The sequence below is a fragment of the Chrysemys picta genome, chromosome 4 (genome assembly GCF_011386835.1).
Source record: "Chrysemys picta bellii isolate R12L10 chromosome 4, ASM1138683v2, whole genome shotgun sequence".
NCBI classification, from domain to species: domain Eukaryota; kingdom Metazoa; phylum Chordata; order Testudines; family Emydidae; genus Chrysemys; species Chrysemys picta.
The window spans coordinates 97,088,750-97,377,107 of record NC_088794.1 but is presented as its reverse complement, the minus strand read 5'-3'; the positions used below and the strand labels follow the sequence as shown (position 1 = coordinate 97,377,107).

Here is a 288,358-nt window from a genome sequence, read left to right as displayed (position 1 = left end):
GGACTTCATTAGGAAGCTTTGAAGCATTAAATGGGACCAAAGGCAGGAATTTTTGCCTCCAGGGTTACAATGCAGTTAAGACTTGGAAACAATTCAGAGAATTCCAACTGTTCCTTGCAAACTGCAAGGGATGGTTTGTGCCCAGTAACTCCGTGTGAAGTGTCTAAACCAAGGACCACTTTGGGTGGTCTTTTCTCTAATAACTGCTCTTAGGTAGCAGTTCAGTGCATTCCTTTAAAGAGATGGGGGGAGGGGCTTTGCTTATATTCCTGGCCAGTGGAGTAGTTTAGACAGTGAAGGAATTCCATGTGGCTGAAGCCAGGGCGAGCAGGAGGAGGGTGGAAATATTTTATGCTCTTGTCAGTAAAGTGGATTCCTTTACTGACATTTTTTGAACTCTTGCCACTCATGAACAGTGAGTTTCATTGCAGAGCTGGTGTTACTTATCTCTGAGAGTTTCCATAAAGGCCTAACTCATGAGTGGCCCTCCACTTTTCATTGCTCAGATGTAGACAATAGATTTCCATTCCACACAGGCATGAATGCAGGTATGTGTGCATGCCCATGTCCCCCCCACCACCACCCTCACCCCCACACACACAAGTTTTAGGATGCCAGCTTTTCATTAAGAAGTCTTTATCAGATTCACTTTTATGTTGCCAAGTGGCTTCAAAGGCAACTGCACACACCTAAGGGCAGAATTTGACCCTTAACTGAAACTTTATTTGACCTAACAGCTGTCAATCAACCAAGACCCAAATGCAGCAAAAAGTTCCAATGTGTTGTCCCTCCAAAAATAATAAATAGTATTAATGTCAAAAAGACCAACATTCTGCGGGATTTATTTATTTAGGGTAAATAATGTATCCTAGTTTCACTATTCAGGATATCTGATAGCAAGAATTTATAGTATCAAAAGGGAGATTATATAGACTTTCCATGATATTGGTGCTTATTTGAGGCTCAAATGAGGGAGGCCTCTTGCAATAAGGCAGTTAAAACATGTTTTACCTGCTCCCCCTCCCCCCCCCCATTAAAAAAATCCTCATGGCTGTGAAGTAATCATTAGGTTAGGGCTAGAAAAAAAACACAATTAAACTTGGAACTTGTTGCCTATGGTTGAATAGTAATAAAAGCCCCAGATGCAAACAATGCAAGAGTAGACTCTTTATTAGTTTATAAACAATAGTCAGCAGTATAATGAAAGTGTTTTTCCAAAACTACAATAAAAATCAGTCTACTTTATTTCCTTTAGCTTTCAGTAGTAGAAGATAATTCAGTTGATAGTTTACTGACACTCATGGCTATCCACACCATGCCACAGAAGACGAAGACTATTAATGCAATTTCTGCTACTGTACCATACTGCACAACCAATATACTCTGATATTACCAGAATAGGCTTCCAGGGATGGGAGGTTCAAATTTCTATATAACAAACTCAGTGGAAGGTTTCTCCTGACGAATAGCAAATTTCTACGGGTATTGTGCCATGAAGGGCTTCTGAGAACTATGCATTGATCTTGGACAATGCAAAACATCCTTTACATCATCTTTAGTTTGCATTTGGGGCACAAGATTCAGCAGTCTGATGGAAATTTAAAGAAAAACCATTATAGGCCTTGGTTTTCATTCTGTTACACCCATTTATGCTAATATGGGGCTCCTAGTGTAATAGTGTGGAGAATCGTTCCCTTTTTACTTAAAAAGTAAACTCCTTAGTTATACTCATGCCAAATGAGATTGTGTGGATGAAATGAGTGCTAAATCTTGCCTACCATCTTTATAAGTGAGAAAAAGTTAAGATGAACTGAAGCCAGCCATCAGCTTCTAGATAATATACTAAATACAACAGAAAATGGAGAACAATACAATGGCATCTTGTTTGAATTTCTGAAACCATTCTCTACTCTGACTGCATTACTCCAGTTTTGTGTCACTGAAACACACCACCGCTGTCATTAAATCAATGGAGTTACACTGATGTACAAATAGAGTAAGGCAGCACTGAGTCAGGAAAAGTCTCCAAGTCATCTATTTCACAAGGTAATTGTTTTAAGGCACAGTGGTGTATGTGAAGCAATTGGAACCATCATTAGTATTTCTAAAAGATCTTTAAAACGTGACATATTCTGGGTTTGGTTATCTCTGATTTTGCTCGGTCATTTGTTTCTAAGCTTTCTTAGCACACTTGTAGACTCTGTCTGATAGACATGATACTAACTGCAGTGTCTGTCACATGCTTAATGTGTCTAAATCAGCTTGGAACAGCTTATGGAGACGGATTAAGTGTTCATCAGGGAGTGTGACGAGCCACCATTACTTTACAAACCTCCTTTCACAAAGCACTTCTTGGAATATTGAAAAAAATCAAGCAGTGGAGTTGTAAGACTGTGCACAAAGCTGTGAAAAAATATTGTTGACTTTCGGGAAATGCCTAAGCAAAGAGTAAAACAGTTGTCACGTAAAAGGGATGGGTTGAATGTTGGAAAGAATGTCTTCCATTAATCACAGTCTCAGGTTACTACAGGTCATGGAAGATTCAGTGCATGTGTTAGCCTTGTATTTAGAAAAGTGTGATTTTCTATGTAGGAAAAATAATGCTCCACATATTAAAATTTCCTCCTGTTAAAACTTATGTGTCTGTATCTAACTATATCTTTGGGATTTTTTGAAACAAATCTCATTGATTGAAACTTAATCAAGTGACCAAAACTAAGCACTTGCTTGTTATTATGGGTGGGGGGTAATTGCCACCTTTCAATCAGGATATATGTAAAGAAGCTTAAACAATAGCAGTAGTACCCAAAGCAGGCACGTGGAAAGTTTGAGTAAAAGCTGAAACATGGGGCCCAAGGGGTAATCCCATGGCACTGATAGCAAATGCAGGGCTAGGTGATTTTTTGGTGGAATCGATTTTCTCTATGTGAGAGAAAAGGAGCCAGGGGAGACAGAAGCAGCCAGAAAGCCAAGTAGACAGTAACAAAAGTGCTGGTAACATGGACCTGAGAAAAAGCATTTTGGGCACAGAGTGCTGGCTAGAAAGGCAGGTTTGGAACAACAGGCAAAGGAACAATCTCCTGAGGTTTGATTCCTACTGTGTTCAGGACAACAGGACTTCATACATAATCTTAGTAAGTTACTTGGCTCCATCATCAATTTCTTCTCCTAGCGGAAACAACCTGCAGGGCCCCAAACTTTGGTTAGCCACTAGGCTCAAAAGGAGCAACATGCTATTGCATTCAAGTGCAATGGTCAAAATGGAATTCTATCACTGACATCTGAAGTGGCAGCATGGGCAATGGAATCAGGTTGGCACAGGTAGCTGGAAAAACCAGGCACCAGGAAATAAAATGAGGGTGCTCCAACCATGAGGCTCTATTTAAAGGCTAGTCCCTACATCTCCCACAGGGAAAATGAGCCAGCACCAAGGCCCCTCTTTTGGAAAGAGAATTAGCCTTGAAGCCCTGGCCCTTTTTTTCCAAAAGACAATTACTGGTCTAGGGAGAGGGAATATAAAATGATGGGGAAAGAAAAGTCAGTCCAGTAACCTGTCCATTTCCTCTAAGATGACTTCTGGTAATTAGGGAGGATCCATAGATAGTTTCTCTTTCCTAAAGAATGTGCCTTCACCTTACCACAAAGGCTTTTCTTGCCTGGGGAGAAGAAAGTCCTGGAATCTAGCCAATGGCCCTTGAGGGCCTTGAAAATTCTTGTATACAAATGAATACACACCACTATCCTAGGAATAGTTATGTTACATATGCCCAGATCATCCTGACAGCAAGGTCATTGAAATCCAAGTCCTTGCTACAAATCGTGGAAAATTATCTTTCAGGTGTCATACTCTTCACTTAGGAGTTCACCTATTACTGTTCATGCATAAGGAATCCCCAACATCTCTCTCTAACTTACTTTTATAAGTTTTGGCATGGCACATTCAACACAGATGAATCATTACAGTTTCAGTTAAATCCAGGCATTGGGGATTTTCTTGTTGACAAAAAGGCTAAAATGAGTCAGTCTTAATACGCAGTACATGAAAAAAAAAGTGATAGTTCATTATTTTTTATGCTAAGGTTTCTTGAGTTCATGCTGTCTCCCCAGCAGTATTTTAGCCACCTCAGGTAGAGAGGGTGTTTTTAATTGCAACTGTATTAGATACACACATGCAAGAATTCAAACATTCAGTAAAGAAAAAAATATCCTATTAAACAAGATTGGAAACAAAGCATTATACCAGTTTTACACTGGAATAACTTCAGATTTATGCTAGTGTAATGTCACTGAAATCTGGAGTAACAGTGGTGAAACAGGTCACACATCAGTGAAATTGCACACTGCTACTGTAAATACACAGGGGAAAAGAAATGGACTCTATTCATGTGGCTATTTACTTGGAAGAATGTACTTGTAACTACTTGATGTCCAAGAACAGAGTGACATCCACTTAAGCTTTTACATCTTCTTAGTCATAAAGTAGCTGATCACATTTAGCCAATCTACATCCACCAGACCGGTGGACTAATCTGCTTGTAATTCTTAAAAGTTTCATATGTATTTTTAAGCACAGCTTCTAATGATAAATGACAGTTTTATTTCCTAACATTGGGTCAGCTTCTCAGCTGGTGTGACTCACCATAGTGCCACTGACTTCAATGGAGCTATGCTGTTTTACACCAACTGAAGATCTAGTCCAAAATGTTTGATTTCATTTGAATTGCAAGGGGACAAAATCCCCTCCGTTGCACTAGTGTAATGCCATGGAACCCAACAGGGGGTGGGTACCTGCATAAAACAGAAGAGAATTTGAACCCTTCTATTCAGCGACATTACAATAACTGTGTTAGGCCCTGATTCAGGAATGCACTGAAGCACATGCATTACTCTAAACATATGCTGAAGACCCATTGACTTCAATGGGACTTAAGCATCTGCTTAAGTACTTTCCCGAATGGGTGTACTTTCCTGAATCAAGGCCTGAGTGCAGAAGGACAAAGAACACAGTAGAAGCACTAGAGGTTTCTTGGCCCTGGTCTACACTACAAACTTAGGTTAGGTATAACTACGTTGCTCAGGGGTGTGGAAAATCCTCACCCAAATGACACAATTATACCAACCTGACTCCCAGTGTAGACAGCGCTGTGTCAGTGGGAGACCTTCTCCTGTCAACATAGCTGCCACCTCTCAGGAAGGTAGAGTACGCACGCCAATGGGAGAAACTCTCCCGTCAACATAGGTAGCATCTTCACTAAGTGCTCCCGCAGCCGCTGCAGCGCGTCTGTCCACTTGGCTTCATTTCCACCAAGACCAATCATGAATCTCTGACTGTGTGTTTTCTCTTTTCCCTTCTGAAGTACTATTGCTTAGGAATTATGATAGACATGCCACTGTAAACATGTGCAGTGCATTTTACCCTTGAAGAGCCAGCACCCTCTAGTGATAGAGGGAAAGCTCCTCCAAGCACTTCTCCTAGTCTGTGAAGGGTTTTCAATTGCTATTATCTGAATTTTTATGCTTGTAATTTTTTATTAATGTCATATTCGTGTAAGGTTCTGGATTCCCAACACTGGAGTCTGAAGGCCTCTACAGGGACAGTGTGGGCAGCAGCAGTGCAGATTTCCCCTACAATCTCTCAGCATGACCCTCGCCCCAGAGCAGAGACTTGCATCTAGGGGTGAGAGCATAGGTCAGCATCTATTTCCTCATCAGCCTCTCTCCTGAGACTGACAACGAGAATGGCAATTAGTTCCAGCTGAGATTGTGGACTTAGAACAAGAATGAGTCCATCTGTTTATTAGATTTCTTTTTGTAAGAGCCTCTAAAATGATGTGACTTCAACAAGATGAAGTTTAACTAATTCATTTAGAAAACAAAAAACAAAAAAACACTGCAGACACTAGCTACAAATGACAGGGCTGCCATCAGACCATTATTATTCTCTCATTGTACTTGCCATCTCTTCATTCATTGGTCATTCCCAATCCAGCACAACAGCTGTAATATCAGATATAGATGCATGAATTCACTCTAGAGATGTACATTTAGGGTTAGGCCGGGGGTTCTCAAACTGGAGGTCAGGACCCCTCAGGGGGTCGCAAGGTTATTATATGGGGGGTCGTGAGCTGTCAGCCTCCACCTTAAACTTTCCTTTGCCCCCACCATTCATAATGGTGTTCAATATATAAAAAACTGTGTTTAATTTATAAGGGGGGTCACACTCAGAGGCTTGCTACATGAAAGGGATCACCAGTAAAAAAGTTTGAGAACCACTGGGATAGGCTATAAATAAGCAGCTCTATTGGGGACATATTTCTAAATGTTTTTAATTTAAATAATGCTGCTAAGCTCTTTTGTTATCTCAGTACTGATGATTTACAGATTTCACAGGAAGCCTACTATCAGCCAAGGCATGATTGCACAACCAAAGCATCTCCATATTTCAGGCCAATTGTTTGCAGGCCAAACTACAGATGTCATCTGGGAATGCTCAGAAAGTTGCTTTTTTTTTTCCTCTTTTTTTTTTCTTTTTCTTTTTCTTTTTTTTTTAAATATAAAGGCAGGCATTCTGCTTCCAGCGGAACCATGTCCTTATATGTAGCAGCATGGGCGGTGACTTCCTATGACATGCAGCAGAGTTACACAAATGGTTTTCCTTTAACTTACCAAATTGTACAGGCTACTGCCTGTTCTTTGATGGAAGGAATGTCATTGCGCACGTTCTGTGCTGTTCCCAATGTTGACCCTGATCAAAATTTCCACCTGAAAGAGAATAAAATGTAGAACATGCTGTAGTAAAACAACCAGGGGGCAGAGGGAGGGGGAAATTGAGTAAGAGCTAATAGTTATCAGCTCTCTTGGAGACAATTCCTAATCCTTGTGCCTTGTTCTGCATTACAGCCACTTACTTTGTAGCTGTAAGAGCTTGAAAACTTTGTGTGTGTTCTTAAATTCACATTCAGGTCTCTCCTCTGATCTTTTGCTCTTTGGTATGCACTTACACAATTGATATATGCAGCTCTGCCCATATATTCTGTCTCTTGAGTAAGCCATATGGAGAATACAGGAGAGTTAAAGTTCAGGAGGAATTTTAAAAACTACTTATTGTATTGATTTCATTTTTTTGCAAGGGAGGGAGAGTGGAATAGAAATAGAAAGCCATAGAAAAATGCAATCTATATAGCCCATGTAACAAATAAATAAAAAAATCTTCAAAATGTCTTAAGTTTTATGCTGTGCTCATCATCATGGTAGCCAAGAATCTTCATAGTATCTCAGAACCTTCTAATGTTATAAGTATTGGGAATAATTTGGATAATAAGTTCCAATGAATTACAGTTCTAGGAAAGAAAGTGATTTCAAAACAATCTGCATATGCTGAATAGCAATCTATAGTGTCTATTGAATAGTGACAACTGCTTTCTATTCTTACACAGAAAAATAGATATCCCTACAGCTATTATATTTTAATAAGAAAGTACTGATTCTAAATCATTTACCATACTACAGATGGATGGGCTTGACAAGTAATTATTGACCTGTGCAGCTTTTCTGGAATTATTTGTTTTATTAATTAAATCATCAATGCAGTTGCGCTGAACCTGTGAGAGACAGTCTGGTATTAGCCTTACATATGAGAAATAAAATGTTAAATTCCATTAATGGAAATCCGTCAAAACTAGGGTCAGGTGTCACAAAGGAATGCATCACCAGGGAAATCTTCACTAGGAAGGTTACCACATCATAAACATCTCAAACCTGTGACTATTTACCTGGTAGTTCCCCCTCCTCCTTCTTCCAGTTTGTTTTTCCTCCTACTAGCTTTCTTTCCAAGCCCCCTTCTCTTTCCAATCTTCTATTCTGCCTCTTTAGGATCTCCCCCACCCTTCTCTCTTTTCCAAATATCATGCCTAATGATTGGATAAGGTACATTTACATCCCCCCGAAAAGGGCATGTGCAGCCCTTGAAATAGCATGCCAATCCTCAGCTGGTGGAAATTTAGCTACTCTGATTTCCACCAGCAAACAATTTGGCCCATTGACTAATCCTCTTGGTTAAACTGCTGCTTTGTATTATTTTTGTTGCCCTGATACTCTTCTCCTGCAAAACGGGAAGCATAAAACAAAATTAATGCCCATAGTACTGTAATTATGTTTAATTTGAGCTTTTCCATTCGAAGTAGAGGGAACACTAAAACCATGAGGGGAGGTAGAGGGGAATCAGATCTGCAGTATATATGAATTTCTGAATGAATGTTGTCTTGTGTGGGCACAGTTCAATAAATTGCTTCTGCAAGTCTGCTGAAGCTTAATAGAAACTTTAAAAAATTAGACAAGAAACAGCTTTCTGATGATAAATTTCCAAAGGAAGGAAGGGGAGGAAATGGTCAATGACACGTATTTTGAATCAAAGCTGGTGATTCAACAAATACACATGCCAAACTTATGTCCTTATATTGATCAGATGCAAAGAAAATAATCGCAACACTCAATGTATCAAAAAGTTAGATACTATTGCTACAATTCTGATTTCTACTCTTGATGCATCTGCTGCTGGTTCAGTTTCGTAAGTGAAAGAATTTCAAGGGTGAAGGGCAAATTCAACTGTCCCTATAACTCTAGGTAAAAACAGAACAGCTGTTGCAAACTAATAATATTACAACTAACGTTACTTCATGGGGCTCAGGTACTGAGAAAGGATACCACAAAACCAGCATATTTTTCTTAGTTTGTTTGTTTTTAAAACTTTGCAAAGATAATGTATGAATGGAAAACAATAGCTGCAATATATTTGGGTGTTACTGAAGCATCTACAACTATGTCACTTAAAAGTTTACTCTCAAAATCTATTTGTACCATCTTGGCTATTAATACTGTAATGTAGGCTGAAAACTGGCTACAGGGCTAACCTAAACAAATGGGTCATGGATATTCCATGGGTAGAACATGAGGTAAATTGCAAAATAAACTATTCATGGTAAAATTATTTGCCCATCTCTAATTCCAATCTATAAAGCCTTATGGTTCAAGATTTGCCTCTTGTTGCATATTTGAGACAATTGGCCAGATTCTCACCTATCTATCAGTGAATCATTTCAACAGTAGAAGCCATTTAGACATTTCTACTAATAGCCATTGGATTTGAATTCTAGAGGACTGGGAGCAGGACTTACTCTATGGATGGTCCCTCAAATCTGGAATTTGCTTCTCTTTTTGATTTGGCAAGCTAGGTTAGTTGACCTTCAAGAACAGGACAAGTCAATCTAGTCAAAAAAATGCCAACTATTTTTCCTTGGGGAATTTTTGAACATTTTCATTAAAAAAATTCCTGTGAAACTTTTTGTTATGAAAAATCTAATAAAAAACCAAAACAATCTGAAAACCAAAAAACAAGTTTTTTTTTTTAAATCAGAAGCAAAACCGAAAGATTATAAAAATACCAAAAATATTTACGGAAAAGTTTTTGGTTTCTGTTTTTTTGACAAAGATGGAAAACTTTGACCAAAATGAACATTTTCAGTTTAGTCAACAAATCATTTTTCCATCTAAAAATATTTTTAATAAATTACTATGAAACTAACTTTGAGACTTAGGTATTTAATCAGATTTTTGCCTGAAGGTGGGTGATAGATAAGGGTGATGTGTCTATGTTTGAGAAAAGTTTATTTTTGATACTTTTATGGTTGTGTTTTAAATGTACATATGCTCAGAGGCTTCTGGTGATCCCATTTCGTGTTAGGCTACCCAGAGAACCCATCGTATTCTACCAGGTTACAGTCCAAAGGAGGCCATTGACTCCGAGAAGGACCCCACGGATAAACACAATTACTACTTGCAGCCAGATATGTTACAGCTTGTTTTTGGAAAAGGACAGATCCTCCTACAATGAATGTCATGGAGAAATAAAGTAGGAGAAATCCTTTCAATGGAAAAATGAGATAGCTTTACATTAGGATCAAGTTCATTTCATAATCTATGGTTACCAATTTTGGAATTTGCACAAAATAAATACAAAGCTAATGATAAGAGGTTGAACAAATACAAGTATGTCTTTTAAAGATAACAAATACAGGTTATGAATAAGATTTGTTAATGCTTGTATAGAAAGTTCATGTGTGTCAATAATGCTTTTTTTAAAAGTCACTGTAGGCATTCAATTCCACACCTTTCACTTAATCCCATATCTTGACTTTGTCTACATTTGTTAAGTCAGTTTTCACTAGAAAGATTTCAGGATTCCAGCTCCCTGCTAGTGTGACTATTGGATTGTAGGAGGTCTCTTCAGCAAAATTGGGGTTTATAGGAGAGTTAAGTCACATTTATTCTTGTAACCAAGAACATTTGTGTTTTGTCCTTACCGAGTTCTCATCGCTTCCCCCTGACCCTTTCCCTGTAGCAAGGTACATTAATACAAGTCTAGCAGGATAAAACTATCATTAAAATGAGGTGTCATGGGGGCTTGCTATTTTGCTTTTTAAAAAAACAAAAAGGACTACATAGGAAAAAGGAAGGTCACACACAACACAGGAAAGAGTGAGACATGGAAAATCCCAGCACTTCCCAGAAAGGATGAGAAAGTAGTGCTATAAGGCAGGAATTTTTCTGAAAGCAATCCTGTCCTGTTTATGATGTCTGTCCATCCTATGGGTAGCTGAAGTCTGTATCCGGGAGGAAGTGTGTGAGATGGAAAATTGAAGCTGAAGAACTTGAATAAAAGTTGCCATAGCCTTTGGGAAAACATGTAAATATTGTCAGCCTGAGGTCACTAGGAAGATGATAGAAGGCCTGGTAGTTACAAGTTGAGAAGTCAAAGGTGAAGACCAAAAACCTTTTATGGAGTATATAATACTGGTGGTGTGGAGGGGGAGAAATAACCATAGAACTGATCCAAAAACTCATTAAAGCCAATGGGAGACTTTCCATGAAATTTAATACATTTTAGACAAGGCCCCATGCCATATATCATCTCACAAACTTAATTAGATTGTATTTTTTGTCCCTAGAGCACCCTTCCTCTTCTGCCTTATTATTTAACTTTCATAGCTGCATGATCTATTAGTGGTTAATTGCATTAATTCTTGTTTGTCCACATTTTTGTAAGACGATGATTAACGTGCTTGTATGCCCCTCAGACTGCAGCATTCCGTGGTACATTCACTCCTTTTTTTGTTTTGTTTTGTTTTTTTAAAAACACATTCTCTGTTTCAGCAGAGATAAATTATAAATTTTGTTATAATCATCCAACTTAATCTCCTGAGTTCATTGTCTGGGCTTGAGGGTAAAGGAAAGTAGGAATTTCCAAAATAGATAAATATGAAGTACTCATAGACTCAGACTGTAATGCCAGAGGGGACCATCATGATCATCAAGCTGACCTCCTACTCATTGTGGGCCACAGAACCTTGCGCACCCACTGTAATAGACCCCTAACCTCTGGCTGAGTTACTGAAATCTTCAAATCATGATTTAAAGACTTCAAGTTACAGAGTATCCACCATTTACACTAGTTTCAACCTGCAAGTGACCCGTAACCCATGCTGCAAAGGAAGGCAAAAAGCCTCCAGGGTCTCTACTAATCTGACCCAGGGGAAAATTCCTTCCTGACCCCAAATGTGGCGATCAATTAGACCCTGAGCATGTGGGCAAGACCCAACAGCCACACACCTGGGAAAGAATTCTCTATAGTAACTCAGAGCCCTCCTCATCTAGTGTCCCATCACCAGCCATTGGAGATATTTGCTGCTAGCAATCACAGATCAGCTACATGCCATTGTAGGTAGTCTCATCATATCACCCCCTCCATAAATGTACCAAGCTCAGTCTTGAAGCCAGTTAGGTTTTTTGCCCCCACTGCTCCCCTTGGAAGGCTGCTCCAGAACTTTACTCCTGTGATGGTTAGAAACCTTCACCTAATTACAAGCCTAAACTTATTGATGGCCAGTTTATATCCATTTGTTCTTGTTTCCACATTGCTTAACTTATAACACCTTTCCCTCCCTGGTATTTATCCCTCTGATGCATTTATACAGAGCAATCATATCTCCCCTCAGCCTTCTTTTGGTTAGGCTAAACAAGCCAAACTCTTTGAGCCTCCTCTGATAAGGTAGGTTTTCCATTCCCCTGATCATCCTAGTAGCACTTCTCTGCACCTGTTCCAGTTTGAATTTATCTTTCTTAAACATAGGGGACCAGAATTTAAAGAATTGCACACAGTATTCCAGATGAGGTCCCACCAGTGCCTTGTATAATGATACTAATGCTTCCCGATCTCTACTGGAAATACCTCACCTGATGCATCCTAGGATTCCATTAGCCTTTTTCACAGTCACATCACGTTGCCGGCTCATAGTCTTATAGACTTTAAGGTCAGAAGGGATCATCATTATCATCTGGTCTGATCTCCTGCACATTGCAGGCCACAGAACCTCACCCACTCCTGAAATAGACCCCTAACCTCTGGCAGAGTTACTGAAATCCTCAAATCAAGTCATCCTGTGATCATCGAATCCACTAGGTCTTTCTCCTCATCTGTTGCTTCCAACCGATAAGGCCTCAGCTTATAGCAAAAATTCTTGCTGTTAGTCCCTATATGCGTGACCTTGTACTTTGCACTATTAAATTTCATGCCATTTTTATTTCTCCAGTTTTCAAGGTCATCCAGATCTTCTTGTATGATATTCCGGTCCTCCTCCATAGTGGCTATACCTCCCAAATTTCTGTCATCTGCAAATTTTATTAACAAACTCCAACTTTTTGTGCCAAGGTCAATAATAAAAATGTTAAAATTGAATAGGTCCCAAGACCAATCCTGAGGAATTCCACTAGTAACCTACCTCCAGCCTGTCAGTTCACCTTTTGGTATAACCCATTGTCTCTCTCCTTTAACAAGTTCCTTATCCACCTTTCAATTCTCATATTAATCCTCATCTTCTCCAATTTTAACTAATAATTTCTCATGTGCAACTGTATCAAATGCAGTAGATACAATCTACCTGGATCTCTAAAAAAATCAATTATCTTCTCAAAGGAGATTAGTTTGGTCTGGCATCATGTTGTATTTTATCCCAATTACCATTTACTTCTATGTCCTCAACAATTTTCTCTTTTAAATTTCATTCCACCTTACAGGATCATGTAGCCCAGGCTCCAGCCCGAGTCTGGAAGTCGATACAACAATGAACCAGCCCCACAGTCCTAACTGGCTGGCACGGGCCAGCCACAGGTGTGTAGTTGCTGTGTGCGTGAACATACCCTGTGTGACTTAAAAGCTTGTCTCTCACACCAATAGCAGTTGGCCCAAGAAAAGATATTACCTCACCCACCTTCTCTCTTCCTCATCAGACTGGCATCTATCTTGTGGATCTGAACACCCACAGTTAAATATCCTGCTAAGTGGTTATTCAGGCTGATGCACTGTAATACAGGAAGCCATATCAATGCTTCAGTCTGTCTAATCACCTGCAAATATTGCATCTTTCTCTTTAAACAGGAGCAGTTTGCAGTCATCTATACAAAGTGACTGATGCAAAACAAGGATTAAACTGGAAGGAGGATGTGATGGTGTGGCATACTGGCACCTCCCTCCAGTATGTCTGATCATAATTGGAGTATCTACACCATCCACTGGGAATGGCATCTTACTTTGACCACTCAAGTGAGGAAAAGTACTTGTAGGTGAAACAAAAAAAGAATACCACTACCTTTCCTCCCCCTCCCCCCCCCATTTGATTCCTGTCCAAAACAATACAATTTTGATAATATGGGGGGGAAAAGAAACCCAAAATCCACTGACACTTATTTCTTTTCTAAATCTAGGGGGGGGGGTGTTTGTTTTAGCCAACTTTATTTACAGATAATGTGAACACCAAAGGAATTAGCTCAATGTGTACTAAAAATATAGTGCAGTGATTAATGTTCAGAGGGTGTTGTGTCACATCCTACCCCGCTCTGCCTGTTCTGTTACAGTATTTCCTTCTTTCTTGACACTAAAAGGTGTAAGTTAAAGAATAGGTGTAAACAGAAGGGAGATCAGAATCAAGTTCACTGTCCAGAGATGCTAGCCAGGTGGAATAGCCCTGCTTGTCTATCACATCAGACACTGTCCAAACCCCTAAGACTCCACAAGGTACAAGAAAGTTTCCGAATTTGGTTGAACCTGTTTATGTTGTGTGCACTCATATCACGCCTGCATCTAAGAAAATTCAATGTTGTTAAGTGCTGCATGCAAAGAGCTGCATATAAAAATCTATTTTGCAGTTCACAACAAGAAGTTTTATTGGTCCTATAAAACCCAGGAACTAGGCTACATATTCTTGAGTGCCACCTGCTGACACTTTATCTATCTGACTATTCACACACACCCCACACCTCTCTTTTACAGAGCACTCATATAAAGGATGTCCCCTAACTATGTCCATAGAACCCATTTAATGGTGAATTTGCAATGCCTTTAAACCTATCTGTGTCTTATTTGGGGTAGTATAGAAGAAGCTCACCCATTGGTCAGAAGCTATGGGACAAGAGTACCTTATACACCTATCCCAGGTTTCCTGTGGTCATGTCATCCCACTCTGTAGGTGACATCTGAGTGCAACAGGGAGTTAATACTACAGTGGAGCATCCCTTGTGTAACCCAACTTTTTATGCCAGAGAGCTCCTGGTAGTAAGGGGAGGGGCCACCTCCCTGGTGTCCATCTTGCGAGAAGCCCAGAGGTGGCAAAAGCTTGCTTTGGGGAGGAAACATAGATCAGCCCCTACAATATTTCCATTCCGGGGGCACTAGCCCCCAGTTCCACCTCCCCTGGAGAAGCCTCTAACAGGCTTATGGAGAGGCTTTTGTGCCCAGAGATCCCTGGTTCCGTTCTCAAAAGTGACTCAGGTAAAGGCATTGTTACATACATATCACTCACATCACTGAAGCACAAATGTAAATGCCCTCTCCCACTTAAAGCTTAAACCTGGTAGCTACCATCACCGCAAGGAGGACACTAACAGCAAAAAAGCAGCAGAGTCTAGGTCATTTTAAATACTCTACTTTTACACCTCATCCCTATAATGTGGCCCTGTGTTGCAGGTTTTCACCCAACTAGAGGGAGCTCTGCCTTGTTACTCACAGACCCTAGGAAAAGCTCACGTACATGTTAGGCAAGTATCATTTAAAATTGGGAGGTTGCCTTAAAGAGAGAAAGGACAAAAGGCTGAGGTCAATTGGATGAGGAGCTGTAGATCCTAGAGTAAAATGGAAGGCCCTTTCACAACCAAGCTTCCTTCCCATCTTAGACTCAGTTTGGCTTCCTATGTCTGCCTAGTCTTGAGTGGGGGAGTTTTTTTAGCTTGCTCTTTTTACTGGTGTAGTAATTACCTGCAGATGAGCCTAGCCACATTTCCCACAGGGCTCAGCTCCCTGGCAATCCCTGCAATAAGGGCAGACAGCTGTGGTAGCTTCTCTACTCTGCTTGTTAACTGTCTCCTTGCCACCAAGTGCATGCCATCTATAGGCCCTGTCACACTCAATACGTAACAACAGTGTTCTAGAGGCTGTAGCTCATAAGCAATCCTCAATATTTATGAAATGCTGCTATTTCAAATGCATTTGACACAGAGAAGTCTCCTTAAATTGGCCTGGTTTCGCTGTTCTGTCTTGCCGGGCTCGGGGTATTTAAGATAAAATAAATATGGGCAAAACAAATGAAAGCCACTAATGAATGCAAAATGGACCGGAGGATAAAAAGGAGCAAGGACTTTGAAAACCAAGGCCCATGTGTGCCATCTGTTCTGAATTCATTGTGTTATTAAAGCCATGGGAAAATGCCATTCTCCCCAGTCAGGAGGATTAAAGGGGCGCTGGGGTAGAATAAGGGGATGATTCAAAGGGTTTCTTCTTCTAAGAGGGATTTCTAAATGTATTTGCATCCATACCTTTGGGACAGTCTCTTGTTTGTTTTCCCTAAAGGATTTAATGCATTATGGATATTGACATATGGCACAGTAATCCCACTTTTTAGGCACTGCATATTTTTAACATTCAACAGGATAGAGGTTTACCTCCTGGATTGCTTATGTTTAGCTTCAGTCTCTTGCTTTACTACTATATAGTACAATGGAGATGTGTTTATTTGCCCATTGGGTGACATGCGATTTTGCTACAGCCCATAAGTTTAAGCTATACTAAACAATGGAACGAAAAGTGAACCCATCATGCAAACAACCATGATCTGGTTGTATTTTGTGATGTCTGGCAAGATAATATGTGCTATTTTGGCAATGCCTCTGAAAATGCTCTGTTAAAGATCTTATTTTGTTACTATACATTTGCAAAGCACACTTTCCCTTTGCAATAATCTCTCCTGATTAAACCTAAATAAATTGATATTTTGGAATTCTTGGGCCAACTCGTCAGTCAACTCTTATCAATTGGCATAGCTCCATTGACTTCAGTGCCAAGTACCTAGTGCAAATTGCTGGGTATCATTAACTCAGGTCAAAGACCGGTCAGCCAGCACCATCCATAATGACAAGACACCAGTTCAGTGTACAGGTGAAAAGAGGTAGCTTTGGGAAACATAGGCACCTTGAAAGACCTATATTTTTCACATGCCTTTCCTACCTGTTCTCTTTCAATCCATTTTCTCATCTCTCCCATTCTTTTGCTCTCCCTCTCCTCTTTTTAATCTCTGCATTCTCTGCTTGTTCCTTTTTCACATCCTTCTCTTTCCCAATAGCCACTCAGCAATCAAAATTAATATAGGCTCAGAAGCTTGAATGACAGGGATATCTCATCAAGTAGAGAAAATCCCCATTCTTTATTCTCCCCATAACCTTGCCTACCTTTGCTTTGAACATATGTTATACCTTAACTATCTCAGCAGACAAGTCCTTTTACAGTGTAATTTTTGTTGCTAATAGTAAGGATTTCATCTTAGGCTATTCAGATGAAGAACCAAATCCTGTTACAATTGAATGGGAAAGTCCTCAAACACTCTGCCAGTATCATTTTTATAAATGAGAGAACATAAGAACGGCCATACCAGGTCAGACCAAAGGTCCATCTAGCCCAGTATCTTGTCTACCAACAGTGGCCAATGCCAGGTGCCCTAGAGGGAGTGGACCTAACAGGCAATGATCAAGTGATCTCTCTCCTGCCATCCATCTCCATCCTCTGACAAACAGAGGCTAGGGACACCATTCCTTACCCATCCTGGCTAATAGCCATTAATGGATTTAACCACCATGAATTTATCCAGTTCTCTTTTAAACGCTGTGATAGTCCTAGCTTTCACAACCTCCTCAGGTAAGGAGTTCTACAAGTTGACTGTGCGCTGCGTGAAGAAGAACTTCCTTGTATTTGTTTTAAACCTGCTGCCTATTAATTTCATTTGGTGACCCCTAGTTCTTGTATTATGGGAATAAGTAAATAACTTTTCCTTATCCACTTTCTCCACATCACTCATGATTTTATATACCTCTATCATATCCCCCCTTAGTCTCCTCTTTTCCAAGCTGAAGAGTCCTAGCCTCTTTAATCTCTCCTCATATGGGACCCGTTCCAAACCCCTAATCATTTTAGTTGCCCTTTTCTGAACCTTTTCTAGTGCCAGTATATCTTTTTTGAGATGAGGAGACCACATCTGTACGCAGTATTCGAGATGTGGGCGTACCATTGATTTATATAAGGGCAATAATATATTCTCAGTCTTATTCTCTATCCCCTTTTTAATGATCCCCAGCATCCTGTTTGCTTTTTGACCACCTCTGCACACTGCGCGGACATCTTCAGAGAACTATCCACGATGACTCCAAGATCTTTTTCCTGACTTGCTGTAGCTAAATTAGCCCCCATCATATTGTATGTATAGTTGGGGTTATTTTTTCCAATGTGCATTACTTTACATTTATCCACATTAAATTTCATTTGCCATTTTGTTGCCCAATCACTCAGTTTTGTGAGATCTTTTTGAAGTTCGTCACAGTCTGCTTTGGTCTTAACTATCTTGAGCAGTTTAGTATCGTCTGCAAACTTTGCCACCTCACTGTTTACCCCTTTCTCCAGATCATTTAGAAATAAGTTGAATAGGATTGGTCCGAGGACTGACCCTTGTGGAACACTACTAGTTACCCCTCTCCATTCTGAGAATTTACCATTAATTCCTACCCTTTGTTCCCGGTCTTTTAACAAGTTCTCAGTCCATGAAAGGACCTTCCCTTTTATCCCATGACAGCTTAATTTACATAAGAGCCTTTGGTGAGGGACTTTGTCAAAGGCTTTCTGGAAATCTAAGTACACTATGTCCACTGGATCCCCCTTGTCCACATGTTTGTTGACCCCTTCAAAGAACTCTAATAGATTAGTAAGACACGATTTCCCTTTACAGAAACCATGTTGACTATTGCTCAACAGTTTATGTTTTTCTATGTGTCTGACAATTTTATTCTTAACTATTGTTTCGACTAATTTGCCCGGTACCGACGTTAGACTTACTGGTCTGTAATTGCCGGGATCACCTCTAGAGCCCTTTTTAAATATTGGCGTTACATTAGCTAACTTCCAGTCATTGGGTACAGACGCCGATTTAAGGGACAGGTTACAAACTTTAGTTAATAGTTCACATTTGAGTTCTTTCAGAACTCTTGGGTGAATGCCATCTGATCCCGGTGACTTGTTAATATTAAGTTTATCAATTAATTCCAAAACCTCCTCTAGTGACACTTCAATCTGTGACAGTTCCTCAGATCTGTCACCTACAAAAGCCGGCTCAGGTTTGGGAATTTCCCTAACATCCTCAGCCGTGAAGACTGAAGCAAAGAATCCATTTCGTTTCTCCGCAATGACTTTATCGTCTTTAAGTGCTCCTTTTGTATCTCGATCATCAAGGGGCCCCACTGGTTGTTTAGCAGGCTAAATCTAAGAATAAATCTTTGTTCAGAGCACAGGTGCTATCTTCCCAATGCAACATAATATTGTTTCCTTATCCAGCAAGTTCCCTCCCCCAATCTGTCTGATGCAGTATCACAGATAATTCACTGTCCATCTGCTGCCGACCTCTTTATCTATTTACACTAGTGCTTACAGAATCTTGAAGCAAAGTTGTGTGCCCTATTTGAAGGAGCAGATCTAATGTCACTCCTTCCATCTACCAGGCACAAGGGATATGCCCAGGGCATCCCTAGTGGCTGGTGGCAGCCAGTGCAGGTTAGAGCTGCCCTGAGGCTATACGACAATATCATGTGTTTTTGGTGACCAATCACACAGCTTGCATGATGAATGGCAAATGAATACTTGCGATAAGCCTCGCACTAGCAATCCATAGTTCATTTGTTCACATAAAGAGCCAGATCCTCAGCTGATCAGTGGTGAAACTCCACTGACATCTCCATTTGGAATTGAACAAATACAAATTAATTAATTCAGAAAAAAAGCTAATTAATTCAGAAAAACACATCGTTTGTTTAGACAGTTAGTAAACAGGAAAAAGGGGCTAGATCTGTGGAATAAATAGTTCAGTTTGGACACTTCAACCAGCTGTTTTCATGATGAAATAGTGAGCAGAAGAGCAAAATCCTTAGTAGTGCTGTCTATAGTCACGGTTGTCAGTTACTATAACATATCAATCTAAGCACATGTGACTTGGTAAGATGTTATGTTCTCCACCCTCTCCAGTCCCAAGTTTTATTTATATTCCATATCAGGCTAGACCATCAGATCAAGGTTTAGAACTGTTTATATAACTCAGGTGAATGAACTGAGAGATAATATTATGGTAATGAAAATGAATCAAGTATCTCTAGAAAGTGGATTTGTCTCTTGAGACAGTCTTTTCTACTGATGCAGGTGTCTAAAGGAAGGGGAAGGGAAAGATGTCAACTTTTGTTGCAAAAAACCCCAACCCAATCTTTTTAATAGGCCTTGCACCAAAACTGAATGCCATTCTCATTAGAATAATAGCTCACATTTAAGCTCTTTGGGGTAGGAACTGTCTTTTTGTTCTGTGTTTGTACAGTACACAGCTCAATGGGGTTCTGATCATGACTGAGACTCCTAGGAACTATCGCAATACATATAACAAATCTCCCAAATAAATTACCCTCGATGTGGCCAACTTTTACAATTTTTCACAAGTCTCATGATATTAGGTGTTATTCTTAAAGCCTCAACTCCAGGAGTCATGTGTTTTCCTGAGAATCTCGGCTTTCATTTTCAAAAAGTAAGTTTCAGTCTTTCAAGCTTTTCTCCACAACCATGAAATGTGACTTGAGTGCACCCTCAAAGCAAATAAAAAGAACCCAGTGTGTATTTTTTAAAAAAAAAAACTCATTATTTTAACCCAATCTCGTGATTATTGAGCATTTTGGGTACATCTATACAGCCCACAGCCCAGGTCAAGATACTCGGTTTTGCAGGACTCACATTAGTGCTCTAAAAAATGCTGTGTAGACTGTGCTTTGAAGCAGCAGCCCGGACTCTGACATCCCACCCCCACCCTCAATCCTCAGAGCCTGAGCCACAACTTCAAAGTGCTGGCTACACAGCTATTTTTAGAGTGCTAGTGTGGGCCCACAAACCTGAGTCTGTTTACCCAGGCTGTATAGATAGGCCCTTCGTGTTGGCAGTATTGTACCCTACTCTTCAAATACTACATTCCAGCTGAAAATAGTCATTTAATGCTGGGTATTGGACTAAATGAGATGAGAAATGCATATTGAATGCCTATTTGATTCCTCCCTCTCCCTCCCCACTGACTTCTCGGTATTTTTTTTCCAGGGTTGTTTCAAGAGCATGAACTCTTTGGGTCAGGGATCAATTTTTATTATACGTGTATCACAGTTTGTGGGAGAGAAGAGCCCTCCAAATTTGTAGGTGCAGATTTGCAGGTGGGTAATTCTGGCCCAAATTCAGTTCTCAGTTAGGTGGGTATGAAGTTAATAGTGTTTATTTTCACAAATGACTGCAAAATTTGATCTTTAATCTGACTAGCTTTATTAGTGATAAAATATACTGATATACTGTGTACGTCATATACATTAGACCAGTAATTATTCCAATCTTCTGCTAACCCATCATAAAATAAGTACATCATCACAATAAAAGTATCCCAACTAAGCTTTGTAAACTGGGGTAAAGGTTGCTCTCATCTGCTCTTAGGAAATACAGACAACAGAAAATCATTAACCAGCAGGCAACTGAAAAACATTAACCAATATGAGGCTAAAAATATTAACAAAGTCCTGGTAGATTTTGGAGGGAATGTTTAAAGCCTGCAGTGAAAGTTTGACAAAGATTAATTAAGCTCCTGGGTTGTATAACAAATGAAGGGCAGATACTCAGCACAGTATTCAATGACTTACTGTGCTGGTCTTCTTAACATGAAGGGAAAGTATCATTTTGTGTAGTAGCAACTGTAATAGAACCGGTCTTGTATTTCTTGCAGTACCATGATCTATGTTCCGCAACCCTATCACACTTGAGGGAATACAATTGTCAGAGCATGGCACCAAAATATTCAGTGTTAAAAGTTTGCTCCTAAAAACATATCAGAAATGTATAAATACATTTTTAATATATTGGAGAAACATTTGATCATGTCAGTAAAATCTCAGCTGTGATTATTGCAGATTGGTATATTAATTTAAGGTGCTATTTCCCCAGCTCCTCTCTTTTAGCTAGTATGTCACCTTTTTTTGTCTGACTTTATATCTTTGCAAAATTTTGGGATTGTTTTCAGACAGGATTATGGGCTGAAAAAGCAATGTTATATTTTTGTAAATCCTCAATGAAATGGAAAATTATCCAGCAGTTTGGGTTCTCGATACTCAATATCATCCTGTAAAATGGTAATTTCCTGTGTAAAAAATAAACTGTTTGTACTTCTTTGCATCCCTAAAGATTCAAAACAGATTTCCTCCTGAGGTGATTGTTTAAACTGCAGCTATCACCAGTCAGAACAAAAACATACAGGATTTCAGGAATCCTGTTCTCCTTTGTACCTGATCTGTGTTAAAAAAAATAAACAGATAGTAAATTGAAATATAGCAGTTTTTATTATTTCCCGATTGTATCATCATATATGTCCCTACGAGAAGAGTCTTGTTATTTTTAATGTTGCAAAGTTTTTCCACACTTACAAAAACAGCTGTATGGAACCATTAGAATTCAATTTAAATGGGCAAAAGTTTGACAATTCTCAGTTAAGGTTGTTTATATTCTCTCTTATAAATATATTTGAAAGCTAACACTTAAAAACTGAACCCTAACTTGGTCCACATTTTCAGAAATCGATACTGATTTAATTATCCCGCTTTTGAGACAATTTGCGCCTGATTTTCAGAAGTGCTAATCTCCCACAATTTCCATTAAAATGAGTTGGACTTGCAGTGGTCAGCATCTTTGAGAAAAAGGCCCAACATATCAAAAACATAGGCACTCAAAATCCATGGCTACTTTTGACATGTAATTGCACATTCAGAATATTATCCACCAAAAGATCTCACCTGGGTGTCTGTCCAAAAACAACAAGGAGTCTGGTGGCACCTTAAAGACTAACAGATTTATTTGGGCATAAGCTTTCGTGGGTAAAAACCTCACTTCTTCAGATGCATAGAGTGAAAGGTACAGATGCAGGCATTATATACTGACACATGGAGAGCAGGGAGTTACTTCGCAAGTGGAGAACCAGTGTTGACAGGGCCAATTCAATCAGGGTGGATGTAGTCCACTCCCAATAATAGATGAGGAGGTGTCAATTCCAGGAGAGGAAAAGCTGTTTCTGTAATGAGCCAGCCACTCCCAGTCCTTATTCAAGCCCAGATTAATGGTGTTAAATTTGCAAATGAATTTTAGTTCTACTGTTTCTCTTTGAAGTCTGTTTCTGAAGTTTTTTTGTTCAATGATAGTGACTTTTAAATCTGTAATAGAATGACCAGGAAGATTGAAGTGTTCACTTACTGGCTTTTGTATGTTACCATTCCTGATGTCCGATTTGTGCCCAGCGCAGCAGGGGAGGGCGGCGAGCCCCAGCCGGGGCTCTGCTCTCCCCGGTGGCCAGGGGGAGGGCGCCGGAGGGGGAGGGCGGCCGGAGCCCTGGGAGGAGGGCGGAGTGCCCGGCCAGGGCTCCGCTCTCCCCGGCGGCCGGAGCCAGAGCACCACACCGCGCCGCCCCCCTCCAGGTGCCGCCCCAAGCACAAGCTTGGTGGGCTGGTGCCTGGAGCCGGCCCTGTTGTGGGAGCATATCCCTTGGGTCTTAGTGCTGCACTAATGAGAGCTTCTCTTTGAGATCTTTCAAGGAGCCTTAGGGAAGAGTAATCTGTCCTTTCTGGGCACATGGGCAGAAGTTGTGTTAGCTGGACAACTCATTGTTGTACTCCACCTCTGGTGGTGCGTTTGTAGCTTGCTTTCCAGCATGAATCCCATTGAGAACAATTACCCATATACCAAATGCTGGCATTAATAGAACTCTCATTTTGGGAACAGGAGGCAGATACAGGGCACAAGGCATGATGGAGGGTCTTTTGGCAACAGCCTGTCACCCTCAGAAGGTGGCAACAAGCTTTGCTAAGGAGATCACACAGGCTGCATGAAGACAAGGAGCAGTATGGATAGTCGATGCAGGTTTTAATGGTTGTTGAATCCGTATATGCTGACTGGTGGTTCTGAAGCAGGACCACAAGAACAGAGTCGCTGGACTGCATTGTCATGCAGATCTGGGATGACCAGCATCAGACCCAGAACTTCCTCATGGGAAAGGCCACATTCCTGGAGCTGTGCGAGAACCTTGTCATGGCCCTTTAATGCCAGGATACAAAGATGAGACTATTATCATCTGAAAACTGGTCACACCATACTTCTATAGGTCAGTAGCTAGCTGGTGTTGAAAGGCAACTCTAATTTCTGTGGTGGTGGAGATTTGCAATGCAATTATAGCTTTGGTTCACCCACAGGTAGTTAAGGTTAGAAATGTCCCTGTAATAATAGCAGGCTTTGAGTGAATGGGCTTCCTGAACTGTGTCAGGGCCATTGATGACAAACATGTGCCATAGTCTGCCCCCACTCCCAAGATGCACGTGGTTATATAAACCAGAAAGAATACTAACCTAATGTTCTGAAGGTCTTGGTCATCCACAGAGGATGATTAATGGCCAGCTCCCCATCCATTCCACCCGGATCAATATTTTGAGAGACTTTTCAGTGCTCTGAATTTAATTCCACCGCAGACCATGCAGCGGACTTATTTCCTAGGCCAAAGTTTTAGTTGTCTCTGAAAATGCTGTAATGCACATGCTGTGTGCATGGATTCTGGATTTCCTAGGCCAGTTTGAGAAAAAGCATACTGCTGTGTATGTACTCCACAACTATGCTTGTCCCATCCTCCTTTCCCTGTGTTTGTGGTCATTGCAGGACCTGTATTAATAATACCTGCTTTACACACTTATACCAATGTGTGCCACAATAATTCTCCCTCCCTCCTTCCTCCCCCCCCCCCCCCCCCACTGCAGTCCATCTTACTGAGTGGAGACACTGCCGATTCCACTTTTGTGTCCTCCCCAGTCTATTCTTCTGTCTCTTCCCCAACAGCTACTGACAGTCTTGGGCAAGGTCCAAGAAGTGCCCAGAAGTGGTGAGCATTTGCTCCATCTCAGCTGAGATTGCTCCTTCTCCAAGTCCACGCACATTGGCTGTGGCCATACACATTGCCTGACGTATCAAAGGTGTACATGGGCTCCATGCTTTGGGCACTGTTATGCATCCAGCTTCTCAGAACAAGGATGTTCTAGGGCAGTCATCAGGCTGGGAGTTGTGGTTCTTTGAGGAGCACCACAAAATTGTTACAGGTACAGAAAGCCGCATGCAAGACATGGTCCAAAATTCAAAGTAGGCTATTTATACTGGCTGGAGGTAGTTTCCGGTCTGGAAGCAGGGAGTAGCTAAGCAGACACAACAAAGGAGGAATTTTGAGAAGGTGCTGGGGGACTATCAGCACTTGAGTGGACTCTAGCTGTGCCCCCACAGCACATAGTAGCTTGAGTTGCAGCAGCACTCGAACTTTAGCTTATACCCCATGATGTAGAATTATGTACAAAAAAAACTGCATTCAAAAATAAAACAATGTAAAACTTTATAGAGCCTACAAATCCACTCAGTCCTACTTCTTGGTCAGCCAATCACTTAGACAAACAAGGTTGATTACAATTTGCAAGAGATAATGCTGCCTGCTTCTTGTTTACAATGTCACCTGAAAGTGAGAACAGGCATTCACGTGGCACTGTTGTAGCTGGCGTTGCGAGATATTTACCTGCCAGTTGCGCTAAAGATTCATATGTCCCTTCATGCTTCAACCACCACTCCAGAGGACATGCTTCCATGCTGATGATGGGTTCTGCTTGATAATGATCCAAAGCAGTGCGGACTGACGCATGTTCATTTTCATCATCATAGTCAGATGCCACCAGCAGAAGGTTGATTTTCTTTTTTGGTGGTTCGGGTTCTGTAGTTTCTGCATCAGTGTTGCTCTTTTAAGACTTCTGAAAGCATGCTCCACACCTCGTCCCTCTCAGATTTTGGATGGCACTTCAGATTCTTAACCCTTGGGTTGAATGATGTAGCTATTTTTAGAAGTCTCACATTGGTACCTTCTTTGTGTTTTGTTATAGCTGCTGTGAAAGTGTTCGTAAAATGAACCTGTGCTGGGTCATCATCTGAGACTGCCATAACATGAAATATATGGCAGAATGTGGGTAAAACAGAGCAGGAGACATACAATTCTTCCCTCAAGGAGTACAGTCAAAATTTAATTAATGCATTATTTTTTTAATGAGCATCATCAGCATGGAAGCGTGTCCTCTGGAATGGTGGCCGAAGCATGAAGGGGCATATGAATGTTTAGCATATCTGGCATGTAAATACCTTGCAACGCCAGCTACAAAAGTGCCATGCAAACGACTGTTCTCACTTTCAGGTGACATTGTAAATAAGAAGCAGGCAGCAGTATCTCCCATCAATGTAAACAAACTTGTTTGTCTTAGCGATTGGCAGAATAAGAAGTAGGACTGAGGGCGTGGTTACACTTGCAGATGTAGAGCACCATGAGTTAAACCAGCCCTCGGAGAGCGCAGTAGGGAAAGCACTGCAGTGTGTTCACACTGTCAGATTCAAGCGCACTGGCGTGGCCACATTAGCAGCTCTTGCAATGCCACAGAGAGCAGAGCATTGTGGTAGCTATCCCAGTGTTCAAGTGGTTGCAACGTACTTTTCAAATGGAGGGGGTGTGTGACAGGGAGTGTGTTGTGTGTATGTGGGGAGAGAAAGAGTGGGTTTTGGGGGGGCTGAGAGCATGTCAGCATGCTGTCTTGTAAGTTCAGACAGCAGCAGACCCCCTCTCCCCCCCCCCCCGCCTCTCTCTCACACACTCACAGCAAGCAGCAATCCACAGTAATGGTTGCTTTGTCTCAGAGCAGATAAGCATGCCGGCTGTCAGAAACGGAGCTTTGAAGGGTCATAGCCGCATTCCTACAGCCAAGTTCAAAACAATGACAAGAGTGGCCACTTGATTTAAGGGGATTATTGGATGTTTCCGGAGGCCGATCACAGTGCAGTAATGCAACACCTCGTTCACACTGGCACCAGGGCATTTCAGCCGAGGTGCAGCAAGTGTTATGCTTCTCATGGAGGTGGATTACCAGGAGCACTCCAGCTGCAGAGTCCGGGTGCTCTAAGTACCTTGCCAGTGTGGACGGGTTGGGAGTTAGAGCTTCTGGAGCTGCTTTAATGAGCTCTAACTTGCAAGTGTAGCCAAGCCCTGAGTGGACTTATAGGCTCTAAAGTTTTATACTGTTTCGTTTTTGAGTGCAGTTATGTAACCCAAAAAAAAAAAATCTGAGTTTGTAAGTTACACTTTCAAATTAAAGAGATTGCACTTCAGTACTTGTATGAGGTTAATTGAAAAATACTATTGCTTTTGTTTATCATTTTTACAGTGCATATATTTGTAATAAAAATAATAATATAAAGTGAGCACTGTGCACTTTGTGTTCTGTGTTGTAATTGAAATAATATTGAAAATGTAGAAAAAAACAACAATATTTAATAAATTTCAATCGGTGTTCTATTGTTATAAGTGCGATTATTTTAGTTTTAGTTGTGATTAATTGACAGCCCTAATATGTGTGTGTGTGTGTGTGTAACATGTATTTATATATACACCCACACACCATACCATTTAAAATGAGTTGTGCACTGCTGGTAAAGAGTCTCCGTTGTGTATGCAGATACCACCACACATGTTTTGGGACAATTTAAATTTTTTTTTCCAAAACTAGAGAAATAATTGAAAGAAAGCAAATAATTGGTTGATAACATTCTGCAGTGAAACAATAACCATTTTCATTGTCAGGAATCCCCTTTCATGAAGGAGACAAGGGATCTCAGTTTTCCATTAATAAAATAGCATTTTTCACAACCAATACTATACTATATTGCTAAGCCTCTGCCTGATCCAGGTTTTGAGGAAGATTTGATCTGCATTTTTGAGAGACTTAAATATTTCTGAATTGTTATTTCCAAAATAGTCATTTCTCAAACCAACCACCACAATCTCAAAGCATATGCCGTGTGTATTCCCTCAAAATATTCAGGGCTAATCAAGGTTCCAGGCACTGGTGTTTGGATCAAGAATGAAAAGCTCTTATTAAATTTTCCAATTCTTATATTTTGTCTGATTGAACAAGTTAGATGCCATCATGTTGGCAGGGCCTGACAAAATATAATCTAGAATACTTAAGGAACTAGCTGTAGAGATCTGAGCCATTAGCTATTATCTTTGAGAACTTGTACAGAATGGGAATGATCCCAGAGGACTGGAAAAGAGCAAATATAGTACCCATCTATAAAAAGGGGAATGAGGACAATCTAGGGAATTATAGACCAGTTATCTTAACATCCGCACTCAAAGATAATGGAACAAGTAATCAAAAACAAACAAGCAATTTGTGAGCACCTAGAAGATAAGGTGATAAGTAACAGTCAACATGGATTTCTCAAGAACAAATATCAAACCAACCTAATATCTTCCTTTGAGAGGGTAACAAGCTTTGTGGATCGGGCGGAGGGAAGTGGTAAATGTGATTTATCTCAACTTTAGTAAGGCTTTTGATATTGTCGCTGTTGATACTGTTGATATTCTCATAAACAAACCAAATATTGCCTAGATAAACCTACTATAAGATGGGTGCACAACTATTTGGAAAACTATACTCAGAGTAGTTATAAAGGGTTAGCAGTCAAGCTGGAAGGGTATACTGAATGGGGTCCCTCAGGGATCTGTCCTGGGTCCAATTCTATTCAATATCTTCATAAATGATTTGGATAATGGCATACAGGGTACCGGAGTGGCTCTATGTTTTTTGCCGCCCCAAGCACGGCAGGCAGGTGGCTTTCCACGGCATGCTTGCGGGCGGTCCGCTGGTCATGCGGATTCGGCGGCATGCCTGCGGGAGGTCCGCCGGTGCCGCGCTATCGGTGTCCTTGCCACCGAATTGCCGCCGAAGCCACGGGACCAGCAGACCTCCCGCACACATGCCATGGAAAGCCACCCACCTGCCGCCCTCACGGTGACTGGCAGGCCGCCCCCCGCGGCTTGCCACCCCAGGCACGCGCTTGCTGCATTGGTGCCTGGAGCCGCCCCTGTAAGGTACATTTATAAAGTTTGATACCAAGCTGGGAGGGTTTGCAAGCACTTTAGAGGACAGGATTAGAATTCAAAACAATCTTGACAAACCAGAGAAATGGTCTGAAATAAATAGGATAATATTCAATAAGGACAAAATGCAAAGTACTCTATTTAGGAAGGTATAATCAATTGCACAGATAGGAAATGACTGACTAGGAAGGAGTACTTCAGAAAAGGATCTAGGGGTTATAGTGTATGGGTAAACAATGTGATACTGTTGCAAAAAAAATTAAAAAAATAAAAAATAAAACAAAACAAAAAACAACCCACCCACCAGCAAGCAAGATTCTGGGATGTATTAGCAGGAGTGTTGTAGGCAAGACACAAGAAGTAATTCTTCTGCTTCACTCTGTGCTGATAAGGCCTCAACTGGAGTATTGTGTCCAGTTCTGGGCATCAAACTTCAGGAAAGGTGTGGACAAATTGAAGAGTCCAGAGGAGAGCAACAAAGAAGATTAAAGGTCTAGAAAATGACCTTCAAGGAAAGATTTAAAAAAATGAGGTTTGTTTAGTCTGGAGAAGAGAAGACTGAGGGGGACATAACAGTCTTCAAGTACGTAAAAAAGATGGATATAAAAAAGGAGGGTGATAAATTGTTCTCCTTATCCACTGAGGACAGGGCAAGAAGTTATGGGCTTAAATTGCAGCAAGGAAGATTTAGACTAGACATTAGGAAAAACTTCCTAACTCTATGTAAGGGTAGTTAAACAAAGGAACAAATTAGCTAGGGAGGTTGTGGAATCTCTGTCATTGTCTAACCTGTTCTTAAAAACCTCCAGACACCTGTCAAGGATGGTCTAGAAGAGGATACTTAATCCTGCTTCAGTGCAGGGGACTGGACGAGATGACCTATCAAGGTCCCTTCCAGTTCTACATTTCTGTGATTCAGCTAACTAACCACATTTGTGCAGTCATTTGTTTTGCCCTTAGGCATCATAATCTTTCACAAGATCAGATTCCAAGCTACAGCATATAAGCATCCGGGGAATGACCACCATCACCTATATGCTTGCTTTTTTCATATAAAGTAGTAAAGAAATTATTGAAATCCCCTTTCTTAGGATTCGTTGATAAAATCCCATCCAACTTTCATCTTGTCAAACTCCTGAAAAAGTGAATGGACTTCTGCATTTGGAATCTGAACAAAAAAAAGTTTTCACTGAACATAGTCTGTAGGTGCCATCACCCCAAGTCTGGAAAGCAACCCTGTTCAGGACAGCACTTAAGCGTATGCTTAAGTCCCAGTATAGGGGACCAAGCACAGACCAGGATCTGGCCCACTGTGTGATTTAAAATAATTACAGCATATATTGGTCTCTACAGCTAAAAAAAGAGCTAAGAGGAGGGCTGCAGAAATGCAGAAGTTATTTATAATACACTTCTGTAGATAAGAAAAAGAAATGAGTCAGTGTGATACAACAGGATGGAATTTAGTCCAGCTGTGCGTGTCTCTTCTGGCAATCCCAGATAAGCAATATTGGGAAAGTACGTTAGGAAAAACAGACAACAATAAATTGCACTATCGTCAATAAAAACCAAACCCTGGCAGTCCTTGGAGTATTTTGTCTGCTACCATAGATCTAACACATGGCCATTATTTCACAATGTTCTTAAGCATTCAAATGCAGAAGTGAAAAGTTGGATTACGAACACTTGGTTTCATTGTTCAGTTACCCAACATACTATTGTCATGTTTTCCTGTATTCGTTTTTCCCCCACATGCATTAAGTAACAACTTACGTTTGCAGTTTACCTTAAACTAAACCCCAAAAATCTCTTGGGATTGAAAGGCCAGGAGAGGGCAGTTCCAACATATTTCCCCCCAGAATAGCCCCAGCATCAGAATTCCATAATTGTGTACGCACAGACTGGGCATGCCAGCTTTGCAGCACCATCTCGGAATGCAAACATTTTCACAAACTTTCCAACTCTGCTTGACTGCTGTCCGAACATCTGTCTGAAGAAGATAATTCACATCGAGATTATGGGAGAAACGAAGGAAAATATTTTTTGTTGTGGAGCTAAAGAAAGCACAACATATTTGGGAAAAGAATGTCACTCATTTAGTTAAATCAGTATTCAACTCTTTTAAAAAATACTATTTATTGAACATTTAAAAAAAGGAAAAAACAAAGCTTCCCCTAAATTCAGCACTGAAAATGACATACATGCTCATGTGGAAAGAAAGGGATTTTATCCCTTTATCAGATATTGGGCATTTCTTCCTTTATCTGAAATTTACCCTGTCATCACATTAGGTGCAGACCCTAAAAGTTCAGCACATTTTTCTCTACATTTTCTTATTAAGCTTCCACTTCAGGAATATCTATATGTGTTTATCACTTTAGGAAGCTTGGAGGGATGGTCACCACAATACAGGAGCTTTTAAAAATGATCTGCATTGGGAAATTTCAAAATTCCCAGCCACTCTAACCATATATGTTGATTGTCCCCAGTTGTCAGCCTAAGAGGGGGATTCAGCACATTAGCTTAAAACTGACATTTCCCTATCCTTTTCCTTTAGATCCATCCTGGGTTCTGTGCAAAAAAGAAAAAGAAAAAAAACAAATCATGATTGGAGACAGTATCCTAATGCATGTGCACACGGGGGCAGTTGCACAGGCAACCTTAATCCTGACCAGGGCCAGCTCCAGGCACCAGCTGAGCAAGCAGGTGCTTGGGGCGGCCAAGAGGAAGGGGCGGCATGTCGGGCTCTTCGGCGGCAATTCGACGGAGGGTCCCTCGGTCCCTCTCGGAGGGAAGGACCTGCCGCTGAATTGCTGCCGAAGAAGAAAGCGACGCGGTGGAGCTGCCGCGGATCGCAGCTTTTTTTGTTTTGGTTTTTTTCTCTCGCCGCTTGGGGCGGCAAAAACCCTGGAGCCGGCCCTGATCCTGACAATTCCTAACTTTTAAGTGTTTTATTTTGTAACCGTAACATGATCACATACAAAAAACCTGTTTAAAACAGCACATAGATTGTATGGGTATGCCTGTATGTAGGACTATGCCTACACTGCAGCTGGGAGCAGGTCTCCCAGCCCAGGCAGATAGACATTACCTCTGCTTGAGCTAGCATGCTAAAAATAACAGTGTGGACACTGTGACAGAGGTTGCAGCATACCTAGCCACCCAAGTATGGCCCCAAGTGGGCAGGCAGACTTGTGCTTGGGCAAGTAGCCAGTGCTGCAGCGTCCACGCTGCTCGAGCTAGCGTGTCTGTCTACCCAGGCTGAGAGTCCTGCTCCCAGCTTCAGGGTGAATATAACCTGTATCATGATCTGCCATGCTTGCAATCCAGTCTGTCTTGAGACTAAATTGCTGAAGAAGAGGACCATACCATATCAATTCAGAGAGGGACAGAATCCTGTTGCAATAATGGCATGCTTCTGTCAGGAAAAAAAATATAGAGAGAGAGAGCTATCCCTAATGTCCTGTTGCTGCAGGAGACAGAGAGCATTTAGTGAGATATCATAAATAATTGCTCTAAGAAGAGCTAACAAAATCTTTCAATAGCTAACATTTCTACAATGAAACTAGAGAGCTCTCAACTCCGAAGAGCAAAGTGTTCACATTTTCATTTCAAGAAACTACATCTGTATCCAGAACACTTGAATAAAATACACCTCTACCCCAATATAACGCGACCCGATATAACACGAATTCGGATATAACGCGGTAAATCAGTGCTCCGGGGGGGCAGGGCTGCGCACTCCGGTGGATCAAAGCAAGTTCAATAGAACGCGGTTTCACCTATAATGTGGTAAGTTTTTTGGCTCCCGAGGACAGCATTATATCGCGGTAGAGGTGTACATAAATAATTGTAGGCTTAGTAGATGAGCAAGAGCTAGACATTCCCTCACAGTAACCATTTGTCCCTGAAACACACAACCTAGACGAGAACCCTGACAAAGGGCAGTAAGGACCACCAAATTAACTGCCACCGAGTCAATGGATTTCTGCTTTTTTTCCCCCCTGTATGTCGGTAGATAACTCTCCCTGCCCCTCCTCCTTCTCTTAAATTTCTGCCTACTTTCTATGTAGCTACACAAATAAAAATAGAAGCATCTGTGCACTGGATATGCACAGCTGTATTGTATGTGTGGCAGTGCTGGTCCAGATGCAGAACATACCACATGCTAGTTACTTAGGTTGGGTATAAAGGGGCGGATTAAGAAGGGGAAAGGGAAGAGTCCACAAAACGCTAAGAAGCTTTTTGGTTTTTTTTCACTGTTCTATTTTTATGGTAATAGAGTTAAACAATGCTCAGACCAGTCTTCCTGATACCTGAAGCAGTGATATAGCAAGTTCTTGAGATAATAGCCTCAGATACTGGACACCAAGCAAGTGATCAGGTTTTTGGATGCTAAGTAAGTTAAACGGATGTATTATCCCAGTGATGTGCCAGATCCTTTGCCAGTGTAAATCAGTGTTGCTTCACTGAAGTCAATGGAGGCATGCCACTGTACATCAGATGGGACTGTCAGTGAGCAGGCAAATTGGATATTTTCCCCAGAGAGTCACAAATGTTTTCCAAAAGCAACCCTTTCATGATGAAGGCTCCGCTGTATAATGCACTTTAGAAGATCCTTGTCAGCCTTGTGGAAAACTTAAGGTGAAATTGTCATAAGGTGGCCTCTCCTTGGATGCCTTTCAACTTCAGGTCGCAGCACAACAGGTATGCCTGCCTCAGTTTCCCCTTAAGTGCTTCCCTTAAATAGTCCAGAGAGTCTTTCCAAATATAATAGCCCTTGCAGGATTCATGTATTTCAAAAGAAAGCTCTGTGCATGTAAAGCAGAATAAAAGTCCCACAACTATCATTCAGACTTCCCCTTGATACTCTAAATGGTACATTAATTTAATCTTCAAGTCCCAGCAGTCAGTCAACAAACCAAGTATGGCCCAGCATCTCAGCCCACACAGGCTCTCTGGTACAACTTCAGCATCTCACACTACACTTCACCCTCTGCCTTCAGCCCTCCAGCGCAAAGAGCCAATGGGCATCTCCATCTGGTGCTTTCAGAATTCAGCCCTCTCTGGTCACAGCCCTCTGGCTCCGGAAGATCAGCCAGCTGGTCTCTCCACTGGCTTCCTGACAATTCCTCCCTCTTTCCAGGGAGGGCCGGTAGAGAGCTTCCCACTTTCCTCAGCTTTCCCCAGAGACCTCCTCCAGGTTCCTAATCTCTGGCAGCTGTCACCCACCGATCTCCTGACTAACACTCTGTTGTCAGGCTCTCTCAGGCAGCTCGCACCTTCCCCTTTCCTTAGTCCTCCAGGCTCTGCTGTGAGACAGCTCTCACCTGCCTTCTAAGGAGGCAGCTGACAAGTCACAGGAGTTTTGTACCCTGCTTCCTCTTGAAGGGGCCACCCACACTGTGACAGAAATGTTACATGTTTCCTATGGCAAAAGTTTCTCCTCTGCCCTAAGATAGTTGTGTATTACTCTGACAGCCTACATCCTTGTAGTTCAGTAGCTTGTGAGTGTCAGTCACACACTGGCAGACTCTCCAGGCACCAGTGAGGTACCTGATGAATTCAAGAGTACCTACTTCTCAGTACATGAGGTATATATGCCTGTAAGATGTCTGCTAGGGATACCCTAACCATTTGTATCTAAGTTTGGTTTGGCATCTGTGCAGTGGACTAATGATGAGAGGCACCTAAAAACCTTTGTGGATAAGTCCCAGTTTTAGGCTTTAGTGTGATCCATAAGACTCCCACCAAACCCTGTACCCAGTTTTCAGGGTAAAAGCTCCCTCAAACACCTCTATTTCTGTCTCTGGGCTTGTGCACTGCTGCCTCACTAAGGCATCTGGATGTCTATCTCCCATCTAAGCCCCAGATTCACGAGCCAGGGGAAGACAGGGGCTCCTTTGCCTATGTCACATATGGGACCCAATCTGGTAGGTGTCCTCAGAGGACACCTAGCAGATCAGGTCCCATTCAAATTCTGGCAGTGATGCCTAGCCCAGTGGTTAGATCACTCACCTGGGAGACTCTGGTTCAATTCCCTGCCAGAGTGGGGGAAGGGATTTAAACAGGGGCCACCCACTTCTCAGGAGAGCATTCTAGCCACTGAGCTATGGGGATGTTAAAGGTGTTCCACTGTAGATAAATTCTGAAAGAGTCATTGGACCGGAGAGGGAGAATGACTCTGTAGTCTAGTCATGTTAGACCCACAGTCTGGTACCCCTGTTCCAGTCACTCGTTCATTATTTATCCACAGTGGAACACCTTCAAAAGGAAAGATGGAGGGAACCCCACATTGGAATATTGCCTTGCTCTGTGATTAAAGCACTCGCCTGCAAGGATTTGAACAGGGTCTCCCACAGAGAGAGGAGGGAATTGAACCTGGGTTTCCCATATTCCAGGTGAGTGCTCTAACTATTGGGCTAAAATGTATAAAGGTAGGTGCCATGGGCACCACCACCACCTCTTTCTCTGGCCATTTTGTGTGGCGCAAGGCAGGTGCCTAATTCATTCCCACAAGAAGCAGCTTAGGCACCTAAACCACCTGACTCCTGGAGGCAGATTCCCATTCGGCAAACAGCTCAGTCATGGGTGCCTATTGCCAAGAAATGGGTGGGGCTTAGAACATACCCTTTCATCAGCATTTCCTATTGGCTAATTTAGGCAGCTCCCTAACTATCATGTTGACTTTTGTGGCTCATACTTGAAGGTGCTTGTCTATCCCAGTTCATTTTATAGGGAATGGAGGTGCCTAATTCAGGCTTTGTGAATTGAGGTGTGGGCCTATGATTTTTAGTCACCTGAAATTTAGGTGCCTCAACGCTAAGCATTACAATGCCTATGTCCCTTTGTGGATCCAGGCCTATACTTTTACTAGATTTCAACCTGGTCACTAAATTGCACCTATGATTTTGCAGGTTACATTTTTTTGCAGTCACAAATTCAATTTTTATATATACAAATAATATGTGCTCATGCATATAGGTTAATTCCAACTACCTGAGTTTTATGTACTGATAGTATTTGTACATCCAAATGTATGGTTCTGTGCACAGAGATATAGCTATAAATGAAAAATTGTGAGTGCCAATTTATTGACCACTTTTCAAAAGAACAAAAATGTTTCCAATACCTAAACCGGGGATTCTCAAACTGGGGGTCGTGAGATCATTACATGGAGGGGTTGTGAGCTGTCAGCCTCCACCCCAGATGCCGCTTTGCCTCCAGCATTTATAATGGGGTTGAATATATATTAAAAAGTGTTTTTAATTTATAAGGTCACACTCAGAGGCTTGCTATGTGAAAGGGGTCACCAATACAAAAGTTTGAGAACCACTGACCTAAACAGAATTTAAAAGAATGGAACATATTAAACTTTATCCTCCAGCCCCATCCCATTCTCAGTCTGTGCATGGGGATCTCAGTCAATGAGACACAGACAGGAAAGAACAGATTTACAAAAAGAGATACATTTTGTAAAAATAGGTAAAAACACAGCATTGTAAAAACACAGCATTGTTTATTTACAATTTGTTTTGAGTCTTACCAAGATATGCTCCACTTGACTAGCCTTTCTGAGGCAGCTACAGAGGTTTTGGTGGTAATCAGTTTTTCAAAGGGAGTACCGACACTGAAACCGTATCAGATACCTACATCCTAGATATCTAGTTGGCAGCCGGTATCAAGCGGAGTGGCCCAAGGGTCGGCCCTGGGGTCGGTTTTGTTCTTTATTAATGATCTAGATGATGGGATGAATTGCACCCTCAGCAAGTTTGCAGATGACACTAAGCAGGGGGGAGAGGTAGATAGGCTGGAGGGTAGGGATAGGGTCCAGAGTGACCTAGAAAAAAAGGAGGATTGGGTCAAAAGAAATCCCATGAGGTTCAATAATGACGAGTGCAGAGTCCTGAATTTAGGAAGGAAGAATCCCATGCACCGTTACAGGCTGGGGACTGACTGACTAAGCAGCAGTTCTGCAGAAGAGGACCTGGGGATTACAGTGGATGAGAAGCTGGATATGAGTCACTAGTGTGCCCTGGTTGCCAAGAAGGTGAATGGCATGTTGAGCTGTATTAGTAGGAGCATTGCCAGCAGATCGAGGGAAGTGATTATTCCCCTCTATTCGGCACTGGTAAGGCCACATCTGGAGTACTGTGTCCAATTTTGGGCCCCACACTACAGAAGGGATGTGGACAAACTGGAGAGAGTCCAGCAGAGGGCAATGAAAATGATTAGGGGGCTGAGACACATGACTTATGAGGAGAGGCTGAGGGAACTGAGATTATTTAGTCTGCAGAAGAGAAGAACGAGGGGGCATTTGATAGCAGCCTTCAACTACCTGAAGGGGGGTTCCAAAGAAGATGGAGCTAGGCTGTTCTCAGTGGTGGCAGATGACAGAACAAGAAGTAATGGTCTCAAGTTGCAGTGGGGGAGGTCTAGGTTGGATATTAGGAAACAGTATTTCACTAGGAGGGTGGTGAAGCACTGGAATGGGTCACCTAGGGAGGTGGTGGAATCTCCGTCCTTAGAGGTTTTCAAGGCGCAGCTTGACAAAGCCCTGGCTGGGATAATTTAGCTGGTGTTGGTCCTGCTTTGAGCAGGGGATTGGACTAGATGACCTCCTGAGGTCTCTTCCAACCCTAATATTCTATGATCCACACTGCCCTATTTCTTTGCTGAAGTTAGATTGCTGCCAAACATGCCCTATAGCAAACAAAATGATCAATTAGAGCCAGGCCACTGCAGAACAAGTGAAGTTAGCTATAGCCAAAAAGAAACTGTTCCAATTTCTCTGAAATTTTAAATGCATGTGATATCGCATGAAGGAAATAAAACAACTATGAAAAACATTCTATAAATAATAAATTCTGCTTATACTTCAAAAATTCTCTCGGGGAGTTTTTCCACTCATCACTTATTACTGATATATTGTCATGAAAAACAGGATCTTTGTTATTAGACGCTCATCTGTTCTTGCTTCTTATTCCCCACACGTGAAATCCACCCTGGGCAGAGATCCAGTGCAAGACCTAGCCACTGCATAAGTCCGTTAAAATAGTGTGTAAGTGGATAGTTCTTGTGCTGGTCCTAAATGTCTACCTTCCAATAAGAGCATGCACTACTTATCTACAGCTGAAGGGGGTAATCCATGCCAGTATATAAGCAGAATACACTGGGTCAAATCCACATTTGGTGTAAATCAGTTTTGTTCTATTGAAGTCAATGGAGCTTTGCAGATTTATATTACAAACACAAAAACAAACTCAGTAGAAGGCAATATAGAATCTTTATAATGCAAGAGGACTACAGTGTAAATGCAATATTTCCTGTGCAGTAACATTAGCAAATTTTAAGTGAAATAAGACCATTTTTAGCTATTGTACTTAGAATTCTGCATCTGAGTGTAATTACAAATGAACATATAACGTTCTTGTAAATCTCACAGGATCTGTATTTGCTTATTTATGCATTCTTACCTTTTTAAGAAAGAGTTTGAGTGACGCAGAATCTGTGTCACTAAAACATTTGGGCCAGACCCTTAGCTAGTGTAATTCATCATGGTGCCAGTACAGCACATAACAGAGACCCTCTGGTTTCAAAATTTGCCGGGGGGGGCATGTTTTTTAGGCTATTTTTCTGCTTTTCCTCTCTGCTTTCTTCTTGATCAGGCAACACCATTGACTTCAATTTACATCAGTGGAGGCTCCTGCTTTCTTGTGTAGGCTACTGCAAATTAACCTCACAATAAGGAAAAGATGTATGTAGCAATGGGTGCAACAGCTGACAGCCCGCTGAATTACCATCAAAGGCAAACTACCCAACATGCCTTTCACTTGCAGCATTGTAGCAGAACTTTGATGGATTACCCATTGCTGTTGCTAGGTGACAAATGCATTCCTTAGCACATGCATTCTTCACAGACTATTGTCTCAGAAGGGGCTGTGACATCACCTATCTTTATGAGGTGCTCCAGTGTACTCACTGTAGCATATACAGCTCTTCATTTGATTGAAAAACCAAATAAATAGTCTGGCCAAAAGCGGTCCTTTAAACTTTGTTTGCTGAACTGACATACAAATTTGGAAACAAAAAAAAACCTAAAAAGAATTTGTTTCTATTTCCCCAGTCAGACTTTTAGTGTTAGCATATTGGGATTCTTAAACCAGACTGTCTTTTTTTGCTTTGGAACACTGTCCCTTTTGAAGGAAACAAGTCAGGGATTTAGAAGAGGCAGTTTAGCGTGGTAAAATTCACTGAGGAAGTGGTGTTTGTCTCTGCACTTCCCCAAGGATTTCTTATGATTGTGTCATGAATAACCACAAGTGCTTTGCCTTAACATCCATGACATCCTTACTCTTTAGGAGACTCCAAATAATTGGTATACTCCCAGTCTTTGAGGTTTCCATACAGAATGACCATTCTTCTTCTCTTAATATAATGGAGAGAACAACATAATATTTCCAAGCTACAGTAAGAACTCTCAAATCTCTAAAAACCCTAAAAGAACTAAAAACAAATGCTGCATATTTGCTGCATCATCTCTTAAAATCATAACATATGAGAGATGGGCCTCAGCCAAAAAGGCCCAGCTCTGAGCTTTCCCAAACAATGAGCAGATTCAGTTCTCAGCTCAGTTCTCATTGTTCTCAGCTCAGTTCTGCTGAGAAGAGGAGAATCATTTAATAGAGGAAAAGTTGATGCAATTGAGTCTAATTGCATCATCACCTGGAAGTTATTTCGAAACCCAAAACAAATTTTAAGACACGCAAAGGCCATTGTATTGTTGCATGCGAATCTCTGGAATAAGAAACGAGTACTGTTTGATCTCCAGCTACTATTCCCCTATTATACGCTCTCTCTCTCTTTCTCACACACACACACCCCTACTGACCTATCCGATCCTCCCCAGTCCACTGTTTTTCCTCTCTAAGCTTTGCATTCTTGATCCTGTGCCATGGCTTTCCCGATTCAGCTCTGGCTGCTGATGGTGGAACAATCCCATCTTGTGATCATTGGACTTTCTCCTCCTCCAACTTTTCAGCTGTTAGGTAAAGCTATTGCATTTTGCCTCTTTGAGCATTTGAAAATCTGGAAGAGAAAGAGAATGCGTACTGGCTTACTCAACCCGTTATTCTCAGAGGTTCTTGTAGAGGGGACTAAGACATTTGCAATAACCCTGTACAGTACAAAATTACATCTCCTCCCAATAGGCCAAGAGTCCACTTCAAATTAGGGACTGAGCAGCCATCTTTAAAATGGAGCCATGACTACAGTCTTATTTCTGCCATTTGATGAAGTCAGGTGTACCTCTCAGAGGAAAGTGTCATTCATAATTAAAGGACTATCAAATGTCTTTTTATTAAACACTGCCTGTGCTTATTAAGAGGTTCCATATGTGAGATCCACAAAGCCCTTGTTGGATAGAAGTTGCTATTGTGGAAGACAGAGAGCTGGTTTTATAGTTTTCACGATTAACAACCATATCCTGTGTCACAGAAAATTGCTAGCATTGATTACTTTGTTGTGGTAGAAAGAAAGGGGCTGGGTCAGGATGGCTCAGGGAGCTGATGATGAAATCTAGAAACTTTCACATCAGCAGGTGAAATTCCACCCATTCTGAAAGCAATTTCTGGCCCCAGAGATTAATTCCATTGAATAATACTGAGCTCCTGTAACAAAGACTCTCCTTTCCTCCAGGATTTGAAAGCTGAAGGACTGTAGTTCACTGAGTCCAAACCACCTAGGGCAAGTGCTCACTAGAGTTAAAAAAATAGTGGGGAAATTTTTCACCAAACATTCAAATTTTAAAAAACAAAATGTTGTTTCTACCATTTTCTTGACCTTGGTGTGTCCTGAGCAGTCAAGCTTTACTAGCAGGAATAATCACCAAAAATGAAGATAAAGCTCTGATGGTTCAACTGTTTGCTGAATGCGTATTTTGACCTGTACATCTAATTTCCAAGCTGGAAAATCACAGTGGGTTGGTTAGTTACAAGCCATTCAGTCAGGGAACATAAATGGTTCCAGATGATTGGAAAAAGGCTAATGTAGTGCCCATCTTTAAAAAAAGGGAAGGAGGGGGCTCTGGGAAACTACAGGCTAGTCAGCCTCACCTCAGTCCCTGGAAAAATCATGGAGCAGGTCCTCAAGGAATCAATTTTGAAGCACTTAGAGGAGAAGAAAATGATCAGGAACAGTCAGCATGGATTCACCAAGGGCAAGTCATGCCTGACTAACCTAATTGCCTTCTATGATGAGATAACTGGCTCTGTGGATGAGGGGATGTGTTATTTCTTGACTTTAGCAAAGCTTTTGATACGGTCTCCCACAGTATTCTTGCCAGCAAGTTAAGTATGGGCTGGATGAATGGACTATAAGGTGGATAGAAAGCTGGATAGATCATCAGGCTCAATGGGTAGTGATCAATGGCTCCATGTCTAGTTGGCAGCCAGTATCAAGCGGACTGCCCCAAGGGTCGGTCCTGGGGCCAGTTTTGTTCAATATCTTCATTAATGACCTGGAGGATGGTGTGGATTGCACCCTCAGCAAGTTTGCAGATGACACTAAACTGGGAGAAGTAGTAGATATCCTGGAGGGTAGGGATAGGATACAGATGGACCTAGACAAATTAGAGGATTGGGCCAAAAGAAGTCTGATGAGATTCAACAAAGACAAGTGCAGAGTCCTGCACTTAGGACGGAAGAATCCCATGCACTGCTACAGACTAGGGACCGAGTGGCTAGGCAGCAGTTCTGCAGAAAAGGACCTAGGGGCTATAGTGGACAAGAAGCTAGATATGAGTCAGCAGTGTGCCCTTGTTGCCAAGAAGGCTAACGGCATTTTGGGCTGTATAAGTAGGAGCACTGCCAGCAGATGGAGGGATGTGATCATTCCCCTCTATTTGGCATTGGTGAGGCCTCATCTGAAGTACTGTGTCCAGTTTTGGGCCCCACACTACAAGAAGGATGTGGAAAAGTTGGAAAGAGTCCAGCGGAGGGCAACGAAAATTATTAGGGGTCTGGAACACATGACTTATGAGGAGAGGCTGAGGGAACTGGGATTATTTAGTATGCAGAAGAGAAGAGTGAGGGGGGATTTGATAGCTGCTTTCAACTACCTGAAGGGGGGTTCCAAAGAGGATGGAGCTAGACTGTTCTCAGTGGTAGCAGATGACAGAACAAGGAGTAATGGTCTCAAGTTGCAGTGGGGGAGGTTTCGGTTGGATATTAGGAAAAACTTTTTCACTAGGAGGGTGGTGAAGCACTGGAATGGGTTACCTAGGGAGGTGGTGGAATGTCCTTCCTTAGAGGTTTTTAAGGTTGGGCTTGACAAAGCCCTGGCTGGAATGACTTAGTTGGGAATTGGTCCTGCTTTGAGCAGGGGGTTGGACTAGAGGCCTCCTGAGGCCCCTTACATGGGTAACCAGCACAGTGCAAATTGTGAATATTCACTATGGATAGAATTCACTCCACCCACAGTAAGTGCTAAATCAGGCCCTATAGGCTAATCTGTTGAGAGAAGTTACTCTTTGTAACATTGATACTGTAGGCTTTGCCCTTGGTGGGCAGGTCTATGAATAAGGATAAAGATATCCTTATCATTGAAGGTGCAGGAACCCAGAAACACACACAGAGGGAAAAGGATGTCAGCAAAACTGCATCAATACATCTTCTCTTCAGAGTGGGGCTTACTGAAAACTGAAGGGTCCCCTTTGGATCCTAGAGGCTGACTTAATGCATCTCAAAGATTACTTGTATATTATAAAAAGAAGAACAGGAGGACTTGTGGCACCTTAGAGACTAACAAATTTATTAGAGCATAAGCTTTCGTGGACTACAGCCCACTTCTTCGGATGCTGTAGTCCACGAAAGCTTATGCTCTAATAAATTTGTTAGTCTCTAAGGTGCCACAAGTCCTCCTGTTCTTCTTTTTGCGGATACAGACTAACACGGCTGCTACTCTGAAACCTTTCATTATGCAAGGCTTTGTATATTATATTAGCTATTAATTCATTTAAATAGTTTTTAAATGCCTGAGACAAATTCTGCCCTCTGATGTGTGGCTACACCTGCCACGTAAGTTAGTAGAAATTCCCTAAACCTATCCTGTAGTTTCCTATGTTGAAATGCAGTATCTTCCTTAGTATTAAAATACTGTCTGACAAACCCTGGGATTTCTCTAGTCGTCTTTCAGTTGAAGACATGGTTATGGCTGGCACAAGTGCGTCCCCAGCAAATAGGAGTTCTTGAAAACTCATGCAATTTATAAGCAGCAGTCACTGTTAATCAGTAGACCTTTTGGCATTGTAATGACTTGAATATACAGGAATGTATTGAGATGGGAAAAGGTCTGGCATTTATCAGTTTTTTAAAATTACTTTAGGAACTTTTCATAAGCTTCTACGTCCCAGTTGTCCTTAAAGAACTCTTAATGCTAGTGCTACTATCCCTTTCTTGGCAACTTAACTTGACACAGGGGTTGGGATTGAAGTTACAAATGCCAGAGATGATCATGGGAAATATTTACATGCCACATTAATAATTTTTTTTTTAAATAGCTAACAAGCCAGACCTTGCAACAGGAAAAACAAACAGTTACTATGGTAATTGGAACCATCTTAAATGTGGAATTAGGTTGTTTTTACCCTCTGCCCCACTGAACTAACAGTGCTATGATCTACCAGGATTGGAAATCAAACCCAGGCTTCCCACATGGTAGGACAGGCCAGTAATGAACAGGCTATGAGACTAGCATCTGCTACACAAACATCCCAGTGACCTACAATATAAGGAATGGGATTCAAACCCAAGTTTCCCACACAGAACACTAATGACCAGCCTGTTACATTTGAGCCTCTCACTCAGAGCTCTGAGGATTCTGAACCATTAGATTCTTTAGTTCTCTCCTCTCACACACAAAGTCTCATGTCAAGAGGCCCATCTTTCTAGCAGAAGAGGGCTGGACATAGCTTTCCCCCTGAGCCCATATAGCATTGCTGCTGAATTGGCCGGAGGGTTTGCTGCAGACTGACAAGAAGCTGAGTGCACCGCCAGCTTGGGAGCAAAAAGCAGCATGTTGAATATCAATTCCCCCAACCCCCGTATGGTAGCATAGGGCTAGGTCAGCTGCTAAAATTAGTTTTCCACTGGATAGCAGATTGCTGTAGCTCTTTATAGATGAAGGAATGTTAAGAAGGTAAACAAACTAATAGCATTCCTTTATTATGCTGTTCTGTCCTTCAGGAGAAACCAAAACAAAATAGCCTTGTTTAGTTCAAAAACATCTGACTTTTCAAATAGCATTTATCTTGCCAATTTCAGCAACTGTGCGCTAGTTCAAAACAACTTCAGTTCAAATTCTGGAGACCATTGTTGGCTGAGCAGCAGCCTGTAAAATTTGCTGTCAGTCTTTCATTTTTCTAAAAGAAGTGGTGTCAAACTAACCATATATCTGTACCATTAACGGACATTTATCTAGGTCCTTTCTTAAGTGATCACAAAGCATTTTACAAACAAACAGATATATCAACCATGCAGGGATCACTCCATTAGTCTGTGAAATGCAGACGCTGCGCTGAAACCTCACACTGTTTAACTGTGCATAGCAACAGTATTTACTAAAGTTTAGGGTACAAAGTGAAGAATAATGTATCCAACTGACGTTCAGATTTTTTGGTAGGCAGTGTATATACACCTCTACCCCGATATAATGCTGTCCTCGGGAGCCAAAAAAATCTTACCGCGTTATAGGTGAAACTGCGTTATATCGAACTTGCTTTGATCCAACGGAGTGCGCAGCCCCGCCCCCCCCGGAGTGCTGCTTTACCGCATTATATCCGAATTCGTGTTATATCAGGTCGCATTATATCGGGGTAAAAGTGTAATTAGCCATGATGAGCTTTGGACAGGACATCAGGGTTAACAACCCTCTTCTTATGAACTGTAGCACAATGTATTTAATGACCACAAAGGATCAGGTCTATGACTGAATTTCAAATTCAAACAATGGCCTTTCCTGCAGAAGCATGCCTCTTAGCACTATTCTGTCACATGGCTTTAACACAGCCTCTTTACTGAACCACTACTATATTTTCCTGATGTACCTATAGCTCCAAAGGTAACTATGGTAACTCCTCATCCGGTGCGCAAAGTGGTTTGACAATTAGTGTAGGTAGGATAAAACTATGTTCAGCAATTTGCAGACAGTGCCCATGACTGAGACCATATGCCATTATTTTCTAGGTGTAGATGGTGCCTGTGTGCTGTTCTCTCCAAGTAGACAGTATGTGTGGACTTCAGTTGACATAATAAGCCAGTCATTCTGTAAAGTTTTACTCTATGTTACAAAAGTGACTATAAAGTGACTATGACACTTTGCTGGTTTTCCAACCAGTGCATTACTGTCTGGGAACAGTTTTCCAATCAGTTGTTATCAGTGGTTCACAATCAAGTGGGGTCCTGCAGGGATCAGTTCTGGATCCGGTTCTATTCAATATCTTCATCAATTATATAGATAATGACAGAGAGAGTACACTTATATAGTTTGCAGACAATACCAAGCTAGGAGAGGTTGCAAGTGCTTTGGAGGATAGGATTAAAATTATCTGGAAAAAAGTGGAGAAATGGCCTGAAGTAAATACGATGAAATTCAATAAAGGATAAATGCAAAGTACTTTGCATTTAGCAAGAACTTAGCACTTAGCAAGAAACAATTAATCAATCAGTTGCACACATACAAAATGGGAAATAACTGCCTAGGAAGGAGTACTGCAGAAAGGGACTTGGGGGTCATAGCGGATCAAAAGGCTAAATATGAGTCAACACTGGTCGGGGGGGGGGGAAGCAAACATAATTCTGGGGCAGGAGTGTTGTAAGAATTATGAGAAGTAATTATTCCGCTCTACTCTGTGCTGATTAGGCCTCAACTGGAATATTGTGTCTAGTTCTGGATGCCACATTTCAGGAAAGATGTGAACAAATTGGAGAAAAAGTCCAGAGAAGAGCAACAAAAGTGATTAAAGGTCTAGAAAACATGACCCATCAGGGAAGATTGAAAAAACTGGGTTTGTTTAGTCTGGAGAAGAGAAGACTGAGGGGGGACATAACAGTTTTCAAGTACATAAAAGGTTTGTAACAAGGAGGAGGGAGGTAAATTGTTCTCATTAACCTCTGAGGATAGGACAAGAAGCAATGGGCTTAAATTGCAACAATAGTTGTTTAGGTGGACATTAGAAAAACTTCCGAACTGTCAGGATAGTCAAGTACTGGAATAGATTGCCTAAGAAGGTTGTGGAATCTCTGCCATTGGAGATTTTTAAGAGCAGGTTAGACAAACATATCAGGGATGGTCTAGATAATACTTAGTCCTGGAAAGAGTGCAGGGGACTTGACTAGATGATCTCTTGAGGTCCCTTCAGTCCTACCAATCTATGATTATAAGACTGATTTTGATACTCCCCAACAAAATTCCACAATACAGGTCTTTTACGCCTGAAATTTTGCTTGTTTCCGCTGTATCTTGGCTTATTTATTTGTTTTGCAGCATTTGAGGTGGATCCAAACGAGCCACATGAGGTAGCCATTATGTTAAAAAGTTGTTTATTTCACTTTCTGAAGTCTTCTAACTTGGTCTAGGAATGTTATTTGTTGTATACACTAAACATTCCAGAAAACTAATCCCTCTTTGAGGAAGTTGTAAACTCCAGACTGAGACACCTGTGTAGTTTAGCTTATTAAAATAAAAAATTAATGATTTCAACTCTGGGAAAGAGCAGCATGTGTGTGTAATAATATCTGCCCTGTACCTTGTTGGGAGGGAGGGGGAAATTATCTTCTGCCCTTTGGGGGATGAACTCAATGATCTAAGGGTAGGTCTACACTTACCTCTGGGTCCAGCGGTAAGCAATCGATCTTCTGGGATCGATCCCGGAAGTGCTCGCCGTTGACGCCAGTACTCCAGCTCGGCGAGAGGAGTACACGGCATCGACGGGGGAGCCTGCCTGATGCGTCTGGACCCGCAGTAAGTTTGAACTAAGGTACTTCGAATTCAGCTACGTTATTAACGTAGCTGAATTTGCGTACCTTAGTTCGAAGTGGGGGGTTAGTATGGACCAGGCCTATGTCTTTACCATCTGTAACTACTATGACTCTTTTGTGCTGAGAGATTCAAGTGTGCTATTTTGTTGTCATACGTAGAAAAATTAAACAAATATGTTTAACAATTCTGGGGCCAAGGGCTTGTGAACGCTTGCTGAAGCCTTTCGGGACCCCATTCTCCTTGGAAGGTCTCTTCCATGACATAATGAGAAAAACTTTCCTCTCTGGTGCATAAATCAGTGCTAATTAAATTATCCAGTTATCTACATAGTAGAGCATTACTTATACACAAGAGTTTGCACAGATTTCTTGTACCACTAAAAGCAGTAAGTTTTTCCATTTGGCAATGGAAAATATTCACTCATGTGAAGTATAAATTCAACTTTTGAACACAGAGATACAAGTGAAATACATGTTTAGCTCAATCCTGCTTGAAATGGCAAGGCATTTCAAAATGTTGCATGCCATGCATAGAGAAACCAGAGAACTTCCCTGAGTCTATTCTGATGAACAGCACCCAGGCCTGATCCATGCTATGTTAAAATAGCTCTCCTGTTGGCTGGTGCCTTGGGTGTACTGCTTAAACATGGTATTCAAGCTTGCAAAATGAAAGTTATGAATTTCTGGAGCTCTGTTCAAATGAGAGCAATTCTTCTCAGTGATGAGATGTAGGTTTGACAGAGGGGTGGGAAGGAAAACAATCAAGATGGGACAATGATATGTACAGTTTTCCTTCAAAGCCTATTTTATAACAAACAGATTCATGATTTGTGATTCATGAGAGGTCATAACTATGGTATAGAAGTATTCATGATGTGACATCTGTGATGCTGTAGGATTGAAATATGACCATTTACATCGATATTGCCATAGTTATACAATTACATGACACACTTTGTACAAGATTTGTTGCAAGGTGTCAATGGAAAAGTTATGATTTGCTAAATAAGATTATCCTATTTAAATCCATTTATCAACATCGTATCTGAAGTTATGAATATTAGCTATATATCTATATCTCAAATGTGTTTGTTACTAGAGCAACACCCACAAGGTAGCTTACATCCAGTCTTGCCAGCCCATTGTGAATGGACTATTCAAGCTTGATGGCCCATTAAGGCCACTTCGCTCTAACAATGGGCCATAGAAGAAACGCATCCCACCCAGTAAGCCTTCCTGTGGATGCCTCAGCACAGATATGGGCAATGGCTGCCTCTGTGAGTCATCAAAGCATATAAGGACATGTGATATGCTCGTGTGACCCTGGACTCCATCTTAGGCCTGTAATTTTCCACAAACAGAGGCTGTGAGCGGTGTTTGAGTCAGTAAATTTCCAGGCATGTGGCAAAGGGTATAAAAGACCCCTGAAATACCTCCATTTTTCCTCTTTCCTGACTGATTCTCTGGACTGTGGATTTACAACTAAAAGGAGCATTCTGAACCATGGACTGAGGACCTTCCAATCTTTGGAAGTTACCAGAGAGACTTTACAACCAGCAATCTATACCATCACTGCTACAAAACTGATATAAGGCCTTTGCAATTATTAGTATGTACATGATCTATTAACCATTATTAACTCTCTTTTTCCCTTCTTAATAAACCTTCATTTTTAGTCACTAAAGGATTGGCATTAGTATGCTTATTAGGTAAGATCTGAGTTATATATTGACTGGGCTATGTGGCTGATCTCAGGGGATTAGAAGAACCCTATATTTGATTAAACTGGTTTTCAGTAATCACCCATCATAGAGTCCAGTGTCTGGGTGGTGAGACAAGGTCTGGAATGCCTAAGGAGATTGCAACTTTGACTTCTTGTTAATTAATGTGGCGAGACAGAAGTTCACTTTTGTTACTGGCTTGGTATAATCTAATGATAGAATAACCTCCAGTCTGGGGTGAGTCTGTCCTATTTCTCAGCAGTTTGTCCTGATTCTGGCATCCTCAGCTGTTACCCACTGAGGCACGGTGACAATAACATATGCTATGGGGAGTGGCAACTTATGCCTCTGCTGGAGCATTAGTCAGGTCAAAAATATTTCACAAGAAGCAGAGCATGTGGAAATCCCAGTCCCAGTCTCACCTACTAGTTATTACTGCGAAATAGAGTGAGGGAGCTAGACAAGATGGTGATGAAACAAAAGAGAATAGAAGCATAACAGTTGGAGAGATAGAATGGGTCAAACAGCCCTTGCTTCATACTGTCAGTTTGGGACCAATTTGCCCTCCCCTTCACCCTGGCAGCTCTGTGAATGTTACTGGAAGCTAGGATTGTAGTAGTTTCCCAGAGGGAGAGAGAGGGCAGGAGATTTAGAGGTGCTGGGGGTGAGAATTCATTTAAATAAGCCACAGCCATCAGAAACTCCATAAGTCCCAACCCTATAGCAGGTGAAGAGCACGTCTGCAGCATTAACCCGAAGGTCAGTTCAGTGCAGAGCCAGAGTGTGTGGAAGTAGAGAGCTGCAAACCTCCTCCCCCATATTAAAAGAAATTTAATTTAAGACTATCTAAAGTATTCTCAGTGTGACATTGAAGTTCCTGAATGAAATTCAGGTTTGAAGAATTAATTCATTCATGAGATTGTGCTGTCTAGATCTTACTGAGAAGTGATAATGGCTTCGTACACACTTCTCTAGTCCGCTTAAAATTACAGCAGACAGGGTTATTGGACATGGATTTTCGCACTGAGGATCGGATGTATCGCACTGATGGCTGATACACCATTTAAGAGTAACAGATGCATTCTATAGGTTGAAGGACAAGATCAAAAAAATTGATGAGTGTAACCCAAAGTGAAGGAAACCATGAAGGAGGACTGTCCTCCTACAAACCAGAAGGTTTAAGCGTAATGCAATGGTGTGTACACAGCATAGCCAATCTTTTGTGGGGAGAAGGTTATTTAATGATTTGTTATGCTCCCGTCATAGTAGCCTGTAAGCACCACATAGGTTAAAGGAAAATGAGCTAATAAATCAAGCCATTTGCAACTGATAATATAACCAGCTCACATGCTCAGTAAATATTCTACTACTCAAGCACAAGCTTCATGCTACAACTCTCTTCCTAAACAGGAAATGAGGGCAAATGCCTCTTGCTATCACGGATTGCAAGGAACCCAGCATTTGAGGAATGGGGCTGAGCACAGTTGATGATTGAGAAGAGGAAAGCTGTGTGTAACAAGGAAGATGATGTGGAAGTAGAAAAGAAGTAAGAGGGAATAGATTCTCCCTGAGATATTGGGTACACTAGCTGTAAGAAGCACTCTGATTTATCCATTAAAAGGTCTATAGGCCACATTCGGCTCTCAGTTGCATGGGTGTAAATCCAGAGTTGGCATCACTGAAGTCACGCTGGATTTATACTGGTGTAAAGGTAAAATTTGGCCCTCTGGATGTAGTATATTGGTTTTTGTTTACAAGAGCCTGGCTGCAAAAACTCTGATTTGTCTTCATTTGGAAGTCTAGTTTTCCCATTTGACTTTGGCCACTACATCTGAGGTTTGTTTATAAGAGGTGGTTGGTGAGTGCAGGCCAGCTCACTAAGGTAGCTCAATGGGATAAGGTGTCCTAATTCCTTCCTGGATATACTTAATCTTTATCTGAAGCACCCAGCATTTTACACCAATTGTTCCGTTATCTGTTGCCTTGACAGGAAGAAAAAGATTAGCAGGTTTTATTTTTTATTGAAATAAAACACATCAGCTAGTTGCTGGGGATAAAAATACTAATCCTGTGGAGGGAAATATCAGATGAGCAAGACATGAATCAAGCCAATTATATACAAGGTTATAAAAGTGCAGGAGGAGACAGAACTCTGGTATTCTGTATAGTAGTCAAGCCTTTTCTGAGTGTTTAATACCAAAACAAACAAACAAACAAACAAAACCCCACCAACCTTTTGCTTTCTGATTCCATATGCTGTAATAGTGACTCAGAAAACATGGAGTGTAATCCTATATTCCTTGCAACTCTTTTTGCCTCAATTTTGCGTAAAGACATTGGCTGAGACCCATTATTTTGCAATTGCCAGATGCATGAAAGCTCCCAGCATGGAAGCTCATGCTCCCAGCTTCAGTTTGTTTAGCTTTTCTCAATTGCTCAAAAACAAGACAGCGTTGGTAAACAACCACACGGCAAATGGAACATGTTCACAAGTTCTTGCTGTTAAGTCCTTGCACTTACTCAACAATGAAAGGAACTGTGAGTATCCGACTCATTTATGGAAAGTGTGATTTTATTTAAAGAAAAGACCTGCATACTCAATGCTTTTTAGTTTTCCCAAAGAGTTAGACAATGGATGAGATAGTTAACAGCATCTTTACTCCACATATATTGGACAAACCACACTAACGGATATTGTTTGGGACAATGGTCTTGGCCCAAAGCCCAGTTAAGACTATTCCTGAACTTTGGGAAACTGCAGATCAGAACTTCATTGTTTACCCCCATTTCCCAAACAAATGGTTCCGTTAAGCATGTGTACACTCCAGAAAATGGATGACTGATTCACAGCTACATAGCTATATTGTACCAGCTGAAACAAACACACAGTGGTTTTTTTCTTCCATCAGATGTGGAAGTGGGGAATCACTTAGGAAACTCTAATAGAATACGAGCGTGATTAAAAGCACATTGAAGTCAATGGGAGTTTTTCTGTTGTAATCAGTGAGCCTTGAATCAGGACATAGATGAATAAATCCCCATTCCTAAGCAAGGCCTGCAGCAAACATTATTCAGGCTGACATCCCATTACCGAGATTCTTTGGAGAAGCCCAATGCATCCTGTACTGCTAGTACTCTGACAAAAGTTCCAAGAATGCCCAGTGCAGTTACTACTCTTAGTGATAGTCTTCTGCTTCTCAGTATTGTTTCTTTTACAGTTTTCAGGTCTCTTTAATCATGTCATTTGGGTTTAAAAGGTTCTAAAATTGCAAGTCATTTCACAATTTTGTCTTGAAGATTATCCAACACACAAAATAAATGCTCAAATGGGTTACATGAGGAACCAGGAGAAAAACTATGACAAAGAAACAAAACTCACCATGCAGTGATCGCCAGAGTACAATCACTGTCAACATATTCTAACAACAACTTGGAGAGTGTTCTTTAAGACGATCCTTTTAGCCAATGCCCACTCACAACTGGAGAGTTTAGAGGCCTGTTACAAACTAGCCAAGGATTCTGTGGTCACTAGGGTGACCAGATTTCCTGATTTTATAGGGACAGTCCTAATTTTGGGGTCTTTTTCTTAGATAGTCTCCTATTACCACCCACCCCCTGTCTTGATTTTTCACACTTGCTCTGGTCACCCTAGTGGTCATGGTCACACCTAAATAACTACCCAGAAAAAATTTTACACTGGGATGAGATATGGCATATGGAATAGGTTTGGTTTTAGTAAAATGTAGAGGTAGGAATGAAAATCGAATGCATAATTGGAAAATGTTTCAGCCTTATTACGGAGGGACTAGTACCACTCCACAGTCTGACAATGATCTGCAGAAGTGAAGCGTGGGGTTCTTACCTATGATTACCAGTTCAATGCTTTAGAAGTGGGCCCTAGTTGTGAATTCAAATGAATCAGGAAATCCGCTTACTGATTAGAACTCCCTGGGAAGCAATTTACGATCAGGGACACAGAGGAGCAACGGAAAAGATCTTGGCCCTTACCTCCATTCCTTTGGCATGGCTTAGTCCCCAGGAGAATCCCCAGTGATTTAAATCACGAGTGATGCCCCTAAAATATAAGGATAGAGAGCAGAGGAAAAGGGAGTGGACTGCTGTCACCAGCATAATTTAGAGTGGCACTAGGCTGCTCTAAATTATGCCAGGGTCTGTTTCATCCCTTAACTAGCTTCAGGATTGGGAGAGATGGCTTAAAGCCTCATTTTCCCCTGCTCTCCAGGCTTTCACCAAGCACCACATGGACAGACGCAGAGATTAGGCCCAATGTCTTCACTTAATGGGGATGATAGTTATATCAAGTGGGATATGTGATGGTGACTAAAGGGTGCGTATCTCACTCTAGGGAGATTCTGTCCATTTGTTCCTCTAGCAACAGCCCTCAGTCGCTCGCCAGCTAATATATCTGCAGAAAGTGTTTCACCACTGCCTGTCCCTGGCTGATCATTTGATCTTTCATGCCAGTTACAGCATTTGGGCCATCATGACTTGTGACATGCATGTGCCTCTGCTGTTTGCACTGAGCAGACAGCAGGATCAATTTCTCCTACTGTGCCTCCTTGATACCCGCAGTCCATGCCCAGTAACATGAAAGTGTCATCACTATTAGTATTGTTTCTCTTAAATGGGAATGCCAGTTAATAGGGACAAATGGGCATAAACCAGAGTGACTGCTGACTGGGATAATCCGGCTGTATTGATATAACACCTTGCATTGGCTTTCTAGAGAAACATAGAGCCTGATTTTTTAATCTGGTTGAGCTGCATTCAACACAGACTCCGATAGGAATGGGTTGTTTAGGTCACCTTTGTGTATTCCAGTCCCAGGGCCAGCTGGAGGATAGTTTGCCCTCCTGGCACAAGCTGCAGCCACCTCAGGAGAGCTCTAGCTTGCACCAGCTAGTAACGACTCCTGAAGAGCCACTCTGCCGCAACACCCAGTCCATACCTCCCGCACTGGAGGAATCTCAGCTTTCTACCACCCAAAAATTCATTCATGCCAGGGGAAATCCTCAGCTGCCTAGTTCATGCAGCTTTGTGGCCTCTTTGTACCACTGGAACAGTGCAAAGGGGATGGCACTAGGGCCAATGATCTGGCCCACAGAATTGGGTCTCTCCTTCCAGCTCTGTCTTTAGCTATAACGTCCTCCCAGGAAGACCCAGACATTCAAAGTTTTATTTTAATTGGTGGAGGCTTTTGCCAAAACCCTTTAACATGAAAATTGTGTGTCATATGCCAACGAGAAGAAGAAAAACTGAGCCCAGAAATCTCAGAACGGGGGCAGAATGAGTGACTAATCAGACAGTCATATTCATTATTAGAAACGGATAAATGCCGACATTAATGAACTTTAACTTTCTCTAAAAAATGCTGACCACAAAAACTCTGGCATCAGAACTAGCAAACCGCCCATCAATGCATGACATTTTGTGCACTTAATTCTTTAACTGGATTTGAGCTAATGAAGGGGTCTTACATCATTGTCATTTTTCTGCCTGAGTGGCAAACGCAGAGCAGATGGCACAATTCCTTTTCTGTCCAAGTACAGTTACCTTTAGTAGAAATATTAAAACAGCAAAGTTTATTTGTCAGCCAATGACAAAGTCTGAGTCTAATTTTCAGCTACGCAAAGCCTAAATGTCCGAAGGGTTCAACGGTCAGGTAGCATCACACAGCCACCTTGTCTAAATTCCACAGTAGCCAAGAAATTAAAACATTCCTCTCATTTTGCTATGGAAGATGCTTACAGAAGCACTGCTAGGCACAAAGAAGTTTCTATGTGTACAGTTTTATGAATAGGCTTTTGCTGCAGCCTATTGTTTCCATCGGCAGTTACAATGTTTCAATCAGAGGAAGAAATGGTTCATTATGTGTCTAGGTTATCAAAATGTAAGCGACTTAAGAGGAAAAAGTAATGAGGTTCCCAGTTCTTTGTCAGGTAAGAAGAATCATTCAGATTATTTTATTAAACAGTTTGTTTTATAAATGATTTTAAATTGTTTAAACCCTGGAACTTTAATTTTTCTTGAGATTTGATTTCAGGTTTATATTTGATGGTACTGAAATCTAATGAAGGGGAACTTTGATTTGAGGCTACTTTCTGCCATCCTTACTCACATTGTGAAGTGCCTTCTTCCATGAGTACTCCCACTGAATTCAATGTGACAGCTCATTCATCATAAATTGACAGACTCCGGACCTCGGGGTAAAGTTTTCAAAAGTGTCTGAGGGTTTGTCTACATTTGAAATGTTGTTTCAGTGTAGACACTACATATGCTGACAGGAGGGGTTCTCCTGTCAGCACAGGTAACCCATTTCCACAACAGGTGGTAGCTAGGTCAACTGAAGAATTCTTCTGTCAACCTAGGGCTGTATACATCAGGGATTAGGTCGACTTGACTACGTCATTCAAGGGTGTGGATTTTTCACACCTTTAAGCAACATAGCTGGGTTGAGCTAACTTTTTAGTGTAGATAGCAAAGATAACAGTTTTCTGCTGGAACAAACAGCAGGATGATGGGAATATTGATAATTTAATAGCATACTTTTGTTTGGCTTTGCTGGGGAGGGCACAGATGGGGTAGTGGGAGAAGGTAAGCTTTGGGAGTCTTTTTCATTTCCTCTCCCCTTTTACTTTCCAGTGTAGATAGCAAAGATAACGGTTTTCTGCTGGAACAAACAGCAAGATGATGGGAATATTGATAATTTAATAGCATACTTTTGTTTGGCTTTGCTGGGGAGGGCACAGATGGGGTAGTGGGAGAAGGCAAGCTTTGGGAGTCTATTTCCTCTCCCCTTTTACTTTCCAGTCACTAACTTCAAAAGCCTAGCACCACTTTGGCAAGAAAGATGGGCGAGAAGTGCTCAGCCTTGCTCCTTCCAAACCCATCAACATTATTCTGTGCATCTCCAGACAGAAGGTGGGGGCAGAAATCTCCCCCCTCCAATGAAGCCAAGCATGGGCTTGATCCAAAGCCTATTCAAGGCAACGGACAGACTCCCATTGGTATCAGTAGACATAATTAGGCCCCAGGTCTGCACTCCCAACCCGAGACAGCAACGGAGGAGGGCAGGGCCTAAGTTTGGATCCTCCTAAAGCACATGCTACCTGGCTTGAATTCCTTTTGTCACATATGCTGTTATGTTCTTCACATCCTATCTATGCTCCATTTCACACTAAAGTCTTTTTGAAAACTAATGCTCACTCTCATTTTGCATTTCTGGAGTGTAGACTCTCAGCTCATTTGTTAGGAAAGCATGTAACTGTTCCAGTGGATGTACTTTGGTATGAATTATTATACTGTTAATCTACTTTTCTTCCCTCACATGACAGGATTAAGATTTTATGGGGCCCTGTGTAAAAAAACCCCAAACAAACAATGTCATTGTTGTCACCCAATTACACCGAGGTTTGAGTCTCATCTTTTCTCCTTCCTTCAGGCAGTTAATAGTTCCACAAGCTGTCTCTCAGTCCCCACTCTTACACTCCACTCACATGCAAGAGTGTAGGTTACTGGCTGTTCAACGACCTCCCCTGTACTGCAGGCAGATCATGAAAGGTACAAGGGGAAAAGCAACATTCTTAGGTCAGTTTCTTTAGATTGCACTCATGAACTGGCTGACAGCATCTTTTAAATTAATATCTGGGCCAGTGACGTTTTAAAGAGCATTTGCAGCTTCTCTGTACTAGGACCCTGTGCAAGTGCTACATTGGCAACAGCACTCCCAAATGACTCATGGCCAGACATTTGTTTTTAAACACACACGAGGAAGGGCCAGGGGTCTTCAAAATAGTTATTCTTCCCCAAAGGAATTTGAAAACAAATACATCTATAGGGATTTTCTTTCCACTACAGATCTGAGTCAATCTTTGACATGATATACAGAGAGAGCCAGAGACTTGGTCATTCTAAATCATTTATACTGCATATATTATTTTGCTTTACTGAAACCACTTTCTGTGCAAAACTATCCTCGTCATGAGAGATCCCCAAGATATTTATTTTGGTTTTCCTCTGTAAAAAGACTTTCATAATATTTTTGATAGTGATCAATTGCCACCCAAAAGCATCCTTTTTAAATACATTTATCTCAACCTCTTAGGTCCCCAAATCCCTTGGGAATTCTGGTTTTAACAGCTGGGTTAGAAATACCAGGAGAATGAATGCTCTTGTGCTTTCTTTTTTTGGCTACAATCAGGAGGGGAGACCATGTCTATAGGAGTTCCCATGCCAGAAAAGATCAACAATTTAGTTAGCTCAGCATCCTGTCTCTAACCGTGCCCCAAAGCTGGATGATTCAGAGCAAACCACAAAATCCTCACATTACATTTACTTGTGCAATGTGATACGATGGGGTGAAGTACAATAGGGCAGTTGCCACACACACACACACTCTTCCTCCCTCAAGGCCTGGGGTGACACTGCAGCACCCAGTTTCTCCTGCTCAGGGCCCCTTAACAACTCCATGCAGTCTGAAAGGTATGAGACAGAAGTTCCCTGCTGGAGTTCTATTTTATGAGAGTCCAAATAAAAAAAATAATAAAGTCTCTTCTACCCAGACTCCAGGCAGACCCAGCCCCTTCTCCCTGAGGGGCTGTCTCTTTCTGCTATTGAAGCAGGTAGAGGGGAAGATACAAAATCTGGCTTGCCTTTCTTTGCCTTCTCCAAGCTCCAGCCTCTGGTTGTCATTCAAGCTCCTCATTCTCCTTCTGAGTTAGGACCCCCTAGCCCTCCTTCCCAGAACTGGGTTTGAACCAAACAATCCTTTTTACTCCCCGCTGGAGCCAGCCTTGATCCCTGCAGCACTCACCTGTAGCTACTTTCTCAGACCAACTGCAGCTTTCCAGGCTTCTCTCCTGCCTGGCGCTCCCAACCCTGACAAGCTGGAGTGTTAGGCTCCCACTCAAGCTCCATTCCCCAGAGATGACCACCGGCATCACTCCTTTCCTCCCTTAGCTCCCCAGACTTGGCCTGAGTTAATCATATGCTCCAAATCATTTTCCCACCTGGGGAGGTGAGGTGATCTTGTCCCAGGTGGGGGTGAGGCCCCATTTCCCCATGAATGGGTCAGCCACCATATGACATGAAGGCAGGATTTTTTTTTCTGATGGTTACCATAGTTTAATGATCAATATATTTCAGCACTTTGTCAGGTTAGATCTCAACAATATCACCATACGGACACCTTAACTTTAAATTGGCATGCTCATTTCTCATGTTAATTTAATGTGCTGTGTCATTCACTCTTACACTGCTGGGTTTTTCAGATATATTTCATATCACCAACCATGCAAAATCACAGAATTGTTGATAATCTGAGATACAGTCAGACTTTGCACGGATGTCTCTCAAGTGCATTCTGAATGCTGCACCCACTTTACAGCAGGAATAAAATATACAAGCTAGGTGAAAAAAGTGGCGTGTCACCTTATTATTTGCCAGGCCAACCTATTACATGAAGTTCAGGCATGTTGGCTCTGTGGGGTCCAATAGAACATTGCCAGTCTTGTTAACTACAGTTCCCTCAGCATCCTATCTTACCAATATGAATGGCCACACGAGACAAAGGACTAACAAGCAGTCATTGAAGCACCAATTGGTACAAAACAACAGTGGCTAGGTTTCTAAATACTGCTAAGATGCAGTGCTGTATGTGTCAGCCTGCTATCACTGTCCCCCCACAGTGTACATCCATCAGTAACACAAGGTGCATCCACAGCAAAGGGATAATAATCATTAATATGGCAAGAGCAGTTAGACTTAGGTATCTAGACTTAGGTAACACTGTCTGATGGTGGGCAAAATCAGCCAGTACATCATGGGGAGCTTCTCTGCACAAGGAGTTAATGATACGCCTACTTAAGCCCAGAATGTGTGAGAGGTTAGACTATATGATCCCACTCCTGGCCCATTTACAGTAGTTACCAGCTAATTTTTTTTTAGAGATATATGGTATGTACCAGCAGACTGGGTCACCTGAGACAGCAACATTATGGTTTCTTTCACCAACAGCATCTCTCTCCCCATGGCTTTTCATGCTCAAGTGCTAACATGCTGTAAGGTATGAAAACATTTATACATAAGCAGAAAGAGCCTAACCCTCTAAGAAAACCCTGTGTAAAGCCAAAAGCTCTAAGTAGCAGGAGGAAGGCTGCTTTTATATAGCATTCCCTGCCTCTCCTCTGAGAGCCTGATTTGGGCCTTCAGTCCCTAGCCTGCTTCCCTACCCTACCCCGAGCACCTGTGGGAGATCTGAGGAGGAAGTTAACTCCCTGCTTCTGCTGCTCAGCTGGGGCCTCTATGCCCTATCATAGGGTCTATATAGATTTTTAAAACTCTGCAGCAATAGGTTAGTTTTGCATGGGAGTAAACTCTTTATTCCATTGGTTGCTGATTGAAGTATATTAGCAGAAGCTTTCTAGCACATTCAGTTGCTAGACCACAGCTGTGTACTACCTAATGATGGTATTATTATTATTTTAAATACTTAACATTCATATAGTGTCTTCTATTTGAAGTTCTCCATGCACTTTGCAAACATTCAGTCATTTTCACAGCAAAATTCTCTGAGGTGAGTATTATTATCCCTATTGTATAGATGGGTAAACTGAGGCATGGATCGGTGGCATATCTTGGATCACAGAGTAAGTCAGTAGCAGCACTGGGAATTGAACCTAGAAGCCCAGACTCCCCATTTTCTGTTCTGATCACAGGATAATCCCTTCCCAGAATAGCCTTATTCTCTTCCTTGTTCCTATTAAAGTTCAAATACTTATTTTCACTTCCTACTTGATTAATAACATTGCAGTTATTCACTTTTATGCATCAACCTTTGTATTTTTGTCTCTGTACAAGTTTTCACTTTAATAACTGCCTGCACAGCATTTCATACGCTGGGAAGGGGAAGAATTAATTACAGTAGCACCCCAACACAATGCTGTAAACTCTGTAGTGGAAATGGCAATTCATGCAGAATGGGATTTTTCTAGTTTAAAAAATATGGCTAAATTGTGAAAACCTAGATGCAGGTATTTTCTGTGTCACTGAATCCCTTGCATTATGAAACTACTGCAAGCTGATGTTTTCAAAGCATCATTTACAGACAGAAAGTACTAAAACACCATGAAAAAGCAGATCAGCTACCATGAATGAGTCAGGATTTCATCTGAAAATGTATCAGTGAGTACATCATAAATACTGTCAAGATTTCCCTTTTGTGGCTACCTGTGGCATGCAAATTTAAAATCTCGTTACCTTTATACAAATACATTCTGCATTCTAGTTGTCTGGATTTAGATACATAGAACTCTTTAGCCTATTAATATTCTTAAGATCTTGTTTATATTTAAACATATTCAGGACACATATATATGAAAAGAACTTCAAATGCTGGCCTTCCATCTAAATAACATCAATCTGTTCCCTATCTAATAAGGATGTTTATTAAAAAAGGAAAAGGCTGATTTAGTTGACAAAGTACTGGACATAAACTATGTCCAAATCATATAATTCAATATTGGCTAGCTTATTCAGGGTCAGAGCCTAGAGACTCGTACTATAACCAAGCCATGGTCATAATCGATACTACAATACCTGATTAATATTAGAATCCCTTTTATAAAAAGAAAAAATCCTGTTTTACAGCCTCATGGGCCGTGTGTGTGTGCAGCTAGATGTGGAATTCCCTCTCTTTAGTTCAGCTCATGACAAGTTTGTAGCTACAACTCCATCCATTTAGTAATTTGCTTCCAAAATCTAGAGACAATAACTGCTCAGAGCAACAGAGAGTCCTGTGGCACCTTTAAGACTAACAGATGTATTGGCGCATAACCTTTCGTGGGTGAATACCCACTTCGTCAGACGTGGGTATTCACCCACGAAAGCTTATGCGCCAATACATCTGTTAGTCTTAAAAGTGCCACAGGACTCTCTGTTGCTTTTTACAGATCCAGACTAACATGGCTACTCCTCTGACACTTAACTGCTCAGAGAACTTCTCTACAAACATGCCTTTCCTTAAATATACATGACAATATATAATGTCAATATAAATGACAGTGTCTTTTGGATTAGTGGTCCTTTTCCCTTTGGCTTGCATGAGTTACCTGACTTCAAATTACATTTTCCAATAGAGAAAACGGGGGAAGCAGGGAAAGGAAAATAACTTCATTTTCTATGCAGATCACACATTCCACTGCCCTTTTAGTTTGTCTTCTGAAAGCTCAGATTAAACACGATTTCATACTTGTTCTTGGACTGGTTATTTTGTATAGAACATTGCCTGCTTAGGAATAAACATCTTGTCAGATACAAAGCAACACAGACTGATTTATTCAGCAGTATAAGAACTGTTTCTAGCATATGATGAGCTGAAAAACTACACATTGATTTGTTAACTCGAGGGATTAAAAGTATGCTTGAAGTAAAATGCTTTTTATCTGTTTTTTATTAAAACCAGAAGATATTCTGTTTACCTGTAGCAGTACATATATTCATTAAATGCAAATGTATATATACATGCTTAAGTGTGCATGAGTGAGCTGGAGGATGTATGTGTTACGTCTGCAAAGTTGCATCACCTTCGGTTCTGTTTTATGAATTTTTTAGGGCTCTGGAATAAGTTTTAGTAGCTCGGTTTTGTTTAAACTTTTAAAATATTAAGTAATATTTTCTCCCCTGCATGATGAAAGGTTATCCAGTGACCACAAAGGAGAGATTTTTCCCTATCCTGGCAGAAACTGCTCTCTACAAAGGGTAGTTATGGAATACTGACATGTAGAATAAGTTATTAGGAAAGGTCATAAGCATAAAGAGTATATATTTGACTTCAAAGAACACCTAGTTTTTTTTCCTGAAAAGGACATTCAGTGGTATGGTGAAAAAAAGCAGGAAGGCAGGATTAAGAATAGCCAAAAAAGGGCAGATACTTTGGGTGAGCAGGTAGGTTTTTAAAAAATATGTTTTACACACAACAAATTCTACATCTTGGCAGGGAGTTAGACAAGACGAATCTTGTGGTCCCTTCTGACCCTATGGTTCTGTGATTCTATGTGTGCTTGAGCATCTGAGCAGGGATCTAGATGTGCACACAGGGTATATAGTGGAGCTAGAGGAGTTCCTTTGTGTTGCTGAATAGCTGACCAGTTCCTTTAACAACTCCCTACATCATTGGGCTGTCATTTAGGTGAAAGTTGCTGAGAGGAAACTGCATACTCCAGTTTCCTGCATACTGACTCTTTTCTTAAGTGCTCACGAAAGATGCCAGAGTGTCAGGATTGCAGGTTATAATTCTCCATTTAACCACAGAGTAGGTTTAGGACTGAACAGAAAGATGGCAGTGTAGTTCTGGGGCCAGACTGGAAATGCCAGGAGATTTGGGTTTTATTCTTGACTCTGCTGTGTTCTTCTTCTGTGAATGTGAACAGGTTACTTTGACCTAAACTTTCAAAGCAGCCTTAAAAATTGAGACACCCAAAAGCAGCCAACTTTATTACTTACCTGTAGGCCCTGATTTTCAAAGGCCCTGAGCACCTGCGACTCCTACTAGAGTTCAATGGATTTGTGAATACTCAGAACTTCAGGAAATCAGGCTTCTTATTAGGTGAACATGGATTTAGGAGCCTAATTTATACATCCAGATTTGAAGATTTTGGCCTTTGTGTCTAAGTTTGGAAGCACAAAATTTGCAGCCTCCAAATTAGAGGCCACTTTTCCAAATGTAGTCCTCAGTATCTCTGCACTTCAAATTCCCCATCCAAAATTTGGACAATAAAGCTTCCCTATCTGAGTTCATTAGTGCCTGAAATGTTCACCGATACTTCAGTGATGAGCGCCCTAACAATAACTATTAATTAATAACAACATAAAAAATAAATGTAAGCTTCCCCACTTTACTTCGCCAGCATGTGTCTGCCTTGACTCCGGCCCCTTTCCATGCCACTTACTGGTTAGTGGCATAGTTACTAAAAACAGTGTTTACATTCACATATCACATGCTTCATAACTGGTTAATAACCAGTGAACCTTAATGGCATGCTGCTCTGCGGGAGATCTAATCTTCCACATGGTTCGGTTTCTGTAGCTGATTGAGTGATATTTGCCATGTTTCCAGGACCTCTAACTGTGTCACTGGAACTGATAAATCCAGTCCTTCCTCTTCCCATAACACTTTGCAGTTAGACCTCCCACAAAGCTCTTTACCATATATTGTGGGTGCCATTCTATAGCCTTGTGTACAGTAGGGAATTTTCACAAAAAATTCCAACTCTAATACCACTTCACCTGCACCTGAGTCAAAAACATTGGGAGCACTAATGTAAATAGCTATCCAGCCCTGGCAGCCACTTTCAATGGGGTGTTGAGTAGACTTTGGCAAAACTCTCATTGAGGTCAATGGGAGTTTTGCCTCACGAAAGACTGAGTAAAGTTGAAGGATTTGGTCTCTAGAATCTTATTGGGAGTCCCCAGATGGCACTAATACAGTTGTTCTAACAAGCTCTGCTTGACTGAATGCACAGGCAGTTAGACCTCAGAAGAAATGTTGTGTTAGTTGCAATGCAGGGTTCTTTTAGAATCTGTGTGTGTCACCAGCAAATCCCTGAATGCCTCTTTCACTGGAATAATTTCATAGATGCACGGCCACCACCTACTATGAAATCAAACAAGAGTATTATATGGTGTCAGAAACATTGCAACCCTCATGACTATATAACAATTCTAATGAATATCAGTTTTATAAACCAATCACATGACTTGAATTGACAGTCAGCCATTGCCATTTTTCCATATAAATTATGCTGTATGTGGTTTGTATTTAGGAGACACAAGTCATAGTAGGATACAGTTCTAAATGGTATTGTATAAGGACCTGATCCTGCACGCACTTATTCATACCAGTGGTCAAGGCAACAGGACTACAGACATGAGTAAGGAGCATGGCAATGAGTAAAGACCTGCAGGATTTGACACTGACTTTGAGATATAGACAAGACTAACACAATTTGAAGATGGAAAGGATCCTCACGTGTTTCATATACACTGTGCATCTAGTATGTGTACAGTATCCAGCGAGTTTACAACAGCAGCAGGCTTGTGAAGTTTCAAGTGCGTAAACTAATTTTTCAGTTGTCTGAAGGACTCAAAGACTTTATGGATCATTTCATGTTCAAAGTAATTTGGCAACATTTCTTTCTTGCTTGACTCCAAGGAATTGTTTGCAACAAAATCATGAAAATAACTATATGAGGCAATGTTTAGTCTCCTCCCTCAAAATGAAACAGAATCTTTTCATTTCTGTGTTCTTCAGAAAGTTGTCCGCGTCACTATCTATGTGCGTGTTGTGTAACAGCTGCAGCATTGACCCAATGCCGATACCCTGCAGAATTGGTAAAAACAACACGCAGGCAATTACTTTTTGTTTTACAGCCCTACATTATGCCTGATGTAGCCTGCTGATCTAAAACAAATTCACAACACAGTTGTGACAGAGGCTGCTCCATCAGCTCCTCAGTAAGAAGAATTTAACAAATACGTTGTAATTTTCAAGCTCTCCTCCACATTAAAATATAATCACAATGTCCGCTATTAATTTCTATGTTCTAATACTTTTTAAAACACCAGTAACTGAAAATGCAGTGCCTGAAAGCCACAGACTCAACAATTCCTAGCATGCAGTTATTCTTTCTTCTCTGGAGTACATACAGTTTATTCATAGGTTATGTTAGTTATCTTAGATACATATTTTTAAGATGTGTAATGACAGCACAGAAATTTCATATATATATGAGCGTATATATAATGTTCAACTTCTGAATATATCAGCACCAACCTAGTTCTATTCATTTCACACTATTATGTCTGGCATAGATCTGCCTTCCAATGCTCTTTTCACTGACAGTTAAAATAAAAAATCATGTAATCATACAGGATTTGTAATTTTTTTTATTTAAAACCCTATATTTTGATCCTATTAATTGACCTTTTCCTTCTAATTAAAAAAAAGATGGAAAGAATAGAAGGAGGGTGGGTCCATATTTGACTATAGTATTTCACCATAATGGTCACATGTTGTGGTAAATACATCTCTGTCCCTTCTCATTATAACTTAATCCTGCCTCAACTGTCTAATATAAAAGTAATTCAGAGATTCATTCAGAGTATGACGGTGCAGTTACCCCTCTCCTCCCATTTTGTAAGTGAGAATGAATTCAACAAATCTCTTTCCTATTGTGTATGTGTATGTGATTGTCATGAAAGGAACATAAGATCCTCACCTGCTTGTTGAAAGTACAAGAGAACACACTTGGTCACATTCTGCTCCAGGATGCTGATACCGTCTCTTATTAACTTCAGTGGGACCAAGGGTCCCCAGTGCAGCAAAACTCTTAAGTGCATGCTTTAGGCCATCCCTAGTCAGCAAAGCATTTAAGCACATGCTTAACTTTGGCACATGCTTGAAGTCCAATTAAAATCAAGGGAACTTCAGTATGTGTTTAAAGTTAAATGTGCTCAAATGCTTTGCTGAATAGGGATGGTTTGCCAAATCAAGGGTTAGGTACTTGCATCAGAGGTTGAATGTGATCCATTGTTAACAAAGTAAGTTAACCAAGAAGTTACTATTATAAAGTTTTGACTGAATACAACAGTATGCAAACATAGTTCCTATATTAAAGTTAGCAACAAAAGTCAAACTGATATTTGCTTTCTTTCAGTGCAGACCACCTTTTCCTTTATTAATTGTTTTAAACAGGAGGAAAAGCAACATTTTCTATGACTTCGTAGTTTTGTTTTTTGATAGTAACAAGAAATGTAACTTTGAAGGAAGAGGATCGTTGCACTAGCAGGTTCTTTTGATGTCCAACCACAAGGCAAGCCACCCCAGAACTCTGAAGTCCAGTAGTAATATTTTGGGTTGTTTGTGTTTGTTTGTGAAAAACAGCAAACTGGGGGAAAACAGTCTTAAACAGTTGATCTTGTCATTCTTGTTGTGTGTCTGCCACCACTAGTACAGTAGCACGTGCAGTTGACTGCAAGCGAGTCATCTCACCACAATATTACTCCTTTAAAGCACATTCCTCTTATGAAACTGAGCTGTCCTTTGCCAATACCAAAAACTGACTAACAGTAAACAAATGCATCTGGGCTTATATTGTAATTTAGCAGAAACTCAGACAGCTGCAAAGATCTCCTCTTAGTAAGTGGTTGGGACCCAGTTCAATAACATATCAGTTAAGCGATCATTTGCAATTTCCCACAACATTTCTGACATAGGTGTAGGGCCACATTTGATGCAAGAAATTGAAAGACAAAAATATCTAAAGTCTGAGTTTTGGATGCAGCCAGCATGCAGCTTGGGTTTGGATGAGAACATACATACAAACAAAAAATACTGATGTGCAGACCACCCCCGACACACAGGCATACTCTGAAAGAAGAAATTAAGTTTTTAACTGGAATTTGCCTGGGTGGCCTCTTTCACTGAGATGCAATTGAGCCACCGGCCAGTGACCACAAGATCAACTCTCATACAGCAGGAGTTCTGCCTGCACACAAATCCTCACTCCCAACATTATTTCTCCATTTCCTTTCTAGAGCTAAACATCAATTTCCTCAAAAAAATATTACAAATAAATAGTGTTGCTCAGCCCGTGTGCTGGGTTGCAGGGCTAATGCACCGGGAGACACCAGGATGACAACGAAAATGAGGAGGAAGAAGATAATGGCTGACACACCAAGGAGATGTGAGTGATGCCAGTCAGAGGGCTAAATGCTTTGCACTGTCTTTCAGACTGCTATTGTATTTCACTGTTTGTGGGATTGTTTATTTATAGTTCACCAAAGAAAGTCAGTACATGAAGCAAAAAGAGAATTGTGGCTTATATATAATAGCGTGAGGGATGGCTCAGTGGTTTGAGTATTGGCCTGCTAAACCCAGGGCTGTGAGTTCAATCCTTGAGGGGACCATTTAGGGATTTGGGGCAAAAATCTGTCTGGGGATTGGTGCTGCTTTGAGCAGGGGGATGGACTAGGTGACCTCCTAAGGTCCCTGCTATTCTATGTACATCATAAGTATTTTTAAAAGCATTGCTAAATTGTCAAACAAAACAAAACAATCCCCATAGCTTCATCACTGCTTACTGCAATTCAGAAGTTTGTGGTACAGTGAACAACACAGATACATTATACAGCTTCTTTTGGGACTTTCCATTTATGGGAATAAGATACATAGGGTCAGATCCACAGATAGTGTAAATTGGCATAGTTCCATGTACTTCAATGGTGCTATCACTTTACAATAGCTGAAGATCTAGCCCACAGTCACTATACCCACAATACTTTGGTGTACATCATTACAAGTCCACTCAGTCCAACTTCTTGTTCAGCCAATCCCTAAGATAAACAAGTTTGTTTACATTTACGGGACATAATGCTGCCCGCTTCTTATTTACAATGTCACCTGAAAGTGAGAACAGGTATTCTCATGGCATTTTTGTAGCCAGCATTGCAAGGTATTTATGTGCCAGATATGCTTAACATTTGTATGCCCCTTCATATTTTGGCCTCCATTCCAGAGGTCATGCTTCCATGCTGACGATGCTCATTAAAAATATAATGTGTTAATTAAATTTGTGATTGAACTCTTTCAGGGAGAATTGTAAGTCCCCTGCTCTGTTTTACCCACATTCTGCCATATATTTCATGTTATAGCAGTCTGGGATGATGACCCAGCACATGGTTTTCATTTTAGAACACTTTCACTGCAGATTTGACAAAACGCAAAGAAGGTACCAATGTGAGATTTCTAAAGATAGCTACAGCACTTGACCCAAGGTTAAAGAATCTGAAGTGCCTTCCAAAATCTGAGAGGGATGAGGTGTGGAGCATGTTTTCAGAAGTCTTAAAAGAGCAAAACTCTAATGCAGAAACTACAGAACCCGAACCACCAAAAAAGAAAATCAACCTTCTGCTGGTGGCATCTGACTCAGATTATGAAAATGAACATGCATCAGTCCACACTGCTTTAGATCATTATCAAGCAGAACCCGTCATCAGCATGGACACATGTCCTCTAGAATGGTGGTTGAAGCATGAAGGGACATATGAATCTTTAGTGCATCTGGCACATAAATATCTTATGACACTGGCTACAACAGTGCCGTGCGAAAGCCTGTTCTCACTTTCAGGTGACATTGTAAACAAGAAGCAGGCAGCATTATCTCTTGCATACTTATTTGTCTTAGCGATTGGCTGAACAAGAAGTAGGACTGAGTGGACTTGTAGGCTCTAAAGTTTTATATTGTTTTGTTTTTGAATGCAGTTATCTTTTGTACATAATTCTACATTTTTAAGTTCAACTTTCATGATAAAGAGATTGCAAGGCAGTACTTGTATTAGGTGAATTTAAAAATACTACTTCTTTTATTTTTTATAGTGCAAATATTTGTAATCAAAAATAAATATAAAGTGAGCACTGTACACTTTGTATTCTGTGCTGTAATTGAAATCAATATATTTTAAAATGTAGAAAACATTCACAAATATTTAAATAAATGGTATTCTATTATTGTTTAACAGCACAATTAATCGCATGATTAATAGTTATTAATTTTTAATTGCACTATTAATAGCGATTAATTTTTTTAATTGCTTGACAGCCCTAAATAAAACATTAATATACTATCTTATACATTACTTATTGCTTTTCTCTTACAAGGACAGTCCATATTTTACTATACCCCACCATGGGAGGAGACATCACTTTTTTCCAATCTATCTTTTTAAACCATCAACCTTCCCCCAGCCCTTAAATCTGGGTAATGGGGCAGATCCTCATCTGATATAATTTGTCATAGGTGTATTGAATTCACTGGAGCTATAACAATTACACCAATTGATGCTCTTTACATTTCCATGTCTGTCTCCCCACACAACCTCCACAGAGGATCAAAGCTCTCTTAAAATACATGCAAGGGGCTTGTTTCTCAACAGTAGTACACACACCAAGAGTGGGGAGAACCTCTTTCTCAGTTCTTGCTCCTTCATCTTGCAGAGATAGTCTGGTTAAAGATGATCACTCTTATGTTAGAGCAAAAGAAGTACATGTTCACTACAGGATTTGTAATGTTTCTTTTTTGGGCCAAAGTAACCTGTGCTGTATATCAGTACATATGGCAGGGGAGGAGGCAGAAGAGGGTCCTATTGTGTTTTTATGCTTGAATCACGCAAAACAGCTGAATTGGGTTCCAACTTAAAAAAAAAAAACTATAAATGCCAGGCTGAGACCAAGCATAGGAAATTTCATTCCAAAACAAATTAGAGGAAGTTCTGAGCAATCAAAAAGGGGAAAGGGTGCTCTTTCCCAACAGATATTTGAGTTTCCAAATGAGAGTGCATTTCTGCCGCTGAACACATGTAATGTATGGTCTGCAATTGCAGTTAACATTTAAAAGCAACCATGTGTAGTTGCCATCTCGTTTTGAGTTTGATTTGAGATTAATGTAACTGAATTATATTCCCTTCTTTACATGTACATAATATGCACTGCATACTAAATTTACACACTACATACTACAATTATTCACTATCCACTTATGCATAGGCACACTACCAACATCGGGCTCACATTCTGCATAAACAGAACTTACACTATGCTCAGACATTACGTATATCGACTACATCGTTGGCGATCCCTCGAGGTCGAGGATGATCTCTTTCACAGGTGTTTATTTTTTATGGGTCTTTTGGTGACTGAGGAGTCTGATCTTTGAGCCACAGGCTCATTGGCAGATGTTGCAGGTGGCGTTGGAAGTCAGGGTTGGGCAGCGTTTGCTGCGTGACAGTTGTCTGTCTTTTCCTTTCTGGTGTTTTTCTGTGACCAGGGCAAGGGGTTTTTCCTCAAAAATGGATGTTCCCTCTCTGACAAGTCTTTGCCATTTCTCCCTGTCCTGGACTGCTGTCCCAGTGTGTGGTGTCAATGCCACATCTCTTGATGTTTATCTTGAGGGTGTCTTTAAACTGTTTCTTTTGACCTCCCCGTTTCCTTTCTCCTTTGGTGAATTGGGCGTACAGCAGTTGTTTTGGTAAGCATACATCAGGCATGCACACACAGTGCCCGCTCCACCTCAGCTGGTGCTGGATAATCAGGGCCTCAACACTGAAGATGTTGGCCTCTGTGAGGGCACTGGCATTAGTGCGGCAATCCTCCCACTTTATCTTGAGGATCTTCCGAAGAAAGTGCTGGTGCTGACGTTCCAGGGTTTTCAGGTGTTTTCTATAGGTCACCCAAGTCTCACAGCCATGTCCTTTACACACTACATATACACTCATACACTACTCGCACACACACTGCATACTTATATATACACGCATTACACACACATTGCATACTATATATGCATATACACAACTTACACTACTATTCATATGCACTACCCACTACATACACTAAACTCATATACTCCAAACATACCATACACTACATGTACTATACTACACTCAAACTCAGCATTATTACTGGCACACACTACACATCGAGCATATGTACATATGCACTGAAGTCACACATATCCTGCCACCTAGCCAACCCACTCCCCCACACTACACTATAGCACACTCACTCCGAATTTAAACTGCATGGTTAACCTGGAGACACGTGTGTTACTGATCTGACTTGCTATCAAGCTTGGGGTTGGGGGGATGTGTGGGCACTTGTCTGGAGAAGATTGATAACCTGGGTCTCCTGGTAACAACAACAAAGCTGTACAGATAGATCTGATTAGCTCATACGTCTCATCCCACCCACTCCATTGCGTGGAAGGGCTGCTGCTGCTCTCACGTCAGTGCCAGAGGACATGAATGGGATTCCAGACAGCTGGAGTAATGCTGGCAAGGGACAGGTTCTGTCAGTGTGCCCTGCACCGAGATCCCCTATACACTAGGAGAGTACTGAAAAATCAACCACCGCCACCCAGGAGAATTGCACAGATTCCCAGCCATTAACGTACATCTCCTCAGAAGCGCCCGGGGAATAGAGAAGACCGGAACGAGAGATTTTTAGGCAGCAGAGAAAAGAAAGAACTGGCAGCAGTTTCTTTCCCTGTGAACGAATAGCGATTGATGAGGAATTTGGTGACATCATAATTCTCTCCAACACTCAAGCAAGAATCGCACAAAAAGTACAACTGGGGAGAGCTGGTTTGCAGGGGTGGGGGTGAGTTTCAAGATGCAACTTCATTATTTCCTATAAAAGGAAAAATGCACTTTCCCCTTAGGAATGATTAACTTGAAAACCATTTCCTCTCCGGCCATGGCGATAAGAATTCGCAGAGCGCCGCCAAGTGGACAGCTTGGATTGGGACGCGAAGGCTTTTTGAAAGTGTGCCCATGATCAGAGAAATGAGTCGAGTTAGAGCCCTAACCCGCGCCTCATTGAAGGTCCGTGTATATTTCACACCTCCGAGCCCCGCTGTGCAAACAGCCTGGCCGAGGCATCCCAGGGTTTCAGGCAGTGTACATGAGCACGAAAGTATAGCCCCAGCCCAGCAGTGACCAGCAATGAATTAACTACTGGGGTAGGACTGGGGAAATCATCTCTTTCACTGCCGGGTTGTCACCCTCTCTCTCTCAGATAGACCCTAGTGCTGAACTACTCCAGCGATCCTCTCAGGAATTCCCAGCACGCCGACTTGGGGTAGAGCAAATCCCTTGACAGGTCTATAACAGTGGATGGCAGAGCCTCCACCATGTGCTGCTGTGCGTAGAGAACTGAAAGGCTGGAGTGTGATCATCGCCCCCCCCTTTTTTTTTTTTTTTTTTTTTTTTTTTTTTTTTGAAAGGTTTGTTTCTCTCTTGTTGTGAGGTAACTGGATAAACACCAGCCCGCTTCCTGCCCGGCTGCTGCTGATTGGCCCGCGGGACTTTCAGGAATGCGAGCGACCCCTTAAAGGCGAGAGCAGCTCCTCCAGCCACTCCACTGCACCGGCCAGGGGCTGCAAGCCAAGGGAAACCTCCGGGGGCTGCAAGCAGCTACCGATCCGATCCACCAAGCAGGACTCACTGCTACCCTCGGACTGCTCCAAGAACACGAGAGACCCCGCTGCAAAGAGACACTGGCACTACTGGCTATGAGCTTTGCTGAGCGCGTGTAGAGCGCTAGAGACAATAACTCACCTAAGAGTCACCAGGAGAATCCAAGGGCTTCAGAAGGATATTGATCGCTCTTTATTCAGTGACTGCAGAAGATATTTCCTCCCCTGCGTTATCTCTAGGGTCTCATCATCTTTTTCTGTAAAGGTAAGTGCTGAAGCAGCACTTTTCTTCCCCACTGCGACGTAATGTAATTTCTAAGAGACAAAATCCAATCAAGCAGGGGAAAAAACCCAACTGAAATGCGTGAGGGTTTGTGTGTATCTAGCTACATATGCACTCTTCGGTAATCTCTCCCCCACGTAGCCCTTTGCAGTGTTTTCCATCTTCAGGGCACCTGACAAACCTATTGATTGCCAGTGTCCCCAAACGTTACTTTTCTGAATGTAATGGCTATGAGATGTCCTTTTATTGTTGTTCAAAGGTTTGTCTGGGAGACCGATCTTTGCCATGGAGCTATCAGGCGGACTTTTTCTCCTCCTAATGCTTGGTGTCTGCGGAACAAACCAGATCCCAGGTAAGAACAGTGGCTTCATTCTGTATCTGGTGATTATGAAGAGATTTATCGGGTCAATATTAATGGTCAGGATTTTTTTTTTAAGGCTTCTGGTATCTTTGGTGTTGACTTTGAAGGAATGAAACCTTAAACTGTGATGAAGAGCTGCTTTGATATTTCTAGCCCACAAAAATGCATTAGCCTGAGGAATATTCAGATTAGTGGTTATGAACAGCAAATTATTTCCTCCTGTGGAGAATTTATGTAACCTTCAAACAAGGAAGGATTGAGCACTCAAGGACTTTAAAGTAGAGCATGGCTTGCTCACCTTTCCACACTGTGCTGGAAAAGATGTAGCTGAGGAGCTAAAAGAAGCAATCTGGCATTCTCCCTTATCTTGCCTGTACTGTGCATTATTTAGCAACATAGACCACATAGAGAAAGTACTTATGTACTAGTTGAGATCTCTGTAGGTGATCAGAGAACTCTCACCTTAGATTTTAAAATGGGATCTGACAGATGTGGGCACTCTGCTCTCCTCCCCTTGTGTCTCCTGGTGTGCTATTCCTCCTCTACTGGCGCTCAAAACGCCACTCGCTGTCTAGCTACCTTTGTGCATAAGTCAGGATGTAAGTGACACTTGCCTACCGGCATCCCAACTGGAATGCGCCATGCCCTTCTGCATAACAGCCCCCCTACGGAACTGAACTAGCTTCACAGCTGCCCCTGCCTGCACTGTCTCTCCACCAGCTCCCCATCCCATTGGACTGATCTTCAACTCCCTTTTAAAGCCCCCACTCAGCCTCAGTGAACACCAGCCCCCAATGGGGCTGAGCTACTTTCATAGCCCCCAGCACCAGTGTGTGCTCCCCCACCCCAGGGGTTGCACAGCCCCTTACTGTCCTTATTCATAGCGCTTGCTCTGGTCTCTCCACAGAGTCTGGGGGAGATGATAACAGTGTGTTTGACATCTTTGAACTCATCGGCTTCACTCGCAAGGGGGCCGGACGTCGGGCAACTGGGGTGCACTTGGTGAAGGGACCTGAGCCCTCCAGCCCTGCTTACCGCATTGAGGATGCCAGCCGTATCCCAGCCGTGCCTGATGACAAGTTCCAAGATTTGCTGGATGCCATCTATGCTGAGAAGGGCTTCATCTTGCTGGCTACCCTCCGTCAGGCCAAGAAGAGTCGGGGCACCCTGCTGGCCGTGGAGCGCAAGGACAGCTCTGGCCATATCTTCAACCTGGTGTCTAATGGCAAGGCAGGCACCCTAGACCTGAGCCTGTCTGGTGATGGCAAGCAGCAGGTGGTGTCAGTGGAAGATGCCCTGCTGGCCACTGGGCACTGGAAGAATATCACCCTGTTCGTGCAGGAGGACCGGGCCCAGCTTTACGTAGGGTGTGAGAAAATGGAGAATGCTGAACTGGACATCCCCATCCAAAACATCTTCACCAGGGACCTGGCCAGCAGTGCCAAGCTCCGCATCGCCAAGGGTGGCGTCAATGACAATTTCCAGGTTAGGCACCTTCTCTCAATCAGCAGCTTCATGGGGCTCCTGCAATGAGAGAAATGCTTAAAGGCACAGTGGCCACACCTAGACACCCTAGAGACACAGAATAGTAATGAAAATAGGAGGGGTGCAGCCGCTGATCAGCTTGTGCAGGAAAACTGTCCACATCCAAAATAAATAGTCTCCACAATCTACTTGGATGCTTGCATGTTAATGGTGGGTTGTAGAAAATCCTCTTCAAATCCCAAGCTCAGTTAAGCTTTAGACTCATTGGGTGAGAGATGGTGAATTTCCTAAGGCTACAAGAAGAACTCGAAGTTTCTGATCAGATAAATAGTTGTGTAGCAAATTTTGCTAAACAAAAATAAAGCCCAGAATATAGAGAGGAGAAGCAAGGACATTGTACGTCTGTGGATTTATTAGACACTTGGAGCTGGGGAAAAGAGTGTTCAGACATAGGACTTGCTATCACTGAGTAAACAGGGGTAGTGAAGCATTCTGGACACATGCCTCACCCTATTGCCTTTGACTTTTATGTTTAAATTGAAACTGGATTTTCTGTGCAAAATTACACTTCTTTCCCCTGTAATTGTTACAAAAAGTTGTCATTTTTCCTCTGTCCACAGGGAGTGCTGCAGAATGTGCGGTTTGTCTTTGGAACAACCCTGGAAGCCATCCTAAGGAACAAAGGTTGCTCCAGCTGTAAGTCTGCAACTTTTTCTGAATCCACTGACCTATTAAAGTAGGAGTTCTCAGCATGCTAGGAAGACAAGTTGAGACAGAATTCAGAAGTATGCTGAAATGCAAATCATTATTGTATAAGAAATTACATGACTTTTTCAGGCTTATAGGTAAATAAATGGACCTGGTGACAGCTATGTTAGCAGGTGTTATGCACACTTCAAACGATGAATTTTTCACTTGTAATCTTGAGAGATCAAGTGCGTGTATCTATATTAACATGCATATACTGTTTTGTTTTTAGCCACTAGTGCGATCATTACATTGGACAATCCCATCAATGGCTCCAGTCCAGCTATCCGTACTAATTACATTGGCCATAAAACAAAGGATATCCAGGCAGTCTGTGGCTTCTCCTGTGATGAACTTACAAATATGTTTGTGGAAATGCAAGGATTGCGGTCCATGGTTACAACACTTCAAGACAGAGTGCGCAAAGTGGTAAGTGCCGAGTAAACCCAAAGTAATTTTCATTAGCTAGTATTTGAGAGTGAAATACAACTTGCCTCTAAGACTTGTAGACCAAACTACAAGTGTTGAGACAAAGGAGAGCTTTGTACAGAAGATACCTGTAATGCTTTTTCTTTTCTGTTTCATTAAGACTGAAGAAAATGAATTGATTGCCAAAGTAGTGCAGATCACGCCTGGTGTGTGCATTCATAATGGAATTCTGCACAAAAATAAAGAAGAGTGGACTATTGATAGCTGCACTGAATGTACTTGCCAGGTAAAGACTTCTTACAGTTCACAACATGCCAACATCTGTATATAAACAACTGCTACCTAAATGATATTCGTTATGTAAAAGAATGAATCCTAGACAAAACTAGGCACACTTAAACTGCATATTGTATCATCCTCTGAAAGACCCATCTAGCAGCCAGTGATGTAGTAGGCTGTACTGTAAATGCAGCTTTCATTTAATGTTACTGAAGACGCATTTTAGAAGGGCGTAGGCTAAAAACATCCAACTGATATAGTAGTCTGTTAACCAATCTATTTCAGTGATTTGGGGAATGCCTCTGTTTAGTTTACACAAACCAAAAAGTAAACTAAGTTAAATACTTGGGTTCCAAATTAGGCACTCAACTGCACCTTTTACTGACTTAAATGAATAGGAATGAATCCTTGCAGTTCACTAGTAAATGTAACCAGTTAAAAGAAAATCCTGATTCTATAATGAAACTGTTAATGCCACAGAATTTGCAGACATTTTGCAGCCTTAAAGGAAGGACTATTTCATAAAGTTGGTAACTGCTAGCCAAAACTACCACAGAACTATACAAGGAATTCATTCTTCAAATATGTTCTGTTCCTGTAGAATGCTATAAAATATCCTAAAATGCTGAATAATGCCATAAATATAATTCCACAGACTTCTTTTTTAAAAATTCCTTTTATGTATTCTTCAAATCTTAATTATACCTTCTTAAAAACACTTTGAAGTACAAATCCATCAAAGCCTGCTTCAATTTGGAAACCAAAGGCTAAGTATTGGATATAAATGGAATACTTGTAGGCCTTCATATTCTTTTTAACTTGTATTCAGCTAATGACATTTTGATTCTCATTATTGAATCCTGGTAGCTGTCCCAACCATTTGCCAGACTATTTTCTAAAACTATATCAATAAGAAGGCCTGTTGTCCTGAAAGGAACGGAACTGGCAAAAGTATACACTGTATTTATACACTCATTCAGTCTTCTGGTGGAGTTTTTTGTTCTGCCTTCAAAGATCAAAGCCACATCTAACTATAAGTTATGGATTGCTGGTTTTTGAGCCAAGTCCACTCAACTCACTTTATATAATCAATTTCAATTCAGATTAACACATGAGAAAGCTGGTTTCAAATTCTTCGTTAGTTCCTTCAAAGTTTGAAATATTTAGTATATTAGGTAGCAGAGTTCAACTCAGACATTTGGCAGTTTCTTTTGCTTAATTTCTACAAATTCTAAAACATTTCCACCCTTGGTTGGAAAGTAACTAAAGAATAACTTGGGAAAACTGGTCTACGAATTACTGGAACAACTATCACTATTGTGTCAGCTCTAAATACAACAAGGAGTCATGCAGTAGACTTACTACTGAAACTTTTCCAAGAAGTTCAGTAGAAAATAGTCTTTAGTATTTGACCTTTTTCAGCTAAAATTTCAGCTTAAACTTATTTGTACTTGCTTAGTTATGATTCTTCTTCTTTGTAGAATTCTGCCACTATATGCAGGAAAGTGTCTTGCCCTCTCATGCCTTGTTCTAATGCCACCGTTCCTGATGGGGAGTGCTGCCCACGATGCTGGCGTAAGTAGTTAAATTTGCTTGGAATTTTAGCTGTAATCTGCTCTGCTCTCTCACTTAGCTAGATATACTGTACTAAAATGTACTCTAAATAACACAATTGGGTATAGGATTACACCACTGGAGAACCATTAGCCTTAGTTTGCATTAACTGAATTTCGAGACCCTTAAATGATCATGCAGTCCTGTTCTAAATAGACTATAGTTGATAAATTAGCTATATTAAATTCTAATTACCACTTCTCAAAGTTATGACCACTGTGATACTAGAAACATGAAGATACTTCAGGCAGTCCAGGCATGGATCCCATTGCATGTTTGCAATGAAAGGAGGGTGGGGTGGACATTTCAGATGTGGTTACTTGCTTTTGAATTTGGTCTTTATGGCTCTGATCCAAAGAAACATGCCACATAAAGAAAGTTTAACTGTCCCTCAAAAGCCCATATTACAAAGTACTGTAGACAAATCTAGTCTGATGTAATCAATATTGAAACTGGAATGCTCTAATACCAATCAAACATAAGTCCTTCTTTTAAACCATCTGAATTTGGAACTGCTGTATTTGGATAGCTTCATATCAACTTTCTCCAGCAAAATATTTGACTTTTCAATATAAAATTTGCAGAAATACTCTCTTAAAATATCAGAAGTAAAGCTGTTACCATCAGGTTCTCTGATAACAACTTTTCTGATTAGATTTCTATCTTCCTCCACAATAAATATAACTATACTGTAAACTATTTACAAAAATATTTTGTCTTGATTCTGCTTTTAAAAAAGTGAATCTTCACAGAGTTTTTAGCAACTGAACTATGACCACGACATAACACGAATAATGAATTTATGAATAACAATAGAAGCAAAAATAGCATAGAACTCAAGTCATAATGACACATTTGCTTTTGACATATCACAGCTATTGCTGTATTAGATCTGAGTGAACAAAGGGTGATTGTATAGTAAATAAGTGGCCTCATACCTTCAGGGTTTATGGTGAAAAATAAAAATGCAGGTGCTAAAGTTACAACATATGTACCTAATAACTAGAGCTGTGCAGAGAATGGACAATCTGTTTCATGAAAAATTTTGAAATTTGGCTTCATTTTGAATCTGAACAAAACTTAAAAATTTCAAAATTCCCCAAATCAAAGTTTTGAAAACTTTGTTTTGGACTGATCAAAACACTTCATTTTGATTTCAACTCTTTAAATCATATAATATAAAATAAATTTTCCCAACAAAAAATGAAACATTTCATTCTGAAAATGTCAAAATCGGATATTGGGACATTGTTGGAACTTTTTTTGAGGTTTTTCTCCAAAATGAAATTTTGGCAGAAGCAACATGATTTTGCAAAGCATTTAGATTTTGACCAAACGCATTTTCTGATTAAAAAATCGTTCTGTTGAAGTTCTGCCAAGCAGCTCAACTTATGGCCTAATGGGTTCAAGATAAGCAGCAATAGAACATACATGCAGCCCTTGCCTAACTGTAAGCTGGTCCTCCAAACAGTGAACTGAGAAACTCTTATGAAAGTAAAGTACAGCACTAAACTAGTTGTGTTGCCCTTGCCTTCCTCTGTGCTTGCCACTGAGACCACAACCTTCAAAGTTCATGCTGAAATGTTTTGTAAAAGGAAGGCAAATGACAAATGTAGCCTTTTATTTTTTTTATATTTTTTTGTCAGGAAAAGAGTTTAAACACAGTCTATAAAATAGAAGTTTTTTATTCACATTTTAAGCAGAAATGTACTTCTCTTACAGCCAGTGACTATGCAGAGGATGGCTGGTCCCCTTGGTCTGAGTGGACTTCATGCTCTGTGACCTGTGGGAATGGGGTTCAGCAGAGAGGCCGTTCTTGTGATAGTCTCAATAATCGCTGTGAAGGTTCCTCTGTGCAGACTCGTACCTGCCACATTCAGGAGTGCGATAAGAGGTGTAAGTATTTCATCTGCTTGCACAGTTCATAAAAATTACCTGAGCCCACCCTGGGCTTCCACAATTGTAATTTAATTATTAAATTAACACAAGTCATAGTAATGATTTAAACCACAATAAGCTGCTTACAGATGGTATAAAACATTGGTTTCTAGCTCTAGCAGTTCCTGAGATTTTTGCCTACTAAACTCATGTCAAAATTGAAATGTATGCAATGGAAGCAAGCATGAATGTTTGTTTTGGCACTGGGCCTGAACTAAACATAGCAAAATCTCAGGGCAGCATGCACTTAATTTTTTTTGAATCTGTAGCCATGATGGTGGTGTAGTAAAACTCTGTTTTTTATTTAATATTGGCATTCACACACTGCCAAAAGTCTTCTAGGAACTATGCAGACATGCCTCAAAGAACTCACAGATATCTCAGATTAGATAGTAATAGGTGTTTGTCTCTTCTAAAGTCAAACAGGATGGTGGTTGGAGCCATTGGTCGCCATGGTCATCATGTTCTGTTACCTGTGGCACTGGCATGATCACTAGAATCCGTCTTTGCAACTCTCCAGTCCCACAGATGAATGGCAAACCGTGTGAGGGTGAGGCAAGAGAAACCAAATCATGCCAGAAAGACCCTTGCCCAAGTAAGTATACTGATCAAATAGAGACTATTACATTATTTAGCTTAAACAACAAACCTCTTGAGCTGGAAGTTGCTATATAATCTATTCCTGGCAACTGTCTCTTGTTAAATCAACTGCTGGGTAAAATCTCATATTTTTTTAAAAAGCTACTACAGATAAAATAAGTAAATTAAAAAATTAGTTTGAATAACACTCAGGCTCTAATTTTAGCAGACTTAGAAATGAAAAATGTAGGTGCTGCCATTCTGTTCTTTATTCTTTCATGATGTCTAAGTGCAGCAGTGGTCTTGACACATACATCAATATCTAGGTTAGATGCAGCTAGTAGTATCTTGCTGAATTTACAATCAGTTCTGTGAATGTTTACATTTTGCATGGATTTGCTTTGTAGTAAATGGAAACTGGGGACCCTGGTCTCCATGGGATGTATGTACAGTCACATGTGGAGGAGGCATTCAAAAACGTGGACGTCTTTGCAATGATCCTGAGCCTCAGTATGGTGGGAAGGACTGCGTAGGTCATGCCACAGGGACCCAGGTCTGCAATAAGCAAGACTGTCCAATTGGTGAGTAACTCTAGTTTTAAAAAAATGGTATTTTTGTAGCCCTTAGATACATTTACATCTTCAAATATTTGTGCAAAAATTACACCTCATCTGAAGTCTGTATTATCTACATTTTAGTGATGGGGAAAACTGAGTCAAATTCTGCTTTCCATTACATTGCTACAAATCTAGAGTAACAACTGATTTCAGTGCCATTACTGTGTAACTGAGGGTAGAATATGACAATAGCTGGATGACTTTGTCAAGACAGCACAAGTCAGTGGCAAAGCTGAGATTAGATCTGAAGGAGTTTTTGACTCCTAGACCCATGATCAATCCATTAGACAACACTTCTTTCTGTAGCTAAGAATGCAACTGAAACCAATGACTTCTTATTTTCATTTGGCATTCTAATGTCATTGCCACGTAGAAATTTACTATTAGTATTTTCCATTGGTTAGTGAAGCTGTTTTCAAGTCTAAAATGCTGCCATACTCCTTTAAAACAGACCCAAAAGTTTGTTTTAAATTCACATATTGTTAAGGTGCTGGATATGGCCAGACTACTAAAATGATTGACATTTACCATGATTTAATCTTGTGTCTCAGATGGATGCCTGTCTAATCCCTGCTTTGCGGGAACGACATGTACCAGCTCCCCTGATGGTTCCTGGAAGTGTGGTGCCTGCCCTACTGGTTACCATGGCAATGGTGTTCAATGCAAAGATATTGATGAGGTGAGAAGTTTGAGTTCTTGTTTTTAGCCTTTTTTTAATAAAAAAGTACAAAACACTAAACTACAAGTTAAAAATCCAAATGTCCTAAGAAATCCTCTGTCTAATTATCCCTTTTACCCCAATCTTTCCCACTTCAGTGTCAAGAGGTTCCTGATACCTGCTTTATCCTCAATGGCGTGCACAGGTGTGAGAACACTGAACCTGGATACAACTGCTTGCCTTGCCCACCACGTTTCACTGGAACACAGCCTTTTGGTCGCAGTATTGAGGATGCCACAGCTAACAAGCAGGTACTGCCAAGCTGAGAATTTTCCTGGTTTATAAAATCTCCCAGCTGCCTTCTGTGTTCTGCCTTCTGTATCCTGAAAAGGTTTGAAGTTTTCAGAAAAGGGAAAAAGCAAGTTCTTTACCAGCCTTCATGATCTGGGAAATTAAAGGTTATCTGAAAAGAGACAGCATAGTGCAAGCGTATAATCTGCTTCAGTAAAATGAGTTTTAGAAGCTGTTGCTTTCTTAGCCTTTTAAAGGTGGGAAGGAGTTTGGGGGAATGAACATTTGTTGAAATGTTGCCAATTCAGAAATGAAGTAAATTAACATGTGACTATTTAGACCTGTACGTGCCTGATCCCTTTGAAGATGAAAGGTTTGAATAAGGAAAAATAGTAATTAATGCTAAGATGGCAACTCTGCATCAAGATTTTGTTTCTGAAGGATCTGGGATCAAAACAGCCATAAATTCCTCTTGCCTTAGTGGTATATCCAGGAAGAATGGGGATAGAGACTTTTGCAGTGGTTTTACTGTCTTTGTGTGTGTGGTCTTTTAGGTCTGCAAACCACGTAATCCATGCACAGATGGAACTCATGATTGCAACAAGAATGCCAAGTGCAATTACCTTGGCCACTTCAGTGACCCCATGTACCGCTGTGAGTGTAAACCAGGCTATGCTGGCAATGGCATAATCTGTGGTGAAGATACTGATTTAGATGGATGGCCAAATGAGGACCTTGTCTGTGTTACCAATGCTACTTATCACTGCAAAAAAGTAAGAAAATTCCCCTGTTCTCCCACTTACGGTTTTAAGAAATTGCCTTAGTATATATCTGAGGAGTGTGCTAAATGCTCAATATTTTAAAGGCTTATGAGACAGTCAGGTCTTTGAGTAATTACAGATATTAAACTACCTATAGTGCAAGATAGGAATATATTCCTTCAGGGATATCATGGCATTGTATTGTCAGAAAAAGTCCCAGATTGTCGGAGAACCTGTTATTACAGCAGTTGAATCATGCCTGTAACGTTCAGGAATTCTGAACATTCCGGTAATTACAAAAATACCACATGTATGTTCCTATGAAGAACCTATTTTTGGCCACTCATAAACATTCTCAAATGTCAGAGAAAAGCTTTAGGCAAAAAAGATACAGGGGAAGATTATCAAAAGTGCTTAAGTACCATCTTCAAAAATAACATACACTTAGGCTTTTGACTTTTGAAAACTTTATCTGCAGTCCTTGATGATGATGATGACTGGTTGAAATCAATGGAATTACACTGAGGTAACACCAGTGTAAAGGAGATCTGAATTATGCTGTATAACTCTAGCTGTTCACGCTCTTAAAAAAATAAAGAAAACATGGCATGTATGCCTGGGATAAAAATATTGTGCACTTTCTCCTTTCTAGGATAACTGTCCCAATCTTCCCAACTCTGGGCAGGAAGACTATGATAAGGATGGAATTGGTGATGCCTGTGATAACGATGATGATAATGATAACATTCCAGATGACAGGGTAAGGCAATATGAAAGATTCATGCCTTTTCTAGTGTAGCTTTTCCTTTCTCCACTCCCAGTGGTCAAGTCCTGGCCTCTGACCTTAATCTTAACAGAAGATGGTAGGAAATTGATGGGTTTGAAGGGAAAGTTGGCTATCTGAAAAGAGATGCCTAACTCTGATTGATTGCATCTTCAGTAGTTCCAGGAACTAGCTGCAGCTGCCTGAGCTTTGAAAATTAGATTGACTGACTCTTGACTTCATTACAATAGCAGCCTAACCAAGCTTTTCAGAATGTCATTGTAATTCACCACTGCTGCAAGTGAGAGCAACTTTAGCACTTCTGCTATTTACACCAGTGGTAAATTTGGCTGAGATGCAAAGGGCTTGAAATATTAGCCAATGTTGTTAAGTAGGGTGCATGTTTTTTTGCAAATTCTAAATGTGTTTTATTCCACTTCTTCTCCCAGACATCATTTGGATCCATTACAATCTGAGTTTATTTTTTTAAAAGAAACTGTAGTTCTGATCTGTCCACTGAAGAGGGCTTAACTAGTTTGAATTTTCAAGCATTTTCTTAACTTGCATTAAATCTCTTCCTAAAACAAAAGCCATACATTTGAATTGTGTTGATAAAGCACCAAAGTAGTTTTCTCTTTATTAATAGTGGTTTGGGGCCTCTCCTCCCTCTTGCAGGACAACTGTGCATTCATTTACAACCCACAGCAGTATGACTATGATAGGGATGATGTTGGTGACCGCTGTGACAACTGTCCCTACAATCACAACCCTGATCAAACTGACACTGATAACAATGGAGAAGGAGATGCATGTGCTGTGGATATTGATGGAGATGGTAAGGTGTTCTGTTGCCATTTCCACCCTCCTACACATACGCAGATAGTTCAGTACTGTATAGATGTCAGTTATATGTTGCCTCTGTTGGTACCCCTGTCTTATACTAGATAGAAAGTCAGGTGTGTGATCAAGTCACCTCCTAGTGACTGAGGCTATAAGCACTAATCCTAATCCCATAGAAATTCTCCTTTTAGTTTAGGAGCCTGTATTTTTTGAAGCAGGAGGTCCTGATTTATAGCCCTGTTCACACTGGCAATGGGTGTCAGATATAACTAATGAAGTCCTGTGCTATCCCATGGTTATAACAGGGGTCTCAATCAGTTGTTAAATAAATTACTGTAAATTATGCTGTACAAGTGTGGGTATTTTAGCAACATATAAACTGTTGGCTTAATTGTCAGCCTTATTTACTTTTTGCAGTTCCATTGCCAGTATACAGTATTCAGATTGTGGAGTTTATGATCTATGTAAGCCACTTGAATTCATCAACTCTGCTCTGCTCCTTTAGGCATTCTTAATGAAAGGGATAACTGCCAATACGTCTACAACGTAGACCAGAGGGATACAGATTTGGATGGTGTTGGAGATCAGTGTGACAACTGCCCTATGGAACACAATCCAGACCAGGTAGGTTTTTGTATTCTGACCTCTCTCTGGACCTGCTATTCAAATCTTATTTACCATTTAATTTTTACCCTTTGTTATACACACTGTGCTGACATGACAAATGATGCCTTTATCAGGTGATAACCTATCTCACAGGAGTTCACACAGTTGCTAGCTATTGACTGAAAAATTGAGTAATGGAGGTTTGTGGGACTCTTGTTTGAAGTCATATGTGTCCTGAGCATTTTTAATGGGAGACACTCATGTCTGTAAACTTGTCTATGGATCTTGTCAGTTGCAGTAACTCTGGGAATACAGCATGAAATTCACATGGATAACAACTAATTTTAAACAGCCTATGAGAATTTCTTCTCAGTGATTCTATTGTACAGTCTGGAGTGTAGTCAAATGAACATGCTGTACAAGAAAAACTAAGACTATGTAAATTACAAATAGAGACACACGCATTACTAGGGGTGGGGTTTTAAAAAAAAACCACTGGATCCAAATTAGCTAAAATAAAGGAGTAATGTGACTCAAAAAGCAACCGTTGATTTTTTTTTTTTTTCTGAAAAAAACAACCCCCAAACATTTGCCAGGTGCTTGACATTAATGCAGGGCGTATGCTGAACATCACAGAGTGTACTAGGAACAGAGGTGGATCTTAGGCATGACAGGGCCAGAGGCTTAACTAGTGCAGTGCCTTGCATTTCATTTTATATAGACACATGTCTTTTTTCAGACACAGGTTAAAGCAGTACAAAACAACCACATTTCAAAAGATTGCCTTTGCCAATACAATAAGGGTAATGCTGCCTGCTTTTCCCTCTTTATGGCAAAGGCTCAAAGGCATATTCCAACATTCATAAATAATATGAAGAACTAATCTTTACAAGATTAAGTGGAGGTGAGGGAGTTTCCAGCCCCTCCCACTGAATTTGCTGGTTCTAAGACACTCAACGGCAGCCGTGGGTAAAGCCTGTACAGTCCTGTCAAGTAGAAGGCAGTAAGATAATAGCTTCAGGGGCATAACTGGAATGCTTGTATGGTTCCAGAAAAGTTGTTGCAAATCAGTGGAATCCAGTGTGATACTGTAGTTGCCTGGGCAGTGTTACATGCAAGGATTCAATGATGCTTAGAAAGTTAGGTGGCTTTACATTTGCCCCATTTACTTGACTTCTTTCTAATAGGTGGAGGTGAAGTGGGGGGGAGCATGGTCCATTCTATTGTTTTTGTTAGGTTTTTCCCTGGCTTTTCATGGAGTGGTTTCTTGAATAGTTGTTTTAAATTAATCCACAAAACTCTCACCTGTAAGTATTTCTGTAGGGTAGAGTATTAAGGACAAAATAATTTAAACTCTAGCACTTGTAGCAATTCAGAATGTGTAAGTTAAAATGGCCTCTGACACTTCAATAATTCCTGGGGTCTGAGGAGTGTCTGCAAGAATATAGGACAGGCTAACTTTTGATAGCTCTAACAAATATAAAGCTAGATGCCATGCGATCATATTATAGAAACTGACTTTTGTATATACTTTAGCAAAAACAAGATGCTAAAGTATATATAAAATGCAAGCAGAAGAGGGTTTTCCAAACATAGTTACTTCCTTTAGTAATGGGCTATCTCCTTACAATACCACTTAGTCTGTATGTTTATAGAGGGCTTTGGAGGCTGTTTCTGTAATTAAGAAAATTATGACATGGAGCGGAAGCCATACAACAGTCTGTCAAAACATTCTTATAATGTAAGAGTGATCTAATGGCTAGGTACATACCAAAGTCAGTTTCATATGGTGCTTGGAACAGAAAGATACTAGGTGCAAGATGGAGAGTAAATTGACACTAGATCTCTGCAAATCTCATGGAGTAAATAGAGACTAGCCTGCAGTGGCAGAAACATTATATGCATAATTGTACATATCCTGGGAAAAAGCTGAAAACCACACTACTCTCTGAGCCCCAGATATTCAGATAAATAAGCCTAAAGCAATTGGTTAGTGAAATGTTAATAATAAAGTAGTTCAAAAGAAATTAGCACAGCTAGTCTTGTCTGAATCACAAAATGAGCGTAAGAATTTAATACTGGTCCTTTTTCTTTAAGTGAATAGCAATCCTAAATTCTAGCCTTCAAAATTTGTATTTCTGTGTCTTTCTTGTCAGCATCCGCAAGTGCTGCAGTAAGTGTTGTGCATTTTAAAGCTTGTTCTTCAAGCTTTTCCTCTTCTCCTTCTCCAACAGGAGGATTCTGACTCTGACCGCATAGGTGATAAATGTGACAACAATCAGGACATAGATGAAGATGGCCATCAAAATAACCTAGATAACTGCCCCTATGTGCCCAATGCCAATCAAGCTGACCATGACAAGGATGGCAAAGGTGATGCCTGTGACCATGATGATGACAATGATGGTATCCCCGATGACAAAGATAACTGCAGACTGGTTGCCAACCCAGACCAGACTGACTCTGATGGTACGTAAGATGAACATTATAATATCAAAACCAGTCATTTTCCATAAAGGCTTGTCTAGCATTACATACAGATGTGTAAAGAATTCTGTTATTCATAACTTGTTCTCTTTTTAAAAAGGATTAAAAAAAACCAAGTGTATACAGTTTGTATTGGTATTATGTCATTCCTTTTTACTGCAGATCTTATGCTGATTCCCAGTATCTTAATGAAGTTTGGGAATATGCCAAAATGGAAGAAATATTGGGATAGGGAGAAGGGATATGAACATATTAATCGATCATGGCTACTGTAATTAATGTAAACCTAAGGCATATCTTTAAAAAAACTTCTTGACACTAAGATACCAGGGTGAATATGTAAATAAATCTAGGCCTCTTACAAGAATTTGCCTTGTAGTAGTGGCACAGCCAAAACATTGCAATAGATTTCAGTCTCAAGTGTCATGTATGACTTTGAGGCAACTGTAGTGATGCATCATTCTCAAATTATGCCAATGAGTTTTCAGAGTTGTCACTGTGAACCTATACTTTTATAGGTGATGGACGTGGAGATGCTTGCAAAGATGACTTTGACCAAGACAATGTGCCAGACATTGATGACATCTGCCCTGAGAATGTTGACATCAGTGAGACAGACTTCCGTCGATTTCAGATGGTTCCCCTGGATCCCAAGGGAACATCGCAAAATGATCCTAATTGGGTGGTTCGTCACCAGGGTAAAGAGCTGGTTCAGACTGTCAATTGTGATCCTGGACTTGCAGTGGGTGAGTAGAACATTTTGGATCCTCTCTCCTCATAGTGTCTTATAAAAGTCTAGAAACTTAGCTTTAGGTCCAGCATAAGGCTAATAAAAGCAGAGGCTTCAAACTTGGTTTCCTTATTCTTCACCCAGGATTTGATGAATTCAATGCTGTGGACTTCAGTGGCACATTCTTCATTAATACAGAAAGGGATGATGACTATGCTGGCTTTGTATTTGGTTATCAGTCTAGCAGCCGTTTCTATGTAGTCATGTGGAAACAGATCACCCAGTCCTATTGGGACTCAACACCAACCAAAGCTCAAGGATACTCAGGGCTTTCTATCAAAGTCGTGAACTCTACCACAGGTCCTGGAGAGCACCTTCGAAATGCTCTGTGGCACACAGGAAACACCGCTGGGCAGGTAAGAACTGCATTTGTGGTTAATTATTTTCTTGCACGGAGGCCAGGCTTTATTCTAACAATAAGCATAGTAATTCTGGGGAGTCTATGCATCCTGTTAGTGTAGAAAGGGGCTCTTAGAAGAAATAATTATTTGTAATTTGTAGTTGTAGGATTTTGTGTATAAACTTGATTATGAAGCATAAGCTCTACATAGATTCCCTTTGGAGCTAAGGGACTCTACTAAGTTTAAAACAAGTAGGGAGTCCATTATTTCTGATGACCCTCTGAAACGTTCAACATCCAGCACTAGGCAGATTGAACAATTAAATAGGAACCTCTGTAGGAGTAGAGTTAAATCAGATGGGTTTCAAAAGACTCTATTCAGAGCCTGTCTTTTGGATACACTGTCCAGCTGTAGGCCCTTATTTTGAAAATAAAAGCTTCTCGAGATGTTGACATGGTGTCAAAATATTGCCTAAATAATTGGATTCCTCCGTTGGTTATTTATAATCGTATCCTTCTTTTTTAGGTGCGGACCTTGTGGCATGACCCTCGTCACATAGGCTGGAAAGATTTTACTGCCTACAGATGGCGTCTTAGCCACAGACCAAAGACTGGCTACATTAGGTAACTATTGTTGTGATATATCCGAAGGGACTTGAGGGCAAGTGTCATTTTGGTAATGGTTAGCTTTATATTAAAGATAAAAACTTACCACAGCTGACAAGGATGATTTATTACTGCTCTTCTTGCAGAGTTGTAATGTATGAAGGGAAGAAAATCATGGCTGATTCAGGACCAATCTATGATAAAACCTATGCTGGTGGTCGGTTAGGATTATTTGTCTTCTCTCAAGAAATGGTGTTCTTCTCAGATCTTAAATATGAATGCAGAGGTAAGGATGGCATCTTGTTGGTATGACATTTTACTGAAGTACATTGAAATAACAATTGTTTTCTTCTGAGGCAACTTTCTTTAAAACAAATTTAAGGATGAAATTTATCAATTTAAATTCTGTGTGATTATACAACATTTTGATAATCTTATACTACTCTTGAGACACATGCAGGATTTCTTTTGAGATCTGTGTGTGTTGTGCTGGGATGGATAGAGGACATCCTGTTAATGAATTTTGCATAGTTAAGTTACCATCCACTAAAAGTGAAATGTTGAAGAGACTTAATTGCAGGACATAATGTTTTAAGAGGCATATAAAATATATTTACTTCATGCTTTGAACTACAGCTAGTGATTTTTTTTTTTTTAACACCTGGCCAGATTTTTCAAATGCATGTGCATAAACTGCAGTGTGAAAGGACAAAATCCTTACTTTCATATTAATGTATACATATGCACATGCAAACAAATCCCAACTGGCTTGGACCCATGCAAAATGTATGCACAGCTCATGGTTTATGTGCCCATAAAAGTCAGGGTTTGTGTTCTGCTGAGTTGGAGTGCATACACACTTGAAAACCTAGTCCATCATATAACTCAAATCTTTCTTACATTCTTGGCCATTTCATACAAAAGTCTGGCTCAAGAAATTGCTACCAAACGGGTAAAGAACTGCTTTTCAGCTTAGTCCCTAACTATAATGATTAATAATACAGAAATATTTTAATTCATTCTGTAACAAGTTTTCTGTCTCCTCCCGCCCTTCCTCCACAGATCCATAATCACGAGGTTATTGATCCAGAGACTATTTAAAAATGCTGGTATTGCACCTTCTGAAATGTTTAATATTTTACAAACCCTGGGACCATTGTATTCCTTCCTTCTTTTCTTCTGCCTGCACAAATGTGGACTCAAAACACATGACCTGCCTCAAGAATGCTTTTGAAAGAATGAAACTGAAAGTACACTCAACATATGACCTCGGCTAAAATGGAAGGAAACAAATGTATTTTTCATGAATGAGAATTTGTCGTCATCTAAAAAGCACACATTTGCTTCAGTAAGACATTTGCTTTGCTGTTTATCACAGTGTAATGTCACTGCCTCTCTTTTACTGGTGGTCCCACCAAGTAGCATTTTTGTAATAAGAACATCTTTGGATGTGCTTTGGACTACTTAAAAATGAAAGACATTTCAGTATGTGAGGAAAGGGGATTTGGGATGGGAGGGTGGACTTTTAAAGGTTAAACAGAAAATTGCCATGTTTGTCTAAAAGGTGTCTATGCTCTCTGGGGTTTATATACAGGTAACTTGGAGAAACTGTTACATTTTGGACTAAATATCTTTCAGGTGACTAAAATATATTCCTTGATTTCATGATGTAGACTAGCTGTATTAGCGAGTTAATCCATACAGTATAAAATAGAAACTGTAAAATGGATCCCCAGTGGGGGAAGAGGGCATAAAGATTTACACACAGGATTGCACCAGCTTGGTGAGAACTGGGATTCACAATTGGAATCTAGTGCCATTGCCTGATTAAATAGAGATTTATTTTATTCCACATGTAGCAAGTGCAGATGTAGCAAGAACTTTTAAAAAGGTGCTGGAAAGCACACCATCTCCATTAGCACCTGTGCTAGCCTTCAAGGAACAAACATCTGTGCTTTGTATTTTATGGTTAAAAAGGCACAACAAATGACAATAGTAACATTCCTTTTTCTACAAATTTCATGGACTTTTTTTTTTTTTTAACTCCTCACTTTTTGGGAGGAGGAAGAAGGCTGTAGATAAAACCTTAAAAAATGTACAATATTTATTTTTTACCTATCCTGGATGTCATAATGACTGAAGGACTATTGATAAAACAAAACACAATAAATGCGTCAAGACTATCCATATAATCATTGTTACAAGTCTTCAAGACTGTACAATTGTAAATACAGATTATTTATTAATTCTGTTCTATACTGAACCTAGATTTTAGTTTAGAAAGCTTTTTTGTTTGGATCAGATTGCTGAGATGTATTAATTACAAAAAGCAACTTTCCCATAAGGAATGTGGAGCACAGGGAACAGCAGCAGGGAGGGAATGGAATGAATGTTTGTTGGCTTTTTCTCAGTCAGCGTTCCATGTGTTGTTTTTTTACTACTTTGTGCAAGGCAATTGGTGATGGCCTGGTAGGTTACCTTTCTGCTTCTTTAAGAAACCACAAGTCCTATTTAGATACTGTCAGTTCCTATCTCTTGAGCCTGTTACTGGAGAGACTGGACAGCATTTGTTACTAATCATTTACTTAGTGCCATTAGATGTACATGGTGTTTGACCATTGGTCAACAATATGCCAGACAAAGAACATAATCCCTGCCCCAACAAGTTTTCATACTAGAGGCACAAATGGCACTTGTCTGTATAGCATTGGATTGTAGCCATTTATGAAGTTGCAGGTCGCACATTGGAATGATCCATGTGCAGTGGCAAAAATAGGAGGCTTCACAGAAAAGGTGGGATTTTAGGAGCTCCTGGAAGGGGCGGGGGGGGGGGGGCAAGACATACATTAATTGAAGCTGTTCCAGGTGTAAAGGGCAGCATGATTATACCTATAATCCTTTGTCTTTCCAAAAAAAAAAAAAAAAAAGGAAAAAAATAACAAGGTGAAACTTTTACGTACAAATATTACCTCATTGTGTGACTGAGAAAAAAAATCTTCAGATCAAGCAGAATTTAAATGTCTAACAAACTTTAAAGCTACTGTAGAACTTTTTAAAAAATTAAATGCTGTACATAGTCAAATTCTCTTTGCGGAAAAGTATATTCCCAGTAAGAAAATGGCATTGAAACAATGTTAAATACTATTTCTAATGTTGTGTTATATTTTTGTCATCTTGTATACCATTGCTTGTATTTTTATAAATTATTTTTCTCATTGCCATCGTAATAGTTAATCTCATAATTGTGTAGATACGCTATTTAAATAATTTATCAGGAAGTGCTACCTGTAGAGTTAGTATTTCTATTTTTATAAAATGTTTGCACACTGAATTGAAGAGTTTTGCTCCGCCGCCCATGTTTTTGCTATTAGCATAATTTTCTAAGAACATGCTTTTTTGTACACATTTTTAACCATTTTACATTTTAAAGCTGTGTAAGTTGTACAATAAAATTTCTTACATACAAAGAACAATAAACCAATATGGAAATTTATATTTACATCTTTTTTTATCTATTTTCATTTCTTCTCACTATGATTCTATGGGCTACTTGAATTAATGGGTCAGTTTACATTAACTCAGTTGTTAAGGCTCAACTCAATAAGGATAGCAAACTAATATAGTAATGATAGGGATGATATGAAAATGAAGCTTTTCCTAGAAATATAGAACAGGGCCAGGATTGAAGTCAATGGCAAGCCAGGATTATATCCCATATGTTAAGCACCAGATGAAAGTATGATGTAGATATGAATGTGTTCCATACTGTGGGCATGCGCCATGACGGCATGGCTGGTCAGTATGCATTAGAATATGTCAATGGTATCCACTGACCTGCTGTTGGAACCTGGAAGTAGAATGTCAAGTTACTGGGGCTTCACTCTGGGGAGTCTTCCCCAGACAGCCATAGCTAGTAACTTAAAGCTACCACTCATTGTCAGAGAGAGAAGGAGGGTGAGGTAATATTTTTATTGGACCAACTTCTAGCCAACAGCTTGCCTCTCTAATATGCTGGGACCAACATGGTTACACCACCACTGCAAACATCCATTGTCAGGGCTTTTAAGGAGGGCAGTGGTAGAAAAACTTTGTGACCTTACAAAAGAAGGTGTGAGGGGGGGGAAAAAGGAGAATCATTCTGTAGGGTGCAGCTGTCTCAACAGAGTGCAGTTTTCAGTCCCTCTGCACCAGCAGGGGGTTATCAAGCCCTTTTCATTAATGACACAACATGGCAGCCACTCCAAATAAATTTAGTGTATGGCATATGTTATGGATTTACAGTGTCTGTGCTATGCCCCAGCTTTTGAACAGTCCTCTGGGGCTACCCCTTTAGTGTGTCAGACCCCCGCAGGCTCACCCTGTTCCACAAGGGTAGGCCATGCAGCCTCAATGACTCTGGAAGTGAACCACTGGGCTCCAGAACTCCTGTTTCACACCATTAGCTCTGCCCAGGGGGTCTGAATGAGCTAGACAGATGTTCAGAGATACTTACCCCCTTCAGAGATCAATGCATGTCAGTCAGTATGTGCAGCAACACGAGGCCTTCTCAAAACCAGGTTGGTTTTAGTAGTCAACTGTGATACAGGGTTGGGAAGTCCTCAGGTTAGTATAAAGGTTAAGACAGAATTCATGCTGGCCAAAGCTGGGCTCCACCAAGCCACGCTGCTGTAGAATCCATCTGGCCTCTCTCCCTCTGTGACCCTTTGCCTCTCAGTCCCAAATGAGCTGCTGTATGTCTGTGTGAGCCCAGTTCTTAACACAGCTCCTGACACCCATCTTCTTTGTTCTCTCAACATCGCCATGCTATGTTTGCATGTTCAGTTACTTTTGCAACTAGGTGTTGAGCTTTGGGGTTTCCATTATCCCCGTGGGGTCCTTCCATTCAAACATATGGATTGCAGCCCTTGATATCTCATTCACCCCCACCCCAGACCACTATGTGACATACCTCATGCCTTCTCTCTGTTCCAGGAGAAATATTTGAATCCTACTGGGTAGCAATACCAAGCCAAATGGGTCAACTAAGATGCCTATCATTCATAAAAATACTACAAAAAATTCACACTTCCAGTACAGCACATACTTAAGACAAATTGTCAATGGCATATATATATGGAACTCACTGCTGAAAAGTAATGAGGCTGAAGTCAGTTTGCTCAGGAATTTCTCAGTTGTTGCAATAGCAAATCCTGGAAAATAGGCAAAAATCTCATGATGGTACCCATGACCCTCTGCTACTTTTCAGGGTGTCAACTGGTGTTGTTCTAACTTCAGTGGAGCTACACCAATTTACCATTAGTTGAAGTTCTGTCCTAATATTCCTTTTTCCACAGCTAAAAGATTGTTCAAGACACCAGAAGCATACAGACACCAGTGCTAGCATCTGCTGCCTGCTCTTGTTGTCTTCAACTGGATATTTTTAAACAATTTCTTCTCTGGAAAAATAGCAAAGGGTCATGGGTAGTTTTTGGTGCTCAAGTGTTCATTTTTTTCTTAATGGCACTACTTATAGATGCCAAGAATTCTGAAGGAACTCAACTGTGAAATTGCAGAACTATTAACTGTAGTCTCTAACCTATCATTTAAATCAGCTTCTGTACCAAATTACTGGAGGATAGCTAATGTGACACCAATTTTTAAAAAGGGCACCCGAGGTGATCCTGGCAATTACAGGCCAGTAAGCCTGACTTCAGTACTGGGCAAACTGGTTGAAACTATAGTAAAGAACAAAATTGTCAGACACATGGATGAACATAATTTGTTGGGGAAGAGTCAACATGGTTTTTGTAAAGGGAAAACATGCCTCACCAATCTACTAGAATTCTTTGAGGGAGTCAACAAGCATGTGGACAAGAGGGATCTAGTGGATACAGGTCTGTCGTATCTTACACGCATTTAACATGCGCGATTTCAGCTTTACGCGGTTGGCAAAAACAAAAAACAAAAACAAAAAGAAAAAAATAACAATTTTAATATTGTACCTGTAGTGAGGACGATTCCGTCCGCCATTGAACTCAATGTAATTTTGACTATATGCGGTGCACTAACCGCGGAACGGAAGCCCCGCGTAAGATGAGACAGACCTGTACAGTGTACTTAGATTTTCAGAAAGCCTTTGACAAGGTCCCTCACCAAAGGGATAGGAACTAGATACATTCATGAAGGATAGGGCCATCAATGGCTATTAGCCAGGATGGACAGGGATGGTGTCCCTAGCCTCTGTTTGCCAGAAGCTCAGAATGAGTGACAGGGAATGGATTACTTGATGATTAAATGTTCTGTTCATTCTGTGACATTGCACTCCATATGTTTTATGGAAATATGCTTACAAGTGTAAATATGATGTAACTGGAATATGCTTTGTGCAAAAGGTTTCTTGTAAGGCATTATTACAAAGCATATGATCTACTGAGTGTGTTCATCCTATTTGTTTGCAGGTATTATTTCTCTGTCTGGAGTCAGGAGAATATGTTATAAACTTGTATTACTGATGTAAACATGTTAAGTGGAAGCCATTAAGGGTGCTTCAGACTCAATGAACTGTGAATGGGTTTGTTTACCTGCAAGCCTTCCTGTGTACTTGTCCTCCAGCTTCTAAGTAATGAAGGAGGTCTTACAGTGACATGTGATCATGTCACCTGAACTGGAATCCATCTTAAACCTGGTGCTTTTCCATTTAGAAGGAGGGGTGGGGATCCAGAGAGACAAAAGATTCCCGCCTGGTGCCAAAGCTATAAAAGGGGGTGGAACAGAACAAAGGGGGCTTCCAGTCATGAGAAAACCCCTAGTTACCACCTGAGCTGAAACTAACAAGGACTGTACCAGGGGAAAGGATTAGGCCCAGACTAGGAAGGAGTCTAATCTGTGAAAGAAGCATATTGGAACATCTCTGAGGGTGAGACTTACCTGTATACAGTTTCTTAATGTATTAGGCTTAGACTTGCGTATTTTGTTTTATTTTGCTTGGTACCACTTAAATCCTACTTTTTATACTTAATGAACTCACTTTTGTTTATTAATGAACCCAGAGTAAGTGATTAATACCTGGGGGAGCAAACAGCTGTGCATATCTCTCTCTCAGTCTTATAGAGGGTGGACAATTTATGAGTTTACCCTGTATACGCTTTATACAGACTAAAATAGATTTTTTTGGGGTTTGGATCCCTTTGGGGTCTGGATGCTGGAGACAGGAGTACTTGCTGAACTGTTTTCAGTTAAGTCTGTAGCTTTGGGGGTGTGGTTCAGACCCTGGGTCTGTGTTGCAGCAGGCTAGCGTGTCTGGCTCAACAAGATAGGGTTCTGGAGTCCCAAGCCATCAGAGAAAACGGGCTCAGAGGTAGTTTCAGCACATCAGGTGACAGTCCCAAGGGGGTCACACATTCCCTCGGGTACCTGAAATTAGCCACCGTCAGAAGACAGAGTACTGGGCTAGATGGACCTTTGTTCTCACCCAGTATGGCCATTCTTATGTTCTTCTGCCAAGGTTGGTACCAGCACACAATGGCTAGCAATTTGTTTGTAAATGACAGAAAGGAAATATCTGCTGTGCTAAGTAAGCATCACTTGCAAAGAATTTTTAAAGGGAAACATCATACTTCCCCCCCCTCCTTCACCTGTGGGGAACCAGCAGAATATTTCTCTTCTAGAATCTCTTCCTCTATAGTCTGGATCTCTGATGTATTCAGGGTGTGGTATTAGATTGTTATCAAACTGTTGCTGCAACACTGATAATTTAAAAGGAGAGGGAACAAAAGCATGCAAAGAACATGGGCTCTTGTTTTGTAATAAATGGGAAAGTACAATTTTGTACCTCATGCCCTGCTCTTTGCAATAGTCTGAACTACACTCTATCCACCACAAACCTTTTAGCACATCTAGATTCTCAGTGACATACAAGGAATGATAGGTACAGCTGAGTGAGGGTAGATGCAAAATTGCTCTTTGCATTTGATTTAGGGGCAAGTTCTACATTGGTCCACACCCCAGTATAGCTTAGAGCAGCCTCACAACTTTGTGTTTTTCCCACTCAACTGGCAGCTTAGGCATTGGGGTGTGATGGATGGGAATAAGAGGTAAAATTTACTCTACCTACGTGTAATTTTTCTTTCCCTGAAGTGGACATCTTGTTCTCCATGTTCCATTACAACTGGATTATTCTTCCTCATCCGCCAAGCACATCTTAAATTATAAATAAATTAATGGAGATATCCTATCTCCTAGAACTGGAAGGGACCTTGAAAGGTCATTGAGTCCAGCCCACTGCCTTCACTAGCAGGACCAAGTACCAATTTTGCCCCAGATCCCTAGGTGGCCCCTCAAGGATTGAACTCACAACCCTGGGTTTAGCAGGCCAATGCTCAAACCACTGAGCTATCCCTTCCCCTTTGTTTGCTTTCCCCTTTCTTCCTTCACCCACTAGATGAAGGATTTTCTGAAGGAAAACCAAGAGAGAGACAACAGAACCATTTGTCCAAAAGCTGTATCAGGCAAAGACAACACAACTATTTTAAAATGATAAAGGAATGCACTGAAGATCAGGAATTACTTGAACAAAGTTTCTTCACAGGAAATGGTCAGGTACCTGATTGAATAGCCTTCACAAAAGGAGGAAGATCTTTTACAACAATTTGTAGGCCTGATCATTTCCTGAATTTATCCATCTGAAACAGTGGTTATGCTTTGCACTCCTTCTTAAATTATCCATCTAATCCTAAAACTGGATGTGATTTTTTTTCTAGGATTGATTCTGCATAAATAGAATTTGATGTTCCATCCATACCTAAAGTGTTCAGAGGATTCTCCTAGCTTGTGGCTTAAAACACACAGAACACAAATCAATAGACTGGTTTAAATGAAAATCATAATTTTGGGGGTAGAAAATTCTAGTGCTGGCTGAGAATCACCTCATCTGGACAAAACACATAAGGAATCCAGAGTGATACGTCCCTCAACTTACTAACTCTCCTGGCCAACGTAATTAATAAAAGTAAAAGGAAGATTACTCTAGATATTAAACAAAGACAGTTCAGAATTACTAGTCTATTAGTCGGCATCTCTGCAGAGACACGGCTTTAAGAAATAGGGTAAAGTGAAAGGCTAGAAGTGAAATAAATATGCTATAAGACTCATAACTCTGAGACTTGTGCCTTCAAGAAGTTAGGATTTGGACCCAATCAATAGCCCACGTAGAAGAAACTCCAGTATATCCCTGATTTTGAGAAAAAATAGGATTCTTGCACCATAAGGATCAAGTTCTCAGAATCCCCTAAAATCCCAGATTTGTGGATAGTTTCTACATTTGTTTTATAGAAGCAGGGGGTGGTGATGAAAGGGACAGTACCGAACATAAGCACTCACATTTGAGGTCCCTTGCTTCAATGATGCACTCTCAATCCCTTGATACTGACATTTTAGAGCAGGATCACAGCCTTTCAGATTGTTCATTAGAGCTAGCAAGCCACTGGTGTGAGTAACTGAACATGCTCACCAATATCAATTGGATGAAAGCTGCCATCAAGGTCAATAAAATAGCAGGCTAAGATGATCTGGCACATATGAAGGGAAATTGGAAGGAGAACAGCTTAATCACACCTCTACCTGAAGATTCCAGCTATTTTGGTGGTCTGTTGGTACATTTAAGCTAGAAGTATGGGCGACTCGAGGATGCACTGCTGCATTGCTAAGAGAAGCAACCAGCAGATGCAGTAAAAAGACAGGCTAAGTTAGACCACACTGACCTAAAGGAGGCCAAACGGAAAACCAAAGGTCTACTGCCACTGATAGGCTAATCGTATAGACTAGCCTGCTCTGCTGCATCCTGTGAAAAGAAAAAAACAGAGAAAGCAGTGGTAAATGGAGGACTGGACTAGGCCATACTCGAGGGAGCCAAGGGAAGAGAGGGTTAACTGGCACCAGCAGGCTGGCAGTATAGTCTAGACTGCTCTGCTGACTTACTGAGGAATAGCCAGTAGAAGGAGTTAGAAAACTGTGGGGAAATGGCTGTCTAGGCAATGCTGGGCAAACCCACATCTGAGGGGAGAACAGAATCAGTGCACAGAACTCTCAGGCTGCCCTAACATAATGGTAACCAGCGCCAAATATGGAGAATCCAAGTCATATGAGTGCTTTGGGAGGCATTGGGGTTTGTTTGTTTTTTAAACTGAAGTTTCTATTTCAGAGCCTGTGAAAGTCATAGACGATCCCAGAGATAAAGGAGCTGACAGTGTGTGGGGAGTGGGGGGTTTACAGGATACCAACTACAACAAGGACAGACATGTTCTCCTTGAACAATCAACGAAAAATTCATTGTTAGTGTGGTGATCTGAAAGGGGGTGCAGGGTTCTGTGCCATGGGTTCTTCCTGCTCCTCTGACTTTCCAGTGTCTCTTGGAGACACTCTTGGACCCCCTATTTTACCCCAGGAAGAACAGAAAAACCAGTCACAGACTTCTGACTTGTTACTTCCAAAATGCCAGTTTCTGCTGCTGAATTTCTGCCCCAAACAGCTTAAGGCTGCCTGCCACACTGCTGTAGAGTGGGAGAGGCAGTGCACTATTGTACTGGGTTATGAGCTTTTGATCTTAGCCGGGTCTGCTACTCAGCAGCATTTTCACCTCAAATACCAGTTTCCTGCAGTCTCCTGTTCTCAAAAATCCTTTGACTACCATGGAGGGCCCCAAGAAGAGGGAGAAAAATGAAGAAAAAAAAACAATGAAAAAAGCTACTGGCTGAAGATAGAGAGCCCCAGAGGAACTCCTTGTCCTTGGAGCAGAGGGAGACATTGGGGAATTAGAAAGGCAATCAGCTGCCTGAACAGCTCTTTGTGCCAGTGCTACATTGTGAAGCTTGACACAAGGATTTAAAAAAACAAAATAAAGAGGAGCCTCCATGGTTGGAGAATAAAGAGGAATAGTCCATGATAACTGTAGGTTACAGCTTTAAGTGGTCTTCACGAGTTACCAGCCTATTTCCTAAGGGTACTCTTTTTCCAATATATAAATCAGTCTCAAACAGTAGAGATTTTTTTAAATAAAGTACTCTGTTCAAATAAAAAGCAGATTTCAAGATTATTTTATAACGTTCCATGCCTTTTTTTCTAGGCCTTAAAAATTTTTCTAACTTAACACCCTCCTGTGAATCTGCCAATGTATCTTGTCTTAAATATGTCTGTCTTTCAAAGTGTAATAAGATCCACAGAACAGGGACTGTCTTTATATTTGTGTCCTGGGAAGCTACAAGCACATTTTTGGAATTTAAATAATAAAATTAATTATATACATAAAAACTTAAAATAAACGATATGATTTAAAATTGCTTTTAGAAACTAATACGTAGGGCAGGAAAAAGGGACTTTAACGCTATAGTGTATTACTTTTTTATTTTGTTTGGGGAAGAGGAGGAGCTTTTCAGATAAAATTCATATCTGAAAATTCAGACAGAGCGTTAATGAGTTTACCAAAATCCACCTGAATGAATGGAAATAATAATCTCTCTGCTGTCCATCCCTGATTATAATGTGAATTTATCCTTCTTAGCATACGTTCTCTGCTGCTCTTTTCTACTTCCAATTTTTTCCATACAGTTCTGAATTCCTAACAAACATGATGTAGTAATACCTACTTTTATCATAAAGCAAACTTCCCCTCTTTAATCTGTGTGGTAGATCACTGTAGGCTGTTCTTGGCCTGTGCTCAGAGTTTCCACTGACACCATGGATATCACAGGAGTTCTGCATGGGAAATTAGAGCAAAATATGCACCAGAGAGCCACAGAGTGGATATGATAACAGCCATAGTCCATCTCACAAAAGATCATTTTCATCATGTTTTTTTCTTCTTTTTATGACACATTGGGGGTGTTTATTCTCCCCTTGCGATATGTATATAGTTTTTTATAGCCCTAATGGGAGTATTTATGCCCACCAAGAGAATAAAAGATTCTATTATCCACAATTTCACTCTTTTGCTCCTAATTATCTGTAGACCCCATATGATTTTATCAGGAAATCCAGACATAGGCAGATACCTCCAGTACACTTCATCTAATGGGCCAGATCCACATCAAGTGTAAACTGTCATAGCTCTATTGACTTCAATGGAGCTATGACAATTTACACCAGCTGAAGATATGGTCCAATAATTTTATATCACTGACCTACACCAAAACCAACACTTAAGAGTTCCTTGAATCACCATAGCTAAATAGGTATTGCATAGCTTTTCCACAAATCATGTAAGTATGAGAGATGATTTCTATTTTAAACATGTTAGTAGCAGGCTATGAAAGAGGTCTCAAATATAAATGCTCCTATTATTTATCTATCTGAGCACAAAGCACTGTGGAGTTTATCATTAAAAGGAAGCCAGCCATGGAAAATTGACACACATAATCACTGAATAATGACAGGTTTCAGAGTAGCAGCCGTGTTAGTCTGTATCCGCAAAAAGAACAGGAGTACTTGTGGCACCTTAGAGACTAACACATTTATTTGAGCATAAGCTTTCATGGGCTAAAACCCACTTCATCGGATGCATGCACTGAAGTTATTCATTATCAACACTTGAGCATTTCCCAATACAGGACAATAGTGCTACATACAATATACATTACTCAGAGTTTCACTGACAATGGTACAATGGATTGCTCATTTTCTGCTCAGAAAACAGATGGGTCTTGCGCAAAAATCTTCTGTTATCAGATGATGAAGTGTTGACATAAAATACTTTTTGTGAACAATCAGGTTACTTGGTAAATTGGGTACTTTTCTTTTAATAAAAACGTTACATTTTTGGAACAGAATTATTTGCAACCTGCTGAAAGACTCATACTGGGAAATATGATAAGAAACATAAAGCAGTACAAAGTTGAACATAGTCAAACTTTTTCTTTGCACAGCAAAAATCAACAGTCTCAAAACAGAAAAGGTCTGGTAAAGCTTCTGGGATAACTTTAAGTGTAAATATCCTTTGCTTGGCTGTGTGAGAGTACACCTGTCCTTGGTAGCCAAAAAATCTTACCGCGTTATAGGTGAAACCGCATTATATCGAACTTGCTTTGATCTGCCGGAGTGCACAGCCCTGCCCCCCCCTCCCCAGAGTGCTGCTTTACCACGTTATATCCAAATTCGTGTTATATCGGGTCGCGTTATATCAGGGTAGAGGTGTATAAGCAAAGAGCTGAGAAAGCCTAAAAAAAACTTGTTAAATCCTATTTTGTTGCAAATAGTTCTATGAGTTGAAATGGTGCCTTTTAGTTTGACAGACCTGTTACCAAATCCTGATTCAGGTCACAAATGTAAACATATTTAAAGGTCTTAACCTCCAGTGTTGCATCACCACACAGACTAACAATCTCTTATATTTCAGCCTAGCTGGCAGACTGCACAAGAATGGTCCAAAAGCAGGGGTTATTGCAGGTCACGACTGAGAGGCACTGGAAAAACTAGGGAAAAAACACTATTCTTTTGCACCCAACCTGTCTTTTTGCATTTCATCCATGGTGCTTCAGCGAATGATATTTTGTGGTTACCAAATTTTGTCTCTGTTATTATGAGTGTCATTTTGAAACCAAAAGTTAACATATTTTCCAAATGTTTTCATTTCCTGTGGTTTTACCTAAAATAAAAGAATTTAAAGGAGGCCTCGATTTTATGTTTCAATTACCAAGCCACACACATAATGAAAGGCAAGAAACGTGGTCATGCTGAAGAAAACTAGCTGTGATTTAGAGTGTGTGATACCAAAGTCATACAAACATTTGGGTTAGTATTTTCCAAAGTGGCCTCTGAGTTTGGGTGTCCATCTTGAGATACTTTGGGCTAGATTTTTACAGGTGTTGAGAACTCACATCTTCCAGTGACAACAGCTGGAGTTTTGATTGCCTAGCACCTCACAAGATTAGGCCTAAAATGTCTGAAGGTCAGCATCCAAAAATGGCGGCTCACAAAAATCAAAGACAACTTTTTACAGTTCCTTTTGTTCACCATGGTCACTACCACTGAGCCCAGTGCAGGGTGTGAATAAAATTGCTCAAACCTCTGGGATGCCACCTGGTATTTGTGCTCCATGCACTTAGCCATTGGTGGAACAGATGTGGGGGGTTGCCACAGTGACCTGATGGGTTGCATTATCTCATTTATAAGAAGGGTTACCTTCCCTGCAATAGCCAAGTGCAAAATGTCTATATGTTTGTAAGAAATCTCCTCCAAAACCTCCATCTGAATACCAGGAGATACAGCTATCTTTTTCAGGAGCTCTTTGTAGATTTTGTAGTCATCCAGTACCAGAGAGGAAGCTTCCAGTACAAGAGCTTCATCAAGTGATGAGGATTATGTATTCAGTGGAGGTTGATCTTGCACTGCTGAGGTAGATTATTAGTCCAAGGCAAATTGGGGAAGCTCCAGCAAATCTGTCTCTGGAGTCAGTTTAGTAACAACCATTTGTGTTTTTTTCAGAATCTTTAAAAAAATCACTTTAAAAAGTTCTTTTATTCTCACATAATAGTGCACAAGATGAAAAGAATATTGCCTCTTTAAGAAAGCAAAAATTCAAGGGACAGAGTAGCGAGGGAGGGAGTGTGGACAAAGTAAATTTTTAATACTGTTATCTCAAACATAAAACAGCTGCTGTTTTCCACCCTACTGCTAGGCATTACCAGAAGGTTTCAGATTCCGATATTATCATTCCAGGTCCTGCATACCTTCTGTTATGTCCAACTTCTAAATTCCGTCTTCAGTTCTTGTTCAGACAAAACTCCCATTAAGGACTGTGGATCTGACTTTCAGTTACACTATTAGGCTTCTCTATACTGTTAAATGGGTGTAAAGGAGCTTTAGTGCAACTGAGAAGCAGATCCTAAGAAAGGACTACAGAGACTGACTCTCTGTGCAAATTAGTTATGTACCTCAACAGTGATTTCTCTACACCCCCCCTGAATTTCCCCAACACCCTCCCCCCCACACCCCCAGTTTTGTGAACTAGTTACATGCCAATTTAGTGACTGTTTGGAAATTTGAATTGAAATCGAAACATTAATACACACTTTAAAAGCATATATAGTGTATGATAAAATATGTGTAGATTTGAAAAGTATGAACATAGACTAGCTTCCTTATACAGCTGTTGTTTTTTATGACAATGTCAGTGCATTCAATTCGGTGATGTTGGCCAACCTAATAATTTCAAATGATGATTTGTAAGCAAAGTCTAAATGAGCTCTCCCTGACAGCTAGTGATGAGCTGGGGCTGGGGAGAAAGGCTTCAGGACCAGATGGTATTTACATTCACACCTAATCTACCTAGGTATCCAGCAAACAGAGCTGTGTTGCCCAAGTGATAGATTTTGGCTGGGGTTGGGTTACAAATCACTTGAATGCGGGGGGAGGGGGGCAAATGAAATGTTGTTGTTCTTATTGTATGAGTAAAGGGCAGTGGAACCGTACTTAGCCTGTGCTGATTGAGGGCATCAAGAGAGAGGGTGGGGGACCTCTCCTCTCCACTGTTTAAAGACAGAGCTGATTAGGCTCCATAGATCGTCTTTTGTTTTGTTAAGTGACCACTGCAGCTGAAATCACTGATAATCAGGTCTAAGTGCTTAGTCCTCCTGTGGGGACAGTGTTTCTGTGGAAGAGACGGCCCAGACTGCACTAGCAGCGAGGTTCCCCCACTGAGAGCTCAGCTGAAATCACTGAGAGCTGGGTGGAACCTCAAAAGACCAACTTGCAGAGGTCACAATGGCAGGTGACAGCAGAAGGTGACTGCGCAGGGCCATTGGCAACTGAGGCCTTGGCTACACTTGCGAATTACAGCGCTGTAAAGCCGCCCCCAGCGCTGTAACTCACTCCCCGTCCACACTGGCAAGGCATTTGCAGCACTGTATCTCCGTGGTTGCAGCGCTGCATGTACTCCACCTCCCCGAGAGGAATAGCGAGTATTGCGCTGCTGCTGCAGCGCTGCAGCGCCAGTGTGGCCGCCCAATGCGCTGTGAATGTAGGGTGACCAGATGTCCGGGTTTTATAGGGACAATCCCGATATTTGGGGCTTTTTCTTATATAGGCTCCTATTATCCCCCACCCCTGTCCTGATTTTTCAGACTTGCTGTCTGGTCACCCTATGTGAATGGCCTCCAGAATTATTCGGCAGTATCCCACAATGCCTGTTCTAGCCACTCTGGTCATCAGATCAAACTCTACTGCCCTGGCCTCAGGTAACCAACCATGTGACCGACCCTTTACATTCCCCGGGAATTTTAAAAATCCCCTTCCTGTTTGCTCAGCCCAGCGTGGCGTGGAGTGCTATCAAAGAATCTTTCCAGGTGACCATGCCTCCACGCGCCAACCGAGCCCCAGCATGGAGCAATGGTGAATTACTGGACCTCATCAGTGTTTGGGGGGAGGAAGCTGTCCAGTCCCCTGTGCTCCAGCCGTAGGAATTACGATACCTTCGGGAAGGTATTAAAGGACATGATGGAAAGGGGCCATGACCAGGACGCCCTGCAGTGCAGGATTAAAGTGAAGGAGCTGCGGAGTGCCTACCACAAAGCCTGCGACGCAAACGGCCGCTCGGGTGCTCCCCCCGCGACCTGCCGATTCTACAAAGAGCTGGATGCGATACTTGGGGTTAACCCCACCTCCACTCCGAGCACCACCATGGATACTTCAGAGCCGGTGTGGGGGGGGAAGGAGGAAGAGGAGGAGGAGGAAAACGGGAGTGATGATGGTGGACCGGATGGAGACACCCCGGAATCCCTGGAGCCATGCAGCCAGGAGCTCTTCTCGAGCCAGGAGGAAGGTAGCCAGTCGCAGCGGCCAGTACTTGGTGGAGGACAAACAGAAGAGCAGGTTCCTGGTAAGCGTTTTTTTTTTTCGGGATGGAATTTTTTCGGTGCGGGCTCTTTGGGAGAGGAGGGTTAGGCATGCATGCCTAGATGCGGAATAGTGCATTGATGTGGTTTATCACATTGCGGTAATCGGCCTCGGTAATCTCCTCGAATGTCTCATCCAGAATGTGTGCAATGCGCTTGCGCAGGTTTATCGGGAGAGCCACCGTGGTCCTTGTCCCAGCCAGGCTAATGTGTCCGCGCCACTGTGCCGCGAGGGCAGGGGGACCATTGCTGCACACAGGCAAGCTGCATATGGCCCAGGGCGGAAGCCGCATTGCAGTAGAAGACCCTCCCTTGCTTCCCAGGTCACCCTCAGCAGCGAGATATCGTCCAGGACGAACTCCTGTGGAAAATGTTGGGACAGTGTTCAGTGTAGGTGTCCCCTGAAGCTGTTGGCTCTCCCCAAGGCACAGAAACCCAGAGGACAGTGCAGCCCTGAAACAATCAGTCCCCCTTACTCACCATTTTGAGGCTTCCGTGGGATATGTGTGCTCTGTTTCGGACGGGAAAATTATGCTATTGTGTAGACCCTGTGTGTTTTCTACTCCTTAAGTGCAGGGGGAATCATTACTCTGTCTGGTATAAACAATGCTGCCTCTGTTAAATGTTGCATTTTGCCTATACAGCAGCATCAACCTTGAGACCTCATCCATCCCTCTTATCGCCTGCTCAGAGACTCAGGAAGAGACCGCGAAAAAGCAAAGAAGACATGCTGCAAGAAGTGATGCGGCAATCTATTAAAGAGAATGAGAAAGCACAGAACTGGAGGGAGAGAGAAAGCAGGATCCGCCAGGAAAACGCAGCGCACCGGCGGCAAAGCACCGCGCACCGGCAGCAAAGCACTGATAGGCTCATAAGCATCCTGGAGCGCCAAGCAGATGCTATCCAGGAGCTCGTAGCCATGCAGAAAGAGGAGCAGTACCGCAAACGCAAACGCCACCCCCCCACACACAGCCCTTGTCCCCAAACTCTTTCCGTTGTGCCCCACTGTCACCTCCAACCCACTTTCCCCAACTTCCGTGTTCTTCACGCCACCCGCTGCCTCCAACACCAGTATCTTCACCACCCAGCCCTGAAAACCACGACCCTTACCCTCTGTACTCAACCCCCATCACCATGCAGTATAGCTATCCTGAAGTGCAGCACTCACTGCACAGCATACCAAACAGGACATACGCGAATCTGTGATTGTACTGTTCCCCACTCCACCCCTTGTTTCTTTTCAATAAATAATTTTTTTTTCTTTTCAATTAATGGATTTTTTGGCTTTGAAAACATTCTTTATTATTGCATAAAGTAAAAGACTCCTTAGCCCAGGAAATAAACAGGCACTGCAAGTCTGCTTGTCTGCTTAGCAAAAACTTCCTAAAGATTGGAACTACTGCACTTCACTCCCGTGCAGGGCATCAGATATCACTGCTGGTTTTCAGCCTCAAATTGCTCCCTCAAGGCATCTCTAATCCTTGCAGCCCTGCGCTGGGCCCCTGTAATAGCCCTGCTCTCTGGCTGTGCAAATTCAGCCTCCAGGTGTTGAACCTCAGCGGTCCATGCCTGAGTGAAGCTTTCACCCTTCCCTTCAAATATTATGGAGGGCACAGCACGCGGATATAACCGCGGGGATGCTGTTTTCGGCACAGTCCAGCTTCCCATACAGAGATCGCCAGCGGGCCTTTAAACGGCCAAAGGCACACTCCACAGTCATTCGGCACCAGCTCAGCCTGTAGTTGAACCGTTCCTTGCTGCTGTCAAGGCTCCCTGTGTAGGGTTTCATGAGCCACGGCATTAACGGGTAAGCGGGATCTCCAAGGATCACAATGGGCATTTCAACTTCCCTTACCGTGATCTTCCACTCTGGGAAAAAAGTCCCGGCCTGCATCTTCCTGAACAGCCAAGTATTCCGAAAGATGCATGTGTCATGCACCCTTCCGGGCCAGCCTGTGTTAATGTCAATGAAACGCCCACAATGATCCACAAGCACCTGGAGAACCATAGAGAAATACCCCTTCCAATTAACGTACTCGGATCCTAGGTGGGGTGGTGCCAGAATAGGAATGTGCGTCCCATCTATTGCCCCTCCACAGTTAGGGAACTCCATTTGTGCAAAGGCATCCACTATTTCCTGCACGTTACCCAGAGTCACAGTTCTTCTGAATAGGATGAGATTAATGGCCTTGCAAACTTGCATCAACATGAGTCCAACGGTCGATTTTCCCACTCCAAACAGGTTTGCGACCGACCGGTAGCTGTCTGGAGTTGCCAGCTTCCAGATTGCAATAACCATCTGCTTCTCCACTGGCAGGGCAGCTCTCAATCTCGTGTCCTTGCACCGCAGGGTGGGGGCGAGTTCCTCACACAGTCCCATGAAAGTGGCTTTTCTCATCTGAAAGTTCTGCAGCCACTGCTCGTCATCCCAGACTTCCATGACGATGTGATCCCACCACTCGGTGCTTGTTTCCCGAGCCCTAAAGCGGCGTTCCACGGTGCTGAGCATGTTTATGAATGCCACAAGCAATTTCATCTCGTACACATTGAGCAGCTCGATAGCATCGTCAGACTCCTCACTCTCACTATCACTTTGGATCTTAAGGAATAGTTCGACAACCAAACGTGATGTGCTGGCGAGATAAGTCAGCATACGCCTCAGCAGTTCGGGCTCCATTTCCCGCAGACAGATCGCGCTGCACAGAAACCGTTGAAAGATGGCGCCAAAGGTGAACGGAAACAAAGGGATTTCTGGGATGCGAAGCGATGCATCATGGGGCATTGGGACAGGACCCAGAATGCCCCGCACCCACGCTCCCTTCCCACAACCCACGGCACCAGAATGGGAAAAGGTGCTCTGTGGGATAGCTGCCCATAATGCACCGCTCCCAATAGCGCTGCAATTGCCGCAAATGTGGCCACAACAGTGCGCTGGGCAGCTGTCAGTTTGGACAGACTGCAGTGCTTTCCCTACTCAGCTGCACGAAGTCAGGTTTAACTCACAGCGCTGTACATCTGCAAGTGTATCCAAGGCCTGAGTGGTGGAGTGAATGGAGGCAAAACAAACAGCAGTGGCCAGAGCGAACAGTGAGCAGCTGGAGGAACGAGCAAGGTGCCTTCTTGCCCCCCACCTGGGAGGTGTACTCACGTGAAAGCACCTCTGAACTCTGACCAAGGACAACACCTGTGAGTGGGGTGCGGTGGAGGGAAAAGTGAGGGGCACGTTAAATAAACATTTGTTTGTTGGGCTATATTTTAGTGACTTTGCTCCAGAATGCTAGATTTGTGACTGGGAATGGAAACTTATATAAATATGTTTCCTAGTAGGCCAAAATTTTTAAAATGCATTATTTGCCAAGGTTGTTATCTCACATCGTTGCTATCTTGAGAGGTCATTATGTTGGGGGGTTTTTGTACTAAACATTTTTATTATTATAATTAATTTTTACATAAGAATGGTCATACTGGGTCAGACCAATGGTCCATATAGCCCAGTATCTTGTCTTCCGATAGTGGTCAAGGCCAGCTGCTTCAGATGGAATGAACAGAACAGGTAATCATCAAGTGATCCATCCCCTGTTGCCCATTCCCAGCTTCTGGCAAACAGGCTAGGGACACTCAGAGCATGGTATTGCATCCCTCCCCATCCTGGCTAATAGCCACTAATGGACCTATTCTCCAGGAATTTATCTAGTTCTTTTTTTAATCCTGTTATAGTTTTGGTCTTCACAGCATCCCCTGGCAAAGAGTTTCATGGGTTGACTTTATGTTGTGTGAAGAAGTACTTCCTTTTGTTTTTTTAAAAACCTGCTGCCTATTAATTTCATTGGGTGACTGCTAGTTCTTGTGTTATGTGAAGGATTAAATAACATTTCCTTATTCACTTTCTTCACACCAGTCAAGATTTTATAGACCTCTATCACATCCCCCCTTAGTCGTCTCTTTTCTAAACTGAAAATTCCCAGTCATTTTAATCTCTCCTCCTGCTTCATACCCCTAATCATTTTAGTTTCCCATCTCTGTACCTTTTCCAATTCCAATATAACTTTTTGGGGATGGGGTGATCAGATCTGCACACAGTATTCAAGGTGTGCACATATCATGGATTTATATAGAGGCAATATGATATTTTCTGTCTTATTATCTATCCCTTTCTTAATGATTCCCAACATTCTGTTTGCTTTTTTGACTGCCGCTGCACATTGAGTGGATGTTTTCAGAGAACTATCCACAATGACTCCAAGATCTCTTTCTTGAGTGTTAACAGCTAATTCAGACTCCATCATTTTGTATGTATAGTTGAGATTGTTTTCCAATGTGCATTACTTTGCATTTATCAACATTGAATTTCATCTGCCATTTGGTTGCCCAGTCACCCAGTTTTGTGAGATCCCTTTGTAACTCTTTGCAGTCTGCCTGGGACTTAACTATCTTGAATAGTTTTGTATCACCTGGAAATTTTGCCGCCTCACTGTTTACCCATTTTTCCAGCTCATTTATGAATATGTTGAACAGTACTGGTCCCAATACCGACCCCTCAGGGATACCACTATTTATCTCTCTCCATTCTGAAAACTGATAATTTATTCCTACCCTTTGTTTCCCATCTTTTAACCAGTTACTGATCCATGAGAGGACTTCCCTCTTATCCCATGATGGCTTACTTTTCAAAAGTCAATTTAAATTAAATACATTTTTTTTAATTTATATTTTTTTAGAAATCTAGACCTGTTATGTGTTTTGGTGTAACGTGCATTATCCTTATGTTAAATTTACATTATCCTAACAAAACATTTACTTTATTCATATCTCTTTTATATGCTGCAGGTCAAAGTGAAAATGAAAAGACAAAAAACAATACAACAATTTTTGCACTCAGAGGCCTCAAAAACTAACCAAGGTGAAGAACACATCAAGAACCAAGAATATATCAACATGTTATCTGAAGGTTTAAGTAGTATATCTACATCTGACCAGCCCGAAGCACAAATACAGCTACCTACTGAAGAAATAGTGTCTCCAAAACCTAAAGGCAGTTTCCGATGTTTGTCGGTCAAAGTGTTCCCATTTACTGAAGTTACAAAAGATGGCTACTGGTGCACCTCTTGCAAAAAAGTTTACGAAGAAGGAAAGCTTCCCAATGCGATAATTGGTAAAAGTGGAGGAGCTTGGTTTGTCAAACTGATCAGCAAAGCCAATGCTGACAAACTACGTGAAAAGGCTCCAGACTTGATTCTTAAAAATCTACAACAGTGACTTCTAGATTCTACTTAACCTCTACGTAGCGTTTACAGATGCCTGTCCTATAAAACACCAACCGTTGAGTGGAGTGAGGCACTACCAGCAATGGGGCTGCCATGTGATCAAGACAGAATAGAGAATTTGAACACAGAGTGGAATATCATACGACGAATGAATGATTTGACTTCAACTTCTTTTTTATCATCACTAGTGGCTCGACCCAATCTTTGTGATCTGTTTCCTGGGATGAAAGAAGTAGGAATTCATCTCTTGCTACTCGCAGTCACAACAGCTACAGTTGAGCGTTCTTTTTCATCATTGAATAGAATTTTGTGTTCTGAAAGAAGTTGCCTTCTGCCTGATCATGTGAATGAACTAATGAGCATATCAATTGAAGGAATGGAAGTACCGGACACAAGAGAAGCCACCAAAGATGAACGCATTGCATTCAAGAAGTTCATTAACAGAGTTGTGCAAAATTATAACAAGAAACCAAGAAGGATGTAGACATAGTGCTTCATAGAAGGCTTGAGTAGCTAACTTTAATTTGTGTGATGATTTAAAAACATGAGTTAAATCTAATAAAATGGTCATGAAACATTTTTCAGTTTTTACTATGATGCCATACAGTCCACCTTCAACCTCACAGTCTCACCCCTCATCAGCCCTGACATCGACCCCCCGTAAATTCAAACACCCCCCCTAATTTCAATTCTTGGGGAAACCACTGTACTTCAGCTAGAACCTAAGGCTACTTGCCACATGATTAAATTCTTATCTTTACCTATTGCTTAATCCTGCAAAGTGATGAGCACTCTAGCAAAGTACTTATTCACATACTTAACTATATGCATAGGAGTAGTCCTGTTGATGTCAATTATTGTTCGTTTAAAAATAAGCAAAAGATTATGCACTTTGTTGACTCAGGGACAGAGTGCTCACCACTTTACAGAATCCAGTCTGTACCACAAACAACTCCACTGCAGACAGGAACAGATGCAGTCAGATTTTAGCCATTTTTCTTCAAAACAGTAAAGTGTATGCAAAAAAAGAAAAAAATAGATTATTAGAATTGACATGTCATATTTTTACAAAGTTCATACTCAATTTTACTGAATTCAATACAACTTTGTGATTATATCTACTACTGTATGTTGAAAAAATGTACAATGCTGGTAAAACACTGAACAATATGTAAAATATGTAATTATGTAAAATATTCACCAGAAACTCAAGTGGAATATTTTTCCTTTAGAACTCAAACTGCAATGCATGACAATAATAACTTTCTCTGTAAGAAGAAACTATTTCACAGTAATAATTATGGTATGCAGTGTATATATGCATGACGATTTCACTGTATTCAGAGTCTGAAATGATCATGTACTAATGAAAAACACTGAAGTGTAGTTTACCAATGTTTTATAAAAATGACAGTAAGTTGGAGTATGTATATCACTCTGCTGCCACATCTTCAATCTTCAAATCATCTGCACAAAAGAAGAAATCATACATGAATTGCTTGAAGGCCAATAATATTCACAAGTATAAATGAAAAAAGTAGTAACTGATTGTGATACACAATCTTCCTGAACACTAATAAGGCCAAAGAAAGCTGGGAATAAGAGCAGTCACTCATGCACATCTACTGATTGGACTCTCAAAATTGAGAAATATCAACTTTTGATGTACATGCCTGCATCTGTGGATAAGTTCGGCTTCTGTTTATCCCAATAGGCATCACATGTGCATCCAAGGGTATTTGACCATCCGCCTTTACCAGTTCTCGAGGGGAAGTAGCAACTTTACTCACCTTTCAATGATAACTGTAATCACTGTTCTCTTAATGTAAGCGCTTTTTTAGCTCTGAAAGTAATTTTGCATCATAGATCTCCATGTTATGATGTACTTGAAATTAAAACTCATACTGTTTTGGAAATAAACAACTAGCTTTATATTTCTGAATTATTTGAAAGTGTAACATTATCCACTACTTAACTTAAACCACCACAGAAGATGTCCAAGCTCATGAGCTAGATAGAGGTCTGAAATGTCAAAGAAGAAAATGGAAGGTTAGGCTGTAGAGCTCCAGTGAAAGCTCTTTCCGGGTGAAAAGCTATCTCAAGAAATAGGCATCCAGGAGATAATCAGTATAAAGAGTTTGAGCAAGATAGCTAGTCACAGATGTATTTTAATAATTATTAGAAGATTTATGGTACAAAAAACTTACATTATTTAATGATGCACACTCTCTCTGCAAAAGATTAATAATATAAAGAGAAATAAGTCTGGTATTATGTGACTGTAATCAATGTTAGGTGTTTTCTTTTTAATGCAGTTGTGAAGGTACCTGTGTATTTATTTAGAAAGTCAGTGTTTTTGATCACATGGTCCTAGCAAACACTCCGCCTCCCAGACACCACCATTTCCCTGAAACCATTGACTTTAATGGAGTTACTGTCAGCTGACCGGGATGAGGGCAGTCTAGCCTAGTGGTGGGAGCAGGCATCAGGAATCAAGGACCAAGATCAGAGCCGGAGTCAGTAGTCAGAAACCAGAGCCAGAGGTCAAACTCAGGAACTGGAGCAAGAAGGGTAGCAAGCAAGAAGGGATTCAAGGCAGGGACAGGACAGAGGAAAGGCTGAGTGCAAGGTAGAGGCAGCAGGAACAAAGTAACACAGACACAGACACAGTTGTGGGCATAAGCACTGAGCAGCCAATAAGCTGCTGCTGGTTTAAGAGCCAGCCTACTGCCCCCTGCAGGTGGCGTGACCAATCAGGCAGCCTGCTACAGGCCGGATGTCTGGATGAGGCTGCCTGGAGACTAGCTCTGCTGCAGGCCCTGATTCCTCACAGTTACTCAGAATTTACACAGTTATATGAGAAAGCAGAATTTGGCCCATTTAGTTAATCTTCAACTTTCCTACAGACTTGAAGACAACATTCTTCTTTTCATCAATTCTAGCAGCAGGGGCCCTATGCATAAAGAAGTCAAATCCAGCCAGTTCTGGTTAGTTGCCTGTTTTCTTGCTTTACCTAACACTCTATGCACTCACTGAAAAAGTGCAATAACAAATTCTCGATTTTGTGCCATAAATGGCAATGGATGCTTGAGTATTAAGATCTGATAATTACCTGCAAGTCTGTTAACTGGACTCTTTTTAATAGTACTAAATGTGTAAATCTTGCTGGGATTCTTCACTCTTCTTACAATGTGTTTTTTAGGGAACTAAGTGATGTGGGAAGTTATGGTATCTCTTGAAGTTAAACATCTTCATTTACTTTTTTGATCATGAGAGACAGTGAGGTGAAACAAGGTTCAACATTTCCATCTGAAAGCTAAATAAATGGATGACACCTCAAATTCCCGCAGGGAGTTTAAGCTACCAAATTTTAATAAAATTTCTCTGTGTGTCTATATTGCCTTCTAAATTGAAAGGGATTAATAAACCAGCCTTATAACAAAAGGCCAAATTCTTGGTCGATCAACTGTAACTCCAAGCTTCGTGCCTGCATCTCGGGGGGGCAGAATTTATCAGACACATTTCTCTATGAGATGACATTCTGTTTTACTGTTTTCTTCAGATATTGAAGGATCTCAAGTATTTATGATATAGTTTAAGATTTTCTCTGCATTCTACAGATCAAAACATGCTCCATGTCTTAACTCTTGGGGGATATAAATTGACATTGATGTAACTGATTATTCCTCAGCACAGAGTACTTCTAAAATATCACAGTAAGCACTAAAATACCACAGTAAGATATTGTAAAAGTCCTGGATCGCTGCAGTCTGTATTTCTGCCTGCTTCAAGGGAGCTGATACTGTAAGATACTAGCATGTAAGATTCACTTGCCTGACAAAACAAGAAGGTCCACTGCAAATATTAAGGAACAGGTCAAAAGCAGACAAGAACCCCTAAATATTTAAATAGAGATGAAGAAATATGAACTTCTGAGTTTTTCATTCTGTTTGCGGGATACTGTACAATATCTACTTCAGAAAGTGAATCTACAGGAATATATGTCAATGCTCTAGAGTACATCCATTCTCCAAAGGACTGTATTTTCTTAAATAATTTAAAGAAAAAAGATGTGATGCAAAAGCTCAAAAAGACAATTTTTAAGAACTTGGATAAGCTTTTCCCTTCCCAAATAAGCTAAGATAAAATAGACTTTCTTGCCTCCTGAGCTCTGAAAGTCTCAGTGAACATCCCAAAGTAGATCTTATAAGAGAAATCTTATCTCTGACAAAACAATACAGCCTTCAATAGAAACGCTTGAGAGGTACAAATGTAAATACCGAAGGCCAATGCACATACCTTCTTCCAGAAGGTCTACAGGCCAATGCCCATGGTCTCCTGGCCTTGTAGGAAAGAGTAGAAACACTGCTAACTTTCTAAATTGTCTAAGTCCAAAACATTATCAAGGATTTTTAAATAAGTATCTTCCACAAAAACCCTATCTTTTAGAAAAGCATAATTACCACATACTAAACTTCCACAATACTAGGAATTATAATCATACTACATTTAGCAGTATAGTACATTGCTAACTATATTAGGATTTTTTCATTGAAATTTATATATGCGTGTGCAAAAATATTAATGAGTCATGATAAATCTATTTTTTCTATCTTAGAGGGCAATGGATAACTCATGCATAATGGACCAAATCTTGGACTTAAATAGCTTTGTTAGATGGAGTTCAATCCAGCTGCAAGGCCCAGCTTGAATTGTGTCACCTACTCAGATTCTCAGAAGTCAAATGTCCCAAAGAATAGTCCATGATTCTAAACCCCAGGCCTGAGTATTCACTCTATTACACCAGCTTTACACTGGCATAACACCATTCACTTAAACAGTTACACTGAAGTAAAGCCAGAGTAATAGAGTGAAGCATCAAGCTCCCACATCCAAACTGCCACATATGATGTTCCAGAGGTGTTTTGAGATGATATCAGAGAAGAGAATGCTAGCATTGAGAGAGAGGCTGGCTTCCTCCTCAGCTGAGCAAGAACTGGGGAAACTGCATGATGGCCAGCAGAGGCTCTGAAATAAAGCTATCAGCCATTCCTATAGTAGTTCGGGGCATGTAAACATGCCTGACCTGTCTACAACCATGGCCATTAAGGTCTTACCCCTTGGATTTGTGGCTATGTGGCTAACCAGTGAAGTGGTCTGGTAGAATTTTTCACTATGTTTCCTATTTCCAAAAAAGTAAAACATACAATTATCCTTAGTGTGGTTCTTATATTAGGCGCAGTTTAAATATGTATACATAACATGATGCCACTATGGGGATGGCTCTTTTAAAAATAATTTAAAAAAACAACCCTGGAGCTTGGAATAAAGGATTAAGAAATCTGTTTAAATAAATATGGGTTGAAACTTTGAAAAGAAATGTATTAGCCAGAGATTGGAATCCACTGGAGTCTCCAAGGGTTTAATTCCTACATTAGTCAACATAATTTATCACATCTAGCTACTGGAGTAATACTGGGCTCATCAATATAATATTGAATAATTTCACAATCCTCAAAGGTTATGAACTTCCAGTCATGGCCATGTACAAATGTTATAGCTACACATGATTTGTCTTTGCAGGAATCACTTTAGTCCTTTGGATAAATAATGGGATCTTCTCTTTAATGTTATATATATAATCAATAATAAACTGACAAAAATAATTAAAATACCTCACATTTATTTCTGAATTTTAAGTTCTACATGTATTTTAATGTCAGAATGGCACATCTGAAATACCCTCTATTGGCCTCAATTTATGGGGAACTGGAAAATGGATGAAAACTGATATTATAAATGTCTGAATTCTTTTTTTATACTTCCTTTCATTCTGCCCTACAGATCATCAGCTTTTCATGAGCCATATCCACTTGTTCCAATTACCTGACCAGAACCAATCTGAGGAGTCTAAGGCCTGGTCTACACTGGGGGAGGCAGGGGGGTGGTGGTGAGCTAAGTTGATCTAAGTTACGCAACTTCAGCTACGAAAATAGCGTAGCTGAAGTCGATGTACTTAGAGCAACTTACAGCAGTGTCTTCACTGCGGTAGGTCAACTGCTGACGCTCCCCCATTGACTCCGCCTACACTTCTTGTTCCGGTGGAGTACTGGAGTTGACAGGAGAGCGCTCGGCGGTCGACTTACTGCGTCTTCACTAGACGCAATAAATCAACCCCTGCTGGATAGATCACTCCGGAGGTAAGTGTACACATGCCCAAAGACTCATGTGACAGTAGGTAAATGTGAAGTGGCTTTTCATTATGAAAAACTGAACCACAAAAGTTTGGGCAGAAAAATCTCTGCTACTTACCTACTTTCTTTCAAAGTATTTGATAAACAAAACAGGTTGGTAAATAACTATGTGCATTTAAACTTTACATATTTTAAAGTGTATATAGCTGAATATTATTCAACAATTAAAAAAACAAAGAATAAATATATCAGACAATGTTGTGCTGACATAGTGAACTATCATGACACAAAGACCCTTATATTATTATTAAGGCTACGTTTTAATCATGGGTAATTTTAGTAAAAGTCATGGACAGGTCACGAGCAGTAAACAAAAATTCATGGCCCGTGACTTGTCCATGACTCTTACTATATACCCCTGACTAAAACTTGGTGGGGGGCGTGCCTTGGGAGGGTGGCCCTGGGGGTGCCGCGAGTGCTGGGGGGACGGCCCGGGGGGCACTGTGGGTACTGGGGAGGGGGATGCGGCTCGCAGCCACCACAGGTGTTGGGGGAGTCGTGGCCCCGGGGACACCTCAGGTGCTGGGGCGGGGGGTGCGGTTGGTGGGGCTGGAGCAGGCTCCCTACCCGGTTCCTGGGAAGCGGTGGCCCCAGCTCCTAGTTCCACGTGCTGCCTCCACTCCGCCCCAAGCCCCAGTTCTACAGCTCCCATTGGCTGGGAACTGCAGCAAATGAGAGCTGCAGGGGTGGTGCCTGCAGGCGGAGTCAGCACATGAAGCTAGGAGCTGAGGGAGGAGAGTTGCTGTCACCCTTCCAGGGAACTCCCCCACCTTGGGTAAGCAACACCCTGCACCCCAATCCCCAGTCCTGAGCCCTGCCCACACTCAAACTCCTACTGCTGGGGGGTCGGGCCGAGACTGCCCCAGCAGCGGCCAATGCACCTGACCCAGGGGCTGCTCAAGCTGCTCAGACAGTCCCCGGGCCAGACGTACTAGCCACTGCAGAAGTCACGGAGGTGACAGAAAGTCACAGAATCCGTGACTTGGTGACCTCCATGACAAACATGGAGCCTTAATTATTATGTAATAAATCTAACAAAGTAATTCTATAGACTTCAACGCTTTAGCATGTGATGTTCTACATGGGAAAATTACTTACCAGGTGTTTGTTTTGTTATGTTCTCCTCTTTTCCCTACTCTGCAAGAAAGATACCTCAAATTATGCTAGTATGGCTCCAATGTCCTATCAGGAAGCAGAAACTAAGTGAAATTGCTAGTCTCACAACCCTATATAAGATAACGGTTCATCTGCAAATTTTGTCACCTCAGTGTTTACCCCTTTTTCCAGATCATTTGTGACTATCTTGAACAGCACTGGTCCGAGTACAAATCTCTGGGGGAAACCACTATTTACTCCTTTCATTCTGAAAACTGACCATTTAATCCTACCCTTTCTTTCCTATCTTTTAACCAGTTACCAATCCAGGAGAGGACCTACTCTCTGAAAATCCAAGTTCACTCTATCCACTGGATCACCCTTGTCCACATGTTTGTTGACCCTCTCTCCCCCCCCCAAAGAATTCTAATAGATTCGTGTGAAACAATGTCTCTTTACAAAAGCTGTGTTGACTCTTATCCAACAAATCGCGTTCATCTATGTGATCATTCTGTTCTTAAAACTTTGTAAAGAAGGCTATTTGCTTCCTGGCTTGTCATCTCTGTTTTGTCCTTCTCTGATCTCTTCTCTCTGTCATCTTTACACCTGTCATTATCATATTTCGTTTGAGAAGGAAAGGGGAGAAAGATCTTGCAGAGTTGTCTCTCCATGCTTCCAGGATGAAGTGGTAAGATAAGACTGGGGTATGGTAAGCAGGGTCTTCTATCTGCAGGCTCAGTTTTTGACAGTCTTTCTTACCTCCTCATTCCTGATATGTGGAGTGATAACAGTATAAAGTGAGGCATCATTTTTACAGAATGGGGGAAGCAGAATAATGTGCAATCAAAGCAACCATTATAATCAGAGCTCAAAAATGCTACTGCAATAAGGAGGTGCAACGGTGCTCTGCTAAGTTATACCTGAATCCAAATTTGGAAGTGATTAGATATATAATGACAATAATTAGTAAACGATGAAGTCTAATTTAGTAAATTAAAGAGGATTTTGTTAAATTACAATATAACCAAACTATCTCGATTTATCACAGACTCTGTAACATTAACAATGTTTTACCAATCTGATGCAATTTTAAGCTAGCAATGATGTATAGATATGTGCCTAGCTGATTTATTAAAACACAATTCTTTTTTGAAAAAAAGAGGGGTGACTCACACAGCTATTAGGCTAAAAATCTGAATTTGGATTTTTATTAAAATATCATAATACAAACATTTTGCATCAGTAAAAGAAATTAGAAATGTGGACACACCTAAAATGTTATAGTAATATATAGTCTCTATTTAATTCTGCACTGGGTGATATGTACAAGTCTGTCTTTACTGAATGTAAACAACAAAAACCAATATATAGAATACCAATATGTATATTTAGTATACTTTTAGACCATGTGCATGCTGTCAGCATACAGGGTTGAAGTGCTGTAAGCAATTCGGATTAATTTTTCTTATATTTAGAACATGATATCATTTTATTTTATTTTTTAAGTATGGAGCTTGTCATATCAGAGAAACAACTCAATAGATATATGTTGAGACTCGTGTGAATTAGCCTGGAAACTAGTATGAGAATATATGTTCTCCAGAAACACACAGGAAGTCAAGACAAAGAAAAGAAACTACAGGTTTTACTATTATAAAAAATATTCCATGTGTATCTAGCATTATTTTCCCGTTGACAGTATTAATCACAATCAATACTATCAAGTATCAGGGTGAAGCCATGTTAGTCTGTATCCACAAAAAACAACAAGGAGTCCGGTGGCACCTTAAAGACTAACAGATTTATTTGGGCATACGCTTTCATGGGTAAAAAACCTCACTTCTTCAGCTGCATGGAGTGAAAGTTACAGATGCAGGCATTATACACATGAAGAGAAGGGAGTACTCTTTGATACTATTGATAGTATAATCAATATAATAAGATTCCAGGATTGTCACTCTGAAGCGATAGAAACAGCTACAAGCATGATTGAGGGCTCTTTTTGTTCAGAATACCACCAGGTTGAATCCTCACTGGGTTTTGCAATCTGTTACCATCAATTTTTAAGTTCTCAGCCATTTTGACTTTATGAATGATACCCATGTGACAGCATGGGCTTTCAGCTACTAGTATTTCATAAAACTATTAATTGGGGGGGGGAAATTACATCAGAGCAAGAATTTTGAAAAACAGTTTGCGCGTGTTATTTTTGGCATGGTTTTATGCTTTATAAAAGTACTTTGTTGCCCCACCACTATAATTGTACTGCATTAGTGAATACCTTTGGTGAGAACCTGCTTCTTTTGTTCATCTTAATCAAAAACCTATTCTAAATGGTTGTTAAGAGCCTCACCTCCTCTGGTCTGCAATGGTATGCTGGGAATGTCAGCTTCTGTGGATAGCTCATTGTTCATGCTGATGCAATAAAATAGTTCATCCAAGAAAGAGGGTTTTTTCAATCTTTTTGCGCTGAGTGCTCTTGACATAAAGTAACCTTCAGTATTATTCTTATTCTCCATCTCCTGTGAACTTTCTAGGTCATCAGGTTCTTCTATTTGGGCCACAGAATCATGATTTGATGAATGACTAATGGCCAAAGCTTTACTGAGATAGTAGCCACAGGTTTCACTCTCTGCACTTTCACATATACTTTTATCTTCGATACCAGCCCTCTCCTGAGCTGTTAACATCCCCACACTACGGGCTTCATCTAACAGTTTGGATAGAGTAGACGTGGAGAGCAGGGTGGAGTCCTGAGTTGCGTAACAAGAGGGACTTATTCCATCAGAAAGAGATTCCTGTAATTCTGGCACGGTAACATTGCTTATTGTTCTTGGGAACTGCATACATTCTTCCAGAAGAGTCACCAGCTGCCCTTCAGAGAGACAAGGTAGTTCTTCAGGCTGGAAAAAACGAGCAAAAATTTCTTCCTGTCAAAATATAACAATTAATAAAACCATCACAAAAGAGTTTGGCAGACACAAAAGAATGAATAGGACTCTTGAAAATTTATGATATTATTTTGGGGGTTTCCTGAGTTTAAATATGCTTATATGTAATTACACTACTTATTAAACCGTTCCAAAAGGTGTGAGATAGATTAGACACTGAAACTTGTTAAGGAGGCTTGCTGTACACCAGGCACTTAATAGAGAGGCCTTTCATTTCACCTACACTCTCACACAAGACTTCATATTATTAAAGATGAAAGCACAGTTGTTTACTTACTAAGTTAAACAGTTTAGTGACTTTTTAAAAATATAATATTTCCTTGTTGATTTCAGGGCTCTAGTCTCTTTCAATTATCAAGAGAAACAGAATACATAGCTGAAAGATCCATAGTAATTTGGATGATATATTTGGAGCTCTTACACCCAGGTATCCCTTTTTCAGTCAATTTCTTATACTAACAATGAGGGGGCAGTTACGTTAGACAGGGCTTATGATGCACAAGTTCAGTCATCACAACCTTTAATGCTCCTGTGTAACAGAGCAGAGCAACACCACACAATGGTGTAAGGCAGGTACTGAAGAAGACTATCTTTTCCAGCTGAAACTACAGGGGGTTTATTAGGTAGCCAAAGTGTAGATACTCAAAGAGCAATTTGGCCAGAGTATCAGGGGTAACAAAATATTACTTTTACAAAAAGTATAAGTTTTTTTTTTTAAAGATCACAATTGATCAGGGCCTCAGTTTTACCTGACATCCAAACATGATGGGCCAGATGATCAACTGATGATTTCAATACAGCTAAACCAATGTATACTACCTGGAGATCTGGCCCACTACAAAACCTCCAACACCACAAACCATGCTGGAGCATTGATCCAGCACTGAGTCAGAGAACAGTGCCACCTACCAGCATCAGCACCATTTCCTGCAGTACCTGGCTTTTTTCTACAGGACTCTTATCCAAGTATTGACCTAGCATGACACTGCTTACTTTATGTGATGTGATGAGATCACAGCCCAAAGGGGCATAGTTGCATGGATTACATGTTAAAACTGCTCATTCATGTTTATGAATTGGAATAGCCTTCAGTCAAGAAGAAATGAATACTTCTTTGTTAAATATGTTTAAGGTATTAAAAGTTTCAAGTTGACTCTACAAATCAACAAGTTAGAGATCAGGGGTCGCTTCCAGTCATCACTCTACAGTGGGTGAGTTTTCAAATCTTGGTGTCCTTTAAAATATCAAATAGATAAAAAGGAAGTGAAAAAGCCTGCATTACCAAGCCACCACCAGTTACTGAATGATAGGCAGCATGAACTGAGTTCCTTTGCGGTGGTGCACAGAATCAACAGCAATGATGATGGCTGGGAAAATGCTTTTAAAAGAACAAAAGCCCATCTAAGATCCCACATCAGTAGCAGTTATAGGTAAAAAAATCTTTCTAGCTAACCTAAAAGGTAAAAATCAGACATGAAAAAGAATCAGGAAGCTCAACATGTAAAGCTGTGTGGCAATCTAATGATGTCAGAAAAAAATATTGTTCAAAGCAACAATCACTTGACTTGAGTTACAATTTATACATATGGATTTCCAATATATTAACACACTAATGAAAACAAAGATTACATAACGCTTTAGTACTAAGCAAGAGTATTAATACTTGCAAAGTCTTGTTTACAAATCTGCTGGGTGTTAACTATTAATAAGTCCAGTAATTATTAATAAGTCCAGTCCAGAGGATGATAAATATTAAGTACAATTATAATACCATTATATAATTCAACAATATGCCCTCACCTAGAATATTATATTCAGTTCGTCTCATTTCTGAAAGGAGTTAACAGAATTAGAAGGGGCTCAGAGATACTCCTCCATGACCACATGACTGTCTCCATCTTGTGCAGGGGCTCTACCTCTGAGGCCTTTGTCATCCAAACTGGCGTAAAACAAGGCTATGTACTGACACCCACCCTTTTCTCCATTTTCTTAGCAGCTATGAAAACATTAACCCAAGACTGTCTACCACAGGGCATTGGCATCCAATATCGGATTGACGGCAACCTCTTCAACCTTTCTCATCTCCGTGCCAGAACTAAAGTAATATCGGCAACAATAACCAAACTCCAGTACGCAGATGATTGTGCTGGAGTTGCACACTCAAAGGACGATCTTCAAACAGCCCTTAATTGCTTCTCTGAAGCTTACAAAAGCCTACGGATAACGCTGAACATCAGCAAAAAAAAAGTCCTCCACCATCCAATCCCTGGTCAATCATCAGACCCAGACAGGAAGATCTATATGGACAAAGAAGAACTGGAAAATGTAGAATACTTTGCCTATCTTGGCAGCCATCTCTCATGGAGGGCAGACATAGACGTTGAGATTCAGCAAAGAATTCCCTGTGCCAGCCTTGCCTTTGGCAGACTGTCTCGCCAGGTGTTCAACAATCACAACATCAGAACACATACTCGACTTTAAGTTTATAAAGCGGTGGTAATCCCAATTTTCCTCTATGGCTGTGAGACTTGCGTGACCTATAAAAAACATCTGAAAAACCTGGAACTCCAGCACCAGCACTTTCTTTGAAAGATCCTCAACATAAAGTGGGAGGATTATCGCACTAATGTCAGTGCACAGAGGCCAACATCTTCTGTGTTAAGGCCCTGATTATCCAGCACCAGCTGAGATGGAGCAGGCACTGTGTGTGCATGCCTGATGTACACTTCCCAAAATAACCGCTGTACGCTCAATTCACCAAAGGAGAAAGGAAACGGGAAGGCCAAAAGAAACGCTTTAAAGACGCCCTCAAAATAAACATAAAGAGATGTGGCATCGACAGCACACGCTGGGAGACAGCAGCCCAGGATAGGGATAACTGGTGAAGACTTGTCAGAGAGGGAACGCCCACTAGAGGAAAATCCCCTTCCCTGGTCGCAGAAAAATGCCAGAAAAGAAAGGAAAGACAACTGTCACGCAGCAATCATGGCCCAACCCTGTCTTCCAACACCACCTGCAATGTCTGCCAATGAGCCTGTGGCTCAAAAATCAGACTCCTCAGTCACAAAAGGACCCATGAAAAATAAAACCTGTGAAAGAGCTCATCCTCGACCTCGAGGGATCGCCAACAAACGACAGTTGAGTTAGTATCAGTAATTAAAAGGTAAAAAAAATTACAAGGATGTTGTAATTATCCCCAAAACAAACATTAGAAACTCAGAAAATGTTGAGTTAAGGTTAGTCCTAAAAGAAATCCAAAAATGTTAAGGTATAGAAATGCACAGTGAAGGCATGCAAATAACCTTAATTCTGGCCTTCAGTGATGTCATATTGTAATTTTATAGTTATGATAGTGACATAATAGAGTTTGCAAACACAGATTAAATTAAACGGATTTTTAAAGACATTTGATGTTTAATCGTTTTCCCATCATGGTTTCACTGTATGGACTCACATCTTCCCTGAGGGCAACTTGGTTTTACTCCAGTTGAGAACAATGGGAGATGGCAGCCATTTAACTAAAAGGCTGTTTACTGTTGTTGTTGTTGTTTTTTAAAGAACAGCGCTAATTGTCTGTATTATAGGTAGAATTTTATTTTCGTGAACATAAAGTATGGTAATTACATGAAGAGTCAATCTAAAGAATAATGAGAGAATTTAGTTTTCATTAGCTAACTAGATCCTGGACCAAGTTATGTCATTTTCTCATACTTTTAGGTTTTCATAACAGTGAAGAAAATCTTAATTAGCAGGGAATGGAGCCAGAGACTCCTGTAACTAACCCAAAATTACAGGAGAAATCAATTTGAACTCAGGACTTTAACTCCCACCTCTAAGCACAATCTACTAGCCCATGCTGTCTCTCTAAGCTTCTTGTAGTAGTGCTTTAACTTGCAGGGCAAATTTTTTTGCAAGTACTTTTTATTTAAAAGGTAACTCTTGAGCATTTAAAGATATAGTGATATCATATCATGTGACAATTAACACACCACAACTAAGAAATATGTATTATTTCTGTCTTTTTAATCCACAGTGCCACTTATATGGGAATTACTTTTAGTGATTACATGACAATCTGCAGAAGTATGTAAATACTAACATAAGGAATTACACTGTGTTTACAAGGAACAGCATACTCTAGTTACCATGTAACTAAAGAGGTGTTATTAGTTAAAAATAAACACTTTAATGAACAGGGTTCTACAGCAAATATTTTTTAAAATGTGCACCTATGTTTTGTATACAAAGCTGGTAATTGCACATGTAAATGAGAAACTACAGTCCAGATCCTCAAAGGTATTTAGGCAACTAACTCCAATTAGGTTTCAGAGGGGTTGCCGTGTTAGTCTGTATCAGCAAAAACAATGAGGTGTCCTTGTGGCACCTTAAAGACTAACACATTTATTTGGGCATAAGCTTTTGTGGGCTATAACCCACTTCATCAGATGCAAGGAGTGTCATGTGCTGTATATTTATACCTGCTTACTGTATTTTTCACTCAATACATCTGATGAAATGGGTTATAGCCCACGAAAGCTTATGCCCAAATAAATGTGTTAGTCTCTAAGGTGCCACAAGGACTCCTCGTTGTTTTAATTCCAATTAAAATCAATGGCAATTAGGTGCCTAAATATCTTTGAAGATCTGCGTCTAAAAGCACATTTTCCAGTTTGTCATTGTGTACTTTTCCATTGTATATGTAACTGTCCTTCCTACATGTGAAACAGCATTTGTAGGATGGGTGCCTATAGTTATGGTTGTGTGCCATTATCTGTTGTGTGCATACACCAATGTGTTCCAACGTGAGTTAAATTGTGAATGCATATTTCCCTTTGTACATGTTGGCCTCTAGATTTTGAAGATTTGACTCTAAAGTGCTACCCTCACTTAATCTGCTATTATTTATATATTTCCATTCAGAGTAAAATATTTTTGTTGAAAGGCTGACAAATTCAGTTAAACAGCTGCCTTTGGACATAGTTTGTCTGTATTTCTATCTTTTCATGGGGTCTGATTTCACATTATTGCTTGTTCCCATGCCATAGAAAATATCTCTGAGAGTTCTCGAGCTACAGTAAGATTTTTAGTAAATGGAGAACAGATACTGAATAATCTACTGCAAAATTAATAGATTGTTCAGTAATGTGGGGAAGGCATAGAAGTGCAGTGAATGTTTAGAAAAAACTACATAAATTATTTTTTTTAAGATTTTGGTTTCCCGCCTAACAAAAGTGGAGCTGAGTTACCCTGTGCCATTTCATTTATTCAGGTGTGAGGGTTTCTGGTTTTTGAGTATCTTGAAGTCTGATCTTGAGTTATAAAAATATTAATCTACGAATGAATGCTTATAATTGTGAAGGTTTGCTTTTCTAGCTGGTTTCAAAAAGCATAGAGAAATGGGAATATTTTCTATCAAAAAATATTCAAAAACTAAAAGCAAAGACTCGCATGAGTAATGCAATCCTCTAATTATTTACCCAAAATCAAGTTGCGTGTTCATTAACGAAACTGATTTACTTCCTGACAAGGAGTATTTGTGTAGGGTTGCCAACAAGAAAATAGGACAAGAGAGGAGAAACCCCAGGAAAGGTTTAAGACAGTTCTTGATGTGTTAAATCTTCTATGCAAGAAACTGTTCCTGGCCAAAGAAAAAAAGCAAGCAATTTAGAGAAAAGAACAGGGTTATGTCTGTAGAGTTTCGGACAGTCAGGTAGTTATGGAACAAACTTTCATATCAGTGAAGAAAATGTTTCACCCAAACATAACAATAACAGAAATATTTTCATTTTTTTTTACAAAATGTAAAAATATAATTTTTTGTTTGGATTTAAACATTGTCCTACTGCATTTGCAACCAGTCTGTGGTGTATGTAGTAGTACGTGACAACCAGAATGTGAAACTGGTCATACAAAAATGTGGAACTCAGTCTAATTTTAATTATCCATTTGAATTAACTGCAAATAAAAAACCACCAGCATCTATGATAAGAAGTAAATTAGTTTTGACATTTTAGACCAAATTTAGACCAGCTCCCAGTTAAACAGGTGCAAGTCTAGTGAAGACTTTACAGAGAAAATGAAGACAAGTGGATTGTATTCATTAAATTTTGGACCTTAATGGTGAGTCGCTAGAATATAAAAGTCAAATTTAGCAAATGCTGGTAATATCAGCACTTTTAACTGAAATGTCCTGGAATTACAAATTGATTTTGTATGTGGCAGCCCATTTCTGCTGGTAGCATGCCAAAATAACAACTGAACATGAACACTCAAAGGCCGGGCTCAAGGTGGACAACATGTGCTGGGAATGTCTAGGAACTTCTCCAACAGCTATAGAAGGTGAGCAGAAGGCGAAGAGAGCCAGGATGGGCTCCTGCCAATCACACTACAGATCTAGTATGTAGCCCCAGCAGAGCATCTAACACTCCAGGGGCACCACACGGAGCAGGAGCTGGAGGACTGAGGAGAGGGAACAAATACTGTATGAATTATCTATGTTGACATAAACAAGAACAATTATGCGTTGCCAGTTATTCTTGTGGTGAATGGTTTCATCCAGGTTAATGAATTTTTAGATAAGTTAGATGTAGACAAGTCAGCAAGGCTGATAAAATTCATCCTTTGGTATTTAAGGAACTAGCTGAAGCAATCTCGGAACTGTTCACAATTATCTTTGAGAACCCATGGAGGACGGGGGAAGTGCCAGAAAACCGGAGAAGGGCAAACATAGTACCTATCTTTAAAAAGGTGAACGAAGTGGACCCGGGACATTATAGATCAGTCAGCCTAACTTTGATATCTAAAAAGATACTGAAACAAATGATTAATCAATCAATCTGTAAGCATCTAGAGGATAATAGGGTGATAGTGAATAGCCAGCATGGATTTATCAAGAACAAATCATGCCAAACCAACCTAATTCCCTTCTCTGACAAGGTTACTGGCTTACTGGAATGGGGAAAGCAGCAGACATGGTGCATCTTGATTTTAGTAAGGTTCTTTACACAGTCCCACATGGCATTCTCGTGAGCAAACTAGGGAAAGATCTCAATAAAATTACTGTAAGGTACTGTGACAGGGTCAGGCCAGATGGCTACAGAGGGTGATCGAAGGTAGATACATTAGCCCCAGATTAAACAGGTCCCCTTTCCCCTGAATAAAATAATGGGCTTTTCCAGAACAATCAGGAAGTTGCTGGAACCAATTATGGCAGGCAGGCTAATTAGGACACTGGAGCCAGTTAAGCTGCTAGGATCAATTAGGACAGGCAGGCTAATCAGAGCACCTGGTTTAAAAAGGACCTGACTCCAGTTATTGAGTGTGCGTGTGAGGAGCTGGGAGCAAGAGGCGCATTGAGAGTGAGAAGGCGTACTGCTGGACGACTGAGGAGTACAAGCATCAACAGACATCAGGAGGAAGGTCCTGCAGTGAGCACAAAGAAGGTGTTGGGAGGAGGCCATGGGGAAGTAGCCCAGGAAGTTGTAGCTGTCACACAGCTGTTACAGGAAACCCTGTAGACAGCTGCGATCCACAGGGCCCTGGGCTGGAACCTGGAGTAGAGAGCAGGCCCGGGTTCCCCCCATCCTCCCAACTCCCTATTTGATACAAGAGGAGTTGACCTGGACTGTGGGTCCCACCAGAGGGGAAGGTCCCTGGCCTGTCCCCCGACCCACTAGGTGGGTCCGCAGAGACTATGGGAATTGTTCTCCAACCTTTCTCCATGCTGGCCAGCGATGAGGTTAGCTGAGTGAACGGCAAGTTTGAGCCACTAGCAAAAGTGGCCAAACTGAGGGCTGCAGTGAATCTGAGGTGAGCAAATCCGCCAATAAGCGCAGGACCCACCAAGGCAGAGGAGGACCTTTGTCACAGTATGTACAAAACTGGTTGAAAGATACTAAAAGAGTAGTTATCAATGGTCACTGTCAAACTGTGAGAATGGATCTAGTGGGGTCCTGAACCCCAGCAAGTCTAACAGCAGCCCTGACATTCTCTACAAATTAGAGAACTGGTCTGAACTCAACAAGGTAAAATTCAATAAAGACAAGTTCAAAGTACTTCACTTAGGAAGAAAAAAATAATTGACAATCTGCAGCAAGGGAGATTTAGGTTAGATATTAGGAAAAACTTTCTAACTATAATGGTAGTTAAGTTCTGGAATAGGCTGTGGAATTGCAGGCTTTTAAGAACAGTTTGGACAAACATCTGTTAGGGATGGTCCAGGATATTTGGTCCTGCCTCAGTGCAGGGAGCTGGACTTGCGGACTTCTTGAGGTCCTTTCCAGCCCTACATTTCTATGATTTCATAGTGTTTTTGTACATTTTAAAGCTCCTAGATAGGATCATATGAAGTTAATTTTAGAATCTTGAGTTAGGTAAAGTGTAGATGACTAAGAGGTACATGAACAGGGTGGTGGCCTAATTCCTCTGAGGTCAAGGGGGATTAGTAATTTCTCATCTGTTTATGGGGCTTCTGAGTTATTCAGGGATGATGGGGCTCACCTATCTGATTGGGGAGCTGACATATTTTTGGCCAGCATTAAAGAAGATGTCAGTAAATGTCTAGGACCCTGGCCAGGAATGGGGAGAGGCCAGCCAAACTAATTGCTGGCGCCCCCTTGAGGTAAATGTCCAGTGCAGGTATTCCATAGAGAATGGATACAGACAGAACGGATAGGTAAACGATTTTAAGGAGGCACTTTTTAAAGGAGCAGAGAAAAAGGAAGGGGATTGACTCCTTGCTGTACCAGTCATTGGAGCCCCTAACACTTTATGACCCCCCTTAACCCTCCTAAGAGAGGGAGAGGGTGGCAGGATCTGAGCAGCGGGTTGGCTGGGATCAGAATGGAAAAGGGGGAGGGCTAATGGCAGCCCCTGAGTATATGGAAATAATTATGGAATTACCTGAACTGTACAATTTTTAATCAGCTGAGTACTACCAGATATTTAAAAATAAAGTTGTGGCCTAATTTAAACCACATCCAGTCCCTCCTGTCCTTCTTCCAGCATAGCTGGACAATGACCCTGTCATCTACTCACAAATTTGGGACAGGTGGTCAGTACTGAAATCAGAGCAAAGAGGCTGCTCTTAGTGTCCATTCAAGCACTAGCTTTGGAAATTCTATTTAGAGAAGTCTGAATAACAGGGGGAAAAGATGGGAATATACTTACATTAAATGTATTGTTTATATGAAACCACATCAGCACTTTAATACCTGGGATTATATAGAAAGTTGATACAATATAATATTTGTATATATAAAAAAATAATTATTTTATGGTTAACTGTACACTTTTAGGAGGTTCAATACTTGGAATCAACAGTAAATTCTTAGGATGACACTAAATTCCAGTTCTTCTAACTTTCATTGTCCTCACTGTAATGTACTTACAAAACCTCATTAAACAGACAAAACATTTACAGAGATACTATTTTAATAACATATAAATGCATCATATTCATATTATTCAGAATATAGAAACCACATACTAGACAAGGCAAAATGATCTATGAAGTCTGGTTCCTATTATAATTGGAAAAGCTCCAATTGTTCTTGCTAATTTTTAATAGGGCACTGAATCACATTCAATTGCTAGGCTTTTTACTGCTAATGGTCCAAGAAACTAATTCCTAGCCTGGAGTCCTGGATGCCTGTTAATGACCTTCCCAGCAGGAATCTATTTATGTGTGGAGCTAGTTCTCCTGACCCCAGTTGCCTTTCTCTACCTGAGGGTCTTTTGTGTTTAGCTGAATTCCTCAGAGGCATGAGTCTATAGGATAAATCTTACTGCATGTGGTAGGAATGCACACTTGTACTTATTTTGTGTACAGACCTGCTGTGACTCTGGGCTTACAAGTTCAAAGCATTAGGAATGTTTTCAATTTCTATACAATAATGGAGACAGACTACTAAATGCATTCTCTATATTAGAAAAAAAGACACAAAGGAATATTTAAGCCTTTTTGTTTTGTGATGTGATATATTTTTGTTGTTCACCTTGGAGGTACTACAGTTAACTGCTGTAACTATGTCTCTGAAGTTGTTCAGTTTGATTCCTTAAAATTGTTGGAGATGTATTTTATCTGTAATGCAATGTCAAATGTACGGTTTGTAATCTGTTCTGAAATAATCTTCTCCCTTCCTGCTGAAAGGAATCCATTACAAGAGTGCAATAACCTACTGAAACAACAATCTGGCTTTTGACATATCAGCACTGGTATCATTTGGAAGTTTTAAATAGTTATTTACTAAATGATAAATAGCACTTTAAGTGCATAGCGCTACCATATCACCGACAAGGCAATCCTTGCCCTGTACCTTTCCATTTAGCATTTCACACCAACACGCCCTATCAACAGCCAGGCAATGCCATACATTACCCTCCCTCCTCAATAATCACACATTTGTCAGTCAACACCACTCATTAGGATATTTGTTTAATCTAATACATTGCATACAAAAACAAATGGAGACAGTTTATTATTAAATGTGAATGATTTGCCTGACATTTTCCAAAACACATTAAGGCCCAGACCCTGCAAACACTTATACACATGCTTAACTTTGGGCAAGTAAGTAGCATTTCTGAAGTCAGCACAGGACTGGGGTTTACAAAACTTGAAAATTGGTTTTAAGTTGCTGGGTCTTATGCTGATCAGAGTCATATGTTAATTCTGAAGTGCAGTTGCCCGTTATGTCTTTCTACTTTTTTTAGAAACACTAAGAACACAGGAAAAAGATTAAAGGAAAAAAATTAGTCTGACATCTGTGAGGTTAATTCCAATAGAAGATGTAACAAAGACTGCTAAAAAGAATGGGCCACCAATATAGCTAAACAAGGGTTAATCTGGCCCAGAGTCTCTACTAATTTTGTGCCATTAAAAAAATTAAGGAATGAAGCCAGACAGAATAACTTGAAACATTTATTTTGTTATTTGTAATCCTATTTGCAAATTTTAATGATGCTAAAACTATTATTATTCTAAAGTATCTACTCTACTGAAATGCTGCTCAGTTACAATTTAAGGACAACAATTAAAACATCAGGAAACACTAAATAAAATACTAACAAGCCACAGTACAAAGATATATTTACAGCTGAAAAGAAATCAATTAGAGCTACACAAAGGTTTGCATCCATTCATGCAAATAGCAGTTTTCAGCATTACACCTGGTTCATGAAGAATCCAACTAACTGAGTAGCAGGTGCAACTTGTCTTAGAATAATAGAATATCAGGGTTGGAAGGGAACTCAGGAGGTCATCTAGTCCAACTCCCTGCTCAAAGCAGGACCACTCCCCAGACAGATTTTTGCCCCAGATCCTTAAATGGCCCCCTCAAGGATTGAACTCACAACCCTGGGTTTAGCAGACTAATGCTCACACCACTGAGTAACATGACAAGACACTCAGCTTCCAGAGGCAGAGAGGGTACTCTGAATTAGCTAGAAGAAAACTAGCCAGTTTCCTTCACACAATTTGAAAGGCGTGATTAAAAAAGACAGAAAAATAAATTGAGATATAAGGATCCCAGGTAATATTAACCATCATTCAACATCCAGAGGTATCAAGCCATTAGGGGTGGATAGAGGTATGGATGGAATTGTTCTACTACAACATTTTCCAGGGAAAAATAAAAGAGCACTGGGATAAAAGAGAAGGTTGTGCATAACTCCTGATCCACGTAGGAAATTTTCCTCTGTGAGTTCTCTCTTTCTGCCCATCTGTTATTCTCCTTCCTACGTGTTAGTCCCTTCAGCCTTTTCTAGTTTCTACACTGTATCCCTTATGCTCTTTACTTGTGCTATTAGCAGAAAGTGAACATGTCTAATATCCCATTATCTGAAGATGCTTCTGGGAGCAGAAGAGCAACAGAGAAACAATGGAGAGGGTGAGAAAGTTGAAGGGAGGAGGGGAATGACAGAAAAAGGAAGACAAGAGGATTAGTGGGGATCTTATAACACTATTAGTCAAAGGGGAATGTCAACTTGCAGTGACCTATTTTCATGGGCTCAATATCAGCAAGGCGACCAGCAGCTTTCAGAACCACAACAAAGTGAGTGTTGAAGGGTAGGTGGCTGATGGAAGATGTGAAGGCTTCCCAGGGGAAAACAACCTAGAAACAGTCAAAAATTAAGAAGTGAAAACAGCCTAAAAGCTTCATTTTGTTAGTAGTTTGGGAAGTGGGGGTGGGCGGGGGGTTAAGAGATATCAATAAAAAGTTACTTTCCTTGTTTTCCTTTGGTGGGGGTAAAGCAAGATTCAGGTGAAATTAGTGGCCTTGATAGGGATGTTGGTTTGTGTAATTTTGTTCACACTTACAAGATCAATGCAGATAAAACAAGGAGAGACAGAAGAGTGAAAAAATAAAGGGAAGTCAGCTACCCAAACTCTGTGACAACAAAGTCTACTTGGGTAACTGTGCTGATAGCCTGAAAGCTGAAACTAATTTCTGTCTTTTTATCTATCTACACACAGAGTAATTAAAAATGAATATACTTGTGACAGCCTGTACCCTTATGTTCACCCTTTTTACAAAACTAACAAATTTTGTACAAAGTGCCTTGTGAGGAATAATTTGAAAACCCATAAGCTGCTGAACATTATTGTCCTGGTAAAATATGTGTAGCAACATTGTAGGTAAAGTTATAAAATTCTACTATATATGACATGTTCCAAGTTTGGGAAACAGCTTCAAACTAGTTCCCGGAGACAAATGGCTGGCCAACAGCTCAGCCAGGTGTCAACATAATCAAATGGACTATCACCTGGTTAAGCAGTCATTCCTTGGCAGGAAGAGTGTGAGTGAGAAATTTACATCTTGGAAATGGAACAGCTGGAGGTTCCTGTGCAAAGAGATTTTCTGTCACCTGAACTTCAACTGGAAATGATTTTCAAAGAGGAAAATAACTATAAGAAATGAGAACAGAGGATACAAGTCATCTCTCCTCCCTTTGTCTCTGTCCACAACATCTACAATGACTGAAGGATAAGGAAAGGAGCATTGGACTGGGTGAGGGGATCCAGGCTGAAAGGCATCCAACCAGTAAGGCTGCAAAAGCATGTGGTGAGAGAGACTTTTTGCTTTGAATTCACTTAGCCTGTTAGATATTAATTGTATTTTACCCTTTATTTCCTTGTAACCAAATTCTGATTGTTTTATCTGAACCAGTGTGTTTGCACTGAAGTGTTTTGGAAAGTCTATTTGAGATTTGTGCTCTTAATAAACTGAGGGACTTTCTATGAGCTTGTATTGTCCTCGAGGGTAGTGGGCAGTACAAGACACACACTTCTGAGGATTAGTCAGGGACCGGAAATTTGCTGGTGTCACTCTCCAATATAATTTAGGAGTGGCTGGCTAAAGCACTCATATAATACAGCTGGGAGTAATTTCTATGCTGGAGGCAGACCAGGAGTGGTTGTTTTCAAAGTGGAGCAGTGTAAAAGACACCCCAGGTTGGAGAACTGAGGGGACACAGCTGTTCAACATTCCAGATCGCACTCTGGGTAATGTCACAATACTAATCATAGTATCCGATGTTACATTATCTTCCTCAAAAAACAGAAATTTGTTTGAGTTGGCAAGTAATGAAAACCTGCACTTGATCATCTTTGGCCTCACTCTGCAGTTACAAGGAGAGTTTAGCAGCTAGACACACACAGTGATGCCACAAGAGGGGAAAAAAATAAAAAGAAAGCTAATGTGTCTTTAAAAATGGTTTCCTCTAATTTGGAACTGCAGACTCTAAAATAACAAACTATCATATGGTATTACTGCAGGGCAGAGTTAAGATTGTTAGGGTACCTTATCTGTGCATTTCTTACCTTATTGTATTTGGATTTGTTTTAAATGTAACCTTAACTTTAAATTTCCTGGGTCTTTAAATGCTTTGTGTTGGGATAATTACAACATCCCTGTAATGTTTTTTGCCATTAAGTTACTGATGCACACTCTCAACCTCAACTCCTTAATATAGTTTTTTGGAAATGTGGAAATTTCTGGAAATTATATAACGTGTTATAAATGGCTGTATACTATAGCCAAAATTTTCAAATGTGGGTGACTAAATCTGTATTTACGTACAGAGTATGGATTTAGGTGGCTAACTTTAGGCACCCAAGTTTGAAAATGCTGTGTATGCATACAGTTCCCATGTCTCCTACCAGCTCTTTATATGTTGATCAAATAGCTTCTGTACTTACAGATTTTTCAACATAGTATTTTTCACAATTTTCTCTGTTTATAGGAGAATGGTTTGCAGTGGTTCCTTATACTGGGAATGCTTCATTTTCATTAACTGAACCAACTATAACATTTGTGACCTTGATAGTGTATGGCATAATCTCTCACTGTGGTCTGTGCAGTATGTAGATAGCAATGGATTTTTCACCTTCAGTCCATTTGGTATGATGTCCATCCGTTTGCATTTGGAAAGGAAGATGATATCTGTCTGTACTTGTGCAAGTTTCTTCATGAGGTTGATGGATTTCCACTCCATATGGCTAAATGCAGTGCCTTGCATGGTGTCAAGTATCAGAGGGGTAGCCGTGTTAGTCTGGGTCTGTAAAAAGCAACAAAGAGTCCTGTGGCACCTGTTAGTCTATAACATACCACAGGACTCTTTGTTGCTTTTTACAGATCCAGACTAACACGGCTACCCCTCTGATATTTGTGACCTTGTTTATTTCCAAAATAGTTTTGGGGACATTGAAATCAAACCTGAATTGTTAAAACATTACACACAAATCCTTCAGTAGTTTATGTACTTTTTTCATATTGGATCCTTTTTTTTCATTTTGAGAGCTAAAATAATAAAGAAATCCTGCAATAAGTTCTTTTCTTGTGTGTTTTGAAACCGAGGTAAAAATAATTTTGTTTTACAATCCCACTGCAAATTCCATTATAAGCATGCTTTAATGGTTGATTTGCTTTTGAATAGTATGTCATACACAGTAAGACATAAACAAATGTAAATGGAATATTGTGACTGCAACATATACAGTTTTTAAAGATGAAGAACTTCTTAACTAGGAGACACCAGTTTGGGGAGAATTCAGCACTTCTAAATTCAAATCAGTTGAATGTTCAACATGCCCAGTGCATTAATCTGTAAATACAAACTAAGCACTTCATAAGGTTTTTTTAACTTCTAAAATCTGCTTAGGTTAAAAAAAAAAAAAAACCAAAGAAACACAAACCCCAGTGTTTTTGTCTGGACATCTATTTTATGTGCCCAAAAACATAAGACAAGACATTTCACTTTTTAAAAGATGTAAATATGTATAAATACAGATAATTTACTATGCTGAATAAAACTTTCATCATCTGGGCTCTGTAATAGTATAGAACTGTTACTTGGGAATGCAAGTTATTTGCCATGCATACAGCTATCTCATGTCTTTAATTGTTATTAAACTGTCATCAGTTTTCCTGATTAAAATATGACTCAACTATATTAATTGAATATCATTAAACTGTGGCTTTGATTTTTAGCAAAGCCAACTGAGTAGACAAAAAATGCTCAGATGTGGTTTTGGCTGTTTTCTGTTACAAAAAGCCCACATACTACTTTTATTTTTATTTTTTTGCTCGTTTGCTTTTATTTTCCAAGCAGTTAGATACAAAGTGGCGAAAGGTGGCTGCTACTGTACCCTCTATCTCAATTTTTAAACTCTAGCACAAACTATTGAAAGATAGTAAGAAAACTCCTGGATCAAACAGATCCCTTGCCTTAGCTGAGAAACAGAAGATATGCGAACAAAACCAAGGGCATGGACTCCGTTTCTGATGACATCCAAAAAGCTTCTAACGGTTGTCAACTGACAGAATTAACACTTGCCCATCAAGCCAATGACATTGGAAAAACAGAAGCAGCAAACACAGGATCCAGATGACAGATCTACCTTGTGGCTAAACATGCCACTGCAAAAGAACTATTTTGAGAACAAGAATTGGCCATGTGAGCAGAAACCCATTAATGGTATGTCTACACTCAATGTAAGCCATGGGTTAGTGGGATTTAATCCTACATTGAGTCTTTTCTAACCCATGCTCAAACCTCGGGCTCTGGCATCCACACTGCAGCGCAGACCCAAGTCAAACCAACCATATCCCAGAGTCCCTAGTTCCTTCCTGAAATGTGACTGCTCTAGCCCTATGACTATGATGCACAGTGGGAAAACTTTCCTGCCTACCATCCATATTACAGGAAGTTTGAATAACCCACCAACGCAGCCTGCCAATCAGTCATTTTGGTCTGTGTGCTCCCAGCTATCAGAGCCAGCAACATGGAGGAGGTGCCTTTTGAAGAACTTCTCTTGCTTGTGCTTTCACTCCTGTGTCAGGAAACTGGCAGAGCATCCGTGAGACACTAGTGGACATTTCAACAGTATTTTCTGTCCCACCAAAGTACCTGACAGATTTCCTGATGGAGCAGGAGGAGGCGGCAGAGGAGGAGTACCCTGTCATGGCAGACCCGCACTGGCAGATGCTCAGTACAATTGGCATGGCCACTGATGACCTCTACGTAGACAGCGCTTCTGGCACAGGACCACAAACACAGGCTGGTGGGATCACGCTGTCATGCAGACCTGGGGTGATCAGCAGTGGGTCCAGAGCTTTTTTGCATGAAGAAAGCAAATCTGGAGCTTTGTGAGCAGCTTGCCGCCACCCTCCACCATAAAAAGACACAACTGAGGTCACCCTTGCCAGTCCAGAAGCAGGTTGCTATTACCATCTGGAAGCTGGTTATACCAGACTGCTACAGGTCCGTTGCCAACCAGTTTGGGGTTGAAAAGTCCAATGTGGGTAAAGTGGTGGCAGAGGTTTCTGAGGCAATCAGACATGTGGTTACCCCAACGAGGTAGTCATTGATGATATTGCTTAGGTAAAGCTAACTTTGAAAGAATGGGGATTCCTAACTTCGCCATGGTCATTGATGGGACTCATGTGCCCACAGTTTGCCTTCCTCAAGAAGCACACAGGTACTCCACCTACTTGTGGACCATAGAGGCCAATTTATGAATGTCAATGTGGGCTGTACTGGGAGAGTTCATGATGCCTGAGTTTTTCGCCGCTCGGGAATCTACATTCATGGACAGGCTGAGACACTATTCCCACCAAATAACATTGACATAAATGGAGTCAGTGTCTCCACCATTATTCTGGGAGACCCAACATACTCCTTTTGCCTTGGTTTATGAAACCATATCCTGATTTCAGAGGCCCTAGCAAAAGAAAGTTTAATTACACTGTCAGCAGGGATAGAATGGTTGTTGAATGTGCTTTTGGCAGATTAAAATCACGTTGGAGATGCCTACAGACTGTTTGGATACCAGTGTCATCAATGCTGTCGCATTACAGTGATTTGCTGTGCTCTTCATAATGTTTGTGAAGCCAGAGGTGAGCCATTTCCCCCTGAATGGACCTATGACAGAGAGGGGATGATGGATGGGTAACCTCAGCCAGAAAGTGCAGCTACCACAGTTGGAGCTGGTTGCACCCAGGCACCAGCAGTCAGGGATGCTTTATGTGCTCACATGATGGACTTGCATGGCCCAATGGAAGAGGGGGAATAGTGTCTGTAAGAATGTGTTTGTGGGAGGAAGGGGCTAATCAAATGTTGGGGCAGGGCATTAAGTGCTTTGGAAGGTGTGTGGGCTTGATTACCATACAATGTATTTATGAAAGACATGATGATTAATGAACTGTGGGGGTCAGTATGGGTTTATGTATGGAATTTATTGAAATGTGAATTGCTGTACTTTGGTTTGCTTATTAATGTTCCTAATCATGTTTTTAGCTTTCTTATCTGAAATCATGATTGTATCATGTATCAAACGCCACAAAAAGTGGGCACATTGTTGGCGAGTTGTCGGAGGTGCAGTCCTTGTCCCTGGTCTTCTGATACTTGCTTTTCAGCCTCTTAATACACTCCCCTGCACTGATCACCTGTCAGGAAAATCTGCAAGGCTGCCAGCTTTTTAGCTATCTGTTGGTACACATGGTCATTTCTGGTGCTTTTGCTAAATTCCAGTTCTACTGGCCTCACACCAGAGATTCACCAAAATCTGGCTGTGCTCCCGTGATCATAAAGCAACTCATTTCTCAAAAGGCATGCTCTGCTCAGGCTCCATTGCAAATCCAGGAGGCTCTCCAAGAGTGTGCTTGCAGATTGGTGATCAGAAGAGAATGGGTTAATGATGATCTGAACTGCTGCTGTACGCCGGGGAGTGGGGTGGGGTGGTCAACTTCCATTTTCAGTAGAGTCAACTGGAGATTGTTGGGATACAGAGGATTAAGGAATTTGGCCCATGGAATTATGGGATACTTCTGGTGGACTCCCAGGACATGAGTCAAGCAGGGCTGCTTCTACACTGCAAAGCAATTGGGCTCGAACCCTGGGTCGTGGCTTGACTCGTGCTCAGACACTGCAAGGTCCTGGAACCCAGGGTCCAAGCCTGCATTAGCATAATTGCAGTGTAGATGAGAGGGGGGTTAGGCTTGAGTCTGAGTTTAAGCATGGGTTTATGTCGCAGTACATTGCAGTGTAGGCATACCATAAGATTTGGAGAAAGTAGTTATTGACAGAAACACAATAAATGGCAGAATAATCCTTTCACCTAACAAAAGAGCTCAGGTCATCTATACTAACCTTGTATATTTCATATACAAAAGTAAGGCTTTTGATACGGTCTCGCATGACTTTCTCATAACCAAACTAGAGAAACATAGCCTAGATGAACCTACTATAAGGTGGGTGCACAAGTGGTTCGAAAACTGTACTTAGAGAGTAGCTATCAATGGTTCACAATCAAGCTGGAGGGGCATATTGAGTGGGGTCCTGCAGGGATCTGTCCTGGGTCCAGTTCAATCCAATATCTTCATACATGATTTGGATAATGCCATAGAGAGTACTCTTATAAAGTTTACAGGTGATACCAAGCTGGGAGGGGTTGCAAACGCTATGGAGGACAGGATTAGAATTCAAAATGATCTTGAGAAAATGAAGAAATGGTTTGAAATAAACAGAATACAATTCAATAAGGACAAATGCAAAGTACTACACTTACGAAGGAATAATCAATAGCACACATGCAAAATGGGAAATAACTGCCTAGAAGGGAGTACTGCAGAAAATGGTCTGGGGGTTATAGTGGATATCAAACTAAATCAGTCAACAATGTGACACTGTTGCAAAAAAAGCAAACATGATTCTGGGATGTATTAGCAGGAGTGGGGTAAGCAAGACACAAGAAGTAATTCTTCCACTCTGCTCATCAATGATAAGGCCTCACCTGGAATACAATGTCCAGTTCTGTGCACCACACTTCAGGAAAGATGTGGACGAACTGGAGATAGTTCTGAGGAGAGCAACCAAAATGATTAAAGGTCTAGAAAACATGATTTACAGGGGAAAGAGGGGCGGGGGGAATGATAATCTTCAAATACATAAAAAGTTATTATACTTGGAGGATGATAAATTGTACTCCTTATTCACTAAGGACAGGACGAAAAGTAATGGGCTTAAATTGCAACAAGGGAGATTTATGTTAGACATTAGGAAAAACTTCCTAACTATAAGGGTAGTTAAGCACTGGAACAAATTACCTAGGGAGATTGTAGAATCTCTGTCATGGGAGGTTTTTAAGAACAAGTTAGAGAAACACTGTCAGGGATGGTCTAGATAACACTGTCCTGCCTCAGTGCAGGGGACTGGACTAGATGACCTACTGAGGTCCCTTCCAGTTCTTCGTTCTATGACTGAGGAGAGTATAAAAGCCAGGATGGACTGACTGCTTTTGAGAAATATGCATTTCACAAGCTCAGCAGAGAAGAGAACTATGAAGACATTTACTTGTGGATACCAAGGAGATTATCCATATAGAGATCTACTGCAACATATTCATATACTTAGTCATTATACTGCATTCATTTCTATACAATTGTTTCCCCAATGAGAACTTGAAATAAGTAAACTACTTTTTCTTCTACTCATTCCGTCTTCATTTCCCTTATTGAAAAATTCAGTGCATATTTCATACCTAATCTATTTTAATTGGGTAAATTGAAACTGCTTCAAAGTAAATTCAACATTAACTTAAGTTCAAATGAACAAACTCAACTCTAGTTTAATAGGCACATGACTAAAAAAAACTTAAAATCATTTTCTGCACAGAAAGAAGAGGCTTAAAAATAACTATATGTAACACTGAGTTTGCTCTACAGTTTACAGACCAATTTTTGTCACAAAAGAAAATTAAATCACCAAATTCACTGAGCTTTTCTTATTTAAATCTATGCTAGATGTAAAAAAAAAATCATTGCCAGCCAATCCATCCATCAGTTAATTAAAGTGCCTTTTACCAAGCATATAATCCCAACTGTCCCTTCCGCACTAGGATTTTCGTTAACCAAAACCTGGATAGACAATGAAAGCAGTCTTCTCCTGAAGGTCTCAATCCCAGAATGATGCTAAACACTCTGACTCTGATCCAACACAGTACCTAGACATATGGTTAACTTTAAACAAGTGCTTAGGTGATTTGTTTGATCAGGCCGCAGCCATCAGCATCTGGCTGGATCAAGCTCTATGCTTTTGTGTAAAGTTAAAAGCACTGACAAGGATGATGCTGCCATTCCTACCACTGTCAACAAAGAACCACTTTTGTCAGTGATAACCAACCTCCTTTTTTATTTTTGTCAATGCTAACCAAAGTCTCCATTTTATTTTTTAAAAAATTAAAAACATAGGAATTGCCACACAGGATCAGACCCATGGTCCAGCTCACTGAAGGGGTGACATGTTCGGAGTTAAACTGCTACTGCTACTTTCTAGTAAGGTTAAAAAAAGGACAAATTGCTAGATAGTGGTTTGAAAGCAAATAATTATACCATTAAGGAATAATGTATATAAAATTCGTATAGGACACCTAATCACTGTAGTATTTATGTGCTTCATATTGTTTAAACAAAATAATATTAAATCAAACAACAAATAACCAGTAATACTATAGTCCTCTGGTTGCAGTCCTTAATTTAAAACAAAATAACCTCCATGCAAGAGCACTGTTTAAAGACAATTGGATCTCTACATAGTTTTACATGTTTAAGTAGACTTCTAGTGAGTATTACCCTCCTGCATCTCAAAGCACTCTCTCATGATAAATGTAATTTTGCACATGGATATTACCATCGCAGATAATATGTGCATGTATGTATGTGTGTTGTTATGGAGGGATGGTAGCCATTACACAGTGAAGGCTGCAACTATCTTCTCACTATAAGCCCATTAGTATGCATACCCCAAAGTCATACCCATAATATCTTTTATTTTTAGATATACATTTTGCATATGTCACAAAACAAGTCTTTCAGGAATGTTCTAGAGAGATTTCTAAAATGTTGTAACTTTTTCTTTTCAAATCCCTCTGCCAGTAAAGCCATGTGCCTAGAGCCTGAACCAAAACTTACTGAAATCAAAGGGAGTCTTTCCTTTATTTTCAGTGGACTTTGGATCCGACCCCTAGTTATCATGAGTCCAATTAAAATTGGACCCAATCAAAAAAATGACCCAATCAAATTTTTTCTAATTATAGACGCGTAATGACTTTTATGTAGGATATATGCAGGCCTTCCTTGGACATTCCAAATAAATGTTCACTTGAAATCTTCTGCCCACTGACATAAGGTTTCTGCTGTCAGTTACCTATATTTAACTATCTACCTATCTACACATACACACAAGCTGCCATTGGGGCAGGATCAACTTCATTGGTACTCCTGCGTGTTCACTGTATGATATGGACAAAAGCCCAGAAAGAGAAGACTAACCTGAAGAAAAATCAATAGGTGTTTTAAGAAAAAAGAACAGTTGTGTTGATTAAAGGTCAAAATCTCAGCTTTGTTTTAAAAATTCTTTGTCCCTCCTCACATGGCCCACTGAAGCTTAACTAATTTGTGACTGCAGGAAAAAATTAATAATGGTATCGTGTTGAATTCCTAACTGTTTCGTGAATAACTGCCAGATACATTCAGAATGTTTGCTGATTTACTAATGCTCCTGTTGGTTTATCTGAGTCTTTTCTTTACTTCACTTTTCTTACTTTTACATGACATGAGTAGAGATTCATGTTCTTGCACTTACTAAAAGGAGTATTTTCTTTGCTCAGAAACCGGAACCGGTTCAAACAGGTTTGAAAAGCCAAAGAAAATGTTTTCCCAAAGCAAGTATACTGTTCATCACATTCTTCCATAGGGCTCTTGTGTTTGTTGTGTATGGAAATAGAAGAGACAGATGCATGTAGCTCCTTCCAAAGACCCTGCCATCATTTCAGAAAGAAAAGCTGTAGTCAGAATTTCTAATCTCTTTCTTTTCATATTTTTTTCAGTAGCTCATAAAAATTATCCACACGTTGGTGAGCACTACTGCAATATGAGATTCCCATAGTAGCTTACCAGTAACCTCACCCTTAACCTGAAGAAACCACCTCCACTGAATCTGTGAAAGAATTCCAATTCCTTGCTGACTCAAACCTGACATCTCATACCCAGACTCAGTTATGCCAAAGTTACCCTAGCCCCATCTATATACATACACAAACGTATGCATACCCCAAATAAAAAAATTGTAAGGGAACCAAAAAAGTGCATGGTGGCTACCCAACAAAGTAAAAGAAGCAGTGAGAGGCAAAAAGGCATCCTTTAAAAAGTAGAAGTTAAACCCTAGTGAAGAAAATAGAAAGGATCATAAACTCTGGCAAATGAAATGTAAAAATATAATTAGGAAGGCCAAAAAAGAGTTTGAAGAACAGCTAGCCAAAGACTCAAAAAGTAATAGCAAAAAAATGTTTAAGTACATCAGAAGCAGGAAGCCTGCTAAACAACTAGTGGGGCCACTGGACAATCAACATGCTAAAAAGAGCACTCAAGAACGATAAGGCCATTGCAGAGAAACTAAATGAATTCTTTGCATCGGTCTTCACAGCTGAGGATGTGAGAAAATTCCCAAACCCGAGCCATTTCATTTTAGGGGACAAATCTGAGGAACTGTTCCAGATTGAGGTGTCATTAGAGGAGGTTTGGGGACAAATTGATAAACTCAACAGTAATAAGTCACCAGGACCAGATGGTGCTCAAATGTGAAATTGAACTACTACCAATAGTTTGTAACCTATCATTTAAATCAGCTTCTGCACCAAATGACTGGAAGATAGCTAATGTGACGCCAATTTTTAAAAAGGCTTCAGAGGTGATCCTGGCAATTACAGTACTGACTTCGGTACTGGGTAAACTGGCTGAAACTATAGTAAAGAACAAAATTGTCAGAGACATAGATGAACATAATTTGTTGAGAAAAAGCCAACATGGTTTTTGTAAAGGAAAATCATGCCTCACCAATCTACTAGAATTCTTTCAGGGGGTCAACAAGCATGTGGACAAGGGGGATCCAGTGGATATAGTGTATTTAGATTTTCAGAAAGCCTTTGACAAGGTACCTCAACAAAGGCTCTTAGCCAAAGTAAGCTGCCCTGGGATAAGAGGAAAGGTCCTCTCATGGATTGGTAACTGGACAGTTTTCAGAATGGAGAGAGGTGAACAGTGGTGTCCCCCAGGGGTCTGTACTGGAACCAGTCCTATTCAAAATATCCATAAATGATCTGGAAAAAGGGCTGAACAGGGAGGTGGCAAAATTTGCAGATGATGCAAAACTACTCAAGATAATTAAGTCCCAAGCAGACGGCGAAGAGCTACAAAAGGATCTCACAATACTGGTGGGCAATAAAATAGCAGATGACATTCAATGTTGATAAATGCAAAGTTTGCACATTGGAAAACATAATCCCAACTATACACATAAAATGATGGGGTCTAAATTAGCTGTTACCACTCAAGAAAGAGATCTTGGAGTCATTGTGGATAGTTCTCCGAAAACATCCACTCAATGTGCAGCGGTAGTCAAAATAGCGGACAGAATGTTGGGAATCATTGAGAAAGGAATAGATAAGACAGAAAATATCATATTGCCTCTATATAAATCCAGGGTACACCCACATCTTGAAGACTGCGTGCAGATGTAGTCCCCCCCCCCACCTCAAAAGAGATATATTGGAATTTGAAAAGGTTCAGAAAAGGGCAACAAAAATTATTAGGGGTATGGAACGGCTGCCATATAAGGAGAGATTAATAAGAATGGGACTTTTCAGCTTGGAAAAGAGACGACTAAGGGGGATATGATTGACGTCTATAAAATCATGACTGGCGTAGAGAAAGTAAATAAGGAAGTGTTATTTACTCCGTCTCATAACACAACAACTGGGGGTCACCAAATGAAATTAATAGGCAGCATGTTTAAAACAAATAAAAGGAAGTATTTTTTCACACAATGTACAGTCAACCTGCAGAACTCCTTGCCAGAGGATGTTGTGAAGGCCAAGACTATAAAGGGGTTCAAAAAAGAACTAGATTAGTTCATGGAGCATAGGTCCATCAATGGCTATTAGCCAGAATGGACAGGGATGGTGTCCTTAGCCTCTGTTTGCCAGAAGCTGGGAATGGGTGACAGGGAATGGAATACTTGATGATTACCTGTTCATTCCCTCTGGTGTATCTGGCATTGGCCACTGTTGGAAGGTCTACACATGTTTCATGAATAGTAAATGAACGAAGATTCAACTCTCTTGTTTTTCTGTCTGAAGTCCCACCTGTGTAACTAGGAAGAGACTTTCTGATGCCAAAGTTGCAATTCACACACACACACATACATTGCTACCAACTGTCGCAAATTTATCAGAGGTCTTGAAATATTTGGTGTTCTTCTTAAAGCCCCAGCTCCTGAAGTCAAGCAATTAAGTGAACATCTCAGCTTTCTTTTAGATATTTTTAAAAAGCAAGTTCTCATGGTTGTAGAGAGAAGCTTGAAAACATGACCAGAGTATGCCCATAAACAAGATGACAAATATAAATAACTCCAAACCTATTAAATCTCATGACTTTTGATTGTTTGGGTTTGGAAATATTGCACACAGAGATTTTATTGCTCTTTAGATGAACCACAAATGCAGAACAATAAAGGCTGAGGGAGTGAAGACTGAAAACCTGAAGAGTAACTTTTATAGGGATCCTGTAAAAAGGGTCACTCCATTTATCCTTTGATTTCCACCCAATCCCTCAAGGTCCATGTTGAAAAAGGGGGGGACATCATTCCATTTTACCTTTGATTGTCATGAAGTCCCCATAAGCTTCTTGTTGTAGCAATGTTCCATTAATTAATGATGGGACATGATTCCCTCTTGGGCCCAGTTAATATCATGCTCAAATTTATTACAGGGATGGACCACAACATAACAACAAAAATATCAACTTCCCCTGAAGTTCTTCCAACTAAGTTGCCTCAGTGAATTCACAAATAGTATCTACTTTAATTTTAAAAAGGAATTAGATTCCCTTTGTTTACTAATTAAAATATAATTAAATATAGCTATTTGCATGAAGGTTCTGTTGAAGAACTATCGAGCAGGATTCAGTGTTATGATTCCTGTTTGACAGTTATGAGTTTCACATTTTTGCTTTTTCCTGTATAGACATTCATAAATCTTACTGCACAGAGCAGCAGTTGAAACATTTACTGTTTGCATTGATGACAGATACATTAAAATTCATTGTACAGGACTTTGATTAGCCAGCCAAATTCCTGTACACAACCTTTATTTTCTCCACAAAACAGTCACTGTTCTTTCCTTCCACTGCAGTTATTTTAGTTTTGTTTAATTCTCAAGGCCTTAGAAATAAGAGCCACTTTCAGGGTCTCCAATTGTTCTTCTCACTGATAAGCTCTTTCTCAAGTGCTAGAACACCAGACAACTGAAAAAGTACATTCATTCAAATTCTTGCAATTCCTAGTTCTTTATCAATGCATCTACTGTAGCTAACCAGTAAGGGTGTCTTTCTTTAATAAGCAAGAGAAGGCTGTGGTTTCTGTAACTGTAAGTAGTGGGAGCCCTAGACCTGTGAAAATAATGAAGCTGTATACAAACACCAAAATCACCCATCCAGTGTCGCAGGCCTCATGACAGATGCATAAGAAACTAGATGTAACCCCAAATATCTTATTTTGTACAGGGTCCCTCTGAAGGCTGGCACCACAATCATCCTTTTACATAATTCCCATCTCCTTCCCAAATGGTCAACATGGATGCTCTTGCTCCCTATTCTCCATAGACATGTTTCAATTAATGTGAAAAACATAAAAATAAGATATTTGTCTAGTGAGAGAGATTTTGCATGAATAATTCTTAAAGGTTTTTGCCAAATAAGATATCTATGTGAGCTTCCTCCCTCTCCAATCTTATGACTCAAGCTCTGTTATAGTCACAGGGTCAAGAATCAGCTGACAAAAATGTGTCACAGGCAGTATGTTTTAACCATTGACCTTCAAATGTCTTGTGTCATACAAATATGGCAAAAAAGTGAAACTGCACCAGTTTTCACCATTGTGAAAATCTATGAAAATGTAATTTGCCAAATTCTCTTTATGCACAAATCTTTCAGCACAATTAATTATATAGGTGACAATATTGCTATAGCAATGTAGCACAAAATGGTATTACAATTACTTAGGTTGAATATATTGCACTTACACAAAGTAATTACATTTGCCAAAATATTATTGAATAAAATATTTAGAATCTAAAATTAAACTCTCTATAGTTTAACAATACCCTTAAGTCCAGTTACCTTTCCACTGATTTCAATTATACTTACACAATTAACCATGCATAAGCGCCATCCTAAATAAGGTTGGAGTTAACAGGCTTAAATGCTTTCCTGAATTGGGGGCAAAAAATTAAGTTGTTGCACTAGAGTCTTAAAGTCTCTGTGACAAAAGTTTCTTACAGTTATTTATCAAATCTCAATAGTGTAGGAAGGTTTAGTCAACATATTTTAATTTCTGATCTATTTTGTGCAGGATATGCTGAATAACATTAATTTTAGATATTTAGCCAAATATTAATTTTAACTAGTTTTGCTTTTAGGAAAGCAAAACCATTCTGGAAACATATCACAGAAAGGTTCAAATGTTTTTGTATTCCTAGTAAGAGAAATGCAGTTAATTTCATTTCAAGTGCAGTTATGTGTGTGATTTACAGGAAAGTTTATATACCCCAGCCATTCAAAAGATTATTTCCATAACAATTAAAATAAAGTACACATTTAAAATTAACTTTTTGGTGATTGTGATAATTTCATTTACACCACTTTTACACAAATGTACCTACACTGACTACAGTGGAATTACTCCTGATTTACACCAGTGTGAAAGGAAAATCAGGATCAATACTTCTCTTGCTAGAGAAAAGACATCAATGCACAAAAATATTCAGATTTTTTAAATGGAGAAAGAATATGTTTCTAAAAGAAATATGTATGGTAAAATGATCATGACTTTACTGGCGCTAACTAAACTGTGTCTTTTTGCCTACGAGGTCAAAGTTCACATATCACTGATAAGATCTGAAAGATTAATTTACAAGCAGTCTGCATGATCACATTACAAGGTCAATGGTAGAAACGCAAAACCTCTCTGTACCCAGCAGTTTGGTAATTTCTTTACTACATATTGGAATTCTTTACCCAGTTACTTTAGTAAAAACAAGCTAACATTCACAGCTGTGCTTCTGATCTGAATTAATTTTGACAAGTTTTGGTTTAACAAGATATTGCACTGCTCATATTTATGTGGAATTTTATTATCATAGCTACTGATCAGCAGGCAATGCCAGAGTCAAATATTGTATGTATATCTTCAAGGTATTTAACAGAAGACTCCTTTGTTTCATAACACTAATTCAGACAGAGTGTTCCTATGGAAACACTATAGGAAAATTATTGTTTTTTCTAAAACACAATAGTAGCAGCTTAGGATGGATGAAATCAATTTAACTGACATAACTTATTTTGCCAAGAGCACCGCTGATTTTATTGAAGTTTGAGCATTTAAATGGTTTCAGGATGGTGAGTCAAACTATTCAAGTCAAATGCACAGGAGATCTGATTTAGTCATAGTGCAACCTTAATATGAAAAATACCATAGATATCCATGGAAAGATTTGTGTGCCTCTAAACATGCATGTTCCTCATCTCCTTCATAATCAATTTCACTAAATGTAGAACGTACATGTGAAGGCTAAAGGTCTAGAAGTCTGGAGATTTTATGTTAACTATAGATTATCCTAATTTGCATATTTGATAGATGTGCATTTGCCTATTTTTATAATGACAAATGGGATAGAAGGTAAAGCACTTTGGACCTTTCCCTGGGCACAAGAACCAGGCCTATTCAAATTCTATACACATAAGAAATCAAAGCTGAATTAACCATGTAAAGAATACATTTCCAAGAATGCATCAAAAGCACTGAACCATGGTTGTGTCCTTCACAATCACGACTTGTTTATTTCCTAATTTAAATGATTTTATTTCAGAGAGTTACATTCAGAGAAGAGAAAGTTAAATTTGAGATGTGTATAGTTTTAAGGATGCAATCACTGAGTAAAGGGAAGGAATTTTTCACAATCACATAACAATGGAAAAATGATTACAAGTGGATAGCAAAGTAAGTAAAGACAGAATAAACTTCAGTGTAACACAATGGGCGATGAACTGGCAAAGAACAGTAAAAGGTGGTTTGGTCATCTGAGTCTCAAAATCAGCAACATGGAGTCTAATTGCAAAACATTAGTAATTTTCATCACGTTTCATACAATAGGTTTTTCCATTACCCAAATATCCTATTTAACTCATTGTTCTAGGCACTCCTGTGATTTGATTGCAGTGCACTGCCACCCTTTTACAGGTCAGTCATGTGAACTCATGCGTTCATGTGCATGATCACGCATTCCTACAACTATGTAAAAAGCATATTACAAACCTATCTGATGGAACAAAGAAGGCTATGTGTGGTTAAAAAATAGGCCTAAGAATAAAAGCTTGATTGAGCTTAGATGTACATTGACCCCTATGAGTTTTATATTACAGCCCTGTGCACTAGATCACCACACCACACAGATGAAGGTTCTCAGTGCATCTGAATAACTGAAACAACTGGGCCAAACAGCTTTGAGCTCATCTCTTTTAAATGCCTTGTAATTTTGCATCTCTTACTCATGGTTTAGGGGTTAAGGTAGGAATGCTTCTTCACAAGACTTTCTTTGTGATGTCCGTAGACTCAATTTGTGTTTTTTTACTACATGTTTCTGTATTTGTTAATGTGTTGTATAGAAGATTTTTCCATATATTCAATATTTTGCATTTATTTAATCTAGCTCAAATGAAAAATGAATTTTTATTTTTCATTTTCAAAGAGTCCTCGCAAGACAACAAAAGTCAGTTAGCAAAAACTTAGGAAAACAACTATCTAGCGATTTACCATACTTCTATGGTCTCCATTTCTGCAGTATCTGAGCACCTCACAATCTTTAATATGTTTATCCTTACAACACTCCTGTGAAAAGAGTGCTATCTTCCCATTTTACAGATGGGGAACTGAGGCAAAGACAGAGTAAGTAATTTGTCACGGGTCACATAGGAAGTGTGTCTCACAGCATGAATTTAACCCAGGTCTCCCATAGCCCATACTAATGCCCTAACCACTGGACCATCATTCCTCTCAAGATGTTCCAAGAGTTTATTTGGTCTAAATTCATATAATGAGGATGTCATTGAAAAAATGTGTCACTCTTAATGAGAGAATGGAGAATTTAAATTCCCATTTTTCATGATATACCACTTGCCCTTTAAAATTAATTCCAATCTTGTATTCCAAAAGCAGAGAAACACCAGAACAGGCACACATGGGGGAAAATGCATATAGTAACAATATAATAAAATAATAATATATTAAGAACTATACTAATAATATGAATGTGTAAGAAATCATTCCCTATTCTGCAGTGAAAGCAGCCAATTATATAATAAAAACATCCTCCGTATTTTACTCTTAGGCATACACATAAGCTTGGACCACAGTGTACCCAAAAACCACAAAGTCAACCCATATGTTCATGAAAATAAGCTATGTGGAAAAATCCATCTTTAAAAAAAATCAAGAATAATAAGTGGATTGACAAAATAATTTTATTTAATCAAGTATACAAAAAAGGACTTTATTTTCCTATGACTTCGAGAAAAGTTTATGCTGGAAGACAACTTAATAAAACAACTCTGACAATATGTACAGGTGAGATATAAATAGGATACGTATCATTTAGATCTAAGGGACATGCTCTCTACCCCAGATCTGGCCTCTTCATGTGGTCTTAGCAGCTGGTTGATTGAGCTCAAAGTTCCCTGACACTGATGTGGAGGGGAGGTCCTGATTTGACCGACGACCATGAATCCCTAAGATCACGAAGGGCAGAGCTGGAGCAAAGGGAACTCCATGGAACTCTAGTGCATACATTGGCAGGAACCATCCAACAATCCAGGGAAGACAGGATAGTTGCCGGATAGTTGCCAGTATCTGAGCCAACAATTGTCCAGCAAATGATGAGAGGGACAGTAGACAGATTTCAACCACTCTTGCATGATTCTGAGGTGAAGTCTGGCATGTTGAGTCACATATGTGCAAGCTGCCATGTGACCTAGAAGTTTCAGGCAATTCCTTACTGTTGTATGAGAATATACCTTGAATTCTTTGCATAGGTTGAATATTGCTTGAAATCTGGCTTGTCAAATATGCTCTCAGTGACATCAAGTCCAGAACCACTCCTATAAATTCAATCCTCTGTATGGGAAGAACTGATTTGGCAGTGTTGGTTAACAGATCCAACACATGAAAGAGGGACTGGATCTTCTCGATGACTTCAGGCAGCACATCCAAACACACACATTTTGCAAATTCATTCTGAAAGGTAGGGTGGTTAAGTGAATGAGACTTGCCATATTAGAAACCTAGGGTGAAATCCTGGCCCCAGTGAAGTCAATAGCAAAACTCCCATTGACATCAATTTTCACCTCTGAGCCCTATATTGCCAAGTCTGATGTTGGGGGGGAAGGGAGAGGAGTGAAAGAGAGGCTCTACATTTAGTTGCCCACTTACACTTGAAAAAAATGCTACACATATGGGCAACTTCATTTTTCTTTACATCTGATTTGAAAACTGAGCATAAATTATATTCTTGACCAGAGCTCTTTAGGTCAAAGCGATATTTATGTCTAGACTAGATTGAACACTTCCAATTTTCTGACCTGATCCTTATCCTGACTTTGCCAAAAGGTGGCAAAATTCACAGATTATTGTTACCGGGAGCTCACGATGTAATTTGTAAAAATAAAAGATGTGATGAAATATGTTATCCATGTGCAAGTAAAACAAAATGCCTCTTAGATTCATGATCTTAAAGTATTTCCGTCTGTCTTGATAAACGTTAAGTGTGCTTGACTCGTCTGTTTTTAATCAGTTGGTTACAAGCAACCAGCACAGCATGTCTTTACAAATGTCCAACCAAATGAGATGGTAATGCAAGAAAGAGCCAAAGAAACATGAAAGGCAAGGAAGTGAAATCTTTTGGCTCAAAAACATTAATGTGAACACCTTGGCAAAATGACTAAACAGTTAATCTAACATGTGAACACTTTATATCTGACATGAAAACAAAACCTTCTGAATAACAATTCAGAAGTTTGTTTTGATTTGTGCAGTCAACAAATGGTTTCACTGCATTAGCATCTATGGACCAGATTCTGATCTTGGTTATGCTGTTGTAAAATTGAAGTAGTTCCACTGAAGTATTTAGAATTACTGCACATTTTATACTGGTGTAACTGAAACTAGAGTCAAGCTCACTCTCACTGAGATTTCATATGATTTGCAAACTATGCTGTTTGGTATTTTAATACAATTCAATCTTTGTATTACAAACAGGAAATCAAAAAATACAATTTCTGATTCAGAGCATTATACGATCTAAATACTGAGTTGATGATAATGTTGTAAAATTTGAAGTGATCTTGCACTAACAAAGACTGGATATGAGATTCGGTCACATTGCTAGAAAAGCATTTTTAATGTAATTATTAAAAGATCTGATATATCTTTTGCCTTGCAAAACTTATAAGCTCTTTAGAAATTAATTTTTGAAATAATCAGTCTGTCACGCTGTCCGGAGTGGCTCACGATCATGACTGCCAACCTCAGGGCACCCAGTCAAAAAGCAGCACTTATATCTGCGAACAAACTTTGTCAGTTATGAAGCTGAATTAATGTAAGCTGCGGTACTGCCTCCCAGACGACCATCTGCATGCTGTACTTCAGATGAGTGTCTCTCACTTTGAGTCAAACGTCAACAAACGGATTGCTCAGAAACAACCTCAGACTTCTCGCTAACTCAGAAAGTGCACTCTTTATTTGTGATTAGGGAGAAGGTTATGTGTTTTTTCCTGTTTTTTCCCTGTTTTCTATAATTCTGATACACTGATTTGCACTGATTTGTTTATTTGTTTTTAATAGACAATGCTGTAGATAGAAACAACCTATCTAAATATATACAAAAAAAGCTGAACTTAAAATATAAATCAATACAGGTGACTTTAAATCTTATTACAATATGTAGAATCTGTTTGGCCTGTACAAGGTTGTGCTTAGGTTTATGTGGCCCTCCTCTGTTATAAGGTTGGTCACCACTGCTTTACACTATAAATGAATATTCAGTCTATGGACCTTTTCCCACTCCCCAAATCATGAAGATGGAGAGCCAGTCCCTCTGCTGCAGTTGCCAATGCTTGTGTCATGGACAATGAATCTACTAAAATGAGTTTATTTTGGTAATGAGAGACTGGCTGGATTTGCCTTACTAGAACAGATACCATGTGCCTCCTTACATTCTCTAGATAGGGCAATAAATGTTAATCTGTAATACAAAAATAATATACTTGCACAATAAACTAGGGTTACCATACGTCCTCTTTTTCCCGGACATGTCCGGCTTTTCGGCAGTCAAACCCCCGTCCGGGGGGAATTGCCAAAAAGCCGAACATGTCCGGGAAAATGGCGGCTCTGCTCCTCCCCAACTCTTCGGCTCTGTTTAAGAGCCGGGCTGCCCGAGCGCTACCGGCTTCGGGCAGCCCCCCTGCCTCCGGACCCTGCGCCACCGGAGCCCGGGAGGGGAAGTGCCCGGCTGGGGGCGCAGGGTCCGGAGGCATAGGGGCTGCCCAAAGCCTGAGCGCTACCGGCTTCACAGTTTGCCGGGCAGCCTCCAGACCCTGCGCCCCCGGCTGGGTGCTTCCCCTCCTGGGCTCCAGCTGCGCTGGGGTAGTGCCGGCCGGGGGTGCAGGGTCTGGGGGCTGCCGGCAAACCGTGAAGCCGGTAGCGCTCGGGCAGCCCTTTCCGCGTGGCTGGGAGTGGGAGGGAGGAGGGGGCGGAGTTAGGGCGGGGGAAGGGGCGGAGTTGGGGCGGGGCTAGGGGTGGGGAAGTGGGCGTGGCCAGGGCCCCTGGAAGGTCCTCTTTTTTTATTTATTAGATATGGTAACCCTAAATAAACAGTCTGAAAACCATAGACTACTTAACACACTGGAAATACAGTGTCTGTGGCAAGTTTTGGTTATTTTGTAAGTTACTCTTATTATACAATATTAGGGTCTTCACACTATGAAATAAATTCTGACCCTCATGCTGAGGAGTCAATTCCATGAGAAAGACGAAGACATTTTTAACTTCCACTGAGGCTGCTCAGCACGTCTGAGGTCTAGGCCCATACTGAAGTCTATATACGTGTGCGCACACACACACACTTAAAAAAAATTATGTGGCAGTGTTTTACAGACTACTAATACGCCGTCTCAAAACATCTCCTTATACTAAATTATATTGCATAGTGCATGTTAGTATAACATCACCCAGTCAAAGGTTCCCTGTCCTAGATCTTAATAGATTTGTGGATGTTTAACATGTATTTCCAAAGAGACTCTTTACTGCCTTGCCTGCAGAAACATAAATGACATACAAGAGTTTGTGTTAAACATTTAATAGACTGTAAGAAATACAGCCCCATCACTTATTCCACATCAGCACAGTAGAACCCTTTGGCTGTTTCTACACATACCTTTTTTCTCTAAAATTTCCCATTATTTCTCACATCACTGGTACCAAAGGGAGGAGTGCTGGTGCAGAAAAGGCTTCGGGGGCACCAGCATTTTAACAAATGTAACATCTAACAATGCTCAGAGAGGTCCAGATGACATTGTGCTTAAAACATCAGTAGATACTGGCAGCTCGTCTACATCGACACACTACTGCGGATGGAGCTATACCAGTGGTTGAACAACAGGATATATTAAGAAAAAGAATTCCTTGCATAGACAAGTCTTAACATATAGATAAATTGAGCACAGACATCACAGACTGGAATATGATCATCACTACTGAAAATACACAAACTTCTTTCCAAACAGGGCATTTAGAATCAGTTGGCATGACTATGGCAGAATAGAAATACAATTGCTCCATAACCCTTAATAAAACATGTAAAATTTAAAATAATGTATCTGTTCTTTAGAGTTTAAGGAAGGTGAAAAACTTGAACAATCCAAAACATGCTAAATAATATATCTCACCTTACTTATTTAGGTTATTTAATTACATATTCTGTTATCTAGCTGTAATACATTGTGTGTGATCCAGTCAGATCTTAAAAGCTATAATCTAGTCAGAACATGGATGGGAGACTTCCAAAGAACTAGTTGCTACAGTGAATAATGTTCATGATTCAGCTGGCTGTGCTCTTCCCTTTGAGTCACTACTGAATTTCAAGCATGGATACTTGAAAGCACTGTTGTACTGGAGATGCCTTCTTCTGAATGAGATGTAAACTCAAGGTCTTAATCAATTTGTTAATAAAAAATGGTTACTGACCTTCCATAACTGTTGTTCTTCAAGATGTGTTGCTCATGTCTATTCCACATTAGGGGTGCGTGAGCCATGTGCACCATTTCTGGAGATTTTTCCCTCAATGGTATCAGTCGGGCTAGCTCTAGAGCCCTCTGTTGCTGCATGCTTATGTGCCAGCATAAGGAGCACTGCCGGCTCCGCACCCTCTCAGTTCCTTCTTACCAGCTAACTCTGACAGAGGGGTAGGAGCAGGGCCGGCGCTTCCATGTAGGCGACCTAGGCGGTTGCCTGGGGTGCCAGGATTTGGGGGGGGGGGCAATTCAGCGGCGGGGGGGGGGGGGGGTCCTTCCGCGCTCCGGGTCTTTGGTAGCAATTCTGCGGCGGATCCTTCACTCGCTACGGGACCCGCCGCCGAAGTGCCACGAAGACCAGGAGCGCGGAAGGACCCCCCGTCGCAGAATTGCTGACGACGACCGGGAGCGCAGAAGGACCCCCGCCTAGGGCGCCAAAAACCCTGGTGCCGCTCCTGGGTAGGAGGGCGGGTTGTGGAATGGACATGAGCAACACACCTCAAAGAACAACAGTTAAGGAAGGTCAATAACAGTTTTTTCTTCTGCGAGTGCTTGCCCATTCCATGTTAGGTGACTCACAAACAGTATCCAAAGGATGTGGGCTCAGAGTTCATGGACATGCGTATTGCAACATTGCTCTCCCAAATGTGGCATCATCATGAGCCTGTTGGGTGATGGCGTAGTGGGATGAGAAGGTATGCACTGATGACCAGGTTGTGGCCCTGCAGATGTCTTGGATCGGAACCCGGGCCAGAAATGCTGCTGAAGAAGCCTGAGCTCTCATGTAATGAGCAGTCAAGATGGCAGGCTGTGGAACATTCACCTCCTCGTAGCATGCCCAAATACAGGAGGTTATGCAGAATGAGATTATCTGGGCTGAAACTGGTAGGCCTTTCATCCTCTCTGCTATTGCCACAAAGTCATCTTGATACAGAAGAGAGGACATGTCTAACATCCAACGAGCGAAGCTGCTGCTCTTCTGAATTTTTGTGCAGCTTCGGGAAGAAGACTGGCAGGAAAATGACATGGTTGGTATGGAACTGCAAGACCACCTTTGGCAGAAAGGCCGGATGAGGACTCAGCTGAACCTTGTCCTTGACAAATACTGTATACAGTGGTTCTGACGTAAGGGCCCTGATTTCAGAGTCCCTTCTGGCTGAGGTAATTGCTATCAGGAAAGCAACCTTTCAGGAGAGAAACAGAAGAGGACACAATGCTACTGGCTCAAAGGGAGGGCCCATGAGTTTCAATAGGACCAAGTTCAAATCTCACGAGGGAATCAGTTCACACCTCACAAGGGAATCAGTTCACACACCTGATGGTAAAGTCTCTCTAACCCCTTAAGAAAGCAGAATGTAATCTTGTGAGAGAAAAATGACCTACCACCCACTGGTGGATGGAAGGCCGAAATTGTTGCCAGGTGCACCTTGATAGATGTGAGGCCAGACTTGTTTTAGGTGGAGCAAACAGTCCAGAGTAGACTGAAGGGAAGACTGAGTTGGAGAAAGGCCTCATTAGGACAACCATATTGAGAAATGCTTCCACTTGGCGAGGTAGGTAACCATAGTGGATGGCCTCCTACTACCCAGCAAGACCTGTCCAACGTGTTCCGAACAGGCTTGCTTTTCCGGGTTCAGCCATGGAGCTTCCATGCGTTCAGATGAAGGGAACCAGAAGACAAGGTGTTCAAGTCTCCCTGTACCTCGATGACTGGCTGATCAAGGGTTGCCCAAAGGCCCAAGTAAAGAATAGCATCAGCCTGGTCCAAGCCACCTTCCAAACACTGGGCCTGTTGACAAACGAGCAAAAGTCAACTCTCATTCCAGCACAGAGAATAGACTTTATGGGGGCAGTGCTTGACTCAAGCAAGTCCAGAGCCTTCCCTTTAGAGGCTCGATTCCAGACAATGTTGGACCTGGTATCCAAGGTCATGGTCCACTCAATCACAACAGCCCAGGTTTGCCTCAAGCTCCTGGGACACATGGCCGTGTGTACTTATGTGATACGACACACAAGGCTGCACCTCAGGCGTGGTTAGCTTCAGTGTTATCATCGAACAGACACCATTTGTACTCAGTACTTACTGGTCCTCACCTCCCTCGACTGGTGGAAGGACGCCCGGTCGGCAATGGTAGGCATTCCCTTTGTCGCTCCCCCCGCTCCCCACCATCAATGTCCCTAGTGTCGGATGCTTCAGACCTAAGTTGGGCAGCCCACCTCAATCAGCTCAGGACACAGGCCCTGTGATCCCAGGAAGAGCTCTCCCTGCATATAAATGTTAGGGAGCTCAGAGTAGTCCACTTAGCTTGTCAAGTGTTTCTTCCCCAGATCACAGGCAAGGTAGTGCAAGTACTGACAGACAGCACTGTGCCCATGTTCTACATCAACAAGCAGGGAGGAACATGCTCCTCCACCCCATGTCAGGAGGCCATTCGTCTATGAGACTTCTGTGTGAAGCACTCCATCGACTTTGAGGCTCTCCCCGGAATGTCCTGGCAGATCACCTCAGCAGATCTTTCTTCACTCACCACGAGTGATCCCTTCACCCAGAAGTCACCAGGTTCATCTTCCAAAGATGGGGATCTCCACAAGTAGACCTATTGATAACCAAGGAGAACAGGAAATGCCATCAGTTTTGCTTGCTGAGTGGGCACAGCCCAGAGTTCCCTTTCAGATGTTTTCCAGCTTCCATGGACAGAGCTCCTATTCTATGCATTTCCTCCTGTTCCTCTGGTACACAAGGTCTATCTAAAAATCAAGCAGGACAAGGCGAGTTATTCTTTTAACCCCAACATGGCTATGCCAACACTGGTTTGGCACACTGCTAAACTTATCGGAAGCAGCCACGCTCCCACTCTGCCCAAACCTGATCTCACAAGACCAGCGCCGGCAAGCGCCCTCTCTCAAAGCGCTGCTTTTTATGTTCCTTCCTCAGCACCAGAGATGGACAGCAGTGCCAGAATACACACGGTGCCGGAGGAGCACTTCATGCCAAGGCCAAAGTGCTTGGTGTCAAATCCGAGTGGCTTTGCTCTGAAGGCGGTCTAAGGGCAGCTTCCGTTAGGATAGCTGTCTGTCTAGCCTCTCTGTCTTTCTTCGAGGCTTAAAGTCCCGACAAATCTGACAGCGCTCTCTTACATGAGCTTCTCCCAAACATTTCACATAACTGGAGTGTGGGTTGCTCATGGACATAGGCTTACCACAGGAGGCACAAGGTCTGAAGCCTGGGAACCCACTCAATGATAAAGGACGGGTTCTGATGATGTACATTATTTACACTACAAATACACTAAGATTAATAAACTACGGTATAGAGAAGAAACCACTGAAAAACACCTTGCCGAAGCAAGAGGAGTTGTTTCAGCAACCATGATGGGTGGTAAAAAGGAACTGAGAGCATGTGGGACCAGCAGCTCCCCTTATGCCGGTGCAAAAGCGCGTAGCACCAGAGTGCACTACAGCGAGCCCAACGGAGGCCATTGAGGGGAAAATTTCTAGCAACATTGCACGCGGCACACTAAAGAAGAAAGATTCCTTGTGTCTTGTGTAAGTATAGGGATTTTAGCCTTGGTGCCTTGGCCAAATTCCAATCCAGGTAACTTTCTGCCTACTTAAATTCTTCCCATAGTTTCCATTGGAAAAGATATTTATCCTCATTTCCTGTTCTAAATCTGTTGCTATGCTCTATTAAGGTATGTGTTTCAACCCTGCTGATTTCTTTGGAGGGCAAAGTTTGTTAAGTGCTGTGTGAACCTTAGAAACAAAAAATACTATATACATGTCAATTATTATTACTACCAAGTAGCACAGAAGAATGGTAAAGATTAAAGGAGAAATCTTGTTCTAAACTGTAACGGTGATTTTAAAAAATAAATCTTATACCAGTAAAATATTGATAAATAAATGCATACAGTACTTTGATTAAGAAAGTTGATCCTAACTATACTGTCATCCATCTACTAGAAGTCATTACATTTTGTCAACACAGTAATGCTCCAGGCTGACAGCCACTTTTCTTTTCAGTTATAGCAATCAGTGAGCTTGATTCAGGATCAGTCCATCTAGGGATTGACTGCAATCATAGCATACCCATCAATTCTGCATACTTGCATAATCTCTCACCTTTATCAAGAACATCTGCAGAGCCTCACAGCATTCCACAGCAGCTACTTACTGAGAAATAAATGGGACAAGTATTCAAACAGGTTTGAGACTTTTTCTTTGCATAATAGAGATGGAAATACCATTGTGGATTGATATTTAGCAAACATATCTTCTCAAAATTAAGGTATAGAATTTTACATGGTAAACTGGATACGAGGAAGAGGAATTTCTGGAAGAAATGCAATAGCTGCAAATGAAGTATTGCCTATTACTGTCAATGTGCTGAAATGCAGGAATAAAAGTATATCTATAAACAAGCCTTCCAGAAAAAGAGGGAAACTTCTCCAAAACTGAATTAACAAATGAGCCTGTAAAGCAGCATCTGCCATCAATGGTTGTAGCTAGGACTATCAATGTTTACATTTTATCAAGCCTAAAGTAGGCAAAATATTAAGACAAATAATTTTTAGAAATGTATATATATATATATATAATACTTGGCATAGTACATAGCATTTATCATAGAAGAACCTGAACCTCTAAGCACTTTATATTAAATAAGCTTCTCAAAAGATGGGGAAACTGAAGTAGGGAGAGGTTAATGGTCAAATTTTCAAAAGCTTGTGCAAGCAGCTAAAGAGCAGAGCACGTTTAGGTGCTTAGAGAATTTTAAGAACGGGTATTTAGTCATGTCCATGTCCTCTGAACACACTGGGAGATGAGCACTCCAAAAGGCAAGTCCAGGGCATAGTTAAGGTGTTGGTGATCAACTGACATCTTTTAAAGCAGTGATTCTCAACCTCTTTGGGCTCAGGACCCATTTGTTAATCTTGATGGCCTGTTGCAACTCTGTAAATAGGCCGTGGGTAAGGAGTTGAGTCAGGTCCTGCCCCAAAGGGGTGGAAAGCCCTGGGGGCAGAAATGACCTGTCGCAACCCAGTAAATAGGCCAGGGGGTCAGGTCCTGCCCCTGAGGGGTGGGAGACCAGGTCTTTCCCGCAGGGTTTGGAGGTCCTGGGGATGGGTCCGAGGCCCTGTGGGGATCCTGAGCCCACCCTGCACTCACCTGGCAGCAGTGTCTTCTGGCGCTCTGGTCCCATGGGGCTGGCTGGAGTTGGCTCCCTGCTCTAGGTACTGCCTCCGGAATCACAGCATTGCTCAGGTTTGCCTCGCCCTCCTCATGGGGGGCCAACTGGGCCAAATTTGTGAGAGTGGCACTGCAATCTGGAGCATGGGGTTGCAGTGCCAGTCACTCAAATTTGGCCTGACTGGCCCACTGTCATCAGAATGGAGGGGCGACTGGGCCAAACCTGAGCGATGCTATGACCCCTGAGGTCATAACACCAAGCTGGGAACTGAGCCCAGCCAGTGCCACGGAACTGGAACCCCAGGAGCCGCCACATGACCCCCTGAAACATTTTGGCAATCCAATTTTGGGTCATGACCCTTTGGTTGAGAAACCCTGTTTTAAAGCACTCAGAGCTCCACATTCATTCAACAAACTGCTTCAAACTTAAATCATGTCAGTGACTCTCCACTTTGATTAATTTTCATGTAGCCAAAGATTCTACTAGTCCTCAGTCACTCCCATTTCCTTAAACACTGGTTACACAGGCCCCAGACTATGATCCAAGCCACTGTGTTCAATCCCCTTTAGTGATAGCTAATTTAAAAGCAAACCACTTTTTCTTAATAAAAGCCACTGACCATTTCTTAATCTGCATTTTTCTGAATGTATTATTACCACAAAAATGTCCAATTCTGAGCAGTGACTAGATGCTGGCAAGTATGAATGTGCAGCACTGCTTGAACAGAAGGGATTTCACAACAACTAGCTAATTTATCAGAAAGTTACTGATCTCTTATCTTTGTCCACTCGTCACTACTGAGATAAGCGTATTTCTGGTAAATCCAGGTGGCCAGAAGATCTTTCAGTGCACATCCTTCCTTTGCCCCTGCTGAAACAACAACTCTGCTTAAATTCTGCCACAATGTGGACTGGCACCATTTTTAAAAACAAGTTACTGCTAAGCTGGCTGGTTACTCATTACACTTGGTAGAGAGTTGATTTGTGGTGGGGGCAGGGAGGTTGAGCAGAGTTCCCTGCAGGGGATATAACTGGTTATTATTGTTATAATTTATTATTTGCATTATCGTAGCACCTAGGAACCCTATTCATGGACCAGGACCATATTGTGCTAGCTATTGAATAAACATAACAAAACGATGGTCCCTGTCCCAAGGTACTTAAAATCTAAGCTATTGTTGTCTGTGTACCCATGACAAGAGGAAAGTGTCTTCAGTACCTTTTCATTTAATAGCGAATATCGCCTACCCTACTCCATCCAGGACCCAGTTGCAGGTCACAGAGCATAACTTACTATAAACAAGGGTGAGAGTGTTCTTTGAGTTAGTACAATCTTCAGAGATTCAAGTTGTTGCTGACAAAGCATGTTTCCTGAGATGGTCTTGCATTTATATTCTAAATCAAAGCTTCCTCTAAGCTGCACAGCCAGGCAGCTTCCTATTAAGCCCCGTGCAGGGGTTCAGGGCTGCGGCCGGGAGAGACGCCTCTCCCCACCGGCCCCAGCACGGACCTGCTGCGGCATAGAGAGGTGCCTCTCCCCACCGGCCCCAGTACAGACGTGCCGGCCCCAACATAGACCTGCCCTGGACTTGCCGCGGCGGGGGGAGAGGCGCCAACCCAGCCCCGGCAGGGACCTGCAGTGGCTGGAGGAGAGGCACCTCTCCTCCCCCCACCCAGCCCAGGTGCTGCAGTGGGGAGAGAGAGCTGGGGGAGTCCTCTCTCCCCACCATAGCCCCTGGGCAGCCTGCACCCCAAACCCCTCATCCCCAGCCCCAAAGCCCGCACCCCCAGCCAGAGCCCTCACTCTCCCACACCCCAACCCTCTGCCCCAGTCCTGAGCCCCACCCCATGAATTTTGTTATGTGCACCAATATAGAGATGATCACATGCGTGGGAAAAATTAGTGGGAACACTGTTCTAAATACATCGATTTTGGGCCAAAATAAGCTGCAGTAGCTCCTTATCCAGCATATGCTCCTTGTACTCCTTTCTCCTACACTTACCCTTAGTAGGCATAATATGACAGCAAGGATTTACTCATATCCATCCATCCACACATACACAAACACTGTGTAGTTTCCTGTCACGTGCTTGGGCCCCAGAGTAGCAGGAGGACACGTTTATTTTTGCCAGCAATTCTGAGGCATCATTAACTCCTATGATAGCTACTTTTTGAAAGTCCTGGTGGCCAAGCACTTTGCTAGAGCCAAAATGCAGGCAGTCGCCCAGTAGAGGGGTTGAATTTTCAGAGTTACAGCCCCAGCTCCCCTCAGCTTTGAAGCATCCAAAAAGAAATTTCTCAAATTCCCTGCTGTGCATCCAAACTGCTCCCACAGTAAATTCTCCAGCAGTTGACTAGTCCAAGTTCACAGTGAGTCAGGGTGCATCTACACTGCGATATAAAAACAGAAGCACCAAGTCGCAGAGCCTGGGTCAGCTGACTCTGGTTTACAGGGCTCAGGCTGCAGAGCTATAAAATTCTAAGTGGAGACATTCAGGCGTGGTTGGAGACTGGGCTCTGAGACCTGAAAATGGGGAGGGTCTCAGAGCTCAAGCTCCAGCTTCAGCCCAAATGTCTATACAGCAATTTTTAACCCTGCAGCCTGAGCCCTGCAAGCCCAAGTCAGCTGACCTGGGCTCTGAGACTCAGTGCAGAGGTTCTTTAGCACAGTGTAGAGGTACCCTCAGTGACAGAACCAGCAAGAGATCCCATGTATCCTGATTCCCAGTCCTGTGCTTTAAACATTAGGAAACATTTGTCTATTGATTTTTTTTCCTATACAGGTTAAGAATACTTAATAGAATTCTGGAAGTGAGAAAATAAGGAAATATTTTGAAATTAACTTCCCTTACTCTATTCTGCCTCTTAGAAGAGAGAAGCAAGCTGTACTTTAACATTACCGTAAGAAAAATTTAGCTCACCGAGCAGAAATACCAACTGCCTTGCCTTAGTTTAAACCCATTCTGTAGAAACAAATTAGCTGAGCTGCAAACCCATTGTAACAAGCACGGTGACAAAATAAAATCTACACAATAGTTTCCTAGACTCTTGAGAAAAGTTGCCCCCAACCATCTCTAATTAGAGCTAAATTGGCTTTAATTTTCTTTTTCTCTTATAAAATGATGGAATTTCATGCACTGACTAAAGCTTCTAAACCCGGCTTACACCAGTACTGAATATTGCAACAAAAGAACCTGAAGTTACATGCCTACTGGCTGGCTGGATTTCTGCCACTCCTGCTTACTATACAACACAATACCATTAACTGATGTCACAGTAGAGGAATTTTCCTCCCCTGGAGTCACATATTCTAGAGGTGTTAACGTTCAGGACAAATATGCCAGATTCAGTATCCAATTTCAAATTCATGCTGATAAGGACTGAAGAGAAGGGATGGAAAATACACACTTGGGCCTTGGCAGTACCTGCAGCTATATTCATAACCACAATAAAAAACAATACTTCCTTATAATATGAGGTTAGGAATGACAGTGGACTAAGCCATTCTCATTGAGGGGAACTTGGGCAGAAGTAACAATGTGTGGTAAATTGAGAGGAATAATGTAAGAAACAACAGGGGCTAGAGGATTAAAACAGTCTGAAGTTAGATGATAAAGAAACAGACAAAGGTACCAAAAGAATAACTTTCAGATTTTTTTTAATGTTTCTGAAAGCATTATTCAGCGATCCACTGTGCTCTATTTAAGTGCTGTTCCAGCGGGAAGAAAAGAATCTCATCAGGGTAGGTATTGTGCAGTGGAATTCAACAAAGCATTGTCCAGAGACATTGTCTATTCATCTCTGCCACCTGGTTTTGAATCCAGCCTCACTAATGGCAACTAAAAGCTTCTTGAATTAAAAAGCTTTAGGAGATTGCAAGTGAAATAAATGCAGAGAGATTCAGTATAGTTTTAAGCAAACAAGGATTTACACTGCATGCTTTAAAACGTATGGAGAGTGGTACGCTTGGATTGACACGAAAAAGCAAGGATTTCTTTAATTTCATTAACTGCACAAAAGACGAATCTTCTATAATTCTTGGACAGCTATAACTGAAGCGATCAACTGTAGCAGTGTCATAATGTATATTAAAATAAAGGGAATCAAAAGAAAGTTACAATAATGGCTAAATAATCATAATTTGTATTTTCTTTTCAAACACTGATTATTGGTTTGCAACCTCTGCAATAACCCACCTCTAACTTCCTTCCCCCTTTTATCACATCCCACAATTATGACAAATGCTAATAAATACTAAAATCCTTAAATTTCAATGTCAGATTAAAAATGTTCCATTTTAGCATCAGTAGAGAATTTGGAAATACAGTAGTTTTAGAAAAGATGATCACTACTTAAAGCAGCTGTTTTCCTAAGAAAGGCACTGTCTCTTTGCACCTGATTCATAGCAAAGTAGATACATTCCCCACTCTTTGCTTTAAAATTGAGTTTCTGTAACTTTCACCACCACTGCTCCCCTCAGATTCAGAAAAGATACTCAGATTTTCTTGTTGGGGCTTAGAATCATAGAATCATAGGGTTAGAAGAGACCGCAAGGGTCATCTAAGCTAACGCCCTGACAAGATGCACAATTTGTTGTGTCTAAACCATCCAAGACATATAGCTATCAAGCCTCCTTTTGAAAACCTCCAGCAAAGGAGTTTTCACAACCTCCCTAGGCAGTCTGTTCCATTGTCCTACAGTTAGGAAGTTTTTCCTGAGATTTAATCTAAACCCGCTATGCTGTAGTTTGAATTCATTGCCTCTTGTCCTTTTCTCTGTGGCAAGAGAGAACACCTTTTCTCCATCTTTTTTATGGAAGGCTTCAAGTATTTGAAGACCACTATCAGGTCCCCCCTTAATCTCCTCTTTTCCAAACTAAACATACCCACTTCCTTCAGCCTTTGCTCATATGGCTTGCATTCCATCCCCTTGATCATCTTTGTCAATTGCCTCTGTCACTTCCCAGTTTCTCTACATCCTTTCTATACACTGGTGACCAAAATTGGACATAGTACTCCAGCTGAGGCCTAACCAGCGCAGAGCAGAGAGGTACTATCACCTCCTGTCACTTGCCGGCTATGCCTCTGTTAATGCAACCTAAAAATGCATTTGCTTTTTTTGCTACAGCATCACATTGCTGATTCATGCTGAGGTTGTGATCCACCACAACTCCCAGATCCTTCTCAGCAGTGCTGCTCCCACACCAATTATCCCCCATTCTGTATTTGTGAATTTGATTTTTCTTCCCTAAGTGTAGCATCTTACATTTGTCTTTATTGAATTTCATTTTGTTGTCTATAGTTCAGTTCTCCAGATTAACCCTTTTTGTTGTCTATAGTTCAGTTCTCCAGTCTAACCCTAACCCTGCACGCAGAAGGGGAGGAAAGTGCTGCCTCAGGAGATCATTATCTGTTTACATGCTCTGCTGCACTGCCACTCTGCACCCTCCCCTGCAGTGCTGCCAAGACTGGCTTCACTTCCTATTTCTATAGTAACAAGAAGTTCCTAAGGGAAGCATGTCAGAGAAGCATGTCATAGGCAGAAGCTGGCAAAGATCAAGGACACAGAGCATGTGGCCCATGGGCACACAGCCTTTCTCTTTCCTTGAATGGAGGAGGGTTATGGGAAGCTGGGGCAGACAGGGATGATAGGGGGTATAATGATGGAAGGATGAAGTCAGGAGTAGACTGGGAAAGATCATGATAATTAATTCCAAGGTAAAGGAGCAGAGCAGAGATAATGACCACAATGGAGAGGTGAGGATTGAGAGACAAAGAAATGGAGAAAACAGAGATGGGGGTGGGGACAGAGAAGTTGCGAGGGAGATAAAGACAGGAAGATGGGAGGACTTGGAAACGTAACACAAAAAGAGGAGAAAATTGATAAGAGGAAAAGAAGAAAAAATAGTATGGAACTGAGATGGAAAAAGAACAAGTCAATTAAAGAAAAGAATAAGCAAGAAAAGACAAGTTAAAGATGATTTTTCTTTTAATAATGTACTCATTTCACTATTTTTCTTTGTATTTTGCTGGCAGAAAAGAGGAAACCTGAAAGAATGGGAGTATCTCTGGGTCCAATCTGACTCTTCTGGAGAATAGGGATACTTTATTCAGGACGGTTGTGTTCCTTGAGTGGGGAGTGAGGGAAGGGAAGCTGGGCACTAGCCATTCCTCTCCACTTCCAATTCAAGCACAGCTCCTCAGACATAAATATTTTAAAAGAGCTCTGCAGATAAATATTTCTAAACTTTTTAATAGATGGACAGGACAATCTGTTTCATTTTCCTTTTGGCTGGAACATTTTCACTTAGGAAAGGTGGAATTTCCTATGAAAGATCCATTATGGAATAGACAGTTCCCGTTGCTGATTTGTTAACTGAAAATGTTTAAGGAAGTAAACAATTCCCCCCCCCCCCCCCATCATCTCTTCTTGAACAAGCTTTCATTGGAAGAGGTCAAAGCATTCCCAAGGAAGTTCAGCCTAAAAGTCTGAGAAATATTTCTGTAGAAATAATTTTTAAATTGCTACCTTTAAAAGGATTTAACAATATCATAAAACACTGGCAGATATTGACTCTTTTTGCTACAGGATAGGTTTGCAATGAGGGATAAATGATAGCAGAAAGGTGGGCTTGAGCCAAAAGAAGTCCCCCTTAATTGCACTCATATTATTCTATGAAGTAAAGACACAAAAAGCTTGTCGGACACTCCATTTGCCCCCTAGTCACACACTTCCAGCTGGAAATGAAAACAAAAATAGAACATCCTGATGAAACCATGAAGAAAGGAAATATATGAAGCTGATCATTCTTGCTGATCCATTTGTTACAGTCCAGGCTGTCTTCCTAGTTGATGGTTGTCAGACTGTGTTAATCAGAACCAAACTTTGGATCCCACGTGCTTACAAGCCGTCTGGGCAGCATCCAGACACTGTTCCTATTTCTGGCATCTAAGGGTACACCCCCTGCAGCAGTGAGTCTCAGAGCCCGGGTCAAATGACTCAGGCTCACAGTATGTGGCTAAAAGCAGCAGTGTAGATGTTCCTGCTCGGACTATAAAACCAGGCTGGGGGGGGGGGTGGATCTCAAAGCCCAAGTGGAAATGTTTTCACTGTCATTTTTAGCCCTGTAGTGTGAGTCCAAGTCATTTGACCCAGGCTCTGAGACTCGTTGCTGCAGGCTTTTGGATTTTTTTGCAATGTAGATGTACCTTAGGGTGCAGACTCCCTGTCTGAAACCTTTCCTTGTAACGTGAATCCTGAGGATAGGTCTACACTACAATTAGACACCCATGGCTGGTCCATTTCAGCTGATTCATGTTCGTGGGGCTCAGGCTAAGGGGCTGTTTAATTGCAGTGTAATTGTTTGGGCTGAGGCTAGAGACTGGGCTCTAGGGCCCTGCAAGGTGGGAGGGCCCCAGAGTTTGGGCTTCAACCAGAGCTAGAATGTCTACACCACAAATAAACAGCCCCTTAAGCTGAGCCCCACGAGCCCAAGTCAGCTGGCTCAGGCCAACCACAGGTGTGTAATTGCAGTGTAGACACACTGTGACAGGCCAACTGCCCTAAGCCCCAAGACCAGTGTTGAGACTTCCCATAGCTCCCTGTCATTCATGCATGCTTCCCCAGAATCCACTTCCATGGACTCTCTGGTTTATAGTTTAACTCTTCAGGCATATGTGGCAGGTAAAGTAATGAGCACAAGTTTTGCAAAGGAAATTCTTAAACACAGACATTTACTCAGACAGCATAAGAGTTACAGACCTATGCAAAACAATAAATGCCTGGATCAATCCTCTGCCTAACTGTACAGGGGAATGAGAAGCAGATAGCAACTCTACCTCTATTGATTATTTCACTACCTCTTCCCGATTAAAAAGATTGAATGATTAAAAAAAGAGTAAATGAACAGATGTGTTCCTGTAATATCAAAGCAAACTGCACGGTTACCAGTAGTTCCTACCCCTGCAACATACTGGCCCGTGCTGGACTGTAGAGACTGGCTTGACTGCTCTAAAGGCAAGAACAGGTCCTGGCTCACTGCACCACTGATCCCCGGTCGCCTGTCCCCCATACTCCTCCTCTTCCTCATCCAACACCTTCTCTTCACTGTTCACTTCTGGAGCCTGTGACTCCAGCTCCTCCGAAGTATCCACAGGACTCTTGAAAGTGGTCATGGGGTCTCCGCCAAGGATGGCATGCAGCTCTTTATAAAAGGGGCATATCTCTGGCTCCGCACCAGAGTGACTGTTAGCCTCCCTTGCCTTCTGGTATGCCTTTCGCAGCTCCTTGGCTTTCATGCAGCCCTGCTGCATTCCCTCTTGTAGCGCTTCTCCACCATGCCCTGAGTGATCTTCTTGTAAATATCGATGTTTCTATGGATGGATCTGAGCTGTGCCTGCACAGCCTCTTCTCCGCACAGACCCAGGAGATCTACCTCCTGTGTGCTCGAGAGGCATTAGGTGAGCTCTCAACACCAAGCAAACAGGAAATGGAATTTCAAAAATTCGCAGGACTTTAAAAACAGAGGAGTGTGTACCTTTGTACTGGCTGCCAGGCAGCAGCATTCAAAATGGTGACAAGAGCAGTCACGGTGGGGCATTGTGGGATACCTCCTGGAGGTCACTAAGGTCGATGTAAGTAATGCAGTGTCTACATTGACACTGTGTTAGTCTAATTACATCGACCTAAGCGCTATGCCTTTTGTCGAGGTGGCGTTATTAGGTCGGTGTAACAGGTGACTTACATAGACGGGAGTGACATTTTAGTGTAGATGCTTACAGAATTAGGTTGATGTAAGCTGCCTTACGTCATCCTAACTCTTTAGTGTAGATCAGGCATCAAAACCCTCACCATCCCTGAAAGTCCTTGGGTTTGGTTAGTGTCCTTGGGGGAAAGCAAAGCCTGTTCTCCCCCATTCCTCCCGCTGTATCTTCTATTTCTGGTGATGGACTGGCCCCTTTGCTTAGAATGCATGTCAGTTATCTCATTTAGGGAAGGTCTACACTTACCTCCGGGTCCGGCGGTAAGCAATCGATCTTCTGGGATTGATCCCGGAAGTGCTCGCCGTCGACGCCGGTACTCCAGCTCGGCGAGAGGAGTACGCAGCATTGACGGGGGAGCCTGCCCGCCGCATCTGGACCCGCAGTAAGTTCGAACTAAGGTACTTCGAATTCAGCTATGTTATTAACGTAGCTGAATTTGCGTACCTTAGTTTGAAGTGGGGGGTTAGTGTGGACCAGGCCATAAAAGCAGTCTGTGACATGTTTTCTCTTTTTCCACTGGAGATTTTACATGCTCCAACTCTTCCCCCCCCCCATACTCCCTCCCCCACACATAAACTGGATTGCTGGCAGAGAGTCATTAAGAGTCAGTGGCTTGCCAATAGCAACCCCAGTGTTCTACCAGGGTACAATTATTCAATATTGATGGCTCCTCGATAGCTCTATTTCAGCTTCCAAGACAGTCTGTTTCTGCTACAAAACAGAGGATCTAATCCACACCAAAGGTCACAATCAGAAAATATAAAGAAATAAGTTGACAGACATATTCCTCAAACTGTCACACCATTCCATTGTGTCAACTATGAATTTAATACCCTTAAGACTTTGAGGAGAAAAAGATTCTCTCCCTTTCTGATTTTCCATTTCCCGGAGAGTCTTGACTTGCCTCTCCATGCCTCCAAGAGTCACTAATTAACCTGCTCTGTTCATCTTTTTCAGGTGCTCTGCTGCTCCCCCATTTGAATCATACATAAAGTTGGGAAAGAGGAAAAGCCAAGAGATGAAGAGATTGCAAATCATGCAATAAACCAATCAAGGTGCTGGTTTCAGCATGTAACAATGTGATTAACACAAAATCAATGCCTCAGAAAGCTCCTCCTGTGAATGGTGTGTTTCCTCACAGAGCAGAGGATATATGGTAAATAGGAGACAGGTGGATTTGCTGCCTCTTTCATGTTGACTGGCACTGTAATAGTTACAACATGATAAAGTTATATTTAATAACTACAGACAGTAGCACATCCCTATTTATTACATTTTCTTTTATAGCACACAGTTTGTATTTGGAAGCCTGCCCAGAAATATCTGATAGACAGTTAATACATGGGAAAGCTTTGGAAATAGTGAGCAAAAGAAAAGTAAGTGTCTGCTATTCCTTGAGCAATGGAGAGTTCTTTAAGAGAGAAACACAGACACATGCAGTGATAACAATCTTTCCAAAAGTCGTTCTTTATTGAAGGATAGCTCTCGACCAATTCACTTCTACAATATACCATTCTACAGGCTTATGCGTGAATGTATGTAAGGAATAAATGAAAGTGTTAAATAGAGACATATAAAACAAAGTATTTTCCTTTCATTGATCTGAAAGAAGACAAATAAAAACGTATGGAAATCACTTAAATAAGCAACTTACATTTAAAGACACAATGTGGGTGAGGTAATATCTTTTATTATTTCAACTTCTGCTGGTGAAAGACAAGCTTTCGAGCTTACACACAGCTCTTCTTCAGGTTTGGGAAACTTAATCAGAGTGCCACAGGCCTGGTCTACATTACCGAGGTAAGTCGATGCAAGGCAGCTTACATTTACCTAACTCTGTAAGCGTCTACTCTAAAATGTCACTGCTGTTGATGTAACTCGCCTGCTATGCCGACTTAATACCTCCACCTGCATGAGAGGTGTAGTGCTTATGTTGATATACTTGGGTTGACACAATGTCAGTGTAGACACTGCATTACTTACGTTGACTTTATTGGCCTCCAGGAGGTGCCCCCCAATGCCCTATCATGACCATTGAACTCTGATACCCTGCAGCCAGGTACCCAGGTGAATGCCCCTCCCCTTTTAAAGCCCCGCAAATTTTTGAAATTCCATTTCCTATTTGGTTGGTGTGGAGAGCTCAGATAGCAACTTCCCAGCTGACCATGTCGGCTCCACACTGCAGATGTGTTCCTGCGTGCAGTACACAGGAGGTGGTGGATCTCCTGGGCCTGTGGGGAGAAGAGACTGTGCAGGCACAGCTCCGATCCAACCATAAAAATGTTGATGTCTATGAGCAGATCACTCAAGGCATGGTGGAGAAGGGCTACAAGATGGACATGCAGCATTGCTGAGTTAATGCCAAGGAGCTGCAGAAGGCATACCAAAAGGCAAGGGAGGCGAACAGTTGCTCTGGTGCAGAGCCAAAGGGTATGTCTACACTACGGGATTAATCCGAATTTAGATAATTCGGATTTGAAAAACAGGTTGTATAAAGTCGAAATGAATGCGGCCACACTAAGCACATTACTTCGGTGGTGTGCGTCCAAGTACCGGGGCTAGCGTTGATTTCTGCACCGTTGCACTGTGGGTAGCAATTCCATAGCTATCCCATAGTTCCCGCAGTCTCCCGCGCCCATTGGGATTGTGGGTTAAGATCCCAGTGCCTGATGGGACAAAAAACATCGTCGCAGGTGGTTCTGGGTACAGCCTCACCTCCTCCCTCCCTCCCTGCATGAAAGCAACGGACGGCAGACAACCATTTTCGCGCCTTTTTTCCTGGGTGGGTGAACACTGCAGACTCCATACCACGGCAAGCATGGAGCCCGCTGAGCTCAAGACAGCAGCCATGAATATTGTAAACACTTCGCGCGTTCTCGTGGAGTTTATGCTCAGCCAGGACCAGAAAAACGAGGCGAGGAGGCAGCGGCGGCGGCAGCGCAGCGACAAGCATGATGAGGACATGGACACGGACACGGATACAGAATTCAGTGAAACCACAGGCCCCGGTGCTTTGGAGATCATGTTGTTAATGGGGCAGATTCTATCCATGGAACGCCGATTCTGGGCAAGGGAAACAAGCACAGACTGGTGGGACCGCATAGTGTTGCAGGTCTGGGACGATTCCCAGTGGCTGCGGAACTTTCGCATGCGTAAGGGCACTTTCATGGAACTTTGTGACTTGCTGTCCCCTGCCCTGAAACGCCAGAATACCAAGATGAGAGCAGCCCTCACAGTTGAGAAGCGCGTGGCGATAGCCCTGTGGAAGCTTGCAACGCCAGACAGCTACCGGTCAGTCGGGAATCAATTTGGAGTGGGCAAATCTACTGTGGGGGCTGCTGTGATGCAAGTAGCCAAAGCAATCACTCAGGTGCTGCTACGAAAGTTTGTGACTCTGGGAAATGTGCAGGCTATAGTGGATGGTTTTGCTGCAATGGGATTCCCTAACTGTGGTGGGGCAATAGACGGAACCCATATCCCTATCTTGGCACCGGAGCACCAAGTCACCGAGTACATAAACCGCAAGGGGTACTTTTCAATGGTGCTGCAAGCACTTGTGGATCACAAGGGACGTTTCACCAACATCAACGCGGGCTGGGCGGGAAGGGTTCATGACGCTCGCGTCTTCAGGAACACTACTCTGTTTAAAGGGCTGCAGCAAGGGACTTACTTTCCGGACCAGAAAATAACCGTTGGGGATGTTGAAATGCCCATAGTTATTCTTGGGGACCCAGCCTACCCCTTAATGCCATGGCTTATGAAGCCATACACAGGCAGCCTGGACAGGAGTCAGGAGCTGTTTAACTACAGGCTAAGCAAGTGCAGAATGGTGGTAGAATGTGCATTTGGCCGTTTAAAAGGTCGCTGGAGATCATTATTGACTCGCTCTGACCTCAGCCAAAGAAATCTCCCCATTGTTATTTCTGCTTGCTGTGTGCTCCACAATCTCTGTGAAAGTAAGGGGGAGACCTTTATGGCGGGGTGGGAGGCAGAGGCAAATCGCCTGGCTGCTGATTACGCGCAGCCAGACACCAGGGCGATTAGAAGATCACACCATGAAGCGCTGTGCATCAGAGAAGCTTTAAAAACCAGTTTCATGGCTGGCCAGGCTACAGTGTGAAATATCTGTTTGTTTCTCCTTCATGAAAACCCGCCCCCTTTATTGACTGATTTTCTGTAAGGAACCCACCCTGCCCCTTCCCCCAGCTTTCTTTCAAACCAAATAAAGTCACTATCATTTAAAAATCATTTATTCTTTATTAATAGATTAGAAAAAGAGGGAGGGAACCCGGGTGGTATTTGGGAGGAGGATTGCTGGGAAGGAAAAAGCCACAAAGAAAAGGTTAAAAAAATGACAGCCTTTTGCTTGGGCTGTCTACTGGGGTGGAATGGGAAGGTGTACGGAGCCTCCCCCCCCCCCGAGTTCTTACACGTCTGGGTGAGGAGGATACGGAACATGGGGAGGGGGGAGGGTGGAACAGGGGCTGAAGCGGCAGTCTGTTTTCCAGCAGCCGTTCCTGAACCTCCACCAGACGCCGGAGCAGCCCCAGCGTTGCATCCTTCATCCTCTGGTCTTCCTGCCGCCACCTCTCATCTCGAGCGTCTCTCCTCTCCTCACGTTGGTCCCTCCTCTCCTCACGTTGGTCCCTCCTCTCCTCACGTTCACTGACTTCTTTCCTATACTTTGAAACTGTTTCCTTCCACTCATTCACATGAGCTCTGTCGCTGCGGCTGGATTCCATAATTTCCGAAAACATCTCCTCTCGCGTTCTCTTCTTACGACGCCTTATCTGTGATAACCTTCGGGATGGAGGAGGGAGGCTTGAGGAATTTGCAGCTGCTGTAGGGAGGGGAAAAAAGAGAGAATTGTTTTAAAAGCTACATTTTGCAGAACAATGCTTATACTCTTTCACGGTGACCAACACTGTTCACATTACATAGCACATGTGATTTCTGTGCAAGGTCGCATTTTGCCTCTTAATGCTGAGTGCCTGTGGCTTTGCTGCTAGAGATCACAGGTCTGGGCAACAGAATTCGGCTTGCATGCGGCCATGGTAAGCTTCTGCGCCCTCCTTTCCCACATACCAAGCATAGCTTGTAGAGTGCTGCAGAAGCCTGGCCAATCTCAGCCAGTGGGGGGGGGGGGCAGTGTGGGGGGGCTTGTTGCTGCAGAAGCCTGGCCAATCTCAGCCAGTGGGGGGGGGGGGGCAGTGGGGGGGGGCTTGTCTGGGCCCCTTCAGGCAAGTAGAGTGCTGCGGTTTTTCTGTTAACATTCAGCAGCACCAGAAAACAAACTAACCACCCCCCCCCTCGCCATGAATTCTCTGGGATGATCGCTGTACCCCTCCCCCCCACCGCGTGGCTGGTATCAGGGAAGATCCCTGCAGGCACCAAACTAACCCCCCCCCGCCGCCGCCCCCCTCCCGCCATGAATTCTCTGGGATGATCACGGTACCCCTCCCCCCACCGCGTGGCTGGTAACAGGGAAGATCTCTGCTAGCCAAACGCGAAAAACTCAGGGCCAATTTCCCATCTGCGCTTGGCTAACTGCAGGGAAGGATATATTTTCCGCCACAGGCAAACAGCCGAGTAGGAACGGCCACCTCTGTCCCCTTAATTAAGTTCCCGTATTTCAACCAGGTTACCAGGAGTGATATCACTCTCCTGAGGATTACACAACAAGATAAAGAACGGATGTTGCTTGAATGCCAGCAAACACCGGGACCATACGCTGCCAGGCTTTGTCAGGCAATGATACCAGATTACTTGCTGCAAGCATGGCGTGGTCAAGTGTCCTACCATGGAGGAGGGAATAAGGATGCACTGCCCAGAAACCTTCTGGCAAGGCTTTCGGAGTACCTCCAGGAGAGCTTCATGGAGATGTCCCTGGAGGATTTCCGCTCCATCCCCATACACGTTAACAGACTTTTCCAGTAGCTACAGACTTTTCCAGTAGCTGAACTGTCCGCGAATGCAAAGTCAGGCAAAGTAATCATTAAAAACCGTTTGCTTTTAAAACAAGTTTTATATTTTAAAAGGTAAACTCACCTGAGGTCCCTTCCATGGGGTCAGAGTCTTGGGTACTGGCTTGGGAGGCTTGGGAGGGTACTTCAGTCAGGGTGATAAAAAGATCCTGGCTGTTGGGGAGAACGGAGTGCTGTGTGCTCTCTGCAAGCTCATCCTCATCCTCCATCGGCAGAATCCTCAGGCGTCGCTGATGAGACTATCCCCGACCCAGAATCCACGAACACAGGTGGGGTAGTGGTGGCAGCCCCCCCTAGAATTGCATGCAGCTCGGCGTAGAAGCGGCATGTCCGCGGCTCTGACCCGGAGCGACCGTTTGCCTCCTTTGTTTTTTGATAGGCTTGTCTGAGCTCCTTGACTTTCACGCGGCACTGCTCAGAGTCCCTATTGTGGCCTCTCTCCATCATGCCCTTGGAGATTTTTTCAAAAGTTTTTGCATTTCGTCTTTTAGAACGAAGTTCTGCAAGCACTGAATCCTCTCCCCATACAGCGATCAGATCCAGTACCTCCCTCACGGTCCATGCTGGTGCTCTTTTTCGATTATCAGCCTGCATGGTTACCTGTGCTGATGAGCTATCTGTGGTCACCTGTGCTCTCCACGCTGGGCAAACAGGAAATGGAATTCAAATGTTCGCGGGGCTTTTCCTGTCTACCTGGCCAGTGCATCCGAGTTTAGATTGCTGTCCAGAGCGGTCACAATGATGCACTGTGGGATAGCTCCCGGAGGCCAATACCATCGAATTGCGGCCACACTAACCCTAATTCGAATTGCTAAAATCGATTTTGGCACTACTCCGCTCGTCGGGGTGGAGTACAGAAATCGATTTAAAGGGTCCTTTACATCGAAATAAATAGCGTCGTTGTGTGGACGGTTGCAGGGTTAATTCGAATTAAAGCTGATAAATCCGAATTAAAGTCGTAGTGGAGACCAGGCCATAGACACGCCACTTTTACAAGGAGCTGCATGTCATCCTCAGCGGCAACCCCACCAAAACACCAAGGGCCAAGTGGATACCTCAGAGGAGTCAGTGTCACAGGCCACCAGAGTGAACCCTGAAGATGACGTGTTGGACGAGGAAGAGGAGGAGGAGAATGGAGGATCCAGTAGCACAGCGGGCCTGATGCATGGGAAGGAATCTCTGGTAAGTATGCAGTTTGCTTTGAAATTGCAGTGGCACATCTGTTCATTTATTCTTCTAATCATGCTACAAGAGGTAGTGAAAAAAACAATAGAAGTAGAGTTGCTCTCTGCTTCTCATTCCCTCTCCCCCGTTAATCAAAGGGGGGGTCCTGAAGAACAGTTTGCTTATGTGCACCAGGATGTCACTCCCATGAATCCTCCATTCCAGAGAGGGTAGGGGGGAAGCTGTCCCTGTCCTGTCCCACCCACCAGCTGTGCTCAGGTACGGGTCTGCTTGCTTGAGCTTGCTGGAGTCACTCTGCCTGCCGCTGCCGGTGCATAAGAAGGGGAGCTTCTTTCTTGCAGTGAGGGGGCAAAATGGGAGGGCTCAGGGGAGAGAGGAAGGGCGGATGCCAGGGACACTGGGGATGATCATGAGGATCATGGGGTGGATGTGGAGGCAGCATAGGCCAGGGCTGGGAGTCTGGTAGGGGGAGGGGCAAGGAAGGAGCCATGTGGCCAGCCTGGATGGGCGTCGGGGGTGGGGAAGGGGAGCAGCAGGGCCAGGGGCTCACGATGGGGGCGGAGGGTGTTTGGAGGAGCAAAACCCATGGGGGATTTGTGTGGGAGAAAGATTTTTCTTGGCCTGGGTTCCTCCGGCCATGCAATAAGCTAGACCGAAATCCCTGATGTGCTTTTAGCAATGCACGGGATTCCTTTAAAGCAGGTATTTTACTTTAAAAATAGGAAACTGGTATTTTACTTTAAAAAGGCATGAGTGCAGAATCAGACTCATATTTCATGAAAGGAAACCAAACTTCTCATGTGATCTAAGCCAGCCTACTAGTAGCTGGTGAGCACTTAAAACTCCAGTGCATCCTCCAAATGTTTGTTGTGTGTTGATATGAAATTCAAAGGAGGGGGAGGATGGTCTTGTGGTTAAAACACTGGCTTCTCTTTATAAGACCTAAATATTATTATTTTGCTAGAGACTTCCTTTATGCAAGTCGCTTAATTTCTCTCTGTCTTAGTTTCCCTATCTATAAAATGGGGATAATTCTTCGCTAAGAAGGGCATGTGATGATGAACTTCTCTGTGAAACTTTGGAAGACTGTGCTATAAAAGGACAAAGTATTTATTAAAATATTAGGGATGAGACTTTAAAGAATGGGTGCTTAAGTTAGGCACATAGGGCATTATCTTGCATCACTGAACTCAAGGATACCATTGCCGTTGATCTCAATGGGAACAGGATCAGAGCCCTAAATCCTTATTGAGGCTCCTAAGTAAGTGGCCCAGTTTTTCAAAGCACCCATCAGCTTCATTTTTGAAAAACTGGGTCACATATTTCAGAGCCTAACTGGGGCACATATTTAAAGGGGGGGGAAGTCTTGGTCTGTGTGTCTGGAGGTTATTACCTTCTTTGAGGCAACAATTATTGCTCTTCGGGCATTTAAAAAAAAATCTGCAGCCAACACTTGTAGAACATTTAAGAGCAATTGTCATACAAGGGTATGGAACTGAGTAACTGACATGTGAGCAATGTCAAGGTAACTTGGTGCAAGTTACTCATTCTTCCTTGACTATGAACACATTTTGCATTTGAGTAATGCTTGCAAAATTGTTATGAAAATTTACCAGCGGAGGCACAAATTGTACTAACCTGAACTTATATTTTAATGAAAGCAATGTTTTACTTGCTTGTTCTCCGCCCCCCCCCCAAAATTGTTTACCATGCATGTGTGGAGTTTTGTAAGGCAGAATCAAGTCAGACTATGGGAAATGCTTCAGGAATGTGTGCTGATTACGTTAGCAGTTCCAGAGTTTTGTGACTGATAATGTGGCATTCCCTAAATTAGTAGATTAGAGCCCAATCCTTCAAACATTTCCACACATGTGCAACGTTATTTACACAAGTAGTCTTATTGAAATCAATTAGAGTAGTGATGTGGAATGCAGCTAATGTTGGTATGTTGATTACTTATGTGAGTACTATTTGCTGTGTTTGTATAATATGGTTTCAATCCGAGAACCCAATTCTGCACTTAGTGGAGAAGTAAAATCTTTAGCAGAAGCCATGAAGAAGACTCTGCTGTCTGCAATATAGCAAGGTTTCTCCTGAGAGAAGTAGTTGCTTTGCCTGCTAGTTCGTAACTAAACTCAAATGTCCTTACCACAACTCAATTAAATTGTATAAAGCAGGTACACTATCACTTTTTGATCTAATATGTATTTAAACACCCATATTTTAACCAAGCTTTATACCAAAGATTTTTTTCATAATTCCTGAAGTAATTTCATCTAGTCATATACCTAAGTGCATTCTGTATTAACAGGAAAAAGAGCAGAACATTACTGCAGCCAGCTCAGGGAAGACCTCCACGCACTGTGTAGCCAGAGGGGTTAAAAAGCAAACAAAATGTTAGGATATATATGGAAGAGGAGGTTACTCACCCTGTGCAGTAACTGACGTTCTTCGAGATGAGTGTCCCTGTGGGTGCTCCACTGTAGGTGCTGGTGCATCCCTGCGCCTTCGCCCGGAGATTTTTGCAGCAGTACTCATAGCGGCCACGCATGCTCAGAAGCTGCCCCCCCGCTGTGACTCTAGGTTAATAGTACGCATGCGTGGCCGGTCTCCTCAGTTCCTTCTCTACCACGGAGGCCCCCCAACTCCGAAGTAGAGGGGAGGAGGGTGGGTAGTGGAGCACCCACAGGGACACTCATCTCGAAGAACGTCAGTTACTGCACAGGGTGAGTAACCTCCTCTTCTTCTTCGAGAGATGTCCCTGTGGGTGCTCCACTGTAGGTGACTTAAAAGCCGTGTATCTTAAGGAGGTAGGGACTTCGGATCTGGCAGGAACGCCGTTGAAAGTACCGCTCTGCCCAAGCGTATGTCAGATAGAGGGCCTTGAGTAAGGGCATAGTGTTTAACAAAAGTGTGGTCAGAGGACCAGGTGGCTGCTTTACAAATGTCAGCCAAGGGAACTTTGCGTAAGAACGCGACCGAGGCAGCCAGAGATCTAGTGGAGTGTGTTCTAATGCCGTCTGGAGGTGTAACCTCCTTCAACTGATAGCACAGTCGGATACACTGGGAGATCCAGTTCGAGAGTCTCTGGGTAGAGATAGGCGTGCCTTTGGAGCGGTCGGCGATAGAGACAAAAAGTCTGGAGGAAGCTCTAAAAGGTTTGGTTCTATCCAAATAGAATGACAAGGCTCTGCGTACATCTAGTGTATGCATTGAGGTTTCGAAGGAGTTCGCATGTGGTTTCGGAAAAAAAGTCGGCAGGTGTATGGGTTCATTAATATGGAATGACAAGTGCACCTTCGGAAGAAATTTGGGATGTAATCTGAGGGTAACCTTGTCTTTAAAAAATATTGTATATGGTGGGTGTGCCATGAGAGCTGCTATTTCTCCTGCCCGTCTGGCAGAAGTAATTGCCACTAGAAACGCTGTTTTCATCGAGAGGTGTAAGAGGGAACACGTGGCTAGGGGTTCAAAAGGTTGTTGAGTTAGGGCAGACAGTACCAGATGAAGGTCCCACGGGGTGGTCGGTGGTTTAATGTCTGGATATAAGGTTTGTAGACCCTTGAGGAAACGCTTCGTAGTAGCGTGAGCAAAGACAGACGTATCATCAATTCTGTCGTGGAAAGTCGTAATAGCAGCTAAATGGACCCTGATGGAGCTGAAGGAAAGGCCAGATTGCTTAAGGCCCAAGAGATAGTCCAATATAAATGAAAGAGGTACCGAGGTAGGACAAAGATGTTTAGCAGAACACCAATGTGTGAACCGTTTCCACTTTTGAAGATAGGTCTTGCGAGTAGATAGCGTTCTGCTATGTAGGAGTACCTCCTGAACTTGTTTGGAGCAATCTAATTCGCGTTGGGAGAACCACGTAGGAACCAGGCCTTGAGGTGAAGCATGGACAGGTTGGGGTGGAGAAAACTGCCGTGCTGTTGAGATAGAAGGTTCGGAATAAGTGGCAGGGAGATTGGTGGTTGGATTGACATTCTGGTGAGGAAGGGAAACCATGGTTGTCTGGGCCACGATGGGGCAATGAGGATCACCTTGGCTCGGTCCGTTCGTATTTTTATCAGGACCCTGTTGAGAACTGGTATCGGGGGAAACGCATAAAATAGGTTTCGGTGCCATGAGATCATGAATGCGTCCCCCAGGGAATGTTTGCCCAGTCCTGCTCTGGAGCAGAAATTGAGACATTTCTTGTTTTTTGCAGTTGCAAACAAGTCTATGGTTGGGTAACCCCAGGTGCTGAATACATCGTGAATGGTTTTCTCGTCTATCTCCCACTCGTGGTCCCATGGGAAGCGTCTGCTCAGTTCGTCCGCTGTGGTGTTCATGATTCCGGGAAGATAGGCTGCTGATACCCGGATGTTGTTCGCAATACACCAATTCCAGAGCTTCATAGCCTCTGTGCACAGCGAATGGGAACGAGCTCCGCCCTGCCTGTTTACGTAAAACATGCATGCAATGTTGTCCATCATTATGCGTACGTGATGATGTTTGATTAGTGACAGGAAGTGACGGCACGCGTTGCGAATGGCTCGAAGTTCTAGAACATTTATGTGCAGGGAGGTCTCGGTTGGTGACCATAGTCCCTGTACTGTGTGATGAGACATATGTGCACCCCACCCTGTCATAGATGCATCGGTGGTCAGAATGCGTGATGGAGCCTGTTGAAGAAACGGGACTCCAGAACAGAGGTTGGAGTGGACGGTCCACCAATGTAGCGAATCTTTGACTGGAGTAGGCAGGGAGAGAGTCTTGTTTAAAGAATGCATATTCGGTTTGTAAACTGTTGCCAGCCACGCTTGGAAGCACCTCATGTGTAGGCGTGCATTCTGGACGACAAAAGTGCACGAGGCCATGTAACCTAGTAGTTGCAGGCAGTCTCGGGCAGTTACCTGAGGGCTGTTGCGAATAATTGTGGCCAGTTGGTTTATGGAATTGAAGCGATCGGGTGGGAGCGATGCTAGCCCCGTCCGAGAGTCGAGGTCTGCGCCTATGAACTGCAGGTGCTGGGTGGGGCGTAATGTGGATTTGTCTCTGTTTATTTGTAGGCCGAGAGATAGAAAGCATTCGACTGTGAGCCGTGTGAACCGGAGCGCCTCGTCGAATGTTGAAGCTTTGAGGAGGCAATCGTCGAGGTAAGGGAATATTACGACCCCTTGTTTCCTGAGGTGGGCAGTGACTACAGCTAGAAGTTTGGAAAAAGCACGGGGGGCTGTAGATAGTCCGAAGGGGAGTACCCTGTATTGGAAATGTGTGGAACCAAGGGTAAATCGGAGGAAACGTCTGTGGGCCAGATGTATAGTGACATGGAAATAGGCATCTTGTAGGTCGAGGGCAGAAAACCAGTCGCCCTGCTCCAGCGCTGGGATTATGGTAGTGAGGGTCACCATCTTGAACTTTTGCTTTTTGATGAATCTGTTGAGCCGCCTGAGATCGAGGATTGGTCGCCCTCCCCCATTTTTCTTCTCCGTTAAGAAATAATGGGAGTAAAAACCCTTCCCTCTGTGTCGCTCTGGCACGATTTCTACTGCTCCCAGATGAAGGAGATGTTGCACTTCTTGGAGGAGTAGCTGCTCATGAGAAGGGTCCCTGAAGAGGGACGGGGAGGGTGGGTGGGTGGGAGGTAAGGAGAGGAAGGGGATGACGTATCCAATTGTAACTACCTCTAAGACCCACTTGTCAGAGGTAATCTTCCTCCATTGATGGAAGAAAGGTCGTAGGCGGTGTCCAAAGATTGGTGTGCCGGCTGAAGTGGGGGCGTTGCTTTCTAAACCCTCGACCAAGTCTTCAAATCTGCCTATTAGCTGGTGGGGGTTGAGGCGCCCCTGCAGAGTTTGGGCGACGTCGCTGGAATCTTGGTCTTGGACGTTGCGGCTGTTGCTGTTCCTGCGGTCTATGGGAAGGTTGTGTAAATGCGGGATAACGTGGCCGGTGGTATGGTTGGTATCGATATTGTCGTCTTCTGGTCGTAGGTGCCTGGAGACCTAGAGACCGGAGGGTTGTTCTGGAGTCTTTCACTGAATGAAGCACTTCATTCGTGTTAGAAGCAAAGAGTTTGTCACCATCGAAGGGAAGATCTTCAATTGTGTTCTGAACTTCGCGAGGAAAAAAGGAAGAGGAGAGCCATGAGCCCCATCGCATGACTATCGCTGTAGCGGTCGATCTTGACGCTGTGTTGGCTACATCGAGGGCTGCTTGGAGAGCGGTGCGTGAAATGGCTTGGCCCTCAGAAACCATAGCTCTGAACTGTTGTTTTCTTTGTTCTGGAATGTCATCAATAAAGTCCATTAACTTATTATAGTTTTTATGGTCGTATTTTGCCAGGACTGCAGTATAATTAGCTATACGAAATTGGAGGGTGGAGGATGCATAGACCTTGCGACCAAAAAGGTCCAGTCATTTGTTATCCTTGTTAGGTGGGGCAGAACGAGAATACTGTTGTCTAGCCCTCTGGTTCGCAGCGTCTACTACCAATGAATTTGGTGCTGGGTGGGTAAAAAGGAATTGAGAGTCCTTTGGAGAAATAAAATACTTTTTGTCTGCTTGCTTGCAGGTAGGTAGGCTTGTCGCTGGAGTCTGCCAGATGGACTTAGCGGGTTCTAAAAGGGCTGCGTTAATTGGGAGTGCCACTCTGGAGGAAGGAGGGGGCTATAGGATGTTCGTTAGCTCATGCTGTTGTTCGGGAACCACGTCCAGGTTAATTTTCAGGTCACTAGCAACTCTCTTAAAGAGGTCCTGGAATTTTGTATATTCATCAGAGGGAGTGGGAGGAAGGGGAAGTAATGCTTCTTCAGGTGCTAACTCCGGGTCTGTTGGAACAGGAGTAGGGCTAGGTTTATCCTGGGAGCGTGGCTGTGTTGCCAGGCGTCTCGTGTCACTGGCATATGCATTAGGAGACGGCGCTGGATCAGCGTTGCGCCTGGTCGAGTGGCCACGGGGCATGTATTCCCGAGGGTATGATGCCCATGGTGTCCAGTATTGCCATGGTGGCGGGTAGGGCATAGGTGGTGCCATCCAGGGGTTCATCCCCCAAGGGGCAGGGTCCTGAGAGTGGGATGAGGTAGGATTCTCATAACCCTTATTGCTCTGGGTCCGGGGCTGGGAGTCATGATATGGAGAAAAAACTCCCTGTGGGTCTGCTTCCTCCTCACTGGAGGAAAACTGCTCAGATCCTGACTCAGGCATAGAAAAAGAATATGCATTCATGAGCGGAGACTGCAAGGTAGGTGATACTAGAAGATCTGCTGTCTGGGTAAAATGAGTCAATGAATCTCCTGCGGGAGATGAAAGCTGAGCCAGGAGAGGCTGCCGCACAGGAGCATTCCCGCGATCGGGGTTTCTGCCTGTGATCTCTGTGTCAGAATGCCCCGCAGGCGTCGGTGCCGCGGTCGGTGCCGGGCGAGAAATGTCAGGCTGCCTCGGGTCAGGCATGCTGTGGAATGTCGGCACCGTCTCATTTGCGGTGCCGAACGGTGCCGTAACTGAGGCAGGCAACTGGAAGCCTGATGCCTCGGCACCGGAGCCTCGCGGCGCCGCTGGAGCCTCAAGCGGCTTTTGCGCGGTTCCCGAAGAGCCTGGCTCATGAAAATTGCTGAGGCGAGGGAACACAGGCAGAGAGATTGTTGATCTGCCTGGAGAAACTTTATGCCTCATAGCCTTGTTCGGTGAAGAAAGGTGCCCCTTCTTCGTAGACTTTTTCAGCTTTTTTGAGGGGGGGGGCTGTGTCGGGTAGCGGAGCCGGCTTCAACGCCTGGGTCTGAAACTGACCCGATAGACTTTTGAAGGAGGAGCAGTTTGAGTTTAAGCTCCCTGTCTTTCCGTGCCCTGGAGCTGAGTTTACAGCAGTGGGCACATTTTTGGGGAATGTGAGCTTCCCCCAAACATTTTATGCACTTTGAGTGTCCGTCCGATAAGGGGATAGCTTCCTTGCAGGTAGCACAGCGTTTGAAACCTGTGGAGCCCGGCATAGCCGCGGCTGACAGAATTTTTTTTTTTTTTTTTTTTTTTAAACAGATGAACTGGGTAAGTAACTATACTAACAGAAAAAAACTGACAAGAACTGGTTACTAAAGGGTAAGAGTGAAGGATTTGCTAATGAGTCTGCTGAGCTCCGTCTCAGGCCGGGGACGGTTGAGAAGGAACTGAGGAGACCGGCCACGCATGCGTACTATTAACCTAGAGTCACAGCGGGGGGGGCAGCTTCTGAGCATGCGTGGCCGCTATGAGTACTGCTGCAAAAATCTCCGGGCGAAGGCGCAGGGACGCACCAGCACCTACAGTGGAGCACCCACAGGGACATCTCTCGAAGAAGAATGGAGACTAAATGGAAAGTAAAATAATGCCAATGAATAAATCAATGGTATGACCTCATCTGGAATACTATGCGTAGATCAGATCAGATAGGGATAAAGCAGAAATAGAGGGAGTTCAGGCATGGGTGTTGAGATTGAACTGAGGCATGGATAAGCTCTCATAAGTAAAGATACGGAAAAGACTGGCATATTTACCAGAGAGATGTGCTAGAATTTTCAGAAGAGCCCCAGGAGTTAGGTGTCCAACTCCCATTGAACTTCAATGGGATTTCATTGTCTAACTTTCCAAGGCGTCTTTGAAAATCCTAGCTGAGATGAATGAGAGAGGACCTGATAAATGTGTAGAAAACAATGAATGGTACAAAGAAGGTAGATTGGGAACTTCTGTTCACCCTGTCTCATACTCTGGGAACAAGGGGCTATTAAATGAAATCGAAAGGCAAATTCAATTCTTGTAAAGGGAATTATATTTTTCACACAATGCAAAACCAGCTTGTGGAACGCACTGTGATCTCATTGAGGCCAGAAGCTGAGAAGGAGGCCAAAATGGAAATCTATCAACCTCATGAAGAAACTTGCACAAATACAGACAGATATCATCTTCCTTTCCAAATGCAAACGGATGGACATCATACCAAATGGACTGAAGGTGAAAAATCCATTGCTATCTACATACTGCACAGACCACAGTGAGAGATTATGCCATACACTATCAAAGAAACTGAGGAACCACCTGAACAGCATCCTATACAGCGAACAGGAAAACATCAAAAAAGAGCTCTCCAACCTGGAGACTTTCATAAATAACCAACCCTCCAAACAAATGGACTTTACTAAAATAAGACAGGAGAGCTACACTACACACTTCACCTCTCTACAAAGGTAAAAGGACTGTAAGCTGTCTAAAATCCTACCTGCCACATGGGGCCACAACAGTGGCACCCCTAACTCACCCAGCAATATCGTCAATTTATCCAGCTACACACCCAACCCAGCAGAAGAGTCTGTCCTATCTCGGGGACTCTCTTTTTGCCCCAGCATCCCCACGAACATGATACAGTTCTGCGGTGATCTGGAAGCCTACTTTCGTCGCCTCCGACTCAAAGAACACTTTCAAGATAACACTGAACAGTGCACTGATACACAGATACCCTCCCACCAACAACACAGGAAGAAGAACTCTACATGGACTCCTCCTGAGGGTCGAAATGACAGTCTGGACCTATACATAGAATGCTTCCGCCGACGTACACAGGCAGAAGTTGTGGAAAAACAACATTGCTTGCCTCATAACCTAAGTCATGCAGAACACAATGCCATCCACAGCCTCAGAAACAACCCTGACATTATAATAAAAAAGGCTAATAAAGGAGGTGCTGTTGTCATCATGAACAAGTCTGACTACCAGAAGGAGGCTGCTGACAACTCTCCAATACCAAATTCTACAGGCCACTTTCCTCAGATCCCACTGAGGAATATACTAAGAAACTGTACCATCTACTCAGGAAACTCCCTACACTAACACAGGAACAAATCAACATACCCTTAGAGCCCCGACCGGGGTTATTCTATCTACTACCCAAGATCCACAAACCTGGAAATCCTGGACGCCCCATCATCTCTGGAATTGGCACTATCACTGAAGGACTATCCGGATATGTGGACTCTCTGCTCAGACCCTATGCCACCAGCACTCCCAGCTATCTCCGTGACACCACTGATTTTCTCAGAAAACTACAATGCATTGGTGACCTCCCAGAAAACACCATCCTAGCCACCATGGATGTGGAGGCTCTCTACACAAACATCCCACACACAGATGGAATACAAGCTGTCAGGAACAGTATCCCTGATGATGACACAGCACAGCTTGTTGCTGAGCTTTGTGACTTTATCCTCATGCACAATTATTTCAAATTTGGTGACAATATATACCTCCAGACCAGTGGCACCGCCATGGGCACCCGCACGGCCCCACAATATGCCAACATCTTTATGACTGACCTGGAACAACACTTCCTCAGCTCTCATCCACTTACGCCCCTTCTCTACCTACACTACATTGATGATCTCTTCAACATCTGGACCCATGGGAAGGAGACCCTGGAAGAATTCCACCACGATTTCAACAGCTTCCACCCCACCATCAACCTCAGCCTAGACCAATCTACACAGGAGGTCCACTTCCTAGACACCACAGTACAAATAAGCGATGGTCACGTTAACACCACCCTATACCAAAACCCCACCAACCGCTACGCCTACTTTCATGCCTCCAGCTTCCACCCCGGACACACCACACGATCCATCGTCTACAGCCAAGCGCTGAGGTACAACCGCATCTGCTCCAACCTCTCAGACAGAGACCAACACCTACAAGATCTTCAACAAGCATTCTCAAAACTACGATACCCACACAAGGAAATAAGGAAACAAATCAACAGAGCCAGACGTGTACCCAGAAGCCTCCTGTTACAAGACAAGCCCAAGAGAGAAACCAACAGAACTCCACTGGCCATCACCTACAGTCTTCAGCTTAAACCTCTCCAACGCATCATCAGTGATCTACAACCCATCCTGGACAATGATCCCTCGCTTTCACAGACCTTGGGAGGCAGGCCAGTCCTTGCCCACAGACAACCCACCAACCTTAAGCATATTCTCACCAGCAACCATGCACCACACCATAACAACTCTAACTCAGGAACCAATCCATGCAACAAACCTCGATGCCAACTCTGCCCACATATCTACACCAGCAACACCATCACAGGACCTAACCAGATCAGCTACAACATCACCGGTTCATTCACCTGCATGTCCACCAATGTTATATATGCCATCATGTGCCAGCAATGCCCCTCTGCTATGTACATTGGCCAAACTGGACAGTCACTACGTAAGAGGATAAATGGACACAAGTCAGATATCAGGAATGGCAATATACATTTTATAATATACAATATACAATATAAACCTGTAGGAAAACACTTCAACCTCCCTGGCCACACAATAGCAGATGTAAAGGTAAAAAGGTCTTACAGCAAAAAAAACTTCAGGACCAGACTCCAAAGAGAAACTGCTGAGCTTCAGTTCATTTGCAAATTTGACACCATCAGATCAGGATTAAACAAAGACTGTGAATGACTAGCCAACTACAGAAGCAGTTTCTCCTCCCTTGGTGTTCACACCTCAACTGCTAGCAGAGGACCTCACCCTCCCTGATTGAACTAACCTCGTTATCTCCATACTGATTCTTGCCTGCATATTTATACCTGCCTCTGGAAATTTCCATTACATGCATCCGACGAAGTGGGCATTCACCCACGAAAGCTTATGCTCCAATACATCTGTTAGTCTTAAAGGTGCCACACGACCCTCTGTTGCTTCAAAAAGGATTAGACATTTATGGATAGTAAGAATATCCAAGTTATAATAGTAATTATACGTTAAAAGAAATACCCCAAGGAATTTTGAAAGGGATATAAACCCTTAACATTCTGTACGGCATAAGCTAACCTCTGCTATGGGGGAATAGGAGTAAACTTTCCTATATTTCTGTGTTCCTTTTATTAGAAACGAGTATGACAGATTTTTGGAGTCCATCTAGATTTAAAATTGAGGGTGTTAAATATATATATTTAAAATAGCCATTAAATTAACCCTACGCAATATGAATTCTCTAACCAATTTACGAATGAAAAATAAAGCAAAACAAAAAACAAAATTAAAATCTTAGTAAACTAAGCAGCATCTGTTTTTCATCTTGTTAAACTGCCAACTTCAAAATAAATCCTGAGTTGCACTGTTTATATTACTAAATGATGGAGGCGGGGTCAGAAAAGGTGGGTAAATATGCATTTATTTTGTGGATTTCTAATAGTGCACTACAGTGCCGCATTTAATTGTATGTTACCAGCTGCCCCTTCATTCAGTTTATTTTTACTTTTTCTGCAAATGAAATATTCCTTTTATTACAAGTCAAAAACTCAGGAGTTAATGGAATATTCATGGTTAACAGCAGGCTACATCTTTCTATATAGTTCAAGTGTGTTGCTCACTTTGAGCCTTTTAAGATATAGGTCCTCAACCTCATTATAGACTCACCCCACTAGTGTGAAGAAATATAGGCCTATAATGTTTAACTATGGTTTGATGCACTCTTGTGTTCTGTGTATGACAGAGCCATTGAGCTTCCTTATGCTATACAGAACAGTTCTGTGCACTCGAGTTCTCTTGTGCTTCTATCTAGCCCTTCCAATTAAAAGGAGGCTAGACTGAAGATGAGAGTTCCTTCAGGCCTGAGCTCAATAGAACTTCCCAGTGTCTTTTTTGATCTCAGGCGTTCCAAAGAATAATTTTCCAGTCCTGGGTGGTGTTCCATGAATGCCTGTCAGCTTTATTTTGCTCATCAAAGCATCTATTATAGAGGTACAAACATGTGGTAATTGTTCCAACTTAAAAATAAACCATACAAATTCCTCCTCCTCCTAACAGCAGGGAGTATCTCTGCAGACATTTTTCCACCAGATGCTCTTTTTAGGTGTTTCTATATCTGAGTGAGAACACAAATTCCCAAATAGGGAGAGACAGAAATAAATTACTTTTGTGTCCCTTGCTTGTGTATGAACCAGACCACTTGCAGCGATTCTGGAAACATAATTTCTCCTGGGGTCTTTCTGAAGCACAAACTGCTTGATCGATAATGATTTGTCTAGTTTCCAGTATATATGAAAGATCTAAGGTTGGCTGTAGAGTAATATTTCCTGAAAGCAGGGTTGCAAAAGCGCTTACACTTTTTATTAAGATGGCCACCATCCAAGTCCCCTTTACACCAGGCCTGTGACAGTCTGGAATTCCCAACGGGTCTAGGAGTCCTACATTCCTCACCCTCCAGGTGGGCAGAAACGTAGGATCACGGCTAAAAACACGTCAACTTGAAAATCACATTTCTGTCTGAAAACTTTGTACCTACTATAGTGACAAGCTAACAAGTAAAATTATGAAAACCAAAAGAGATTAGGGTATGTGTGTGGGGTGGAGAAAAGAGTCTCCTCTACTTTTATTCAGTTTGTTTATTTTATGTATTGATGGCACTTTGTGTATAACAGCGGTCGGCAACGTTTGGCACGCGGTTCACCAGGGTAAACTCCCTGGCGGGCCGGGCCAGTTTATTTACCTGCTGACACAGCAGGTTCGCCGTCCCGGGCCAATGGGGGCGGCGGGAAGCGGTGCGGGCAAGGGATGTGCTGGCCGTGGCTTCCCGCTGCCCCCATTGGCCCAGGACGGCGAACCGCGGCCAGTGGGGGCCGCAATTGGCCGAACCTGCCATGTCAGCAGGTAAATAAACTAGCCCGGCCCGCCAGGGTGCTTACCCTGGCGAGCCACGTGCCAAACGTTGCCGACCCCTGATGTATAATCACTTTGTGCACAGTGGGATATCTATCCAGAGTCCACTGCTCTCTGCATCAATGCAATCGCTGCTAGTGAGGATGCACACCACCAACACAAGGAGTGTCGTGTGGACATGCAAAAGCGATTTAATTACTGTGGCAGCTGTATGTCAACGTAACTAAGATCAACTTAATGTTGTAGTGTAGACTTGCTTACAGTTAAACACTGGATGGAACAGATTTTTTAGCATGAGTAGTTAACACATGTTTCAAGAGACCATTCAACATGAAATAGTAGCCCGTTAACATCCCTCCAGTCATGGGGAAGAAGGAGGTGGGGGAAGCAGTTGGGGGGAAGGGTTGTTAGTGAGTTACAGATTATTGTAATAAGCCATAAATCCAGTGTCTCTATTCAGTCCATGATTTTTAGTGTCTAGCAAAGTCAAGAATTTAAGCTCCCGGGCCCATTTTTGAAGGTGCTGTGCAGGTTTCCTTTGATGATGAGGGCTTGAGAGGTCAGCTATGGAGTGACAGCATTGTCAAAAATGTTTACCCACAGATGATACAGTATTTGTATCTTTTATCATTTTTCTATGTCAGCTCATTCGAGAGCACAGTGATTGTCTGGTTTCACCCGTAGTTGCTATTGGGGCATTTAGTGCACTGGGTGAGGTACACCGCATATTGTGAAAGGCATGTATAGGACCCATGGATCTTAAAAGGTGTGTTGTGGGGAGTGTTGATCATTGTAGCAGTGGAGATATGCCTGCAGATTTTGCATCTGTTGTTCTGGCAGGGTCTGATGGCACTTTGAAATTGTATGTCCTGGTCTATAGGAAGCTAGGCCAAAGCTGAGTTGAAAATTCCACCCATAATTTTTGTGAGGGTTTTAAATAAGAGTTTTATGTTGGGTTTTTATTTTGGGATTGCTGATTGATTTTGAGAATACTGATCAGTTATTTTGGGTCAGTATTAAGATCACTGGTTTGATGAAATGTATTTTTCTTTGTATTTGATAAGAATAATGTATTTATGTTTATCATGTGAGCAGCGTAGAATTTATTATGCCCTTTACTATTCATTTAGGGATTGGTCCTATGAAGTCCTGAGATTCTTCAACTCTCAATGAAGTCAAAAGAAGTTAAGGCTGCTGAGCATTTTGCAAGATCAAAACCTTACTTGATTTTGAGTGCCTGGATTCTGCAGACAGTGTGATAGGTAAGCACACTTTTAAGGAATCCTTTTAAACACGGACATTATAAAATATACAAAATTAAACAGACTAATATGAAAATATAAATGATTCTGGCTTATGAATTATATTTCTCCCTTTTAAAATATATATTTTCCCAACAAAAGAATTAAATTTCACCTCTTGATATTATTCTTGTAGCCAAATATACTTCTCATAGCTACCTAATTTAAAAAATACTAAACTTTGGCAGTAAATCACTTTCATTTTTTCAAATGCCTTTGGTATTGAATTCTAGGTCTGCAGCTAGAAAAAAGAAAACAAGACAAGTGTATTACTATTGCACAGCAGGATTCAGATTCCTTTTTCTAAGTAAAATTCCAGACATTCCATCTGTTTCCCATAAAAGGAGAAAAAAGTCAGCGTTAAAGTGGATCAGAAGCGGTGCATCTACAGTTAAAGAATATCAGAAAAAAAGCTAGCCAAACCAACACACCTACTGCAAGAATATTTATGCTTAATACTCAGCAAAAACTGTTGTAATACATGCACTGCAAGTCATTGCTTGAACTTAAAATTAGTTAAAAATTGTCCAAAGGATTTGAAGCTACTTAACTAGTAAGTGGATAAAGTCAGCTTTGGATCTGATTAGCAAAGCCTCATTCGGCCATAGGTGCAACCACTAGGTTGGAGGCAGAGGGAGAGGGAAATGCGTTCTCCCCCTCACTCTTCACTATCCCTTTGATGTCTCCCAACAGTAAAGCTGCAGGTCTCTTATGACATTACATCTGGTTGCCCACATTTTTTTTCCACATTGGACCTATGATCATAACAGATTATCTATGCTGAATGTGCATACTTATTATATAAGCAAATCCCTAAATTTCCATATGTAAATCCAGTAATTGCATAGGCAAATACTTATTTGCCTATGAAATTACACAATTGGTGTGCCCAACCAATGTATGTGGATTATGCACAGTTTGCCAACTGGGTGGGACTCTGAAAATTTTACCTTTTTCTGTGTTGCCTGACTGGCCAAAGTAACATATGAAAAAAAATTAATGTTAGTTTTGAGATTTAAATCATGGAAAGTTCAGAAATAAGGCTTCCACAATAACTTCCGTTCTACACCTTTCTCTATATGCATTATAAAACAAGCTCAGTACTAAGTACATATCAAATTGGAGATTTAAAATGAAAGCTGTATTTCACTTATTCTATCCAGGCATTTCACGAGTTTTTTTTTTTAAATCAAACATGCATTTTTGTCATCTTCAAATAACTCAGAAGTGGCTCAATGGATTTTTGTGAAGCTTTCCAAAATAATTCACTTCTAGGCTTAGTCCAAGATCAATGGGTAAGATTTTATTTTGTCACTCTCAGATTTCTGAACATACAAATTATGGAGCCAATCCTGCAAACACACATGTGAGTAATTCTGCTCAGGAATAGCCCTTAGAATTCACATTACACATGTGGGCTTGTAGGATCAGACTCTAACAGCAATATAAAGAATCTAATAACTTAAATAAGATATGGAATTGGTTAGACACATAAAGAAGATTTCTACCTGCATTAGCTCCAATCCTGCAAACATGTAAACACGTGCACAGCTTTACAGATATGAATAGTCCACCTGGTTTCACTAAGACTACTTGTTAAGTACATACTTATGTCTTTGTCAGATCAGGACCTTAATTTGTATATAGGGTGACCAGATGTCTCGATTTTATAGGGGCAGTCCTGATATTCAGGGCTTTTTATTATATGAGTACCTATTACTCTCCACCCCCTTTCCTGATTTTTCACACTTTCTATCTGGTCACCCTATTCTATAGTAAGTCAGGAAGTAAGTAAATTATAGTAAAAATTTGTTAGTCATCTCAATCAAGTTCCTACTGGATTCAATGGCATGTCAAAAAATCACGACCACCACATTTGGCACCTTTCACAGCACTCCTAGAAAAGGCAAGGATTGAAGACGCAAGGAGACTTATTCCAGGTCAGGGCTGCTTCCACATATAAATTAGTTGTACCAATTAATTACAGTATCAGTATTTACTTTATTTGTGATGCCCTAAATTCATATTTCTTTATTTTCTTCAAAATGGCTCAAGTTTTATCATTCTTAACTTTAAATTAAATGGCTTTTAATGCTGTACTCAGTCAAAACCTCACCAAGTTGTTATAGTGGGCTTAGTCATCTGTGAATTCACCTGTTTTACATTAAGACAACAAAACTTAAGGCTCTCAAGTCTGTTCCACAGAAACATCTACATACATATATTTTGGCCATATTATTTCAAATATTATAATTATCCCCTTTCTTGTGGGATCTAGGTACACGGACACACAAAAAAAGGAATAATTATACTACGTTTTCTTTGTAGAAATACTGTAATATCTCTTGTGAAACACACAGAGAAAGCATTAACAATTTTATGAACTTAGGTAATAGATACCCCTCAAGAATTTTTAATATTTAAGCTAAACTCCAACCCAGTAGTTCGCCTTGTTGTTATGTGGATGAAACACACTAGGAGCAAGATCACTATTTTTCTTATCAATGGTTCTGGTGTTCAGTTCAAAGTCAATAAATAGTTGTCAAAATGAAATGATACTGAAGGCTACAACGATGAGCCACCAATATTTCAGACAACCTAAGCCAAATTATTCTCCTGTTTCATTAATCCTTTTAGAACTAGAATGTTAAACAAAAACAGATTTCTGAAGAGAAAGATGCATGATTGTTGTTTGTACAAAATCATCACCTCCTTGCCATCTAATTAGCATTCCAGATTCCCCATCACTCTTGTTTTATTACATATGTGGTCCTGATGGGACTCTCAGAGTGTGGGGAATCCATTTATTGTTATATCCTGATGAAATAATCCATTTAATAGTTTTACCAGTGATAGTCTCTCCTTCCAACAAAAACAATTACTTATGTTATTAACTTATAAAAAGGAAATTGAAATTCATATGCACAGAACGTACATCAAGCTCCTTTTTAAGGTGTCTCAAAAGTTGAACATCTGAAAATGGAGATACCACAATAACTAGTCATTTTTTAAAATCTCTGCCACCATCTCTCTCTTCTCTATGCCGATTTACATAGATAAATGCTAAAGGGAATGACATCAACATGGGTAATATTAAGCATCCCATGGGACCAAACCCTTCATTCACTGACACTATATATGGCTGAGTATTGGAAAAATGTGGGTGATATAGCTTAAATGTGGGTGATATAGCCTTTGTACTCAAAATATAATCTATAAGTATTCTTCTGAATATTTTAGGGTGGATCTCATAAAAGCGGACTAGTAAAAAATGAGTCGTTTACAACAAGCCCTACAGATCTTGGCATGCTACTGTGATGCTGGTAGATCAGGTGTCAGCTCATGCCCAGGTCCCTAGGCCACACCGAACACTGGAAAATGCATAGCTGGAAACCAGTATGGCTTATCTGTGTGTTACTAATATTAAAACAGATATCAGAGTTGTAAGACTGTTTAGTGTTTAGACTTTTTAGAATGCTTGTAGGATGCTTCATGTATTAATCCTATTTATAATATCTGTATCCCATGTTATCCAGTAATGTTTAAATGTTTGTTCTGTAACTATAAAAATGTTTGCTAAGGACTTGTCTTTACATACAGTGCTACAGTGGCACAGCTGCGCCACTGCAACACTTTAGTGAAGACATCACTACGTCAAACAGGAGAGCTTCTCCCGTCAGTGTAGTTAATCCACCTCCCTGAGAGGCTCTCCCGTTAACATAGTGCTGTTTACACCAGGGGTTAGTTCGATATAACTACATCACTATGGAGTGTTTTCAGATCCCGGAGTGATGTAATTATACCAATATAAGTCTGTAGTGTACACCTGGCCTAAGACTGTAAATTCCCCACAGTTAGGGGAGAAGCATTACCAAGTGTGAAGTGCTAGTTTACCACAAGAGATGTTAACATCTTCCCAACAAAAGAAGCTCTTTAGACATTGGACAGGTCATTGTGGACAGAAGACTTTGCTTATTGCTTCCTCCATACCCCGGAAGAGGGTGCATGTATGAGCCCACATCCCATCACAGCTTGAATGTTGGGAAAAGGAAATAAAAATGCCTAAGGAGAAATTAGTATCTTTATGCTGTCTGGACTCTGAGGGGACTCTGTGTTTAGAGTGGAATCCTCATTACTTGTGGAAAAACTGAGTGAATGGGCTTTTCTCACATGACCTGCACATGGGTAGTGGTGGTGAACAGAAACTTTCTCCTTCAATGTATGCAGTATTTTCATAACCACTCTGCAGCTACAATTACAATCTCTGGGCTGTAGTAGTGGGCACAAGCCACTGTCCTCCCTCTGTGAAGGAATTTTGTGAAAGGTGTACTTGTGCAAGAGTGCTGGTAAGACTTCTCCCCTTTCTAAATAATCCAAGTATAATATACTCTAATCAAAATACTTCTTGTTAAAAAGATTTACTTAACAAGCTGCAGAACAATCTAGGTGTTAAAAGCAGTCCAGTTTATTCTTGTTTTTATTAGCATTTAATCATTTGCAGTCAGCACATCTTGTATACACAGAACACTAGTTCACCAAGTTGAAATATGAAGGATAATTACTTTTCAGCACTGTATACTAATTGGATAAACAAGAGAGGGAAATGCAACAAATATCCCTAGAATTATTGTTAAGTGTGAATTTAAGAGCTATTTTTAATATTTTTAATGTTAACTAGTAGCAAATAAAGAATAAACACTTGGTCTTAAAAGAAAAATTATCTGAAATTTTCATTTGGAGCTGACAATTGGCAGCCAAGACGCCTATTATCATCACTAAATTTTAACTTACTGCTTGTAGTTCCAGGACTGTGGAGAAGAGTTGTTTTCTGTTTTGCATTCTTTTGTTTCTATGTTGGATGAAAGTTGGTCTTGTGGTAAACTCACCAAACTGGAACACAGGGGATCTAGGTTCAACTGTTAACTCAGCAAGGATTCCCAAAGATGCAATGACAAATAAGAGTATGCACTTCCGGCATATGGCTTCTGATAGCACAAACAATGAATCAGATGTTTGATAAGTGATGTAGCCACTCTATCCCAGCACCATCAACTGCAGATGTCAAGCGCAACCATCCACCATCAAGAGGGTAGTCCATAATTAGATGGCATGCTTGTTTGTTCTTGAGCTCCACAGGAGCAGGAGGGGGAGCTCAAGAAGCCCCAATGGCAAAGATGTAAGGTAAACAGCCCATGATTATAATGTATCCTGTTATAACAAAGAAGAATCTTTTGGTTCATATGGTTGTTCGGAGGGGCATGTGAGAGGTGATTTGGGGAGACTAGGGGATGCAGATCTGTATTGTTTATCTGCCAAGAAATGCACCACTTATACAAAATATAGTCCTGCACACCCTGTTCCCGCTGTTCCTTAAAGAGGTCATATCCGATGTACTGTCTGAGAGGCTCAAATATTTCAGAAAAGAGATGTCTTGACTACGGTCTGCATTTTTGATGTTGCTTTGAGGTGAAATTGTGAAGTAAGTTATCTTAATAATTGGCTGCATGCAGTAATACAGCCAGGGCCCTACCTTTGTGCCTAATCGTCGGAGAAGCTATGCCCGCCAGAACTGGAAGGCTGGAGACTGGAGTTGTCCAGATCACACCAATGGATCAGAGGGCAGAGTGGATCTTTGATTTCAACTTGCCATAATGATGACTGGAGTTCCATGCTGTTGCACAATATTTGGTATGTACAATAATTAGGGCAACGGTAGATATCCATAAGATTGTGGCGCTGGTGCCTCATGAGCTGCTGGCAAGCCTGCGGAGGAGTGACACACACACAACTGGATTTTAGCGCATGTCTTCTTGATGTATTGTCGAAAGAACAGAGATCAGTCAAGCTTTATCCCCAAATATGTAGGGTATGTTAAGAAATGATTGGCAGATTGTTCAGAATGACGTGCAGCTGTCAGTGAGCTAACCAGTTGGTGAGATGGAAACAAGATGACACTTTTAGTTTGTTTAGTTCAAATCTCCACTTTGAAAAGTACTTAGCCAAGGTGATGTCATCAGCATACACAAACTTAGTTTTGTGTGCGTGTGCACACGCATGCAAAAAGATCACCAGAGTGAGTACAGATCCCTGGGAAAGTCCATTGTTCAGACGACATGGTTGACTTAAACCACCTCCGCACTTAATCATTATTCTGTTAGAAATCATCTGCATAATAAACGCACTAAACAACCTAGAAACTGACTCCAAGACAAGAGACTTTTCTATTGACAAATCTAAATGTAAGGATTTTGTTTCCTATGCCTTTGTATACAAAATTACATTCATTTTTAAAGGCAAGTCTAATAAACACATGCAGCTCCAACTGCCATGAGATTCAGTACACCTCACTGCATTTAACCTGGTGCACTATAGTCAACATGTGTTCCACTGTGAACGGATGCAAAACAACAGATAAAATGAAAACAGGAAGTTGTAGCTTATAGCCTTCCTCTTGCATTCATTTTACTTTAAGAATCCTTGCATAGCTGACAAAGCAATACACTTAAGAACAGTTTTTCCAGTGTCTAGGGCTCATTTCAGGAAATCGTAGAACTCCAGTCTGGGATATATCAGTGAACACTGGTGAAGAAAACTGGATAATAAAATTATAAAACAATATATCACAGTGTGACAAGAATGTGGATCATATAATAATTTATTTTGGTTTTAAAATAAATTTATTGTGTCCCTTTATGGTGTGATTACACTGGTCCTTGCCTTACTGGTGCATGACTAAACATGTTTTTGTTAAGGATTTTTTTAAAGAATTCCATAGAAAATGAAATGTCCTAAATTGTCCCAAGGTGAAATCCCAACTCTACTGAAGTCAATGGGAGTTCTGCCATTAACTTCAATAGGGCCAGAGTACATAGATGAACTAATTCCTCTTGATAATCTCCTTTTAATAGAATAGACTGAAGCTAGCACCAAGGAGCATTAATGCAAAATACATTATCTCATCAAGCTAGGAAACCCCCAATACTGGCATTAAAGAACACAGCATGCAGTATCTATTAAAAAAGTTGAACTGCGACTCAGTTCCAATAAACCATTATACTCTTCACTGATTTTCAAAAGGTGATATGCCCTTGCTCTCCAATCTTACTATTTTCCTCATGTAAAACTCTCATTAAAGCCACTGTGACTTTCATCTGAGCAAGGATGTCAAGATCAATCCCATACTCTCCAATGTACATTTTTTTTCTCTTCCATGCATTTCAGACTTTGGTCAGACACAAACATGAAATCCCTTGGCCTTTTTACAGAAGTGCTCTTTTTTAGTTTAGTGAAATAAATCCTATTTAGAATTACTGTATACCTAAATTTTAAAGTGAATGGATACAAATTAACGTGTCTTCCTTACATTCCCAGTTTTTCTTGCAAATAATGTTCCCTCTAATATTTCATCAAAATATTTCATCAAAATAAATAATCAAGAGTTCAACGTTTAAAATGTAAGTGATACTCCTGTGTCAGTCTTTGGAATTCTTTATCTGGATTGTGTATCAACACTATTTAGGCTTAATCTGACATATGGCATATATGAATGGTCAACTAGCAGATCATAGCTTCAGGGAGTTATTACTAAACAAAACAGGGTTTGGGACACATGTTGAAACAGATTAGGTTAAGAGCGAACTGGGTTAGAGAACGGTTGGTGCACATTTTATTGCGGAAATAGTATGATTGGGGAAAGTTAAAAATCAAAAACAAAAACTGCATGCTAAAATCTGCAAGCAACGCAGTGAAATTTCTTTCCTGTTTTTTGCATGCACTGTAGAATTTTCAAAAATAAAATAATTACTATTATGTCCAAAAATGTTTTAAAGCAACAAGAACAGCCCAGAAACATATACTCTGACCTCATAATTCTACAGGCACACAGTGGGCTGAAAATGAGATCTTGTATGGTACTTTATTCATGCTACATACTGTGCCTAATCTATTCACCCCACTGCGAGATGTAAAGGGAAACATTAAACCTAGGCTAAAAAATGAAATAAAATTTGCCTGAAAGAAGTACAAAGGGGGAAGCAGAACTCCTGGAGCTGAGCAAAAGCTCTCCCAGAGCACATTCCACATGGTCGAGTCTCTTGGACTCTTTAGAAGGGGTCATTCCAAGGTCCCAGATACCTGTAATAAGTACTAGATGTCATGATAAATTGGTGTAATGTAAGTACTAAGATTAGATTAGGATAGATACAATTAGACAGAGACAGACAAATGAAGAACAAGTTGGGGCAGCTGGGGTTCAGGGCTGGAGAACAGCCACTCTACATAGCATACACCCCACCCGATCCATTAGAACTACCGCCAACAAAGCAAGCAGAAGACATTGCTGCTAGTAACAGGGCAAGCAAAGTAACGATAAATAAATAAATTAAATAAATGAGAGATAAGAAGAGGCAGGGAAGGAATGGGGTTACAGCAATAACATCAAGTGATTGTTTAGGTTAGTAATACAAGCAGCCTCAGCAGTGCTGCAAGGGATTCTACGCAGCCATGGCAGCGCTTTAACGTGGCTGTGTAGTCGTGGTTCCAGTGCTGGGAGAGAGCTTTCCCAATGCTGTAATAAAACCACCTCTGTGAGGCTCCCAGCACTGTAGCACCGTCTACACTGCCACTTTATAGCGCTGAAACTTGCATCGCTCGGGGGGGTGTTTTTTCACACCCCGAGTGAAGAAAAGTGCTGTAAGTAGCAGTGTAGACAAGGCCTCAGTGGCAAGCCCTGTGGGTTTAGACTCCCTTTCAGGAGAAAACAAAGTAGGCTTAAACATACTCTATATACTGCATTTATGTTTATCATTCAAATATTTGTCAATTTTCTTGATACTTATCTAGCTACTACTAAAAATATTAAAATAAGGTTTTTCCCTTGCATAGTTCCATCTTCTCCTACTTGATCCTGCACTGAAGCCATTTTTTTCAACATTTATCATATCTGGTATTTACATGACAAAAGAAAAGACTCCAAGTGAGAAATGCAGTAATTAATTCAGTAGAAGATCCAGCTGAAGTGGAAGGTGGGCAATGAAGTGGTATGCTCCTATCCATCCTACCACAAATATCAGCAGAAACAGAAAAGAGGACTCTGAGAAAAACACTGGCCAGACAGATTTCCTGTTGTAGATATATCTTGCTTTACTTAAGTTTATTCCACTATCTTGTTAACACATTCCATTCTGCTACCTGGGGAAGCCATTAAAATATTTTCATAAACATGGGAATGTCCTGGAACACCTTAGGGCACTGGGACCATTTAAAGATATGATCAGTCTAATAGTTCATTCCCCCATTTGATATACAATACACTTGGATGAAGGACAGACAGGCAGTTTAGTGAATTAATAACATTAAAAAGGGAAAAGTGGTAACGTGGGGTCATCCCACAACTCAGCTATATTTTCTGGACAAATTGGGTTGCACAAATGTAAGTGAGGGCAAAATTTGTCTAAACTGATCAAACAAGGAATTTTTTCCAGAAGGTTCATTTTCCCATGGAATTTTTTCCACCATATGAGATTACAGAGAGGTCAACCATGAAAGTACAAGCAAGTTTTAACTAAGTCATTCTGTACCTGGCTAACATCCAAATATAAGGTCAGGTGAGGTAATATACTCAGTGGTTTGGGGATTAAGTTTTTACTTATTTGCATGTGAACTAGGTTCAGTGAAGTGTCAAACTTTAACTGAGATATTATTCTAATGCTTAACCACCATCCTTCCTTCCCACATTTTTAAGATTACTTAGTTATTAATATCCATTCACAACAATGGGAGTTCATTCTTCATTGTTTAAGGGCTGTGTTCTCAAAGCATAGAGATTCTTCTTATGCAAGTCTGTCCAAAAACTGATGCCTTGCTGATTCTCCCCATGGATATGAAACCAAGTATGGACTGGAGGGCTCCATCTCCCAAACTGAGTGATAATTTAGGCCCCAATCCTTCAAATGGCTCTGCATCAACAGGCGCCTGCACCCACCTGGAACCCACTGACTTCTGCATGGGGTATGGGATCATCCCATACTGGAACTAGCTGTAGAACTGTGTCAAGTTTGGGCCCTTAAAATAAATGCAAAATTTGATTCAGAACAATTCTAACAAGCAGGCTGGATGATTTAATGTATATGAACACACTAAAATACAGAAGGAAACCTAATTTAAAGATTAGACAAACTGTCAAGTTCTCTCTTCTCCAGGCAACAGATTGTTGCAAAAATAAAAACAGGGATGAGAGGGAGGAAATTTTCAAAAATGGAAGACATTAGGCTATTAGATACTGGGTCCCTCTTCTCCAAGACTAAACATATCAAAACATGTTCCACACCAGTTAAGTAAAGACACACATGCACTTTAAGAGTTCCCTAACAGATTTAATTTCCAACCTGAGAATTTATATAAATAATAGCTTACCTCTATATAGCACCTTGTTCCTGAAGGATCCCGAAGTGGTTTACAAAACCACACAGGAATCATTTCATTTACTACTTGAGTAGAACAAGTCAACTGCTTAGCAGTGCACAACATTAAAAAAAAAAAAAGCAACATATGACAGGATGCAAAGAACAAATCAACTAATTAAAATTATGGGGGAATTTCAGGTATGCAGAATATAATTACCCATGCAGGAATTTGTCCAGGACACTGGGGGTTAATACCTCTACTCTTGTTAGGAGTAATGTAGAGCTTTAATGACCATAAATAGTTACAGCTTCTGTTTTATATTTCATCCATCAGACTGCCATCCCCCTGGAAAATGTGCTGGGAAGCCTACTTCTCAAAAAGAGAAACTGAATAAAATCCAATCTCTCCTGATAAAGAAAACCATCAAGCAACAGCAGAAAGGTTTTATTGAAGATACTTCTTGATGATCAAAGAGACAAAAGCGCCGGTCCAGCCTGAATCTCGGAGACCTGAATCAGTATATGGACAAAGGGAAATTCAACATGATCATCCCAGGAACCATTGTGGCTCTTCTAAAACAAGGCAACTAGCTATGTGATCTTGCTCATGTGGACATTTGCACAGTGTACTTTGATCTGGCTGCCCTGACCATGTCAAGGGCCATTCAATTCAAAGACAGGGCAGCCTGTGCTGCCTGCTTTCAGGATATTTCCATGTCAGACATATGCAAAAAACCAAGTTATATTATCAGCTTTGCTACTAACTTAATAAGTGACATTGGGCAAGTCACTTAATTTTTTGGTACTTCGGTTTCTCCAGCCATAATATACCTACCTCTGTAAAGTGCTTTGAGATCATAGGATGAAACATGCAATACAAGTATAAAATATTATGCCTACTGATATGTTGCACATGACTTTTTTTCTTTTGCACACTTTTATTTTCAGTAACATTTTTACGGTTTTAGAAATCATCAACTTGGGGATAATACGTGCCATCCTTAAATTGCCTTATGCCACTCTTTACTTCCACGTATATTTATAATTTGCATAGAAATGTCTACTTTACCATAATCCTCTAAACTAAAAAGGCATTTATAGTCTTCTAGGTTCCTGACTTTATTTAAATTTACCAAATCTGCTGAAAAGATCAGAATCAAACTGTGTAAAAAAGAATGCACAACAAAAAGAAATACATCCATCATCCATTTCAGTTCGGTGCCCTAGACTTTCTATTGTAGTTTAATCCCATCATCTCTCAGAGTAAAGCCTGTTACTATATAAAAGAAAAGTGCAAAGCTCCCAATTTAAGGACTAGTTACAACTCATTAAAGTGAGGACACACATAATTTGAAGCATTAGAATTTATGCTGAAATATAATGAGTGGCTATGAATCAACCCTGCATGGATTAAACTAATTCCTGGAATGCTATTATGGAGAGTACCTTGTGCAGAAAGAATGATCCTTCTGTTTGCACAGCAACTAAACAGCTTCAATTTACTTTTAATCGATTTGAATAGAGATAAAGGCCCAGCATTTCAAAATGTGGCCTTCTAAACATAATCAGCCTGAATTATGCCTGTTTCACAGTGCAGTACTTGCAACCTGGTTACAGGAAAAAGGGATAAGGCTGCACTCAGTTTATTTCACTGCTTAATTTATATGGTAATTACAGCACCATAGCCAGAATGGAGAGCATCTGCCAAAACTGAAGGCCCCACAATAATAAAACTGACATGTGCTGTGATATTGTTGAAGTGCTGACTAAGAAACTTCTTTTATCTCCTCTTGAACCCATAAAATGGTGTGCCTGTTATTACTAGCAGGGAATTTTAACAGCTTTGCATTGACAGCAATTATGTAACACATGCACAAAACAATTGAGTTTCACATCACTTAATAAATCCTTGAGCTCTCTTAGTGCCAGCTCTCTTGCTGGCTGGATTTTATGGTCTGGTAACTCCATCTGACCTCCAGAATATTGGAGTATACAAACCACAACAGCAGTAGAAAATTATTAGAAACAACTGGCTTTTGTCCCCATTAGATCGATTTAATAAACGGGGTATGATGCATAATCATGGGTTAATTAAAAGATTTGCTCATTCACTTTATTCTCTGTAGCTAAATGATATGAATGTCTGGCAAGAAATCAAGCAAGATATATATGAGTTTGCTCACTTAAAAGAACATCCTTTATCAAACATCTGTCACGTGGGGGAAAATGTCAGTTCCTGAGCCATATCATATTAAACAAATGTCAAGTTGTTTTGGATTGAAATTTTATCAGCATAAAACAATTTCTGTTGAATTTCCCTAAATCTAAATCTGCATAATTGCCACCAATTATCCACTTGGGATCATCAGTCCGGAACTTCCAATGCTAAAAATTCTAATGCATTTGTATTAGTACTTGGCATATAAAACTCCTAACTCCAGTGCCAAGAATCTGGAACTAAACATACTGGAAATGTTCTTATTATTATAGAGAGTAAAAAGAACAAAGAGAAGATTAAGGGATGACTAGATTGCAGTCTATAAGTATCTACATCGGGAACAAATATCTAGCGGAGAAAGATATAACATGATCCAATAGTTGAAAGTTGAAGCTAGACAAATTAAGACTGGAAATAAGATGTAACTTTATAACAGTGAGAGTAACTAACAATTGGAACAATTTACCAAAGTGGTGTGATGGATTCCTCATCACTGAATTTTTAAATCAAGAATGGATGTTCTTCGAAAGATATGCCCTAGGAATTATTTTGCGGATGTTCAATGGCATGTGCTATACAGAAGGTCAGACTAGATGATCACAATGGTCCCTTCTGGCCTGGGAATCTATGACTATGAAAGAAATACCTATCAAAGAGGGATGTTTGGCTGACTGGAAAAGATGAGTACAGAGAAAGGTAAATAAGTTATAAATGTAGTGTGGACTTTATACAAATACAGCTGTAGGGAAAGGTAAACTAGCAACAGGCGAATCCTTCCTACCTTCCTTACACCAACCTGCCTGAGTACCAAGACCAACTACCTAGGGCAATTACAAATTATGATTATTATTAATATAAAAGTTTATTCCTTTATATGAATCCTAAACTCTCTGCCTCAATATCTTGTAGTAGTGAGGTCCACAAGATAATTATGCATTATATAAAAAGTTTTTCCTTTTTCAATTTGCTGTTAAATGTCATCGGTGTCCTCTTAGTCTTGTATCGTTAGACATAGTAAAACAGGGAGGGAGGGGAAAAATAGATAATCATCTATATATATTTAAAGGGAGACTATATCAAGGACAGAAAGGAATTGTTTAAGGAGTTAATTACATTCCATGAGTCCTACTTTATGTAAAGAAAACTGTATCCTGGGCAATAGAAACTCTTCCCAACAACTCTTCCCGAGTGATGTATCGGATTTCGAAATAATATTCCAAGGGAAATTGCAGAAGTCCTATGTCCTCTGTATATGCACAAACCAATTCAAGCCAAAGCATTTAAAAATACAATGTAGGGAATAATCTTGCACTGACAGTGGGAGTAACCAGGTGACCTAACAGCTCTGTTCCTAATCTACCTCCTACCAGTCCATGTTTTTTAGCAAGTTACCTGCAAGACATTAGGCATATACCATTATTTATTTAAGCTGTGAGCCACAAGGACAGACAACTTTGTATGACAGCTGAGTGAATATCTCAAAAAATATTTCCAGGAATATTCACTCAAAATAAAATTCAATGTTGCTTTGTCTGTGTTTGCACCCCTTTTGGGTTGCTTTCTGAGAACAGTCCAGCAATTGAGTTTACTGGCAAAAACATTCACAAGAAACAATGAATTTTAAGTGAATATGAGAGAGTATCTGCAGAAAGCAAATTCTGAATTTAAGCATGAGTATTTACATTGGAAACCTGCTTCTAAGGGTTAATCTCATTCACACGGGGGATAAGAGAAAAGTAAACTGCAAAACGCCTCTGGCATCTGGGCTGACCTGTAGAAGTACAGGCAGGAAAAAGTTATGCGGCTAAAAGATCAAGAGAGCTGGATCCCATCAAACAGTCAAGGCCAACTGCCTTGTACAGCAGAAAAGGAAGTGGCCCAGAGAAGAATAGTGGAGATAGCCTTGAGCTTAGAAAAGAGATGGGCTGTGAATTGGAGCACAGAGTTCCGGGACTAGTAAAATTGTTTGTATGGATTTTTTTTAATTTGAACTGCTGTTTGCATGCTGGTGGGGGAACAGCATTAGCAGAACTGCTGTTTACACCAGGGAAAGCCATTTACTTGAACTGGTTTTGCATCCAGAAAGGAGGGTCTTGGTGAGGAATACACCGTTAACTTGTGTGAAGCCAAAAGTGTCCAGCTAATTCTATAAACAGCAGTTCAAACAAAGCTTTCCTCTCCTGGGTACATACAACCAGCTGAGAGGGCGGAATAATATCTGAGTGTAAAGGGTTGGAGAGGAAGACAATCTTTTCTATTACAAGGCCCATATATATAGTCTATTCAACTGACCAGTATCAACCTAACATTATCCACAAATAGGGACGTCTCTTTCAGTACCATCTGTATCAGAAATACCAAATAAGCCGAATAGTTATGGAAGAACATCTCTATTAAAGTACAATACAGTGTAACTAAAAACCTGTTGGGTGATTAGACTCTTTAGATTCATGTGGGAAAGCTTCCAGAGCTTTTCCAAAATCAGTTTTAATCCTGTTTATAGAGTCAAAAGCAAAATGCCTCTGAGAAAGAAACAAGAGCATTCCAGCTGGAAATAGAAGAGTGGGCATGAGGGAGATCAGGAGAAGGAATGGGATGGGATAAGTGGAGAGGTTACAGAAGAAGAGCAAATGAGACACTTCTGTATCTGTGACAGGGAAGAAGGAAGAGAGCTGGAGGGGAATTAGTGGAATCAGAATTGCTCAAGGGTGTTTTGTAGACTCTATACCAATAAAATTTAACAGATTCTTCTTTAGCACAAATAGTAGCAACCTCTACTTTGGGAGCAGTGTCTGAATTATCTCTCTGCTGACATGCAGTCCCAGGTATCCATGGTGTAACAGCATAGTGATAAATGTGAAGTCATAGGTAGTCATGGCTTTGTGACACTGTGTTTTCAAAAGTGAGAAAAAAATTATATTTTAAAAAAGTAAAAAATGGAGAAAATGCTAGGGAAAAGATGTAAAAAGTAGGAAAAGTAGAAAAGAGTAAGAAAAAAAGCTGAAAAAACAAGTGGGAGTCTGGGACTCTTGAGTTTTAATCCCACTCTGGTACCAATCTCCCTGTGCAATTTTTGATGAGTCACTTAATCTCTGTGCCTCCTATCTGTATACTATTCTATACATGCTTCACAGGAGCGTGGTGAAGCTTAAGATGCCAAACCTTTACTTACTAGTGTGTGGAGAGACTGCTGTACCCACACGGAGTCCCAATTAATTCAATAGCTATTATATGCAGGATCAAGGCCTAACTAATAGTTATGAAGTCTTTTGAGATCTTGGGATGCCAAGTAAAATATACGTTTGCAATGTTACTTGACTGCTATAAATGTATTCAGTTCAATTGGTCTCAAGTGTTCTGGGAAATTATTTGTATGTGTTAAATTACTAACAGTTCATATAAATAAGCATCGCTTACTTTTACAATTATTTGTTTTGGAAGTAATTATTACATTTTCAAATGGAGGAATTCATATTAAGAGAGTTCTAGCTAAGTGTTCATCTGCCTCTTTTCATTTTCACTACTGTGAAAAACTGTAAATATTAAGAACATTATAATATTTTTTTGTTCCAAGCATCTGAGCAAAATAACTGCACAGCAGTTAATTTGTTTTTCTGTTGCATATTGTTTATGGCAGTGTTTTCTTATATCATTTTTTGTTTATACAGTAAGTGTTATGTGCAGGACATCTGGTTTTCATACTAATAATTACTTCCAGGAGGAAAGTGCTACCACTTTTCATTCTGAAATAGTTCTGTATAACCACATGAATAGAACACATATTGCAGAATTACATAAGCAAAATATGATTAAATGTTATTTATCAAACCTTCAGTACCTGCTGGCTAATAGCGCTTTGCTGAAGTGAGGTCAACACAGTGACAGAATAAGAGTTGTCTTTATTAAGACATGTGGTATGCTTTTTTCCTTTCAGTTTATACAGTGAAGCATTTAATAGGAAATCACTATGATAAATAAATATTGTACATTTAAGCATAAACACGTTTATGAGAAAACCAGATGTTAGAGGATAGTGTGTATACTAATACATAATTTTTGTCTAAATATTTGTTACTTATGTGTAGGCTTGGGAGATTCGATTTTTGTATTGGTAAATGTTGATAAATGTCAATTTCACTGTACATACACAAACCACTGAAAAACTATTTCCATCAGTAATAATCCAAATTTACAGATAGACAAAGTAAGAAAAATGCTGCTAGAGAACTTATTTAGAGTTTGATTTAAGGCTATTTACTTTGTATATTTTGATATACGAGGTTGACAACTTGTGTTTTAGTGATAATAGAGCTCTAACTTTTTTAACCTCAACATTTACTGTCAAATAATTATTACCTGACCTCCCATAATTTCCCACAGTGAAAATTTAAATTGATAAAAATAGAAAAATGCTTAAAATAAACAGATATTAGCTGTCAAAATTATCAGAAATAAAAATTGTATATTGACAAGCCTACTTCTGTTTTACTCAAATTTCTAACGGGACCACCACTGTAAGATCCAATTGAGTTCTGAAAACATGTTATGGCTATTTTCAAGATGTTACTTAATATGTTAGGATCACAGGAAAAAAAAACTGTATAGGAAACTGAGTGCAAGCTCACTAGACAGACAACTATATTGTAGATTTGACAAAACTAGATATGAGAAGGTTGCTCACCCTATGCAGTAAGTGGGGCTCTTCGAGATGGTTGTCCCTGTGGGTGCTCCACTTTAGGTGTCTTGGCGCCCTGCACTTATAATCGGAGATTTATAGTTGCAGAGCCCCGGTTGGCCGCACCACTCTGAGTGGCTACTTAGCATATGCAGCCAACCAACCCCAGTTCCTTCTGTACCCCAGAGGATCAGCGTGAAACTCTGAAGAAGAGGGGAGGGGTGGGGGGTAGTGATGCACCCACAGGGACAACCATTTCGAAGAACCTCAGTTACTGCACAGAGTGAGTAACCTTCTCTTCTTCTTTGAGGCGTGTCCCTGTGGGTACTCCACTTTAGGTGACTATGGAGCAGTACCCCTCAATGGAGGGGGGGCTTCGGAGTTGGTTTATTGACAGTGGCTAGCACTGAGAGTCCAAACTGTGCATCTGCAGCTGATTGTTGCTCGATAGCATAGTGCTTAGTAAAAGTGTGGGCAGAGGCCCAGGTGGCAGCTTTGCAAGTGTCCATGATGGGTATGTCATTGAGAAATGCTGTTGATGTTGAGAATGCTCTAGTGGAGTGTGTGCAAACTCCTGGTGGAGCAGGGAGATTGTTCTGCTGGTAACACCAGTGCAGCAGCCTGGGAGCTGACCTTGTTTGTGAAGACACAGGCAAAAAAAATCATTCAGTACATTAGCTTTTTCCACATCCTCTGTCACTAGGTTGCCTCCCTCATTCAGTAAGGGTCCCACACTTTCCTTGACTTTCTTCTTGTTGCTAACATACCTGAAGAAACCCTTCTTGTTACTCTTAACATCTCTTGCTAACTGCAACTCCAAGTGTGATTTGGCCTTCCTGATTTCACTCCTGCATGCCTGAGCAATATTTTTATACTCCTCCTTGGTCATTTGTCCAATCTTCCACTTCTTGTAAGCTTCTTTTTTGCATTTAAGATCAGCAAGGATTTCACTGTTAAGCCAAGTTGATCGCCTGCCATATTTACTGTTTTTTCTACACATCGGGATTTTTTTTCCTGCAACCTCAATAAGGATTCTTTAAAATACAGCCAGGGTCCTTGGCTCCTCAGGAAGTCTCGATACCGGATTGTTCCCAGTGCCTCTCGGTCCGAGGCTCTCAGTGCTGTCGGTACCGGGGCAGATTTTTTGCCAGGAGATTGTTTCTTTTTAGGCGAATCTCGCTGTGGCGATGACTGAGACCGGTGTTTGGTCGCCTTTTTAGGGACAGAGTCCTTAGAAGCGGTCTTGGTAGTGGAGCCCTTGTCTGATGCTGCTGCTGGCAACCGTTGGCCAGGAGGCATCCTGGACTCTGGGTCAGAGGCTGGCCTGAGGGATTTCTCCATCATGAGTAATTTAAGTTGGAGGTCCCTGGCATTTAGTGGCCTGGCAGTCAGTTTTTTACAATGAGGGACACTTCTGAGGAATATGGGTCTCTCCGAGACAGCAGACGCACTGAGCATGGCCGTCTGAAACAGGTATCGATAACCTGCAAGTCAGGCAGCATTTAAATCCAGGGGAACCAGGCATGCCTGTGGAAGGTCCAGCTCTGGAGAGAAACAGAGCAGCCCATGTCCAAGAAGTTGGTGGTGGTGGAGGGCCACCAGGGCAGGAGGAGAAAAGCTACCCTAAAATATTTTTTTAAATATGGAAAAAATTAAAAGTAATGGTAACCGAAGTTAACTAGATTAGAGGGGATAAAAGAAAAAGGAAGAAATATAAACGTTCTCCGGAGTTGAAGGGGCGCTGCTGTCGCGTCGACTCAAGCCAAGGGCGGTAGAGAAGGGACCGGGGGTCGGTTGGTTGTGCATGCTAGGTAGCCGCTCAGAATGGCACTAGATGGCTGCCGTGTGTGCATGGCCAACCAGGGCACTACTACAAATCTCCGATTATAAGCGCAGGGCGCCAAGACACCTAAAGTGGAGCACCCACAGGGACATTCCTTGAAGAAGAAATATAATTGCTTTCCTAATGTTTTGGGGATTGGGAGAGTTGGGGAGAGGGGGGTTGTTGCTGTTTTGTTTGTTTGTTTGTTTGTTTGGACTTAGTACTGCACTCCTATTGACTTCAGCTCGAGTTTTGCTTACATAGAGACTGCTGGATTGGGCCCACTGAGTTAAATTAATGCCAGTGCACAGGGCTTGGACAAGATCATATGCACTACTTTAGCCTCACCTAAGGTCCTAACATAGGGTTTAAATGGTGCGTGAGGCTTTGTCCAGCTCCTCGGAACTAAAATAAATTTTACCCTGTGACTTTCACACAGACATGTATTATACATCATTACTAGCTACTATACCATCAAGGGTATAAAGAGACACTTCCTGCCAATATTTTCTGAAGACACCAATGTGTGCTAACATTTTCTAACTTTCATATATCCATTTAATTTTTTCTCTGCCCTCCCTATTCTAAAATGCTGACTTCCTCATGAGACTCTGAAAATTATTTTGATATTATTTATATAATATATTTTCCCACCTTCAGATTTAAGTTTTTATACAGGATAGGATACAAAAGGTAAACACACAATACTAGAATCACTGTTAAGAATTTACAACCACATTTTATGCTCAGCTGTTGAACCACCTGCCTGGTCAGAATGTTAATTAACAAACTCTTTCCACAGCTGTGCAGACATCCCTGATGACACTGGTTCTCAAATTAAACAAAACTGTGTTTAAAATGGGTATGGCAGATATAACTAATGGAAAAGGATAGGAATAGTTTACTGGTACTAAGTACTGTGAAGCTGAAATAAAGATAAACTAAACTATTTAAAAATAAGCGAATAGGGTCCCAATTAAGGTAATATGTCACCACGTACTGTTATTCTCATTTACTTTGAAAATACCAAAACAATTACAAGTACATAAGGCCAGTGTGGACTTACAGTAAAGCACTGGGAATCAAAATTATTTTTGTAGCTTCACAGAAAAGAAAATATGGGGCCCAGAGGAGTTTCCTGTTAATAGCTTGCCTAGATGTAGGATCAAAATCAATCATCTTCGACACTGCAGAAACCCCATATTTTCTGAGTAGGGGTCTCACTTATCACAAACAGGTAACTAATGGAAGCCATATTTCAAAATGTAAAAAAAAAACCCACCCACTAGATTTGTTATCCTTTGTATAAAACATTCTTTTTATCAATGCTCAGCAACAAGTCTTCGGAAGCTGAACATTTTTGAAGCAGTAACGACAATGCAGTTCATAGAATCATAGAATCATAGAATATCAGAGTTGGAAGGGACCTCAAGAGGTCATCTAGTCCAACCCCCTGCTCAAAGCAGGACCAATTCCCAGCTAAATCATCCCAGCCAGGGCTTTGTCAAGCCGGGCCTTAAAAACCTCCAAGGAAGGAGACTCCACCACCTCCCTAGGTAACGCATTCCAGTGTTTCACCACCCTCCTAGTGAAATAGTTTTTCCTGATATCCAACCTGGACCTCCCCCACTGCAACTTGAGACCATTGCTCCTTGTTCTGTCATCTGCCACCACTGAGAACAGCCGAGCTCCATCCTCTTTGGAACCCCCCTTCAGGTAGTTGAAGGCTGCTATCAAATCCCCCCTCATTCTTCTCTTCTGGAGACTAAACAATCCCAGTTCCCTCAGCCTCTCCTCATAAGTCATGTGCTCCAGACCCCTAATCATTTTTGTTGCCCTCCGCTGGACTCTTTCCAATTTTTCCACATCCTTCTTGTAGTGTGGGGCCCAAAACTGGACACAGTATTCCAGATGAGGCCTCACCAATGTCGAATAAAGGGGAACGATCACGTCCCTCGATCTGCTGGCAATGCCCCTACTTATACAGCCCAAAATGCCGTTAGCCTTCTTGGCAACAAGAGCACACTGTTGACTCATATCCAGCTTCTCGTCCACTGTGACCCCTAGGTCCTTTTCTGCAGAACTGCTACCTAGCCATTCGGTCCCTAGTCTGTAGCAGTGCATGGAATTCTTCCGTCCTAAGTGCAGGACTCTGCACTTGTCCTTGTTGAACCTCATCAGGTTTTTTTCGGCCCAATCTTCTAATTTGTCTAGTTGACTAAACAAAGCTAAGCCCAATGGTTTCCAGGAAACTGAAAGATGAAAGAATGTGGAAAGACACTGCCATAGCTTCAAATGAAGAACAAGTGAACTAAGGTCAAATAGAAAACCAAAAATAAATTCAACAAGGGCCTAGAAACCATGGTCAGATAAATTTCAATTGGATCGAGACTTCAGAATGCATTTTTAACACGGCATACAATACATTCTTGGTATATTATTTCATTAAGGACATTTTTTTAAGAAGTTGGGAGGGGAAGTCACATTGCAAAGCCCGTAATGATTCTCATTTACTTACAGCATAACACTATAACTGATTTACTTTTATTTTTAAATACTAAGAACATAAGAACGGCCATACTGGGTCAGACCAAAGGTCCATCCAGCCCAGTATCCTGTCTACTGACAGTGACCAATGCCAGGTGTCCCAGAGGGAGTGAACCTAACAGGTAATGATCAAGTGATCTCTCTCCTGCCATCCATCTCCACCCTCTGACAAACAGAGGCTAGGTTCACCATTCCTTACTCATCCTGGTTAATAGCCATTAATGGTCTTAACCTCCATGAATTTATCTAGTTCTCTTTTAAACCCTGTTATAGTCCTAGCCTTCATAATCTCCTCAGGACAGGAGTTCCACAGGTTGACTGTGCACTGTGTAAAGAAGAACTTCCTTTTATTTGTTTTAAACCTGCTGCCCATTAATTTCATTTGGTGGCCCCTAGTTCTTATATTATGGGAACAAGTAAATAACTTTTCCTTATTCACTTTCTCCACACCACTCATGATTTTATATACCTCTATCATATCCCTCTTTAGACTCCTCTTTTCCAAGCTGAAAAGTCCTAGCCTCTTTAATCTCTCCTCATATGGGACGTGTTCCAAACCCCTAATCATTTTAGTTGCCCTTTTCTGAACCTTTTCTAATGCCAGTATATCTTTTTTGAGATGAGGAGACCACATCTGTAAACAGTATTCAAGATGAACAGGAGTACTTGTGGCACCTTAGAGACCAACAAATTTATTTGAGCATGGGGGTGTACCATGGATTTATATAAGGGCAATAAGATATTCTCTGTCTTATTCTCTATCCCTTTTTTAATGATTCCTAACATCCTGTTTTTGACTGCCGCTGCACACTGCGTGGACGTCTTCACAGAACTATCCATGATGACTCCGTCTCCAAGATCTCTTTCCTGATTAGTTGTAGCTAAATTAGCACCCATCATATTGTATATATAGTTGGGTTATTTTTTCCAATGAGCATTACTTTACATTTATCCACATTAAATTTCATTTGCCATTTTGTTGCCCAATCACATAATAACTAAAATTATGACTCAACATTAAGGGGCACATGTTGCTTCCCTTTGTGGGTTTAACACTTACCAGATCCAGCAGAACCAGGGAGATTTTACTGCATGTATATGCAAGGGTAAGGGAAGAGTTGGTGGAAGCTATTGGGATTTTAGGAGATAACATAGTGGTGAACACCTAGTATTGGATGTCATGGACCCTAGCTCCACTGGGTTTTCCCTGTGGTCTCTCACACAGGCACGGGTCAAGGGAGGTGAATAAATCCATCAGCCACCGCTCCTTGATGAAAAGGATCACAGATCTTACTGCAAACTGTGCCACCAGGAAGAAAAATTACCTTCCTCTGTCCTCATAGATACTCAGCACCCAACCACACTTGGGCTGATCAGAAAAAGGATTTGGTGATAACTATGCTTCATGTGTGTTTCTGAAAGTGGTTCTTCAGAGCTTTTCCATGAAGTGTCTCTGCAAACTTTTTTATTAATTGTTGAAGGTCCACAGAGAATTAAATTCTCAATAAAATTGAATTATTTTTAAAGTTGCCTAATTAATTTTTAAAATTGCTTAGAACAGTTTCATCCCACAACAGATGTGTTTCAGAATGAGCAGTACCTGAAACAACAGACCTCAGATCTGAGAAAAGGTTAAACATACTGTTACAACAGCAATTTGTAAAATGTTTGGTACAATAGATTTTCTCCATACAAAAGGAAAACATCATACAATTAGTTTTATATGCCATGTTCCTGTAGCCATGTTGATCCTAGGATATTGGAAAGACCGGGTGGGTGAGTTAATATATTTTATTGGACCAGCTTCAGTTGGTGAGAGAGACAAGCTTTTGAGCTTACACATAGCTCTTCTGTGCAAGATCGAAAGCTTGAGTCTCTCAGCAACAGAAGTTGATCAAATAAAATAAATAAATATATGGAGATATACCTATCTCGTAGAACTGGAAGGGACCCTCAAAGGTCATTGAGTCGAGTCCAGCCCCCTGCCTAAACTAGGAGGACCACATATTGATTTTGCCCCAGATCCCTAAGTGGACCCCTCAAGGATTGAACTCACAACCCTGGGTTTAGCAGGCCAATGCTCAAACCACTGAGCTATCCCTCCTGCCTCACCTACCTTGTCTCTCTAATTATTTTTATGACTGTGGAAGCCATTTCCTAACACACAGTGCAGGACTGTGCACACTCCTGCTACCTGAATTATCAATTACCTCTAGTACAGACATATATCAAACAGGAATTTTATTTACTTGGGAATTTAATTTGTTATAATGCAAACAGATGTAATATCTTAATAATCAAATCAGTAATAATATCATACATTTAAAAATGTCATTCACACAGAAAGATAAAGCCCTTTACAAGTATGCATATAAGCATCACATCCTCTACTGTTGAAATGCAGCCTCCTTAAGGTGGAACATAGAAGTTCTTTTCAGACCACAGCCATATTACAGAACAATTTAGGGTAAAGTGAAGGAGAATACCCTATCCAAGTACAACAGGAATTTTAAACAGAGTATCATTACCCAAACTAGAATTTGAGTCAAGTATCAGAGGGGTAGCCATGTTAGGTTTGGATCTGTAAAAAGCGACAAAGAGTCCTGTGGCACCTTATAGACTAACAGATGTATTGGAGCATAAGCTTTCGTGGGTGAATACCCACTTCGTCAGACGCATGCGGTATACATGTGCAAATTGAGTATACATCATGGCCGACACCCCTACCTTGTGGAAAATGCCATGAGCTCTGCCATGATACAAGCAGTCATGATCAATGAGTACATTTTCACTTTGAGCTGGGAATCACACCTGCAGCTTGAGTAGACATACGTTAGCTCCCATCACCTAGTGCACTAAAAATAAAATATAGCCATAGCAGCATGAACTGTGGGATGAGCTAGAGTCTTGGAAGGATACATACTCAGGAAAGCTAACCTATCCTACCATCTTGTGTTGCTGCTCGATAACGCTGGCTTGATGACAGCTGGTATGAGTATGTCTACTCAATCTGGTAATCACACCCCCAGCTCCAAGTGTACATGTACCCTCAATTTTATATAATATAAAAGCACTTTCAGCAGCGCAATGGTCCTTAGCCCATAACTAGGCATTGCTTACTGACTCAGAGGGAAGGATGCCACCTATTCAATAATGAACATTTCCTGAAAAAAATGAGCTTTCAGTGCAAAGTCTGCCATCAAATACTGCCAGGGCCAAGCACTCAGTTTTGCCATGAAACTATTTGATGAAAAGTTAAAGAGCTGCTTTCCTAACTAAGGAGTTCTGCTATGCAAACTATGTCCAAAATTTTCAAACTTGGATGCATAGGCAGCTAAGTAAACGTGGTCTGATTTTTAGAGAGACTGATTGAAAAGTCAGGTCACTTATATTTAGCTTCCTTTATACAGACTGGATACCTGAATGTAGCCATCCAAATTTGAAAATTTTGGCCTAAGAGGTCTAGTTATTGCAGATGACATGTCATGATGATATAGGAAAGCAATCATGTTTATTAATACAGGGATCTAAAAATTAGGAGATGATTGATAATCCAAAAACTAGTAATTTACATATAACCTTAATCCTCTTGGTAGTGGATTCCCCCAATAATAAATGAAGACTGGGAAGTGGCCAGTTTTTGCATGTCATTATGATGTACTCTAAGAAAGTGACAACAAATTTGGCAGTGCTGTGATGTCATTCCAAGAAGCTTCACTACTGAGATGCTGTTTCCTAGAATGTCATTCATAATGACAAGGTAAGTGGAGTATCTTCTGAAGGTTGATATTCTTTCAATGAAGAAATGTATACTATTTTATTTCTATTATTTCAACTACTGGGAGGGAAACCCCACCTTAATTTACATTTGGATGCTTCCATATTTTATGCAGACAACCCAGAGAATTTATAAGATATGGCACATCCATATAATTTTGAAACTGTATGTCATAATTTCATTGCTACCAGCAACAGGCGATATAAAAATGTAATATTTCCTTCAGAAGTAGTTTTATGAATTAAATGTTCTGAAGTAGTTCTCACATTATGCAATAAAGCTAACCTAGTAATGGCATACACATTACTAAAGGCTGTTTCTATGTTGATAAATACTGTAAATAAATAATAGGCTCTAGTCATATAAGGTTCTAGACACATACAGTCCAGTCAAGGAAACATATTTGGCATGTTACGGGGGGTTGCGTGCCATAGCAGATACCAAGAAAATACTGTGTTGTGCTGATCAAGCCTTGAAACTGAGCTATTAACATTCATAACATTCTAATGACTCAGTAGCCCATTACATTCCAAAGTGCAGTAATGTCCTGTTGTGGACCACCACACAGAGCTGCAGACACACTGCCTGCGATTATATTTGCCTCATTAGCAAGGGTCAGTGACGAGAGAGAGAGTAATGCATGGGTCAGTGACTGGAATGGATGACATAGCATGAATTTATTTTATCAGTTCCCCAACAGACCTAATTCAGTTAAATTGAAGATTCACAAGATTGGCTTAAACTACTTGATTAACAATTACTTACATGCTAACCACAACGTACTAAGGTGGAGGTCAACCACAGTTTAGAAATTGAATAGATGAGGAGCTAAATATGTTCTCTTGCTGAAGTGGCACATACTTGGATGGAGTCTTTGAATCTCTCATTGTCTCTTTGAGTCTGATCCTGTACTCTTTACGTAGGTAAACCTCACTGAAGTCAGTGGGAATAAAAGAGTCAATTAGCCAAGCTCACTTTGCAACACCTATTTAAGGAGTGCGAGATTAGGTCTTTACAGTGTGAGTTAGATGGAAGGGTTTACGGTATATATCTCAAACTGGATTAATGTTGAAAGCAAGCTTGCTAAAAAGTCAGCCAAAATAGGCAAGCAAGCAACAGCTGTTAATACAGCCTGTTGGAAGTTGTAATGTTTTTCTTTTCCTTCTCCCTTTCTTTGTTTCCTGCTGTTTGATAAGGAATTTTCCCTATTACGTAAATAAGCTCCCTTTATTTTTGCTTCTGAGAAAACTTCAAATTCAGTTATTTTTCTTTATCATCTCCTCTCTTTGTGAAGGACCTTTGTACCCTCGTCTCAGGGTATGTCTAAAGTGCAATTAAAAACCTCAGGCTGGAATGTGCCAGCTGACTCAGACATTCAGGCTTGGGCTGTAGACCAGGCTCTAGGACCCTGCAAATTGGGAGGATCCCAGAGCTCAGGCTGTAGCACAAGCCTGAACATCTACACCACAATTAAACTGCACCTTAGCCTGAGTCCCATGAGCCCAAGTCAGCTGGGACTGGCCAGCCCCGGATGTCTAATTGCAGTGTAGACATACCCTTAGGCTGTTTGAGCCTCCTGTGTCCACACTGTCACTCTCATGGCACATTAGTGTCACTACTACAGAAGAACTGTACTACTACAGCCATCTCTATACCCTCAATCAGTGACTGTGATATGCCCATTGTTCTCTGCCTCCACTGAGAACAGAGCTCCCTTTTCTCCAGGAGCTTCACACAGTAATTTCCCAAATATTAGACTTTGTTCAGCTTGAATTAAACAAAATAAGTATTTTTGTCTTTTTTACAAAATGAAACAAAAATAGAAAATAAAAGTTATCTTCCACATTTAACATGTAATTTACTATACAATTCTTTAAACTGGCACTAAAAAATTAAATTACTGAATATTTGTATAGCTCACCTTATTCCTCAGGTAGAGAATGAATTCATTCCTATAGTAACAATGATATGACAAACATACAATATCTCTAGGAGTGTGACAGATCTTCCTAGAAGGAATGATCTCCCTTCTCCCAAGTTAAAACAGTTACGGGGGAAAGATCATTTGATCCCAAAATTTAACCTAAAGAGTCACAAAATACATATTAACTTTTGGAAAAAATTTATTCAGCCCTTTGTTTGAATACACAAATGTCTAATTTATTTTCCTTTTACCCAGCATAATTCTTTAAAAAAAAAACTTTTTTTATCCATCTGTTTAAAATGAACAAAAGGGACTATATAATTGTCAAATATACCAAAATAAATCATTAACTTTCTCTAATTTTGTTTGGCTAAAAAGTACATCCTACACTTTTCTTGTACCAGTTCTCTTTTCATGTTAATTAAGAATCACACTAGCTCTGGGAAATATATTAATGTGTGAATGCTAAATCTTTTTAAAAGTTCTGACTCTTGCTCCCCTACCCACTCACCACTTCTGCAAACCTAGGGGTAGCTACCTACATAATACGACATATTATGATACTTAAACTACCAAAGATGATCTATCTAAGGCAATGTCTACACTATGGAGTGCCCCTTATTATAGATGCAGCCTACACCAACAGAAGGAGGAGTTTTTCTGTTGGTACAGGAACACCACAGCCCCAAAGGATGTTATCTACATTGATAGAAGCCCTCCTCCATTGGCACAACTGTTTTGTGAAAATGGGGGGGGGGGGGGTGTCAGCATAGCTATGTCAGCCAGGAGTGTGGTTTTTTCAGACTCCTGGCCGATGTAGCTATGCCGATGTTACTTTTAAGTGCAGACCAAGCCTAAGGTATTTATGTGGCCCCCATTACTACAGTAACTGAGCATTTCACAATCTTTAAGGTATTTATCTTCAAAGCACCTCTGTGAAATTGGTTAGTGCTATTATCCTCATTTTACAAATGGGGAACTGAGGCATGGAGAAACTAAAGATAGACATTTTGAAAATCCTAAGTAATTTAGGAGCACGGTTCCTTTGAAAGTCAGTGGGACTTGTGCTCCTAAATCAATCAGGCACATTTGAAACATCCATCCTAAGTCACTTGCCCAAGGTCACAACAGGAAATCTATGCCAGATGAGGGAATTGAATCCAGGTTTAAGGGTACGTCTATACTTACTTCCTGGTCCGGATGTAAGCGATCGATCTTCTGGGATCGATTTATCGCCTCTTGTCTAGACGCGATAAATCGATCCTGGATCGATCCCGGAAGTGCTTGCCGTCGACACCGGTACTCCAGCTCAGCGAGAGGAGTATGCGGCATCGACGGGGGAGCCTGCCTGCCGTGTCTGGACCCGCGGTAAGTTCGGACTAAGGTACTTCGAATTCAGCCACGTTATTAACGTAGCTGAATTTGCGTACCTTAGTCCGAAGTGGGGGGTTAGTGTGGACCAGGCCTACGAGTCCCAGACTAGCACCCTAATCATCTGACAAGTTTTCCTCTTTGGAACAAAGACGATGTGAACCAAAGCAACAAAAATTGAGTAAAAAGCAATCCAGTTGTGGGACTTATTTTCAAAACAGGGCCAAAATTTCCTCTCAGTTACACCAGTGGCTTCTGTGATCAGTCAGTGAGGTTGTTCCAGTTTAACTTACAGGAGGATTTAGTGCATATTAGAAGTCAAAACTTCTGCAAATTTAAACACCCTTTGTACCAAGGTCTGGCTTCTTGTTACTGCCTTGAAAGCCCTGATTAATTCTGGCCCTCTCCATCTTAGTCTTGTTTTACATGCAGGAGCAGATTTACCATGAAACAAACTGTGCGGAGGCACAGGGAAACCAACAAGGGGGCCCCCAAAATGCAGGACAAATATCTGACAACCTGCCCCCGAATCCTGGCTATCGGTGCAGCCGGGCTCAGGCCACCCCTCTTACCCCCTCCTGTACCCCAACCCCCTGCCCCAAACAAGGTACCTCACTTTATTTTCGTTTAATCCCCTTAACTTATAATATAGGAGGAGGATAAAGAAAAAAAAATGAAAAATGGGGAGGGGGGGAGACAAGAGAGCATGTTCTTTTTCTTGGCTGGGTCCTGGGGGGGGGGTGTGTCCAAAATGAAGCTGCGCACAGGGCCCCACTAACTCTAAATCCACCACTGATCACATGCCATGCCTTCTGCTCTTCCAGAGATGCCGGCCTCATCCAACCACTTGGCAGCTTCTCACACAAACATTTCTGTGGCTCCTTCTACATTGACCCCTACAGCATAGAACATTTTTGAAGGACCTACTCTTTCCATAATCCAGCTCTCCTGAAGGCCACCTCTGCCTTATTGCCTTTGGGAAATTTGCTAACAACCCAGAGAAATAATATGGAATAGTTTACCTGTCCTACTTAAATTAACAAATGTATTTATTTATTTTTAACTGAACTTACAGTATACCCCTTTTTTTCCCTGCCTTCTGCATGTTTGTCTATCTTTAGATTGTGAGGTCTTCAAAACAGGAAAGCACTAAGTGCACTGTGAATACTATTAGAAATAATAACACTACCAACTCCCCCTCCTCCTCATTAGAAAGTAGTGATCCAGGTTAAGAATCTTGCCATCATTTTCAACAATGGCCTTTCTGTACCAAACTTGTGTGTCAGATATGGTTCAAAATTGTTCTTTTCCAAGTGCACAGGTTGTGTCATTATTTAGCCTGTGATGATTTGACGACAGTACGCCAGCCAGAGGGGCACACCAAGCACTTCCATCAGGTGGAGAATGCTTCGCAGAGAATACCACGGTAAGAACATTTTGTTGCTTTGTAAATTTGGGGCACAACAAATGACAACACCATCTAGCCAAATTCTTAATCAAATAGAAAAGTCTGCTCAGCCAGTTCCAGGAGTTCCATCTGATCCACCTGAATCCAACTGGTTATATACCAACAGCAAAAATAGCTTAAAAATTAATTATATTTATCTACTAAGGTATTTCCTCCAGAATTTCCCTACTGTTTCCACATCCTTTTGCCCTGGAAAATACACAGAAACAGTCTATGTCTTTAAGTGGGCACTAACAGAAATCTGGTCAATTAAAAAAAGATAAATTAGAAGTATTTTAAGGTATCATGCTGAAACTGGCTGAAATTTTTTAGTTTTATAAACCCATTTTCTTCATTTTTAAATGTTTTTCTCTTGCTTTTTGCAATATGAAAGACTGACAAAACTAAAAGGGAAAACTAACTAGCCATACAGGGAAAACCATGAAACTGACTATATTCAAAAGGTTGTTAAATGCACAAAGTTGGAAACTAATAAATTACTTTTCTCCAATCTCTTCCAGTTACCTCTATTTAAGGGATTACTCACAACAGTAGATAAAAGAATTTTGTATTGATGTAAACAAAAATTATTTTTATTGAGGTTTCTTTTTTACCATTCCATCAATGGTCATCACTCATCATCATCTGACAACTGCAGAAATGAGCCCTCTCTCTCTCCAGGCTCCATTCTCTGTATTGTTAATCTCCATACAAGAGACAGATACAATCAGTGTCTTCATTTTAGTTTTAAAGCATATGTTCTAGACTACACTCAGACCATTGTTCTTGGGACAGACATTTCCGGGATGACAGGCTTATACATGAGACTTCTTGCAGCAATTTTTTCCCCCAGTCAACTTGAGAAATGCTTGTTGAATCAACTGTGCTGAAAAACCTCTCAGCTAGAAAGACAAGGTGAGTGAGGTAATATCTTTTATTGGACCAACTTCAGTTGGTGAAAGAGATAAGCTTTCGAACTACACAGAGCTCTTCGGGTCAGTCAGAAACCATCTACAATTTATTTTATAGAAATCAGTTTTCCTGCATCAAGTTGCCCATGCTGGTTTTCCCTCTGCTCAGTTTTTTATCCACTCTGGTGCAATGGTGAATTACAGTTTAGCCCTCAAGCAATAGCCTAGGAAAACACCTCTCATTTAAGCATAAAACAAGAGTCCAAACAAAAACACACGTCCAAAACTTCAAAGAAACAAGTCCTTCAGCCCTGGGATTAAACAATAGCCCCAACATGGTCTGTCCTGGTCTACCCCCGGTTGATGCCATAACTAAAAAGGCATCTTCTCCATAAATTCTGGAGAAGATCCATGGCTAGAAGTTGAAGCTAGATAAATTCACACTAGAAATAAGACACAAAATAGAAAGATTACTGAGGATTGTGGTGGATTCTCCATCACTGGCAATTTTTAAATCAAAATTGATTTTTTTCTAAAAGACATGCTCTTGTTCAAACACAAATTAATTCAGGGAAGTCCTATGGTCTGTGTTATACCGGTAAGACAAGATGATCACAATGGTCCTTTCTGGCTTTATAATCTATTAATACAAATAAGCAGCTGTTCTCCTTCAACTCTGAGAAACTTACCCTAAACAAAATATCTGAACATTGCAGTTCATCTAGCATTAGTTTTACTCTGACACTGCTTTCAAGCTATAACAGAAAAATGTGTCCACAAATTAGAGTTAAAGGGAAAGAAGTCTGATATGTTATCTGGAAGATTCATGTGATCACCCAGGTTTGGGCTTGTTGTCAACCCTTGCTCTATGTTTTAGGCATAAATACAATATACTTTGTGCTTAGAGGATCTTTGTAAATTTCATTTCTGTTTGCCCCACTTCGCTTACCCCAAAATAATTATTGTTAAAACTGAGAAATTATCCAGTTTTTTTCTAAAGTGTTACTGAGTTGCAATTCACATTTTATACACTTACTAACATTTTAACTTTCTTGCTTCCCATTGGTCTTCAGGTACTGTATTGGACTTGGTAAATAATTGTCAGTTTAAAAAAAAATCATATGAATTAAACAAAACTAGCTCACAGCGTTAATGTTAGAGCACAATGAATTATTTCAAACATATGTGAAGAAGCTACACTAAATTCTATAAGTTATTAGAAAGTACTTAAAATATTTACTTCTTTATGTGTATATAGCGGTCACTCTTGAAAGGCTTCTTCCATTCTAAAAGACAGTTTGAGAGATATTCCCTATATATAAATGGGGAGTATCATTAGAACTGGGAATCACTCTCAAAACTAGAGAAACTTGTATCATATATTTCTTCTTTTGGGGTTAATTTTATAAGCATATGTAATTTTAAGCTCCAGCACAGCTTTCAAGCTTAAACTTACAAGATTTCCCTCCAGATTTTTCAGCTGTTGATTAATCTCTTTAAGTCGGTTTTGTTGCTCACGTTGCTCATGTGTGTCTCGCAGGGCCTTCTCACCTGGAACTGCTTCCAAACTTCTATTTGCATAAGCCAGAGATGCCTGACAAAAGTAAGAGTGGACACAGCTTAAACATCTTAAAATATATGCTTTAAAACAGAAAAAATGCTAATTAGACCTTTACAGAAAAAAGTGAGAGAACATTAATATTTATGCATAATTGGTTAGTTTCACATTTTGGTCAATGTATGTTGTTAGTATTTAAATATCAAACAGGATTTTTTCCACAAGGAGTATTAATTAACTCTGTTCAAACTTGTAAAGGAAAATAATAAACATTCATATTCAAGATTTCCAACAGTGGAGGGAGGACTTTTCAACAGCACACAGCACTGGTCTAACTCCAGTTGACTTCAGTGGATCAATGCTGAGTACTTTTGAAAATCTCATTTAAAATGTTTCTCTCCGATACGAAGCCTGAGTAAACAGCCTTTGCACAGTGGATCTATGTGGGGACATGAAAGACAAAACCCACCCTCTAACCCATAGCCAAGCCATGCGGCACACATGCAGCTTGACTGCAACCACTACTACAGAGCATATGTGTACAATTTTACAAATATTCAGTAGTCTGGGACCAGATTCTAATGTTCTTACGCAGAGAGTATTACCTTAATTATTGAAATCAACTGGACTGTTCATGGGATTAAGGTAATATTCAATGTGAGTAAGACCAGAATGGAATCTAGCCAACTGGGAATGTTAAATATTGACAAAATTGCAAATCTACAAATGACAAAAACAGGGTTTGCCTTTGGTAACCAAGGATTCAATATAAGAATCCAAGTCATAGAGTAGTCAAAGTAACAGCAAAAAAATTTGCCAAACTCTAATTACCTTTAACCCAAGAGAGTATGTCCAACTATTTAAATAAAATCCTAGTCTAATTAATCACTCTTATTTTCAAAAGCAACTCATCCATTCCTGATTAACATATATTCCTCAGTAAAGGAAACTAAGTACTATACTTAACTGGAAAGAGGACAGTTTTCTAGATTTAATAATTCAGATGAAAACTTCTCAGCATACAGGCTACAGTTTGTAAAAAGTGTGACTGTTTAAAAACAATATATTTTCTGGCCAAAATGCATAAGACATATAAGTGATTTTAAGGGGCTTTAAACCATAACACCAGTGAATCATGCAATATGGAGTTTATTTCTCAGCGTGAAAGTACAAGAGCTATCACACAATGGCTCCCAGTATCACAATTCCAAGCAATCTCAAGCACAGCGGAAGAAGGTATAAGAAGAGTCATCTATTGAAGCCTGGAATCTCCTCAAACTGAACCAGCTTAACCCTCAATAGGGTGAGCTATCTTCAGCCAAACGTGAGCTATCTTCAGCCAAGATTCTCAATAATGACCACCCATGGCTAGGTACCTAAATGCATATTTAGCTATCTACATAAGTGGACTGAAGTCAATAGGCATGCAGGATTAACATCTTTGCAGGGTATAATATCAAGAACCTGCACCTCTTATCTCTATTTCTATACATTAATTCAATATACCAGTATATCATCTTCATGTTTTCAATATGAATGGAGAAGTGGCTCAAGAAACCAATAATAAAGATTAAAAGTTACTCCTCTTCAGGCACAGCATTTATTGGGAGTTGATGTAAGGCTTTTTTTTCTCCCATGACTGCAATGTAAGAAAACCCATTTATTAGGTAAAATAGAAAAGATTGTGACAACTTTACATTTTCTTACAAATTACACCTATTTCTGCAATGAAGTCAAATTTCTAAATCCACCTTTATAATCTGCATATTTACAGAGATAGTGCCAGTTCTATGGGTACCATTCAGTGTGGATTATAGCTGTGATTATAATTTGTTTAGGAAAATAACTAAGCGTTATAAGATATATATAGAGGGAGAACACAGTTAGTGGTACTGCAAGGTCACTAAATGTTATATTGTATTTCCCATTCATTTTGCTTCACTATTATTTTATTTGGGATTTTGAGTATATGGATAGCAGGTGGATATTTTTATATGAATTTAGACTTCAATGAACAGAGCTTAAATTGCATGTAAAGCCACTAAAAATGTTTTTATCTCAATATGACATAGCTTTAAAAGGGTAATGATGAGAGAAGCCACTCAACTCAAAAGTTACTGGCTCCAAGTTCTTCTTTTTCCCCCTGCACATTGTCCTGAACAAGGCATTTTACTGGCATTGTCCTTGGTCCTGCAAACACTTAGACACATGCTTCACTTCATGCCCAGGAGAAGTCCCACTGCATAAGTGCTTGGAGGAGAAATAATAGATGTGGAAGGCAACTGTGACATATTTCCATCCCCGCCCCCATCATTTCACCCCATTATAGTCACTCAACATGTTTGAGTCTTGTTGCTTCTTTGGTATATGCTATATGGTCCTATGAGGAAGAAGGCATATTGGGGTTACCTAAAGCTACTACTTTATCCTACTCCAAACATGTCTTTAAAACTCTGCTGTAATGCCTACCAATCCCTGCCAGCTGACAATCACTAGGCAGACAGTGAACTATGAGTCTACGACTATTGTTTAACATTTCAAAGCTGCTTGTTTCAGTGTTTGCTCATGAACCCCTTCTCCTCACATCCCAAATCTATTTGTTCCAGCCACTTGTTGTTTCTTGTCATATGTCAAGATTGTAAAGTCTTTTTACTTCATTTCTGAAAAACAAGCGCATATGGTCTGAATTCGCAAACAGGGCCCCTAGGCACAACCATAATACAAATAAATAATTATAATAATTATAAAATAGTAATAAAAAGTCAAATTATTCCAAAGCAGTGTGTTTTGTTGGGAACAGTTTCAACAGGAGAGATTAAGAGTCTAACTCTATGTATCCCAATAATTAGGGCACTCCCAGGGAAGTAGGAGATGCACATTCAAGTCCCTTCTCCGAACCAGAAGAGGGAGGATTTGAACCTGGGTCTCCTACATCTTGGGTGAGTGCTCTAACCACTGGGTATTGGACATAAAGGCTGGGGAGTATAACCTCCTCCTCCTCCTGTCTTTTGTGCAGGGCATGCATGCTCAGGGCACACACACACACACACACACACACACACACACACACACACACACACACACACACACACACACACACACACACACGAAAAATATAACAGGGAAACTATGAGTTAGGGTTACATTAACAATTCTGACACATACCTTACAGTCAGCTTATATGTATACACAAAACAGACTATTTTTTCCATTGGCCAGCACAGAAACAGTCTAATATGTATTCAAACATCATTCAGATGATTATTGAAATGTTTACTATATCAAAACCATGACATTTTGAATATTTTTAAACAATTGTAAGGGAATTAAATGTGTGTAAATTTGAAAAGTTATCTATTAGAGGTAGAACTTATTATCTAGATAGTTCATTAGCGAAACAGATTGAATGGATTGCATGATTTGTTATTGCAGCTTAGTCAAAAAGGAATATAAACACTATGACTATTTCTCTTTAGAATTATTGTTGTGCACCAGCAGCACACATAGAACACAGAATTAAACAAAGTTAAGAGCCTGACCTTTTCCCCACTTAAATCAATGGCAAAATGGCAATTGTCTTCCATGAGAGCAAGACTTAACCTCAAGACAAACCATATACCACAAAAAAAGCACAAGGACGACCAGGCAACAATATGGTTACTCAACAACACAGCAGATTCTGACTTTTTTATATATGTAATATTAAAGGACTTCAAAACTAGTGGGGATTAACAGTAAGGCTCAGTACAAGAACTATGTTTAGATGGATTTAAAGATGGAGGGATTGGAATTTGCCACATCAGGATGACAAGGGCATTTGAGGCATAGAAGGCACCACAATGGAAGGGAAGGAAAATGCAAATGAGATTGTCAGAAAGAATTCAGTAGAGCAGTGAAGGATGAGAAAAATATTGGCAGGAGCAGAGTTGGGCAGAACTGTGAAGGTCAAAGCAATCACCTTATAATTTATGTCAGAAGGAAGGCAAAGCTAAGGGAGGAGTTGAAGAGGAGGAGATGTAGTCAAAGCAGTGGGCAAGCAAGATGATCTCGGTAAGAACAGGTTTATTTAGACTGCAGGGGTACAATATGGAAGGCAAAAAAGGAGAATGTACAATAATCTGAATTATAGATTAATAAAGCCTCAAAAGAGATTTTAACTTTAGAGATGAAGAAAGGACAGAATTTAGAATTGTTCTACACAAAAAAGATAATGTATCTGGCAAGGGTATGGATATAAGGTGGGGAGTTAGGGGGAAAGTGAGGAAGAGGAGAAAAAAGAATGTTACCAAAAGGTAAGGAGCTGAGTAACAGTGAAGATGGAAAAGATGACAACCCAAGATGACCACCATTTCCCAAATAGTGCACTCTTTACTCTGACAAAGACACCTGATAAAATACATTTGTGCCCTGCAATTCTGTTGGGGCACAAACAGGCCCTTTGATTACTAGTCCCATTGATCTACCAGTGCTGTTAAAATGCTTCTAAACAGCATCCATTACTTAGAGTATAGGTACCTGCTCATCTAATCCATCATGTTGGTGTGGATGCTAGGAGCACACACTGCCAGAGGGTTCTTTAACGAAAACATGAGCTCCCTAAGCAACCTTTTGCTCTTTTGACACGTTACTTATATAATTCATCTGGTTATTATAGCTGACTGCTGTGACTAAGATGTCCGGTTTTTCTAATGAAATAAGCCCCTATCAAAGATAAATGGAGATCCAAGAGGTTTACTGTTACTGCCTTCATATCATAATTAGGGCTCCGTATCTGTCACGGAGGTCGTGGAAGTCACGGATTCCGTGACTTTCCGCGACCTCTGTGACTTCTGCAGGGGCCAGGGTGGCTGACCCCACAGCCACCCAAGCAGCTGGCTCCAGGGCCAGCAGCTCATGTGGCCCTCAGGACAGCCACATCAACCGTTGCTCCAGCAGCCCCCGGCAGCAGTCCCAGGTAGGCCAGAGCAGCCGTGGTCCACGGCCCTGGGCAGCGGTCCCCAGCCGACTGGCTGGAGCAGCCGTGGTCCAGGTCAGTGGTCCCTGGCCGGCTGGCCAGAGCAGTGGCAGCGGTCCCCAGCCAGCTGGCTGGAACAGTCAGGGTCCAGGGCAGCTGTCCCCAGCCAGCTGGAGCAGCTGCGGTTGACGACCCTGGGCAGTGATCCCCAGGCAGCTGGCCGGAGCAGCCCTGGGCCGTAGCCCCTGGCAGCAGGTGCCGCTGGCCCCGGGCGCCCACCCCCAGCACCGCCCCTTAGGAGTGAGCCCTCCACGGCTCTCCAGAGCCCCTCCCACAAGATTTAATCACAGGAATTTTTAGTATAAGTCATGGACAGGTCACGGGCCATGAATTTTTGTTTATTGCCCATGACCTGTCCATGACTTTTACTAAAAATACCCATGACTAAATCATAGCCTTAATCACAATCAAGCATGCAGATGTTCTGAGGCACTCTTTGTTCACTGATCCTGGATTTATTTTATTCCCAGATGAGTTTTCCAGTTCTTCAAGTTGGCATTTGTAGTCACCATACCAACTCTGCATCCTGTTGTCCCAACCTAGCGAATAGACAATAGTGCGTCTTTGGTTAACAAGGTCAGACAATTTATTCTACCCTACAAATCTTAGGTTTCCCATCCCATTTTTTCAAAATTGTACTAAACTGAATCAATATTTTTAAGGAACACAAAACAAATTAAGAGACAGGCATTTGTAAAAACATTTAATTAAGATGGCATAAGAGAAATGCTTAGGATAGAAATAAGATTTTCATGAGAACCATCTCTAAGTAAAAAAGAATATTAACCATGGAAAAGCATTCTGGATCCAACTAGACTGATTGCAAAGAGATTAATCAAGTACACTTCTGTAATACCCAAACTGCAGTACTATAGGCTTAAAGCCAGTTGTTAAAGATTTCAGAAACAAAGTCACAGCATAATTCCTAGAACCTGAAAATATATCTATCAGCGACAAGAAGCAGTTCTCTCCAGGAACTTATGGTAATTAAATGTTTGTACATGATACAATTTTATTTTGGGAATCTACTTAGAAAGTACTATCAAATACAATTCTTGGCAGAAAAAATGGACAGATTTATTACACACACTGGAGGCTAAATTTCTTAAATTAGTGATAGTATTCCAAACGGAAACAAAAACATATGATTTGGAAACAACAACAATGTTCTTTTTATTATTCATCATCATGACTACACTATTCTTTCTTCAGAGACTATGGGTGATCTTCTTGCCCCAATGAAGCAAATGGGAGTTTTGCCATTGACTTCAGTGAAGCCAGGATTTCACCTCATGAGTCAAATTCGTCTCCAATAGGAGTTGCACCCATGTCAGAATAATTTAGACTTTGTGCTGCACTGAATTAAGCTACATGGCAGGAATTCTCTCTCAGGCTTACAGCCACTGTTTATAAATTTGTTGCTCTTCACTGTAAAAAAAAAAAAAAAAACACCAAACCCTAATGCTCCCTCACACAGCAAATTTCCTACATTTCTGTAAGCTGTCTTAACCATGAAGCCCAGAGTCCTGTGCCGCAAGCAGGGCTGAAGCCTGGAACCCTGAGGAGGGCTGAAGGCCAGAGCTCTGCACCCCGAGTGGGGCTACAGGCCCAAGCCCCGCAAGGCTGGAGGTAAGGGATCAGAATCTTTTTGCAGGGGGGAGGAGGGATGATCACAATTTTTTTTAAAGTCCAAATGGGGTCACCAGCACAAAAAGTTTGAGAAACACTGCTCTAAAGTTTTAAATTGTTTTATTTTTGAGTGAAGGTATATAAAAAAATCTACATTTGTAAACTGCACTTTCACAATAAAGATATTGCACTATAGTACTTGTATGAGGTGAATTGAAATACTGTCTTTTGTTTATCTTTTTTACAGTGCATATATTGTAATCAAAAATAATATAAAGTGAGCACTGTACACTTGGTATTCTGTGTTGTAACTGTAATCAATATATTTGAAAACGTAGAAAACATCAAAGATATTTAAATAAATGGTATTCTATTATTGTTTAACAGTACGATTAAAACTGCAATTAATCGTGATTTAATTTTTTTAATCTTACAATTAATTTTTTTAATTGCTTGCCAGTCCTAGTTCTAATCCCTGCTCCAAAGCAGACCCACTGGGGATTTGATACTGGTCTTCCCATAGCCCGAGTGAGTGCCCTAACCACTGGTTTATATGGAATAAGGGGGGAGTACCACCTCCTCATTTTCTGTGCAAAAGGACTGACATGGCTTAGATCCCTAACTCCAGGAGAGAGTTTGCGGAGATAAGTGCCTCCTGTTGCATAGCCCTGGGCACTTAACTCCCATTGAGGGCCAGGACTTAGGCCATACTTCTCAGCATTTTATACTGGCTAGCTTAGGTTTCAGAGTAACAGCCGTGTTAGTCTGTATCTGCAAAAAGAAGAACAGGAGTACAAATTTGTTAGTCTCTAAGGTGCCACAAGTACTCCTGTTCTTCTTTTGGCTAGCTTAGGCGGCTCCTTGCTCAGTGTGATAGCTTTTGTGAATCCCATTTATAGACCCCCTAACTCTCCACATACATTGTATAAGGAGCCTCAGTGGGCTCTGGGCTGAAGAGTCCACTGGGAAGCCATTACCTAAAGTTAGGCACTACAACACTAAGCCTAAATTGTGGATCTGGCCAAATAATAGTCCCAGGGAGAATATATGCTAGAGCAGTGATACTCAAACCTCAGTGGTTCAGGAGCAAGGTTAGCGATCAACATTACCCAAAAGAGTCACAATAGTGTGAATTCATTGTTTCATTTACTATAGTACTATATATTCATATTTAAACAGTATCACAGAGGAAATATTTAGTGTGTGTGTGTATATATATATATATATATATATATATATATATATATATATATATATATTTGTGTGTGTGTATATACACACACAAATATAGTGTCGTAGTATATATACACACACATACACACACACACACACAAATATTATTCTCACAGCAAATAAGATAATACCCTAGTGCAAGTTGATAACTTAATTGGTTAATAACATAGTAAAAGGATCCTGATTGATCAATAACTTACACTGAGTAATAATTAAATAACAAACAGTATTTTGATACCCTGTGCTGCAAAATGTTGCAGGACACATTAAAGAGCCACTTGCAGCTCACAAGCCACAGTCTGAGTTTCACTGTGCTATAGTAGGTTGAATAGCTTTGCCAAAAACAGCTCTCTGAGTTGCAGGGGCCCAGATGCCAGAATGTCTCTCCATTACTCTAGGGCATGCCACAGAAGCCAACCTCCCTCCTGCAGCTTTCTCAGCCCTTTATAGGAATCACCTGACCCCTTCCCAGCTGGTCTGTTAATTGAATGTGGCTGGTTGTCCCCAGATGTCCAGCCCTTAAAGGGGCAGACTACCTTGTTACACAATTACAGCTTCCCATTTTTAATTGAGGATGGGGTGGAGAGCTAAAAAGATAGTGCATGCTTTTTCAAAGTGTCACAGAAGTATATTAACAGTTACATGCAGGCTGCACAGGAAAGACAACTATATAGAGAGAGCTTGCAGTTCAACTATAAAGTACAGTTCGGGGAGAAGTTAAAACAAAATAGCAGATGCTTGAAAATGTTCCAAATTATCACACACATTAGCCACAACATCATTTGGCCAGAATGCTTGGTGCAAGACGAACTGTTCCCAAAAATGATCTTAGGAAGTACTTATGCTAGTTTAGGTTTCTAGAAATAAATAAAGTAAGGGATTTATTTTGTTAGAAAAACAGGAAATGCCATGAAAAAATTGAAAAAGGTATCAGAGGCTACTCCAGTTTGCTCTGAAGAAGGATCAGTTGCACTGTTGTTGCTTTAGTTATTTTGTTTTAGAAGCTCACAGAAACCTCAAAAGCACAGATGTTTCTTCTTTGTACCCATAGTGATTAAAAATATATCAATGCAGGCAAAAGAGAATGAAGTGTAATGGAGAGAACTAGATTAATATAGATATAGTCCTAAACTGTCCTATGCCCTGAAATATTTTAGTATAACATGTCTCTGTTGTCAAATATTTATAACCCTAGTTAAATTTAGTATTTTTATATTAAATGACAGCATCTGATAGAGTTCATGCTTTATTTTGACATCCTACGTATTGAAATCATATCTTAGTTCTACCAACAAAATCCTCTTTTTTAAAACTGACAGAGTAGCATTTGGGACAGTCTCCAGTTACAGGAAATTGTTATACTTCTGGGGGTGGGATGGGGGGGGGGGGTGTCCACCTGAAAATCTAACTTAGAAAAGAGAACCCTCTGAAAAATGTTTTACTTAGTGCTTTAAAAACAATAAACACAACACAACACTTCTCTGAACATTCCAGTTCATGGTGCACGGTCCCAGACCCCACTACACTCCATGCATCATTCTGAAGTGATCCTCCAGTTGGGACATAGACAAAATGGATCTTTCCCGGCCCCTTAGCAAGATACTTGTTAGCCCAAGGGAAAGCCCAATGGGTGGGAGACAGGTGATGTAGACTCAATATTTCTACCCACTTGTGGTAATAATTCTGTAGTATTTTTAGTAAAATAATTTTTGCCCTTCACAATCCTCATTACTGAAACAGACCTTTATCCTCCTACCTTAGGAGGGAGACAAGTATCAGCCCCACCCCCCATTTTACAGAAAAAATAACCGGAAGGTTAAACAAGGTGGTTTCTGGCTGAGCTGGGAATAGAACCCCGGGATGAAATCTTGGGCCCACTGAAGTAAAAGGGAGTTCTGACAGAAACTTCAGGGGGGCCAAGTTTTCACCCTAGGTCTCTAATATGGCAACTCCAAGTCTCATCCACTTAACCACACATCAAATCTGTGTGCTTAGCCTGGGGAGTTTCTAACATGGAGTGGTTCCTGCATGTGTAACTCATTGTTTCAATATGCTACACATTCCCCCTTTACTGTCTGGCCACAGAGGATAACAGCCTACCAGACTGAAAATCTCTTCCATTTGGCCAGGTAGGTAGCCCTGGTGGCAGGTTTCCTACTGCCAAGAAGGACTTGTCTGACAGGGTCCAAACAGGAGAGCTCCATCAGGTTCAGCCATGGAGCTTCCACGCCGTGAGGTGCAACAACTCGAGGTTCGGGTGCTGCAGACGGCCATGATCCTGAGTTAACAAGTCCGGGAAGAGTGGTAAGGTGATCAGGGCTTCCACGGCCATTTCGAGGAAGGGTGTGTACCAGTGTTGGCAGGGCCAGGCTGGAGCTATTAATATCACCGAAGCTTCATCCCTTTGTACTCTGAGGAGCACCTTGTGAATGAGAGGAATGGGAGGGAACGCATATAGGAGGTGGTCCCCCCATGGGAGAAGGAACATGCCCACGATAGAGCCTGGGCTGTGATTCAGAAAGAAGCAAAACTGCTGACACTTCCTGTTGCGTCCTGTTGCGTCGCATGTACGAGCAGTCATATGTCCCAGGAGTTTCAGGCAATTCCTTGCTGTGGTGGTAGGGAACTGCCTGAGACTTCAAATGATATCACCTAGGGCCCGGAATCTCGCTTCTGGGAGGTATGTCCCAGCCTATGTCGAGTCCAGTACCGCCCCTATAAATTCTATCCTCTGAACCGGGGACAGCATTGATTTCCCCATGTTCAGGAGAAGGCCCAGTTTGGCAAATGCTGTTCTTATGAAGTCCACTTGTGCCTCCACTTGAACCCTGGAGCGGTCCTTGATGAGCCAGTCGTCGAGGTACTAAAACACCTATACCTGCCGCCTGTGCAAGAATGCGGCCACAACTGCCATGCACTTGGTAAATACTCGAGGCGCGGCTGACAGGCTGAAAGGGAGGACTGTGAACTGGTAATGGGTGTGGTTAACCTCAAACCTGAGTTACCTTCTGTGGGACGGTGTGATAGCTATGTGAAAGTACGCATAATTCAAGTCAAAGGCAGCATACCAGTCCCCTGGATCCAAGGAAGGGATAATGGAGGCCAAAGAGACCATGCGGAACTTCAGTTTCTTCATGAAGCTGTTGAGATCTCACAGGTCTAGGATGGGCCTGAGGCCGTCTTTGGCTTCTGGTATTAGGAAATACAGAGAATAGAAGCCCTTGCCCTTCAGCTCCTGAGAAATCTCCTCCACTGCCCCCAGCGACAGAAGCAATTGCACCTCCTGTACGACGAGTTGCTCGTGAAAAGGGTGCCTGAAGAGGGACGGGGAAGGGCATGAGGGCAGAGAATTAGAGGGAGTATCCCTTCTCTACCGTGTGGAGCACCAACGGTCCAATGTGATACGGGCCCACACAAGGTATAAAGGGGATAGTTGGGATGAAAAGGTAAGGTAGGATGGATCCAGTTGTGGCACTGGTATGTCGTCCTCGAGTGCACCTTCAAAAGGTCTGCTTCTGGCCCGAAGACGGCCTGGATTGGCCAGAGCCCCAGCCTGAGGGCGGGTGCGGTCTTTTCCTGCCACTCCTCCGAGAACCATCCTGCCAGTTCTGTGGTTGGTAGAACCACGAGGGAGGCTGAGGCCAGAAATGCTTCCAATGAGTCATGGGGGTATGGAGGCCCAGGGACTTGAGCGTGGCCCTTGAGTCCTTTAAACTGTGGAGTCTTTTATCAGTTTTCAACGAGAAGAGGGTCGAACCCTCGAAAGGGAGGTCTTGTACGGTCTGCTGGACTTCATAAGGAAGACCTGAGACCTGGAGCCAGGAGCTCCTCCTCATGGCCACCCCGTAGTCATGGTGCGCGTGGCCGCGACCGCTCCATCCAGCGCCACCTGCAAGGAGGCCCAGGCAATGAGTTTGCCCTCCTCTACCAGCACAGAGAATTCTGTGAGGAAGTCCTGTGGCAGCAGCTCAGCTAATTTGGCCATCACTCTGTAGGCATTGAAAGAGTACCTGCTCATGATGGCCTGTTGGTTTGAGATGCAGAACTGCAATCCCCCCGTTTGAATAGACCTCCTGGTTTTTCAGGGAGGGTCCCTGGTAGCCCTGGCGCTTGTGCTGCTTGGCTGCATCCACGACCAGGGAATCTGGTGGGGAGTGGGTATACAGATGTTTGTATCCCTTGGAGGGGACAAAATGCCTCCTTTCGTTCCTCTTAGCTGTAGGGGGAATGGAGGCCGGAGTTTGCCATAAGGTTTTTGTGGTCTTGTTGATTGTTTTTATCAGTGGTAGGGTAATGCGGGAGAGACTGGAGGGGGCAAGGATGTCTACCATGGGGTCAGCATCCTCCACCACTGCCTCCGCCTGGATCCCCAGGTTCTGGGCCACACGCAGCAACTGCTGCAGGACCCTGCTATCCTCCAGGGCCAGGGCGGTTGATGTGCCCACCACAGCCTCAGCCAGAGAGGACAAAGAGGAGAGCCCTGGGAGAGGGGCCTGCTCCCTCCTATTGGCGCCGAGGGAGTCACGCGGTGTCCGGTGCTCCCAAGCCGCTGTTCCCGCTATCGCTGGTGCAGGAACCACCGATGCTGAGGCCTCCGGTGCTGAGGTTGCCGGGCCCGCTATCGATGATGCTGCTGACAGAGGTACTGAAGCTGGCGGTGTCGGTGTTGACATTGACACAGCCAGGGCGACAGAAGCAGGTATCACTACCAACCATGCCCCCGGTGCCGATGGCCCAAAAGACACCGACACCACCGACGCCGATCTGGACCACGATCCATTGTTCTGATCCTGGCTCTGATGGTAAGCCCAGGGTGTCCAGAAGGGCCACTGCGTCGGGGGTTGCCAGTGGCCTGGCCACGGCGCTGGACAGGGCTGCTGGTCACGCCGGGGCCTGAACCTTCTGCTTCTGGTCCTATCGGAGCAGTAGGATTCCGCCTCCTACTCCAAGGTCTCCGAGTACAAAGACCATGGAGGAGCGGTGCTGGCGGGCGATGCTCGGAACTGGGGGACCAGTGTGGCTCCCCCGCATGGGCAGCCCATGCCAAGAAGTGCCATGCAGGGGATGGAGAGCGGCATGCCATCATCGCCAGCTTGACCCTTGATGGTATCGGGGGTCAGGCAGTCACCGGCGACCTGTCTCTCCTAAGAGGGGAAGACAGCGCCGTGAGCCTCATGAGATTCTGTGCCATCTCGTACACCTCTAGCATGGAGGGGAGCTGAAGCTCTCGGCCATGCCAGTCTGAAGACTGGGCAGGAAAGGAACAGGGACTGGCTGGGCAGGGAACTGGGACGAGAAGCTGGAGGAGTGGAATCAGACCGGGTACGCAGAGACAGAGACATGACTGAGCCAGGGACAGGTTGGAGGGGACAGGGTGGAAGGGGAATGGGCAGAAGGGTCTGTGACCATTATAGAACACTCCCCTACAGAGCCTTTAATGGAACCCAGGTTTCTTGAGTCTTACTATTCCTCTGCTGTCTGTAAATATCTGAGAAGACCACTAACAAAGTACATCTCATCCCCTTCTACTGCTTATCTACTACTACTACTATCACCACCACCACCAGTTACTCCCTTAGTTCAAGTGGTAGATGTCTGTGCAGTGGATCTAAATGTTCTAACCCTGATGATTAACTATGTGGGTGTCAATATGATGTGACATATTCAAAGCTAGGTTTTTGAGTTTGCTTTTTTAATACAGACGTCCCCCCGGTTACTTACGCAAATCCGCACTTATGGAAAAGGTTCCATAAGCTAGAAATAGGAGTGGGTTTTTTGTTTGGTTGGTTTTTTTTACGTAATTGTCGGGTATACGTTTCCGACTTATGCAAAATTCGAGTTACGCAAGGCATTCAGGAATGGAACGCTTGCGTAAGTCGGGAGAGTCTGTAAACCTAGGAAGTTACACACACAAAAACTATAGGAAAAGGTTGCCTGTGCAACCTTCATTCTGCTCCCTTGTGCATATTCATTATTGTACAGCTTTTAATTATATGATCAAATACTATTTTTTCCACAGGACCACTGCTTCAGTCAATGCACAGGATGGAAGGTGTTCGCTTAATAAACAGCTATTCAGTATTTTGCTTCAACCTCATTTTTTCTAATGTGTGGTGCAATGCCTTATTTACTGCACACTATTCAAATCCTGTAACACAGAATTGTTAATTTTCTCCTGGGTTTTCTATTGTGATCAGAGTGCTTCACAAACATTAATTTTCAAAGCATCTTTGCAAGGCAAGGGGCGGGGGTATTATTCCCATTTCATAAATGAGGAACTGAGGCACAGAGAGATTAAGGTCACCAGTCCCCACTAATTTTAGGTGCCCAATTTGAGATACTGAGGTCCTGATTTTTCAGAGTACTTAGCATTATACATCACTTTATACATTCAAAGCAAAGTTCCCACTGACTTCAGCTGCCATTGGAAGTATATAGCATTTTTGTAAGTCAGATCCCAGGGTCTCACTTTGGGCACCCAGAAGATGAGGAACACACAATTAGTGACCACCTGTGAAAAAAGTTTGGTTTACGTGACTTGCCTACCATCACATAAGAACTCTGAGGTAAAGATAGGGATAAAATCTAAATCTCCAGGGCAGCATTCAACTGCTTTATTCGTGAGACTATCCATTCTCTTCCCACAATCCCATGACTCCTTCATGAATCACTTAACTGCTGCAATAAATGAGGCAGGGGTTCTATAAACACCTTCAATACATACACCTTCAATACATAAACTTGAGTCATCCCCAGAACAGGTCCATTCTGTGCAGTGATGGAGGCAGTCATTTTGTGGAAAACATAGCATGCAATCATGTAATTAAAGACATAATACAGAAACGCCCAAGCAGGCTAAATTAAGGTTACATAGGCAACTTCAATTCTAGCATTTCCTAACTTTCGAGTGCTTGACTTTAGAACCTTAATGTTATTTTACCATAGTTTTTGTGTTTCTAATATTAATATAACTTGAAAGCTTACTTTGAGTGATTACTACTAACTGTAGCTTATCTACCAAATGATGGTGTGTGGAAGGCAAGTGCTAAAAGAAGGTGTGTTTTTTTCCTAGTTTATGCTTTAATATTTTCCCTTTCTTGGTAACTTTTTTTTAAGGCACTTTTTATTTGCTTAGCCTTTGGCTGAATGATGAAGCATGCAAAACACCATAACTCCATGCCCTTGCATGTATTATTGGTTACCTAATCTCGTATCATATACGCTCATACTCCTATAAATCTTTGGCAGTACAATCGGTGAAAGAGATGCTCGTATTCTGGGGCACATTATATCTGGTGTGGAGCAGATCTGTCACAATTAAAATTTATAAATCAAGTTATTCATTCTAAAAGTTCAACACAGTGGATTACAGGAAAAGGAAAATCCCCAGAGCATTCAACAGAAAACACTTGAAGCAAATGTTCTCTTCTTTCAAACCCCAATAACTATTATTATTTTTCAAGCACCCAGAAATGTGCTAGGTGCCTTACAAAGCACCTAAAAGACAGTGTCCCTAGAGTAGGGTGACCAGACAGCAAGTGTGAAAAATCGGGATGGGATGAGGGGTAATAGGAGTCTATGTAAGAAAAAGACCCAAAAATTGGGACTGTCCCTATAAAATCGGGACATCTGGTCACCCTACCTTAGAGTGTACAACCTAAATACAATATGACAAACATAAGGGTTACACAGATAATGGAAAGAAGGGAAAGGAGAAGCAAGGATGGAAATGGATGACAAGTTCTGTTTCCTTTATTGTTTAGTTTGGTTACCTTTCTTCCACCTCACTTCTGTAGGAAACATGGCAAAAATGAGTTTTTAATGAGGGATTTCAATTACGTCAAGGATGTTGATTGACAAACTGGAGAAAGCATTCCAAGAATAAGGGACAGGAGGGAGGCTCTGTCACAAAACTAAATAAAGGGGATATCAAGGCTGAAATCGCTTATGGAGCAGAGGAAAAAGCAAAAGGAGACCAACTCAGTGATGTAAAGAGGGGTTACGTGATAAGGCCTTGAAGGCAAGTACAAGAAGTTTGAATTGCAGTGGAGTGGCTCAGAGGAGACAACATCTTGAAGCAACAGACAAGAAAGACTTTTGGCAGCAGCAATTTGAATGAACAGGAGCAGCAGAGGTTATTATTGAAACATCCAGGACGAAGAGATTTCCATAGTTGAGACAGGAGATGATGAGGCTTTGGTCAAATCAAAAATGGTGGATTTTAGAACCGTTTTGGAAGAAAAAGTTACCGGGCCTTGCCCTTGTTAAAGGACTTTTGGGAGAGAAGGAGAGGTAGGACAAAAACTTTCTCTCCGTCTTTTGCTCTTCATAGACTACTCCTGCAGTTTTTCCAGGCCAGCTTTATCCTGAAGTCCACACAAAAAATAGATCCCTCTCTGAAGTTGGCTTTTCTATCTCTCTTCTGCAGATGTGAAAAGATTCCCTAGTGTTCTGAGGTAATAAAGATTACTTGTTGCTCTTATCTATTTAATAAAAATTAACTGTCAAAAAGGCATTGAAAAGGATTGGAGGAAAGGGTTCTGTTGGTGTTAGGCTGCAGAAGATCAAGGCTTTATTCGGGAGTGCGGTGGTGAGAGTATATTCAGGATTATATATGTATAATAATTACAGTTTGAGAACAATTATCTGGGTACCAATTGATTAACACAAAGTTTAGATAAAACCTATCACCACATTTAAATAGAGAGTATAAAAGGATGCTGGACTGAATTAATAAAGTCCTTTTAAAGGGTTCAACTGTTAGGTACATTTCATCCAAATGGCTTTCTCGTTAGAAAGAATATTTGTGTAAAAACAAAGATACCATATAAAACCTTGCAAATAATGTCCTAAATTAGAATGTCAAAAAAAAAAACCACCTTTATGTACTTCAAAACTGCCAGTTTATGGTCAATTTGTAATCAGGCATAGAATATTTATTTATGGAATTAATACACTCTCCAATTCTTTAGTTTTCATAACATACCTAAAAGGTAATAAAATGTTTTTAAACTTTCTAAAAAGCATATACGCACAGTATTTCAGATGTTGTGTGTTGTTTTTTTGGGGTCAAGTCAACTCAAAAACTTCAGAGCATTTTTCTGCAAAAGCAATGACAGGTCTAATGTGGCCAAACATAGTGCTTCTTATCATGAATAGTCCAACTGACTTCAGCTGGACTGCTCATGGTTATGAGTGTTATACTGGATAGTGTTTGCAGGATTGGACCCATAAGCCTAAAACAACGTATATTAACCATATTTATGAATGTAATTAAGTTAACGACCAGTGGGGGTTGCTGCTTCACACACTAAAACATCTGTTCCTAATAGGGCATTAACATCAGTATCAGGAAGAGCTTCCTCCTGCACTCGAACAGGGAGGAACATTTCTATTATTCTGACAAAATGTCAGAAACAGGATGCCAAAAAGGAGATAATTCAGAATAATGTAAAAATAAAACTAATGATATAATTTCAAAAAACTGTAAACCTCAAGGGAGAAGACAAATTCACTCCTCTTTAGCTCAAAGAGATTTTTGTTTCTTTGATAAATAGCTGACTGAGGACATATGGCTTTGCAAATGTATGGCTCTGTAGAAACATCTGTTCCAACAACACGGTAGATGTAGTACAAGAGAACAAATTTGTGTAAAGAGATGCAAAAATTGGGATATGTCCCTGCATTACTTTTGTTTACAAGAATGAACACTGTACTATACATTTTTAGTCAGCATTTTCAAAAACACACACCAGTATTTTGCTTTAGTCAACCCAAACTTTCTGCCCATTAATTCACAGTACACTACATTACTGAAGACAAGAATGAGAATTTAGATTCCTCCAGGTACAAAATCTGAACAATGCTTTTTTTCAAATAAAAGAACTTTAACACCTTTTACTACTAGCATCCAAAGGGGGATTATTTTCACTACATTTGTTACTGTTTCTAACTGCACATACTTCAGCAACGGATCATGGAAAACCGTCTGAATCTTCAAAAACAAAGAGGAAACTCAATTTTAGTCCCCAAAAGACAGAGCTGTCAGCAACTATGGTAACACCACATTATAAAAGTACAACTGAAGTCCATTGTCTGTTTAATAAAATTCAAGTTACAGTACTCAGATTTTGCATCTGAAACTTCCTGATATAATTAAGTGTATTTTTCACTTTTCTACATGTTTATTTTCATTAAACCTCAACATATATTCCAAAAAAGAAATCTATAATTCATAGGCATTGTGCATTACTGTACCTGATAAATTTGGCTTGGGACTTTTGAGCAGGAGCTGTGACTTGCAGAGAAATCTCCATTAGAGAGTACTACTTGGAGTTTAGCATCTATTTCATTTAGGTGATGATATTCCATTGGTTCAGGTGTGTACCCTTCTCCTGGTATTAGCCAACTAGACACATCTTCCTATAAAAAGTTAAGAGAAACGGTTATTTCATATGACCAAAGAAAATGGCAGTTTAAGGCAAACATCAACATATATTACTTCTCAAAGAAATGTTATTTTTAAGAACTAAAATATAGTGAGCTCTCAATCACATGAGTGCAAATCTGAGCTCCCCTGAAATTAATGATGTTCTTCTAGTGTACCTGAGAACAAAAGTTCATCCAATAATTGCAGGCATACATTTTTAATTTTTCTTAAATATAACTAATCAGCAATTTTTAAAAAGTGTATGCAAACCTTCTACATTAAAAAAAATCTAAATTCTAAAAAACATACATTTATACCATATTTCCATGAATCATTAAAATTTAACAGAAAAAACATACTGCATATGTACAATACAGTTTTGCAATGCTTATAGCTTCTTCTTTCTAAACAAGACAAACATGTCCTCATTAAGTTAGAAATCTTCAAATTAAGTCAGTTACCAGAAAGCAAATCAAAAACTAAACCTCAGACTTCTTGGCATGTAAAAATTTGTTTATTTAAATCTCAAAAATCTCAGAGACAGTAATCAAATGGAACTCTATCAACAAATATGTCACTGCATAATAAGAGAAATTTTAAGTCAAAAGGTAGTTTTAAAAAGTTTCAAATGCTTGAAAATATAGGCTCTGAATAAAGGCTCTCCTTCAAACATAAATACCACCTCATTAATGTAATGTATATGCAAGTTCAAGGGTGTGCATAAGCTTCACATTATAACTTCTCCCCAAGAAATCAGATGCCACAGCTAGCACACCAGTATTATCTGGTAAGCAGAGTAGGAACAGGACAGAAATAAGCAGAATCAAGACAAGACTAGCTGAAGGGGAGAAGAATCATGAGGGCCTGCTTTTGTAAATGTCGGGCATACAACTGTATGCAAAAACATGTAGTTTGTTTAAGTTAGTATCTGAATCTTTCCTGCACCGTAAAACATCATTTAGGGCATGTACAAGACTCCACCATCTCTATCATGCTGTATGCTCAAATAGCTACCTTGCTGTGTTTCTATACAGTAATTTTTTTTACAGGGATAGGTCCTTGGCCTATCACTCAACCCCTTTTCATCTGGTCCCTATGCCTTGAGCTTGGGTGGCTCTACCAGGGGTTAGAACTCCCGCTGGCACAGTTCTCCAGTCACTGGAACACACAGGCTTTCCCGCTGTGTTGAGGTGCAGTTCCCAGAGAAGGACACGTGTCTAGTGACACTTTAAACTGGCCATTTAGACACTCAGTTGGGTACCTACGGCAAAATTACACTCTAACATTGGTGTAAATTGACTCAGTGATTTACTCTGGATTTACAGCAGTGATATTTAAATCCCAGTTTTGGGGGGGAGATGGGAGGGGAAATCAGGCCTTGAGTGACTAAGCACGAAGAAATCATCAGTTAATGAATGAATCCTTTCAATAAAGGGCCTAATCCTGCAAGCTTTCTGCATATGGAACTCTCATTGATTTCAGTAGGAGTTCAGCACTTGGGGATTTCACAGGACTGGAGCCATAATCTTTTGTAGACAAATGGTGCTACACAGAAAAAATTGGTCCATGAAATGACACTGGTAAAGGAGAAAATAACTAAACGTAGCATTCATTTATTTCTTTAAATAATAAACTGCTATCACTTCAAAGTGACATCTTACTGTAATTCCGAGGCATTGTATTTTTAAAAAAAATGAAACTTAAAATGTTTTAAATGTAAGTAATTGAATGAATTGGTGAAGATTCTTTAAAACCAATCTCTTGTGTAAATCAATTCACTAGAAAGAAAGTCATTAACATGCGGTCTGAGAAAAACATACTCATCAGTCCTAATTCAGTGCAATTCAAGTCAAAAATAATACCTTGCAAACTCTCACTATTGTCTTTCCCTGACAATATCTCTCTATGCAAAAACTGATTATATACCGCAGGCTAAAATATGAATTATGTAAGAGAATACACATGTAATTAATAGCAACCAAGAGTTGCCAGAAGTCAGAGGAGTCTGCATACTTTTATGATAAAAACCTGAAATAAACCTGAAAAAAATTAGAAGAGCATGTCAAACTAAATTCAACAGACAATCACAAATTAGTGGCAACATTTACTGTTCTTTTAAAACAATACGTCATGTCCATATAAAAAACAAGAGCCACCTCAACAAGTCAAAAGTTGGTTCTCTAATGGCTTCTCATACAAGGATGCATTCGAAAACTAACTGGAGGTGAAGGAAGTTACAAAATCACCTTCTGGAGCCAATTAATGAAAATATCACATCAGGCTGCAGCTTGCTGAGCAAATGAAGAATTGCACGGAAATAAGTACACAACATAACTAGTTCCAGTTTAAAATAGCATGTTACGATCTCGAGATAACGTCTAGAAGCAAGTTCAGTACATACATAATCTCTCTTGTATTCTCAAAACAGCCTTATGATTTTAAGTTTTTCGTAAAAAGAAAACTTCTGAGACTCCTACTGCCAGATTCCAGTTCATTAAATCAGAACATGCTTTTCCAACAACATAGTAAAGTCTTATTATTATTATTATCTTAGAATATTTGAGACAGATTACACTCTTGCAAATTTGATTGTCAAACTACCCTGACAAAGAGCTTTTGAAAAGTTTTAAATGATAAGAAATCTCTTTTACAAAGGTTGTAGATCTAAAGGAAAAATCATATTTGCATTATTTGACAGTTATTTAGCAGAATTGACTGAATGCACAGTTGCTTAATGCAGAATACAATTCACAGACCATTTATGTAACATAGTTAGGGCGTCTGGTTTTTGGTTCTAACCAATAAATACAGACAATACATCCCTGAGGTTAAAAAAATGAAAACTGTGTTTATTGGATAAACATTGGAAAAACACTGGTAATGGTTACTTGTGTCTACTGTCTTGCCTACATAGAGCAGTAATGTGGACTACACGGGTGTGATTTCTTAAGCATGCTAATGTGTTGCACATTATTTGGTCCTCATAGGCCCTGCTGGTGCACACTAAAGGTTCCTTAGTGCGCTTTAACATAGTGCTGTTTGAAACAGCACTATGTTAAAATGCACTAGGGAACATTACAAAGAGATTCTCTATAAATTATATTATATACATTACTCATTACAGTATATACAATGGAAACGCCCAGATGCCCCTTGATTTTAAACATCTACAATAAAACTCAAAAACTGCTAAAAAATAAACCCTGAAAAAAAAAAGCTTTAAATATAGTGTGCCAAATTTGTCCTGACTTACACCCCCCATAACATCAGTGAAGCCAAGGAGATTGGACAGACTGTAAATCAGGGCAGTATGTGCCTGGCAAAGAGATGGTCTCCCAGGGCGCACCCTAGGTGAGGGATGAGCTTTAAACTCACACAGCCTTTAATCTTCCATCTCTGGCACAGGTCTGGCTATAGGAGAGAGAGCCCTGACACTGAGTCTGTGGAAGTCCACACCTTCCAGGGCTATCAAAGATCAAAAAGAAAACCACATACACGAACACATACAAAATTACAGCAAGACTCTCTGAAGGAACTAGTAAGCAATAGACTGGTTCAGCACCCACAGGTAAGTCTCTACTAATAGTTCCAAAGTAATGGTTCAGCATCAGGCCCTCCATTCTCTTGAAGGGGGCCTCAACAGGCTGTGGGTCCCTGAGCAGCGCCTGCCTTCTGCTCAAGCCTCTCCAAGAATTGAAGGCTTTGCCTAGAGCAGTTCATTCACCCTCACCAGCCAGTGTCAGGTTTATACACCCTATCACAGTGCCCAAAAGTGTTAATCAGTTCTTGAAACAACAAGTATCGGAGCCCATTCAAAACAGTCAAGATTAGTCATTACTTTTTTGATAATTTCCTCAAAATCTTCCCTACCAAAGGTCTCAGGAAATGCCTAGGTCAGATTATAAATCAAATGTGGGGGGAAATAATCCATCTCTAGACTGGTCAGGTCTCAAGTGACCAAGGAAAGCATTTTCCTTTCTGTTTCCCCATGTTGGCCATAATATTCACATTTGTTTTCTACCGATCATTTAATAGAATAATCCTAAAACTGTCACTCCTATTTTCTGGTGTTCACTGTGTATTAAGTCTGCAGAAATACACAAGCATCTCCTAATGTGAGCTGCTGAAAGTCTGTCACACACAATAGAAAGTCTCTGATAGGTATCCAAATAACATGGTGACTGGTCCCAATATGAGAACCTAGGTAGACTGTTGCATTTCCATGGCCATGCTGCCATCAGAGTTGGTATAAGAAACAGCTAAAGCATTGCTAGGCTGAATCTTCATTATTCATCCTAAACAGGTGACTCCTGATACACAGAAAACCTTTATTAACTATTTTTGAAGTTGTTTCCTGTTTTAAAAATCTGAGGGACTACACATCGAGAGAGAAGACATAAATCTGCATGTAGTAGAGAATGCCATTCTTCATGTTTGGAAAATGTATTACTATTTTTGATGTTGCCCACCAAAAAAACTGTTTAAAAGACTTTCAAGGTGAAGGCATTTCTGAATGGGTCTCTCAGGTTTTTCTTTTATAAATGTGAAAAGTGTGTGCTAGAATGTGGAGCATATAAAAAAAAAAGAGGGCAGAAGAGGTTTGGGGGTTTTTCATTCTGTTTCTATTAGAATCTTAAAATATTTAGGTATCCTATTGACTAAAATGTCATTTTCATGCTGCCAAATCTGTTTCAAGCAGATTTGGCAACATGATCTGGTAATATGCTCTGAACCATTTTCTGCAGGAATAGTTAACAAATTGAGGGAAGGGAAGATTGACTCATAATCTGGTGAGCTATACTTTCAAATTTTGTTCTTCTAAAACTCACCAAATTAAGGATAGAGCAAAAGTGTGCCTGCATTTTCATTAGGCCTCCCCTATTGTTTGTACTTTTAGTATTAATCGTTGTACACCGTTGATTAATTACAATAATCAGCATAGTTTTTGGCGTTTACAAGATTTTAAAGCATTTTTGGAAGTTTTTGGCTCCTCAGCCCTATTATGCAGCTCCCAGTCAGACATAACATAGCTTCCTATCCAGAGATTTTACTTGCTTCCAATATGCACACCATCTGCCTAGTCTGCTTCAGAGTTCAGACAGAGATTACCCATGTAAATGCTGTGTGATGCAAGTTCCTTTTCCAAGGGTCAGAAAAGAAACAGAGAGGCCAGGTCTTGTCTTCTCATTCCTTGCAGGGCAAAGCTCTGAGCCCTTCTTCAGGGATTAAGAAAAAGTGGATACCCTGATGGGCATTGGTTTCAGAAGGTTCTGGTGCTCTGCAGCAACCTGGCACACTTACAAATAGTGGGAATGTGCAGAGGCTACCCAAAGAACCTACGTTCACTTCCAATCCCAATCTCCACCTGAGCACAAAGTGAATGAGTGAGTTTTGTTCATCTTTTTTGCCCTACCAAACTAGCCCAGTCTGTTTCCTAAAATCAGCAAGCCTGGTGAGCAACCAACTTACAAAGCTTTCTGGAAACACATTTCCAAGAAGACTTTGTAGATTGCCTGCAATAGAAGTCTTAATCACAAAGAATGCTTTATTTGAAAGGTAAATTTCTCTTCTAAAATAATTTGCAACTGACGGAATACAGCTCTGTATTCACACCATACATATTATTGTAATAATCTTTGTACCCAGTATGCCTTAATAAAGTATTTATGAAAAATTACTGGTCTGTACTGTCCTGATAAAATATGTGTGCAACATTGTATGTGAAGTTATAAGATTCCCCTGTATGATATTATTAACACACATTCCAAACCACACAGCCCTGCCCAGGCAGAAGTCAGGTCTGTCTTGGACAAAGGAAGGAATGTGTGTTTGCCTTAATTTGCATTTAAGCAGTAAACAGAGTCATCAAGCAGGAAGGAAAAACAAAGGAAATTCAAATAGGTGAGAAAACCAGCAGGGAATATCCTTCCAGATAAACTCTTTATCTCCTGGTTCTCAGCTGGAAATATTTTTCAAGAGGGGGAAAAACTATAAAAAGGAGGGACAAACAGCCCAAGGCATCACACTCTCTCTCTCCCTGCTCATTTGATTCTCTACACCTGAGAAGACAAAAGGAAACAGCTGTTGGACTTTGGGGGCAGGGTCCTGACCTGAGAGTTGGTCAGTAATCTGCTGGAGCATGTGGTGAGAAAGTTTGCTTTGCAACAAAGATAGTTTGTTAAGTAGATATTATTACATGTTTTATCTTTATTTTTCTTGTTACCATTTCTGGCTTTTATGCTTCATTACTCACAGTCACTTAAAATATCTTTGTAGTTAATAAACTTATTTTACTATTTTATCTAACCAAGTGTATTTAAGTTGGAGTGTCTGGGTACTCTATTCAAAACAATAAGATGGCTTATTATTCCCTTAAAAGAATAATGAACTTCATAAGTTTATACTGTCCAGGAGATGGCTGGGCAGATACGACATATACTTCTGGGGGAAGATCCCAGATTGGGGGTGGGTTGAAGTCACCATGCAGTACAACCAAGGCTGGTGAGAGCCAGGGTGTAGCTGGTCAGCTGCATTTACACATAGACACTCAGGCAGTGGCTTGCATGCCAGAAGTTTGTTTGTGAGTGGCCCAGGTAGGAGCTACTACAGTAAGGCATCGTAGGGCACCCAATGTTGCAGGACAGAGGTGACAAATCCCCCCACCAATCTGGATTATGGCCTGGTATGTCACAACAACATTACACTCTATTAGAAATATATGGCATTATAATGTTTTGATGGTACAACACAGTAAAATACTGTTAGAAAATTCCTGGCTTATAAACTTCAACACAGTTATACCACTGGATATTGCTTAATCTCAACCTCACTCCCATTCAATTAATGGTGTTAGAACAGTATATACTTATAACTTCTATGGTGATCCCATCACAAATGGACATAACACTTGTTGAGCAATGAACATAACATGATGTGCATCTAATGCAGTCATATTCAACTTTAGGGAAATTATGGTAATGTGTTACCAGAAAAAAAGATGGCACAATAATTTACAGTACTCAGCTAAATTTTTTAAAAGTAGTAGAATCTGATACTATTAGGAGATAAAAAATACCGTTCACTTATTTCCCAATCATATATTAACTTTGAAACTTTACATTTCAAAAAATTACAGAAGCTGAACAAAGAGTAAATAGTGTAAATCACACCTTTTCCCCTTAAACCCACTACCTTAAATCTGCAGTAAGACCTGAAAAGATAGACAAAGCTAGAGATTTATAGTTTGATAATTGGGTCAGACCACCAGGCCATCTAGCCCAATGTCCCATCTTCCAACACTGGCCAGTGCCAGATGCTTCAGAAAGAATGAACAGAACAAGGCACTTTATCGAGTGATCCAGTTTCAGCTTCCGGCAATCAGAGGTTTAGGGACACCCAGAGCATGGGGTTGCATCCATGGCTATCTTGGCTAATAGCCATTGATGGACCTAGCCTCTGTGAACTTACCTAATTCTTTTTTGAGCCCAGTTATACTTTTGGCCTTCACAACATCCCCTGGCAATGATTTCCACATGGTGGTTGCGTTGTGTGAAGAAGTACTCACCTGATGCTTTTAAATTTCATTGGGTGACCCCTGGTTTTTGTGAAGAGGTAAACAACATATCCCTATTCACTTTCTCCACATCATTCATGATTTTATAGAGCTCTATCCTATCCTCCCTTAGTTGTTTCTTTTCGAAGATGAACAGCTCCAGTCTTTTTAACCTCTTCTTTTATGAAAGCCGTTCCGTACTCATAATAATTTTTGTTGCCCTTCTCTGTACTTTTTCCAATTCTAATACATCTTTTTTGAGATTAGGCAACCAGAACTAGACGTAGTATTTAAGGGGTAAGTATACCACGGGTTTACATAGTGGCATTATGATGTTTTCTGTCTTCTTATCTATCCCTTTCCTAATGGTTCCAAACATGGTTAGGTTTTTTGACTGCCACTGCACATTGAGCAGATGTTGTCAGAGAACTATCCACAATGACTCCAAGATCTCTTTCTTGAATGGTAACTGCTAATACAGACCCCATCATTTTGTATGTATAGGTTGAATTATGTATACCAATGTGCATTACTTTGCACTTACCAACACTGAATTTCATCTGCCATTTGTTGCCCCGTCACCCAGTTTTGTGAGACCCTTTCGTAACTCTTCACAGTCTGCTTTGGATTTAACTAACTTGAGTAATTTTGTATCATCTGCAAACTTTGAGGTAAACTCACTGTTTACCTACTTTGCCATATCATAAACATCCATGAAAATCCAGTCACGAATCAGTGCAAATTAAAATCATCATACCTCAATGCCTTGAAGTTCATTGCCATTGTCTTCTATATCTTTCAACAGTTCAACCAATCTTTTCTTCTCTTCTGGTAGCATAACCAGTTGGCTCCCTGAATCCTTTGCCAGCTGAAGTATTTATGGATAGAAAGCATTAAAAATAAAACTGGGTTTGCTCACAATACTGACAATGGAAAACAGGTTTTCATTTCTGTGCTACTAATTAAAACCAAAAACCTAGCTGATCGAAACCACTCACAAATCTGGTGGCCTGTAGGAAGTAAATTAGTATTCTTATTCCTGTTCATGGCACAGAAGTGTGCACACATCAAAAAAACTCTACCACAACCTTGTTGCAGAGAATGTTAGCAGATGGGTCAAGAACTAAATGATGCATGGAAAGTAAACTGCCCTCTGATAGCAGTAAGTTGCTCCTCTCCATTAGGGTTGAGAAATACTGGCTGAATGGTATAGGACACGTTGCTGTGCCATGGCTTTTGCTATAACTGTTCTGTAGATAGAGAATTTCAAGTCATTCAGTGTCCACCCATTATTTTTTAAGAACACCAAACATTGCTTTTGATATTTTTGGAAACAGGATATAAAGAAGTACTTGTCTACAAAATGGGGGGGGAGGGATAGCTCAGTGGTTTGAGCATTGGCCTGCTAAACCCAGGGTTGTGAGTTCAATCCTTGAGGGGGCCACTTAGGGATCTGGGGCAAAAACAGTACTTGGTCCTGCTAGTGAAGGCAGGGGGCTGGACTTGATGACCTTTCAAGGTCCCTTCCAGTTCTAGGAGATAGGATATCTCCATTAATTTATGAAATTTATTTTAAATTTATATGACCATCTAAAAGCAAATGGGAAAATGGGGACCTAATTTGCAAATTTGGGCAACCAGTGAAGGATGAATACTTAGCAGCACTTTGCAATGAGCAACAAATTTCTGTAGTATAATGTTGTTCATTTAATCCGGATTAATTTTTACAGAATTAATAATGGGATGTGTTTTAATCAAGAAAGCAACCTATTTGTAGAAGTGTGTACACTGTCATATATATATATTTTGGCAATGTATTTAGTATACATCAGTAACTCCCTAATCTTTTAGTAATTTTAGGCCTTAACACATACCTCGATGTTCTTTTTAATAAAATCTTGAGTATTTTTACTTCTGGTGTCACTTTTATGATGTGATTTTTCTGTTATTTTCAGTGAGCCACTTGTTTCAGTTTCATTTAGATGGTCTGTAGTTTAAAAAAAACAGTTGCGAAAATGTAATTGTTGCCTTTCCAATAGACAAAAATCAACAATTATTATTTTCACTATTATTTATTATATTTATAGTATTGGAAGTATTACCTATATTTACCATTAGAAACTATTATCATAACCATTTCAACAGTTAAATGTGGCAAATGCAAGTTTTTCAGGGTGCCCATTTAGCAAAGTTATTTCTTATATAAGATTATAGTTTTGTGAAGGCCAAAATATTTTTTATGGAGATTTGACCTCAAAAATGTTAGACACATTGCCATGATTTTAAACCCATTCTTTTTAAACCTCTTATTGTTTGAACTATATCACCAGTATTAGATAAATTAAGTGGTGATTTTTTGGGAAAGCATGCAACTGTTTGGGGATATTTCAAGCAGATTTCTTAAATGAAACAGCTGAAAAACAGATGAGGTCTTTGATGTTCTACAGTCCCTTGTTGTAACAATTTTTGTTTTAAAACTCACCTTAAAACTGTGCAAGTTATGAAACAAACATGGTTTCTTAGTAACAATCTTAAATATATTATGTGTGATCATTTAATGATATGTTCTTATAAGCAGATCAGATTATTTAGAAAGTAGCACACTGAACATTTAATTCACCCTCAAGCTAATTTCAGATTTAATGTTTTCTGAATACAGTTTCTCCAAAAACCATATGAAAAGACAATATATGGTATGTGCCATTCAGAGTCATCTAATAATTTTAAAGTGGTAATTCTTTCATGACTTTGGAATGATCCAGATTCCAAAGATTTATAAATGACAAAACTAAACAATCAAATTTAATGTCCTATAAATCTCACAAATTGATCTGTTCTCCTGCATACATAATAGTTCTCTTTTTTTTTCTTTGATCCTGGGATTAGAAACAAGTTTGGGGATTATTTGATTATAAAACTAGAATGTGCTTATCATTGGATTTATAAAAAGATTAACTATCACAGCCTCTAGGAGCACATACATTACATTTAAAAATATCACAAAGAATATGCAATCTGACCAAAAAAAGCAACTAAAAGAAAGTTCATATAAGAAGTTCTACCCACTCCTCTGCACAGAAGTCTTAGTATATATAGAGGCTGTGTAACATTCTTTAAGGTCAAACAAACTCTGGCTGTGCAAATACCAATGAAGGAGGTGAATTCCCAAGTGGAGGGCCTCCCCCTTGAAGAAAAATTGCCTCCAACCCGCCAGGGTTCAAATCTAGGGCCTAGTAGGAAAAAGCATCCCAAACTATCTTAATTGCTATCACAGAGCATAGGAGAGACATTACCTTGAAGCTAACCAAGAACCAGAGCATGCAGGGTTTTATAGATAAAAATGAACACTTTGCATTGCATCCTGAATCCAGTGCAGTCTACAAGCACAGGTGTAATAAGTGTCATATAAGAAACACTGCTTAACACCGCTTTCTGTGCTAGCCGAAGTCTGAATGGCCTTCAAAGGTAGACTCACATAGAACATCTAATGCAGAATGACAGAGACATGGATAATTGTTGCAAGGAATGCATCAAAGAGGAAAGATTGCAACCTGATGTCTGGACCAGCGGAAAGAGACTATGGCCCCAATCCAGCAGAGCATGTAACTGGATTAAATATAAAATTAAACATGTAAATAGTCCCATTAATGGGACTACTCAAGTATTTATAGTCAAGCACAGTCTTCTCTGCTTTACTGGCTCAGGACCTATCTTGGTTTCTATCTGGGAACCCAGGCAGCAGCCAAGAATGCAACAGACCTCAAGATTACAAACCAATCCACAATAACAAGAAGCCTGAGTAGAAACAGCAAATATCATCTCCTCCTTAGTGCACCCCCACAACAAACATACACCTCATCTCTCCTGTTGTGAACGATCTCTAGCCAAATCCCTCTTGTCCAACCACCCCATCTTGGCCAGTCACCAAGAAACCAGGTTACTTTAAATCACATAATATGCTTGTAGAGCTGAGCGTCATTGGCATACTGGTGGCAACGGCAACTTAAAACATTTCACTACTCCCTTGTGGTCATGTATACATGCTGAAAATAACCTTTTGAGTAAATAAGCAACTGCCCAATGCCACCCACTGGAATCTCACAGAGATGGAAGAATACAGACACTGAAACACAGCTCAATCTATCTGGACTGATGCCTGCCACAATAGTATCTCATAAGCAATAGCATCAAAACAACAGACAAACCTAAAAGAACTAGCAAGGATGTCTGATCTTTGTCAGGAGATCCTCAAACATCAAGACAAGTGCAGTCTGTACCATAATCAGTTTAATAGAAAACAAAACAACACTAAACTGAAGGAGATTAAGGAAGTCTGAAGACATCAAATAGGGCCAGAGAACCTTGACCCAAAATAGGAACATTAGAGACTGGGTAATACTGCACTTTGCATCAACTACCAGATTTGAGAGACAGTTTCTTGAGCATAGGCCTACTAATTGCACACCTAAGGGAAGATGATGCCTCATAGTAAGTGTATGACTCAGTCAGGAGCACTTTATTTACCTGAAAATCAACAAGGAATCCTATAAAAAGTGGAAACATGGACAAATGTAAGGATGAATACAAAAGAACAGCACAAGCATGTAGGGACAAAATCAAAAAGGCTAAGGCAAAATGATTTACATCTACCAAGAGACATAACGTGCCATAAGAACAGGTTCTTTATATACATTAGGAGCAAGAAAAAGGCACAGGAAAGTGTAGGTCCTCTACTTAGCAAGGAAGGAGAGCTAATTACTGATGATATCAAGAAGGCTTAGGTGTTTAACACCTATTTTTCTTCAGTCTCCATTAAAAAGGTTAATGGTGATCAGATACTCAACACAATTAATATTAACAACAAGGGGAAAGGAACACAAGCCAAAACAGAGAAAGAGCTGGTCAAAGAATATTTAGATAAGTTAGATGTATTCAAGCGGTCAGGGCCTGATGAAATTCACCTTAGGGTACTTAAAGAACTAGCTGAAGCAATCTCGGACACATTAGCAATTATCTTTGAGAACTCATGGAAGACAGGTGAGGTGCCAGAGGACTGGAGAGGGACAAACATAGTATCTATCTTTCAAAAGGGAAACAAAGAGGACTGGGGGAATTACAGACCAGTCAGCCTAACTTTGATACCTGGAAAGATACGGGAACAAATTATTAAACAATCAATCAATTTGTAAGCACCCAGAGAATAACAGGATTATAAGGAATAACCACTATGGATTGTCAAGAACAAATCATGCCAAACCAAACTAATTTCCTTCTTTGTCAGAGTTACTGGCCCAGTGAATGGGGGGGGGGGGCAGTAGAGGTGATATATCTTGATTTCAGTAAGGCTTTAGACACAGTCCCACGTGACATTCTCATAAGCAAACTAGAGAAATATGGTCTAGATAAAATTACTATAAGGCTGGAGAACAACTATTTGAAAGACCATACTCAAAAGTGTAGTATCAATGGTTTGGTCAAACTAGGTGGCAGATAATATATAGCTGGATTCCACATGGGAGTGGAAAGTATGCTTATAAAATTTGCAGATGACGCGAAGCTAAGAGGGGTTTCAAGCCCTTTGAAGGACAGGATTAGAATTCAAAATGACCTTGAAAAACTGGAGAATTGATTTGAATGCAACAAGATGACATTCAATAAAGACAAGTGCAAAGTACTTCCCTTAGGAAGGAAAAATCAAATGCACAGTTATAAAATGGGGAATAGCTGATGAGGTGGTAGTACTGCTGAATAGGATCTGGAGGTTACAGTGCATCACAAATTGAATATGAATCAACACCATGATGCAATTGCAAAGAAGGTTAATATTCTGGGGTGTTTTAACAGGAGTGTCATATATAAAACACAGGAGGTAATTGCCCCGCTCTACTCGACACTGGTGAGGCCACAGCTGGAGTATTTTGGGCACCACATTTCAGAAAAGATGTGGACAAACTGGAGAGAGTCTAGAGGAGAACAATAAAAATGAGAAAAGGTTTAAAAAGCCTGACCTAGGAAGAAATGTTAAAAAAAATAAAATTAAAAAAAGGGCATATTTAGTCATGAAAAAAGAAGACTGAGGAGGGACCTGCTAAAAGTCTTCAGACATGTTCAGGGCTGTTATAAAGAGGATGGTGATCAATTGTTTTCTATGTCCACGGGAATTAGGAAAAGAATTAAAGGTCTTAATCTACAGCAAAGAAGATTTATGTTAGATATTAAAACTCTGGAATAGGCTTCCATGGAGGTTGTGGAATCACCATCATCGAGTTTTAAGAACAGTTTAGACAAACACCTGTCACAGATGGTCTAGGTTTTAACTGGTGGTGCCTCGGTGCAGGCCCTGGACTAGAGGACCCTTTCAGCTACACATTTCTACGATCCTATGATTATCAGTATTAGATTAATAACAGAGATACATTTTATACAATTTCCAAAAAGAACCACATTGTTGATAAACTCCTAAATTTTTCAATCAAGATGTAAGCTTTTATTACCTATTTATATTCCATACATTATGGGAATGTTATGTTTTTTAACATCTATATGGATATAATGCTTCCCTTTCAGACTTGATTTTTTGGAACATTTTACTCATTCAAATCCAGAATACAAAAGCTCATTACATAATTACAGAACTGTAATAAGGGCTTACCCTGTACAGCTTGCTTTTCATTGCGGTCGTAATCTTCTGAATTAATTTGTGTGTGAAATACTGAAATAAATATTTCATTTTCTTCAGAATGGGAAGGATCTGTTAATTAGAAGTGTATTGAATAATTGTTGAATACTTATTTAAAGCAAATTTTTGTGACTTAACATTATGATTTACGTACATTTCTCCAAGTATGATAGTCAAGAGTCATAGAGGTTTATTACTGGTTTTCTTCAAGTAGTTACAACAATACAATAAAACATTTTACAAGAGATAGAATAGATGGAGTAAAAGAAAAGAAGAGAGGTGAGTAAGGGAGTCAATATGTGAGTAAAAGAATCATTATGAACAAGGGCAAGTAAGATTGGAAGAAAATATCAAAATGTATTATACCACTTCTGAGGTATCTATGAAGTCTGATAGAGGTTTTGAGTAAATGGGATTACACGTTTTTTTCTTCTGATGCATTTGCAAGCTTCTATAGGGCTGGTAATTATACGTAAGTGATACAGCCTAAGGCCAAAATGTTCAAAAGCTTCAGTAGACATGAATAGCCATTTGGGAATCATCTAGAGGTTCAATTGAAAGTTAAGTGCCCAGGGGATTTTCACAGCGGGTGTCTAGCTATGCCCAAGTTGTCAGAAATCCAACTGGCCTCTGTCAGGAGTGTGATCTGGGAGAAATGGGTACCAAACATCCCAGTGCTCAAGAGCTGCTTCAAGAACTCCAAGTGTTAGTCATGCTCCTGGCAAGAATTAGCCAGAGAGTGCAGGTTAAGGAGAAGCCCCTCACTGGCAGCTCTGCAATCTGTGCACACTTAAAGAGCACATACTGTAAGAATTTGCGTACATTTGAGAAATATAACGAATATCAACTAAACAATAAATTAATACTATCCTTCTCAACTGAAAGCATGATGATGATTGTCATTTAGTAACAACTGAATGAGAGTTTTATAGCTGCAGAGTCTAATTTCTGCCACAATTAGGACAGATGTGTTTCTGCTGCTAGAGAGGTTGAGACACAAGTGGCTGGATATAAGTGATTTTGTAGATGTAGCTGGCATTTGATACTCTAATGACTCTTTTGAAAACAGAATATTTTCAAAACAGCTTTCCTTGCATCATTTATTGTCATCAAATAAAATAAAAGCTAAATATTCAAGCGCTAAAAGACAAAGTTAATTACGTTCATTTCTTTATTTTCAACCAGGGAAAGTTCCTCTGCTGCCAATCATACAAAATGACCTGATGAATGAAAAGTATTAACATACTGCATAAAACCTTGAGGCAAGGAGGACCCTGGAAAAATCTACACTATGCACACAGCTGTCCTGATGCCATGCATCAAAATCCACATGACCCATACAACAGTAGTTACCTTTGAAAAGAAAAAGGAAGTGCAGTGTGGAGTTTGTTAATAATAACCTCATAAACAAATTTTCTTTCCATATTTTAAAGGTTAAGAGACCTAGTAAAGCATATTCTTTTTATTAGATGCTGACACCTACTGGACAGTTTTAAATTGCTGTAAAGCTGATTTGTAAATCTTGTGTTTTTTGCCCCTGAACAGTAAACTAAATAAATGTTATGCAGTTATTGATGTAAAAATCCTCTTCTCCTGTGTATACTTCTTTACCATTTTCAAAAAGTACAGCACAGAATGGTATAATTCAGTTATAAAACTACACAAAGTCACAACAAGTCGAACGTTAATGGTCAGACAACTATACAAAAAAACCATTGTGATAGGAAAAGAAACAATTATAATCCAAGATGATTCCAAGTAAAGATTCTCTCATTAAATTTTGTAACAGCCAATAATATAATATTTTTAAGTTTGGAATGCATGAGGTGGTGAGAATCAAAATTCTACAGTGCAACAGGCTACCAAAAGACAACTTTTGGTAATTCTTTTATTTAAGAGGTTGAAATATTTTTTTAGATTACAGAGGTCAAAAATTTGTACTCCAAGAAATCTTTCCCCAACCAAAAAGAAAAAGTCTGTGTTTAAGAGCTGGACAAAACAATTAATACATTTGAAAGCAATATAAGCATTGCCAAGGTAATTCAGTGCAAAGCACAGTCAAAATCAAAGATGGTAAGAGCAAAGCAGGTGTATTTGCTGCATTTTAAATGCAAAAGAGTTATTGTTAAATTATTCTTTGTAACAACGCTGCATAGCCACCTACCCCACAGAATGCTGTGTGTGTCTTCAAAAAGCTGTCTGACCCTGAATTTAATAACCGGAATGTTAAAATTCATTAAGGTATATTTTTGAAACTCTGAATCTGATTATTGTTGTAACCAGAGGTTTACTTAGCGTGCTGTACGATAGACTCTCAATGCACTGGAATTCCAGTTCCATTTGAAATGTTCTGGAGTAGCCCAGGTAAAGAGTGTTATAGGCTGTAGGTTAAATATCCTTGGTTTCAGTAAAGCAGATACTTATTTTCCAGATTTCTTTCTACAGTACTTTAAAGTCATTCCTTCTGAGAAGCAGCAGTATTCAGAGCATTTGCTGGGCCAACCTTCCTTTTCAATAGGATAGTTATGGCCACAGCCTTACACCGCAGGAGACCATATATCTGCTCTGCTGGATAGGGCCTTTTAAAAATGTTTAGCTTTGCTGATGAATTTTCAGACAAGGCTGAATGGCTAGGGATCAAAGGTCAAAATGTAAATGTAAGGGATAAAAAATGAAGATAAAATTGCCAATAGTTAGATTCTGAAGACAAATACAGAGTTCTGTACTGATTACAATAAAATGGGATTCGCCAACTCAGTTTATAAAGCAGCTTAGAATTTTTTTTCTAACATCAGCCCTGATTTATCTATCACAGACATAAGTTATTCACATTTCTCCTATCTTGCTTCTACTTAGTTAAACCTTCACGGCTACCCAGTCATTTGAAATACTGCAGAACTATTGTAAAGAAAAATCTGTAAAGCAATACTGCCTTGTGAAGGCATGTGCAGCAGCAAAAATACTTTTTATTCAGTTTGAGGTTTAGAAAAATTGTCTCTACAAGTTTTTACATGTAAGGACTATTTTACTGATAAAAGTTTAAAACTGCACTTGTTATGGAAAACATTTTATCTATTTTAATAGCAGTGATATCTTAGAACTTACAGAAATACAGCTATAATCAACATACACAATAATCTTATGAGATATTTATCATTTACCTGTTTTACTTACTTACCAATGGTCTCCTGCAATGAGGAGGTCAAAGCTAAAAATTTGTTTGTATTTTCTATCTCCTCTTGAGTTCCTGAAGCACTTAGTGAGGTTACAGACTATTTAAAAGAGGGAAAGTTTGAAAATATAAGATGGCAACAAATATATGATCAGATTGGAATTACAGTAAAATACTTTTCCTGATGACCTATCAGAGCCCCAAGTCTAGCAAACTTCAGATCACACACCAAAAGCCTTTTTTGTCAATCAAGCTTTTGGGTAAACATTATTTTCTTACTGTTTTTCTCTTACTTTTTTGTGTGATTTGAATGTCTTCGACCCTCTGAGCATTTATGAAAGTAGCACAGATTTTTAAGCTCTGTATACTCTTAGAATTATTGTACATCATCTATATATGGATTGTAGGAACTACTATATAGTTTTATAAATACATAAATTTGAATCCTGGTAGACTTGCAGTATGATTTACATTGCATATACTGCTTTACCATTTCAAACCAAATTTTATACATATTATATGCGGGGCTGGTAGCACTGCCTATTATTAACATTGCAAGACACTTCCCAATATAAGACTCTATTTTCACCTACTCATAACCTTGCCTAAATATAACGGTTTGGTCTGAAATTTCCCAGACTTCAAGCTGATTTTTTGGAAAGTTTCAGCCAAAATAGTTCATTTCTGAGAATGAGGTTTGGGAAAAATATGTTCTGTAATGTTAACAAAATTCTGGTGACCTTTTTGGTGAGAAGCTCTAGTATTCCCACACATTGGAGCAGGGACTTGAAAGGGGTGGGCTTTTTGTCAGGAATATACCTTTTATTGTTGGGCCAAGTTATAAGTCTTTGAAAAATTTCAGTCTACGCATGCTCAGCAGAGACTTCTTAGGGTTTAGCAGCTAAAATCTCCAAAGAGTCTGTGTGCACTTATTCCCTCACAGCTCCTACATGTGATTGGAAAGTGCATGGTGCCATCACCACAGAGCAAGTGAGCATGCTCCACAGCAGGAAATAGATTGGGACACGAAAAATGGTGAGACTGGGACTGGCTGGGCAAAAACACTGAGAATCAGTTGTCTGGAGGTTGGGAGGACACTCTGCTAGACACACCTGATCTGTGCTGGAGAGCCCAGACAGCAGCTGAGAAAACTTGACATTCTTGTCAGTTTCGCCACTGCTATGTTAATTTCATATATTTCCATTCAAGATCATCATGTTTTCGTGTTTCCGAAAATAAATTCTGATCCCAATGAGGGGTACCAAAGGAAATGGCACCATCTGCTCAAGAAACTCCCTGAAGAGGCACTGGAACAAATCTACACAGACACACCCCTAGATCCCCAACCAGGGGTATTCTATCTGCTAGTCAAGATCCATAAACTGGGAATCCTGGACGCCCCATCATCTCAAGCATTGGCACCCTGACAGCAGGATTGTCTGGCTATGTGGACTCTGTCCTCAGGCCCTATGCTACCAGCACTCCCAGCTATCTTTGACACACCACTGACTTCCTGAGGAAACTACAATCCATTGGTGATCTTCCATAAAACACCACTCTGGCCACTATGGATGTAGAAGCTCTCTACACCAACATTCCACAGAAAGATAGACTACAAACCGTCAGGAACAGTATCCCCGATAACGTCACGACAAACCTGGTGGCTGAGCTTTGTGACTTTGTCCTCACCCACAACTATTTCAGATTTGGAGACGATTTATGCCTTCAAGTCAGCAGCACTGCTATGGGTACCCGCATGGCCCCACAGTATGCCAACATTTTTATGGCTGACTTAGAACAACACTTCCTCAGCTCTTGTCCCCTAGTGCCCCTACTCTACTTGTGCTACATTGATGACATCTTCATCATCTGGACCCATGGGAAGGAGGTTTTGAGGAATTCGACCAGGATTTCAACTATTTCCACCTCACCATCAACCTCAGCCTGGACCAGTCCACACAAGAGATCCACTTCCGGACACTACAGTGCAAATAAGCAATGGTCACATAAATACCACCCTATACTGGAAACCTACTGACCACTATACTTACCTACATGCCTCCAGCTTTCATCCAGACCACATCACATGATCCACTGTCTATAGCCAAGCCCTAAGATACAACCGCATTTGCTCCAATCCCTCAGACAGAAACAAACACATACTGGATCTCCATCAAGCGTTCTTAAAACTACAATACCCACCAGGGGAAGTGAAGAAACAGATTGACAGAGCCAGAAGTCACCTACTACAGGACAGGCCCAACAAAGAAAGTAACAGAACGCCACTAGCCATCACCTACAGCCCCCAACTAAAACCTCTCCAGCGCATAATCAAGGATCTACAACCTATCCTGAAGGACGATCCCTCACTCTCACAGACCTTGGGAGACAGGCCAGTCCTCGCTTACAGACAGCCCCACAATCTGAAGCAAATACTCACCAGCAACTACATACCACACAACAGAAACACTAACCCAGGAACCAATCCCTGCAGCAAACCTCGTTGCCTATTCTGTCCTCATATCTACTCTAGCGACACTATCAGAGGACCCAACCACATCAGCCACACCATCAGGGACTCATTCACCTGCACATCTAATGTCATATATGCCATCATGTGCCAGCAATGCCCCTCTGCCATGTGCATTGGCCAAACCGGACAGTCTCTATGCAAAAGAATAAATGGACACAAATCAGACATCAAGAATTGTAATATTCAAAACCCAGTAGGAGAGCACTTCAATCTCCCTGGACACTCAATAACAGACTTAAAAGTGGCCATTCTTCAACAAAAAAACTTCAAAAACAGACTTCAATGAGAAACTGCAGAACTGGAATTAATTTGCAAACTTGACACCATCAAATTAGGCCTGAATAAAGACTGGGAGTGGCTGGGTCACTACAAAAAAATAATTTTCCCTCTGTTGATCCTCACACCTTCTTGTCAACTGTTGGGAATGGGCCACATCCATCCTGATTGAATTGGCCTTGTTAGCACTGACCCCCAACTTGGTAAGGCAGCTCCCATCTTTTCATGTGCTGTATATTTATACCTGCCTACTTTTTTTCACTCCATGCATCTGATGAAGTGGGTTATAGCCCACAAAAGCTTATGCCCAAATAAATTTGTTAGTCTCTAAGGCCTGGTCTACACTAGACGTTTATGTCGAAGTTAGCGCCGTTACATCGAATTAACCCTGCACCCGTCCACACTGCGATGCTATTTAGTTCGACATAGAGGTCTCTTTAATTCGACTTCTGTACTCCTCCCCGACGAGGGGAGTAGCGCTAAATTCGACATGGCCATGTCGAATTAGGCTAGGTGTGGATGGAAATCGACGCTAATAGCTCCGGGAGCTATCCCACAGTGCACCACTCTGTTGACGCTCTGGACAGCAGTGCGAGCTCGGATGCTCTGACCAGCCACACAGGAAAAGCCCCGGGAAAATTTGAATTTGAATTCCTTTTCCTGTCTGGCCAGTTTGAATCTCATTTCCTGTCTGGACATCGTGGCGAGCACAGCAGCACTGGCAACGATGCAGAGCTCTCCAGCAGTGATGGCCATGCAGTCTGTGAATAGAAAGAGAGCCCCAGCATGGACTGATCGTGAAGTCTTGGATCTCATCGCTGTGTGGGGCGATGAGTCCGTGCTTTCCGAGCTGCGATCCAAAAGAAGGAATGCAAAGATCTACGAGAAGATCTCTAAAGACATGGCAGAGAGAGGATACAGCCGGGATGCAACGCAGTGCCGCGTGAAAATCAAGGAGCTGAGACAAGGCTACCAGAAGACCAAAGAGGCAAACGGACGCTCCGGATCCCATCCCCAGACATCCCGTTTCTACGAGGCACTGCATTCCATCCTCGGTGCGGCCGCCACCACTACCCCACCAGTGACCGTGGACTCTGAGGATGGGATACTGTCCACGGCCGGTTCCTCGGACATGTTAGGGGACGGGGAAGATGAGGAAGGAGATGAGGAGGGCGAGGCAGTCGGCAGCTCTCACAACGCTGATTTCCCCGACAGCCAGGATCTCTTCATCACCCTTACAGAGATCCCCTACGAAGCGTCCCCAGCCGTTACCCCGGACACAGAATCTGGTGAAGGATCAGCCAGTAAGTGTTGTAAACATCTAAACATTTATTTTTAACAAAACAGGAATATTAACAATTAAAGGAATGGGTTGTTCATGATTAGTGTGCCCTAGGCGCTTAACGGTTTAGTAATGGGCAGTGCAAGTTTTGAAAAGAAATCTAGCAATGTCCGGTTTTCAGTGATTGTCCTGCACAAGCCGCTCTACTGTTTATTCCCTGCTACTGCAGCTACAGTAAAATGCGGTCAATATGTCCGGGGATAGAGCAGTAATCCTCCTGGGACATCTCGATGAAGCTCTCCTGGAGGTAATTTGAAAGCCGTTGCATGAGGTTCCTGGGGAGAGCGGCCTTATTGGGTCCTCCGAAGTACGACACGTTGCCGCGCCACAAGATTATCAAGTACTCGGGAATCATTGCTCTGCACAGCAGGGCGGCATACGGCCCTGGTCTTTGGAGGCTTTCCTGGAGCATTCTCTCTTTGTCGCTCTCGGAGATCCTCATCAGGGTGATGTCGGCCATGGTGACCTGCTTTTAATTAGGTAGGGGAATGTTAGGGTTGGGACTGCTTTCCCGTTCCTTTACAGAACTGTAACCGCTGGTTTGCAGCCACGCGGTGGAGGCGGGAGAGGGGCAGCCGAAAGGGATCGTTCCCGGGGACAGCCGCGAGGGGGTGGGACAGGGGCAGAGTTCCCGCTTGCCGGATTGCTGGCAGCAGGGACTGACATTGCTTTAAATGTGAAATGAGGCCAGTGGTAATATAAAAGTTTTAAACTGCCACAAGTGTACGGCTTACCATGTCTGCCTGCAACAGAAATTCCGTTGTGCTGCCTCGCTTCTCAAATGTGCTGTTCAAGACCCCAGGCACTGAATGCGAAGGCCGAGAATTCGACCTTGTGCTGAGTGCGCATGTGAAAGGTGCTGTGCATGGTCTTGTTCACAGAGAAAGACTATGTTCTTTGTTCACAACTACATTTATCTTTCTGAGGAATTCACTCCCTTTTTCCCATTTCCACAGCCCCGTCTGCGACTGTCTCACAACCTAGCCTGGAATCACACTCCCAGAGGCTAGCGCGGATTAGGCGTAGGAAGAAGAGGACACGGGAGGACATGTTCTCTGAGCTTATGGCCTGTTCCCAAGCCCAGGCAGCACAGCAGACCCAGTGGCGGGAGAACTTGACCCGAATGCACCAAGCCAACATGGATCGGGAGGAGAGGTGGCGGCAGGAAGACCAGCAGGAGACTCAAACGCTGCTTGGACTACTGAGGGAGCAAACGGACACGCTCCAGCGCCTTGTGGATGTTCTGCAGGAACGGAGGCAGGAGGACAGAGCCCCGCTGCAGTCCATCTCTAACCGCCCTCCCCCGCCACCAAGTCCCATACCCACCTCACCCAAAGTGCAAAGAAGGAGAGGCGGCAGAGTCCCTGCTAAGTCTCACTCCACCCCTGCAGAGAGCTCTAGTAGCAGAAGGCTCTCATTTCCCAAAATCTGAAAAGTTCTTTCCTTCCCGCCTGACACAAGCCCACGTCCAAGTTTCACCTCCCAATGCCATGCGTAGTTGATAATAAAAAATTCGTTTCTGTTAACTACTGTTTCAATCATGTTCTTTTGGAGGAGGAGGGGAAAGGGGGTTGGTAATTGGACAGGACAGTCTCCTTTGGCAGGGTACATAGTCGGGGGCAGGCACAGCAGCAGGGCACATACACAGTGCAGTGATGCAGTGACTAGTTACCCCGGTTAGTCTGGGAGGTTGTTTTGATGTTATGTTGGGGGGGGGGGGTTGCTCTGTGACTTTGTGGCGGGGGAGGGCAGTTACAGATCTTAAGCGCCGGTCCTTAGGCAGGATCACAGAGCCACACAGCATGGGATCTGTAACCGTCCTCCCCCTGCCACAAAGTCACATAGACCCCCCATACACACAGTCCCGATCAGGAGGGGTGACAGGCTCCGTTGAAACAAGCATCCCACCGCAGCGGAGCCTGTCAATCCTTGAGTTTAGAAGCTGCATTCGCGTCACAACACTACACCCGCTCCGCACCACAGTCTGCGTCCCAGTTTTAAAAAATTCCCGCGAAAACAGTATTAAAGAAAACGGTGTGCTTTAACAAAGTAGAACTATTTTTATTTCGACACGTGTGTTGGAGGGGGGGTGAAGGGGGTATGTAACTGGATAGGATAGTCAACATTAACTGGGTAAAGAAACGGGGGCAGGTTTAGCTTCTCAGTACACAAACTGTAAAGTCACAGGTTACCCTGCTCACTCAGGAACTTTGCTTTCAAAGCCTCCCGGATGCACAGCGCTTCCCGCTGGTCTCTTCTAATCGCCCGGCTGTCTGGCTGTGAGTAATCACCAGGCAGGCTATTTTCCTCAACCTCCCACCCCGCCATAAAGGTCTCCCCCTTGCTCTCACAGAGATTGTGGAGCACACAGCAAGCTGCTATAACAATGGGGATATTGGTTTCGCTGAGATCACAGCGAGTCAGTAAGCTTCTCCATCTCCCCTTGAGACGGCCAAAAGCACACTCCACCACCATTCTGCACTTGCTCAGCCGGTAGTTGAAGAGTTCTTTTTCAGTGTCCAGGGCGCCAGTATAGGGCTTCATGAGCCAGGGCATTAGCGGGTAGGCTGGGTCCCCGAGGATGACTATAGGCATCTCCACATCCCCAACAGTTATTTTGTGGTCCGGGAAGTAAATACCTTGTTGCAGCCGTCTAAACAGACCAGAGTTCCTGAAAACACGAGCGTCATGAACCTTGCCCGGCCATCCCACGTAGATGTTGGTAAAACGTCCCCTGTGGTCCACCAGTGCTTGCAGCACCATGGAAAAGTAGCCCTTTCGGTTAATGTACTGGGTGGCCTGGTGGTCCGGTGCCAGGATAGGGATGTGAGTTCCATCTATGGCCCCACCGCAGTTTGGGAATCCCATCGCTGCGAAGCCATCTATGATCGCCTCCACGTTTCCCAGGGTCACTACCTTTGGCAGCAGTACATCAACGATTGCCTTCGCTACTTGCATCACAACAACCCCCACGGTAGATTTGCCCACCCCAAACTGGTTCGCGACTGACCGGTAGCTGTCTGGCGTTGCAAGCTTCCAGAGGGCTATGGCCACTCGCTTCTGTACACTCAGTGCAGCTCGCAACCGGGTGTCACTGCGCTTCAGGGCAGGGGACAGCAACTCACAAAGTTCCAGGAAAGTTCCCTTCTGCATGCGAAAGTTTCACAGCCACTGGGATTCATCCCAGACCTGCAGCACTATGCGGTCCCACCACTCAGTGCTTGTTTCCCGTGCCCCGAATCGCCGTTCCACGGCATCAACATGACCCATTGCCACTGTGATGTCCTCGGCGCTGGGTCCCCTGCTTTCTGACAGGTCTGTGCTACTCTCAGACTTCAGGACATCACCGCGTGCCGTAGCCTCCTCGCCTGACTTTTCTAAATCTGCCTCAGGGAAACCTTTATGATAAGCTGCGAGGCGTTGAGAGCGGCCACAACTGCAGCGATGGTCGCAGCGGGCTCCATGCTCGGAGTACAGTGGCGTCCGCGCTGTCAATGACTGGAAAAGCGCGCGAACTGATTTCCCGCCGGCGCTTTCAGGGAGGGAGGGCGGGAGTGATGGACGGATGACGACAGTTTCCCAAAAGCACCCTCGACTCATTTTGTTACCCAGAAGGCATTGCCGGCTACACCCAGAATTCCAATGGGCAGAGGGGACTGCGGGAACTGTGGGATAGCTGACCACAGTGCACCGCTTCGAATGTCGACGCTTTCACCGTTAGTGTGGACGCACAAAGTCGAATTACTGTCCTTAGTGTGGACACACACGTTCGACTTTGCAATATCGATTCCAAAAATTCGATGCAAGTAAAATCGAACTACTCTCGTAGTGTAGACAAGGCCTAAGGTGCCACAAGGATTCCTCGTTGTTTTGTTTTGGGAGAAATTTCTGTAAAATCTGGTTTTGCTCTGAATCAGACCAAAAGCAAATTGCAAAATACCAACATTTTTGGCAAACCAAAACCCCTGAGTTTTGGCCAGCTCTATCAGACATCCTCATAAGACATGTGATTTCTCTGCCAACAAAAATTGCTGTTCTTTTCATAGAGTGCATAGTAATGGGAGAAGTTGTACCAAAGGTTTTGAATGCCTTTGTTATAATCACCTCTGTAGGTTCTGTTCACATCTAACTTATACATTTCTACTTCCTTTGGATGTCTGGATGCATCCAAAAAAGGACTACAATACCACTTCATATTATATGAGGAAAATTATGGTGACCTTGTGGATGGAGGCCAGCTTAGTTCACAGAACTACCGTGTTTGACAGAATGTGTAACTGAGCTTTCACTGAGAGCATGCTAAGTGCTGAAACCCCTTTGGACAAGGTAATGAGAATGCAAGATACTTGCAGGGAGAAAAGGAAGAGACCTACCAAACATGAAGCTGAAAAGTAGTTTTATGAGGATCGTAGATCCTACACACAGATCAAATTTGTTACAGGAATCTTCATATTGCCAAAGAACTGATAAGAGTGGTGAGTCCTCAGGAATCAATTATGTAACGGTAATGAGAAATTCTCATGGGTTTCTTACATTGCAATATGTCTGAAGTTGCTGACTGATCTTTCCAAAAAGTGTTGGCATGAGCCTCTTGATCAGAACAAACTAAAGAGTGTCCTGTGCTTCAGCTGACAGCCTGACTTTGCCCTGATGTGTGTCCCTTGCAACACCAATATCTAAACCTCAAGAGATACACAGACATCATTTGTGAATTTCCTCTGAAATGCTAGGACAGTGTTTATCATCTTCTTAGAATGACTGACTGTAGTTCCTTCCTCTCAGCTTCCCAGACACAATTTAGACAGCACTGGATATTGGTACAGGATAGTTCCCTGTTGCACTATGCTTTGTGTGTGCACTGAGAGTTTGAGAGGAGGTTCTAGTTGCAACTAAATCTGATCTGAGAACCAAGACCTGAGGGGTTAATAATAAGATGATTATAATAATGTACAGTTCTTTCTGTTCCCTTTCATGTCAATGTCCTTCACCAGTCAATAACTATTGAATAATAAACTGTGTTCATGAAACTAGACCAGTGGTTCTCAAACTTCTTTGCACCGCGACCCCCTTCTGACAACAAAAATTACTTCGCAACCTTAGGAATGGGGACTGAAGCCAGAGCCTCACCACTCTGGGCAAGAGGGCCAAAGCAGCAACCATCACCCAGGGCTGAAGCCATCAGTCTTTGGCTTCAGCCTTGGGCCCCAGCAAGTCTAAGCCAGCCCTGGCAACCCCATTTGAAGGGGGGTCATGACCCACAGTTTTAGAACTGCTGAACTAGACTGTTCCCTTCCATAAGATAGCATTCTGAGATATTGTTTTATTGGTAAATATTTAAAAAAAAAACACACACACATTGCTAACCTGAAGTTCTTCCCAAAGTTTTGCCCTCACTTCTCTGCCTTGTTTTTTAATTTCTCTTTCTCTAGATTGTTTCTTTGCCAGTATCTTGTCCAATTTATTCATCTTCTTTATCGCTTCTTGAATCCGAGGATCTATATCCTTCTCTTCAGTATTTTCTAGATTGGTAGAATTTGCTGTAGATTAGATATAAAATAGGATGTGAGCTTCAAGCATTTAATAAAATAATCACCAGTCAATAGGAATTATTTGGCAGCAGCTTCAGTAGGAATAGGACCATTCACTAGCATATGTTGCTTTTTGTTGGTTGGTTACAGCAGGAAAGAAATATACAGGTCCTTCTAGAAGATAACAGAACTTTTCCTTTGTGGTAGAAAGGTAGTGGTAGATGTTTGTGTTTTTGGACACATAGGACCAGAGTTCTAGTTTGGCAAGTATGTAATATTTATTCTGGGGAGGTAGTGGTTTATCCATAGCAAAGGTTGTAACCACAATCCCATAATAAGGCTGAAACTCAAAAAAATTCTCATGCTTTCAGATTTTTAGAGGTAAATCTCATTAACAACTAAAATGTGTCCTGAATTTTTTTATTAAATTAAGTCATTTTGAGATCAAGATTTTAAACTGCTCCATTTTCAAAATGCTACAAAGCATCTAAAGTTTTAATATGTTCCTCTACCTACTCAACAAAAAGTTTCGATACCAAAAGATGGGAAACTCAGGTACATTTTGACATTTGATCTGGAAATAAGCAGTTGAGGACAGAAACAATAATATGCTTAAGAAATTACCATTATTTCAAAATTAAACAGGATTCTCTGTCAATGCCAACAGAGAAATGTATATTTGTGATCAGCCTCTGAACAGGTCTGGTCTTCTTTTCTAAATTGAAAGGAAATTTCAGGATCTAGTAAGATAGTTCTTCTGCAGGCATTCCCCACTAAAATTGCCCCTTTGTTTACAGGAATGTGCACAAGTCCATTTATTTGAAAAGCTAAGAGAGGAAGAAAGAGTTGACGTGACCTGCCAAAGTTACATGGAAACATGTAATAGAGCCAGAACAGAACTCTGATCCAAGGCTTACTAGTCACTAGATCAGTGGTCACCAAACACTTGATCGCAATTGACTGGTCGATCCTAGAGATTGTCCCAGTCGATCGCGATCTCTGGTGGTGCAGCAGGGCTGCCACTAAGCGGCCAGTGCATCCCCCGTGGCCCCATGGGGGTGGGGGTGCGGCAGGGGTGTCGGCACACTGCTCTTGCATGCAAGCATCACCCCCGTAGCTCCCATTGGCCAGAAATGGGGAACTGTGGCCAATGGGAGCTGAGGGGGCGGTGCCAGCAGAGAGGGGCAGCACATGGAGCCACAGGTGCATGTTGACCCCTTCCAGGAGCGGTGTGGGGCCAGGGCAGGCAGGAAGCCTGCCTTAGCCTCGCTGCGCCACCAACCAGGAGCCGCCCGCAGTAAGTGCCGCCCGGCAGGAGGCCGCACCCCAAGACCCAGCCCTGAGCCCCCTCCCGGAGCCACACCCTATACCCCCTCCTGCACCCTGACCCCTCTCCCAGAGCCAGCACCATATACCCCCTCCTGCACCCCAAACCCCAGCCTGGAGATCCCTCCCAGAGCCAGCACCCCAAATTCCCTCCTGCACCCCAACACCTTCCCACACTGCAAACCTCTCAGCCCCAGCCCAGAGCCCACACCCACTTCCGAACCCCAACCCCCTGCCCCAGCCCGGTGACAGTGAGTGAGGGTGGGGGAGAGCGAGCAATGGGGGGGGGGGAATGGAGTGAATGGGGCAGGGCCTCGGGGAAGGGTAGATCCTGGGTTGCCCTTAAATTCAAAAAGTTATCTTGAGCGTAAAAAGGTTAGAGACCATTGCACTAGATCATAATGCCTCCCTTACGAATTACTTGACAACTCTGGGCCATATCCTCAGTTGGCATAAACTGGTACAGAGCCATAAAAGTCAATGATATATTTTTTGCTATGAATGGCTTCGTTATCCATATAAATGAGTAATCAATCCATTTTTAATTCCTAAAAAGTTATTGGCCTCAATGATATGGAACAACAGTTGCAACCTTAACTATGGAATCACAAGTAGCAATTTTATACTTGGACATGAATTTAACAGCCTAGTAAGGAAAAGTATTATAATAACACTCTTCCACATCCCACATAGATAATACTTTTTGATTTTCTGACATTTTGGAACCAGATTCACCTTTACAGGGGCCCAGCCCGGGGCTCAGCTGTGCTGGGGGGGGAGAATTCACCACAAGGGAGGATATTAGTGGTTCTGCCAGGGGAAAGCAGCTTTAAAATCCAACTTGGTCTCCATGCCTAAGAGTGCCTCTCCCGCCTGGCCTGGACGTGTAGAATTACTGAACAAATCCAAACCTCTTTAGGGTCTTCATCAGACCATTCCTGCCATAGTGGAATGGATGTGGTAAAAGTTGCCTAAAACTGCTCCAGACACACTTACCACCACTGGGTTCTGCAGACTTGTTTTTGACAAAACCCAGAAAGGTGTATCAGGCACTCAGAGACCACATCCATCACTACAGTATGAAAACCTAGATAGAATCAAACCCACAAATTTAAACTCTTGACCTTGACACTACATGAACAGTTATTTTCCTTCCCTTTCTTTTATTTAAAGAACTTAAATTAAAAAAAACCACAACCCTCTTGTACCTTCATTAATTCCCCTCTTGAAATATCATCACCACACACTTCTCCTCCCTCTCCTCACTCCTCCTTTGCCTTTTCTAAGAATCTGTTTTACTGCTCTGTTAACTCAATGCATCTGAAAAATAATACCTTCTTTCACATTCCACTGAGATGCTTTATTGAATTTAGAAGCTTGAGTTTCAACACACTGATCTTCAGAACCTACTGAGCTAGAAATCTATTCTGACAAAAGACCATACAAAAATATAGATTATTTCATATAACTTAAAAATATTTGACTGAAATGTTAAATATCAAAAGAACAAAGTACAATTTTTCTTCTCGTCAATCATAAAATAGCATCTCTAAAAACACTCCACAGCAGATTACTGTCTAGAAAAGGCACATTCCAGTACATTATGACCTTGTAGTTTGAACACAGGACTAGGAATCAAGCAATCTGCTTCACTCCTGGCCCTACCGCAGAATCTTGGTGTGACCTGGAACAAGTCATTTAAGCTTTCAGTGCCTTCATCTCCCTACCTGTAAAATGGCAATATATGCTTACTCATGTTTTAGGGTGAGAGAAGTATTGAGAAGTTTTATTTTATTAATATCTGTAAAGTGTATTAACACCTTCCATCTGAAGATCTCCTATAAGTACCAAGTATTATTATTAGAAAATGCAGTACTTCATTTTATTTAAAATATTTCTTTTTCAGGTGTATATTGTACACTTGCAATTGCTAGGTTGGAAAAACTGAGGCCTTGGCTACACTTACCCGCTAGTTCGGCGGCTGGCAATCAAACTTCTGGGTTCGACTTATCGCGTCTAGTCTGGACGCGATAAATCGAACCCGGAAGTGCTCGCCGTCGACTGCGGTACTCCAGCTCGGCGAGAGGAGTACCGCGGAGTCGACGGGGGAGCCTGCCTGCCGAGTGTGGACCAAGGTAAGTTCGAACTAAGGTACTTCGAACTTCAGCTACGTGAATAACGTAGCTGAAGTTGCGTACCTTAGTTTGAATTAGGGGGGTAGTGTAGACCTGGCCTGAGATAACTGACAAATGCTAGGGCACCTGTCATCCATGACTTTTTTTTCCTCCTCCAAGTTAATTCACATAAGTACAAATATGAAATACTAAGAACAAAGTTCTGCTCTCATATCCACAGCGTGAATTTTGACTCCATCATTCTGTTCTTACAGACACAGAATTTCCCATCTGCAGATTCAAGAGTAGAATTTTACCAAAGTTCTATAACAGTAGTTGGCATTGCTGACCGACAAGGTAAACTTAGTTATTCTCATACCTGGACGCTCATTAGCATTTTGTATCTGCTGCTGGAAAATGCAGTTAATTTCCCCCTCAGAAGTCTGTGGCGATATTCTCATTTTCTTCATTTCATGCTTCTCGCTATCATCATCTTTGTCTTCCTCTACACTGCTGTTTCGTGAATTGTCTTCTTTATGATCAACTGGTGAAGAAACCTAAAAATTATGTAAATTAACAATTTCCACAAAAGTATTAATCTTTTTAAAATACTTTCTTTTCTTTCTTATGACTGCTAATAATAGTGACACCAAAACAGACTTTGCAGTTCTGCAGCTGCTTCTATCCAAGGATCTCAGAGCACTTTACAAATAAAAAAGCTTTACAACACCTCTGTCAGGTACATAGGTATTATCCTCATTGTACATATGAGTGAACTGCGGCACAAAGTGATAAAATGAGTTGCTCAAAACCTCACAGCAAGTCAATGCAGTACTTTAACTCTGGCATCCTGATTCCCAGACACTGATATAATGCTACACCACACTCCTTGCCCTGAAATTCAAATTTGATTTCAAAGATTAATATCTTCACAGTGGGGGCAAACACTGTACTTACACTGGAATTTGTTGAATAATTAAATAATGACACTGGAAACATCTCTTAATTGTATTCCACTCATTACAGAGCCCTCACCTTAGTCAGGATGTGCTTAATCAGGAATTCCACTTAGATGAGATCTCCCAAGTGTGCTCAGTTTACAAGTGCAATGACATTTATTCTAACTTGTTTGCAGTGTTAGTTGTAGCCATGTTGGTCCCAGGATATTAGATAGACAAGATGGATAATCTTTTATTGGACCAACTTCCCTTGGTGAAAGAGACAAGCTTTTGAGCTACACAGAGTTGAAGAAGAGCTCTGTGTAGCTTGAAAGCTTGTCTCTTTCATCAACAGAAGTTGGTCCAATAAGAGATATTGCCGCATCTATTCTAACTGTTAACCACGCAAACACAACCCAGGATCTGAAAGTCAAGTTGTGCCCTTTCCGGCTCATGTATCAGCATTAAGCCTGTAATAGGGTGACCAGACAGCAAGTGTGAAAAATCGGGACAAGGGGTAGGGGGGTAATAGGAGCCTATATAAGGTAAAAACCCAAAAATCGGGACTGTCCCTATAAAATCGGGACATCTGGTCACCCTAGCCTGTAAGAAAACTGTGACTCTTTTTGTTCAAAAGTTGCAGACGCTGTTTGGTATAGTTGTGGTTTTGGTACAGTCAGTTCAAATTTGAGTGATGTTGCAACTCCATGTGCCAGGCTGCGACACCACTCACTCAAATTTGGCCCAACCACCCCTTTAGAGGAGTGGTCAGACCAAATCTGACTGAGGGTCACAATGCCACTCACTCAAATTTGGTCTACCCACCCCTATGAAGGGGCAGCTGGGCCAAATTCGAGTGAGTGGTGTTGCAATCTGGCCCATAGGCTCACAACACTACAAAAATTTGTGACAACTATAAAAAGTTAAGGTGTGTGCTAAATGTATTCAGTGTTTAGACTCTGTGAAATGCTTGTAAATTGCTGCATGCATTCATCTCACTTGTAATGTCTGTATTCCATGCCATAAGGAAATATGTAAGCTTTGCTTTATAACTTGAAAATGTTTGCTCTGAACTTGTGAAGCCAGGCACGGGAATCATCTCCCCTGTCCATTTAGGTGGCCTACCAAGATGAAATGAGACATTAAGGAACATCGTGACACAAAGGATTGGTGAATGGCCCTATCACACCTTAGAAATGTACATGCAAGACAGCTCGTCTCATACTGGAAGATTAAGGGTATGTCTACACTACAAAATTATGTGGACCTAGGTTACATCGGCATACAGATTTTAATTACTGGCCACAGTAATTAAATCACTTTTGCATGTCCAAACTACACTCCTCGTGTCAGCAGCACATGTCCTCACTAGCAGCGCTTATATCAATGCAGAGAGCAGTGAACCCTGGGTACTTATTACCCTGTGCAACTTGCCACCATCTAGCACAGGCTATTTTTGTGAGGTTTGCAATGCCTCGTGGGGCCCAAAAAAGTCATACACGGCTGACTGGGAGCATGATTTCAACATTCCAAATTGCAGTATTCTCCATCCCATAATTTCATCTGCATCCCATAATGTTTCACACCTTTTTTCAAAATCCCCACAAACCCATGCTTCCTGCCTGTCATCTGTGTCAGAAGCATGGATCCTGCACAGCTCTGCACTATTGTGATGAGCATTGCAAGCATGGGGCACCTGATCCTGAAGTATTTGCAGAGCCATGGGGAACATGATGAGTCTGTGGAGGCTAGATAGCTGTGGGATATAGAAACAATTCAAAGTTGTTGGAGGCATTCATGGGGCAACTGCAGATGGTGGCACCCCAGTGCCAGACCCAAGAAATGAGCACAGACTGATGGGATCACATTGTCATGCAGGTTTGGGATGACAAGCAGTGACTGCAGAACTTTCAGATGTGCAAGGCCACATTCCTGAATCTGTGTGCAGAGCTCACCCCAGCCCTCCAGTGCAGCAAAACCAAAATGCCATCTGCACTGAAGTGGAGAAGCAAATGGTGATTCCTCTGTGGAAACTTGTGACACCTGATTGCTACCGATCAGTCGGGAATCAGTTTGGAGTTGAGAAATCCACCATGGGGGCTGTTGTGATGCAAGTGTGCAGGGCCATTAATTGAGTCCTGCTATGAAGGACTGTGAGTCTGTGCAAGTTTCAAGATATAATGGATGGTTTTGCAGCAATGGGGTTCCCAAACTGTGGTGGGGTAATAGATGGCGCACACATCCCTATTTTGATACCTGACCACCTTGCCACCGAGTACATCAACAAAAAGAGCTACTTCTCTATAGTAATGTAAGCGCTGGTGGCTCGCAAGGGGCACTTTATTGACATGAATGTGGGCTGGTCAGGGAAGATGCATGAGGCTCGCATCTTTAAAAACACAGGACTGTTCAGAAAGCTGCAATCAGAGACTTTCTTTTCAGACCGGCAGATTAGCACTGGGAATATTGAAATACCAACAGTGATCCTGGGAGATCCAGCCTAACCCTTATTCCCATGGCTCATGAAACCATACCCCGGCCATGTAGACAGCAGCAAGGAGCACTTTAACTACTGGCTCAGCAGATGCAGAATGACACTTGAATGTGCCTTTGGTCATTTAAAAGGTCGCTGGCACTGTCTACTCATGAGATTGGACTTCAGTGACAAAAGTATCCTGCTGGTTATAGCTGCCTGCTGTGTCCTGCATAAAATCTGTGAAGCAAAGGGGGAAAAGTTTCTGCTAGGGTGGAGGGCAGACATGGAACAGCTGTCTGCTGATTTTGAGTGGCCAGATACCAGGGCTATAAGAAGAGCTCAACACAAAGCTCTTTGGCTCAGAGAGGCTTTGAAAGACCATTTCAATAGGGAGCCACAGTAATGTGTGTTGCTGTAGTGTGCTCTACCTGGCACTGCTCTTTTGCACCCAGTATGAATCTTGTAATGAGTGCTTTGTGTGTAGTAATAACATTGCAAATGCACCTATTACTAGCACCCCAGCCAGCATATGTTGTGAACTAATAAAGATGAATTAAGTTTCCATAAAGAGAGTTTTATTCCATGCCCATGCAAACAGACACATTATAACTAAATAAAACTTAATAAATAAAGGGAAAAGAACTTTTGAAGGGGAAACAACAGTCATTTCCATTTCAGAAACACATACACCAACTGGGTCTTTCACAGGTCAGTGCATGTGCAGTGTGGCTGCCTGTACTCTCCCCGAGGTAGAGTGGTAGAGCAGCGGCCCCAGCCGAGGGGTGTGTGTGTGTGTGTGTGTGTGTGTGTCCCAGAATATCGTTTTCTATTGGCTGCAGAGGAAGGTGAGCATAGTACTGTTGAACCTGATGGTCAACAAGAGTCTGCAGCATGTCTGTTTGCTGCTGGAGAAGCGCTAGCATCTCCTGCTGCACTTCCCTGTCCATTTCCCACATCTTTCTCCTCTCTGCTCTATCCCTGGTCACGCTGTCTGCGGGGGTGATGCTCCAAGCCCAGGGCTCAGTAGCCAAAGCAGCAGAGGCTTGCAGGATCTCTTGGAACATGTCATCCCATGTCCCCTTTGTTCTCCTCCCGATCTGGCTGAGCCGCTCCACTGGCGTGGATGGAAAGAGCCTCAAGGCCACATTTCCAGCTGCAAAAGATACAATGCACATAGGTGCAATTGTGAGTGTATTCACAAGATAAATGGAAACCTGCTATACAGAACTCACTGCCCTTGATCAACACAAGTTGCGAGCACTACAGTCTCACTTCTCTTTGGGACTGATGGATCATGGTGACCGTCCCAGCTATGGTGAGTATGGCCCTGGGGGAAAGGGGCGAGTTAGGGAAATAAGGGGGCATAGCTCACGGCCATGATTACATGCATATTGGGCAACTGAACTGAATACTGGCTCCGATTTCCACAGGCAGTCATGATTTTAGCTGATATCTCACTCCTGAGGGTAACGGAGGCTGAAAGGGAACAGGGCCTGCAGGCGTGCAACTGCCGACTAGGGCCATATACTGCTAGGCTGTGTGCTGCAATGATGTCTGAGGATGTAATCGCTAAGTGGCATGGGAAAGCAGCCTATTGCAGTGGAAGAAATCAGGCAGCCCTCCCAGAAAACTTCAGCAGAGAATTGCAGACTACCTCCCGGAAAGTTTCCTCAAGATCTCTGGAGGATTCATAGGACGTCCCGGTGCACATAAACAAACTGTACCATGGGGCTCCCTCTGCTGAACTCCACAAGGGAATGAAAAGCAGATGGCAACTCTACCTCTATTGGTTGTTTCACTACCTCATCTAGCATAAGAAAAAAAGAGTAAATCAACATATATGTCTTGGTACTTTGTGGGTTCCATCCCTGCAATATCAAAGCAAACTGCATACTTACCAAAGGTTCCTTTCCCTGCATCACACTCGCCTGTCCTGGACTGTAAGGACTGGCTGGACTGCGCAGGATTCAAAAACATGTCCTAGCTTGCTGCACAACTGGATTCATCGGTCACCTCTTCCCCATATTCCTTCTGCTCTTCACTGTTCACAGTGGGGGCCTGTAACACTTTCTAACTATCCATGAGACTCTTTTGGTAAATTACTGGTCTCTTGGGGACTGGAAGCAACCTGAATAGTGTGTGATTTTTGGTGAGAGCAATCACTTAATCACTAAGTCCAGCCTGCTTTGGTAGCAAGATAGACTGGAGAGCTTAAGGGGACTGTCTGTGACTTCACAGTAAGACAGTTATAATGATCCAGGAGTTCATATTTGTTACTGGGTTGGTGAAATCTAATTATAGAACATACTATCAGTTTAGAGTGTCTTCCCTGTTTCTGACACCCTGTCCTGAGATAGGCACTCATGGTTGTGAGACACTTCAGACAGAGTGATAGCCTGTATCAAAGCAGAGCTGACAAACAAGTTTTCTGTTTGCCAGAGGAAAGATGTTTATTCTTCTCTCTGTCAGCATGTAAACTCAGCATTGTAAGTCAACACAATGGAAGCCACATTTCCATACAAAGTCAACAGGTGGAGGGATGTGAAATCAACAGGAAGGTAGCACACTGGAGAATAAACTCTGGGTACAGGCTATGAACTTTGGGGGATAGAAGGAGAAGGTAAGGAAGACATCCCTTTATCCTCGACTTAGGAAGTAATCAGGCAGTGCAATTACATTCTGGAAAACAGGATCACAACTAACCTTGGCTGAAATGCTGCAGAGGACATTTGGGGTGAAATAAACTTCTATAGACAGAAGGTTAGTCTATTAAGTTTAGTCTTTAGAAATCATGTTATGATTTTGTTTTATACATTCCCTTTGTTTCCATTATTTTTACTCACTATTGCCTGACTCTCAAATCTTTGATAATAAATGTATCGTTGTTTTCACTAAAAATATATCTCAGTGCTGTGATACCATACAAAGAGATGAGCCTGAGTTGAATCATTCAAGATGGTGTGTACACTGTTCCCTGGGGCCAGTAGACCTGATATTTCTGTGAGTGTTTAGCGGATAAGAGGCTGGACACTACAGGGGAATGCTGAAAAGAGGCTCAGGAACTGGGGTGCACCGATTCATAATCTGCAAGGCAAAGTAAGGGCTGACATGGCCTAGCCTAGAGGACTTTGTTTGGGCAGCTAACAGACTGGTGGTGTCAAGGAGCTAATATACAATTAAGCACAAGAAAGTCTCCCTCACACTGGAGGCAGGGGGGAGGTTTTAATAAGGTGATTCACAGTCCTGGGTACTCCACGAACCATTACAAACTCTGTCCCAAGTTACATCTGGGCAACCCTCCTGTTATCAATGGGGTAACAAAGGTTTAATTGAGGGAAGAATTTAGTTAACAATTTGACTAGTGGTACATAAAACAGAATATGATCTAGGCTAATAGAGGGAAAAAGTAGTACAGATTTATGTAAGTCATTAAAGCAAGCAAATATTACTCTAAATACATACAAAGAGCTGACCTGTGTACACACACTCACTCTTGAAACTAGAACTGCATTTTAAGTTACTTTATTTCTATGATAATACTGACTAGCATTTACATATCAATTTTCATCCATAGAGCACGTTATACATATTTTACAAAGGTTTATTCTTTTCATTTCACAGATAGGGAAAAATAAGACACCCAGAAGTTGTGACATGCCAAAGCTCATACCTTTGACAAGCATGGCTCTGGTGTTAGAACCTCCAAAGATGCACTTAAAGCTCTGCTTACAGGATGCGCTCTTGAGCTAGATGCAGGCCTTGAAATTTCATCCAAGTTTCCCCTTGTAATATCCATTGTGATCTAAAATGGACAGACAGAGAACAACAAAGGCTACCACATATCAATAGCTTATTTATTAAACAAAAAAACCCACAAGGCTTAGGCAACAAATTAAACAAAACTACAAGTCCTACCCCTAACAAATTATGCAACCGTTATAAACAATGTATACAATACACATATGTTTAAGAAAAGTGCAAAACAAAGTTAGGTATATGAGTTATATAGGGTCCCAGACCCAGCCAAAAATTAAGTAGGTTGGAGGCAGGCACTATAAGTGTATCTGAACAGTGTGTTCAATCCCTAAAAATGTTCTCACCAAGAAGAAATACCAAAACAGACCATTTTAAACCTTGGCTCAACAAAGATAGCATCAAACAAAAGAAAACAGCAAGGTTGGCGTATTTAATGGACATATAGAATACATCCTAGTAAATGATGTGAAATGTACGCTACAGTCAAATGGCAGTGGGCAATGTGACTTTCACTTCAGTGTAAGGCATACCACAATGTTCTGTATATATGATTTTAAATAATAATAATATTACATTTACACAGCATTTCACAAACACAGAAAAGAGGCAGGTATGACAGAAAGGAGAAATTTCCAGGACTTATTTATTCTGATTTGCAAAGCTTTTAATCATTCAATCAATTGGCTCCACATCCTATATTTCGGCTGCAACACTTTAAATGTACATTCATATTAAAACATTTCATATAATTATATAGTTACATGGTAGGTTGATCTTATTTATTTATGGAAGGATGAGCAATGACACACACTCCAACCCCAGATAAATCTTCCCAAACCTTCAGATACTGTCCTCCCCAAATGCCTGAGATAAATGATGAGCCTTGTAAAGCATATGGAAAGTAAATCCACACGAGACTTGACTATTGCAAAAACAAGGAGTTTAATCAATGGGGATATCAAATAGAAGAAACTCTGATTAAAGATTAAGAAATAAGACTTAGCAAGAGAATGGACTAAGGAAAAAAGAGAAAAGTCAAATTTAACACTGACGTAGTGAGCCTGGGAGACAGAAAGGTGAGAAGTATGTCATAAACTTCTACAACTTCTCACACATATAATTTCTTCCTGTTGTGTTCTTTCAGATATATTTTCCTAGAATAGTTAACTTGAAAAATATATTTACATTTTATTTCTCTTTATATCTAGTTTTCTGAGGTGGTCAAAAATTCTCAAACTCAGTCAAGGAGCATTTTGGGCCATCAGAAATTGTTTTTTCACTAAAACAAAAATTTTGTCTTATATTTTTCAGTTTCTTTCCTCCCTTTTTCAGTTACCAAATGGAAAAAAGGGTGGGACTTGGCAAAAAAAGAAGAAAGAGCATTAAAAAAAGAAGAAAAGAAAAAAGGAAAAAAAGCCCCCAAAAAAACAAAATGAAAACTTTTAAAACTAAACTTCATAGATACTTTTGCCAAAGTTTTCAATCAATTCAAAATTGTTTCTTTTCAAGAAGCATGGAAAGAAAAGGACTGAAATTCCCTATATGGCTAGGTACAAGCAATTAATCCAAAGTGAGAGCATAAGCCACATGACAAGATATTTGAGTCTATTTTAGATATTTCTTTGGGTTGCTGAAAGATATGCTAATAACAGATGTAAGAGAGAAAATACAGATGAGGCAATATATTTTATTGGACTAGCTTCTGGTGATGAAAGAGACCAGCTCTTGAGCTACAAGGTGCTCTTCTTCAGGTGTGGGAAAGATACTCTTTTAAAAATGATTTTTAAAAGATCACCTTTCCCAGACCTAAAGAAAATATCCATGTACCTCAAAAGCATGTCTCTTTCACCACCAGAAGCTGGTCCAATAAAAGATACTATCTGACCCACCTGGTCACTCTCACATCCGGGACCAACACAGCTACAAAACAGCCAATAGCAACAGATGTAATCAGACATTGCCAATCACATAGCTGAAGCACTTCTTGCACACTGGTTATTCCATCATGTACAGGGAATAACCTACACCCAAGAAGTCTCTTCCTTGAGACAGCCGGATGCAAATACCTGGGCCCCCAGGCGTGCTTCCCTCAAGATTAGTGGCGGCGGCTGCTGCCAGGCAACGCTTGCCACATGGCCCCCCTTCAGTGCTCTACCACGCTATGTGTGGGTGCATTTGGAACAGTGCAAACCCAGGCAGCAGAATACACTTCTCGGGCCCAGCAGCATGGAACTCCTGCCCTGGGGCAACCAGTGGGATGCATGGCCCTGGTTAGCTCCCCTCTGGAGAATGCCCTGTATGTCGTCTTCCTGTGCTGCCCATTACAGTGGATGCAGCGAGGGCGAGGCTCTGGGGAGGAGCCCCCCCTCCCCCGCTCCCCTCATCCACAGGTGCAAGAACTAGGGGTGCTGGGGGTGCTACTGCACCCTCGACTCGATGTGGTTTCCATCAGAAACAGGATTTACAGTTTGGCTCAATGGCACTCAGCACCCCCACTATAAAAATTGTTCCAGCAGCCCTGCCCTCCCCTCCAACAGCCCCTCAGCTCCCAGCCCTAAGACGGACAACAGACCAGAGCCCCACAGCGTGCGCGGCCCCGACTCCACCCAGCTCCGCCCCTACACTCACCCTGAGGGAGCGCAGCCAGGCGCTGCAACAATGGACTCAGCGCGGGGTCGCGCGTGCCCCGCTCCGCTACCCTCCCTGTGCCGGCTGGCGCACCGAACCCGTTTCCCAGCCTCGCTGCGCTCTCGTGCACAGTACATCCGGGAACGCCGTTTCCATGCCAACCAACAACTACGGTCTTCACGTCCTAGTTTATTTCTCGCGAGAACTGTAACCCCACTCTCTTTACTCCCTGCCGTCGCCTGAGAGTGGGCGGTACCATTCATGGGGGGGAATCGCTGTCCGGAGCAGGCCCTGCCTCTGTGCACCTAGCTGAGGGAGGGTTCGTCTTCCTCTTACCCGTTCGTGGCGAAGAGGAGGGGCCGCTCCGCTCCCTTTGTAAGGGACTCGTCGTGCCACCTTTTCTCATGGTTCTAGACCTGACCGCCTCAAGTGCTCTCGTTGAAATTAAAGCTCTGTTCTGTAAATAAGCGAATAGTGTGACTAAGCCTGGCAAGCTCGTGCCCAGCGTAAGCACAGCGCCGTCAGCCCTGCTTTCAGACGGGACAGAGAGCGTGCCACTGGCGGCAACTTTCCACTCCCTGCTGAAGCGAAACTCCCTCTCACTGGCTAAAAAACCTACATTGAAACTCACGAGACCCTTTTCTGTTGTCCAAACTAGGTAGGGTGACCAGGCAGCAAGTGTGAAAAATCAGGACGGGGGTAATAGGCTTCTATATAAGAAAAAGCCTCCAATATTGGGACTGTCCCTATAAAATTGGGACATCTGGTCACCCTAAAACTGGGAGAATGGACAAGAATAAGTGAAATGTAAACTACATTTTCAAAACGAATTAACTTTTACCGTTTAAAATATTAGTAAACTAGGTAATGAAATAATTTTAAAACAATTTGTTAAAAATTCTTGATGAAAAACTAAAGAAATTCATAAAGTCCCTTTCATCCACTAGATGGTGCAGCAAGCTGGGTTTGTGGTTTTTTTTTTTTTTTTTTTTTTTTTTTTTGTGCACATTGTGTCTAAATTCCATGGGGCTCCAGGAATCTCTCGCTATAATAGGGTTTCTGGATGGATTAAGCTCGTAACAATTTACATAGGATTGAATGTGAATGACTGTTACTTCAGAGTAGCACCTGCTAAAACAGGGGGGAGAGGGTTAGAGTTAGTATTCCAATATTCCAAACTATAATCTGACCTTTAGCAGTTAACTTGATAGCTTCAGGCTTTCTAGACCACACATCCTTCATAGCTCTTTAATTGGTTCACTTGTTGGCAGGTAATTGCTGTATCCCTCAATAAGAGTTTCCAACTGTGGCTTTTCTACCTGTCAGGAAAGTTTCTCCAGAAATATAGATGCGTGCCTATTGGATACACATATATACTCCATGATAGGGTCTCAGTCTTATTCGCTGGTGTTTGCCCTCATTTTTGTACAGTCTATATCCTGTCACATCACAACACATACTTCCAGATAATGAATGATTCTTTCGAAATATTTTTGAATGAGTGATATTGATTACGAAGGGTGCTGGACATTTAGACGTAAAGACTGAAATCCTCTCTGTCTAGGATAACCAGCCCAGCAATATTTCAGTGCCTCCCAAGAATTCAAAGAAATAATCTCTTTCTGTGTTTATTCATAGAGCAAGTAATGAACTAGCAGCAGCAGGGCAACATTCCCCACACCAATAGATATATCAGCCCTGACCTATTAGTGAAAGAGTCATTGTAACCATCCCGCTCTCTGCTCAGCTTACTAACAAGGGTGCCAATCATGATGGCAGGGGTTTTTGATTATGTGGACACTTATCCATTTGGAACTAGACTAAAACCACTGAACAGTCAAATGATTATTACTTGTGGTCATAACAGTTACTTACTTGGGATGGATCTGAACACCCTATAGAGGCAAAAGGCTTTATCTTATTACCATTCCTTCTGTCATCCAGTGCTGTCTCAACAATTGGCCCAATTACTCATTGCCCTATGGCTCCTTTGTGGCAGCTGGGCTGATGCCAAGGATCCATGACAGTAGTGCAGGGGCCAGGGGGTTTGTATGCCACCTATTCAGGAATAACAAGCTCAGGGAACATTCCAGAGCATGGTGGGGACAGACAGGGAGGCATGTTCATAGGAGCCATTACAATAGGGGCACAAGTTTGCACTGGCCTCCACAAATCCCTGAATGGAAGAGGTGCAAGCCACCACAGAAACCAGTACAGGGATTAATCTAGCCCAATATTTCTAACATATAATGCTAATTTGTGGAAAGGTGAAATTCCATAGAATCTATCATCATACTACAGTCAACAACTTCAACAGTTTTCTTCGTAAGTGTCTAGTTTTTTTAGAACAAAAGCTAGGTTGAGATGATAGGAGCTGTGTGACACATTCAATTTGAGTCAACCTTGCTTCCAGCTTGTGCTACATTCTTGAGCCAACAGCAATTTATTAGAACTTGCGTGCCCATGAACTGTCTATTGACTCCGCTTGGGAACTTTTTAAAGCTCTATCGGGACATCTGCAAGCACTCCAAGGCTGCTTTTCATGGTGTATCTCATGTTCAAGACATAGGGACAAGGCACTTGCTGGAGGCAAAGTCCAACTGCTGCCTCTTATCTAGTTTCAGAGAGAGCACACAGCACAGGCAAGGCACATTGCCCCTAAGTACAGGATGCCACCTACTACAGTTGGAAAAAACATAGTGCATTTTCACACTATGTTGTTCTCAAAGGTTCACAACATTAATGTAGGTTAAAGAAAGGACTCAGAACAAAAACCCAAAATCAGCCACTTCTATCTTTTTCTAAGAGAGAACTTTATATTTCAGTGAGATCAACAGTTAGCAAAAGATTAAAATTAATCAAACAAGCCCCAAGCCAGGATTTCTTGCCCAGAGATGAACCTGCTCACAGACAATCTCTCTCTCAGTGTTTTAGAAACAGATGCTTTTATGGCCTCCCCCTGGATCACCTGTCAGTTAGCCTAAATCGTTAACTTCTCATTTGCCAGGGCAGGGAATGTGTACCTTGCCACAAGTGTAAATGAAAACCATTTTTTCAGGCCAAACACAGGCACTATATTTCAAATGAAGGATAAGTCTGCTCTAAGTGTCAGCTTTCATATTTCAGCTAGTTTGGACAAAGACCTATTTTTAAAAGTGGTTGACTTTAATGTAAGAAAAGCATACTTGTTTTATTCCTCTGAGAACTAAAAAAATGTCTGCATGGACTTTGTTTCAGCTCTGAAAAATAATTCATCTTTGGGCAGAACATAGAACATTTGAGACCAAAAATGAAATATTTAAGCAAGAGCTGAGCACATGAAAAGGAGAGGTTACAATGCAAAGCATATTTCAGATTTAACTATAAACACTTGCAACTAGCACCTGTTATAACCTATGTGTGTGTCTCTACATGTATTGGAAGTTACATTATAATACAGATTATAACATGCAGGAAGGACAAGCCACCTTGTGCCTTTCTCCCCACAAATACTGTAGATGTTTCATATATATTCCTAATAGTTGTATCTCACTCACTGTCAGAAATTCCCATATTACAAACTGACTGCCATCTCACAAAAGCTGCTGAAATAGCAGGAGACAGTGAGCTAACATAACCCCCCATGAGAGCGGGCCAGGGCCAGTATCCCTGACTACATTTATTATTGCTGCTTGTACCTACAGAATGAGGCAGGGATTGCCACAAGCCTGTCAGAGCTAATAGTTAATTGTCTTAACACTGCTGTCTCAATCAGAGCAGATTTTATAACCTACAAGTGTTACTTATCCTTTGGGAATTTCACAAAGGAAGAGAAGAAGGTTTGCAGAGATAGCCCTCAGGCCTGTGGTACAGAGGGTTGTCAATTCGTAAGACACCCACACACAGTTCAAGAAGAAGGTGATTTATTGAGAGTAAACACAAAAGTTGTACGATGTGTACACATGTAAATGCTGTCTAGAGGATGTGACCTTATCTTTGGAAAGACTACTCCACTTCAGCAGCCCCATCCCTCGGACTCCCAGCACCAACATAGCAGAATGTTCTCTGAATATGGCCTCTATAATTAGCTCTATATTTCCTCAGCACACCCCTTCAAAATCTGAAACAAGTCACATGGAAGTTTTAATTGACTATGAAACCATTAACTCTTTTGGCTGTTATACTGTAGAAGCATGGTGTCATGTAGTAGTTAAAGGACTGTGACACTGGGGATATGACTCTAGACTGAATTAACCTCTCTCTGTGCCTCACTTTCCCTATCCATAAAATGAGGATAACATTTCCCTGACTCACATGGGTGTCAAGAAGCTTAATTCAGTGGTTTTCAAGCAGAAGTACATGTACCCCGGGGTACACAAAGGGGGTACATCAACTAATCTAGATATTTGCCTCATTTTGCAACAGGCTACATAAAAAGTACTAGTGAAGTCAGTACAAATTAAAATTTCATACAATGACTTGTTTTTACTGCTCTATAATATCCGTGTTTCTCAACCGGGGGGTGGCGACTTCCCAGAGAGATCGTTGGGTGGATTTAGTGGGGTTGCAAGTGCATGGCCAGCATCAGGGGGTGGTAAGCAGGGAACCCTGCAAAGCTAAGATACATGCTGAAGCCTAAGCCCCACCTTTTTCTTCCCTTTTTACATCAAACACACTTCTCAAATGCCCAGCACAAACCTAATGCCAGCACTGGCAGCAGCCAAAACTTGCAACTAACTCCTGTTATAACCTATTTGTGTCTCTACATGTATTAGAAGTTACATTATAATATGGATTATAACATGCAGGAAGGACAAAGCACCTGTGTATAACAAAAAAACCCTCACGTTGTGACTTTCTCCCCACAAATACTGGCATTATCGAGGATCCCAGACCAGTCATAGCTCTGAGAATGCCCATCACTTCTGCTCATCATGATTAGCACTGTTCCTTGTTGTCATTCTGTTTCACATGTGTTTGTTAAAGTTGTCCAACCATTTTGGGGGGTACATTAGATATTCACCTGCTCAGATATTTCCTAAGGGAACAGTAAGATTATTATCTAACTGTACAACAAACTAATGAGAGTATCTTGATATGAGAGCATGATGAAGGCAGAGAGACTGATTCTGAAATTGGTATGAATCGGGTATCTTCCAGTGTATAATGGGATAGAATAAGGCCAAAAATTCTCATCACACTCACATTTTTTTGTAAAAAGAACAGAAGTACTTGAGCTCAAATAAATTTGTTAGTCTCTGAGGGTATGTCTTCACTACCCACCGTATCGGCGGGTAGCAATCATTAAGACGTGATATATCGATCCCCAAACGTGCTCACCGTCGACTCCGGAACTCCACCAGAGCAAGCGGCGGTAGCGCAGTCGACGGGGGAGCCGCGGCCATCGATCCCGCGCCGTGTGGACCCCAGGTAATTCGATCTAAGATACTTCGAGTTCAGCTACGCTATTCACGTAGCCGAAGTTGCGTATCTTAGATTGATGCCCCCCCCCCAGTGTAGACCAGCCCTAAAGTGCCACGAGTACTCCTGTTCTTTTTGCGATACAGACTAACATGGCTGCTACTCGGAAACCTGACATTTTTTTGTGTATCTATCTGAGATGCATCTAAGTTGCCTAAGCACCAGACACATGGCACTCTGGCAGTAGAGCTGGATAA

At 41.3% G+C, this 288,358-nt stretch overlaps 3 protein-coding genes across 14 annotated transcripts; 2 read left to right on the top strand and 1 right to left on the bottom strand.

The window, feature by feature from the left end:
* Positions 1-71,259: 71,259 nt before the first annotated feature.
* Positions 71,260-91,459, top strand: THBS1 (thrombospondin 1). Its single transcript, XM_005303988.5, has 22 exons — positions 71,260-71,751; positions 72,029-72,121; positions 73,038-73,615; positions 74,236-74,311; positions 74,595-74,791; positions 74,952-75,077; positions 76,552-76,645; positions 78,407-78,580; positions 79,041-79,217; positions 79,609-79,782; positions 80,370-80,497; positions 80,635-80,787; positions 81,322-81,540; positions 82,181-82,288; positions 82,967-83,126; positions 83,637-83,755; positions 85,972-86,206; positions 86,743-86,970; positions 87,099-87,370; positions 87,881-87,978; positions 88,107-88,246; positions 89,023-91,459. The coding sequence occupies exons 2-22, from the start codon at positions 72,055-72,057 to the stop codon at positions 89,028-89,030; spliced, it is 3,531 nt and encodes a 1,176-aa protein (XP_005304045.1). The 5' UTR covers positions 71,260-71,751; positions 72,029-72,054; the 3' UTR covers positions 89,031-91,459.
* Positions 91,460-110,502: 19,043 nt separating this feature from the next.
* Positions 110,503-283,287, bottom strand: FSIP1 (fibrous sheath interacting protein 1). Of its 12 annotated transcripts, none has more exons than XM_065593189.1 (12): positions 283,038-283,287; positions 279,988-280,119; positions 273,283-273,460; positions 269,291-269,472; positions 259,791-259,884; positions 256,586-256,684; positions 251,808-251,920; positions 250,691-250,801; positions 242,210-242,374; positions 223,975-224,112; positions 119,786-120,362; positions 110,503-111,550 (listed from the first exon to the last, which is right to left on the bottom strand). In XM_065593189.1, the coding sequence occupies exons 2-12, from the start codon at positions 280,111-280,113 to the stop codon at positions 111,516-111,518; spliced, it is 1,818 nt and encodes a 605-aa protein (XP_065449261.1). In that variant the 5' UTR covers positions 280,114-280,119; positions 283,038-283,287; the 3' UTR covers positions 110,503-111,515. The 12 variants fall into 12 exon arrangements, with proteins under 12 accessions (XP_065449261.1, XP_065449263.1, XP_065449260.1 ...); XM_065593191.1 differs by having other exon boundaries at positions 269,300-269,472; positions 283,038-283,285; XM_065593188.1 differs by lacking the exon at positions 283,038-283,287 and adding an exon at positions 282,702-282,901.
* On the top strand, positions 262,976-265,443 carry LOC135983140 (uncharacterized). The gene is made up of 2 exons (XM_065593200.1): positions 262,976-263,897; positions 264,892-265,443. Exons 1-2 carry the CDS (start codon positions 263,321-263,323, stop codon positions 265,365-265,367), a joined length of 1,053 nt encoding a protein of 350 aa, XP_065449272.1. The 5' UTR covers positions 262,976-263,320; the 3' UTR covers positions 265,368-265,443.
* Positions 283,288-288,358: the final 5,071 nt, after the last annotated feature.

Excerpts from the sequence above, each read along its gene's own strand:
- THBS1 (XM_005303988.5), top strand. The coding sequence starts at position 72,055 with ATGGAGCTATCAGGCGGACTTTTTCTCCTCCTAATGCTTGGTGTCTGC. Across the intron at positions 79,783-80,369 it reads TAAGCAAGACTGTCCAATTG|ATGGATGCCTGTCTAATCCC; the intron begins GTGAGTAACTCT and ends CTTGTGTCTCAG. Across the intron at positions 82,289-82,966 it reads ATAACATTCCAGATGACAGG|GACAACTGTGCATTCATTTA; the intron begins GTAAGGCAATAT and ends TCCCTCTTGCAG.
- LOC135983140 (XM_065593200.1), top strand. The coding sequence starts at position 263,321 with ATGCAGAGCTCTCCAGCAGTGATGGCCATGCAGTCTGTGAATAGAAAG. Across the intron at positions 263,898-264,891 it reads ATCTGGTGAAGGATCAGCCA|CCCCGTCTGCGACTGTCTCA; the intron begins GTAAGTGTTGTA and ends CCATTTCCACAG.
- FSIP1 (XM_065593189.1), bottom strand. The coding sequence starts at position 280,113 with ATGGATATTACAAGGGGAAACTTGGATGAAATTTCAAGGCCTGCATCT. Across the intron at positions 273,461-279,987 it reads CAGAGCCATGCTTGTCAAAG|GTTTCTTCACCAGTTGATCA; the intron begins GTATGAGCTTTG and ends CATAATTTTTAG. Across the intron at positions 251,921-256,585 it reads TGAAAAGCAAGCTGTACAGG|ACCATCTAAATGAAACTGAA; the intron begins GTAAGCCCTTAT and ends TTTAAACTACAG.